Source organism: Bos indicus x Bos taurus, chromosome 2 (genome assembly GCF_003369695.1).
Source record: "Bos indicus x Bos taurus breed Angus x Brahman F1 hybrid chromosome 2, Bos_hybrid_MaternalHap_v2.0, whole genome shotgun sequence".
Taxonomy (NCBI): Eukaryota; Metazoa; Chordata; class Mammalia; order Artiodactyla; family Bovidae; genus Bos; species Bos indicus x Bos taurus.
This window is the reverse complement of record NC_040077.1, coordinates 6,199,448-6,487,805: the sequence shown is the minus strand read 5'-3', so window position 1 is coordinate 6,487,805 and position 288,358 is coordinate 6,199,448. Positions and strand designations below refer to the sequence as shown.

The following is a 288,358-nucleotide window of genomic DNA, read 5'->3' as shown; positions in this document are numbered from 1 at the left end:
GGAAGAGAAAAAAAGAGAGAGAAGAGAGGGATACAAGGATGGAAGAAGAAAGAATGAATGCATGAACTGAAGGGCAAATATTCCTTTGATGTGTTTAGAGGACAGTGCGAATGTGCAGGGAAATATTCTTAGCGAAATAGTGCAGAAAGTACACGTGTAACTAAAACAGCTCCACACGACACAGATTAATCCACTTATTTTGGACTGTGGCCAGTCCACACAACACTTTAGCGCCTATACTCACAAATAGTACATGACTGACAAGAGCTGTGCAACAGGAGCACAGCCAGGGCACCCCAGACCAGAGGGCCTGCGTGGCCCTCTCACTGGGGCAGGCCTGTGTTTCCAGTCTCTGATGTGGGTCCGGGAGGCAGCTCGTGGGAGAAAAGATGATGGGTCTTCGACTGAAGGCTCCACGTCACTAATCCCCTGGTCAACATACTCCAAGGAATTCTCAAAAACACCCAAAAGGGAAACGAGCTTCATTTGAGCAAGCAAATGGGAGTTCAAATAATTTTGATTTATATATTAAGAGGAAGGACAATCGCAGAAGGCTGGAAAATATAAGGCCCTCCAGCTACCCTTGGGGTAGAACAATCTTCAGTGTTCTAACTCAGTTTCCTTCTCAAGATTCCAGAGTTACATCATGACTAAGTGTAATTCTCTAAAAGCCTGACAAATGCTAAATTTGCTAAAACCAATCTACTTTCTTTACGTGAGGAAGAAAAGATAACTATTTGTAACTGGAGTCCTTACACGTTTAGTACTTCTTTGTAACCCCAGAGAATGAAGGAAAGGAGCTCAGAAAGAGAAGAGAGCTAACATTTAGTGAGCACCTGCTAAATTTCCTGGAGAAGCAAATGGCAGCCCACTCCAGTAGTCTCACCTAGAGAATTCCATGGACAGAGGAACCTGGCAAGCTACAGTCCATGGGCTTGCAAAGAGTTGGGCACGACTGAGCGACTAAGTTTCAAGTGCTTTCTAACCTTCGTCCTCATTTAATCCATAGCAATCTTCTGAAGGAGGCTTTATAAATCCTGTTTTGTAGGTCAAGAAATTAGGGCTCATGTTAACTCATCTGCCCAAGATTATAGTGTTTCTCATGCTTGAGTAAATAGCTGTTGTTATTGTTTAGTCGCCAAGTCGTGTCCGACTCTTTTGTGACTTCACAGACTGTAGCCTGCCAGGCTCCTCTGTCCATGGGATTCTCCAGGCAAGAGAGACCCTGGAGTGGGTTGCCATTTCCTACTCCAGGGGATCTTCCTGACCTAGGGATCAAACCTATGACTCCAGCGTTGCAGGCAGGTTCTTTACCACAGAGCCACCAGGGAAACTTTAGTAAAAAAATTTTATAAGAATCATCAAAAATATGCCAAGTCCCTCGTTTAAAACATATTGATCCAAGATATGTTTTTAAAGGACTTTTTGGTTGTACATTACAACTGTGAAAAAAATATTTTACTCATGTAAGGGTAAATAATAATTTTAAATATCACCGTGGAACTAAAAACACACACATACCACAAAATCGGAGAAGGCAATGGCACCTCACTCCAGTACTCTTGCCTGGAAAATCCCATGGACAGAAGAGCCTGGTAGGCTATAGTCCACCGGGTCGCTAAGTCAGACACGACTGAGCAACTTCCCTTTCACTTTTCACTTTCATGCTTTGGCGAAGGAAATGGCAACCCACTCCAGTGTTCTTGCCTGGAGAATCCCAGGGATGGTGGAGCCTGGTGGGCTGCTGTCTCTGAGGTCGCACAGAGTCGGACACGACTGAAACGACTTAGCAGCAGTAGCAGCAACCACAAAATACAAGGACCTGAAAATAATGTCTTTAGACCTCTAGGTGTCCACAGATTCTTGAGAAATATTATTCTCTCTTTTACTATATTCTCATCATTTCAGACATCCATGAAAGAACTGGATGGTGCTCTATACCATAATAAGTAGAATGTTCCATCATTAGAACTAATTTTTAAGCTTACAGTCTGCCACCTGACATAAAAATCCATGTTCTTGATTTCTAATTTGCAGACAAACTTGTACAGTATATATTTGCCATCTTTGCAAAGCTGTGTCGAAATGAGTCAGCCTCAGAAAACCAAAGTCATGACACCCTCATGCTGGGTAAGGCCGTTATTTTGGGGCCTGGTTCCCCCCAGGATGCAACCTGCTCCCACGAGCATGTTCAACTGGTCTGAACAGCCTGAGACTCTTGCTGCCAAGTTGATCTGGCCTTTCTGCCCCTCCTGTCACAAGTCTCCTAGCTCTGGGCTCAGTTTGAACAAACCAGTTATGACTGGCTCTCTATATCTCTTACTCCTGTAAAGCAATTCCATACATAAATTCCAGGGTTCAGTTCACATGTTGCAAACTTAAGCCTAAGAACAAATGGGTCCCTTCAAACAAGAATTTCCTTTACCCCAGAAACTGTGCCAACCACCACAACAAAGATGTGACTTGGCCATCTTCCAGGACTCCAAGATGATACTTTTCGGCACTGCTGGAGACAGACATCATAGCTACAAGCAAAAGATCTATGTGGATAGGTAGAAAACACATCGTGTGAAACAAGCCCCAGGTCAGTGCCTTCTTAGGAATTCAGACTTTATCGTCTTGAATTGCTCTTGTAGATATTCATTAACACCTTTTTTAAAAAATACCTGTGACACCTAGATGTTAAATCACATTAAAGAGAACACAAGTAGAATTATTTCTAACTGGGAATCTGGCCCCTTCTCCATTTGATATTTCATTTGCTCCCCTTTTATAGAACTAATTCAAGTGGATTGAAGAACCTGATCTAGTAGACATTTGAATTACAGAGAACCTAGGGGAACTAACTTAGAGAACTATTGATAACATTTTTAACATGCACCTATTGCCAGTTGGGGACTAATTAGGCTGGATGCGTTACCTACCTATCTCATTGAATCCTCATCAGTCATGTAGGGTAACTATTACTGCACAATCCTAAAATCTCCATTTCACCTAGACAACCAAATACTGCAGGGCAGGGGAGCTCTGGAATCTGTCTATGTGGCCTTAGGAGACACAATAGAGGGGAATTGATGGATTTGTCTTGAAGCTACATAGCAAGCACAGTTTTGTTTTTTATTTTTTAGCATTTTTATTGGAGTGCATAGTTGTTTTACAGTGTTGTGTTGGAGAAGGGAATGGCAACCCACTCCAGTGTTCTTGCCTGGAGAATCCCATGGACAGAGGAGCCTGGCAGGCTACAGTCCATGGGGTCACAAGAGTCGGACATGACTTAGTGACTAAACCACCACCCAGCGTCATGTTAGTTTCTGCTGTACAGAAAAGTAAATCAGCTCTATTTATATATTGATTGGATATTTAGTTGTAGCTGGGAGAGGAGGCTGAAAGTGGTGTGGAAGAACTCAGTGACCCCTTCCCCAGTCCTCCAGACTGACCTGTGAGTAGTACTGCTGCCTTGAAGACAGTGAGAACCAGCGTGCTGGGAGGACAGGTCCACCATGGATCTTAGGATACACATGCTAAAAACGCCAAAATACACATGCTGAAACTATAGCACACACATGCTAAAAACTGTAGGATACACATGCTAAAATACACATGCTTAAACTATAGGATAAACATTCTAAAAATGCATGTAATAACTTTTAAAATAAAAAAAAGGAAATAGGAGAAAGTCTAAATTGCATTTTTCCCAAAGGAAAGAGCTGGTCATGATACTGTAAAGACACGCGGTTTTCACAGCAGAATGGGAACTGTGGCTCATGTTCCCCAAGGGTATTTTTTCAGTTGCTTTCCCTGCATTACCGAACAACTTACTTTCTGACTTAGGAGATCTTTTCCATCTAAAATGTCAGGACATACCAATTCAAAACATGGTGTCAGCAGAAAATGAAGTCCAAACTATTTTTTTTTTCCCTCTCAGCATTAAGAGCTGAGCCAGCTGTTCTCATGTGCCCACTTTGGCAGGGAAACTGGACGCAAGTTTGTGGAATGAGAAGGATTGGTGTCAAGGTTCACATGGGCCTGCAGAGACCATGGTGTTTTCAAGTCGCATCGATTTCCACATGAATACTGGAAACCTCACTAAGTGATTAAAACTACAAAAGAGTTTGGATTATACATGATTCTTGGACCTCTGTCTAGGGAAAAAAATAAACATTAAATCAGTCCTGTACGACATTTCATCTCTTGTTTTAATCCTGGCAGAGCAATTTACAAAAAAATGCATAGCTAATAGGTTTCTTTCTTCCCCTCCCTCCTTCCCTTGTCTCTTCCGTCTTTTCTTCCTTTCTTTGAAACAGAGTCCCAAACCATAAATGTATTGTCCAATACCCACATACTGATTATTAAGTTAGTTAAGAAAGACGAAACCAACAAAAAGTTTTTTTCCCTAAATACTGAAGTCCAGCCAGTGTCTGAGTTGTTTTCGGTTCAGGGCGTGTTTGTTTCTGATCAGTGTGAGTCTGCAGTCTTTGGGACTGCAGTTGATATGTGGCACACGTCACTGGAGGTGTCAGATAGTGAGAGTCCCCAGCCTGTAGAAGGCTGAAGCATACAAGGCCGGATCTCCTCTCCGCTCTCTACCAGCCAGCTCCATTTCCTGCAATTCTTTTCTCCTGTGAGTCTTTGTTATTTTGCAATGTTGACCAAAAATGTCAAGATTGTTTGCTATCTCAAATCCCAAAATACCCATGACCTTAAATAGAGCATAATGATTTCTGAAAGGGAAATGGTAGCCTTGATGGCAAACTTTATATAGTCTTTTCCTCCCATGGAATCAGAGCTATCTTGAAAGAACAATTTAACAAAAATGTTATGTATTACTGGGGAGTCAGATAATTATAATTTGAATAAGACCCAGTTAAATCAACCAACTGAAAAATGTTAACTTCAAACTGCTAGGTTGGATTAGGAATAGATTTCTAACTTCCCCTCTCCTTTCCCCCAATAATAAAATATGAGGCAATTATGAGGCAATTATAAAATGAGAAACTTACAAATGTTTATCATCTCAAGCAAAATCTCAAGGATAGTTTAAACATTCACCAAAGGCAGGCAAATCTATAGCGAGAAAGATGATGCAGCTGCCCACTTAGAAATATTAATAAAACAAGGTATCAAACCAGGAGCTGGCCCTAGAAAAGATTTTGAAATGGGAGTACTTTTTTACGCTTGTCTCCCTGTGTTGCGGGGCTGTGCTCTCCACCCTCTTAATTGCAGCCCTTCCCCCTTGCCCAGCTGCTGGGTAGTTTGCACAGGTTCCTGCACACCGCTCAGCCCTCTCCAGAGCTACTCTCAAGTAGGGATCATGGAAGAAGATGTCAGTCAGTATTTCACCACTGGGACAGTTTGAGTAAAGTTGTTAATCTCATGAAGTGTGTTTTGAAGATAAGAAGAGCCTTATTCATGGAATAAAAGGCTTTTCTTTGTTAAAAGAGCTCTCAGCCTCGTTGTCCAGGTTTGGGATTGTGGCAGTGGCGCAGGTGGAGGATTCCCTATACTCCTCTTCAGAATGACTTCTGTTCTTAGGTAGATCCAGGCCCAGCGATGGCAATGAGTCTACATAAACATGTCTTAGACCATCTGCATTTGAGAGAACTGTGTGTGTTTATGACACTGGTACTTTGCAAGCTTCCATTTCCCTGGCAGTGTAAAAACATCTTTTACAAACTGCCTTTTCTTTAAAACAAGGGTAGTAAAGCTTTCACCAAAATGTTTTCATAGTCAGCAGCCTCCTAATAACCAGGAAGGCAAACAGAGAGGGTCTTGTTTCCCCATTTTACAGACTGAGAAATCAATATTCAAAGAAACTAAAGACCACGGTAAGGGTCAAAAGAATCTGAGGATTCTCAGAATTCTTTCCTTTGCAAGGGACCCTAAACATAAGACTCAGATTCCTGGATCCCACTTCTAAGAGGCCTGGAATAAGCCCGGGAACCCACATGGCTATAAAGATTTCCCCAGCGATTCTGGTGCTCAGACAGGTTAATTAAACAGGCAAAAATAAGCAGGTGGGGAAGCAGAGGAAAGATGACACAGCATGGGTCTTCTGCAGTCACCTCCTCAGTCAGCTCTGTGTTCAGTTGGATGGGTCTTTGACAGAGCAGACCTCAAAAGGGTAGAAGAGAGATAAAAAGAAAACAGAGAATGCAGATTCGGTGAGAGAGCAGAGAGCTGAAGAGTAATTCCTAATTTGTAGTGTACAGTCCTATATATACAAAACATTGATTCAGATTCTCCCAGCACACCAAAGGAAGGAGTCCAGAGTTGCTATGTTGATCCTTCACACAGTACTAGGGTAGAAAACCTGGGGAAACTCCTTCCAGAAACCCAGAGAGTCACCTTGGAGAACTGAAACCCCTTACCTTCAATCCACTGCAGAGCCACTCCACATTTGGAAAGCACAGAATGCTCTCCTTCATGCCAATGCTTTAGAAAACATATATCTTCAAGTCGTCTGTTGGATTGTGTTAGATTCGAAAAGTAAAAATCATCCTGAGAATAAAAGCCACTCAACAGCAGGAAGTCACCTGCACGGTGGTTTTTTTCAATCAGTTAACAGTGTTTTTGCCCCAAGGAGAAATCTGATGAAGAGCAAGGAACTGGGTGCCAGACTGCCCAAGTTCAAACCCCAGGCCCACGACTTAACAGTATGTAAGCTAGAGCCAGTTACTTTACCCCTCTGACCTTCAGTTTCTTAGGGCCACTGTGAGGATTAAATAGGTTATTCTTGAACAAAGACAAGCACTTAGTCAACGTTATTTATTAGGTCTTACAATTACTATGCTTAGTTTTAACAGGTAATAAGAAAATGATAGAATGTTGTTTCAATTTTAATGAGACATATAATCAGCAAATCTATCAGTTAGTGTTCTCCAGGTACAAACACTATAAATCTACCCTGGCTAACAAAAGAAAGTTTTTTGGGAACTTGGAACAAATTGTATAGCTCGCAGAATAGAAGGCAAGTTGAAGAACCAGGTCTGAGAAAGGAAAAGACCCAGGCACTTGTGGAAGTTTAGGTGCCAGGAACCAGCTGGCAGCCTCTTCAGGGCCCTGACCTTGGGATGAATGAGCCACAGTCATTATTTCAGATGGTGTGTTGCTTCTTTAAGAGTCAAGTTCCAGAGCATCTATTGGCCCAGTTGGGGTCATATGTCATTCCCTGCCTAGGAAACAATGAGACATTCTAAGTAAAACTCCCACTAAGACTCCAAGGGAAAGTAAGGAAAATCAGAGTACTGTTTACCAGATGGAGAGATGCAAAGAGGACTGGTGTCCATCATTTTACCATCTGGTTATATTCAAAATAGTCTTTTCTACAATGGTTAGTTGGAATATGCTTACACTTTGCTTCCCTGGTGGCTTAGATGGTAAAGAATCCGCCTGCCATGCAGGAGACCTGGGTTCGACTCCTGGGTTGGGAAGATCCCCTGGAGAAAGGAATGGCAATCCACTCCAGTATTCTTGCCTGGAGAATTCCATGGACAGAGGAGCCTGGCGGGCCCATGGGGTGGCAAAGAGTCAGACATGACTAAGCAATTAACACTTATTTTTCACTTTAGTTGGAATCTGCTAACATTTTGCAACAGATACCGAAATACGTGTGATAAAGTCCTCTGGCTAGCCCCAAAAGGAAGGCAGTTTAACTTACAAAGTTCCAGAAACATTAATAATATTCTTTACTCAAAGCTCCTCGAAGATTCTTAAGCTTGACCTCAAAATTTAAGCCCTTCCCTTTCAAATCTATGTAAGTATTGAAGAAAACAGGGTTAGGAGCACGTAGCCAGCCTAAAGGCCCTGGGCACTGGCCATATTAATTCCATATTGATGTAGCAAGGTAACAACATCACTCATTATCAGAGAAATGCAAATCAAAACCACAATGAGGTACCATTTCACACCAGTCAGAATGGCTGCGATCCAAAAGTCTACAAGCAAGAAATGCTGTAGAGGGTGTGGAGAAAAGGGAACACTCTTACACTGTTGGTGGGAATGCAAACTAGTACAGCCACTATGGAGAACAGTGTGGAGATTCCTTAAAAAACTGGAAATAGAACTGCCTTATGTCCCAGAAATCCCACTGCTGGGCATACACACTGAGGAAACCAGAATTAAAAGAGACACGTGCACCCCAATGTTCATCGCAGCACTGTTTATAATAGCCAGGACATGGAAGCAACCTAGATGTCCATCAGCAGATGAATGGATAAGGAACCTGTGGTACATATACACAATGGAGTATTACTCAGCCATTAAAAAGAATACATTTGAATCAGTTCTAATGAGGTGGATGAAACTGGAGCCTATTATATAGAGTGAAGTAGCCCAGAAAGAAAAACACCAATACAGTATACTAACGCATAAATTATGATGATAACAATAACCCTGTATACGAGACAGCAAAAGAGACACTGATGTATAGAATAGTCTTTTGGACTCTGTGGGAGAGGGAGAGGGTGGGATGATTTTGGAGAATGGCATTGAAACATGTATAATATCATATATGAAATGAGTCACCAGTCCAGGTTCGATGCATGATACTGCATGATGCTTGGGGCTGGTGCACTGGGATGACCCAGAGGGATGGTACGGGGAAGGAGGAGGGAGGAGGGTTCAGGATGGGGAACACGTGTATACCTGTGGTGGATTCATGTTGATATATGGCAAAACCAATACAATATTGTAAAGTTAAAAAAAAAAAACATTATACAACAAAAAAAAATAAATAAAATTTTTTAGGAAAAAAAAAAATAATACCCCCAAAAAAGGGTGGGCAGGGCCTGGATTCTGTGCCTCATTGGAAATAGCAATAGAAGCTTCCAAAGGGATATAAAGTTTTCAAAAAGTTAAAACTTGACTCAATTAATACATCTTAAAGATTTTGTTCAACTCCTTAATTAATGAGAGAACTAGGAAACTGGTAAAACTGGTGCACAGAGCATTTTGAGGAAGAATGTGAATATGATTTCTAGTTTAAATATTAAACTGGTGACTGTCTCACATAAAAATGATATCTTAATCCCCATAATCATAGGACTGCCCTTTATACTGGACAAAAATCATTTGCATTTTTACTGGAAACAAATTTATAATAAACATGTAGCTTCCCAAAGTCTGAGCCTTTAATCAATAGAAGAGTGAGCTTCAAATACAGGTGCATGCCTCAAAAGTAACTAGGGAATCCTTGATGTGAACTAGGGCTGGAGGAGGACACATGTTCACTCCCCTGCATATTTTTTTTTAAAACAAGGGGATGTCAGCAGAGAAAACAAGGGTTCAGTGGCAAGAAAAGTGCTCTGATTGCGAGGGTATCACAGGTAGAAAAGGTCTTTGCCCAGTGTCAGGGGACAAGAGGAGAGGCCTTTCATGCATTATACAAGGAGTCAAGAACACACGTCAGGTGTTCTTGAAGGAAAAACCGTAATGAACGGTGACAAGTCGTGGGTGGGTACTGTATAAATAAAGAAGACCACTGAAAGGCTTGTGTGGATTACACACTAGAATAATTGCATTACTAAAATGTTTTGGTTGATTAAATACCCTTGCTATGTGTCTGCTGCTACTCAAATTTTACTGTCTACTAATGAATTATTTAGGCTTCTCTTCCTTTCCGGATGTAGAAAGCATTTTTCTTTCTTAGCTCTTTTAGGTTTTTAAATTTCTAAAAATCAGTCTTTTGTCTTTTAAGTCCTATAATTGAAGGACAGAACAGCAGAATTACAATAATATCTGCTTTAAAACTACCATTGTAAGTTTATTATCCTAGAACAGAAATGTCTTAATATTTAGGAAGTCATATTTCTTGAGACATCAAAATGGAATGAATTTTTACTTTTTAGAATTGCTTTCTTCTGCTATTTGACACAAGGAATGGATTAGATGACCTATAGGATCCTTTACTTTATGGCAGTCCCAGGGTTCTATATCAACTAAATTTCCCAAATAGTCATATAACACATTTCAGGGTTAGATGGTTAAAACTGTACACTGTGGCAGATTCGAGTAGTTCATCTTTTAAATTTCCTGTTATCAACACATTTAAAATATAAAATATGTGTAAGAACATTTACCATACTTTGTCAGCTAGCTTATAGGTACCTCAAGAGCTGGAACCCTGTCATCTTGGGCAAATAAAGTGTAATATGATGCTTAGAATACTGTAGATGTTTAATAATTATTTTTAAGTGAATTAATTAATATTGTTAAATATCCAGAGATAGATATTTTCATTAGAAAAATTAGTAAAATTATTGTGTTGCTAACAAGTGCTCAGTCGTCCCTGACTCTACGACCCCATGGACCGTAGCCCAGCAGGATCCTCTGTCCATGGGCCTCTTCCAGGCAAGAATACTGTAGTGGGTTGCCATTTCCTTCTCAAAATTATTGTGTTAGTCTCCCCAAAATTGAAAAATCACTCTGAGAATATTGACAAAGTGCATGCTTAAAAATTTATCTTTTCCCATTTAAGACTAGTTTATATTTTAGAATATGTAAAAGAAAAGACAGAAAATAAAATCCTTTGCTATTAATCACTGCATGACAGGTAAAGCAATGACTCAAATATTATCTGTCTATATATATACATGTGGATTTCCCTATAGTCAGATGGTAAAGAATCTGCCTGCAACAAAGATCCAGGTTCAATCCCTGGGTCAGGAAGATCCCCTGGAGAAGGAAATGCAATCAACTTCAGTATTCTTGCCTGGAAAATCCCATGGACAGAGGGGCTTGATGGGCTACAGTCCATGGGGCCACAAAGAGTCAGACATGACTAAGTGACCAACACACACATATATGCACATAACTGAATCACTTGGCTGTATGCTTGAAACTAGCAGAACACTGTAAATTAACTATACTTCAATAAAAAATTTTTAAGGAAAAAAAAATGGATAAAGAGCAAGATCCTACTATATATTCAATATCTGTAATAACCTATAATGGAAAACAACATGAATATACAGTAGGATCTTGCTGTCTATTTTATTATTTTTTCTTAAAATAGTTTATGTTTTAGAATATGTAAAAGAAAACACAGAAAATAGAATTCTTTGCTACTAATTGCTATGTTATATGTAAAGCAATGACTAAAATATTATGTCTTATATATATTTGCTATACATCAGAAACTAACACAATATTGTAAAGTAACTATACTTCAATAAATAAATTAATTTAAAAATTAAAAAATTCAAAAATTTCAATAATAAAAATAAATTTAAAAATTACTAATAGAGTTAGACGTCTACACAGTAATCTTCTCCAAGATGTTTCTTCAGCATATTTCAGAGCATCTAAACTATCTTTTACTATGTTTATATCTCATTTATTCCCGGTCATTATCTGCAACTATCACAAAATTAAGAAGTTTTTTGTCTATTTTTTTCCTGGTTTTTTTTTTTTTTTTGTCTAAAAGTAGTAAAGAATTAATTTCCAACCTTTTGGGTCATAGTTCTGGGGGAAAACATTATGCTCCTCTTCTAAAGCTATTTAAGTTCTGCTTTAACACCCTTTCAATGTGTGTCTTCTGGAGAGCCATTTTAAAATGAAAAGCAGATGGTGAAAAAAATTCTTTGTCTGAGACTAAACTATAAAACTTCTGGAAGTCTAATTGCGGTTAGGTAAAACAATAAAATTTCATGTTAAAAGCTGGCTTCCAGGAAAATGATTTCATTTTGTTTGGAAAACGCTGTCAGAATTCATCCTGATGCGCTCAGGCAGTGTATTTATAAACTATCTATTTTCTTGCTTTTAAAGAGGGACATAGAGCATGAAATTGGGGGAGGGGTGGAGAATGCACTTTTGGGTCTACAGAAAAGTTCCTAATCCATTCATCCAATAAACACTATTTCCGTCTTCAAGACATTGTTTCGGGTGCTGGTGATAATTAGTGAACTAGATACACAAGTGCCCGGCCCTGAAGACTTTACAGTCTCATGGCTGAGACAGATAATAAACAAGTAAACCAACAAATCAAACAATTCAGTTTTGATTGTGGACAGTAACATGAAGGAAGTAAAAAGAGTTCTTGATAAGTAGTAATAGGGAAAGAGAATCACTTTATTTTTTTTCTTTTCTTTTCTTTTTTTAATTTAATTTTATTTAACTTTACAATATTGTATTGGTTTTGCCATATATCAAAATGAATCTGCCACAGGTATACATGTGTTCCCCATCCTGAACCCTTCCCCCTCCTCCCTCCCCATTCCATCCCTCTGGGTTGTCCCAGTGCACCGGCCCCAAGCATCCAGTATCCTGCATCAAACCTGGACTGGCAACTCATTTCATACATGATATTATACATATTTCAATGCCATTCTCCCAAATCAACACCAGTACAGTATATTAACACACATATATGGAATTTAGAAAGATGGTAACAATAACCCTGTATACGAGACAGCAAAAGAGATACTGATGTATAGATCAGTCTTTTGGACTCTGTGGGAGAGGGAGAGGGTGGGATGATTTGAGAATCACTTTAGATAGGTTCATCAGGAAAATCCTCCCTGCACAGCTATATTGATCAGAACTCTTTGCATTCTAAATAACAACTACAAAAAAAAAAAAAAACAGCAACAAAAAAAAACATGGCTTAAAAAGAATTTATTGCCTTGTCTGGGAATATGCCTCATTTCCTGCAGGGTTTGGTCTAGCAGCTCAAAGTCCTTCCAGAAGATTTTCAGCCCGCCTCCCATCTGTGCTTTCCTCACTGATGGAATCATCCAGAGGTCCTCCACAGTCACTGCTCTCCACTCCTTACCCCAACTCTCCCCTCCTACAGGAAGACACAGATATGCTTCCATTCCAGAGCGTAACTACTGTTCAAGAACCTAGAGGAAAAGGAAGTCTCTTTCAAACACTTTCAATGAATAGGAATTAAATTTTCTTTCTCAGAAACCCTAATAAACATCTTCTCACATCTTGGCTCTGCCTGGGTTACAAGCCCATCCCTAAAGCTGTCACGCTGGCCCAGGTAAAGGAATATGCTTATTGACTTACACCAGTTGGGACCACACCTAGAGCTGGCCATGGGCTCCATCCCACCTAAGCCTCAAGCTTAAAAGTGGGATCAGGGTGGAACTCCAGAGGAAAATTGGGTCACTCTTTTACCAAAAGAAGGATGGATGGATGCTGGCTGCAAAACAACCGATGCCTCTATAAGGAGGTCACCTTTAAACCGAAAGCTGAAGAAGCCAATCGTGTGCTAAGTCAATAAGGCAGGATTCCATGCACTGAAAATAATGAGTTGAAACATCCAATGCAGAAAAGAAAGAGGCATCTTCAAGGCACAGAAAAGTATGCTGCTGCTGCTAAGTCGCTTCAGTCGTGTCCGACTCTGTGACCCCAGAGACGGCAGCCCACCAGGCTCCACTGTCCCTGGGATTCTCCAGGCAAGAACACTGGAGTGGGTTGCCATTTCCTTCTCCAATGCATGAAAGTGAAAAGTGAAAGTGAAGTCGCTCAGTCGTGCCCGACTCTTAGCGACCCCATGGACTGCAGCCTACCAGGCTCCTCCATCCATGGGATTTTCCAGGCAAGAGTACTGGAGTGCCATTGCCTTCTCCGGCAGAAAAGTATAGGTATTTTATAAATACATAAGCTAAGATACTTTGATCAAGAACTCAACTAACTACAAAAGGTAACTGCTTTGAATTTGCTTTCCCGTAATCAGATATTGTCCCTTGTATAGTAAATAGTTGACATGAGCTACTTCAATAGTACAAGACCATAATATGTCACAGAGCCTATTTGCGGCAAGATTTTTTGGTCTTTTTACTATGATTATCAGGGCTTCCCTAGTGGCTCAGACGGTAAAGAATCTGCCTGCAATGCAGGACCCCTGGGTTTGATCCCTGGGTTGGGGAGATCCACTGGAGAAGTGATTGGCAACCCACTCCGGTATTCTTGCCCGGAGAGTTCTATGGACAGAGGAGCCTTGTGGGCTACAGTCAATAGGGTGACAAGGAGTCATACCCGACTGAGCACCTAACACTTTCACTTTCACTGTTATCATAAAAAGATAGATGGTAGGTAATAGAATACATATAAAATACGTAATTATAAGAAGATCAAACTGTCCTATGGCTTACATTTTTTCACTTGCTGCTGCTGCTGCTAAGTCGCTTCAGTCATGTCTGACTCTGTGCGACCCCAGAGATGACAGCCCACCAGGCTCCCCCGTCCCTGGGATTCTCCAGGCAAGAACACTGGAGTGGGTTGCCATTTCCTTCTCCAATGCATGAAAGTGAAAAGTGAAAGTGAAGTCACTCAGTTGTGTCCAACTCCTAGCGACCCCATGGACTGCAGCCCACCAGGCTCCTCTGTCCATGGGATTCACTTAGGAAAGAAATATATTCCTCTATATCAATATTCATTCATTTATTTAATTAACAAAAATTTAGTGAGCTCCTACTACGTACTACATGCTATTCTAGGCACTTGAGATAACATACATTTAGATGAGTAAATCTTCATGCCTAATAAAAGGAATTTTTCTAACTCAAACTGATGACTTAACTATGCCTTATGTAAACTTTGCTTTGTTGACTTTAGGAACCTGAACTTTCTCACTTGATACGGGCCAGTATAGTTAGAAAAGAAAGACTTCCTTGGAGGGACAAGTATCAGTAGGACTCTAACAGAACCACTGGCATTAGGTCCTCAGAAACAGTGCATTTTGTTGCATATTGCACTTCCAAGACCAAATTGATCCTGTTTTATTACCACTTTCCTCCAACTGGAGGGTCACGGGGTATACAGGAAGGATCCATTGTAGCACCCTCAGATCAAAGGTCATAGGATTTCCTGGTCCACCTCTGAATTCTAAACACAAATAGGAGAGGAAGTACAGTATAAATTAAAACACGTAACTTCAGAGTTAGAGGAGACATAAAAACTCAGTTAGTTCCTGTCTTTTATTTTCTATATAAGGAAACCCACAAATGTTGCAGAGGTCCTGATAATCTGTATTCAAGTAAGCACTTGGTTTATATTAAATTATTGAGTCATATTTCCTCACTAGCCTTTATGCTTAAGATTACAGAGCATGCAAATCGGGTGCTCTGTGACGACCTAAAGGGGTGAGATGGGGTGGGAGGTGGGAGGGAGGTTCAAGAGGGAAGGGACATAATGTGTACCTATGGTGATTCATATTGATGTATGGCAGAAACCAGCACAATATTGTAAAGCAATTATCCTCCAACTAAAAAAATAAATTTTAAAAATTTACAGAGCATGACAACTGAGACAGTATGAGAATTCCTAACCAGATCCCCCTCTTACACAAGCTATTTGATAGTGAGGTCAGGACCTCAACCCAGACAATCCAACTCCAGAGACAAAACTCTCAATTACCACCTTCTCTGCCACTTATAAATGGTGACCTTTGCAAACTTCACCTCCCTAAACCTGTTTCCACATCCCCAAAAGAATTCTTCCCTCACGGGGTTTTTGTAATTATTGATCAGACACATATAATATGTTATCTAGAACTTCAGATAATCTGAGATTTCACCCTCCTTTCAAGTTAACAAGTTAGTCGTGGAGGGTGGCAGAAGCCACGAGACTCCTGAGACAGAGCAATGAACAGTTTCTTGCTCCTAGGAATAGTAGTACCAGAATATGAGCATTTGCGAAAGTTCCCTCAGCTCTGATTCTGCAGAGAAGAAGGCCAGGTGCCACTTACGAATGCAATGGGTTATGTTACAGAAGAGGAACCTCAAATATAGTGAACTGAATTATTTTACAATGGGCAATAAACCTGATTTCCGCTCAGGTTTTTGTATGAATTCAAGTTCAGTTCGGTTGCTCAGTCGTGTCTGACTCTTTGGGACCCCACAGACTGCAACATGCCAGGCTTCCCTGTCCATCACCAACTCCTGGAGCCTACTCAAACTCATGTCCATTGAGTTGCTGATGCCATCCAACCACCTCATCCTCTGTCGTCCAATTCTCCTCCCACCTTCAATCTTTCCCAGCGTTAGGGTCTTTTCCAATGAGTCAGCTCTTCACATCAGGTGGCCAAAGTATTGGAGTTTCAGCTTCAGTCCTTCCAATGAATATTCAGGACTGATTTCCTTTAGGATGGACTGGTTGGATCTCCTTGCAGTCCAAGAAACTCCCAAGAGTCTTCTCCAACACCACAGCTCAAAAGCATCAATTCTTCGGTGCTCAGCTTTCTTTATAGTCCAACTCTCACATCCATACGTGACTACTCAGAAAACCACAGCTTTGACTAGACAGACCTTTGTTGGCAAAGTAATGTCTCTGCTTTTTAATATGCTGTCTAGGCTGGTCATAGCTTTCTTCCAAGGAGCAAGCATCTTTTAATTTCATGGCTGCAGTTACCATCTGCAGTGATTTTGGATTCCAAGAAAATAAAGTCTGTCACGGTTTCCATTGTTTCCCCATCTATTTGCCATGAAGTGATGGGGCTGGATGCCATGATCTTCACTTTCTGAATGTTGAGTTTTAAGCCAACTTTTTTACTCTCCTCTTTCACTTTCATTAAGAGGCTCTTTAGTTCTTCCTCGCTTTCTTCCATAAGGGTGTTTACTTGTTTCCATTTCTCTTAGGTTAAGACCTAGGGGTAGGATTGCTGGGTCCCATGGAAAGTCTATGTACAAATACCCTTGAAGATAGTCAGGAACAAAGGCAGGCAGTGCCTCTGCTTGCAAGACTTGCACAAATGTGAGAAACCAGTTAGACAGCATACAGTAAGTGTTCAATAAAAAGTATTTATTACTGTAAAAAACATTGTTGCCTAAGACTAGCACTGGACAAGCCATGAGGGCATCTACTCACTCCAGGGAAAGAATCAAGGCTCCTCGAGGGATGTTATTTCCTACCTACTTTCTTTCCTTTAAGTTGAAAGCATCATTCTAATGGGAGATATCCATTATGGGTAGAAAGGAAAATCTCCTAGGAGATCACAAATATAAATCAATAGATAATACCAGGTTGATGGTGGCTACTTTCCTGACATTTGATTTCTGTAATACTTCCCCACATAGAGCTGCTTAGTCAAGTGACAAAGTTGAGGATGCCTCTAATTACAAGTTATAAGCTTCAGCTCAACCCATACTCATAATCTTATGTTCCCAGCTGCCTGCAGACAGCAAGCTTCTGCTCATGCCCATGAAACTCCAGCCTGCTCATGACCTTCCATTTCTGCCCAACCGGTTTGGGGCATGCTTAGCCACATATATGCATTTTCATGTCCATACATAAACATATACCCTGCCAGTTATGCTTCTCTGGCCAAACCCTGAATGACGCAGAACTTAGTACCAGAAATGGTTCCAGGGGAACAGAATTTAAGGATGGGTTCTTTGAATCAGTCCTGGGTTTTCTGGAATTGGTTTGGAATGCTCTAATATAATTAGGCTAATGACCATGCTACCAGTGGTGAAATGGGCATGAGGAAAGACTAGTAAGGAGAAGGCAAGGTAATTGGGCTGTTCAGAGTATGAGTTGGAAATTGGACTTTCAACTTTACACACAGACTTTCAACCAGTCCCTCAGTACTGGATTCGTACCTACACTGCTCCTCCTCTGGTCCCGCAAATTCAAAGTCTCCGAAAGTTTGCAGAGTGAAGCCTTCCCGGCAGGAACCTGAGCTGGTGAGGGACTAGGAGACTTCTAGCAGATCAGCAAGGTGGGCCTGAGGGAGCTTAGCACTGCCTCCTAGAGATGGGGGACACGAAATTCAACTGGACTGTTTCTCCACGTGTTTAAGCTGGTACTGTCACAAATGGTAAAATGACAGTTTTAAGGTAGGAGGTGATTATATTTTTCCCCTGATGTGTACGTTTGAATATTTCATAAAGAAAATTAAATAACTTTAGTAATAATTGAAAGATGATGTATGCCTCTTGATGAGAGGGAGACAGAGCTAACTGGCCATTGTTTTAACTTGAGAAAATGATAAAACTGAAAGAAAAGTTGCATGAATATACATCCATGACCCCAATTTGCCCTCTTTTAATCATAAGATCCCCTTGCTCACTCATACTCTCTTTGTCTTTCTTTGTCTCGATTGGTGGATAGAGAAATAGATTTTTAGGGTAGGCTGCATACATTACAGCCTTTTTTTCTAGAAATCCTACAATTTCCATCTGGTTAAAAGAAAAAGATAGTCTCTTTTATACACACAGTTCACTTAAACTATAATAAATTGAACACTGCTACAGAATTTTATCTATTCTATCAAAATCTTGTCAGGGTACACACTAGTGCCCATGAAGGTACTTTCTTTGCCATCTACAACAAAACTGCCAGAATCATGGATCAACCACGGTGCCTAGGTCACCCCCATCCCCTGAACCCCTGTACCCGCAGTCAGGTCCTAAGGGCAAGTGAAGCAGGCTGGCTTCCTCCGGCTTTCCTCACCACCCCAGTCTCTGTCTTCAGGGATGCATTTTACTGAGTCATCAAGAAAGCTTTCCCTTCTTCTCTGAGCAGGAAACTTTCTCTCAAAGAAATATTTCAGTACACTTAGAGAAAATGAATTATTCCACAAGCTACCATGTGCCCTGAAGAGGATGGCCCCCAATCTCCGTTTCTCATAACCAAGGATATTTATTCTTTCTAAACTTACCTACTCTCCTAATACGCTCTCTTCTGTTGGTTGGGTTTTGTTTAGGGACTCTCCAAAGTTTGGGCTCTGAGGAAGGAGGGAGTCTGCTTCAGTCCCTACTGTCCTGCTCTGGCCTCTCAGAGGTGACCAGGGGCTGGAAAGGAGGTTGACCTTGGCTTAGCTCTCCCTGCCAATTGGGAGGTATGCAGACGGCAGGCAACAGGAAGGATACTGGGTCTTGTTCACCCCTCTGGAACGGAGGAAAAGAAACTAGTTCTCAGAGATCCTGTTCACAGGTGACAGACCTTCCCTTTCTCCCGCACTGCAGAGACGGTGAAAAGAGCTCAGGTGAGAGGTACAGGTGTGTGAGTAGGTGCCTGGTAACCTCGGCTACCTGACTGCAGGATTCTCTGTACTTGGGGGGGCGGGGATGAGCGTGGTAAAGCCATATCCACAGCTTCTTTCCTCTCTCTGTCAGGAGGAGGCCAAAGAGAGGGACCAACATTCTGGACAAGCAATCTGTATATAGTTTCATGTAGGACTCAGCTCACTTTCCACCACTGGAGTGTGGACTGGATTCCAGCCTTGATCCATAAAATTGACTCCTGTCCTGGGCCAGCTCTCCCCACCTCCTCTCCACTGCCTCACTCTACAACAAGACAGCCCAGCTCCGAAGTGTTTCAGGGACAGGATACTTTTTCCTGAAAACTGTGCCCTTTGCATTTTAGAGCAGGTCTCCAATATCGCTGATCCCAGAGCTGTGTACACACAGGGAAGGGGGTTACGTGGCAGGCAGTATTGCTATGCTGGATCCTAGGAGCACTCAGCCTAAGATTAAGGTAAATTCCCCTAAGATTCTGTCATGTCTGTAGTGTTCATCTGTCTGGGGAGCACGCATTAAACATGACAAATTGGTCTCCCTCTGAAATGTGCACCCCAGGGAAGGAAAAGCCCTCCCAGGAAAAGCCTTGAAGCTCTTCAAGATGCTTGATTTGATGACACATTGCAAGGGCTTCCCTTGGAGCTCACATGGTAAAGTATCTGCCTGCAATGTGGTAGACCCAGGTTTGATCCCTGGCTCGGGAATATCCCCTGGAGAAGAAAATGGTAACCCACTCCAGTATTCATGCCTGGAGAATTCCATGGACAGAGGAGCCTCGAGGGTTACAGTCTATGGGTCACAAAGAGTTGGACATGACTGAGCTGCTAACACTCACTCACTGTGAGGTGAAGGTGTTACTCTGTAGAAGTGTTCACATCTCTGCCTGGGGGAAAAGGAGGCAGAGAGTGAACAGATGGTTTGGAATTTAATAAGGAAGTAGAGAGAAGACCAGAAACAGGGATAATCCGAGGCTAACAGACACTGTGAGCACATTGATGTCCTCCTGGAGGAAATGTACATGGGTTTCATCTTTGAGGGCTTCCCTGGTGGCTCAGACAGTAAAGAATTTGCCTGCAATGCGGGGGACCTGGGTTTAGTCCCTGGGTTGGGAAGATACCCTGGAGAAGGGAATAGCTACCCACTCAAGTATTCTGGCCTGGAGAATTCCATGGACAGAAGAGCCTGGAAGGCTACAGTCCATGGGTTTGCAAAGAGTCAGATACAACCGAGCAGCTTACACTTTCACTTCATCTTTGAGCCCAAATGCATATACGAATATTGTCGTGCGTGGCATGGCCCTCTCTCCTCTCCAGAGAAGGTGACCTTGATGTGTTCCTTCCAGTTGCGCTTGATGACAATGTACAGGGTGTGCACACTGTTTGGTCATCAGGTTTCAGGCTCTGCCTTGTGATTTTCAAGCTCTTGGTGAATTGCTGGTAGGTCTCCAGAGACACCTACAGTTCACGCTGGACAGGTAAGCCCTATTCCTTGCTCCCTAGTTTCCGTGGCTGAAAGGTTGCATTGGGCCCCCATTCAATGCTGTGAAGCTGATGTAGTCAAAGGTACCAAGCAGGTCCTCATCTCCATGCATATCCATGTCATCTGATCAAAGCCACAGAATTCCAGAGACAGTGTCTGCAGTCAAAGAAGATATCAAAGGGATGGAACCACAAAGAAGGAAGCAAAGGTAGGGCCAGTGAAAGGTAAAGTGAAAGGGGCCTGTTAAGACACCCTCTATACCAACACCAAATGGAAGGCAAGGGGTGAGGAGGTGGGGCAAAGTCCATCATGCTGTCTCCATCCCATCTCACCACCCTGTCCAAGCTTCCACACCATGGGCCTAGAATAGCAACCTTTATTGTTTATAGAGAGAAACAGTCTCAGAGAGGAAGTAAAGCCTACAGAGTAGCATGATTAATTCCAAGTCTTCATAATATAGCAAATAATAGTGCACATCCCTCCTTTTGTTTGATGCTCATAACTTGAAGTTCAGAAAGGCTGAGTTACCCAATTAAGTGAAAAATGCAGTACTAGAGAAACTCAGACATGACTGACAATCTGGGAATCTTTGCCACAGATTCACAGACTAAAAACATCTAACCAAGAGCTGAGTGACTGGCCTGGGGACACATTCAAAGTCATCCTTGGACCCCAGATTTTTTCTTGTCTCTAGTTGATACACAGGAGATGAAGCAATCAGACAGGACTGAAAAACACAGGAAGCTAGTAAGGAAGGATCTCCTAATTCTCTCTCTGCTCCTAGCACTGCTTCTCCTTTCCAGGATTCCATCCCAGATGAGAAAGCAGGAAGGCAAAACTCATTAGCTGAATATTGGTGGGAGAGATGAGGAGTCATTTCTCTTTTGAAATAAAGTTTACAAATACTTCGTACTCACACCTAGGTCTCATAGTGTTGCTCGGTCCCAGGGGTCATAGGTCACTTTCTATAGAGATGTGCTCCAGATGATATTGACATAGAATACAATGGGAATGGGGCTCCCTGGAGTTCGGGATCCCAAACTCTATATCCCACACCTAACACAAGCCAGTCAAAATACATGAATGGGCTGGCAGCTTGGGATGAAGCTGCTCTGGTCTATACATATGGGGGGGAGGTGTTTTAATGTTATAATTTGCCATAAATTTAATGGGCAAAAAATAGTATGTTGGTGTTTTAATTTATAGTTCCCGTAAGTTTATTGGCCATTTATATTTTTTAATGAATTTCCTGTTCATTACCTTCAACTTATTTTTATATAGGATTTCTTTCTTTCTTTCCTTCTTGTTCTTTTTTCCTGTTGATAGGCAAAATGATTAGAATTTTAACCTTTGTCTCTTATATGTTCAAATATTTTCCCAGTGTTATTTGTAGTTTAACTTTGTTTCAGAGGTCTTTTACCATATAGAAATTTTACATTTTTATGTATCAAGTCTGCCAAACATTACCTTTTTTCCCCATTTATTTATTTTTTAAAACTTTTAGTTTTGTATTGGGGTATAACTGATCAAAATCCCATGGACAGAGGAGCCTGGAGGGCTATAGCCCATAGGTTCTCAAAGAGTCAGAGACAACTGAGTGACTGAGGAGGCCATATGCAGAGCCAATCAAACATTATCTTTTTGACATGGTTAAAATGTTAGAAGGTTTTAAATACCAGACAGATTAACACAAATAAGTGAAGTGGTCCGGGAGAGGACTGGGTGAACTAGAAAGCATTACTTCTTTCTAAAAAGGAGGACTCCTCTAGATTATGGATATGGCTGAGCTGATTTTCATGTGCTTCCAGAGCTCTGGCCAAGGTACCACAGGCCTTGATGGAAGGGTACATGCAGTCATGCTGGGCTTGAGCATCCCCACAGCTCCCACAGCAAAAGATGCACTTTCCATTTCATAGCATTTATCACTTCAGAAGACAAGTGTCTGCTTACCTGCCTGCCTCTCTACATCATCAAGACAGATGTCTTGTTCACTATTATGTTCGCAGCACCTAGCCAAGCACAAAGTAGAAGCTGACGTTTAATTGGGGCTTGAAGGAGTAATGTGTGGATGGCTCCATGGTAAGTACTGCATGTGGCTTGTATTTTCATTCTGCACAGGCATTTAGAAGGCATGCTGGATGAAAAGTGGTCTTCCACGCTGAGCCAAGAAATGCCTTCTGGTTTGGCAGTGACTCAGCCTATGTCTTTAACAGAAATCTGAGAACAAGGAAAACAAACATGTGGTCATTTCAGTCTATCTCCCTCTTAGCTGGGGCGGGCTCAGTTTTCATACCAGAGGATTTTACATGTTATTCCTATTGTTTATTTTGGGCTTTAAAAAAAAAAACAACTTGAAAAGGAATTGAATTGTTAATATGGAACACAAACTGCTGAAAAGCATCAAGGGGCGGGGGCAGGGAGGAAAAGATGGAAATAGAAAAAATACAGTGAAAATAAACTGAACAAAACCTTGTTTCAAAGCACATTCTTAATCTGGAACAACAGGGAGCTGTCTGATTCTGGTTCTCATGATGTAAAACACTTAACAAGTTTGTTGATCTTCAAGAGAGAGAGAAAAAAAGAAACAGCTTCTTGATTTGAATCTAGACTTTTTCTTAGCTATCAAGTGGAAAACAAATGTTATCTTTCCTTTTCCTCAGCAGGGGAAAGGAAAAGGAAGCCAAAAAGAAAAAGAAAAGAAAAAAATTCTGATAGTTTTCCTAATCCAAGGATTAGGTCTGCACTATATTAACTAAACTTTATGTTTAGTATTTATTACCAGGAAACAGCAAAAAGATCGGATGAACAGAACTTCAGCTTCAGAATAAAAAGTAAAATTTTACCTGTTAATCTTAATGATTTTTTTTAATGTTTTTAATGCTTTTAGGAAGGGAAAAACGCTCTTTCTTCTCTGTGCCCGCTGTGGAGTTACTACTAGGGACACTTCAGGGGTATCTGTGTGACTGCCTCCTCCCACTATCTCCCTGCCCAGCTCTCCCATGGGTATACCCCTGCTTCCTGCATTGCCCCACAGGAAAGATGAATCTCAGGAACATGTGATGCTCTCTCCCTGACCACAGTTGATTGAAACAGGACCAACATCTTCCCCCACTACACCAGTCAAATACATTCTCTCAATTTGAAACAACAGACAGATACTGACATAATTTGACTTTCATTCATCCCTCTTTACAGTTAGAATAAATCTCTACTGCTTGAATCACTAACTTAAATACAATTCTATTGTAATATAGCAAAGAAATAAAGAGGAGGAAAGAAAGAGAGGGAGGGAAAAGAAACATACTTAGGGGTTCCATGAGTTGAGATAAATGTCCATTAACCCTAGATAGGTTTTCAAATAAAGCAATTCAATACATTTTGACCTATTGAAAGTCAAATCTCATTATTAGGACTGAGTATGTATAGATTCTGAACATATGTATTGCAAAGCAATTTATTAGTCTTAAAGTTTCTAAAATGGTTTTAGAACTTCAATTTAAAAATTGTATCATTTCAGCCATTATAAAATTATTCACGAATTTTGAATTTAGATATGAAACCAGACAGAAAAAAATAATGATATGGCAGACGACTGAATTCTAGATGAGTCAACATAATTAATTATAAAAATTATACTCATTTATTCAAAATCATTTATTGAAATCTGATATATGCCAGGCTGTCTAGTAGGCAGTGGGGAACACATCAATGAACAAAATAGACATAAATCCTTGCCAAATGAAGCTTACATTCTAGAAGGGGAAGAAAATAAACAAAATTAATAAAATATACAGCACAGACTGTTACATGGTGGTAAAGGTAATATGGGGGAAATGAAATAAATAAACAGGTGATCAGGGAAATCCTCAATGAAAAACTTGCCTATGAGTAAAGATCTGAATGAGCCTTTAAGTTTATCTACATAGTCTAAGGACTTCTCTGGTGGCTCAGATGGTAAAGCGTCTGACTATTATGCGGGAGACCTGGGCTCAATCCCTGGGTTGGGAAGATCCCCTGGAGAAGGAAATGGCAACCCACTCCAGTACTCTGGCCTGGAAAATACCATGGATGGAGGAGCCTGGTAGCCTACAATCCATGGGGTCACAAAGAATCAGACACGACTGAGCAATTTCACTCATTCACTCACTCACTCGCATAGTCTAAGCTTAAATCCAAGTGATGAATTGAAGTGATACTTTTTCATGAAAACAAAAACATGAAGGGTAAGACTAAACATTCCATTTCTAACATGAGCACACCTTCAAGGTGCTGTCACCAAGCCTTTGTCCATCTAGTAAATGCCATCCAAGCCCTGACTACCAGACTCTCTCAGACAGAGTTAAGTATTCCTCCTTGTCTGAGAACTCTTCATTACGTACAGACTTGTATACTATACTAGGCTTTCTTCTCTAATAAATCATAGTCTCCTGGAGGTCTGTTTTGGTTCTGTTTCCCCAACATGTAGCACAAGGACTTATTCATTACAGCCACTCATTAATTTCTTTTTAATTGAACAGATCACATGCCCCAAAGTTGACAGTAAACACAATTATAAAACAATTATAAAATTTCAGTATTGGCTAGCTTATCACTGATTCAGAGAACAGGAAATTCTGGCCTATATCCTATTCTGGCCTATAAATTATTGGGCTTCTCATGGTCAACAGGAAAAATGGTCAGAGATCTTTACCAGGCATTCAAGACCTTCAGCAACTCGCCCTTGCCCACGTTCCTATCCTTCTGTCCCACCATTACCCCATACTCCCCCAACTCCAATTATGCAGACAGGCTTATTCTATCTCAAAAACCATGTCTCTAAGCTTCTGCTAAGGCTATTTCCTTGGCCTGAAGTTCTTGTTCTCCTCTTATGCCTGGTAAGTTCCTACTTATCTGAAAAATCCATCTGAAAGGAATTCCCTGGTGGTCCAGTGGTTAGGACTTGTTCACTGCAGGGGACATGGGTTCAATCCCTGGTCAGGGAGCTATGATTTTTGTTCCTCTGAAAAGTTTTTCCTGATTTTTTCAGATAGAACTAGGTACTCTTTCCTCTGAACCTCATTTTGTCTTTTTCATTCCTCAGCTACAATATTTATCACATCGTGGTATAAGTGTTTCCTTGTCTGGCTTCCCAACTTGACTGAGAAGTCTTTGAGGTTAGAGACAAGCTTATTCCTCTTTGTTCACTCAGTGGATAGCAACAATGTCAGGTACATAATAGTTACTTAATACAGTCTTGGTTGATTGAATGTTGAACAGATTTTAAATACTCGCTTAAGAACATTCAGCAAGATACTGACAGAAAGAAGATACGAAAATAAGTCCCCAGCGTACTTGTTCCTATATATATATGTATATATATATACACACCACCCTGCATGCAGAGTTGTGCCTCACATTTCAAAATCATACAATCTAAACCAGGCATATCACTCCCCTCAGAAGAAAGGATCTTTGAAATCATTGGTGTCAGAACATGTACAAAGCATAAGCTATTTCATATAGCATCAAGACTTAAATTGTATTCAAAATTAGCAACATAAACAACTAAATGGAAGAACTTAAGCAAGCGGTTTTGACTGGAGACATTTAGCAATGTCTGGAGTTATTGGGGGCGGGGGTGGTCACAATTTGGGGGTGGAGCTGCTTCTAGAACCTAGTGGGTGGAGGCCAGTGATGGGGTTAAACATCCTATAAAGTATAGGACAGCTCCTCATTACAAAGAATTATCCAACTCCAAAGATCAATAGTCAGAGGCTGAAAAACTCTGATCTAACCCTTCCACCTCAAGAAATTATAACTTTTTTCTGAGTCACTATAATGACATTAAAAGTTATGATGGGCTCTTATGTAGATATGACTTCTCTCCTAGTCAACTGCTAGGAATGTATAAGTTCTAAAAATAATTGTAAAACATAGTACTCTGAACTAAGAGAAACATTGATCTCAAGGAAGAAGGAAGGGCTGGTTTTTCATGTTCCACATTTGATCAGTAGCAATTTGAACTCTACTAAAACAATTAGACAATAATAATCACCCTACTCAATCTCATAAACATTTGGATGAATTATTAATAAACATTAATCAAAGTATTATTGCTGATAAAATGGATGATAACTTGGAAAGAACCGCTTGGCTACTTAGCGACAAGATTACCAACCTTTGTAACATTTTAGCAATGCACAGGAGACTGAAGTAGTTTAAAGATAAGGAAATACATCAAAGCAGAACAAGACAATCTGAAAGTACTCTAAATGATGGCACCTAAGGTTAACTGCAAGGAGATCCAACCAGTCCATTCTGAAGGAGATCAGCCCTGGGTGTTCTTTGGAAGGAATGATGCTAAAGCTGAAACTCCAGTACTTTGGCCACCTCATGCAAAGAGTTGACTCATCGGAAAAGACTGATGCTGGGAGGGATTGAGGGCAGGAGGAGAAAGGGATGACAGAAGATGAGATGGCTGGATGGCATCACCAACTCGATGGATGTAAGTTTGAGTGAACTCTGGGAGTTGGTGATGGACAGGGAGGCCTGGCATGCCGCGATTCATGGGGTCGCAAAGAGTCGGACACGACTGAGTGACTGAACTGAACTGAACTGAAGGTTAACTAGCCATCCAAACCCCAGAAATATGTCAAGAATCTGGTGAGGGTGGCAATACACCAACCCTCCCTGTTTTATTCCAGTGACACAACAGCAATGTGCTGCAAAAGAAAGTCTCTACTTCTGTCTCCAACTTCTTACTGACCATGTATTTGATTGTCTACAGGTGATCTTCACTTAGATTTCCCTTTGACAAACAAAACACATTTCAAAACCTGAACTTGTCATTGTTCGTAATAAAATGGAAACTTCATTATTTTCAACAGCATCACCCAACTTTTGACCACCTGGATTTAATCCTGTTATCTTACATTTCACTGTCTATACTTCAGCCTCATAATCCAACAACCCCCTGATTTGTATCACACATTGTCTTTTGAATTTGGTACTTTTCTCCACTTATTCCCTTTTTTAAAATCTATTTTTAAATCACTGCCTTAATGCAGGTCCGTATGTATTCCTAGATTTCTGTAGCAACCTTGGACGGTCTCTCATATTTATTGTCTCCTTGGCCCATTGCTTCACATGCTATTGTAATAACAACCACCACAGCAACACTGATGACAAGTCTAGGCTGCTATAGCTTATAGGTGTATAGCTCAAGTCTTGGAGTCAGCCTGCCAGGATTCAAGCACTTAAGGATACTGTGATTTAATTAATCCTTGTGACAGCTCAATGAAGCGGCTATGATTATCTTCACTTTACTAATGAGAAAACTGAAATGTAGAGAGTGGAAGCCACTTGCCAAGATCACACATGTGGTAGCACTGAGTCAGGATTTGGTCACAGTGCATGTGGCTCCATAGGCCTGGCCCTAACCACTGTGATACCCTGCCCATCCTCCAATTGTTACTACCCAGGACTTGTTGTGCCCTACACCCATATCATAAGGCCACTCTTCACATATCTGTATCCTATGAACCCAGCTCATTTTCTCTTTCTGTATCCCTTTTGCATGTAAGGGACTAGTTGCCTTTATTTTATTTTTTATACGGTAGTGAATTGTTTTGCAATTATCCTAATATCAGTCCATATGTTTATATTTTGTCTCCTCACCCGAGTTTAAGGTTTTTCAAGAACTTTGCTATTCTTCTACGTTCTTCCAAAGTACCTACTAGAACACCCATGAGTATGTTAAAACTAACAGCCATAGTACTCATGAGTACTAAGTATTTTAAGATTAATCCGTTAATTATTTACATGAAAACCTTTTACACATAAAAAAATAATGAATGGAGGTGAATAACTAATTCTAGGTATTATTATGAATATTAGAATCAAGTTGGAGATTTCCTAAAAGATAATGAAAACTTTGGAGGCCCTGAAGATAGTGACGTCTTCCAGCTTCATCTGTTAACGAGTGCCGAGTACAAGGGCTGAAAGACCAAAGGCTTTGCTTCCTCGTTTAGTAGAGCTGGCCTAGTCATTCCAGAATGCTCCCTAGCTTGGGGTGTAACAGCTCCCAGTACTCTAAACTCCACATGACACTGAAATTGCAAGCTAGATTAGCAGTCAGCAGTGGTGGCCAGTTCTTACTCTTATACAGCGACAGCACGTGATTGAGAGTCCTGGAGAGAACACAGGCTAATACGGTGTGTCCCCAAGCACCACCATCACCACTGTGGCCACCGCTTGGAAATCTTTCATTGGAATAACAGCTGCAACAAGTCATTATCACAGGCCTTTGATTTGGCTTGTCCATATTCAGAAAAGGGAAAGACAAGAGGCTTAACTCACCAATTAGTTTAAGCTCAGACTTGTTCGCTGCAGTTCATACTTGTCTGTCTTGTGTACCTAGAACAGACCTGACTCAGAGGTACTAGATTTGTTGAATTGATGGATGGGTTTAGAACTTCATGTTTTCTTTACATAACAGTGATGAAAACGATATCTATCATTATTGAACTGACAGCATGGTGGTTATACACCAGCTCCCTAGAGTCAGACGGCTTGAATCTGCACGTGTGCTGTCTGTCCTTGGCAGAGTTACTTAATTTCTCATACTCCCAGTTTCTTTACCTATAACATGGGCCTAATAAGAGTAACTACCTTCAGGACTTTTAAAAGGATTAAAGTAGAAAATAATGTTATATACTTAGTATACTGTAGTCTTACACATTTTAAGGACTTTAAAAATTGTAGCTATTTTTGAGAGCCTGCTCTGTGTCAGGCATTCCAGGAGGGTTTCTGAAATTTTGCATGATTGGCATTTTGAGACAGATAATTCTTTGCTGTGGGGGTTGTCCTGTGCCTTGCAGAACATTTAGCCCACACCTGCTCTCTACCCACCAGATGCCAGCAGCATCTCCCCGGTCAGGGCAAGCACAACTGGAGAGCAAAATCAGCCCTGGTTGAGAGCCACTGCACTAAACTGAGCTCTCTACAGATATTTTACTGATTTCTCAAAATACCCTGACAAGGCACTGTGCCAATGGAATCTTCTCTATTTTGTAGGTAAGAAAATGACATCTGTCACCAGCTTGCCTGGGTGGCCCAACCTGCCCAGGTTCAGCTGACTCCAGTCTTGACTGTGTGAACGTCTCCCACCTGTAGTGATATTTGTCTTCATGCCCTCCCTTGGCTTCCTCACCCACAAACGTACTTCCTGTAAGTAGAAGTCACAAAAGGACCCTCAGGGAGCCAAATCTCACCTTTACAGAGTTGTGAGATGATCTCAGGAATCCTCATCTCATGCCCATAACTCCTGAACCACAGTATTTCTACTCAGAGCTACAGAGTTTTGGTAAATCCCACGTGCAGTAGGTAAATAACCAAGAATGGCACTACTCAAGAATGTGAACTAGGACTTCCCTGGTGGTCCAATGGCTGGGACTCTGCCTTCCAATGCAGCAGATGCAGGTTTGATACCTGGAAGGGGAGTAAGATCTCACATGCCTCATGGCGAAAAAAACAAAGCATAAAACAGAAGCAATACTGTAACAAATTCAATAAAGACCTTTTAAAAACTGTGAATTACAACATTATAAGGCCTCCTTTTTAATTCCTCTCTCTCTCTGTTTCCCTGCCAAGTCCCTCTCCAAGTAATATGCATACTTTTCCACTCCTTTTTGTTTCTATGAACTCCATCCTATTCTTGGACCTCACTAAACACAACAGCCAAAATGCTTCAATGGCCCTCACTGTACCACTCCAGTTCATTTAGTATCCTGCTGCCTGATCAATCTTCTGCAGTAATTAACTCACCAAGTTACTGTTCTACTACATGCTGGCTTAGTTGCTCAGTCGTGTCCAACTCTTTGAGACCCCATGGACTGTAGCCTGCCAGGCTCCTCTCTCTGAGGGGATTCTCCAGACAAGAATACTGGAGTGAGTTGCCACGCCTTCCTCCAGGGGATCTGTCCACCCAGGGATCGAATCCAGGTCTCCGCATTGCAGGTGGATTCTTAACTGTCTGAGCTACCAGGGAAGCCCAAGAATACTGGAGTGGGTAGCTAGCCCTTCAGCAGTGGATCTTCCTGACCCCAGGAATTGAACCAGGATCTCCTGCACTGCAGGCAGATTATTAAAAGCACTGCTGCTGCTGCTAAGTCACTTTAGTCGTGTCCGACTCTGTGCGACCCCATAGATGGCAGCCCACCAGGCTCCCTGGTCCCTGGGATTCTCCAGGCAAGAACACTGGAGTAGGTTGCCATTTCCTTCTCCAATGCATGAAAGTGAAAAGTGAAAGTGAAGTCGCTCCGTCATGTCTGACTCCTAGTGACCTCATGGACTGCAGCCTACCAGGCTCCTCCGTCCATGGGATTTTCTCCAGGCAAGAGTACTGGAGTAGGGTGCCATTGCCTTCTCCACCTAAAAGCACTAATGAATCCTTATTTCCTAAAACATCAAGTTTAAATTTCACTAAGTGACATTCAAGTCCCTTGAAATACTCTCTCTCTCTCTCTGCTCCTTGTCATGCTGTCTCTCCTTCTCCTGCCAAAATCCTTGCTGTCCTACTAACTGGCTGAGGGGAACCCTGTTTCTCTGTTCCTGAAATACTGTGGTTTCCTTACTCTCCCTTCTCTGTGCCTCTCCATCAAAATTCTGACCACTCTTTTAGACCCCATTTAGGCTGAAGCCCCTTCGTGAAGTGTTCTCTGGCAACTGTAGCCTCATCAAGACCTTTCTATTTCAAGGTGTTCTCAGCCCCAGTAGTAGTCCATCCCATACCACCAAGCACCTTAATTTAACTCACTGATATCTGCTAAAGTCTCATGTTTGCCCAGATGGACTACAATTCTGTGGCATTCTGGTACCATATTTCACATTTACAGGCTGTTCTCAGAGAAGATCTTCAGTGAGTCCTTACAAGTTGACTTCTGTGGAAAGCCTTCTGCTGCTATAGAAATAGAGACAGTGCTTCACAGAAGTGTGTGCCCTAACCTTACCGTAACATCTGGGGCTCCACCCTATATGAGGTCACCTCTTATGGTTCCCAGCCACCTGGAGACACCATTGCCAGCATACCTGCTTTCTGCCAGCTCATCTCCAGCCTGAGCCCTCTGTTGGCTCTTTGCTTTCAATACTCTTGGGCTCCTGTTCCTATCACACACCTTGACTTACTTCTGCAGCATAGTCTTTGACATTGACTTTCTTCCTTGGGAGTAAAGCCCGATCACCATGCTGAAGTTAATCTTTATGGCCTCTTTTCTGGAGTCTTGGGAAATGGAAATTATGACATTATCTAGGCCAATGATTCCAAAACATAACAGAGAATAAGATCACTTGAGTGCTTTTTAATATTTTGACTCCTGGGCTCTGTTCCAGACCTACTACATCAGAATATCTGGGATATGGGCCTGGGAATCTGAATGCTTAAAAGCATCCCAGGTGATTCTCATGATCAGATGAATTGAGGAGACACTGATCTTAGGCTACTGGGTAGTATTTTACCAGCTTATCTGATGAGATACTCAGGCCTAGTTGACAATCAACAATTAGGCATCCTGGAGAAAGAAATTATTAATTTCAGGGGCTTAGCAGTATTCTTCCTTATAAGTTTCCATTTTTTCTGGCTATTAATATAAGGAGATATAGTCTACTAAATGGACCACTAATACAGAAACTAACAGTGTGACCCTGAAGAAGTCACTTAAGAACTCTGAGCTTTAATTTCTCATTTATAGAAAAAAGGAAAGTTAGGCCAGATAAGTAGTTCTCTTTCATGGATGAACATTAGAATCACTTTAAGAGTTTTTAGAATATACTATCCCCAGAGATTTTAATTTGATTGATCCAAGTGATTATGTGGTACAATTGAGATTAAAATAAAGTGAACTGGGTGATTTTTAAGACACTTTCCAACTCCAAAAATAACTTCATGATTTAATAGCCCTGCCATTTTCTAATTCTCATGTTGACCCTAGACATCATTTATTTCATGCCATATGAAAAAAAAAATACATACTGGTTTTTTTTATTCAATTTTTTTCAATAACATCTTTGTTAGGTATTGGATGTTCATGTATGAAAGAGACTGAATAATTTTAATATTCTTATGAGTTACTACCACGCAAAAATATTCAGGAGAATAATAAAGCCTTTAAAACTTGTCAGGCATAAAGAGCAAAAATCAGCTGCTAATTAAATCAAGATAAGTATATATGTCTCTGTTCCTTCAGTATTCAAAGTAATATTGATTGCGGAGTGGCTGCTCTCTGTCACCCCTGTGTTAGTTGCTGGGGATACAGCTATGTATGAGAAAGAGTCCAAGCCCACATGGAAAAATAAACATTGTGTAAATGTTACAAATGCGATTGGGATCACAGTGGAATACAGGGAGCTACAAGAATGCATAAAGAGGACTTAACCCACTCTGTGCAAAAAGGCTTACAGGAGGAAGTGTGAGTTACAGTGAAGCCTGATAAACGAATTGGAATTAAGAGTGCTTGCTGAGTGAATAGCAGGTTGGAAGAAACTGAGGGTAAAAACAGCTTCCATGTACTAGAAACAGAAGGAAGAGGCTTGAACCAGAATGTGAAGAAAATGTGGTACAAGTGGAAGACCCTATAAGAGAGTTTAGAATTTATCCTAAAGTATGCAAATAGTGGAGTTTAGAATTTATCCTAAATAGCATAGAATTTCAAATAAATTTTATTCTAAGATGCCCAATTATGAAAGCTTAGAATTTATTTATTCTAAGAGCACTGAATACTTTAACTAGGGAACTAAAGCGATCTGATGTACACATTTGAGAGTCCCCACAGTGCCTGGAGCACAGAGATGCCTGTGGGAATAGAGAAAACGGGCTACTGGAGTGTAAGATGGACTGCAGTGGTGAGAGCAGAGATGAAGGAGAGTAGATTTAAGACATCCATCTGAAGAGACTCAGAGAGGCCCAGTGACGGATGGGCTGTTGGGGACCTGATGAGTCAAGATTTCACTAAGAACTGGGTGGACGACCATACATTCCCTGAGTTAAGGGACCCTGGAGGAGGAGCAGGTTCAGTGGAAAACATGGGCTCAGCTCAGGACACACTGAGTGTGAAATACCTGTAGGCCAACCAAGTGGGGGTCTTTTTTTTTTTTTTTGGTTGCACCACTCAGCTTGCGGGATCTTAGTTGCCCAACAAGGGATTGAACCTGGGCCCCAGCAGTAAAAGCCCCAAGTCTTAGTCACTGGACAACCAGAGAATTCCCAACCAAGGAGGGGTCTTGATCAAAGTGGGTCTGAAACCAAAATAAAACGTGGACTAAAGTTACAACACAAAATTACAAAAGTTGTCAACACACAGAAGATACCTGAAGTCACTAGAAATGGTTGAAATCACCTGCTACACGCTGGGGACTACAGTAGGTGCTAGGGCAGTAGATTTTTGGTGCTTAAGTATTTCACAGTCCAACCAATAGAACCATGTATTAAGGATGAATTTTAGTTCAACTGCCATGAAAATTACCATGAACCACTACACTGAAAATCCCAATTATGGTCATAACAGGTATACCCCCTTCTCTCCTCTGCCCTCTGGAGAGCAGAGTTATCTCCCAAATCAATCCAAACTAGAAATTCATCTAAAAGTAGACTAGCCTATACTTTGTCCTAATAAAGTGGATTTCAACAGCTTAAACCATTAAAAGATATCATCTAAAACTTAAAAATGAAATGGACAAGTTGAAATATCTTTACAATAACATAACATGCTTTTAAATATCATTGAACATGAAAATCCAGGGAGCAAATTGCAGATTTTGAGGTTTTGGTCATTCTCATGGCAATGTCAACTCTACAGTTTACAGGGTTATGATCACAAAGCCCAAGGTCTGTTAAGCCTATGCCACATATAAACAAGTCCACAGTCTAAGGGGTTCATGGGACATGGAAAATGTACTTTGTAGCTTAAAAGAGCACTGCACACAACATCTAAGCCTTCCGTTTGAAAGTTCACTTGATACCAGAAATAATTACAATAAACCTAATGGAGTTGGAGAAGGTTCAATTACCCTTTCTCTTTCTTCCTCCATTTCTTCCCTCCCTCTCTTTTTTTTCCTTTAACCTCTTCCTCCCTTCTTTCCTTTTTCTTTCGGTTTTTTTTTTTTCATTTTCTGTCTTTCCGCAATAATTTTCTGCTTAAAAACTTTTATGGAATGAGACAAAGCATACATATATAATCTAAATGCCAGGTTCAGCTCACTTCAGTTGCCCAGTCATGTCTGACTCATTGCGACCCCATGAACTGCAGTACTCCAGGCCTCCCTGTCGATCACCAACTCCTGGAGTTCACCCAAACTCATGTCCATTGAGTCAGTGATGCCATCCAACCATCTCATCCTCTGTCGTCCCCTTCTCCTCCTGCCTTCAACTTTCCCAACATGAGGGTCTTTTCTAATGAGTCAGCTCTTCGCATCAGCTGGCCAAAATATTGGAGTTTCAGCTTCAACATCAGTCCTTCCAATGAACACCCAGGACTGATCTCCTTTAGGATGGACTGCTTGGATCTCCTTGCAGTTCAAAGGACTCTCAAGAGTATTCTCCAACACCACAGTTCAAATGCATCAATTTAGACGGCGCTCAGCTTTCAGTCCAACTCTCACATCCATACATCACCACTGGAAAAACCATAGCCTTGACTAGACGGACCTTTGTTGGCAAAGTAATGTCTCTGCTTTTCAATATGCTATCTAGGTTGGTCATAACTTTCCTTCCAAGGAGTAAGCGTCTTTTAATTTCATGGCTGCAATCACCATCTGCAGTGATTTTGGAGCCCAGAAAAATAAAGTCTGACACTGTTTCCACTGTTTCCCCATCTATTTGCCATGAAGTGGTGGGACCAGATGCCATGATCTTCGTTTTCTGAATGTTGAGCTTTAAGCCAACTTTTTCACTCTCCTCTTTCACTTTCATCAAGAGGCTTTTGAGTTCCTCTTCACTTTCTGCCATAAGGGTGGTGTCATCTGCATATCTGAGGTTATTGATATTTCTCCCAGCAATCTTGATTCCAGCTTGTGCTTCACCCAGCCCAGTGTTTTTCATGATGTACTCTGCATATAAGTTAGATAAGCAGGGTGACAATATACGGCTGTGATGTACTCCTTTTCCTATTTGGAACCAGTCTGTTGTTCCATGTCCAGTTCTTACCCCCCTACCCCAACTCTGGCCACTTTTACTCAGCACAGGAAGTGTCTTTTAACTTCATGGCTGCAATCACCATCCACAGTGATTTTGGAGCCCAGGAAAATAAAATCTGTCACTTTCCACTTTTTCCTTTTCTATTTGCCATGAAGTGGTGGGACTGGATGTCATTATCTTAGTTTTTTGAATGTTGATTTTTTGGTTTCTTTTTAAAATAACTTTATTTATTTTAATTGGAGGCTAATTGCTTTACAATATTGTATTGGTTTTGCCATACATTGACATGAACCTGCCATGGGTGTACATGTGTTCCCCATCCTGAACCCCCTCCCACCTCTCTCCCCATTCCATCCCTCTGGGTCATCCCAGTGCACCAGCCCTGAGCACCCTGTCTCATGCGTCAAACCTGGACTCGTGATTCATTTCACATATAATATACCTCTTTCAGTGCCATTCTCTCAAATCACCCCACCCTCGCCCTCTCCCACAGAGTCCAAAAGACTGTTCTATACATCTGTGTCTCTTGCTATCTTGCATACAGGGTTAAAGTTACCATCTTTCTAAATTCCATATATATGTGTTAGTATATTGTATTGGTGTTTTTCTTTCTGGCTTACATCACTCTGTATAATAGGCTCCAGTTTAATCCACCTCATTAGAACTGATTCAAATGTATTCTTTTTAATGGCTGAGTAATATTCCATTGTGTATATCTGCTGATGGACATCTAGGTTGTTTCCATGTCCTGGCTATTATAAACAGTGCTGCGATGAACATTGGGGTACAGGTGTATCATTCAGTTCTGGTTTCCTTGGTGTGTATGCCCAGCAGTGGGATTGCTGGGTCGTATGACAGTTCTATTTCCAGTTTTTTAAAGAATCTCCACACTGTTCTCCATAGTGGCTGTACTAGTTTTCATTCCCACCAACAGTGTAAGAGAGTTCCCTTTTCTCCACACCCTCTCCAGCATTTATTGCTTGTAGACTTTTGGATCACAGCCATTCTGAATGGTGTGAAATGGTACCTCATTGTGGTTTTGATTTGCATTTCTCTGATTATGAGTGATGTTGAGCATCTTTTCATGTGTTTTTTAGCCATCTGTATGTCTTCTTTGGAGAAATGTCTGTTTAGTTCTTTGACACATTTTTTGATTGGGTCGTTTATTTTTTAGGAATTGAGCTGCAGGAGTTGCTTGTATATTTTTGAGATTAATTCCTTGTCAGTTGCTTTGCTTTCTATTATTTTCTCCCATTCTGAAGGCTGTCTTTTCACCTTGCTTATAGTTTCCTTTGTTGTGCAGAAGCGTTTAATTTTAATTAGGTCCCATTTGTTTATTTTTGCTTTTATTTCCAATATTCTGAGAGGTGGGTCATAGAGGATCCTGCTGTGATTTATGTTGGAGTGTGTTTTGCCTATGTTTTCCTCTAGGAGTTTTATACTTTCTGGTCTTACGTTTAGATCTTTAATCCACTTTGAGTTTATTTTTGTGTATGGTGTTAGAAAGTATTCTAGTTTCATTCTTTTACAAGTGGTTGACCAGATTTCCCAGCACCACTTGTTAAGGAGATTGTCTTTAATCCATTGTATATTCTTGCCTCCTTTGTCAAAGATAAGGTGTCCACAGGTGCTTGGATTTATCTCTGGGCTTTCTATTTTGTTCCATTGATCTATATTTCTGTCTTTGTGCCAGTACCATACTGTCTTGATGACTGTGGCTTTGTAGTACCTGAAGTCAGGCAGGTAAATTCCTCCAGTTTCATTCTTCTTTCTTAACATTGCTTTGGCTACTCAAGGTTTTTTGTATTTCCATGCAAATTATGAAACTATTTGTTCTAGCTCTGTGAAAAATACCATTGGTAGCTTGACAGGGATTGCATTGAATCTATAGATTGCTTTTGGTAGTATACTCATTTTCACTATATTGATTCTTCCAATCCATGAACACGGTATATATCTCCATCTATTTGTGTCATCTTTGACTTCTTTCACCAGTGTTTTATAGTTTTCTATATATAGGTCTTTTGTTTATTTAGGTAGATATATTCCTAAGTATTTTATTCTTTTCATTACAGTGGTGAATGGAATTGTTTCCTTGATTTCTCTTTCTGTTTTCTCATTGTTAGTGTATAGGAATGCGAGGGATTTCTGTGTGTTGATTTTATATCCTGAAACTTTATTATATTCATTGATTAGCTCTAGTGATTTTCTGGTGGAGTCTTTAGGGTTCTCTAGGTAGAGGATCATGTCATCTGCAAACACTGAGAGTTTTACTTCTTCTTCTCCAATTTGAATTCCTTTTATATCTTCTTCTGCTCTGATTGCTGTGGCCAAAACTTCCAAAACTATGTTGTATAGTAGTAGTGAGAGTGGGCACCCTTGTCTTGTTCCTGACTTTAGGGGAAATGCTTTCAATTTTTCACCACTGAGGATAATGTTTGCTGTGGGTTTGTCATATATAGCTTTTATTACGTTGAGGTGTGTTCCTTCTATTCCTGCTTTCTGGAGGGTTTTATCATTAACCCCAAAAAGATGTCCTTTTCATTATATGGGACTGGAATGCAAAATAGGAAGTGAAGAAACACCTGGAGTAACAGGCAAATTTGGCCTTGGAGTATGGAATGAAGCAGGGCAAAGGCTAATAGAGATTTGTCAAGAGGATGCACTGGTCATAGCAAACACCTTCTTCCAACAACATAGGAGAAGACTCTACGCATGGACATCACCAGATGATCAATACTGAAAACAGACTGATTGTATTCTTTGCAGCCAAAGATGGAAAAGCTCTATACAGTCAGCAAAAACAAGACCGGGAGCTGACTGTGGCTCAGATCATGGATTCTTTATTGCCAAATTCAGACTTAAATTGAAGAAAGTGAGAAAAACCACTAAACCATTCAGGTATGACCTAAATCAAATCCCTTATGATTATATAGTGGAAGTGAGAAATAGATTTAAGGGACTAGATCTGATAGACAGATCGCCTGATGAACTATGGATGGAAGTTCCTGACATTGTATAGGAGACAGGGATCATGACCATCCCCAAGAAAAAGAAATGCAGAAAAGCAAAATGGCTGTCTGGGGAGGCCTTACAAATAGCTGTGAAAAGAAGAGAAGTGAAAAGCAAAAGAGAAAAGGAAAGATATACCCATTTGAATGCAGAGTTCCAAAGAATAGCAAGGAGAGATAAGAAAGCCTTCTTCAGTGATCAATGCAAAGAAATAAAGGAAAACAATAGAATAGGAAAAACTAGAGATCGCTTCAAGAAAATTAGAGATACGAAGGGAACATTTCATGCAAAGATGGGCTCGATAAAGGACAGAAATGGTATGGACCTAACAGAAGCAGAAGATATTAAGAAGAGGTGGCAAGAATACACAGAAGAACTGTACAAAAAAGATCTTCATGACCCAGATAATCATGATGGTGTAATCACTGACCTAGAGCCAGACATCCTGGAATGTGAAGGCAAGTGAGCCTTAGACAGCATCACTACAAACAAAGCTGGTGGAGATGATGGAATTCCAGTTGAGCTATTTCAAATCCTGAAAGATGATGCTGTGAAAGTGCTGCACTCAATATGCCAGCAAATTTGGAAAACTCAGCAGTGGCCACAGGACTGGAAAAGGTCAGTTTTCATTCCAATCCCAAAGAAAGGCAATGCTAAAGAATGCTTAAACTACCACACAATTGCACTCATCTCACATGCTAGTAAAGTAATGCTCAAAATTCTCCAAGCCAGGCTTCAGCAATACATGAACCGTGAACTTCCAGATGTTCAAGCTGGTTTTAGAAAAGGCAGAGGAACAAAGGATCAAATTGACAACATTCACTGGATCATCAAAAAAGCAAGAGAGTTCCAGAAAAACATCTATTTCTGCTTTACTGACTATGCCAAAGCCTTTGACTGTGTGGATCACAATAAACTGTGGAAAATTCTGAAAGAGATGGGAATACCAGACCACCTGACCTGCCTCTTAAGAAACCTACATGCAGGTCAGGAAGCAACATTTAGAACTGGACATGGAACAACAGACTGGTTCCAAATAGGAAAAGGAGTACGTCAAGGCTGTATATTGTCACCCTGCTTATCTAACTTCTATGCAGAGTACATCATGAGAAACGTGGGCTGGAAGAAGCACAAGCTGGAATCAAGATTGCCGGGAGAAATATCAATAACCTCAGATATGCAGATGACACCACCCTTATGGCAGAAAGTGAAGAGGAATTAAAAAGCCTCTTGATGAAAGTGAAAGTGGAGAGTGAAAAAGTTGGCTTAAAGCTCAACATTCAGAAAACGAAGATCATGGCATTCAGTCCCATCACTTGATGGGAAATAGATAAGGAAACAGTGGAAACAGTGTCAGACTTTATTTTGGGGGGCTCCAAAATCACTGCAGATGGTGATTGCAGCCATGAAATTAAAAGACGCTTACTCCTTGGAGGAAAGTTATGACCAACCTAGATAGTATATTGAAAAGCAGAGACATTACTTTGCCAACAAAGGTCCGTCTAGTCAAGGCTATGGTTTTTCCAGTGGTGATGTATGGATGTGAAAGTTGGACTATAAAGAGAGCTGAGTGCCAAAGAATTGATGCTTTTGAACTGTGGTGTTGGAGGAGACTCTTGAGAGTCCCTTGGACTGCAAGGAAATCCAAGCAGTCCATCCTAAAGGAGATCAGTCCTGGGTGTTCATTGGAAGGACTGATGTTGAAGTTGAAACTCCAATACTTTGGCCGCCTGATGCGAAGAGCTGACTCATTTGAAAAGCCCCTGATGCTGGAAAAGATTGAGGGCAGGAGGAGAAGGGGATGACAGAGGATGAGATGGTTGGATGGCATCACCGACTCGATGGACATGGGTTTGGGTGGACTCCGCAAGTTGGTGATGGACAGGGAGGCCTGGCGTGCTGCAGTTCATGGGATTGCAAAGAGTCGGACACGACTGAGCAACTGAACTGAACTGAACTACACTATTCCATGTGTCTAGATATTTTGTGTATATTATAATGACTGCTAGTGATTCACAGAAATAAAATCTTAAATCAACTAGTCCTGACCTACAATTTAAAGTATTTTCAGTTCAGTTCAGTTCAGTCACTCAGTCGTGTCCGACTCTTTGTGATCCCATGAATCGCAGCACGCCAGGCCTCCCTGTCCATCACCAACTCCCGGCGTTCACTGAGACTCACATCCATCGAGTCAGTGATGCCATCCAGCCATCTCATCCTCTGTTGTCCCCTTCTCCTCCTGCCCCCAATCCCTCCCAGCATCAGAATCTTTTCCAATGAGTCATATTTTTTTTGCAATTAAAATGATTCTGCTACACATAATCTCTCTACACATAGCTTATTACTTCATTTTAAAATTATATCTTAATCAGAACATTGGTGTGTCAATAATGTTTAACAGTTGCCCTCTGTGCAGATGGAAGAGGGAAGGAGGTGGAGTAGAGAAGCCTCCATTTGTCTTATTTGCCAATTTAAGTGGTGCACATATTCCAACTATGGCCAATTTCAAACTCCATTGGGCAAAAACTGAAACACATGTCAGAGCAAGAGCAATAATAAACACCAAGTAAAATTTAAGAGGTAACAATAACCTAATGAATTGAACATCAGCCAAAAAATCCCCATGCCTTTTTAATATTTTCTAATTCTGATATAGTTGATTTACAATATTATATAAGTTGCAGGTGTACAACATAGTGATTCACAAATTTTAAAGATTATACACCATTTATAGTTATTATAGAACATTAGCTATATTTCCTGTACTGTATAGTACATCTTTGTAGTGACCCTTTAATTTTTTAAATGAAAATTTATCTATAGGAAGAGTGGTGTTTGAAACCAGCTTAAACTGGCTGATGGGTAAATTTTTAGGACTTTTTTAAGCTGGTTATTAAACATGACCATTATTTTAAATTAATTTGCATAAATCTACAGTTAAATAAGGAGAAGGCAATAGTACCCCACTCCAGTACTCTTGCTTGGAAAATCCCATGGATGGAGGAGCCTGGTAGGCTACAGTCCATAGGGTCGCTAAGTCGGACATGACTGAGTGACTGCACTTTCACCTTTCGCTTTCATGCACTGGAGAAGGAAATGGCAACCCACTCCAGTGTTCTTGCCTGGAGGATCCCAGGGATGGGGGAGCCTGGTGGGCTGCCGTCTATGGGGTCACACAGAGTCGGACATGACTGAAGTGACTTAGCAACAGTTAAATAAGTTCTATTTTAAACAAAGGCAATAGATAGTGAAAGCTCATCGTATCCTAATTTTTTTTAACTCTATTTTACTATTATCTATACCCTTTAGCTTTTTACATCTACAGGGTACAACTGCATATTTCTTTCCAACTCTGCATTCATGCTGGTCATTAGGAACAAGGTATTAATAAGATTTTTTTAATTTAGTATTTTAAATATTGAATTTAAGAATTTAAAGAATTGTCAATAGAGATACAGATTTTATTATTTTCCAGTGGAATGAGAAAGTGATTATGTAGATAAGAAAGTAAGAAGATGGCAGGTGACTTTCTAGTCTAACAGGACAGACTCAGAGTTGGGTCTTTGAGGAATAACATATTAGAAGAATCTGGAGAAGGAAATGGCAATCCACTCCAGTACTATTGCCTGGAAAATCCCATGGACAAAGGAGCCTGGTAGGCTACAGTCCACGGGGTCGCAAAGAGTCGGACACGACTGAGCGACTTCACTTACTTACTTACTTACCTATATAGTAGAATAGTAATAAGAAATGAGAAATGAAGTATGACCGTATGATGTGTTCATAAAGTAGAATCTGGTTGTTAAACTGGAAGAAAGCTAACTTGGATGCAAAGGTGTTTATAGGTAACAGAGTTTTAAATCATCTATGGTGCCGACAGCAGCAAGATGGGAAGGCCTGTGATTCTCAGACTGTGCCCTGTGATGCCATGGGGTGTCTGTGAACCCAAAGGACACCATGGGATATTCTAAATTTTGAAGGAAACACAGTGATACTGACATCTGTTGGACATGGCTTGAACTGGTTGCTCAAGGTATTCTCAGTTTCAACATTAGATGGTACTACATTTATTTTGACAATGATGTCATATCTTTGCAAAGATAACTGGTGGTTTCTGAGATGAAAAAAAAAAAAAAAAACCTCATGAAAATCACTGAGGAACAGAAACGAGGGTGGTGATGTTCAATCTTATTCCAAGATTTGAGAAGTTATACAGTGCCCAGCAGTCATACACACCCTATTAATGACTGTGGTTACTTAAGAATAAAATGTAAATGTTATTTTCCATTTCAACTTTATGTGTACTATTTTTTCAAGTAGCTACTAAGTTGTTCAAATGCAAATATTTCTTAAGTTTTTGGACCTCATTACTTAGTAAAAAGAATTACTTGGAATTTTTTTTGCTCATTTGTTTTTTGGCTTGTTCTCAGCTTTGGGGATCAGAGAAGGAAATGGCAACCCACTCCAGTGTTCTTGCCTGGAGAATCCCAGGGACGGGGGAGCCTGGTGGGCTGCTGTCTCTGGGGTCGCACAGAGTTGGACACAACTGAAGCGACTTAGCAGCAGCTTTGGGGACCATGGAAAAGTTATGGGGACATTTAGAGTACTCTGAACTGAAAAAGTATGGGAATGTCTGGAGGGGGCCTCAAACTCATAAAGAAGGAATGAGTGGGATTCTGGGTGCAGAGCTCCTCAAAACATAGCCATAGTAAGTTCAGGAAGGAAATACTGTATTAAACATATAAAAAGGTATTAAAGGTCAGAAGTAAGGTGCAGAAATGAGAATAATAAGTGATAAGCTATGCAGTGCTACTTGTAAAAGCAAAGGAATGGAAATAACCACAGAGTCCTGAAATAGAAGGATGACTGAATCACCTAAGGGACAACACATGATGGGGTTCGTACTGGGCAGCCGTGGGCGGAAACAAGCATGCACTGCTTTACACTATTGTGAAATCATCTCCAGGATATAATGTTAGATAAGAACGTCAAAGTGCAGGAACGTATGTACAGTGTGCTACAGTTTATCTAGAAGAAGGGAAGAAAATATGAATATGTACATAAACATTTTGTTTATAAGTGAAATTTAAGTTCAATTAAAAAAAAAAAAACTCGTATTAGACTTCACGCTCCCTTTAGGTTATGGAAAGCCTGAAAGAAAATCACTCTTCCATTTGCAATAACAAAAAATGAATGATCTGCAAAATCACAGCTTTCCTTGAACACATTGGAGAACTAAGCTCACAGGGTAACAAACCAGGCTGAAGCAAAGGAAAGTCAGGAGCCCTCGGTGAGAGTCAGGACATAGGCACTTCTTCCTGGGTCAGACTCCCCCAGATGCCAGACAAGCCAAGAAGAAAAGCTCAGCTAATGTTTTCAATGAATTGCTGAAAAGTGTGAGGATACAATGTCTGGGTGGCCATAGATACGAGGGAAATTCACAACCGCTGGTGCTCACAAGTAAGATCTGAGCAACACTTCTTTAAGGCGCAGGCCTGAGGAAGGGACAAACTCTTTGCAAGGCACAGACAAAGCTCAAAAAGAAACCTATAACTTGTCTTATCTTTAATAAAGAAATCAAAATAATTGTTTTTAAAACACTGTCCAACAAAGAAAATTCCAGACACAGATTACTTTGCTGGGAAATTTTACGTAACATTAAGAGAAGAAATAATAATATTTATATAAACTATTCCAAAATGCAATTAGGAAGGAACACTTCCCAACTGATTTCTGAAGTCATCATTACCCTGATGCCAAAATCAAAAGGAAAAAAAAAATGCATTGCAACAAAATAAAGCTGCAGACCCACAGCTCTCATGAACCTAGATGTAAAACTCTTCAAGAAAATATTAGCAAATTGGATACAAAAAAATATTAAAACGTAATTCATCATAACCAACTGGAGTTTATCCCAGGAATAAGATTGGTTCAACATTTAGAAAGCAGTCAAGCTAATTCCTCATACCAACAGACTAGACAGTGTCAGGAAGCTTAGGCAGAATGAAATTCAGAAGAAAGATTATGTTTGTTGCCCCAAAGAGTCCAGCAATAAGCTCTGTAACCCAGAAATTCCTATAAATATTTCAGAGAAGGGACAACTTGTCATACTGGATAAGCTAAAGGTCTATATGATTGCTTCCTAGTTTAACTACAGTTGATTCTCCTCAAGAAAAATTAGGCTAGGGGATTATAATACTATTTCCACACCAAGTCACTCAGTTATGTCCAACTCTTTGCAACCCCATGGACTGTAGCCCACCAGGCTCCTCTGTCCATGGCATTTCCCAGGTAAGAATACTGGAGTGGGTTGCCATTTCCTCCTCTAGGGGATCTTCCCAACTTGGGGATCAAAGCCATGACTCCTGCACTGGCAGGCAGATTCTTTATCACTGAGCCATGTGAAAAGCCCCAAACATTTCCAAACGTCATCTCTAATCCTCAGGGTTGGAGGGGAACTTCAATAATTAGTTTTGGGGATAACCAAACAGCTATATGCAAAAGAATGAAACCGGATTACTTTCTCACACAACACACAACGACAAACTCAAAATGAATCAAAGACTTCAATGCAGGACATGAAACCTTAAAACTCTGAGAAGAACACATAGGCACTGTGTTCTTTGACATCAATCTTAGCAGTATTGTTTTTTTGGATCTGTCTCCTCAGGCAAGGGGAACAAAAGCATAAATAAGTAAGACTGCATCAGACTAAAGAGGTTTTGCACAGTGAAGAAAACTCAACAAAACAACGGCCTGCTTAATGAATGGGAAAAAATGCTTGCAAATGATATATACAATAAGGCATTATAGCCTATATATACATACATATAAACTCATACAACTACAAAAAAAAAAAAAAAAGTAGGCGGAGGACCTGAAAAAACATTTTTCAAAAAAAGAGAAATAGATGGCCAACTAACACATGGAAAGATGCTCAACAGCACTAATTACAGAAATCAAACTCTTGTCCCCTGCAGTGGAACGTTGAAGTCTTAACAACTGGGCCACTGGGAAGTCACAATTTCCAAGTTTCTGTTTTCTGTTTTTTTTAACAAATAGTCTCCCAAGAGTTCTAACTGCCCAACATCCCTCCTCCTCTCTCATTTCCTCCCTCTTCCCCTGCCCTATACGTATATTCTCTCTTCTACAAAAGCCATCCATGCCCCTTTTTTCAAGAAGCCTCAGTCACACAAACTTATATTGATAACATTAGACCAGCAGTAGGTCTGGTTTTAGTCATCCAGAATTTAATCTCAGCCTTCCTTGGACACTCAACATCCACCATAAAATCAAGAGGTACAGACACATACTCAAATCCTGTTTTGTTTTATCTCACTCAGTTCAGTTCAGTTCAGTCACTCAGTCATGTTCGACTCTTTGCGACACCATGAACCGCAGCACGCCAGGCCTCCCTGTCCATCACCAACTCCCGGAGTTCGCTCAGACTCATTTCCATTGAGTCAGTGATGCCATCCAGCCATCTCATCCTTTGTCGTCTACCGGGGTCCAGCCCTGGTTGGATCCAGGGATTCCCTCGGGAGGACGGCGTCGGCAAAAGAATAGATAAAGAGATAAGGAAAGAATTTTGCAGTTAAGAAAACAGAGGAGAGAAAAGAGGCTGATATTCTTTGGTTTACGCAGAAAGCCAATAAAGCCCCAGCACGGGACTTACTCTGCTCACGTAGGCCGCAGGCGCCCTCTCAAATCGCAGAAGGTGCCCCACCTTAGGCACCTTCTCGAGTGGGTCTTAGAAGCCCAGGCAGGAAAGTGAACGCAGAGAGCCCCTGCGGTCCATGGAATCAGCCTGAATAGGAAAAGGAAAGAGAAAGAACGACATGGGGAGACCAAGCTTCGGTGAGCAAGGCCCGCACTTCATTTTCCAAAGTAGTTTTTATACCTTAAGTTGTGCATAGAGGATAATGGAGGAAGGGGTAGAGTCATGCAAGGTCAGCAGTCCTTTATCCTTATCGAAGCCAGGCTTTCTTTCTGCAAACTTATCATATGCAAAAGTTTTAGGTGATTTACATCATCTTCTGGCCAGGAGGCCCGTTAACATTTTATGACCCTTTCTTCAGAAAACTTATTTTTCTCTAAAGGTGATTATTCTAAAGTCAGGTGCCACCCTCCGAAAGCATTAGATAAAATAGCATTCCTTTAGGGCAAAAGTGTGGTGGGCTATAACAAGAAAAGAATTAACTCAAGGGTCCAAGGTTACAAACATTAAAGCTACTACTTACATGTCTATACACCAACTATATTAATCAATACACTCCCAGGGACACAGTAGGTAAGGGATATGGAAACTTGGCAGCAAGCATTAGCTCAACAAGGAAATCCTCTACTAGTTATATTTTAACAATTTTAACTCCCTGAGAAGCTCTGCATTGTTAGAATATCTTAAGCTTTCCCTGCCTCTCGTGGTTGGGAGGCTGTGAATATGAACAAACCTGTCAGGCAAGCTAGAAAGTCATCAGAGGGGTTTGAATTGAAACACTCCTATTATGCCCAGAATACTTATTAACTGGAGTTTTAAGTTGATTTTCTTACAGAGAAAGTTGGTCGGGGATAGCCCCTCATTAATGTCAGAAGAGTTGGTGAAAGTCTTAAAATAGTAAAACAGATTCTGGTTTTGGGGTAGACACTCAGGCAGGCCCAGAGGGGCACCCCTCGAGTTCTGGCTCGCCTTGCCCACCAGAACTCTCCCACATGGCCTTGTCATGGGTGGGGACTCCTGTGCTGGCTCCCGGCAGTCGTCCCCTTCTCCTCCTGCCCCCAATCCCTCCCAGCACCAGGGTCTTTTCCAATGAGTCAGCTCTTCGCAACAGGTGGCCAAAGAATTGGAGTTTCAGCTTTAGCATCAGTCCTTCAAATGAACACCCAGGACTGATCTCCTTTAGGATGGACTGGTTGGATCTCCTTGCAGCCCAAGGGACTCTCAAGAGTCTTCTCCAACACCACAGTTCAAAAGCATCAGTTCTTCGGTGCTCAGCTTTCTTTATAGTCCAACTCTCACATCCATACATGACCACTGGAAAAACCATAGCCTTGAATAGATGGACCTTGGTTAGCAAAGTAATGTCTCTGCTTTTTAATATGCTGTCTAGGTTGGTCTCACTAGGGCAAGCCAATAACCACTGCACTGCAATACTTTTAACACCAGAACACCAGGCAAATACATGCAGGGAAACTGAACAAACTTGCTTGTTTACACTGTGATAGCACAAGTAGTATTTCCCTGGCTAGTGCTTCACAAAACATAGTAATAAGATACACAAAGTCACGCTGTTACCATAAACAGACTTTGGTTAACAGCTTTGTAAATCTGTATGAGTGCTAACGATCAGAACTGGAGTAAAAATACCCAGCTATGAAAAATCCTGCATTACAATGAGGGCATTTTACAAAGAAAAACATTATATAAATATATATATATATATTTATCACTGAGACATTTTAACTTTAGTTGTTTTTGTTGATTCACTCAGGCGGACTCGTTTCAACAAGTTGTAAAAGCATCAAAATGCAAATTTGGCAACAGTAAAGGCCTAATCACTATTTGCAGCTCTTTAAACATCAAACATTCATAACTATTTTATTTAACTGACTCAGGTCATTCACTGCAATCTAATGCACAGAGATGGCTATGCTTAATTTTGCCTCTTCAATTATGTAGACCAAAACTTTTTAAAAATGCCCTTTGTTGTTCAGTCGCTAAGTCGTGTCCAACTCTTTGCAACCCCCTGAACTGACCCTTGCCAGGCTTCCTTGTCTTTCACTATCTCCCTGAGTTTGCTCAAACCCATGTCCATTGAGTCCGTGATGCCATCCAACCACCTCATCCTCTGTCGCTCTCTTCTCCTCCTGCCCTCCATCTTTTCTGGCATCAGCATCTTTCCCAATGAGTCACAGTCTTTGGGAAAGTAGGTGGACTGCCGCACCTGTGTGCAGAAGCTCTGGAAGTAGCATTTTGATCAACCTTCGACACAGCTGTCAAGCATGTAAAGATACCCCAGGCATGGGCAGCATAGAAAGCATTTAGCACTGGTGCCATTCACAAGCCCCACTGAGCACTACTTTGTAAGGCAGACCCACCAACAATGAAGTCTTCAAATCCGGTTGGTTTAAGAGCAAGTTTGAGACTATGATGTGGTGTTTGAGGTACCTAGGGTGAAAAATTTAAAGAGACACTCACTTGCAGGGCCCTGAGAATGATGGCCTCTTTAAAGTCTACACCCAAGGTCCTCATTTACTTCATCCTAGTCTCTATCCTGCAGAAAAGCCCCAAAGTGATGTTGTCTGTAGGAGTCAGGAGCACCTGATCTCCACATTCCATGGCTGATGTGAAACTTCAGAACCAACCTTATGTCAGGTAGTAAAGTTTACTCATCCCCAGCCCAGTGCATGGAGGCTCAGCTATTTCCCTTGAGGGATCAACAGCAACCTGATACACTCACTTCTTTATTAGGACTAAGTCCCTGAGTCTTGTCAATGCCTGTGTTATAAAGGGCTAGTGGTGGTGGTGGTTATAGTTGCTAAAGCATGTCTGACTCCTATGATCCTGGGGCCTGTAGCCCACCAGGCTCCTCTGTCCATAGGATTTCCCAGGTGAGAATACTGGAGTGGATCACCATTTCCTTCTCCAGGGGATCTTCCCAACCCCAGGGATTGAACCTGCATCTGCTGCATTGGCAGTCAGATGCTTTACCACTGAGCCACCAGGGAAGCTCCCTTTCCTAGAGGCTGCCTACAAACACTAGTCCAGTATCTCAGGCCATCATCTTCTGACATGATTCCTGAGGCAAGTCACGAGCTCAGATTGCATCACTTCTACCTTGATTTCACCTCCATGTGATTTGTCTTAGAGTCCATCCGTATTCCCACCCTACTATATTGAGGTCCTTTAATGGACCGGAACCTGGTGGTCTGGAGTCAACCGATAAGAAAGTAAAGGAGAGAGAAAGAGGCTGATATTCCTTGGTTTACAAGAAAGCCAATAAAGCCCCTGCACAGGACTTGCTCTGTTCACAGAGGCCTCAGGCGCCCTCTCGATGGGGAGAAAGTGCCTTCTCGAGAGGGTCTTAGAAGCCCGGACTTGAAAGTGAACTCAGAGAGCCTCTGTGCTCCAAAGAAATAGCCTGAGAAAGAGAGAGTGAGAGAGAGAGAGAGAAAGCAAGACACGGGGACCAAAGCTCTGATGGAGCAAAAGTGTTTTAATCAACATGGTGTGGGCATATATACTGTAGTTATCCTCAGCAAAGATAAAGATTAAAATTCCAGACTTACAAAACATAGGCGATCTATATTAAAGAGAGAAAGAGTTGTAAATAATCACTTTTACCATATGGTTCATAAAAAGGAAGAGGGTACTTATAACCGTATAGAAAAACTAATGAAGGAAATGCCTGGATTCCTCAGCCCTGGAGAGGCTTGCCTCTCCACTTAATTCCTGAATATTCGGGAATTAATAAGGAACAGAGAATTCCTGACAGATCCAAAACAGCACACAGGAAGCCTCCTGTTGAATGCTTCCTGACACTACTGGATTCCAGGGCCCCTCATCTGCCCCCAGAGACTGCCCTTTGACCTGCTAGTCCAGGCTTCTTGGCATCTGTGGGTCAGTCTGTCTCCTTTCGACCAACTCCCAGTTATTTCTGCCCCCATCAGCATTAACAGAACCAATCAAAATATTGTGACAACCAAAAGTTCCTCCACATATTTTGTAAAGAAGTGGCTGGGGCAGTAGTAGCCCTGCTGAGAACCACTGGAAATAGATAAAAGAGTATATCTTCAATGAGAAACAGGTCAAGCATTTCAGAGCCTCATTCCATTCCATTGATTCATAAATTTGTTTGTGTTAAAATCATCAAGGGTAACTTCTGATTTATCTGTTTAACACATGCTTAGATACTGCTTAGTATATGCCTGAAACTGTTAAAAAAAAAAAAATACTCTACAACTATTAGCTCATTTAATCCCCACAACAGCCATCTGAGGTAGGCACCATTATTACTCCCATTTTACAGGTCAGGAAACTGGGACTTGAGAGTTTTAATGATGTACCCAAAGTTTCACATCTAATATATGTAGAGGCCAAAATTCAAACCCAGACATTCTGGTTATAGGATATATGGTAAGCACTTTGCTCTGCAAGAGACAATCATGTCCCATCCACAAAGAGTTGATTTAGTAAATCTGGGGAAAGGATTGAGAAATCTATATGTAACTGAACAAGACTTTCAGGTGGTTTTATACAGTAAGAAGGCCACCCATCTACTAACTGATATTTGGGAACTACAGCATTACTCCACACCTCATTTGAGAGAGACAGGACAACAAGAACTTGCATGGCTAGAAACAAATCTGTGTTAGATTAAACTGAGGAAAAACAGTGTTTGGGATATTATTTATTCAAAACCTTGAAAGCCAATCTAATAATACACATCACTTTTACAAAATGGTCAATATTGAACTGTGTTATTAAAGCAAATGAAATATATTAAGAATGTAGCATCAGAGGAAGAGTATGCTGCTGCTGCTGCTAAGTCACTTCTGCTGCTGCTGCTGCTGCTAAGTCGCTTCAGTTGTGTCCGACTCTGTGCGACCCCATAGACAGCAGCCCACCAGGCTCCCCCGTCCCTGGGATTCTCCAGGCAAGAACACTGGAGTGGCTTGCCATTTCCTTCTCCAATGCATGAAAGTGAAAAGTGAAAGTGAAGTTGCTCAGTCGTGTCCAACTCTTAGCAACCCCATGGACTGCAGCCCACCAGGCTCCTCCGTCCATGGGATTTTCCTGGCAAGAGTACTGGAGTGGGTTGCCATTGCCTTCTCCGAGGAAGAGTATAAATAGCATTAATAAATATGAATTATCCTATGAAGCAGGATATATAGCAGCAATGGACTTAAGTGAAAGACACATGAAAGAAGGAAGAACATTCTAGCTATTTGTATCCTAGGCTCCAGACAGACAGCCCTGAACCAGTCAGGCAAGACAAATGATACCAAGTAACCCTAAAATATTACTTCAAGCAACACAGGAGCTACAGCAACTGAGGGGAAAGATAATAGCAATTAAATAAACATGAAGAAAACAAGATAAAATGTGAAAGAACGTTGAAAATAGTGTGTCACCTTGCCAATATGATTACCACTGTACAATTTAGTATTACATTATCTTGGGGTGGCCTCAGAAAAAAAATAGAAACATCAGAACCAAAGCAGACCCATAAGCAACAACTCTCTCAACACCACCCCTCCCACAAAGAGGGATGAAAAACCATAGATCCATCAGCAGTGTTTCTGGCTACTCACTCCAGAAACAACTTGAAAAGTGTTAGTTGCTCAGTTGTGTCCCACTCTTTGCAACCCCATGGACTGTAGCCCGCCAGGCTTCTCTGTCCATGGGATTCTCCAGGCAAGAACACTGGAGTGGGTTGCCTTGCCCTTCTCCAGGGGATCTTCCCCACCCAGAGATGTAACCTGGATCTCCCGCATTGCAGGTGAATTCTTTACTGTCCGAGCCACAGGAAAGCCCCTAGAAACAACTGTAGGTCAGGGTCAGTTCAAATGTTAATCAGAGCTCCCACTCTGCCAGATTCTACCATAGGAGGTGAGTTACAGAGAAGACTAATACCCTGGGAAGTTCATTCTCTAAAACTTTACAGATAAGTGCTCCATCACCCCCAAATACTAATTAAGATGACATCGTTAGTATGTCAGGAGAAGCCCCAGATAAATTGTAGTGAACCCTATAGATTTGGGGAAATGGAGCCAGATGGTGGGTTAAGAGAATCAAATTTTAGTTTTTAATTAATATACAATTTGGCAGTAATGTTTAAAAAATTATTATAGGTGAATAAGACTTCAAAACTGAATGTACTTTGCCAAAATTTTAGCATATTTCAAAATTTGTTTTCAGAGCCTTGTATTGCAAACCAAAGCAAATAAGATCTACTTTCATCAAAACTTCGCCAACTTGCTATACTTCCTCAAGTTTTGTCTTTCACTGTGCTCTTTCATATTCTGAACAAGGTGACACTTTAGGACCCTCTTTCTCCGTGCAAAACAAGACTCATTGCATCACTTTGCATGCTGTCTTATTACCTCCCTTTACGTGTCTTAGTGAAGTTGTTCAGTCGTATCCAACTCTTTGCGACCCCATAGACTGTAGCCTACCAGGCTCCTCTGTCCATGGGATTTTCCAGTGCTGGAGTGGATTGCCATTTCCTTCTCCAGGGGATCTTCCCAACCCAGGGCTCGAATCTGAGTCTCCCACATTGTAGACAGACGCTTTACCATCTGAGCCACCAGGGAAGTCCTGACGTGGTCTTGCTGCTGCTGCTAAGTCGCTTAGCCCCATATTAATTATAACTTTCAACCAATTTAATAACTTCTGTTTCATAGGGGAAGCTGGAGGTAGATTATTGAGAACTGTTACATGCAAGCATTTCAGCAGATGAATAAAACTCATAAGTTCACATAACACAACTGCCTACAGCCACACACATTCCTTTCCCACCTTCTGAAAGTGGCAAAAATAAATACATACATTAACACGACTCAAAAGGATAGCCATTCTATCACATATAAAAGCAAAAGTATATGAACTTAAAATTATGCTTTTATTAATCAATGTTTTAGAATTTAATTTTTTAAAAATCTAGTTACCAAATGATTAATCAGGATTTTTAATTTAATATTATATCAGGGTTTTAAGGATTTTTGAATTATATTTAAACTTACATAGTACAAAACATAATTTCTGTGGATGTAAAAAGTTTGTCTTAATAACTTTAGTGAACATAAATTAACATTTTTCATAAACGTAAATATTTTCTAGCAATACTATTAGCTTATTTAATGAGTAAATCAATATAAGTAGTTTAAGAAGTTCAGACTAGCTGATCTCTTCCTGAGAAAACAAATCTAATGCCTTTTTAAACATGTTTGTATTTATTTTACTTAACATTGCTAAATCAGAGAAAAGATACAAATGCCATTTTATTCTTAAACCAAAATTATTAATCCAAGCTGATTTTTCAAAGACTCACCTTAATTATATACACTTGGATTCTTCAAATGTTTCTAAGCTAGTAATTTTTTTTAAGCTTAGCACACCGAAAGCTTTAGAAATTCTTATTCTTTTTAATTTGGGGGATTTGTGCAAGTGCATATGTTTGTCTATAGACCAATTAGATCAAAGTTCCTTTAATTTAAGAGGCTTTAGAATGGAATTTTTCAATACCCTACAGAATAGCAAAACATTCTACATTTACTCAGCAAAATATAAAGGCTGTTATAAATTATGGACACAGACATATAGAGAACTGACAGCTTCAGTTTTACAAACTGAACCCCAGGGTGAAACTAAACAGAGAAACACAAAAATTCACCAGTTTAGATATCAAAAAGCTGTTCGTCCGAGTTGGTGCACAAAATCCTTACTTAGTTTGAGCTCACAAGGACAAATGAAAAGACTAAAAACCTAGATTCTTTGTTTTCTCACTTCTAATAGAGACTAGATCTCCATCAACCAAAAATTATCACCAAATGTGCGTATGTGTGATCAGTCACTTGAGCCATGTCTGACTCTTTGCGACCCTATGAACTGTAGCCCATCAGACTCCTCTGTCCATGGGATTTTCCAGGCAAGAATACTGGAGTGGGTTGCCATGCCCTCCTCCAGGGGATCTTCCTGATCCAGGGATCAAACTCCAATCTCCTGCATTGCAGGCAGGTGCTTCACCGCTGAGCCACTGATGAAAGCCTGTCTTCAAATGGTTAGGCTATGAAACCAAATTCCCAATCATTGTTAGCAATATGGACTAACTTAGCTAAGCATAAATTAGAAACAAAACCAAAATTTTAAAAAATCAGTAAAAAGACAAAACAGACAGTAATCTTAATTCTATAAGCGCTTTGGATGTACTCTAAGAGCCAATAAAAGATATTCTTGGGTTTAAACAACTCATGAGGTACACTTCCTTAGCCATAAAGTTTGACTCCATCACACGGGTTCACTTGGGCATCTTCATGAAAACTTAAGATATCCTATGCTAAAGTATACTTTTCAAAAACAGAAAATCATTTTTCCTGTACAAATATAAAATGAACATTTGTCAAAGTTTTATTCAACTCATTAATTAATGAGAGAATAAATAAGATTCTAAAACCAGTTCAAAGAGTTTATGAGAAAGTAGACATATATTGATGCTTTTGAACTGTGGTGTTGGAGAAGACTCTTGAGAGTCCCTTGGACTGCAAGGAGATCCAACCAGTCAGTCCTAAAGGAAACCAGTCCTGAATATCCATTGGAAGGACTGATGCTGAGGCCAAAACTCCAACACTTTGGCCATCTAATGTGAAGAACTGACTCATTGGAAAAGACCCTGATGTTGGGGAAGATTGAAGGCAGGAGGAGAAGGGCACAACAGAGGATGAGATGGTTGGATGGCATCACTGACTAGATGGACATGAGTTTGAATAAGCTCTGGGAGTTGGTGATGGACAGGGAAGCGTGGTGTGCTGCAGTCCATGGTGTTGCAAAGAGTTGGACACGATTGAGTGACTGAACTGACTGAGACATATATTAATTTTAAAAATTAGGATAGGATTGCAGAGTTAGATGCAAAACTGATTAATATCTTGCAGAATACTAAATCACAGTTTGTGGGGTTATCTGGTCTAATAGGTAGAAATTATTTTCATATCTACCAAAAATCTACCAGTTACATCCCTCCACCCCTAACAGAATATAAATGAGCCCAGTAAATAAAAAAGTCAAACCTAGAAAAGCTACAAAAGTACACTTTGGTAATCTCTTGCCTATTTCCAGGTTTGGGATAATTTTTCTCATAGGAGTGAGATATTGCAAATATTGCATGGGACATATATAAAGTTTCATTCATTTATCTGAAATTCATATTTAACAGGGAATCCTGTATTTATCTTTTAACCCTAACAACTAACTAACATTAACTTTATAAAGTCTGTACAGGGTCATTACCAACAGTATATCTCTTAAATCTGTGTCTGGCTTCCATATTTTTGCCTGCTGCTGCTGCTGCTGCTAAGTCGCTTCAGTCGTGTCCGACTCTGTGCGACCCCATAGACAGCAGCCCACCAGGCTCCCCATCCCTGGGATTCTCCAGGCAAGAACACTGGAGTGGGTTGCCATTTCCTTCTCCAATGCATGAAAGTGAAAAGTGAAAGGGAAGTCGCTCAGTCGTGTCTGACTCTAAGCAACCCTATTGACTGTAGCCTACCAGACTCCTCCATCCATGGGATTTTCCAGGCAAGAGTACTGGAGTGGGGTGCCATTGCCTTCTCTGATATTTTTGCCTAGATAATGGATCATCGAAAAAGCGAGAGAGTTCCAGAAAAACATCTATTTCTGCTTTACTGACTATGCCAAAGCCTTTGACTGTATGGATCACAATAAACTGTGGAAAATTCTGAAAGAGATGGGAATACCAGACCACCTGACCTGCCTCTTGAGAAACCTATATGCACGTCAGGAAGCAACAGTTAGAACTGGATGTGGAACAACAGACTGGTTCCAAATAGGAAAAGAAGTGTGTCAGGGCTGTATATTGTCACCCTGCTTATTTAATTTCTATGCAGAATACATCATGAGAAACACTGGGCTGGAAGAAGCACAAGCTGGAATCAAGATTGCCAGGAGAAATATCAATAACCTCAGATATGCAGATGACACCACCCTTATGGCAGAAAGTGAAGAGGAACTCAAAAGCCTCTTGATGAAAGTGAAAGAGGAGAGTGAAAAAGTTGGCTTAAAGCTTAACATTCAGAAAACTAAGATCATGGCATCTGGTCCCATCACTTCATGGGAAATAGATGGGGAAACAGTGGAAACAGTGTCAGACTTTATTTTTGGGCCTCCAAAATCACTGCAGATGGTGACTGCAGCCATGAAATTAAAAGACGCTTACTCCTTGGAAGGAAAGTTATGACCAACCTAGATAGCATATTCAAAAGCCGAGACATTACTTTTCCAACAAAGGTCCGTCTAGTAAAGGCTATGGTTTTTCCAGTGGTCATGTATGGATCTGAGAGTTGGACTGTGAAGAAAGCTAAGCGCCGAAGAATTGATGCTTTTGAACTGCGGTGTTGGAGAAGACTCTTCAGAGTCCCTTGGACTGCAAGGAGATCCAACCAGTCCATTCTGAAGGAGATCAGCCCTGGGTGTTCTTTGGAAGGACTGGTGCTGAGGCTGAAACTCCAGTACTTTGGCTACATCATGCAAAGAGTTGACTCATTGGAAAGGACTCTGATGCTGGGAGGGATTGGGGGCAGGAGGAAGAGGGGACGACAGAGGATGAGATGGCTGGATGGCATCACCGACTCGATGGACGTGAGTCTGAGTGAACTCCGGGAGATGGTGATGGACAGGGAGGCCTGGCGTGCTGCGATTCAATGGGGTCGCAAAGAGTCGGACGCGACTGAGCGACTGAACTGAACTGAATAAATATTAAGTGGTGTTTCTACTGAGCGTCTATTCTTTATATTCACCACTAGGGGGCGCATATAACTTACAGTCTACTAGATGCCACAGGGTAAAGAGCGTTTCAACATCCCATACGCTAGGGTCGGTTCAGGACCCTAATCACTTGTGCGCACGCGCGCAAGTACTCCTAGCGCAGATCCGGCCTGCGCAGGCGTTCCAGTGAGCACGCATACGCCATTGATAGGACTCACCGGAAATTGAAAGAGAGGGGCTGGGGCCGCTGGGAGCGCAGAGCCGCTGTGGACGCGGAACTGCAAGAGTGCCGCCTGGCCTCGCTCCTTCCGTGTTTGCTTCTCTGCGGAGATGCCCAGCCGGGGTGAGCGACCCGAGGACGGCGCTGGGCCCGTCCCTGCTGAGAGCTCGACCCTGCACAAGGAAGAGCTCAGCAGCAAGGTGAGTACGGGAAGAGGTAACATGGCCCTCGGGCTGCTCACCACCGGAGACGAGTCTCAGTGGCCCCGTGGGCTAGTCTCCACTTTGCCCTGCTGCGACAGATACAGTTAAAGGGACACCTTGAAACTTGCCCCGAGATTAGACCCAGACGGTAGTAAGGCGGAAGTTTAGTTGGTTTTTTTTTTTTTTATCAATTTTTAACAAATTTTTAAAAGTATCCTACAGTAAAATTTGGCTCTTTTTCGTTTTCTCTATATTTAACACGTGTATAAATTTGTGTGACCACCACCACAATTGGAATATAGACAAGTTCCACGACCGTAAAAGACTCCCTTTATAGCCATGCTCTCCCCCGCCCAGAAGCTCTGGCCATCCCTGATCTGCTGTACATCAGGACAGTTTTATCCTTCCCAGCACATCATGTAGATGAAATCACAGCTTATGCCTCTCTCAGCTTAATGTCTTTGAGAATCATGTTTGGATTTTTTTCTATGTACACTTAGTTAAAACTTTTAGAAATTACCTCCCACCCTAGATCTGCTGCCAGTAGTCTCAGAAAATGTCACCACCATCCATGCAGTTGTCCATGCCAGTAACCTGGGAGCCCATCTTTGCATCCATCACGAAGTTCTATCAGTTTCACTTTTGAGGCCCCTTTGTAAGGTGTCCGTTTATCACTGTGTACACTTTTAACCATCTTAAACCCGCCTCTTGCATCTGCCATAGCTGCTGCTGCTAAGTTGCTTCAGTCGTGTCCAACCCTGTGCGACCCCATAGACGGCAGCCCACCAGGCTCCCCCGTCCCTGGGTCCAGGCAAGAACACTGGAGTGGATTGCCATTTCTTTCTCCAGTGCATAAAAGTGAAAAGTGAAAGTGAAGTCGCTCAGTCGTGTCCGACTCTTAGCAACACCATGGACTGCAGCCTACCAGGCTCCTCCGTCCATGGGAGTTTCCAGGCAAGAGTACTGGGGTGGGTTGCCATTGCCTTCCTGCAAAAGTTTCCTAACTGGTCTCTCCTTATCCATTGTTACCTTTTTCCCGTCTGTCCTTCATTTAGCTGGAGCTATGCTCCTAAAACAGAGAAGGCAATGGCACCCCACTCCAGTACTCTTGCCTGGAAAATCCCATGGACGGAGGAGCCTGGTAGGCTGCAGTCCATGGGGTCGCTAAGAGCTGGACAGGACTGAACAACTTCACTTTCACTTTTCACCTTCATGCGTTGGAGAAGGAAATGGCAACCCACTCCAGTGTTCTTGCCTGGAGAATCCCAGGAATGGGGAGCCTGGTGGGCTGCTGTCTATGGGGTCGCACAGAGTCGGACACAACTGAAGCGACTTAGCAGCAGTAGCAGCAGCATGCTCCTAAAAATGTTTATTTCATGGTTGCTTTTCTGCTCCTCCCCCCACAAAAGGAAGCCAATGTAACGCCATAAAAAGAAAAAAAAAATTTTTAGTATTTGAAATGAGGATGGCTATAATCTTTCAGGTAATAGATGTCTGTGATAATACTTTGGTTCTGTCCCAAACTGACACTGGCATCTTGGGCACATCTCTGATTCCTCTGTTACAGTTTCCTTGTCTGAAGTACTAAAGTATACCATTCCTAAAATGAATGGGAAAGTGCTATTCAAATATAAGCCTTAAAAGGAAGTTGTACAAATTCAGTCTTGGAATTCAACCCAATCTCTGTAATCAGTCACTACAGTGATTGGCAGCTGGAAAGCAGAAGGGTACACATCTGTGGGGAATGAAATTTCAAACTGCACACAGCCTGCTCTGATGACTACCTAGCATGCCACTTACACTGATGTAGGACAGAGCCCCCAGGCGTCAGAGGTTACACAGTAACGCTGTTCAGAGGCTCTAGTGACACTGTGTGATCAGTCATGTTTGCAGTATCACTATCATTACTGAAAAGAGTTTAAAAGAAATTTAGTTTCCATTTAGTTGAGCCCTCTTCTACTTAAAAAAGGTGAGACCTAGTTCAAGAGTGCCAGCCCTGTGCTAGCTTTTGAGATACAGAGAGGAATAAAGCAAAGATGGAACAGTGGTGAGTCATACTACCCCTGGTGGCTCAGACCATTAAAGAGTCTGTCCCTGGGTGGGGAAGATCCCCTGGAGAATGGAATGGCAACCCACTCCAGTAGTCTTGCTTGGAGAATCCCACTGACAGGCGATAGTCCATGCGGTCAAAAAGAGTCAGACAAGACTGAACGACTAATACTTACTTACCCTGCATGTAGGATACTTAACTACTACTTGCTTAGTCTGTCTCGCTATACCATTTAGTATGTAAATCATGAAAAGCATAGGCATTGGGCGAGGGAAAGGTCACCCACTCATTACATTTGTGTTTTTTTGTTTGTTTGTTTTAATTTAAGATACAATTTAAATCATTGAAAAATTGGTATTACTTTAAGGTCTTGGTGAATTTTTTTTTTTTTTTTGACATATTCTCTGTTTTAAATAAAAGATATAAACTTTATTTAGTAATGTAGTTCTTGCCTGAATGTGAGTGTTGGTTGCCAGCCCCCTGTCTGGGTATAAGGGGCTGTCTAATACTTTGTCTGTCTAATCACTGTCTTTTCCCCTCAGCTTCTTGCCACCTGCATGCCCACACAGACGGCTGTTATAAAAAGTCTGTATATTCCCAAATTGCCTATTTGGACAATCAATACTTAGAGCCCCTTATCCTCTCTTTCAAGGGCTCCTATTGAGCATACTTCGGTAATCTCTGATTTAATAACTTTTCTTTATTTCAATAGATTAAAGAACAAAAAGTTGTTGTGGATGAACTTTCTAACCTGAAGAAGAACAGGGTGAGTTATTAGCGTTACTCTAAGTACTATGTGGGAGGATTTGATATCAACTGTATAAATCTATGTATTAATCATAGTTGCTAGTAATCTTTCCCCAACATATGCAATTGACATTACCTGTGAATCAAATGATACTAATTGTACTGTTATCCTGGAGCTGTAGTCAATAATGGTATTTATTTTGTACTTGAATTTGGTGTATTCTCTTGACATAAGTAAACTTTGAATCTATTGAGAAGAGAAGAAGCTATACAGGTGAACGTGGATTTTTTTGTTTGCTTATTTTTTAAAAAAGATAAATGCTACCGCTTCCTCTCCCTACCTCCTCAGGTTTTTACTCCAAGCTTCCAAATGGAGTGGTTATTTAACTCCATTTTTATTAATGTATTCGTAGATAATCAAGCTTCTGCTTAGTGTGTCATTATACTGCCAAACATTGTATTTTAAAGTTAAGAAATGATTTGAGCCCTTTAAAGCTTGTAAAGATTACTGGATAACAGACAGGTTAGACAGTTCTCATATGTGGAGTAATAGCAGTTAAGGTACAGTTGATAACAAACTTTTTATCAGGCAAATTGGCAAAATTTATCAAAGTCTTAAAGCTGTGTAATATTTTGATCCAGCAAATCCAGTTTGATTTCTATTTATAGGAATTAATACATTAGGAAAATATCATGGAGTGCACAGAAATTTAGTTACAAAGACATTCATCACAAGTTTGATTATAGTGATAAGTTGGCAACAGCAACATCTAAATGACCAGATACTGAAGAAAAATGGTATTAAGTATATTCAGAAAAAAAAAGTTTTACCTCAGTGTTAATGGTAGCAGTTTCTAGATAGTTGGATAATGGGTGAGTTCTTTGTTTATCTTTATTCGCCAAGGTATTGTTCTGAACATGTTACTAAAGTTCAATAGTAAGCAGTAATAGGGTTCAGAGTTTTGACATCTACCTTTTAGATCAAATCATGATATTAGCCTAAATTATGTTTTGCAGAAAGTGTATAGGCAGCAACAGAACAGCAACATATTCTTTCTTGCAGACCGAACAGAAATGCTTTCTGAAAGCAAAAGTAAGTTTTTTCGGTACATTATACAGAAACAAAAAAATTCTTTTGTGGGCTTTCTGTGGAAATTCATGATGGTGCCTAAATTATACTGTCTACAGCTGAATGTATAAATATATATATCTAAAGATTGGATGGTGGTATACCAGTTAATAAAATTAGTGGAATGGTTTGGTTTTCTTCAAGTTAGCCTTCCAATGGTGAGTTAACAGTAACAATAAAATCAAATTTAAGAACTGTAAGAAGTGTTAGAAAGCCACAATAATTAATGTAAGTTTTGGAATTTTAGACAGATATAGGTATGAAATAATGTTTTACCAATTTCTGCCTTTTTTATTTTGAGTGAATCACTTTGAGCCTGCCAGGTCTTAGGGTATTTAAATAAAATGATATGAATATAAACTGTGCATAGCCCAATGCCTGGGTCAGAATAAGCATTTATCAACAGAAACTAGATCCCTAAATAATAAACATTCTTCATCAGAAGTCTGTTGTAAATTATTATTTAAACTAGCAAAGTACATATGTGGTTCAATCTTGGAAAAATAGCTTGTTTTGCCTTTTGAATTACTAGGTAAAGCTTCAAGAATTTTTATTCTTTAATGTGTCTTCTTCCGTCTCCCACAGATACATTGGATGAGCTGAGGAAAGAATATCAAGAATTAGAAAACTCAGAGAAGACCAAAATCAAGAAATAGCCAACTTGATTTTACATAGCAATGTGTGGCATTTGTTGTGCAGTAAGCTTTTCTGTTGAGCATTTTAGCAGAGATTTGAAAGAGGATTTACTGTGTAATCTTAAACGACGGGGGCCCGATAGTAGTAAACAGTTGTTAAGGTCTACTGTTAACTACCAGTGTTTATTCTCTGGCCATGTCCTTCACTTAAGAGGTCTGTTGACTGCCCAGCCTGTGGAAGATGAAAGAGGCAATGTATTCCTGTGGAATGGAGAAGTCTTTAGTGGGATCAAGGTTGAAGCCGAAGAGAATGATACTCAAATCATGTTTCATTATCTTTCCTCTTGTAAGAATGAATCTGATATTTTGTCGCTCTTCTCAAAAGTCCAAGGTCCTTGGTCTTTTATATATTATCAAGCATCTAGCCATTCTTTGTGGTTTGGTCGGGACTTTTTTGGTCGTCGTAGCTTGCTTTGGCATTTTAGTAACTTGGGCAAGAGTTTCTGCCTCTCTTCAGTTGGCACCCAAGCATCTGGAGTGGCTGATCAGTGGCAGGAAGTTCCAGCATCTGGAATTTTCAGAATTGATCTCAAGTCTGCTTCCATTTCCCAATCTGTCGTTTTAAAGTTGTATCCTTGGAAATACAGTTCGGGGGGGGATGATATCAGAGAATGTGTTCATAATAGCCTGACTGAGATTTCAGCAGACTTGCCAACATTTGTCTTGGTGGCAGCAAATGAAGCCAAACTGTATCTTAAAGACCCTGTTGTCCCTTTAAATATGGCGTTGCCACAAGCTGCATTTGAGACCCATTGCAGCAGCATTTCCAGGAGTCCACTCACAAGAGAGAGCCTTCGGGTCTTTCTTACAGATGGACACACGAAGGAAGTGGTTCAGCAGTTCATTGGTGTCCTGAGCACCGCAGTCAAGAGACGTGTCTTGTGTTTACCTAGGGATGAAAACCTGGCACCAAGCGAAGTTTTGAAAACTAGTAACGGGAAAGCAAATGTTGCAGTTCTGTTTTCTGGAGGGATTGATTCCATGGTCATCGCAGCCCTTGCTGACCATCATATTCCTTTAGATGAACCAATCGATCTTCTTAATGTGGCTTTCATGACTAAAGAAAAGACTATACCAGTTAATTTTAACAAAAAAGGGAGAAAACAGGAAAATCATTGTGAAATGCCCTCTGAAGAATTCTCCAAACGTGCTGCTGCTACTGCTGCTGCCAGCCCTGGTGAACAGTTGAGTGTGCCAGATCGAGTCACAGGAAGGGCGGGCCTGAAGGAACTGCAAGCTGCCAACCCTTCGCGGATTTGGAATTTTGTTGAAATTAATGTTTCTCTAGAAGAACTGCAAAGATTAAGAAGAACTCGAATATCGCACTTAATCCAGCCCTTGGATACAGTCCTGGATGATAGCATTGGCTGTGCAGTCTGGTTTGCTTCCCGAGGAGCTGGCTGGTTAGTGACCCAGGATGGAGCACAGCCGTATCAGAGCAGTGCAAAGGTATGACACGGCTGCTCAGGATTTCTGAGACCTAATTTTGACCCTTAAAGCTTTTAACCCAAGTTGCAAGAATATAGCATCTTTTAATTGCATTTGAACTACGACACAAAGTATGTGACTTTGTAAAAATTGGGCATATTTTACTATCTTATGACTTTGCCTTGTGGATTTTTTCTGAAAATGTTATCTTTGGGGTTATTATTTTTTTAAGCTTTTATTTTCCTTACTGCATGGTAGGTAATGTTCTTACATAGATTTCTTTCAACCTTTGTAGGTAGTTCTTACTGGAATTGGTGCAGATGAGCAGCTTGCAGGTTATTCTCGTCATCGGGTCCGCTTCCTGGCACATGGGCTGGAAGGACTGAATAAGGAAATTGAAATGGAACTGGGTCGAATTTCTTCTAGAAATCTCGGTCGTGATGATAGAGTTATCAGTGATCATGGAAAAGAAGCAAGGTAATTCTTGTTGTCTGTTGTAGGGTTGTTCGATAATTTTGTAAAAGCAGTAGACTGAACCTAAAAAGGAGACTTTTAGGTTCCTTTTTCTTTGGATACTTGTTCCAGTGAGTATCTTGGCTTTGTATTAGAGTTAGTCAGAAGCAGTGCTGGAGAGGAACCAGAGGAACAGTTTTTCCAGAACTCATTCTCCAAGAAATGGCTTTACAATAATTTTCAAAGGTGATAACAATGACCTGATTAAAGGCTACAGTGAAAGACTGTAAAACTTGAGGTAGTGAAATACTGAGGGGAGGTATTTCAAGGGCTCTGTTTTGTTTCAAATGTTTGCTTTCTTCCCAAGCTTCCTCCTCCAGTGTTACAGAGCCTGACTTTGTAGACATTCCTTGTATGTATAGGCATACTTGGAAATCCTGCATTCTCAGTTCCAGACCATTGCAACAGAGCGAGTCAAATGAATTTTTTGGTTTTCCAGTGCATACGGAAACTATCTTTATACTATGCTATAGTATATTGAGTATGCAGTAGCATACTTTATGTTTGCTGTATTTAGACATAAATATGCATTTATGTATCTAGTATTTAAAATATGTATGTATTTGGTATTTAAAATATGTATTTATGTATTTAGAATAAATAAACATGCATTTGTCTAAATTTTTATATGTATACCTTAATTCAAAAATACAAAACAAAAAGCAATCTCAGTGATAACATCAAAGATCATTTATGTTATCACATATCACCATAACAGATATAATTGTTCTTGTTTTTGTTGTTGTTTAGTCGCTAAGTCATGTCCAACTCTTTCTGCAACCCCACAGTCACTCGCCAGGCTCCTCTGTCAATGGGATTTCTCAGGCAACAATAATGGAGTGGGTTGCCACCATTTCTTCTCCAGGGATCTTCCCGACCCAGGGATTGAACCCAAGTCTCCTGTACTGGCAGGCAGATTCTTTACCACTGAGCTACAAGGGAAGCCCAACAGATATAGCAAGAAAAATTTAAAATCGGGAAGCATTTCCAAAAACGTCACACAGAAACACGAAGTGAGCGAATGCTGTTGGAAAAATGGCACCACTGATGGACTTGGCTCGTCACAGGGTTGCCACGAACTTTTAGTTTGTTAAGAAAAAAAAAAAGCAGTCTCAGTGAAGCACAATAAAACAAGATCCATACTGATTTAAACGGTGGTTCCAGTACTGGATCCCCTCTATCATAGGTGTTTTGAATACAATTTAGTCATAAACATTCCAAGTTCTCTTAATAGTTTCAGAGATCAAGGCACTTACATGTGTATATCCTTTTTTAATATTAGGGGTTTGTGTTTACCTACAACATATTTCTGATGATAGTAAACAAATGCTTGAATACAACTTTTTGAAGCATTAAGGAAAAAGATGTGTCGTTTAATTATAAAAAGCAGAAGTTTGTTCATTTATTAAGTGGTAGTTTTATTGCAGGGGTACAAGCATGCAAGGAGTCCAAATGAGCTTTGTGGGAGTTGGAACATCATAATATACCAGCTCTGAGATGTCATTGTTTCTTGTCTCTACTTTGTTATTCCTATGTTGCCAGTTCTGACATGTAAAATTAACATAATTTTCAAAATTTTATCATAAAGAAGTAACACCACAGTATAAAGTGTGTAAAATGTTTTCCTTTTGACGTGTATCTGTATATGAGAGATAAAAAAATTCAACCCATTTCAGCTAAGTTAGAGAAAAGGAAATTTATTTTATTCAGTAAAAGCAGTTAATTCTAAAGGGACCCCCCCTCCATATGATACCCATGGGTAAAAATGGATATGAAGAATGTTTAAAACAGCTAATGCAGAATTTGTAATTGAATGAATACCACTGTAGTGGCCAGATCTAAACCAGTTTATTATGGATTTTGGCAAGAGTATTAACCATACTCTATTATTAGTTTCTCATTTAAATTTGCTTTCACAATTCATTTTTATAAAATATTCTGTTTAAAGAATGCCTTTACCCTTTCCGATCTCTCTGCTTAAGCTAAAGTAAAATGTAAAACACTAGTGTAATTGTGGATGGGGGAGGGATTAGAGTATTTTAAACAAACCAAAAAAGAACAGACTTTGCTAGGAAATTAGGGGAGCCTAAAGAGCAGAGAGTTGTAAAAAGTTCAGTTTCTTTAGACATGTAAAGAGGAGACACAGGTTGAATCATTAACTCAAGACCATGCTTGTTTTCAAGGCATTCCTGAAGATACCTTATGAAACAATTTGAAATTATTTCTTGACATCATAGGTTTAATTTGTTTATTTATTGAGGGAAATTTTTTTTACATTTTAGGATGTGTATTAAAATTAAACAAGTGTTGTGAAATAATTTTTAATGTGATTAAATTTTAGCTGTAAAAATTTATAAGTAACTAGAATATTTTTAATTTAGAAAAATTGTGCCCTCAATAATTAAATTATACCTTAAATTTTAACATATTGAATAAAATACAAACACAGTAATCACAAGAGATAACTTTTTTTAATAGTGGTTATACTTTTTATTTTAGATTTCCTTTCCTGGATGAAAATGTTGTCTCCTTTCTAAATTCCCTACCAGTCTGGGAAAAGGCAAACTTGACTTTACCCCGTGGAATTGGTGAAAAACTGATTTTGCGTCTTGCAGCAGTGGAACTTGGTCTAACAGCCTCTGCTCTTCTGCCAAAGCGGGCCATGCAATTTGGATCCAGAATTGCAAAAATGGAAAAGAATAATGAAAAGGCGTCTGATAAATGTGGAAGGCTCCAAATCATCTCCTTAGAAAACCTTTCTGTTGAAAACTAGATGTTTCATAGTGTAACAACATTTACTGAATGGTGGTTTTTTAAAAAAATAAAATACTCTGCTGCTTTATTATTGTATAATGTGGTTTTAAAGTTCATTACATGTATTTTTATATAACTTTGTAGTGCAACCAATTTAATCAAATTGATACTCTAGAGAAAGAGATTACACTTGAAAGAACAACCTGGATATTTTAAACTGTGATATTAATATTGTTTTGAACTCTTAGATGGTTATGTCCCACCAGCAACACTGAAAAAAGGGCAGCTTTTATGGACTCTCTTCATGGTAGCTACATCCAGAAATACTAGTAACTCAATTTGTTATCATTATTATTTAACAGACGAGAGAACTAAGGTTTTGGGGGTTCACACTCCTGATTGATGTGTGGTACATCTCTTTGAAAAGACAGCTCACTGCCCTGCTCTGAGAACTTTTGAAGACTATTTTGAATATTCTCCTGTCCCACAAATCTCTAACGTCCCTCTATTTTCCCATTGTCAGCTCGTGACCTGATTTTCACAGAGAAATCAAAATCAAGCCAAGGACTACTTGGTTTTCCGACACCCAAAGTCCTAACTTACCTGTGTGTGCACCCATCCTTTCTCCCTTCTTGCTATTAGAAAGAGAAATGTATTTAAAATGTTCCAGTATATACCAATTTAAAGTGCATGTTCCTGGTCCCTCATCTTCTATCTCTTGCCTCCCATTCACCTTCCCCCTTTCAACCTTTTCACCTATTTACTGAAGTTCACTCCAATCAGACATCTACCCACAGTATTCATTCGTGACCATGATACCAAGGTCACATTTGGCATCCATCCCCGTTTAGGGCTGACACCCTTTCTAGGTCTGGACGTAACTGGTTCTCCTAAGTGTAGTGGGAAAGAAAGGATACTAGCAGGCGTGTATCAGGGCTTTCCAGCTGGCTCTAGTAAAGAACCTGCCTGCCAATGCAGGAGACGTAAGAGACGTGAGTTTGATCCCTATTGGGGAGATCCCCTGGAGGAAGGCATGGCAACCCACTCCAGTATTCTTGCCTGGAGAATCCCATGCACAGAGGAGCCTGGTGGGCTACAGTCCAGAGAGTCACACAGTTGGACACAACTGAAGCAACTTACCACAAGCATGTGTCCAGATTTTCACACGCCCTGAATTTATTTCCCGTCAAATGCAGTGTTCAAACCAGATTTAGGTATTACCTGAATAGCTTTCAACTGGATGACTTCGTGGTCCTGAGCATTAAATTGATGCTCCTAATGGGAGTAGATAAACTTGAGGTTTGCCCTGCACCCCAGAGTTGAATGTAATGATTTTTATAACAATATAGTTCAATACTAAAGACAAGCCAGGCACTAGTCTGAATTTTATGTGTATTAATTTAATCAACTGAATCTCTAAAGGGAATCTCTAGTTCACTTGTTCTGGCAGGATACTCTGTGTGCATGTTTTTTGTGGGGTTTTTTTGTGGTTTTTGTTCTGTCCCCAGAGGGCCTGATTTTTTACAACTTTTTTGATACTTAATCCCATAAACTGGAATGAAATTCTGTTAATCCTTCAAACAAAGCAAAAGACTTTTCCCAAGATCCCAAGTAAAACAAACCATCTGGGTACCTGAACAAAACCTTTTAGGTAGAGAAATTTACATTACTCATACTTCATAAGTGCAAACATGCAACTCCTAAAGAAGACAGTGATTTGACATCCCTTGCCCTGGGAAAGCAATAACAAATTTACTAATACTACCACCACAGCAGCTAAAATAATGACATGGTTGGACTAAGAGAAATTCTACCTTCAAACAGTTAACCAAAACCCTGCTGCTGCTGCTGCTGCTAAGTCACTTCAGTCGTGTCCGACTCTGTGCGACCCCATAGACGGCAGCCCACCAGGCTCCGCCATCCCTGGGATTCTCCAGGCAAGAACACTGGAGTGGATTGCCATTTCCTTCTCCAATGCACGCATGTGTGCTACATCGCTTCGTGTCCGACTCTGTGCAACCCCACAGACAGCAGCCCACCAGGCTCCTCCGTCCACGGGACCCCAGGCAAGAACACTGGACTGGGTTGCCATTTCCTTCTCCCACCAAAACCCCCTCTGTTGCTAAATTCAGTGAAAAGCTTGGGTTCTCATCTCCCTTGACCTAGAGCAGCATCCGGTGAAGTTGGCCAGTCTCTTCTCTTGGCTTGTATGACCAGACTTGGCTTTCTGCTCTCCTGGCTGCTCGCTGTTGGTATTCTTTCCTGCCTCCACCCTCTCCACGTGACCTTTAAATAATTAAATCCCTCAGGTCTCCATCCTGGGTTCTCAAGTCTCTATTCTCTTTCATGGCGATTCTAGCCATTTCCCTGGCTTCATTTACCCTAAGCCAGCCCAAGTGTATTCATCTAACCCAAGCTGCTGCTTTTAACTCAGATCTTTGAGCTTCCCCGGTGGCTCAGAAGTTAAAGTCTCTGCCCGCAAAGCGGGAGACCTGGCTTTAATCCCTGGGTCAGGAAGATCCTCTGGAGAAGGAAATGGCAACCCACTCCAGTATTCTTCCCTGGAGAATCCCATGGATAGAGGAGCCTGGTGGGCTGCAGTCCACGGGGTCGCAAAGAGTCGGACACAACTGAGCGACTCCAATTTTGCATCTAAGGCACATCTGACATCTCTGCTTGGTTCTCTCATGGGTAAAACTGAACTCTTAATCTTGCCCTGATCCTGCATGTCTGACAAACAGTTGTCGCTACACGACCACCTTCTTTTTAAACTCTCCCACTACTCGATCTGTTACCAATCGTCTCTCCTTACTTCTCAAACGCCCCTACTCAAGCCTGTACCTACCCTCTACTGCCACAAATCGAGCCCAGACTCTTGGGATAAAGTTCAAAATCTTTAAATAGCCTGTGTAGTCTAGCCCTCATCATATTTTTGTGTCCACATCTTTCATGTTGTCCATACAGAGTTTTGTTCCATTGCTCAAAAGTTCAACTTTTTTCTCAGCTCAGTTGCTCGTCACCTATTGTTTCCTATCCTCGGAAATCTACTTCTGAACTCTCTGCGTGTATAGATCTTTATCAGGCTCAGCTTAAAAGATCACTTCCTCCGGGCAGCCTTTCCCAGCCCTGGTCTTAGCATTCCTTCACGTGCTATTATTACACCATACACTTATGGCATTGTTTAAATACAGCTGTATGCTTACTGGAGGAACTAACCTTGGGGCTTTACATCTGCCTTTTCCAGGGTCTCCAGTGCCTAACTCATAACCAGCGTTCTATAAGTGTTCATTGAAGGAAAGAATGATGGTAGAGGAGGGATTCCATTTCAGGACTACCTCAGAGCCTGGCGCTTTGCCAACGCCACCTCTGCTTCTGTGCTTCCTCGGAGACAAATTGTCAAAGTAAGAAATGATAGAGATGGTGGCTCACCTGGTGAAGAATCCACCTACAATGCAGGAGACCCAGGTTAGATTCCTAGGTCGGGAAAATCCCCTGGAGAAGGAATAGGCTACCCACTCCAGTATTCTTGAGCTTCCCTGGTGGCTCAGATGGTAAAGGATCTACCTGCAATGAGGAAGACCTGGGTTCAATCCCTGGGTTGGGAATATCCCCTGGAGGAGAGCATGGCAACCCACTCCACTATTCTTGCCTAGAGAATTCCATGGACAGAGGAGCCTTACAGGCTACAGTCCATGGAGTCACAAAGAGTCAGAGATGACTCAGTAACTGAACTGAACTGGACTTGGGCTGAGTGTTGTGTGCTTAGCTGCTCAGTCGTGTCCGACTCTTTGCAACCCCATGGACTGCAGCATGCCAGGCTTCCCTGTCCATCACCAACTCCTGGAACTTGCTCAAACTCATGTCCAATCCAAATTGGTGATGCCATCCAACCATCTCATCCTCTGTCATCCCCTTCTCCTCCTCCCTTCAATCTTTCCCAGCATCAGGGTATTTTCAAATGAGTCAGCTCTTCGCATCAGGTGGCCAAATTATTGGAGATTCAGCTTCAGCATCAGTCCTCTCAATGAATATTCAGGACTGATTTCCTTTAGGATTGACTGGTTGGATCTCCTTGCAATCCAAGGGACTCTCCAACACCACAGTTAAAAAGCATCAATTCTTTGGTGCTCAGCTTTCTTTATGGTGCAACTCTCACATCCATACATGACTACTAGAAAAATCATAGCTTTGACTAGATGGATCTTTGTTGGCAAAGTAATGTCTCTGCTTTTTAATATGGTGTCTAGGTTTGTCATATTAAAAAGCAGAGACATTACTTTGCCAACAAATATCCATCTAGTCAAAGCTGTGATTTTTCTAATAGTCATGTATGGATGTGAGCAGCAGCAGCAGTAGGTTTGTCATAGCTTTATTCCAAGGAGCAAGCATCTTTTAATTTCATGGCTGTAGTCACCATCTGCAGTGATTTTGGAGCCCAAGAAAATAAAGTCTCTTACTGTTTCCCCATATATTTGCCATGAACTGATGGGACCAGATGCCATGATCTTCATTTTTTGAATGTTGAGTTTTAAGCCAACTTTCTCACTCTCCTCTTTCACTTTCATCAAGAGGTTCTCTAGTTCCTCTTTCTGCCATAAGGGTGGTGTCATCTGCATATCTGAGGTTATTGATATTTTTCCCAGCAATCTTGATTCCAGCTTGTGCTTCATCCAGCCCAGCATTTCACATGATGTACTCTGCATAGAAGTTAAATAAACAGGGTGAAAATATACAGCCTTGATGTACTCCTTTCCCGATTTGGAACCAGTCTGTTGTTCCATGTCTGGTTCTAACTATTGCTTCTTGACCTGCATACAGATTTCTCAGGAGGCAGGTAAGGTGGTCTGGTATTCCCAACTCTCTAAGAACTGTCCACAGTTTGTTGTGATCCACACAAAGTCTTTGGCATAGTCAATAAAGCAGATGTTTTTTTTCTGGAACTCTCTTGCTTTTTCTATGACCCTACGGATGTTGGCAATTTGATCTCTGGTTCCTCTGCCTTTTCTAAATCCAGCTTGAACATTTGGAAGCTCACAGTTCACATACTGGTGAAGCCTCACTTGGAGAATTTTGAGCATTACTTTGCTAGCGTGTGAGATGAGTGCAATTGTGCAGTAGTTTGAACAATCTTTGGCATTGCCTTTCTTTGGGATTATAATGAAAACTGATCTTTTCCAGGCCTGTGGCCGCTGCTGAGTTTTCCAAATTTGCTGGCATATTGAGTGCAGCACTTTCACAGCATCATCTTTCAGGATTTGAAATAGCTCAACTGGAATTCCATCATCTCCACTAGCTTTGTTCTTAGTGATGCTTCCTAAGGCCCACTTGACTTCCTAAGCCCAAGTCCACATTGAGTTGTAAAGGGGTGGTGCGAGGGGTGGTGGTGAGGGACGAATCTTAGCCGGGATGGGCGCCTGCGGCCTCTGGGCGAGGCCCCTCTCACGGGTGTATAGGAGCGCCCTCTCGCGGAGGCGCCGGGCCAGCGGCCCCAAGCCCGAGGACTAACGGCTGCTGCCCGCGCGGGTGGCAGGACCGCAGGCGAGGCCGAGGGCTCCCAGGACCCCGCGGGGGAAGCGGGCCTCCCAGGCCTCTGCTCAGGAGAGTCCCGCCCAGTCCTCCCCTCGCCCTCGGTCACTCGGGATTCCAGACGGTGAATTCGGGTCCAGGCTAGAGACCCTTGGAGAAGACTACCGTCCCTGACCCCGGGAGTACTCTGGGAGCCGGTGTGGATGACGTTTCCTTTTCCTAGATAAACTGTCATCTCAGAGCAGGTTTCTTCCTTTGCCCTGTCCTTTCCCTTTCCCGTGTCTGTGTGGGCACAGGGCTTGGACCTGACGATGGACTTGAGGAATCAGTTTGTTCTGATTCTGAAGGTGTGAAACCTCCGGCGCATCCTCTATTCTAGCCTCTATTCTGTGGAGTTGGGCTCCCAACGCCTGTCGCGGAACTGGGTTCACCAAGTATCCTGCCAGAACCAGCAGCATCTGACTTTTTCAGAAATGGAAATCCTCTGGCCCCACTCCTACCCCACTCAGAATCTCTAGAGTAGGATCCAGCAGTCTGCCGGAACAAGCCCCGGGTGATTTCAACACAGCCTAGATTTTGAGAATCGTTGTACAGAGGGGCCAGTTAAATGAAAAAAATTGTGTATAAAGAGCTGGGTAAATAGATGCTCAGTAAACAGTAGTTAGGTTATTATTCCAGAAATAGAGAGGCACTGCATAGAATCCCTGGAGAAGGCAACGGCACCCCACTCCAGTACTCTTACCTGGAAAATCCCATGGACGGAGGAGCCTGGTGGGCTGCAGTCCATGGGGTCGCTAAGAGTCGGACACGACTGAGCGACTTCACTTTGACTTTTCACTTTCATGCATTGGAGAAGGAAATGGCAAGCCACTCCAGTGTTCTTGCCTGGAGAATCCCAGGAACGGGGGAGCTTGGTGGGTTGCCGTCTCTGGGGTCGCAGAGTCGGACACGACTGAAGCGACTTAGCAGCAGCAGCAGCAGCATAGAATCCCATTTCTATTGAACAGAGATACAACGTTAAGGAAGTATTTCTTGCCTTCGCTTTTTTTTTTTTAAAGCAAGTGTTTGTTTTCTTGCTTTAAGAAAATAAAACAAAAACCCTGAAAAAATTGACCTTGTGAAAATGCCTCTACAACAACAACAAAAGAATAGGTATGCAGCAGTATCTTCTTATATATAAACGTGTTTCTTTTCGATATACTTCTTCGTATCTTGTTACCTCTTTTGAAAAGCATATTATGATTAATGTTAAAAGTTCTACAAGTTTAACTCAGATTTCAACTTTCTTATGCTGCAATTAGTTTAAGCCTGAAAAATATATTAGAACTACCATGAAAGTGTTAGTTGCTCAATCGTGTCTGACTCTGTGACCACATGGACTGTCTACCAGCAGGCTCCTCTGTCCATGAAACTCTCCAGACAAGAGTACTGGAGTGGGTTGCCATTCCCTTCTCCAGGGGATCTTCCTGACCCAGGGATCAAAGCCAGGTCTCCCACACTGCAGGCAAATTCTTTACTGTCTAAGCCACCAGGGAAGCCCATAGAACAACTATATCATCCAGTAATTCCACTTATGTGTATTTATTCAATGAAAATGAAAACACTAACTCCAAAAGATATATAGACCTCCATATTTATTACAGCATTATTTACAACAGCCAAGATATAAAAACAACCTATTGATAGATTAATGGATAAAGAAAGTAGAGCATTTATTTACACATACACAATGAAATATTGTTTAGCCATAAAAAAGAATGAAATCTTGCCATTTGTGGCAACACAGATGGCCCTTCAAGGCATTACCAAGTGAAATAAGTCTGACAGAGAAAGACAAATACTATATAATCTTGCTTAATGTGGAATCTCAAAACAAACAAAAAACAAACCATAGCATAGATACAGAGAACAGTTTGGTGGTTGCCAGAGGCAGAGGGTGAGGTGGGCAAAATGGGTGAAGGGAGTCAAAAGGTACAAACCTCAGTTATAAAATAAATAAGTCATGGGGAAGTAATGTATAGCGTGGCAACGATAGTTAATAACACCAAGACTTCCCTGGTGGCACAGTGGATAAGAATCCACCTGCCAATGTAGGAGACACAGGTTCAGTGCCTTGTCTGGGAAGATTCCACATGCAACTGAGTCCCTGTGCCACAAATGCTGAGCCCACACTCTAGGGCTGGTGATCTGCAACGTCTGAAGCCCGTGCACCTAGAGCCTGTGCTCTGCAACAAGAGAAGCCACCACAACTGAGAAGCCCGTATATTGCAACAAAGATTAGCCCCCACTTGTCACAACTAGAGGAAGCCCTTGCAGCAACAAAGACCCAAAGCAGCCAAAAATAAACAAATGTTTATAGTTAATAATAACATATTGCATATCTGAATATTGCTAAGAGTAAATCTTAAAAGTTCCCATAAGAAAAAAAATTCTGTAACTATGTATGGTAACAGATGTTAACTTGATTTTTTTGTGGTGATCATTTCCAAATATATACAAGTATTAAATTACTATGTTATACACCTGAAACTAACATAATGTATGTCAATTATGTAATGGTTGACCATGAAACAATTAACCATAAAGATGAAAGGCATAGATTTATTTCTTGAGAAATTCAGCTTCATTGCCATGATAAATTTTATTGCTTGTCTTTTCCTTTTCATTTCATTGCAGAAACTTCAAAAAGGACACACTAGAATTAATTAGAAATGTTAAGATTGCCCAAAAAAGGAGCACCTAGATTTGATCAAAATCAAGATGAAGAAACTTACCTGGAAAATTTAGCTGTCCAGAGAAATGCTTCTGCTTTTTTTGAAAAATATGATCGGAGTGAAGTACAAGAGTTGCTAACTACTGCACTAGTTAGCTGGTTGTCTGCCAAAGAAGATGTTCGCTCTCAACTAGACATGCCGTGTGGAATTATGAGTCAAATGAATAACGTAGGCTTCTCCACTGCAATCCTACTAACTCCTGTGGACCCTACTGCCCTCTTAGACTATAGAGAAGTCCATCAGATCATAAGAGAATTGGCTGTTGGAATTTATTGCTTAAATCAAATTCCTTCAATCAGTTTAGAAGCTAATTATGATCAGAGTTCTTCTTGTCAATTACCCCCAGCTTATTTTGATACCAGAATTGGGCAAATTCTGATCAATATTGACTACATGTTGAAAGCACTATGGCATGGAATATATATGCCCAAAGAAAAACGAGCTAGATTTTCTGAATTGTGGCGTACCATCATGGACATTAATCCAGATGGGAAGCCTCAAACAAACAGAGATATATTTGCAGAATTTAGTTCAGCAGGTAAGAGAATTTAACATGTTTTATTTTTATTAGAATCCTCTTTTAGAAATTAAAAGTAATTTATATGTGATTTGGTTTTATTTTAGCCATATTTCTTAAAAGATTTTTTTTTAATTCCAAAGAATCTATCTTTTCAATAATTAACCTTTTTTTTTTCAATGTCACCTTTTGAATCTTGGTTAGAACCCGAACCACAGAAGTGTTTGTTTGCTTTTTACTACATCTGTGGCTAGACTGCTGTGAAGTTCAAATGTATGTGAATAAGATTTACTTGATCACAACAAGGCAGCCTGACTCACCTGCTATGGGTTGGGTATCCAGGTGTTTTTGAGGTTCTGAAGCTTTTTGTGTGCCAGCAAGCAGTACCATCTCTTGGAGATGGTACCTCTATGTCCGGTAATAGAGTCATTTGTCTGGTAATCTGACTATGTCTGGTAATCTGACTCATTTCCATGCAAGGTCATCAACTTCTGTTCAGAGGAGAGTCCAAGAGTAGTGAGTTTATGCAGAAATTCTCCTCCTCTGGGGGAGAATTAGTCTGTGATGTTGCTGGAATCAGCACGAATGCCACTGGATAAGTGCTTATATCCTCTGCTCCTAGGACTGAAGGGTCACTGGCTACTAAAAAATCATAGCCATAACTGGAACCTAAAAATCTCTTCTTGTTGTTCAGATCTTGGGATGATTAGGGTGAAGTAATGCGAAAGACTGCCAGTAATAGCTAGTAAATTCCATTAATTTCTGCATTCCCTTGACTGGTCTGGTAGTTCTCTCTTAAAGGGTACTGATATTTTAACATCCTATAGATACATTGTTGATGAGAATATGGCATGGTCAAAATCTTAAAAACTTTTGTTAGCATTCACCCAGAAGTTCTATCATTTCTGGTAGTTTAGGACCTTCAAGGCTAGTTCAGGTCACATAAAATATAACTAAACTAGGATATAATTTTAGTAGTCAATGACTCTTCTATCCTGGAAATTGTCTAGTGATCTACTAACTAGTCACTGGAAGGCTATAAGGAGCATGGCACAAGTCAGATGATGTTTCTGCCTGCTTGCATTGACCAAGACATGTCTGGAAAACTAGGTTTCATGATTTGCTCTCCTTGATCGAGATGGTGACAGGAGCTCTGTGAAGATCTGAGCTCCATGGAGGGTATGAAGGATCAGCAGGAGTGGATGGCAGCTTTTGACAATGTTAGAGCTTTGACAATCCCGACAAAAATTGGGTTTTTGCCTTTTTTCTGTTTTCACAAAAATCATTTTGAGGCCCTCGTTGGAGAAGAGGTGGGACTAAAGAACCAGCATTGCAAGCTGGCATGTGTCAAGCAAAGCACAGGCCGGACATGACAGATTAACTGTTAAAGAAACAATGGCCCCTCTTTAGATTCTAGGTAGAAACTAGGTAGGTACCCAGGTGGAAACTTCCAGTACAGAAGTCAAATTCTGGAGCGTGATGAGAGTTAGAGGCGCACATGGAGGATTCAGCCATTCATATGTAAAAGTCCCAAGAGCCTCTGGGCCATCTCGTGAGAGCGTCAGTCGTAGGAAGAGACATCAGCAGGGCAGGAGGGAGCACATGCTATTGAATCCAGCTGTCGGTCACATCTGAGGCCACTCTCTATGAGGACTCCCTCACAGGGGTGCTCCTGGTTGAGGGGATCAGAGCCACATGGAAACATCCTAATCAAGTTGTGGGTGGAGCTGGGGAGCACCCAGAGACTGAAGTTGTCTGTCTTCCATTGTCTACATTTTCAGGGATGATATTCAGAATTAATCATAAGCACTGGCCAGCTAGAACGGGCATCAGTAATAATGCTGAAACAAGATCTTAGAGGCCTCCCGCTTGCCATATGTACCCTTTGCTGGATCATGAAGCTTTCTAGACTGTCCCCCGGGAGGGTGGCATTCAAAGAGCTCAGGGCTAGAGCAATTCAGTTTACCAAACAATATCAAAGGTTTCAGTATTTTAACAATGTAGCCATATTGGTATATAGCTAAATATCAGTCCTGGATATTTCTACTTAATTCTTCTTTCCTGGATGAGAATTCATGCCTTGACTATTATGATCCTCCCTTTAAACTATCTCAAAATCATCCACTTTGGTTCATCTCAGCTACAGCACCCTGATACAAAACATCCTTTTCTCTAGCCTGACATACTGCAACCGCCTTCTGACTGCTCTCTCTGCTTATGATCCCTTTTCACTGAAAATGAATGAGGCTAGAAATCGTGCAAATCCTGTCAGTCTACAACCATGTGCCTTGGGAGGAATACTGTGTTACACCAAAGCACTTTGTAATATTGGCTGCCGAGCAGTCAAAGAAGTGCCTCTTATGTGGATAGAGATTTTCTTCTCCCTCGCACTGTTCAGGAGTCTGCTGAAGACCTGGCAGCATCAGCATGCCCCAGGCACTGTAAGGACGGTATAGTGCAAACGATGGTAAAGGACGCAGACACCAGAGTGCTGGCGCAGTCTGCAGGGGGAAACCTCAGTGAGACAGCAGGGATTGGTACAGGTTCCCATCAGCCACCACAGCAGGAGCATCCCGTGAAATCCTGCAGGGCCAAGCATCAGATTTCGGGAAAGGCACCTGGACCCTTAGGAGAGGGAGCTTTTATGCTGCATGCTTAAGGATGTACAGGGTCAGGTACCAGCATACCAGTGCAAAGTGGACTAGCCTAGGTTGCCCCCCAAATTAGGGTCTGAAATGAGGACTTAAGTCAGGGCAGTTTATGGAAAATGACTCCAAGGGACAGGAAATGCATAGAAAAGGAGGAATCATCAACCCAAGGATACGCTGCTGAACTTTCACCACTTAGATAAGTAGTTACGGTTTGGCTGGGACCCTGTGGAGTCACACAGAATATACTTCAGGATTGTCAGCCTGAGGGATGGAGGAGGGGAACATGTATTCCCTGGCTCCTCTCCTGCATTGGTCAAAGATTACGTGGGAGTTAACTCTGTGTGCAGATTTGTTCATCCATCAGAGTGGCTGACTGGATTCCATCAGGAGTCCAACACAGCAGTGAAGAGAAACCCCAGGGCAAAAGTAAGGGCCAGATGGCGCATCTGAGGCAAGGTGTGGTCAGGTTATATCTGTGTGGAGCTGGTCCATGCAATAAGAGCCAGAGTGAAATATAGATTGCCAGGGAACGCAAGGTGTCTGATATACAGTGTGACTCATGGCAATTTGGCTTTAGCCCCATGCTCCCAGTTTAGTTCTGGTAGTTGCTGCTATATAGCGGCAAGAGGCTGGGAAGACTTGCTATTTCATCTTTCATGGTTGGAGAAAGAGCACCTCCTCTCTTGACTGTGAGTCTGGGTTCAAACCTTGCAACTGACCATGTGATTGTCTTAAAAACTGTGCTAAAACGGATTTCCAAGGAACTCTGCAGGAAGCCAACAATATTGGGGGGAAGGAAGACTTTTGTGAATCAGTGAGGACAAGACCAAGTTCAGCTCTCTAAGAGCTTTGCATAGCACAAAACCACCAGGAAACACCACCCTTAGGAAAACAGTAGCAACAGTACTGGAGAATGCAGCACACCAAAAATCTGGTCCTACTCTCCAGTTTGCTGAGAAAGATACTAATTAGGGCAGGTCCCTTGATCTGAGGACCTTATTTAATACCCAAAGCTGGTAGAGTGAAATGGTTATTTTTTTATTCCTTGATCTTTGTCTGGAATGCTCTATCCCTCACCCCACTCCCCACTCTTCTGCATTCCTTCTCAGGTTATTGCTACTCATTTTTGAGTGCTTGATTCAGACACCACCTCCTCTGTGCACATTGTACCACTTTTTATTGGAATTGTTGGCTTCATCTCTGTCTTCCTTAATAGATCTGTGCTTGAGAACTTGAGAGCACAGAAATGTGTCTTTTTTTGTCTTTAAATTCTCATTACACCTGCAGTGCTTTGTTGTTATTTAGTCACTAAGTTGTGTCCAACTCTTCAACCCCATGGACCCGCCAGGCTCCTCTGCCATGGAATTTTCCAAGATCTTCCTGACACAGGGATCGAGCCTGAGTCTCCTGCATTGGCAGGCGGATTCTTATCCACCAAGCCACTGAGCCACCAGGAAGCCCCCTACAGTGCTTCAGTTCAGCTCAGTTCAGTCGCTCAGTCGTGTCCGGCTCTTTGCGACCCCATGGACTATATAGTCCATGAAATTCTCTAGGCCAGAATACTGGAGTGGGTAGCCTTTCCCTTCTCCAGGGGATCTTCCCAACCCAGGGATCGAACTCAGGTCTCCTGCATTGCAGGTAGACTCTTTACCAGTTGAGCCACAAGGGAAGCCCTTTTAGTTTGAGGAACTCATGGATAAATAGTGCTTTTAACTATGATAAGGAATGAAAGAAAAGCAAATTTGGGGGAGAGGAAAAATGGATTTTGTTTGGGAGTGCCTCTAGGACATTCAAGTAAAGATATTTATTCATTTTAGTTCAGTCGCTCAGTCATGTCTGACTCTTTGAGACCCCATGGATTGCAGCACGCCAGGCCTCCCTGTCCGTCACCAACTCCCAGAGTCCACCCAAACCCATGTCTGTTGAGTTGGTGATGCCATCCAACCATCTCATCCTCTGTCATCCCCTTCTGCTCCTGCCTTCAATCTTTCCCAGCATCAGGGTCTTTTCCAACGAGTCAGCTCTTCACATCAGGTGGCCAAAGTATTGGAGTTTCAGCTTCAGCATCAGTCCTTCCGATGAATATTCAGGACTGATTTCCTTTAGTAAATCGCTGGGGGGCCTCTCCCCAGATGCCATTATCTTTCTGACTGGTCTGTTTCCTTCTGTCTCCTGCTTTGAGGGGGCAGTGAGTCTGGTGTCCAAGAAGTGGAAGGGGCTGTGGAGCTCTTCATTCCCTCTTCTTCCAATATCTCCACCTTTCTGCCTCTCTGGGGTGAGAACTGACTCGCTGCATTTTGACTCCCATCCACCCAAGCCACAAAGTTTTAGAGGAATCAGCAATGCTCTAGCTTGTATTTAGATCTATTTTAACTGTCAGAAACACTTCAGTTTCTTCTTCATCTCAATAATTTATCTTAGTCTTTTGCAAAAGGGATATGAATCATAGTGGTCATCTTAAAAATCCAAGCCTATTCTTGCTTTTTAAATATGTAGATTTGAGGAAGAAGAAAAGGAAAAAGAAAGTGGGGAGGCACACTGATGTATTATTTACATTGTAAGGCACGTATGTTACACACAAGCACCATATTTTCTACCAAGTGATATTTTATGATTCTAAGCCATTGTCTCAAGCCTATTTTAAAGTTGCTTTAAAAAAGACAACTTTAAGACAAATTGTCTTAAAAAAGACAATTTGACAACAAGAAAATGACAATTTCATTATAAATGGAAAGAAAATGTAATAAATTTGTCATTTATAGTATAGAATAAAACTAAGTTTTAATTCTTGTTTCATTATGATTAGTTAGTAGGAAAGTTATTTATTGTATATATTTAGCTTCTGTTATCAGCAAGGAGAAGAAATGTGTATTATAGGAACTGAATAAACAAATATACTTTATGCCCAAGTAAGAAGCGGAGTCTTTGCTTAAAGGAAGATCACATTTCTCTTTTGTTCTTCCATATTTTCTTTGATTAAACATGAGACATGTTATTATCTTTCCATGGTGTTGTATTATTCCTTCAAAGAGAATGAAAATCAATTCTTTTTAATTTCACCAGCTTCTCTCTTTCTTTACTCTGCTTAGTTATCATGTATCTGTCTGCTTTTCTTCTTTGACAGTTTCAGTGGTATTTCATTATTCCTTTGCTGTCATTTTGGTAGAATTTTGAGGTGAAACTGTATTCAATCTATTTATCCAGAAGCCAAGTATGAAAATTTCACAATCTTAAATTTTTCTTTTTTACTGTGAAGGTTTGATTGATATTACAAAGGATCCAGACTTTGATGGAATCTATAATGAAGACATGAATGAAGATCCAACATATAATCCCAATAGCCCTGAAGAAAAAGCTGTATTTATGAAATATGCAGAATATATCCTACTAAAGATGACATTCAGCACCACACAAGTTCAACAGTGTGAAAATGTTTTTATATTTGAAACAGCCTACTGGCTTACTAATGCTATAAAATGTAATCAGGATAATCTTGATATTTGTACCTACCAGAGATTACATCAAAGATTATATCTTCAAAAAAAGATTATTCAAAAACACTTGGAGAAGAAAAAAGAAATCAGGAAAGGGATAGGATACCTAAAATTAATATGTTTTCTGACTCCATTTCTACTGAGCTTAAAAAAGAAGATGAAAGTTCCATATTTAAGTGGTCTGCTTCAGCCTTTTTCAGGTAAGAATACTGCCCAAATTATATTTAAAATGTAGATATATATTGAATTTATGTTTAAACTCAATTCTGTTTATAGTATGTGGATCCAAGCATATAACCAAGCTATAGCATGTTAAAAATGAAAAACATGTTAAGGTTTGACAGAACACAACAAAATTCTGTAAAGCAATTACAAAAAAGCAATCTGCAATTCCTTCAGTTAAAATATAAATAAATACAAAACAAAATGTGATGTCTCCAAAATAATTAAAAATGCCTGGTGTATTCACATAGTACAAGGCAAGGTACATATCTTTATCAAGTACGAGGATGATTGAAAAACAAAATGATTTCTGAGATATGTTATGTCCGTGACAGTATGACGCTATATCATAGTTCATGCACAGGAGAAATTCAGTGCACTTCTGCTCAACATCCCTATTGTGTTTTTCAGGAAAATTAGAAATTGATCCAGATTAATATGGGGCAGTAAAAGATCATGAATGGTCTTACATTTCTGAAAAAAAAGATGAAAATATATTAAAAGCTTTAGTAATTGGTCCGATAACAAAAGAGTAGACGGAGCTGAAATAGGGTCATGTTTATACGGAATTTGACAGGAATACAGAGAAAACTCTTCCTCCCACCCAGATTAGCACACAAATTGCATGTTTTTGTTGGTGGTTAAACATATAGGCTTATTTATAGCAGGTTTTCTATTCAGATGGCAGATTTTCAGTAGAAATTTTGCAAATCATTTAATAAAATTTGTGTCATGAGAATTATGATAGTGAAGCTTGTAATCCATACCTGTAAACTATTTAAAAATGAACTCATGACAATCTTGTCCAGGGATGCGGGTGGGGGCAGTGTCTCGTGTATGGAACTAATGTGCTCTTAGAGGATGTTAGCTGTACCTGTAATGACTTACTACTTAAATTATTGGAAACAAATATGACTAAATGTTAATAATTAATTTCCATGTGGTGAGATTTGGGTGTTACATTTTTCTTTGTAATTTTCTGGACCTTTTGCATTCCTTATAATATATACCTTATATTGATGAAACTATATTCTGCTCACAAGTCAAAATACTGAATAAACTAATCCTTGCCAGGATTTTAGAAAATTATTTTTAAAAATAAATGTTATATGTGTAGCTTTCTAGAAAAATGAACTGATTATTTTTGTCATATGAGAGATACTCACATTTTCTTTATAATGTCTCTCTTCCTTAACTAGCTTGGGTAACTTTTGTTTATTTAACTAGAGAGTCTCCATGGCACAGAGTTTCAAATCTCTATTGATAATGGAGGTATAATATTAGTTGTGAGCTCACATATAGTAATTAATAAGTGAATTAATGTTTTGAGTATTCTTTTGAAATGTCTGTACAAGGAAACTATCAAAAATGCCCAAAACATATGATATAAATATATTTCAATATTTAAAATATACATTGAGCATATATTTTATAGACTACAATTGTGAAGATTTCCATTTCACATGGATTCTTTTCACTTTATGTAAAAATGATTTGAGACCTCCAAAATATGACTGCTTATATTCTATTGTTGAACTTTTAAACAAAATTTTGTTTTCATTTTTTTGAGATGACAAGGTCAAGACAGAGCGAGAATTGCCTCCATTTATTTATGGACGAGATTTTAAATGCCAAAATTTTCACTACAAAGAGGATCAGTATTTTCATATTCATGGAGGAATTGAATTTGACATCAGCACCCCTTCAATTGAGAATGCTTCGGAAGATTTTAAGGTTTACATTATTGTTGTTCCTGAAATTGTTCGTCATTTCACAACTCTTTCATCCTATTCTCCAACCAGAAGGAGTTTCTGTTGGTGCAGGCCCTAGGCGGCTCTCCAGATGACGACCTCCACAGCTCGCTAGTCTCTTCATACATTGCATAACATACACGAATTAAGTGCAGGTCTGTGTAAGGTCCTGTGTTAAATGTCAGAGGCACAACTATCATCCCTGCAGACTTTATAGGCCATATTTGCCCTGGAATAGTTAACCAAGTACAGAAGAAATCCCTGAACATTAACTATGTATTCTTCCATTTTTTTCTCAAGGATTAGCATTAAAATGGAGATCCTCCAGAGTTTGAGAACAATAGTTCTTCATCTGGAAAACACAATACATTTCAATTGTCTTTGCTTTTCTACCTTCTCCATATTATATTTCTTGTAAAAAAAAAATTTCCCTCTAATCCAAATTAGGGATTGTATACATTCAGTTATTATCAGGGTCTCTTGGGATATTTTATTAAAAACGTGTTCTTTACATGTATAAAATTTCATCTAAAATAAGTCTTACAATTGTTTATACTTGTTTTTTTAGTAACATAATTTATATTTTAGAATAACTTAGAAAAAATACGGGATTGTGCTGTTAATACATTTGCAGAAGACTCAGGATACAAAGAACATTACTCAATACCAGTCGTGAAATTTAATGGAAAAAGGTAAGGAACTTTTAGTAACTGCTCACAGTCTCACAACTTGTTGAAAGAAGAAAAGAGGAAACTGTCAAAATGAAAAGGCTAACTTCAAACTTCAGGATGGAGATCCCAGAACAATAACAGTCCCCGTGAATGACTGCTGCTGCTGCTGCTAAGTCACCCCAGTCATGTCCGACTCTGTGCGACCCCATAGACGGCAGCCCACCAGGCTCCCCCGTCCCTGGGATTCTCCAGGCAAGAACCCTGGAGTGGGTTGCCATTTCCTTCTCCAATGCATGAAAGTGAAAAGTGAAAGTAAAGACACTCAGTCGTGTCCGACTCTCAGCAACCCCATGGACTGCAGCCTGCCCGGCGCCTCCGTCCATGGGATTTTCCAGGCAAGAGTACTGGAGTGGGGTGCCATTGCCTTCTCCACCATGAATGACTGCAAACTCTCTTAAGTATTAAATACTAGATTTATGACTCCGTATACCTTGATACAGTTTCCCTGGTGGTTCAGTGGTAAAGAATCCACCTGCCAATGCAGGAAATTAGGGTTCACTCCATGGATGGAGAAGATCCCCTGGAGAAGGAAACAGCAACCTACCCCAGTATTCTTGCCTGGGAAATCCCATGGACAGAGGCACCTACAGTCCTCCGTAGCCTCATGGCTACAGTCCATGGGGTCACAAAAAGGTTGACATGACTTAGCGTCTAAATGACAATAACACCTTGATACATTCTGTGTAATAATCCTTAGACATGGTAATTCATTCTTATAATGAACACAATGGTTAAATGGGGATGGAGGTGTTTTTGTCACAGAAAATTGTAACTGTTATAAAAAAGTTTTGCCAGCATTCCCAGTCAGAAAAACTTAAAAAAAAATTTTTTTTAACAGCTACTATGTGATCAGTTTTGAACTTGAAATTTTCTATCAGCAACTGTATAAGACACAGTGGTGGGGAGCCATAAATGAAATAGTGAACAATTTGAGGCTAAAAAGACTTCCACTGACAGATGCTCAATTACATGAACAATTTAAGAAAAAATTTGGTTTCAAGAAAGCTATGAAATGCAAGGTATTTCAGTGATTACCACATAATTTAGTATAAGAAATTATAAATAAGTAGGTATCTCAAATTTTTATCATAGGGATAAATAATGGGTTAAATGAAGTCTTTAATATACAATTAAGATTCTACATTTTAGTAGCTGAAAATTCTGAGTTATACATTTCTGGCCAAGTTACAAAACAAATTGTTTATGAATGGAATTGTGATTAATCTTAATAACGGCTAGTATTTATGGAGTGCTTATTTTGTATGCTAGGCACTGCTACAAATTCTTTCAACAAACTCTTTCTAGACACTAGACTATTGTTATCAATCCTATTTTACAAATGAGAAATTTGACATGCAGTGAGTTGAGGGTCTTTCCCAAATCACACAGCTAGTAAATTACAGAATCAGGCTTCAGTTGTGGGGACCAAATCTAAGGAACAACCCTGGCATCCTAAATCACATCTCTGCTTCAATATGCCTTGGCTTACAACTTTTGAAACTGATAAATTAAGTGGTGAGCTCACCAATTTCAAAGGACACATTGGCATTTATTTGTTTTAGTGTCCATAAATGATAAGTATTGATAAACTTAGTTTAATTTTAAAATATTGAGTAGTCAGAACAGCTAAAAATGGGACATTTTCACCTCTCCACTTTGAGACATAAAGCAAAGAAGACTACTCTTGTAGCTATATATTTCAAGTCTCTGGACTTCTAAGTTAGACTGCTCTTAAGTTAGAGAAGGAATTTGATGTCCATTTGCTTTTTAAATATTTCAGAAGGGTATTTGTCTACCTTGCATGAATTGTCTCCTAAGAAAAAAGATCTACAACTTCTCCTTTAAAAAAAGGAAGGAAAAAAAATCCCCCCAAATATTTTTGAAGTTCTCAGAGTTTCTTTATAGCCCTAACAACTTCATTGCCCAGTGAGACACTTTACACATGGATCTTGTGAAAATTCTACTGTAATAAAACACCAATCATGTGATTACATAAATATAGTTCATTGTCCTTTTTGTCCTTTCACTAAATTTTAGGTGCATTTGGAAAACACTAATTCTGACCTTCCTCATAATTTTAGAGTATCCCATTTGGTATGAAGTCTGCTGTTGAAAGAGGATTATATGCTGTTTTCCATACATTCAGCCGTAAAACCTCAAGCTCGACGATCAATATTTCGGACGAGGCAGGTTACGCTGTTTTCCATCATGCTGCTCTACATAACAGAGTCCCGATCATATGTCAGCTGTGCAATGCCAACTTCAACGTCAATCAGAGACGCTTCATTATACTCAGCCAAGGTGCCATCACGTTTTTATCTCTTGAAATGTTTTTCTTTTACTTCAGCATTACAAATGCATGTTGATTTTAACACAAGGTTAAAATTTAGTATTGGAGACGAGAGCACAGTTGTTTCGGTTTTACTTATCTCAGAGGGGCTCCTTTTAGTTTTCTAAGTATCACCTGTTGCTCTCTTACATAGTATTATTCATCTGTTTACTGTGTTTCCTTCATTGAATAGAAGCTCCGTGAGGGCAAGGATTTGGCTTACTTTGTTTGCCATGGTGCCCTAGGGCCCAGAGGAAAACCTGGCATTGGTAGATGCTTGAGAAATACTTGTTGAATGAATGGCATGATGGTGAATTCAGGGTAGTATTTGATAATCACTGACATAATTAATATACACTGATGTTCCGTAGAAATTCTGAGAAAAGGGAGATAATTAGAGATCCCGACAGAACACCCTGTTCTTATCCCAGGTTCTTAACCAGGTAATAGTTTCTTCATACTACATAAACATATGTAATAACAAAACATTCCTCTGTAACCATAATTTTAGGATTAATGACCCCTTTAAGGCTAACCTGGTTTAAACTTTAAAAAGCAAAATTTCCTGATTATTAGAATTACATACATATTTATATGTTCATTGGAATAAATTTAACCAGTATAAAAATAATACAATTGAAAATGAAAGTAGAAGCCCTCCATAACTGAAGAGGGGAAATAAGGTCTGATGCAACAATATTGGCAGTAAGAAATGGTGATTTTATATTTTAATATGTTGTCTTAAGAAGCTGTGTTAAATTTTCACACCAAAACAAAATGTGCTGCTTTAATCCTATTGACTGTTGAACGATTTCGTACTCTGTCAGTATAATTGAAATGTTTTGGCACTAAAATGCTTCTATTACTTAATTAAAATATTCAGCAGACAATGAACTTAGTTAAAATAGAGCAAAATTCAGTCAAAATGTAGTAGATGGCCTGTTATTTGAAGATGTGTTTTAAGAGTTTTTGATGTTAAAAAAAAAAAAAAAAGCTTTCATAATTAAAGTTTCTGTGTCGTATTGTGACTACATAGACTTCCATTTGCTGAGAACTGAGTAGAGCTTGAGATATGGAAAATATCTAACTACCGGCAATGTCTGTGTATTATGACCTCACCAACACAGAGCTGTCCCCTGTGAATTTGGGCCAGCCCTGTGGGAGGCAGCACTCCTGGGTCTGTCTGATGGCATACCAGGCGCATACCCACGCCTAGGTGGCTCTGCCAGAAGTTACACTCAGTCCTGTTTGATGTAATCCTGTCACCTGCATCTCAACATAGTCATTTTGTTCACCTTCATATGAGTCAGTTTTGACTAATTTGGGAAACTGTTATGTATTAATAATCATACTTCTATATGTATTCCTTTTTAAAACAGAGTCATCAAAAGTAGACATGAAAAAAGAAAGAAATGGTAAGACTTAAGTAAAATATTTCACATTTTTAAAAGTTCACTGCATATATTAAAACTTATAGTATATAATCTTCAAATTCTGTCACATGAGGATAACACAAAATTATCTTTCTGTACAATTTGAAGTGTACACTTTTTCTACCTGTGATTATGTATTCATATTTTTTCAGTTTGGGCAGTAGATCCTTTTTTAACCACGGAATTTGCAAATTATCTCTACTTATTTTTATAAAATCAGGGCCTAAAATGGGTTTTATGCCCCCAAAATGAGCAGTTAATATTATTTAGATATGTGCCACCTAGTGACAGGCACATTCTGTGCAGTCTGAGAATGCATCGTTCTTGCTGAGGGGAGACTTTAACTCAAGTGTTGTATATGCAGAAATCAGAAAAAGTTTTACAGGATATACTATATATATATATATATAAGACTATACCTTCATACTCTATATAAGATAATTCAAAGAGGGTTTATTTTTAAAGAAATCATTTGCAAAGACCTGAATTTTGTAAGGGGAAGAGTGATGGTCATTCAGTTGTGTCTGACTCTTTGCAACCCTAAGGACTGTGGCTCACCAGGCTCCTCTGTCCATTGGCTTCTCCAGGCAAGAATACTTGAGTGGGTTGCCATTTCCTTCTCCGGGGGATCTTCCCAACCCAGGGATCATGCCTGGGTCTCCTGCATTGCAGGCAGATTTCTTCTCATCTGAGCCCCCAGGGAAGCCTGGTGGAAGGGCAATAGTTATGCAAACCAGCCTCTTGCCATTGATGGAAGAACAACTAACCAGAGGTGACCAGGGGGTTAGGTATCCTGACTTCACCTTTTCCTCCTCCAGTCTCCTGCCAGGGCTCCCACGGGAAGTTACAGACAAGAAGACACAGGGCAGGGGCTGCAAAATCTGCAGAGGCCTGCAGAGTCTGAAGAGAGCAAGAAGGGTGGTAGAGGGAGGTGAGTGGCCTCGGGGGACAAAGGAAGCTTATCTACTGGCCCATCTACACTGTAGGAATTTACAGCCCAGTAAGGCTTCCCTGGTGGCTCAGATGGTAAAGAATCTGCCTGCAATGCAGAAGACCTGGGTTTGATCCCTGGGTCAGATTTCCTGGAGAAGGCAATGGCTACTGACTCCAGTATTCTTGCTTGGAGAATCCCATGGGCAGAGGAGCCTGGTGGGTTACAGCCCATGGGGCCACAAAGAATAGGACACGGCTGAGCAATGGTATACTTCTTGCATTCATGCTCTATTTTTTTCTTTTTCTTTTCTAAATATTACTTATGGCTACCTTGTATAATATTTATTTGTTTACTCTGACTCCCTGAATTGAATATAAGGTCTATAAAGGGCAAGGATTTGGTTTACTTTGCATTGGTATCCTAGAAGAAAGCCCAGCATAGTAGGTGGGCAGGAATGGTTACTGAGTGAACACATGATGGATGAAGGCAGGGAAGTATTTCACAATCACTGACATTATTCGTATAGAGTAATGTACTGTAGACGTTCAGGAAAGAGAGGGAGAGAGAAAGGTCCCAAGAAAGCATCTGTTCTTTAGACCAGAGTTCTTTCTTTACCCGAGAATTTCTTCGGACTATATAAATCCCTCCAGAATGTCCCTGATTCGAGGAGACTAGGACAGTGTATCTCAGCCTCAGTACTCCTGACGTGATGGGCTTGCCAGTTCTGTGATGTGAGGGCTGCCTGCGCACTGTAAGATGTCTAGTAGCGTCCCTGGCCTCTACCCACTAAATGCCACTAGTGACCCGCACTCCAGACGTGACGACCAAAAACACCATCAGACATTGCTTATGTCAAGGGGGGGGCACTTTATCCCACTATTATGGGGTAAAACTTTCAAGTGTGTAGGAATCACATGTATCTTGTTAAATGAAGACTGATTCAGAGGGCCTGGGTGCGAGCCAAGATCCTAAATTCCTATTAAACATACTTTAAAAGGAGTAAGAGGGGGATGTAAGAATATTATTCCTGCCCCTAGGTTTTTTGGAAGAGGATAGAGAGGAGAAGGAGAAGACCCTGTGGAGGTTTCTGCTTTTGGGTTTCTGCTCCAGTAAGCTGTGGTTCTCTGTAATCTTCCTGTCTACCACTCTAGTTTTAGGAGCAGCATTTCTGCCCTGTGACCTCACTTCTCTAATGGATCTGAGAAGAGCTGTTCATTTTTCAGCTTGTTCAAGCTTTTCTTTGCTATTAGGATGGACTGGGGAATTTTAAGCTACATGCTAGACCAGAAACTAGAAGACTAAGCAATAATTTTAAATAATTAGATTTGGCTCAGATCTTATATATTATTAAAGGCTATGATACAGTCAGCAAAAACAAGACTGGAAGCTGACTGTGGCTCAGATCATGAACTCCTCATTGCCGAATTCAGACTCAAATTGAAGAAAGTAGGCAAAACCACTAGACCATTCAGGTATGACCTAATCAAATTCCTTATGATTATACAGTGGAAATGAGAAATAGATTTAAGGGACTAGATCTGATAGAGTGCCTGATGAACTATGGACAGAAGTTCGTGACATTGTACAGGAGATTGGGATCAAGACCATCCCCATGGAAAAGAAATGCAAAAAAGCCAAATGGCTGTCTGAGAAGGCCTTACAAATAGCTGTGAAAAGAAGAGAAGCGAAAAGCAAAAGAGAAAAGGAAAGATATAAGCATCTGAATGCTTATAAGCATTATAAGCAAAGAATAGCAAGGAAAGATAAGAAAGCCTTTCTCAGTGATCAATGCAAAGAAATAGAGGAAAACAACAGAATGGGAAAGACTAGAGATCTCTTCAAGAAAATTAGAGATACCAAGGGAACATTTCATGCAAAGATGGGCTCGATAAAGGACAGAAATGGTATGGACCTAACAGAAGCAGAAGACATTAAGAAGAGGTGGCAAGAATACACAGAAAAACTACAAAAAAGATCTTCATGACCCAGATAATCACGATGGTGTGATAACTCACCTAGAGCCAGACATCCTGGAAAGTGAAATCAAGTGGGCCTTAGAAAGCATCACTACGAATAAAGCTAGTGGAGGTGATGAAATTCCAGTTGAGCTATTTCAAATCCTGGAAGATGATGCTGTGAAAGGGCTGCACTCAATATGCCAGCAAATTTGGAAAACTCAGCAGTGGCTACAGGACTGAAAAAGGTCAGTTTTCATTCCAATCCCAAAGAAAGGCAATGCCAAAGAATGCTCAAACTACCACACAATTGCACTCATCTCACACGCTAGTAAAGTAATGCTCAAAATTCTCCAAGCCAGGCTTCAGCAATACATGAACCATGAACTTCCAGATGTTCAAGCTGGTTTTAGAAAAGGCAGAGGAACCAGAGATCAAATTGCCAACATCTGCTGGATCATCAAAAAAGCAAGAGAGTTCCAGAAAAACATCTATTTCTGCTTTATTGACTATGCCAAAGCCTTTGACTGTGTGGATCACAATAAACTGTGGAAAATTCTGAAAGAGATGGGAATACCAGACCACCTGACCTGCCTCTTGAGAAACCTATATGCATGTCAGGAAGCAACGGTTAGAACTGGACATGGAACAACAGACTGGTTCCAAATAGGAAAAGGAGTATGTCAGTCTGTATATTGTCACCCTGCTTGTTTAACTTCTATGCAGAGTACATCATGAGAAACACTGGGCTGGAAGAAGCACAAGCTGGAATCAAGATTGCTGGGAGAAATATCAATAACCTCAGATATGCAGATGACACCACCCTTATAGCATAAAGTGAAGAAGAACTAAAAAGTTTCTTGATGAAAGTGAAAGAGGAGGGTGAAAAAGTTGGCTTAAAGCTCAACATTCAGGAAACGAAGATCATGGCATCTGGCCCCATCACTTCATGGGAAATAGATGGGGAAACAGTGGAAACAGTGTCAGACTTTATTTTTGGCGGGGGAGTGTGGCGGGGGGGCTCCAGAATCACTGCAGATGGTGACTGCAGCCATGAAATTAAAAGACGCTTACTCCTTGAAGGAAAGTTATGACCAACCTAGGTAGCATATTCAAAAGCAGAGACATTACTTTGCCAACAAAGGTCCATCTAGTCAAGGCTATGGTTTTTCCAGTGGTCATGTATGGATGTGAGAGTTGGACTGTGAAGAAAGCTGAGTGCTGAAGAATTGATGCTTTTGAACTGTGGTGTTGGAGAAGACTCTTGAGAGTCCCTTGGACTGCAAGGAGATCCAACCAGTCCATTCTGAAGGAGATCAGCCCTGGGATTTCTTTGGAAGGAATGATGCTAAAGCTGAAACTCCAGTACTTTGGCTACGTCATGCAAAGAGTTGACTCATTGGAAAAGACTCTGATGCTGGGAGGGATTGAGGGCAGGAGGAAGAGGGGACAACAGAGGATGAGATGGCTGGATGGCATCACCAAATCGATGGACATGAGTTTGGGTGAGCTCCGGGAGTTGGTGATGGACAGGGAGTCCTGGCGTGCTGTGATTCATAGGGTCGCAAAGAGTCGGACACAACTGAGTGACTGAACTGAACTGAACTGAACTGATGATATAGAACTTAGACTGCTAAGACAGGCAGGAAGCCATTGAAATTTTCTGAGTTGGGAGAAAAACAGTGCTTCACTGAGGAAATACCATTTTGGCTGAGGAATAAATAAGATTTAGGTAGACCCCAATCATAGAGGTATTGTTTGGGAGAAGGAAGCTTTCAGACAGCAGAAATAGCCCAGAGTGATCAATAATTCATCATCCAAATCAAGGAGTTTGAAAATGAATGGGCACTATTAATTATTATGCTGGGCAACAGGCGTAGACCAGTACTTTCCTGGGAGCCTGGAATGTGTGGTCAGTCACTGTATGTTTGAGGAGCTACAAGAATGAAGAGAGCAAGGTGTGTGTGTTGCATTTCTTTCCATCTAACTTACCTCTCTCTCTTTCTTCCCTCTTTCTTCCTTTCTTTTTCTTCTTGGAGGGGAGATGGTTCAGGTTAAGTTGGAGCTAGTGCATCCCTTTTTTGTGAATCATTATCAAGTGGCCTCAGGAAGCCACTAAAGAGTTTTAAACAAGAGGTAAAAAAGATCAGATTTACATTTTGAAAAGTGAATTGGGAAGGGCAAGAGCAAAGTGGGGATATCAGTTGAGGTTCTAAAGATACTTAGACTTGGTGATGTGCATGTGTGCTCACTCACTCAGTCATGTCCAAGTCTTTACAACATCCTGGACTGTAGCCCACCAGGCTCCTCTGTCCATGAGATTATCCCAGCAAGAATACTGGAGTGGGTTGCCATTTCTTATTTTAGCAGATCTTCCCAACCCAGGGATTGAACCCGCATCTCCTGCATTGGCAGGCAGACGCTGAGCCTCTTGGGAATCCCCAGACTTAGTAATGAGAGCTGGTTATGAAGCTGAAATGAGAGGACTCTTCCAGGTTTCTGGTTTATAGAACTGGCTGGATGACAACATCCTGCATGAATTAGGGAGCAATGAAAGAGGATCAAGTTTGGAGGAAAAGATGGGAGGTCAGTTTTGAATATGATAAGTTTGAAGGGGGTGTAGAGATGCCTAGGGAGATAACGGATCTGGAACTTGGAGAATAAATCAGATCTATAGGCATAATCCTAGGAGTCATCAATTTATAGGTTGTAAATGAAGCCATTGAGGAGATAAAAGTCTTAAGGCTCATTTTGACATCAGGATAATGAAAAGGTCCCAAAAGAGACTGCACAATAAGTAGCCAGATAAATTGGAGAAAAATAAGAGGGTCTCATACCTCAAAAGCCAGGGGAAGAAACCATTTTAAAACTGAAGTGTTCAACTTACTGTTGAGAAGATAAGAATTGAAAAATACCCACCAGGATTTAGTGACATAGAGATCTTTTATGAGCATATATATATTTTTAATTTTAAAGAACTTTATCTTACTACAAAGCATTTGAATAAAATGGAAAATTATTTAAACAAGAAATAGTTTATAACACTGATAAGACTATTTTATATATTGACTTAAATTTTCAAATATTTAATATTTTGAGTGTTATATTTATTCTTCATAACTTATAAAGAAGTATTTATTTTTAATGGTCAGGTATCCCAAGTTAAAGAAATATAGAGTTGCCTAAATCCTTTTAGTGATCTTCTTAGAGCTTTTATATCACACAGAACTAAGCTCGGTGGTTGGGCATGATTAATAAAAAGGCACGTTTTTTAGGAATGTTAGATCTTTGAGCACTGAAGTAATTGTCTATCCATTCTAGGTCCAACACCTCTACATCTGGCAGCTCAGGCTTGCTCCTTAGAAACAACCATCTGTCTACTCTGTTTCAAAGCTGATTATACACTTTCTGAAAAAAGAGGCTGGATGCCAATTCACTTTGCTGCTTTCTATGACAATATCTGCATCATAATTGTTCTCTGCAGGAAGGATCCTAGTTTACTAGAAGCTGAGGCAACAGCTGAGTAAGTTACTAATCATTTGTAAAAATACAAATTTCTGCTTTCATGTCTTGCCCCAAGCACTGACCCTAAAAGGAACGGTTGTTATGACTGATTTCAAAGGCTATGTTGGGCTTACTCTGCTGCCTTTTCTGGTCACTCTCTTCTTCTGCCACTTATCTTTAGAATTTATAAAGATCGAACTTCTGTTAACCTATACAAGTTTTCTGGAAGAATAAGGAGTAAGTCCTAGGAACTTTTTCCTAACCTTTTCCCAAAGGGTGGTTCTACAGATTAGTTTATCAAGTTAACTACTTAGTGTCTTAGAAGAAACACGAAACAAGGGAAGGAGGAATTTGTTCTAAATTGAGCCTTATACAACCAGGAGGCCGCTCCAGGCCAAGGTGGACAGACCATGGACAAGAGGAGAAATATCTAGTGGTATCCAAGACAGGAAGACAATACAAAGAGGGAAAAACTTTGCAACAGGGCAACATCCCATGCAATGTTCTGTTTTACAACTTAGCTAGCTCGCGACCTTTAGGGTGAAGGCAAACTTCTCCTGAGGGTACTTTCTTGGCCAGTAATCTAGCTACCAGGCTATTGTTTTGATCTAGGCAGAGTTTCAGATATCTCTGAATCTTCAAACAACTTGTCCATTATTATTCATTGTAGAAACAAATCCTCCCTAGGTTGGGGCAGAGATGCGTGTGGAGAAAGCTTTCTGGAAACCAGGATCTCTGGCAAATAGACTCTGGAAAGAGCCAAGAGAAGTGGAGGTCTGAGTGCAGTTCTTAGTTCTGTCGTGCTTTGACAGTGTGTCTTTGAGCACAAGTGGGGTAAAAGACTGGAAGCACTAAAAACGTCAAACAGTTGAAAATGAGAAGTTGAAGTAAGAAGCTATCTGTGAACATAAGGAACAAGCCAAGGATTTATAGAGAGGACAGTTACCAAGGTTGAGATCTATGTGGAGCTCATGAGAAGTGTGACCATGTGTGATATGGAGACAGATCAGGAGGGTATGACGGGGACCTGCGCGATCAGGACACAGATGGTGGTTAGCATGGGTGTTGAAGTCACTGATAACAGAAAGGAGGCATGTTGGTGAGGCAGCCAATGCATGAGCTAGGATGGTGGAAGGGACCCACTGGCAGGAGGGCAGTGGCAGTGCGGACCTGGAAAGGGTAATATAATCTGATAACCTATTTTTCAAGCGAGGGAAATCAGAGCAATGGTGTTAGAAGTATTATAGAAGTAACCTTTATTCCTACCACTGAGTAGGAGAAAGAAAGGAACAGGAAGAAAACATTCTTGTTCAAATAGAAAAGGGAGAAAACGAAGAGATGTTTACTCATAAAGGACAAGTTTTCCCTGGGCCCAGGAAAAAGAGGATAGAGGAGAGGCCTGGGCCAGCTGGATATTAGTGAGTTTAAGGACAGGCAGCAAGAGAAAGGGGTTCAGAAGGCATGGTTGTAAGGACTAGAAAATTAATATTTGAGGCCATGTAATATGGTGAAAAAAGGAAAGGAGACTATGCATGAAGGCTGTGCTAATAAGCTGATTGTTGGTACTCTCATTCTTTTATGGACAATAAAGTAATCCAGTTTGCTTAAGGTCACATTGTTATTCAATAGATCTGTTAGTAAAGTTATAGTTGAGGTTGCCTTGACAAAGAGGGCCCCAAGTATCTGTATTTTAAATAAGGATAAATGTAGTTCTTTTTCGTGAAGTCTAGGCTGGCGGTCGAACGCTGGTGTAATGGGCTGGCAGTATGAGAAACCAGAGGTCCTGTTGTGGCGTCTTCGTGTGTGGTTCCCCTATTCTGGTACAGAATGACCACTTCTGCTTTCATTATTGTGCCTGCATTCTAGCCTTGAGAGAAAGAGAGAGGACAAGTAATGGCACACTCCATTTCTCTTTAAGAAATCTCCAGGTAACTTCTACTAACACCACACGGGCCAAACTCAGTCGTGTGGCCATACCTGTCCACATGGGAAGTGAGGAAACGTGGCACTGGGCTGGCCGGTCTTGTGCCCAGCCAAAAGACCTTCACTGTCTAAAAAGCAGATACTGAGCTTTTGACAAAAAGTATTGGTTTCCGCCACACTGAGGACGCTGGCATTTGAGAAGTGGACGTGAGTTCTAAAGAGACGGGTTGACACACTGTCTGAGCCTCAGTTTCATCATCTGTAAAATGGGCTGATCATACTTGCCTTGCTCCTTCACCTTCATTCATTGACTTGTTGTGACCAATCAGTGAGATGGCATATTCTAAGACCTCTGTACAGATTATGTCAACTTCTGAACAGATTACAAGGCATGATAACTAAGTTGGGAGGGAGGGTGGGGACAACTAAGGCCAGGGAGGCAAATGTATTTACCTGTGGTATCTACAGAAGAACACTGTGGAAGGAAGAGAAGGTGATGTAGCCACCAGAGTTCCTCCAACAGCGGTTTGGATAGCTTTCCAAAAAGGGATTTCGACACTATACGTGTGCTCAGTTGTTACCAGGTTTTCCTCTGTTTTTAGGAATCAGTGTACCCCACTGCTTCTTGCTGCCACATCGGGAGCCCTGGACTCTATTCAATACCTGCTTTCTCTTGGTGCTAACTGGAGAAAAACAGATATTAAAGGAAATAACATCATTCATTTATCAGTGCTAACCTTTCACACAGAGGTGCTCAAGCATATAATAGAGTTAAATATTCCTGAACTCCCAGTTTGGAAAACATTGGTTGGTGAGTATGGAACACATACTCTCTTTATAAATAAATGTTCTTATCATTATTCAATTTAATTATTGATATGCACTCTGAAATAGAACAAATAAAGCATGCATCATATTTTGAGTTAAAACCAAAAATACAAAAATACTGAACTGTTTTTGTATGTGAAAAATTAGTTTTATTTCTGAATTAAAATAAGATAACCCAGATGATAATTTATACAATTATATTTGTTTTTACTTTTTCAACTTTCTCCAAAAGCAACCATCCTCTGTTTCATCAAAAAAAAAAAAAGAAGAAGAAGAAGAAATAGGAAATTAAAGTTTGAGTGGAAAATACAAGATTTATTCCTCACCTCCTAATTTTAGAAACAGTTTCAGCAACATCTTTCCTCATATTTTGATAATGTTGTATGAAAAAATTCTATTTGCATTCCCCCCACTCAATTTTTATTTGATCTAGCCAGAAATATTATAAAGGTAAGAATTACTGGCCAACTGAATGTACACATCTAATTTTACTCCCTCCTAAGTCCCAACTAAAATTACATGGCAATTAAATAGCAGCAAGCAAGCACTGAAGAGAAAACCAGAAGAAGCAATAAAATGTTGAAAGCAGACAGGCAAATCCCAGGACTTAGCAGACCAGAGAAACCCATTCCAAGCCAACTGTGGGAAAGCTGAGAACATCTCAGATTTGGACTACAAATCCCCACTAGGCTGGCTGGAGAGCTTTCTGCAAAGGCTAACCTGGAAAGACCTACAGATCTAAAGAGGGAATTCTCTCCGACTAACTGGAAACTGGGAATCTGAACCAAGAGAAAAGCAAAGCAAATTTCAAAGATGATAGCAAAGGGAAGTCCCAGAATGGAAAGAGTGTACCCAGACCAGCAGGAAAATGTGGGAGGAATGACCAACAGGTACAGAGAAAACTAAGCAGATGAAATAAAATAAGGAAATTATCACCTCTAGGTGATACATAGATATATGTTTATATATATACTATCTATAGATATAGACAGAGAAATAAATGTAGATATATACTATATCAGCCCAAGAGATACTGGATAGGGTTTTCAATGTTTATTTGTGTGCATATATATCACTGTATATCTTTCCTTCTCTCATTGCTGAGGCTAAGACTTCTAAAACTATGTTGAATAGTAGTGGTGAGAGTGGGCACCCTTGTCTTATTTCTGACTTTAGAGGAAATGCTTTCAATTTTCCACCATTGAGGATACTGTTTGCTGTGACATTGTATATATGATGCATATCTATAGATAGATGTATATATCTATGCTGCTGCTGCTGCTAAGTCGCTTCAGTCGTGTCTGACTCTGTGCGACCCCATAGATGGCAGCCCACCAGGCTCCCCCATCCCTGGGATTCTCCAAGCAAGAACACTGGAGTGGGTTGCCATTTCCTTCTCCAATATATCTATAGATATGTATAGATATGTATATATAATATATATCTATCTAAATCTATATCTGGGCTTCCCTGGTGGCTCAGCTGGTAAAGAATCTGCCTGCAATGTGGGAGACCTGGGTTCAATCCCTGGGTTCAGAAGATCCCCTGGAGAAGGGAACGGCTACCCACTCCAGTATTCTGGCCTGGAGAATTCCATGGGCAGTAGAGTCCATGGGGTTGCAAAGAGTCGGACATGACTAAATGACTTTCACTTACCTTCAAATATATATCTGTATATCTATACCAGATATATAGATATGCATATATATACTATCCATAGATATGTATATAGATATTATGTATATTTATATATAAATAGTATAAATATACCCATATATATAGATAGTATGTGTATATATATATATATATATGGGAGAAACTAAGAAGAGTATCTTGTTACTTTTGATAAAGGCTAACACATTTGAAATACAGTGGTAAGTTGTATCATAGAAAAGCAAGAAAATTCCAGAAAAACATCTGCTTCTGCTTCATTGACTATGCTAAAGCCTTTGACTGTGTGGATCACAAAAAACTGTGGAAGATCCTTAAAGAGATGGGAATACCAGACCACCTTACCTGCCTCCTGAGAAATCTGTATGCAGGTCAAGAAGCAACAGTTAGAACCAGACAGGAAACAATGGACTGGTTCCAAATCGGCAAAGGAGTACATCAAGGCTGTATATTGTCACCTTGCTTATTTAACTTCTATGCAGAGTACATCATGCGAAATGCTGGGCTGGATGAGGCACAGGCTGGAATCAAGATTGCCAGGAGAAATATCAATAACCTCAGAAATGCAGATGACACCACCCTTATGGCAGAAAGTGAAGAGGAACTAGAGAACCTCTTGGTGAAAGTGAAAGAGGAGAGTGAAAAAGCTGGCTTAAAGCTCAACATTCAAAAAATGAAGATCATGGCATCTGGTTCCATCATGGCATATAGATGGAAACAATGGAAACAGTGACAGACTATTTTCTTGGGCTCCAAAATCACTGCAGATGGTGACTGCAGCCATGAAATGAAAAGACACTTGCTCCTTGGAAGAAGCTATGACAAATCTAGACAGTATATTAAAAAGCAGAGACATTACTTTGCCACCAAAGATCCGTCTAGTCAAAGCTATGTTTTTTTTAGTACTCATGTATGGGTGTGAGAGTTGGACCATAAAGAAAGCTGAGTGACGAAGAATTGATGCTTTTGAACTGGGATATTGGAGAAGACTCCCGAGAGTCCCTTGAACAGCAAGGAGATCAAACCAGTCGATCCTAAAGGAAATCAGTCCTGAATATTCATTGGAAGGACCGATGCTGAAGCTGAAGCTCCAGTACTTTGGCCACGTGATTTGAAGAACTGACTCACTGAAAAAAGACCCTGATGATGGGAAAGATTGAAGGCAGGAAGAGAAGGGGATGACAGAGGATGAGATGGTTGGATGGCATCACTGACTTGATGGACAGGAGTTAAAACTTTCCAGGATTAGCTCTTGGATTGGAACCTGAATTTTAAAAGAGAATACCATGGAGTCAGCTACCTAGGTAGAAGCTGGGACTAGATTTGTTATTATGGGGGCTGGGTAAAAAGAGATGAATGAAGATATTTCTATGAGGCTTTGTTTGCACCAGATAAATTGTTTAGAGTCCTGTATATTTGTATTATTTCCCATCTGGAGTATAAGTTCATTCAAGGTTTTTAAAAGTATCTTCTTCATACTCAGGCAATGTATAAAGCTTCATGTATGATTTAATGCTGGGAAAGACTGAAGGCAAATGGAGAAGGGGGTGGCAGAGGATGAGATGGTTAGATAGCTTCACTGATTCAATGGACATGAATTTGAGCAAACTCAGGGAGATTGTGGACAGAGGAGCCCGGCGTGGTACAGTCGCAAAGAGTAAGACACAACTTAGCAACTGAACAAAAGCAACGGATTTTTATTGACAGTAATGTAGTTTACTTTGCTATGCTTGAAAACCTATACTCAAATTTTATTCAAGTGATTTCAGGCATAAGAGCTATAGTATTTTCCAGATGATTTTTGAACCCTGTGACTGCCCAATCTAAGTCATTCAGGCCAAAGATAAAGAATTTTAGGATATTTTATGCTAATTCTATAGATTATAAACTTTGAAGATCATGGGTGTTCAGTCTGTCTAAGCACCTCACGTGCACAGAGGGAAATTTAAAGAATGCAGTTGATGGTGATGTTGGTGATCTCAACTCATGGCTTCAGTTGGCCTATACAGAAACAGAGTCAACCGTTCTCTTACCTCTTGTGAAATTACAACGTGTATTTTTCTGTTGAATACTTATCAGAAATGTTGCAGTGCGAAAGCTATAAGCGAAGGATGATGGCCGTCATGTCCTTAGAAGTTATCTGCTTAGCACATGATGAATACTGGAAATGTATTTTGGATGCAGGTGATGTAAAATCTATCAGCTATCTTTTACTCATGCTATTTTATGCAGAGATATGCCCACTAACTTTAAAACGTATTTTTAATTGTGAAGAAAACTTTTCAGTTGATCTTAAGTTTCTATTTTTCTTTTTTTCTAAGATAATTCCCTTTACCTGTAAACCTTGAATTTTATATTTCAAGTGAAAGTGGCACAGGACTAAAAACTATATAAAGCTCATTTCTCTAAAACTTTGCAAGCTTAAAAGTGATATTAAATTAATTTACCATACTACCCGTATGTTTACTTTCACTTAAAAATTATCCCTTTTCTCTATTTGTACACTTTATTTATAAAAATAGCAGTTACAGGATCAGGCCTGGGTCTGTAACTAGCTCTGAATTTAGAACTTAGACTGATTGCTTACTTTTCTGTATGCTTAATTTCCTCATTAGTAAAATAGTTGCTACCTCATAGGATTGTTTTGAGAACAGCACTACCAATTATAACTTTCTGAAATGATGGAAATATTCTATCTACACTATCCATTATGGTAGCCATTACTCTAATGTGAATATTGGGCCCAAATGAGATGCTTCAGAAATATTGATTGATTGAATAAATGAATGAATGAAAAGGTTATAGGCAGTCCCCTAACATGTTCCTAAAAACAAGTACAAAAAGTTTTTGAATAGTGTTTTTCCTTCACACTGAACCTAAGTAACAAGCATCCAACTGAAGCCATATTTTCTATGTTCACCGTGCCCACTGACTTCTATCTTTGAACCAAGTGTTTTCATTTTTCACGGCTACTTATATAAAATATGGGTAAAATATAATAAAGTACTCAAATAATTGCATATACCACTGCCACGCAAAGTTGATGCGATAACCAAAGTGAACTCTACCATATGGTAGTGAAAATAATTTATTTTTCAATTATCTTAAGCCAAAATTCAGTGTTTCAAAGGTGGCTTAGGTTGCCAATATGAAATGTATGATTGTGTGCTGTGTGAAAATCCAATGTGTAGACAATGAGAACTGCCCATACTATAGATAAGACAGAAACATGCATTGGTGTGGTTTCAAATGATAATTTTATAAATATTTCATCAAATTATTTGCTAATTGTTTATATGGCAATGCCCATAAATATTAAGTCTATCATGATAAATTGGCTACAAATAGTTACAAACCATGCTCTTTCTTGATCTTTTCATTGTAGGCACCATTCCTGCATTAATCAATCTATTAAAAGGCTCCAAAATAAAATTACAGTGCAAAACAGTTGGGTTATTGAGTAATATCTCAACCCACCCAAGTATAGTGCATGCTTTAGTAGAGGCGGGAGCCATTCCAGCTTTGATTAACCTACTGGTTTCTGAGGAACCTGAACTACACTCTCGCTGCGCTGTCATTCTATATGACATCGCTCAACTTGAAAACAAGGATGTTGTTGCCAAACACGTAAGCTCTTTTCATAGAACATCATTTTGACTGAGTGACTCTCTCATATGGAAGCTAGAAAGATGCCCTTTTCATTCTGCAGTGGCCCTCATAAACTCCCAGGGGAGAATTCCAATCTCAGTGAGGATGCAAAGAGCAAACCAGCCACAATACCATGAGTACCAAAGTGAACAAGAGCGAGAACAAGAGCTCTGTGCCCAGAACAGGCCCAGTGAGGGCTGTGTGTCAACCCTGTCCTGAAGTCCCGCTGTTTGATTTTATTTCATTTCCCCCCACCCAGTCCTACCCTCCTTGTCTCTTGCTATGTTTTTGGCCTTATTTATTTTTGTGTGGACTACTGTTTATCTTTTATATCTCTTCACATCTTTCCTGGGCTTTTCCAACTCATTTCACTGCCCCTTGTCTCAAAAAATCTTCCCTGAGCCCTGCTGTCTCTTCTGTGCACCCTTGTTTTATAAAGGTGATTGCCTAATATAATTTTTTCACTGATAGTATCAAAATCATTTTCAGTTAAAGTTTTTCGTATACTTTGTGATATATTTTTTCTGATGAGCATTCTTTATCTGTCATAAGTTCTTTCTATTTTTTCTTTTATAATATGTTTGAACAGATCCCGTTCTAGGTCCTTTTTGATCAGTACTCAGCTTGAATGCGGAGAAGGCAATGGCACCCCACTCCAGTACTCTTGCCTGGAAAATCCCATGGATGGAGGAACCTGGTAGGCTGCAGTCCATGGGGTCGCTAGGAGTTGGACACAACTGAGCGACTTCACTTTCACTTTTCACTTTCATGCATTGGAGAAGGAGGTGGAAACCCACTCCAGTGTTCTTGCCTGGAGAATCCCAGGGACAGGGGAGCCTGGTGGGCTGCCATCTATGGGGTCGCACGGAGTCGGTCGGACACGACTGAAGTGACTTAGCAGCAGCAGCAGCAGCAGCTTGAATGAGATACGTTCTTTCTAATCTAGCTATTTGCAGGAAATGCATGTGGGAAAGAGCTCAGGTCCATGTTCTAGGCTACAAGAATATGACATAGGCTGCAGGGTTGTATGCATGGGACCTTTCAGCTTTGCTTTCCCTTAGCTGACAGCGATACAGTACCCATCATGTCGTTTCTATTTCCTCCACAGTGTAAAAATCTGTCTCTTTCTTTTTATCTCACCAATAAGTCTACTTCTTCTAAATATCTTATCAGTATAATTCTTTATTCATCCTTGCCTTCCTTAACTCTCAACACTTTATGACTAACTGGTCCAGGGAAGATCCTGTTGCCATCCTCCACGCCCATTCCTATTGTTCCAGACAGGGAATTGTGTGTGTGTGCATTTTCCTTGTCCCTTAAAGTAGAGCCATTTACTTTAGAAAACTGTGTTCTGCCAGTATTTCCTGTAGCCAGTGGCCATGGGAAATCTCTCTCATCTCTGTTGGTTCAGTTCAGTTCAGTTCAGTTCAGTTGCTCAGTCATGTCCGACTCTTTGCGACCCCATGAATCGAAGCACGCCAGGTCTCCCTGTCCATCACCAACTCCCGGAGTTCACTCAGACTCATGTCCATCGAGTCAGTGATGCCATCCAGCCATCTCATCTTCTGTCGTTCCCTTCTCCTCCTGCCCCCAATCCCTCTCAGCATCAGAGTCTTTTCCGATGAGTCAACTCTTCACATGAGGTGGCCAAAGTACTGGAGTTTCAGCTTCAGCATCATTCCCTCCAAAGAAATCCCAGGGCTGATCTCCTTCAGAATGGACTGGTTGGATCTCCTTGCAGTCCAAGGGACTCTCAAGAGTCTTCTCCAACACCACAGTTCAAAAGCATCAATTCTTCGGCACTCTGTTGGTTACTCATAAACATTTATTATCATTTAGCATTACAGATGTCTCCTAGCTTTATTGAAGATAATGTTACACCTCTGTTTCTTGTCTTGTTTAATATTCTTTCATTATTACTGCTAGTAGGGAGAAGTGCCATCTTTACTCCACTTAAAATTAGTAAACTATATTTACATTTAAAAAGAATATTTTGTGTTATATAAATATAACTGCCAATTACCAGTGCAAGGTATACAATGACAGATATTTCCAAATGGGCATTGTATTCAATTGATATTACTCAGTTGTTTCACTTTTAGACACTTAAATGTTACAGTGAACTTGCAGCCTCAAATTATTTTGGTATAAAGGAAGCTATTTGAAAATATATTTATAGGAACTCCCCTGGCTGTCCAGTGGTTAGGACTCTGTACTTCCAATGCAGGTTTGACCCCTGGTTGGGGAACAAAGATCCTACATGCTGCATGGCACGGCCAAAAATGAGAGAAAATATATTTATAGAATACTCACCTTAAAATTAAAGCTCAAGACATGCTCAAAGTTGTGACAACTGTCACTTCATGTACCATAGCAGTACACACATTTGTTTATGGGCAATTGTTCTGTCCTAAATAAGCAGATATTTATATCAAGAAAGATTATAGACTTGTGTTTCTAAATAAAGATGGCAGACCTCCTAAATAAATTTGATTATAATTAAATACTATTTTATTTTTAGAATGGAATCCCAGCTCTGATAAATCTCTTAAACTTAGACATAGAAAGCGTGCTAGTAAATGTGATGAACTGTGTGCGGGTCTTATGTATGGGAAACAAAAATAACCAAAGAGCAGTGAGAGACCATAAAGGCATCCCATACCTTATTTCATTTCTGAGTTCTGACTCAGGTAAGTCTCTATTTCTATATATTTTAAAGTGACCAGAAATATTAAGTGAAGCAAATAAAGGTTTGAACTTGTCATTGATGAATAGATGTCCTGGATTTAACTTAGGATGGATCTAGACATGTGTAATATAACTTAACTTCTGAAACACTTAAATTTAAACCACTGGATTTATAAAAGGAATTGATTCTCAAAGCCATTAAGTATAAAAATGTTGAACTAGACATTTAAAAAAATGGAAACATTGGCACAAGTAATAAAAATAATGTAGTTAATATGCCCAGGGATGCCAGTAGACGTCTCCTTAGATGAATAAGACACATTTTGATCATTGGAAGCTATTTTTCAGGTTACATAAGGACTTTAGATTTGTTGTGAGATATTGGATATCAAAATCCAAGATAAGGAGGTAATTAGGCTAATTGTCAGACTCTGAAGTGCATATAAATACCAAGAACACCAGAAGCTATGAGGCAGTTTCTGCAGCTACTGCAAATGGTCTCTTAGACTCTGTCAGAATTTTCTCATCCCAATGAGCATACACGTAACAGTGTGAACTTCAAGTCTGTGGTTTTCCCCCACATATGGGGAAATAAAAATTGGGAGAAAGCAGGAGGAATAAAAAATTGGGGGAAAGCTTGTATGTTTTCCTTCCTGCTCAGTTTATCATCTTTTTTTCTATTCTAGCTCTCTAAGAATGAATACAGAATAACTATGTTGGCTATAATGTAAGACAAGGTTATGGATAAGGGGTTTGTTGCAGAAGGTTTTCTTTTACTTTAGTACTTCAGATTAAGCAATTATCATCTAAGAACTTCTTTCATGTAGTGAAATCATTTGAAAGTTCTTTTCCTTTGTTACAAATTCATAAAGTCATTTGGAATATATTCACCTGTCTCCCCATTCTGCCTAATTCTCTGAATCTATTTCTGTGTATTGGGTAGGTTGGAGAAGTGGCCTCATGTAGGAGATGTCCTATGGAGTCCAGCCTCAGGCTACCCTCTGGCCATCAGACCTAGATGCTCAATACAGCCCTTACGTGGGCTGTATGCCCCCTCCTGTTGTAGTGGGGCCAGCTACTGTAGGCACACTGGTAGGCATGGCTGGCCTCTGGTCTCCTTGGCTGAGAGGCCTTGCCTTGTGTAGTTGCTATGGGCAACTGGCGGGCAGGGCAGGTTCTGATGGGTAGCTAGTTGTGAGGCCTGTCATTAACTGGTACAGGCAAGCTGGTGGAAGGGGAGGGGCAGGCCCCTAGCACTGATAGGCTGCTGCTGCTGCTAAGTCACTTCAGTTGTGTCTGACTCTGTGCGACCCCATAGAGGGCAGCCCACCAGGCTCCCCCGTCCCTGGGATTCTCCAGGCAAGAACACTGGAGTGGGTTGCCATTTCCTTCTCCAATGCATGAAAGTGAAAAGTGAAAGGGAAGTCGCTCAGTCGTATCTGACTCTTAGCGACCCCATGGACTGCAGCCTACCAGGCTCCTCCATCCATGGGATTTTCCAGGCAAGAGTACTGGAGTGGGGTGCCATTGCCTTCTCCAACTGATAGGCTAGAAGGAGGATTCCAAAATGTGCCCGCCGGCATCAGCACAGTGGAGGGAGATCACAGAACTAGCTGTCTCTGTGTCTCATTCCCCTGTGGAGTGCCAGCTGCCTCCTGCTTCCCCTGGAGGCTCTCCAAGATGAGCAAGTAGGTCTGACCCAGGCACCTTTCACACTGCTGCCTCTCTGCACTGGGCCTCCGAGCATGTGAGATTTTGCATGCACCCTTTAAGACAGTTTCAGTTTCCTACAGACACATGAAAAGATGTTCAACATAACTAACCATCAGGGAAACGTGAATCAAAACCACAGTGAGGTGTCACTTCACATCTGTCCAAAGGGCTGTCATTGTAAAGACAGCAAATAACAAGCGTTGGCAAGGGTGTGGAGAAAAAAGAATTCTGGTGCACTGTTGGAGGGAATGTAAATTGGTACAGCCAACATGGAATAGAACTAACAAATGATCCAGCAAATCCACTTTTAGGTATTTGCACAAGGAAAACTTAAAGGCTAATTTATAGAGATCAAAGCACCCTTATGTTCCATGTGGCTCAGCTGGTAAAGAATCCGCCTGCAATGCGGGAGGCCTGGTTTTGATCCCTGGGTTGAGAAGATCCCCTGGAGAAGGGAAAGGCTACCCACTCCAGTATTCTGGCCTGGAGAATTCCATGGAGTGTAGAGTCCATGGGGTCATAAAGAGTCAAACAGGACTGAGCGGCTTTCACTTTCATGTTCCATGCAGCATTAGTTACAATAATGAAGATATTGAAGCAACCTAAGTGGCTATTGACAGGTGAATGAATAAAGAAGATGTAGTATATTTACACAGTGGAATAGTCACAGCCACAGAAAGAATGAAAGCTTGCCGTTGGCAACAATATGGATGGAACTAGAGGGTATTATGCTAAGTGACATAAGTCAGACAAAGAAATACTGTATTCAGTTATATGTGAAGTCTAAAACTGAAAACAAATGAACAAACAAAACAAAAAGTAGATACAGAGAAAAGAGTGTACTTTTTCTCTTGTAGATACAGAGAAAAAAACTGTGATTGCCACAGGCAAAGGGGTTTGGGAGTTGTGTAAAGTAAGTGAAAGGGATTAAGAGGTACAAATTTCCAGTTATAAAATAAGTCATGAGGCTGTAATATACAGCACAAGGAATGTGGTCAATAATATTGAAATTACTTTGTATGGGAATAGACAGTTACTTTTTGAGGTGGTAGTTTCCTGTACATCTGAAACGAACATAATATTGTATGTCAACTATACTTCAATTTAAAAAAGAGAAAAGGGGGAAAAATGAAAATGAATCTACCATGAATGTATTCAGTTATTCCAATAATTCCTAGGACTCTATGCTAAGGGGAAAAATATACAGACAGGAAGGAAATGTGCCAAGATTTTTCCTAAGCATTGTTTAAAACAGTGAAGAGTTAGAAACAACCCATTATTTTTAAACATGTAAATGTTTAAGGAAATGTGAGACATGCATTAATGGAATATTTAGGAGACACTGATGTTCATAAGGAATGGGAGAAATTTTTTTTTACTGGTAAATTAAAATGCAGGATACTGTGTTTATGTACAACTGTGTTAAGTACAACACTATCCAAAGTTATCTATGGCTTCCCTGGTGGCTAAGATGGTAAAGAATCCACCAGCAATGCAGGAGACATGGGTTCAATCCCTGGGTTGGGAAGATCCCCTGGAGGTGGGCATGGCAACCCACTCCAGTCTTCTTGCCAGGAGAATCTCCATGGACAGAGGAGCCTGGTGGGCTGCAGTCCATAAAGTCACAAAAGAGTCGGACACAACTGAGTGACTAAGCACAACATTATCTATATTTATATAATCTATATTATATATTTACAAAAATAGTGGATGATATGACATGGAATGTTTGTGCTTGGGTGGTAAAGTCTGAAGAGTTTTATTTCTTTTTTTCTTTATTTTCTAAATTTTCTAGACTCTATAAACTTGACTTTTAAATATGGAAAACTAGTGATATGCTGCATGCTTATATTCCTACTTTTTAAAAGATTTATTTAACTGGTTCTTGAATTCATTTGAAGATGTGTTGACAGCTGTATCTTCTGTTACAATTGCTGAGGTTGCTCGTGACAATAAAGAAGTTCAGGATGCTATGGCTCTGGAAGGAGCCATTCCTCCTCTGGTGGCTCTGTTTAAAGGAAAGCAGCTTAGTGTCCAAGTGAAGGGTGCAATGGCTGTGGAAGCACTGGCAAGTTATAACCCTGCTATCCAGAGAGCGTTTCTAGAAAAATCATTGAGTAAATATCTTTTAAAACTTCTCAAGGTAGGAATTTTATTACTTTTCATTTTTCTTAAAGTATCCAATATTGAATTTAAATTAAGTGAAAAGAAAACTAAAGCCAATTCTAGAATAAACGTTTTATTAAACGCACATTCCTGTGGTATTCAGTAAATCCTCATTGACTGAATGGAATATTTTTTTTATAGGCATTTCAAATAGATGTTAAGGAACAAGGAGCTGTAGCGCTTTGGGCCTTGGCAGGACAAACACTGAAACAACAAAAGTATATGGCAGAACAGATTGGATACAACTTTATCATAAATATGCTTTTGTCACCATCAGCTAAAATGCAGTATGTTGGTAAGTTATGTTCTGTGCATAAATCTACACAATACAGAACAGGACTTTGGAGGGTTAGACATGTTTCTTGCTTTTCTTTGTCAGGAGGTGAAGCCGTCATAGCTTTAAGTAAGGACAGCAAGATCCACCAGAATCAAATATGTGAAGGGAATGGGATCGCACCACTGGTCCGCTTACTAAGGATTAGTAAAATAGCCGATGGCACGCTGCTGAGCGTCATCAAAGCAGTGGGGTCCATCTGTATTGGTTTGTAAATTTATTCTCAGTTCTAAAAATATTAGTAAGGTACTACTCTTCCTCTCTATCCCTACTGTTGCAGCCCTTAACCATATCTAATCTGTTATAATATTTTTATTTCTCAAAGACCTTAATGAGTAGAGCTGATGTAATTAAGCATAGTGTATCAGTCTTGCTTTGAATTCTGGTTAGAATGAGAAATGAGGACCATGAGCCTTGGCTCTTTTGACTTAAAGCAATCTCTTATTTTTAAGTTTAAGAGAAAAATATTTCTTATTTTGAATCTTAGGAACTATATGTTTTCGAAGATATAGAAGTGTTTCTAATGCTGCGGCACATTTTTCTATTCCATTCTCTTTGCATAGTCATTCTTTGTTTATGTAGTGGCCACCAGGTCTTGCTGTTCCTTTCTTTGCAAAGGAATCAACCTTTCCATAAATACACATACTTCTTCATTAATTAGGCCTTTAATATATCCCAGCAATGTTTTATAGTTTCCAATGTACAATTCTTGCACAATATTTTGCCAATTTTATCTTAGGTATTTCATATAATATGCATGCAACACTCCCTACCTCAGTGCCTGGTGCACCCGGCACTCAATACTTGTCTGTTGAATGAAGAATATTCATGTAATTATTGCTTGTGTGCATCCCCTGGTGGCCAGTGGAAAAGGGGAGTAGGAAACAATGAAAGAAAAGTGTTCTCTGCTGCTCTTATTCCCTCAGTTCAGTTCAGTTCAGTTCAGTCGCGTCTGACTCTTCTCGACCCCTTGAATCGCAGCACGCCAGGCCTCCCTGTCCATCACCAACTCCCGGAGTTCACCCAGACTCACGTCCATCGAGTCAGTGATGTCATCCAGCCATCTCATCCTCTGTTGTCCCCTTCTCCTCCTGCCCTCAATCCCTCCCAGCATCAGAGTCTTTTCCAATGAGTCAACTCTTCGCATGAGGTGGCCAAAGTACTAGAGTTTCAGCTTCAGCATCATTCCCTCCAAAGAAATCCCAGGGCTGATCTCCTTCAGAATGGACTGGTTGGATCTCCTTGCAGTCCAAGGGACTCTCAAGAGTCTTCTCCAACACCACAGTTCAAAAGCATCAATTCTTCGGCGCTCAGCTTTCTTCACAGTCCAACTCTCACATCCATACATGACCACAGGAAAAACCATAGCCTTGACTAGATGGACCTTTGCTGGCAAAGTAATGTCTCTGCTTTTGAATATACTATCTAGGTTGGTCATCACTTTCCTTCCAAGGAGTAAGCAAACAAAAGTGTTCTCTGCTGTTCCTATTCCCTGCTCCTATTCCCTATTCCCTTAGTTGCTTCAAACTTCAAGCACCGGGTAATAGTAAGTAGGTGCCTTCTCTAAGGTTCCTAAAGGGGTCCGATCTTGTACTTATATTTAAGTATGTAAACCCACTGTATTTGTAGTGTGGCATTTATTGGTAAAAGAACAAATTTTAAATTGTTCGTTCATGTCCACTAGAAAGATGATTTGAGTCTCTTAATTGAGATTAGAGCTGCAAATTAAAGTAGTATGCTTAGAAGAAGTAAGATTATCTTTTTAGTATGAGTATTTAAGGAATCCAGAAATTTTAACCAGGTGATTACTCAAGTTATTTTTATAAAAACAAACTTTTAATGGAAAACAGTAGCAGCTATAAGCTGAAGTACCTTGCACGTAATTATTTTTTTAAATAAATGATAGCTATTACATTATTATTCCCTGATAGTCCAGCACTTCTAATTTCTTAGTTTTGTGACTATTAGAAAACTGTTCTAACAGTAAATTTTCCAGGATTATTCACTTTGCCTTTCAAAAAGTTAATTAAGGTAAAATAGTGTCAATAAAGCATTTCCTTTTGTAATTTACCAACCATATTATGCTAGGACACATTGAGAACCAAACAGATTGAGCTATGTTTGACTGTTAACATTTCCAAGATGGAAAAAACATTATCTCATTGAGATGTGGGTTCTTACAGGTGTCGCTCATACAAGCAATCCCATTAGTCAACAATTTGTTGTAGATGAAAATGCCTTTCCAGTACTTATTCAACTACTGAGAAGTCACCCTTCTCCTAATATTAAGGTATATACAAGACTTTTGTGTGATATGGTAAAAATTAACATAAATGACTTTTTAAAGAATAATTTTTATCTTTAGGCAAGCTAAGAAGTATAATAAAAATATCTAACCTTTTAAAGCAAAATCCTAATTCTTTTAAATTTATTTTTTCATTGAAGGATAATTGCTTTACAGAATTGTGTTTTTTCTGACAAACACAAAATCACAAAATCCCAGAAGTTTTAAAGAAAACCGTTGCCATAGGAAGAGGTTTTGTGGATTCTTTGATACTTCAAAAGAAAAAAAAAAAACAAACCTGAATTCTGGGGAATTGGGTTAATTTTCCTATCTAGATTTTAAGACTAGAATGCCAAAAACAAAAATATGAAGGAAATTAAAACCCCTTTTTAAAGTGAAAAAAATTGCTACAAAGATAGTAGCAAAGATATTACTAAATTTTATTAAAATGTGGTTTCTTCAGATTTAACAAGAGAGCCTTAGTCTTCTGTCCTTACTTATCAAAGAAGTTTTATTCCTCAGATATTTGATTATTCATGGAATTTCTTCCCTTCTTCCTCAGATACTGGTTGCTAAACCTGGGTGGGGATAAGGAGGATGTGTGATTTATGTAGTAAAATTTCTCAAATATAAATGAATCCTGTCCGTGTTTACACCATCAGAACAGCCCTACCTTCCACCAAGCAACCTGTGTTGGCTGGCAGCAATACTTTTCTCAAGGGTGGACACTGCTAGGAGTTACTACGAGTTGCTGCAGAGTCATTCATTCTTCTATTTACTTCTAGTTAAATGCCTTCAGTAAAATGACATTCACATGTATTAAAATCCTTTACCAAGGTTTTAGAAATTCAGGACATCTATACTTGGCCACACAAACTATAATGACAAAAATTTATTTTCTCTTTAAAATTTGGTAAGGGCTCTGCTGGAAATCAGAAAATTAATATAACATATGAAGAAAATATATAAGTAAATATAGCATGATTTCTTTTAAGGAAGGTGTTTGTTATTTTGCTATCAGAAAAGATGTTATACGTTATCTGGCTTTTCTTGCCATGAAAGAGATTATGTCATTACAGATGTTGATTAGGGAAACAAAGAGGCACATGCTAGCACTTTTTGGCTTGAATTATATATAAAAACTGCACTGAATTTCCGGAGAAGGCAATGGCAACCACTCCAGTACTCCTGCCTGGAAAATCCCATGGATGGAGGAGCCTGGAAGGCTGCAGTCCATGGGGTCGCAAAGAGTCGGGCACGACTGAGGGACTTCACTTTCACTTTTCACTTTCATGCATTGGAGAAGGAAGTGGCAACCCACTCCAGTGTTCTTGCCTGGAGAATCCCAGGGACGGGGGAGCCTGGTGGGCTGCGGTCTATGGGGTCGCACAGAGTCGGACACGACTGGAGCGACTTAGCAGCAGCAGCAGCAGCACTGACTTTCAAAGTACAAATACATTTCTCAAGACTAAGGAAAATGACATATAGAATACATTTTTTTATTTAAAAATGTACATTTTCATGGCAAAACAGTTTACTTCAGTTGTGTCTATATTTAAGCATATATTTTCAATGAGTTGTTAAACTTATTAAAACAGAACATAAATATTTAACATTTTAAAACTTTTCCTCAAGTAAGATTGTATAGTAAATATTTTGCAATAATAATCATGCTTTTCGAATTCACAATGCTTTGTATAGAAATCCATGGTGTAGTACTTAAAAATTTGTCTACTGAGCCCAGTAATACCAAGGTTCATTAACAGTCTCCTTAAAGGGCTTCAGAATGTGCCTTAAACAACTCCAGAACCAGAAGAAGAAAACTTCCTCTGGATTATTCCCCAATGCTTTGCTTCAGTTGAAAGCATTCCATTAGAGCATTATATCTCAATGGTCAGTAGCTAACAAGCACCATGCTAGGAAATTTAAAAAAAAAAAAAAGTTTTTTTTTTTTTTTTAATGTAGAAGGAATGCAGCTATGCACTTATGATAAATTTCTTCACACGCACTGCAAGCCCTGGTTACCTCCCCATGTGCCCTCACACGGACCTTTGTGGTTGCACAGTACACAGAAAGATTGTTTTCTCAGCTGTTAAAAATTATGAGGGGGATTTTTCCAGAAGTTGTAATTGCCACTCTCTAAATACTAGTCAGAGAAATGGAATTAATGGTATTCTATGGTATCTTTGAGTTGGTATATCCTATATAAATATCTGAATGATGAAATGTGTCATTTGATAAACCATGAGTGAAAAATATGTTTCTGAAAATTACATATGTAGGTTGAAGTGGCATTTTCCTTGGCATGCATTGTCCTAAGGAATGATCTCCTACAGAAGGAATTACAAGAAAATGAAGGATTTGATTATGCTGATGTCCTTTATCTTCTTCACTCAGAAGATAAGGTAGTAACTTTATGAAATGTTAGAGCTCATTTAGAAGAAAATGATTTTTAGACTACATCCTTAAAATTTCATTTTTTCATACAATATTCAAATGTATTATTTTAAAACTGTAAAATATCTTTGGTCGGTTGTTAGTTTGTAATGATGTAATAGTATTGTTCCATATTTTTCATAGTTGTCGTATTTCATCTTTGAAATGTAGCCGTTTTAATGCTTGGTGACAAGCCAAAAAACAAATCTCTTCTGTCCTGGATGCATCAGATTTCAACTTAATTTTATGACCTTTCAATCTTCAGTCATCTTCTTCTTACCCAGTATTCTAGAGTGGTGGTTCGCAAACTACTTGTGATAAAGGAATAGCTTTTTCCCCAGCAATCTGTTATGAGGAGATAATTTTAAAGCAACCAAGCTGTAAAATTTGAAATAATTTTAGACTTTCCATGAATCTGCAAAAATAGTACAGAGTGTTCTGAAAGTACACAGCTTTCTTGGCTGTCAATCAGGAAATTAACATTGACACAATACTACTAGCTAATCTGCAGGCTTCATTTAACTTTTGCCAGTTTCTCACCAATGTCCTTTTCCTATTCCAAAATCCAATGCAGGATCCCATATGGCATCTAGTTATCATGTCTCTTTAGTGTCCTTTAATCTGTAACACTCAAGTCCTTTGCCTTTCATGACTGATATTTTTGATGAGTCCAGGCCAGTTGTTTTCTAGAATGTCCCTCAATTTGAGTTATCTGCTGTTTCTCATGGTTAAACTGAGGTCATGCATTTTGGTCGAGAACACCATAGTCTTCACTCACTTTCCCAGTGCATCACTGCAGGGAGTACACGATGTCTTATAACTGGCCGCGTTAACTTTGGGTGCCTGGTTAAAGTGGTGTCTCCATATTTCTCCCTTTAGTTACTGTTCTTCCCTTTGTAATGAACAAGTATTTGGAGGTGAGTGTCTCTGAGACTATGCAAATACTGTGTTACGCATTGTACTTTTGCTCACTGGTTTCAGGATCCATTGATGCAATAATAATTAGTGTGATATGTCTAATGGTGATTTAAAATTTTTTCCCTTTATTATTAACTGGTATTTAACTGTAAGGAAGAGCTGTTTCTTTTAAGTATTCTCAGTTTGTATAATCCTTTTGTCAACTATTTTGTGAACTATCACTGGTCCATGGGCCACACTAACCCTAGAGAAATAGAGAAACTCCCAAACTATTGCTATTCTACAGTGCATTGGGCAGTAAGGAAAGAACATTGCCAATTATGTCTCAGCTCAGGGAGATGTTGAGGAAGAAAGGGGAGTGGTAAAGGGGAGAAATGAAGTCATTGCATTATTTTTTTTAAACAGAATTTTACTCTACTGTAGTACACAAAAAGATGAGCAGGGCTGCTGTAATATGGGCAATAATAGGGTAGGAATCATCTGACTTTCTAAACCACGTGTGCGCCCTCTACTCTGTTCCATCTGCGTGCTACTCTCATTAACGCGCTCCTCAGGGACACCAGGTTCTCCCTTTCCCTCTGCCCATTCTACTTTCCATCATTCTACAACCCCTCCCGGGCTGTCACCACTTGCGCCACTCTCTGGACCCTTCCCTTTCATACCTAATACCTTTCTTCTTGCCTGTGATCAGGGGACTCCTTTGTAAGTTGTTGTTCATTTGCTAAATCATGTTGGACTCTTTGCAACCCCACAAATTGCAGCACGCCAGGCTTCCCTGTCCTTCACTATCTCCATGAGTTTGCTCAAATTCATGTCCATTGAGTTGATGATGCCATCCAACCATCTCATCCTCTGTCGCACACTTCTCCTCCTGCCCTCAATCTTTCCCAGCATCAGGGTCTTTTCCAATGAGCTGGCTCTTCTTGTCAGGTGGCTAAAGTATTGGAGCTACTTTGTATCAGAGTACTTGGTGAGTACATACTTTTTATTATGGAAAAATTCAAACAAATAGAATGACAAAGTAGCATACTCACATATTCCCATGACCTGTCTTCAGCAGTTATTTCATTTATATATTCCCTCACTATCCATATATTACTTTTGAAGCAAATCTCAGGCATCATATACTTTTATCTGTGAATATTTCATAGGTACCTATAGCATTTTAATATGATTAACAGTGACAAGAAAACTCACTAAGATTAATGTTCTCTCACACTGAAAATAATGGTTTTCTCTCTATCACAGTGTTCAAATAAAATATTAAAAATAAGATTTAGTGATAAGATTCTATCTTTTGGGTCTTTCTAGAAGATCAACCATACTTGTAAATCTTTGGCAAATGGACTGCCAAAGGGAAAACTGACTTTTGCTCTGTGCCCAGTCCCAGAATGTTAAAATTCGACTTTTAAAAAGGAAATCATTTTTTATTCTCCCTTAGACTGCAGCAGAATTTTATAAGTAAATTTAAGAAATGAGCGGTATCATCTCAGAATGCATAAAATTCAATATATATCATGCTATACAAGAGAAATTTTAATTTTTTATCAATTGTATTTTGAAATGTTGAAATAAAAATATGATTTAAAAAGTTGAAGGTTAATACAATTATGGAGATTCTTATTACCATTTAGGTATTCATTTATATAATCAGTAATCTAACATTCCATTTAAAAATTAAAAATTTTTTTCTCTTCTCTTTTCCCTGATTACCACTACCTAATTCTCTGTTTTATCTGTTCAATAACACTCTGGGGCAACTCTACTACCTGTTTTCCCTAATAATGTCTTATTTTACTCCCAGAGATAAGAATGAAATGTATCCTAATATGCAAGAATTCAAAACCTATTGCCTTGAGTAACATGATAAATGAAGTAAACTAAAGATAATGCATCTCTCCTGTTTCCAGGATATTTGTTTACGAGCAGGCTATGCATTAACCCTTTTTGCCTTCAATAATCGCTTTCAACAATACTTAATATTGGAAAATGGAAAAATGAGCATATCAATTTTTGAACCTTTCCTTGAATCAACAATTGAAACTGAGAAGGCAATGGCAGCATTTCAGGTATAAATTTGAGGGTTAAAATTTCAAATCAATGTATCTTTCTAGTGAAAACTGAAAAGTTAGAAAAAACATTGGATCTGGAAAATATTAACTGATTTTGTAAAATTCACAGTATTTTTTACACCTCCCCCTTCCACCTCATAAGCATTCCATTATTTATGAGGAGTCCTTCATTTATGTAGAGTTTTACAAGGTTAGGTGCTGCCCTGGTGGCTCAGTGGTAAAGAATCCACCTGCTAATGCAGGAGATGCAAGTTTGATCCCTGGCTCAGGAAGATCCCCTTGAGGAGGAAAAGGCGACCCACTCCAGTGTTCTCGCCTGGAGAATCCCATGGACAGAGGAGCCTGGTGGGCTACAGTCCACGGGGTCACAAAAGAATTGGACATGACTTAGTGACTAAACAATATGATGTGGGTTTTATTGTTTGTTTTTTACAAATTAATAGGCGGTTTTGCCTCATCTGATGCTTAAAACAACCCCATCAGGTTGACAGGCAGGTAGTATTATTTTCATCACCCCTATTTTATCAGGCAGGAGGTAGAGAAACAAGTTTTCTAACTGCGGATCTCTAGCTGATCACCTGATTCTTCAACCACGTAGACAACCATATGTCTCTGGCTTCTTCTTGATCTTATTCTCTCCTCTTTGTCTATCTCATGACCTTTAGGAGAAGTGTTTTCTGTGAACCCATACTTTACAGATGCAAACGTTGCAAACATTGTGGAAAGAAGATGGAAGGATAATATGGCCTACGATGGTTACTCAGTAATCAGATAGGGAAACACACTCTGGGTCCTCGCCGCACAGCTTGCTTTTCTTCTACTGGATCATACCAAATTGACCCTCTTACTTTCCTGAGAAGCATCCCCTCAGAAATAAAAGGTTAACTACAGAAGCGGAGTACAAAATGTTCAATGAGTCTCTGCTTTTTTTATTTTTAGATTATTGTATTAGCTAAAGTCATTATAGATGTGGACCACATTACTTTGACTGCAAGAGGTGTTACTATTTTAGTTGACAGTCTATATTCAGCTGATTCCACTACTATTGTCTTGACAGGTAAGAAATAACTAGAAGTCAATCATATCCACATAAAACTATTTTCAAAAAAGGTGTTTTTTTTTTTTTTGGTAATCTGAGGAGTAATAAAATAAGCCTGATACTCTGTCAAATGGTTTTAAGAATGAATTCATGTAAGTCTACGTGGAACTCCAGAGTTAAGTCTACATGGAATGAAATGAAGTCTATTCTGCACCCCAATTAGAGCCTTTCTGATTTCCTAATTACTTTTTTAAACCTATAATTAATTTTTTCAGAATGTAAAATGAGAATTCAACTATGAACTACCAACCACAAAATTTATACACTAATTTGTAGTCATACTGGCAGACTTATGCTGATAACCTCTGTTTGTTTCCTTTTGACTAAATGTGCATATCTGGCCAATGTCTGAGTTCTCTATGTTGCTATGCGATGTAGCAGAGCAAAATGGTCTAGCAGCACTCTTGACACAGTTAGTGGTAATTGTTTGACTGTATCTATCCAGATCTAACTCTCCAGATGATAAATATCTTAGTTTGCTTGATCTATCACGCTCAATTCAACATAAAACAGTATCAAAATGACAGCCATATGGACAGACAGCTACCAAAAAATAAAGTATTTGTTTTTTAACTGAAAGGGATTATTGAACACACCAAAAAAAAAATTTCACTTGCTGCCACAAAGTTACATTTGTATGGTGTAAGGTAAATTCAAGCAAACAAAAATTAGCCAGAAAAAAATACATGTTTAATATAAGCTATTAAATATATTTTATCTAAATGACATTCATAGTCATAGTAATTCTATGACTCTGAAAAACAATTGTAGTGGGTTTAAATTTTACCTCATAAACTCCTTTGTGCAAGAAATGACGTATTATTTTAGCTTTCAAATATTAATTTTCCGAGGCTGGTAGATGTTGAATCTCAAAAATTATTTGGCTTTCTCTGCACTCCATCACTGGAGTCATATGCACCTCCAGAGTCATATGCATGTCTTGGATTTCTCAAGCAAAGCCAGGTATTTAGATTTCAGGGATAAAGTGAAATAAGTGATATGCTCAAGTCCAGGTTGGTATGGTTTCCAGAAGAGGCTCCAAAAGCACAGAAATTTTACATAAGCTGATATTTCTGTTGCCAGCAGTTCAGTTTTTCCTATGTGTACCATTTAGCCATTCTTCACAAAAAGTCCTGCTCTCTGTTTTAGTCTTAGATTTTCTGCCCTTACCCATTTCTTACTCCCTAAATTTAAAGACACTTTTTCCCTTCCTCCCCTTCTATAAACTCAGGCTTTAGAAAATATAAGCCTGAAAGTAAGGTTATCGTTAGATAATTTTTGGTTTAGACCATACCACCCAACTCATCCTGAGGCCATAAATACAGAAGTCTTTCTGGCTTTTTAATGGAGGCTGGAAAAAACAAAAGGAGAACAAAAACTCAGTGAATACCTCAATAAAGTATCCACCCACAAATGTAAAAATAGATTTATTGTGTTACACTTATTCCAACACAGCAACAATACTGTGAAAGAATATCACATGAAATCTCTAAAAATAAAACACAAATTGTAATGAAACAATTTTAAGTTGGTAGCTGCACCTTTATTTAATTACTGCTGCTGCTGCTGCTAAGTCACTTCAGTCGTGTCCAACTCTGTGCGACCCGATAGACGGCAGCCCACCAGGCTCCCCCGTCCCTGGGATTCTCCAGGCAAGAACCCTGGAGTGGGTTGCCATTTCCTTCTCCAATGCATGAAAGTGAAAAGTGAAAGTGAAGTCGCTCAGTCGTGCCCGACTCTTAGGGACCGCATGGACTGAAGCCTACCAGGCTCCTCCGTCCAAGGGATTTTCCAGCCAAGAGCACTGGAGTGGGGTGCCATTGCCTTCTCTGTGTTATTTAATTACTAGATCACTTTATTACTTCAATCTCAAAACACTGCTTTTATGGGAAGAACTTCAATGATCTTAAATGTCAATAAGCGATATATTGCTTGATTTTACAAATATAATTAAGCTCTTAACTCAAAACCATTTGAATTGCAAAAAGGACATTAAATTTTCTTACATAGTTCAAACATTATGTTCATAATCATTAAAAAACATAAAACCTCAAAATAAAATATATTCTGAAGCCAAGAGGAAGACAACCTCTGATTTTTCAAAATTCTTCACACTTAAATGAACCTATTTAACTTTTACTGTTAGTGACAGAAAACCAAACCATAATTTTGGGAAAAGTTTATATTTAACACACACATATTTTTCCTCAGCAGTTCTTCATTAATAGAGATGTGACTCAAAAGCTTTTTAATACTTTCATATATGCAAATGAACGAAGGCACAGTATACTGGTTTATATCAATTAAATGACACATGCATTTTTTCTTGTTTAATTTATAGGGAACTTAATAGCTACCTTGGCTCATTCTAGAGCTGGTATTCCAGAAGCATTTACCACATTAGGGACAATCCAACAGCTCTGCTATCATTTGTACTCAGGACAAGAAGAGGTATGAAAAAGCAATTCTAAAACAGAATATCCTAAAAATAATTTGCCTCTGTCTCACTTCTGTGGGCCAATTTCTCCACAGGTTGAGTGTTATGTAATATTAACAGTTCATATTACTAACTCAAAATTTTATGAGTTTTCTAGTCCTACCTTTGCCATTCACAATTCTGGTTCCCACAAAATATGCACATTGGTTTTAACTTCAGGCTTTAAGGTTCAGTCCACGAATAAGTACATGGATGATACAAAAATACTTATTTATAAAATGTTTTATAATTAAAGTCACTCAGTCATTTCTGTGATTATTTGTAATGATGAAAGTGGAATCCATTGGAACGTTTTCCTTACCTGCCCAACAGTTAAGAGTGAGGGTGTGTGAAGCCCAGTTGGCTATGATAGTGTTGCTTCTGTTTCTTTTGCTTTTCCTGGAAGGGCTAAGGCAGTATTCCTCCAACTTTAAGGCTGTATAACCTGGAGGACTCGTTACACCATAGACTGCTGGCCTCCGTTCCCAAAGTTTCTGATCTGGTGTAGAATTAGCATTATAATTTGCATTTCTAACGTGTTCCCAGAAGCTGAGGCTGCTGCTCCAGAAGCACTGTGCAAGCCATGGAAGATTTGGGGGCATAGACAGAAGTCGTATGTCAATGTAAAGACCAATATGTCAGCCTTCTGGTACCCTGCATGGGTTTGGTTTACGTTCATTTTTTCAACGTTTTTTATGCCACCACGAAGAGATTTTCCTAAGAACTTCCCAGGGGTGTACTTTATTATATGAACAACCTAATTACTTCAGAGTGAAATGCAGAGAGTATTTCCTTCAAAGGAAGGATTACTTTTCCTGGAGTCCCATGGCCTGGAACTTGTGCTTGTTTCTTTCAGTGGATAACTGAGTTGCTTCCTTCCTTGGGTGGCTTATTTTTAACTTACTCTTATGCTCTGGTTTCTTACCTAGTTTCCTATATTATAATCATCTGTGCAGTTTTGAAAAGTCCCAATATTCAGTTCCCTGCACTCCAAAATAATTAAATCAGTTTCTAGGGGGTGGAATACGGACAAGATTTTCATAGCTATCCAGGTGATTCCAATTCACAGTGAAAACTGAGACCTACTATCTTAGTTCAAACGCAAAGGTTCTTACTTACTTGCCCTAGAATCACCTGTGGCACTTAACACCAGATTCTACTGAGAGAGATTGTATTTAGTTGATGGGCTTTAAAAAAAACAAAAAAAAACTACCGGTGATTCCAAAATGCAGCCAGGACTGAGAACAACTACTCGAAATCAATGGCAACTCACAGCCCTCCCGAAAAATACGGCTATGCCTCTGTCTATAAATTGCCATCAGCTGACATACGTATTTGCTGTATGATATCTACAGAGATTTCCTATGAAATATTTAATGAGCACACTGGGTTAGATATTTTAAGAACAAAGCTCAATGTTTAAGGGGAAATTGTTTTTTCTTCGCTTAGGTTCGCATGGCTTGCTCCAGTGCTCTTGGTTACTTAACTTACAATGCAAATGCTTTCCGACTCTTATTAAAGGAATGCAGGAATAAGCCTAATCAGTTCCTTCGTATAACAAATAATATCAGCAGAGATGCAAGTATAAACCCAGCATTTTTAAAGGAATTTAAAATGCAACAAAAAGTGGGACTTCCTTCCCTAAGGTATTATTCCTATATTTGAAGTGGCACTAGTGAAATTACTGAGACGAATTTTTAAGGGAGTTTAAGAAAGATCAAAGGGAACTATCCTTGATATGAATCTATGTACTGTGTAACAAAAGAAAGACTTCATTCTAAATGTCCATTGCTAAAGCCTCTTTTTAATTCCAACTTAGCAACAGAATTTAGAGTGCAGACAAGAATACAACTGATCTTGGGGGTCCTGTCTGGTCAGGGTTATTCATCCCCCTTTTCAGAAGTTTTTGGAAGATTAGTTGCCTCCAAATTCAATTTGGGCTTCCCTGGTGGCTCAAAGGAGTAAAGAATCTGCCCGCAATGCAGGAGACAGGGGTTCAATCCCTGGGTCAAGGAGATCCCCTGGAGAAGGGGATAGCTACCAACTCAAGTATTCTTGCCTGGAGAATTCCATGGACAGAGGAGCCTGGTGGGGTGATTCAGGAAGTCATTCTTTGGTAGGTTTGGGGTATATCGGAGAGCTCTGAGGCAACCAGGAATGCCACTATGACCTTGGCATCAAATGGGGCTTTTACACATGATTCAAAGCTATGCCAAATTCACAGGATATAAACAGGGCTAAATCAGACCCAGTGGCTAAAGTTATGGCAAAGTTTGCCAGGCATTTATTCAGAGGATTTTGCTTCAGTGTTGCAGTTCTACCATGAACTTAAGTTTCTGTAAAAAGAGAAGAGAGGAGAATCTCCTTACAATGGGCATATTTTCTCTTCTTCTGTAATTACAGCTGAATTAAGTCTCTGCAAATAGTGCTATTTACACATAGGAAACAGAACTACTCAAGATATATTATTAACTCTATGATAATAGAAGACAATAGAATCTAGTAGTGTATCATGGTTCTATAAGTCAGTTTTAAGTACAGAGAAAAATGAGTATATCTTCAGTCACTTTAATTTGAATGAAAAACTGAATACCCAAAACTGATTATCTAATTTTATATAATCCAGGGAAAACTAAATTACAATTGCTTTAAATTTCTGGGTTTAAAATTTTTAATTTAAAAAATGTTTAAAATAATATTTATTTATTCAAAAAATTAATATACTTTAAATAATGGAAGTATTATTTTACGCAATCACTCTCACAGCTAGCCCATATGGCAACTTTTGGGGAATTAGAATAAGATACTCCTTCCTCGGTGCACTTTACTGCCATCTACAATTACTGTGAGGTTTTGTACGGCATCCCCTGGAGTTGTGAACTCTCAATTTTCAGGATTATAAACAATAACAAGTGATCAGCAAACTGATGGGAATGACTACCAAGTGAGGTAGAAGTGGTAAACAAATAACAATTACTCCCATAACTAATAATTCTATGCACTCTCCTTACAGTATTTATATAGATTGACTATTCCCTTTAATTTTCGTAACAATCCTGCAAAGGAATTTTATTTAAATGAAACTATGGGGAATGTGCTAAAAGATTATTAATTCCCACAAAATATTCCTTGATATCACTATTGGAAACATAAAGTAGATTGATTTTGGCTGGGGTCATGGCAGCATTGTTTTGGAGTATATACCACTTCTTTATTCCCACACCCTCATTCAGCCCCAAGAATGGCAGATTAGAAGTTTTTGGATGTGTAAATTCTGAAGTATGTAGACAAACAAAATCTTACTGTTAACTGACCCTATGTGAAAATAATCTGAGCCTAAAGTACCAGCCAGTTACATGTTACCCTATAGCCATGAAGTTGGCAGACTGGGGTCTGTCTAATATTATTAAAGTTATTAAAGTTGACAAAAGCAAATGTTCCTTCCTCATCAAATTAACCAGGAACACATCCGTTATAAGCAGTTTTAATATTTAATATTTAAAATTACATTTTATTACCAGGGAAATTTTGTAACACCATGTTTATGTTACACGTACAGGATGATTAAAATACTTCTATTAAAGCCACAGCATATCAACTTAGGTATAGCTTATTATTCTTTAGCTTGAAATACTTCATTAGTATCACATTACTTTGAAAATAAAGTTTAAATTTTCTCTTATTCATGGTACACAAAATGACTGATCTTTATTCTCCAATCTTACCTCCCATCATGTCTCCAGATAACTTTAATTCTGATCACACTAGACTAAGTACTTAGTGCCCTTTGAACGTGCCATGCTGTTTTATAGTATTGTCATTTTTCATATTCTGTTCCTCATATCTGGAATACCCTCCCCTAACTCATCTATTTAAAGACCTATTTTATTCAAAACCTAGCTGAAGTGTCTCTTCTTCCATGAAACTTTTCCTATTCACTTCAAGCATACTGAATCTTCCACATGTTTTGGGTGGTAAGTGAATAAATGACTGATGGACTATAAAATACTTACAGGTAACATGCATAGTAAGTACAGGTAACACGTATAAATTAGACCCCTAGGCACTGAATATGGTACCTGGGTATACTAAGTTTTTATATATTTCTAGTTTTTGTGATAAAAGTGTTTTCCTTTCAGTCTGGAGAAAAATGGAGGACCATCCGTAATTCCTGTCTTTAAGAAAGGTAATTGATTTTTTCTTTTATCTCTAAGATACTTTCAATTCAGACCTTTTATAATTGTTTTATTTCTAAGAATTCAAAATGCTGAGGCTACCAAAAAATGTTTCCCGGTAAACTTCTACTTTTCTAGTTTTACATACCTAAAATATCTTCCCATTTACAAGCCCGTGCTGTGTTAATCATTCCTTTTAAGGCTTCCCCACTTACGGCATTTGAAAGAAATCCCTTTCTTACTTGGCTTTTTCTCACAAGCCATGCATAGAAATGTCATTATTGAAAAACATATGACTTTAATTACGATCTTGCTATTACTCCGTTTCATGTACCACTTGCCTATAAGTTCTTACAGCAGAGATGACATTCCTTCCGTTGATATTATGTTGTTTTATAGACTTGATAGGTAAGTTTATAGAGTTGATGGCTGAGTGGCTGAGGCCTGTGAGATCAGAATCCAGATCTTATCATGTTAGTGTCCAATTCCTACTAGACAAGTAATAGGGAAAATAAATTACGTACTGACTTGATGTACATGCTTCGTGCCTGATCATGTGTGCTTAGTGTAGGACCCAAAATCAGTCCACTTGGTATATTACCTCACTATAAAAGCAAAGACAGAACTTTCTGAAATCAAGATCACTTTGTTGGAGTCACAAATGGAAAGACAGAGAATAGGAAAAGAAAAGGACAGGGAAGAACTTCATTTATCAGGGAGTATCTGAGGGAAGGTAGGTATGTGTGGGAAGCTATATTTTTGAATATCATTGGTAGTAGAATGGTTTCTGTATGGTCTGGTTTTTGGATAGCTTCTTTAGTGTAAGAGTAATTTACCTAGAAGGATAAAGCTGGTTCGATTATTCCTTCATTTTAAAATTGGCTTCTGAATAATATGTATACCAGTAATGGTCTGCAAAGTCCAGACCAGGTTTGTGATAACATAAGACAAAAAGGAAAAAGGACAACTAGGTGTCTAATAAAGTTAATTTCATTCAAGTAAAGACCTCCATTTTAAGATAATGGCTTTTACACCTTCTTTTGACATGAAAATATCCCTTCTTTTCCAAAATGATGTTTAAAGTAGCTGGCATTTGTTCTTTCATTAGTGCCAACTTGGCATGATAAAAAGTTTGCAACATATATTGATCTCCACAGATGTTTGCATTCCAGCATCTTAAGTCTGGAAGCTACTGATCCGTTCTCTTAGTATGTTTCAGCGATGTGAAGAATTAGAAATATATAGAATTAAAAGCAATGAGACTATTCCTAGGGCTCTTAGGCTTAAGAGACACTTAATTATGGCTCTTTCCTTTTTAGGGAAAGAGCACCGAAGAAAATTAAAACCCAAAATTCAACCAAGAGATTCTTTGACTTTTATACCTCCTGTAACTAACTTCATGGGACTCTTCAAAACAACAAAAAAGACTACTGTTTCTCATAATATTTTTTCCTTTTCATCTGCAATTTCATCAGATATCATAACGGTATCAAGACCAAGAATAGTGCTTTTGAACCAACTTGGGAAACATGTACAGAAAGCTAATCCAGAGCCTGGAGAAGGCTAATAAAAGCATTTTAGTGTGAAAGGATTCCCGAGCAATCTTGTAAAATTTTTCATTTTCAATTATGCTAAAATATACATAACTGAATCATCTTTTTGAATGCAAATTCTTGATACTGATGTTTAACAAAATTTCCTTAGCATGTCTACTGGAATTTAACATCAGGTCTGATATATGGCTTCAAAAATTAAGTAGCATTTTCTAAAATAGAATGCCTGCACCTAAAACCATTAAGCAGCTGACACAAGTGACACAATTAGTGTATATAGAAAGATTTTTTTAATTGGTATGCTGGGCTAAAAAGGTCTGATTCAGAGTAGCCTACATGTTAACACTCATTGTGCTACCATAAGATATTTAATGATAGATACCACAGATGCATGAGCCTTCTAAAAATCTGAAATGTATACATTTAAAAATACTTTATTGAAAAAAATCTGAAATCACTTCCTATCAAGCATAAAAGTATGGCTAAAAATTGTGGCCACCACTTTTGACCAGACTCCACACCTACAGAGTATCCTTGGTTTGCAGCTGGAACAGATGATATTCTCTGTGGCTCAGAATCACAGGATGTCTTTGCCCAAAGACTACTGTTTCCAGTGGGTGCAAGCTTTGATGTATGTCCGCTTCTCATATTTTACAGCAGCAAACAGATTTGACATAAAAGCTAACTGGGTTTCAGTGAGTCCTTTAAAGAGTACTCCTTTTTCTTCGTCCACTTTGCTCAGTTGTCTCTCTGGTCTATCTGGTCTGCACTAGAACATATATGTTAATCAGCAGTTATTTTCTCCAACATGCCTTCACGTAACGATGGTGATGGTGATTGTGACAGCGGCTACGGGTACTTAGGGCTTTCTATGCGTCACAGTCCAAAGCCGGTGCTTTTAACCACTGTACAGTAAGAGACTTCCTTAATCTCCAATTCAATTCTAAATTATCTTAACAGTCCAGAGTCACAACTTCCTGGTGGAGAGACTAAAATACAGGAATTCCAGGGAAAAATCTGGGGAGAATTTTATACTAGAAAGGGATAAATAATTCAAATGATAAAAACCAGTATCATTTATTCAGCATTGTTAAGAATTCACATCAACGAAACATTAAGCCTCTGTAGACTTTTAAAAGAAAAAAGCCTTTAGAAGCAAATTTTGAACTTTGTTGCTAGATTCAGGTGGGTTCAAAGTTGAGGATCATTATTGCATTCAATAACATAGGCATTTTCTGAGTATCTTGGCCTAGACAGACCATCCTAAGTTAAGCTAAGCTAAGTCGCTTCAGTCGTGTCTGACTCTGTGCAACCCCATAGACTGCAGCCCACCAGGCTCTGCTGTCCCTGGGATTCTCCAGGCAAGAATACTGGAGTGGGTTGCCATTTCCTTCTCCAATGAATAAAAGAGAAAAGTGAAAGTGAAGTCGCTCGGTCATGTCCGACTCTTAGCTACCCCATGGACTGCAGCCTACCAGGCTCCTCCATTCATGGATTTTCTAGGCAAGAGTACTGGAGTGGGGTGCCATTGCCTTCTCTCAGACAGACCATCCTACCATGCTTAAAACTTTACAGTATTTCTCTTTAAGTACAGGGCAAAAATAAAGATTATTTTTATTACCTTGCATTTTCTTTTTATTTTTAAAAATTATATGTAAAATGAGAAAGGCCTCAATTCATCAAATCACCTGCCTCTTAACCTGTGCATGCACACTAAGTCGCTTCAGTTGTGTCTGACTCTTTGTGACCCTATGGACTTTTAACAACTTGATCTAGTTATGGATGGTGTAACATAAATCTCTACTAGCAAAACCTCTCAAAGGACATTGAACAGTTGGAGGCATCATCCTTAAATTCAAAGGACAGTACATTCAGTTCCTTTAATCTGGGCAGAAAAGTCATGAACTGTTATGATATCTGCAGTAAAAGTTCAGATTCAAAGGACATTATCAAAAAACCAAAAAAACAAACCTTTTTCATCTCATGTATTTTCACTGATTAAATATACTTTCTAAAATAATGAATGTCAATATATGTGGCCAACTAAAAAGTACAATACACCCTTGAGGTATTACTTGCATGTCATATTTTTTAAAATCTCAGATGGATCTTAAGAAATGTATAGAAATCCCATTTGCTCCAGAGAAGATACCTAATAATATATATTTTTTATAATTATTAACTTACATTTTATTAGAGAAAGTCTCCTTTTGTTTTGTCCTAGAATTCTGAGTTGACATGACTTTGACCTGGCTACCATTCAAAAATTGCTGTCTCACTAGAAAAGTCAGGGTAATGTTTCCATAGGAACTTATATTATTCTGATATGAGAGAGGTGGGAAAAGATCTATGCCTGTGTTAACATGGGGCCATGATTTAGCAGAATTGCTACATTTTTTCCAAGATTTTTCTTTTCACCTGCCAATATCAGTATATTATTTTCCTCACAAGGTGTTTTATTTTGGTTTTTGATAATTAAATAGAAAAACCCTTATACTCTCTTGTAAGACTATTATTGTCTCTCAGAAGAGCAGGTTAAACATCAAACATAAGAAAAGTAATAACAAAGAAAGTCTTGATGAACAGTTAATATTATATATTTTATATACAAAAAAATAAAAACCTTTAGGGACTTTTTTTTTTAAGCAAAAATCAAATCTTCATTTTTAATCTTGGCACTTTTATAGCAGCTTCTCCAACTTCTTTTGATATATCTACTCCAAGAGGACATCTGCATCAAAACCAGACAAATCACATTATTTCAAATATTTGCTTACTGATCTGTCACTAGTTCTGCAAACTATTTGTTTAGAATTCTGACAAAAAATATATGTATCTAGTGTATAACTATCATATGTGATGGTGGTTCTTGAATACATATAGAGTAGGACCTCAAACTAGCAAAACAGGTAAAGAAAGACTAGAAATCTAAATTTGGCAATTTTTTAAAACCTCTTTCATTATTCTAAAAGAAAAAAAAAGTGAACAAACAAAAGAAATCTCTTTGAGGTATAACTGACATGTTAAAAACTATGCATATTTAATGTACACAATTTAGTGAGTTTGGGGTTGAGATGTTTTTGAAAGAGTTCTATTGCTCTCAAATACTGTAAATAAGTTAAAGTTGAAACAAAAAAATTACAAAAAATGCTTTATGCTCTACAAAGCTAAAAGGCTAAAAAGTTTACCATACAGCTAAACTATCCATTCCTACTTGAGAAATTCACTAGGTTTCCACCAGCTCTTCTCTGAGGTTTCAAAAGCAGGCTCGCTCCTTTCTACATTCCTTTGTCACTGGTGACAGGAGAGGCCTTAGATCCTACCCTTGGCCTCTGTTCTTCCTCAGTAAATAACTCTGGCCTCAGATTTCTGCTTTTTTATGTGTTTAGCATGTTGCCCTATGCTAGGCTTCAGCTGGAGCCCAATCTAAAAGCCATCATCTCCAGCCTCAACACTGCCATGAGAAGGCTGTGCTGGGTCAGATGGTGGATTCCACCTGAGGCCAGGCTGGCAACAACTAAAGGGGTTCTTTTTGTCACTACTAACTAAAATTTGTCCACTGATGATCAGCTTTAATAGTCTATGGTTCACGTGGCTGATAGTTATGTACTAAAATGCTGAAAAGTTTTAAAACAGCAGATGAAACAATACTGAAAATAGAATTATGTTAGATTATGAAATATAATCATGCTTTACTATTTTTACTATTCCAGAATTAACTTAGACCAGAATTTGATAACAAATTGAAAAACTGTGCTACTCCTAGGAACTTCAATTTGGGAGGGGAAATCCAAGGACTGCAGAAAATAAACTATCTTTTGGCACTTTCTCAGCATCCTGTGGAGCTGTATACTCACAACCCCATCTCACACTTGAATCCTTTTTGCACATTTCTGTTATTTTCAGCATGGCAATTGGTGCTGAGATGGTTCTGATGCTGCAGAAGTCCAGGTCACGGACATGGTTTCCGTTCTGGTCCCAAACGAGAGAATTCATCATCCTTACCTATTCCGTGTTTCTAATCTATAATTGGCCAACATTTGTATAATTTATTGCTATAACAAAAATATTTCCTGTAAGTTATCTACCAACTAGGTTAGAAGAAAAAAAATTAACGTGATCTTTCTTCAAGTACCACCAGTATGTCAATGAAAACCTTAACTGTAAAAGCAAAATCCAGGCTTTGACTTTTACGGTACAGCCTGCAGAGAGATTATGAATGGTACCACGTACTTTGGTTCGTAGCGGATGCCTTCTGTGTTGTGTAAAATGCCCAAGCCAGCACGTAGTCTTTCAACACCATTCCTAAATAAGAACCATTAAAAATAAAATAACTAGCTGAAGATGTAAAGGAAGAAACTTTAGCAGGATGAAATAGCAAGTAATATCTGCATAATTCTGAGTGAGCCACAAACGCGCTGCGGCTTACCATGCAATCATAACGCCGTTGTCAGTGCAGAGTCTGGGGGGCGGGCACAGCAAAGTGCACTGTGTTGCATTGGTCACAATTTCCAGGGCTTTTCGGATATATAAGTTACTTGCGACGCCTCCAGATACAACCTGAAAAAGTTCAGAAGACCAAAGAGAACAAATAGCACATATGAATATGAGGTAAGCTGTGAGGTAAACCTGGGGAAAATACCAGGATTATACAATAAGACCATATCACATTTTGGTAGGTGGGTAAATGATTAAGTAGTATATCTATATAATAAACATTTGGGAAAGAAAAAAAAACAACTTCAATATTACCATATGATCACTATCATTTTTGTACATTTTATTCTAACCCTTTCCTCACAGTACAATCATTATACAGTATTTTAGACCCTGTAGTTTTTGCTTATAAGCATTTTTTAAATTTTAAATTTTACTACATAATTCTTAAACTATTACCTTTATATTCCATTTTGTGAACCTACTGTTTAAATATTTTCCCACTTTACAATTTTCAAAAGGATGAAGTTTAAGATACAGTTACACAGGAAATTTATCAAGCCTTTTAAGTACATTTAAAGGGATTTCATCAAAGGAACATACATTTGAAGGAAACAGTCCATTTTTCTAGACAGTGATAGCAGTTACACTGCATTTTGTTTCATACTGTAAACCCTCTTTTAAATTCAGTAAGATGCAGCCTTGAACATTTTTGCCACACAGGCTGTACAGATGTCCTATAAAAGTGCCACACCTGTACAAGAAATGGCTGTTAGTTTTCATTCTACATAATCTCTTACTGTCAGGGGCAACTTATGGCATAAAGATCTTTTCATCCTACACTTGTGGTCAATTAAGCTCTGGAAAGCAAAGGAACGTACTGTAAAGGATTACTGCTATTCTATGACAAGACTCACCAGTACTGCGTTACTCTGACGTAAGAAGCCTCTCTGCTTGCAGAACAGAAGAGCACGATGTGTTCTTTTTGCAATGTGGCAGGCCACGGTGTGCTGCACCGCAGCAGCAATGTCTGCAGCTGAAGACAGGACCTGCCCCTGCTCGATACCTGCAGGAATGAGCGCGTATTTTCAGGTACCATCCAGTGTTACTTATCTGTCCAACTTTACTAATTACAAATATACCTTCCTCTTTTTCCTTTTGCATTATCATCTTATCAATAACGTGTTGAAGTCCAGAAAAAGAAAAATCACAATTTTTAGCACGTTGCATGGGAGGCTGGAAATCAAAATGCAATCTATTTCCCTGTTTGGCCAAATGTTCTATAGCCTTCCCGCCACTCATGGTGGAGCACTCTGGATGTTTTATTAAGGAAAGTCTTCTTGCTACCTACCAAAAACAAAATAAAAAATTTTGTAACATCATGAAACTGTACACTTTGAAACCAAGATACAAAGGAAATGATTTTTACCCTGGATGAGTAAGACATGCTATACTTCTACAACTAAGGACTATACCTGGTGGTCAGTCAAGACAGACATCTTGCTCCTTCTGACAAGTGCTCAATAGTGGCCAATCACTGCCTTCCTATCTACTTTTGCTCTTTTATTGGGGATGGAAAATAGGTTTGAAAATGACAATGACTGCTCAATTATAAACTTCAGAATAAGAACCTGCCCTATTTCTTTTGAATTTCAGCTTGATATAAGCGGGTTTTTTACATAAGGAAGTCATTTTTAGAATGCTAAAACAAAGGAAAATAAATCTGCTCGTCAGTGGTATCAGCAATGATAACATTTAATAATGAAACATTGTGCATCTCTAATGTCCTTATGTCATTTTATATATCCTCTTGTTCAGTTTTAAAAGGTACATTACACTTCACAAAGCACTTTCTTTCACATGTTATTTGACTAAAAACATAAATGTAATACATGCAAACTATTAGAACCTTTATATACTGATGTAAACCTCATATCATCTTATTCAGAGTGGGTAAGAAGGAATCTTTCATAAAATTATGCACTACTTACTTTTTGTTTTGCTCACATAATATTTTCAGTTTAATATGATATTATCCAGAAATATTTAGATGAATAGTGAAATTACTATTTAGCTGAAACAGACACCTAACAAAAAAGAATGGAGATATTAATTCTTAAATAATTACCTTGTCAAGCATGTCACCTGGTGCTATGTCCAAAGACTTCCCAAGAAGAAGAAAATCTGAAACTCCTCTAACTAATGCCAAAAGACAATGACCTCCAGAAATCAAAAGAACTAAAAACGGAAATTCTACCTTATTTGTTAACCTAATAGTGAGTGCATGAGCCTCCATGTGATGAATGGGAATGAAGGGCTTTTTAAACTGGTCTACCAGTTGTAAGCTAAACGATAAACCTACGCCCAAGCTTAAAGCAAGTCCTGGCTTTATGGTGGTTGCAACTGCTGAGAGTTCACTTGGAGAGACTTCACTGGCAGAGAGAGCTTCTTGTACTATGCGTTGAATATTTTCTCTATGAAGCTGTTGAGCTACTGGAGGAATAATCCCACCTGTTCTGAAAGACATAAAAAAAAAAAACCCAACTTTTGTAAGTTTAAGATTGTAAAAATAGAGGAAGAAAAAGTATGTATTATGGCTGAAGGCATGTTTTCAAATTCTCATTATATAACTAAAAACATCAGTAAGTCAAGTATTTTCTAATTATGTGTGCCTTATAATATGTAGTACATTATAAGAACTCAACATGCAATGATTAAGGATGTAATTTACTGTTGCTGACTTTGCAAAATTGTATACAACTCCCACACATTTATTTCTTGATAAAAGAAATCACCAAAATAATTCTGAGAAGCATTCTAAGGAAGATGTCTTGAATAAGGAAAGGACAGGATAAAATTGGGTTTTAGGAAAGGAAATCAGGATTTTGGGGAAAGGAATCAATATGCAGGCAGGGAGATTTTTAAAGAGGTTATTGCAAAAGTATTTGTGTAAGGTTATTACATCTTAAACTGAGTGATCATGAGAATGGAAAGGGACCAAGAACCAAAAACTGTAATAATTTTAACTGGATATCAGGGGAAGGGGGAACCAAGCCATCAAAGATAAATCCTGAGCTGGAATGACTGGGAGAAAAGAAATCCTAACAGAAACACGAAGACAGTTTTGTGATGAAGACGAGTTTATTTTTAAACACACTGCACTTCAGGTCATGGTAGGACAGTAGACAGCTTGCAATCCTGAAATAAATTCTGGGATCCAATCTTAATCCAAGAATCCAATTTTGATTTTTGGTCCATGTAGGACAAGCAGAGGAAGATCACTCCAAATGTCAAGAGTAAAGAATTAGAAGGCAAAGGTTGTTAGCAAAACAACGGCCAGCATGTGACTGATCAGAGGGCAGAGCAAAAATGTAGAGGGTCTGCAAGATATACCTCTACTCTCAAAAAAGAAATTCAAATATTTGACGATTTGATGTTGTAAGATCTGCAGGTTCTATACAAATGGCATTCAATTATTTAATAGTTAAAATATGTATGTGTCAGTCAATGAGAGCGCTATTTAAGAGGAATTACCTTATTTCAACACATTCATATTGTAATACAATTTTCCTTAATTCTCTAAAGCTACTTTTTCTTCTATATTCCTCAATTCTGTTAATGGCATCAATAACCTCCAAACTGCTTAGGTTTCAAGGCTCATCTTTTATCTCCTTCCTTTCCCTCACTTTCCACATTTAATTAATTTAATAAGTATTGATGAGGTCAGGCTGTTTGATTGTCACCAGCAATTTCAAAAAGCTCTCATTAAGTCACTCTGTTCAAAGCCTTCTAACTATACTTCTCCAGATACTTTCTCTGATCCTTGGAGTTGTACTATACTGTGTTGCCAGAAAAAAAGCAGTGATGACTGAATTTGGGAGACTTTAAATCCAAATCCTCTCCCTTCTATGTATTTCTTCCTTCCCCCACTTGTCTACACTTCCCTTCTTTCTGTGCCTCTTCTTTGTATTCTAAGGATTATGCTAAGCATCAGAGATGAAAGAGATGAAAAACACAATGGCTTTATTCTCAAACAATTAACAATGATTGCTACAAGTCAATTAATAATCAAATAATTTTTAGACAGTATGGAAATGGATGATTAAGGAACAAAGCTCCTAAAGATGCATGGAAACCATTTAGCCTCAAGGCTGGAGTCAGGAGTTCAGACAAGAGACAGTAAGGGTTTTGAATTAAGTCAGAGAAAAGGGAGAGGAAAGTTTCCATATTTGGAAGGTAGATTTACCATGACCGATGACTGATTTGGGTACAGAGTGGTGAGGGAGAAGTCAAGACTGTCCTCCAGGTCTCTGGCTTGGAAGAAAGGAACTCCTCTCCTGAGCAGACCTATATTACTTCACTTTACATGCTGTTTTACAACAACCTGTTTGCCTCTTTGTCTTCTTCACTAATATATAACAGAAAGAGTAGTATTGTTACCAGTAATAGATGGGGTTTTTGCAGCCCTTCCTATTTGACAAGAACTACATCATATACTTTAAAAGAATTCACATTTAATCTTCACAACAATATTATGAGCTAGGAGCCATTATTATCCCCATTTCACAGATAGGGATACTGAGTCACATAAAATGGTGCAAGGTCTCCAAGCTAGTCAGTGGCTGAATCAGAATCTAAACCCTTTTATATGGTAAGTTGCTCAGAGGAAAAAAATCATATATTTGTACCCACAGTGCCTCAGAGGCTACCTTGCAATTATAGGTGTTCAATACATGCTGAGATGAGCTGGTATCCAACAGCTTGTATAGTATTCTCACGTGACTTTCACCCTAGCTAAACTGAAAGGTTTATTTTTGTCCAGCACTTTCTCACCTCTTTCCTTTGCCAATGACACTATCTCAGTCTACAAGTCTTTCATCTCCATTCATTAAAGGCCTATCTGTCTCTCAAGGCCGCTGACCCATGCAACATGTCAAGTGTTGTGCCGGCCACTAGGTACAGTGTAGTGATTAATACAGACACAGCCTCCATCACCTTGGAGCTTAGAGTCTATTTGGAGGAAACACTAAATAAGTAAACATAAAAATTATGAAAAGAACTACTAAGAAAATAAGCAGGATATGATGATATAGAATAAACTGGGTGGGAGTACCTAATTCAGATAAAGTGGTCAGGGTAGGCTTTTCTGTGCAGTTAACATTCCTTTGTTCAGATAACCCCAAAATAGTAAAAGGATTGTGAAACTGAGGTATGGTAATAAGTTATTGTCTGTACTACTTCTGTGATACTTACTTTATGCTGCCTTGCACTCCTAACTTTCCTTGTAGGTCTATATATCATGTCTCAAAGAGTAGGTTAAGCTTCTTGGAGGTAAGGACTTGCTAGTATGTCACTGCGCCTTATTAAGGCCCACTGCAGCCCCTTTGATGTAATATGTAACCATTAGAGGCCTACTCTGCCTCTTCAAGTATACTATTTCTAATTATAATATTCTGTTGTTATAAGTATCATGCAACCCACAATTCCATAAGGCAGGTATTATCTTTCCTATTTTATGGATGTGAAAACAGAATCAGAAGCAACCTAGATGTCCATAGACTGATGAAGGGATAAAGAAGTTGTGGTATACACACACACACACACACGCACACATGCACACACACATACATATGCAATGGAATATTACTCAGTCATAAAAAGGAATGAATCTGAGTCAGTTCTAGTCTAAAGCCTGTAAAACAGTCAGAAAGAGAAAAACAAATATTTATATAAACACATATATACAGAACCTAGAAAAATGGTACTGATGAACCTATTCACAGGGCAGGAATAGAGACACAGGCATAGAGAATAGACTTGTGAACACAGCAGGGGAAGGAGAGAGTGAGACAAATTGAGAGAATAACACTGAAACATACACATTACCATGTGTAAAACAGATAGCTAGGAAGAAGCTGCTGTATATAACACATGGAGCTCAACCTGCTGCTCTGTGACAACCTAAAGGGATGGGATAGGGGCAGGGGTGGGAGGGAGGTTCAAGGGAGAGGGGACATATGTATACTCATGGTTGATTCTATATGTATACTCATGGTTGATTCGTGGTGTTGTATAGCAGAAAAGAACACAACATTGTAAAGCAATTATCCTCCAATTAAAAATAAATTAAAAAAAAAAAAAACAGATTCAGAGAGGATAAGGAACTTCCCAAAGTCAGAGCCAATACTGACTGCTACTTCATGATTCAAATACTAGTTTATGGTCTCAAAACGCCAGCCTTTTTCACTACTCAGACATTGGAAATCAATGGCTTGAAGGTGTAGTTGTACTGCACAGTATTTTAATATGTTGGAGTTACCTACTAATTTTTAAAATTTGGGAGATATTACCATAACATTCCGGATTTCCATTCTCTTGAAAATTCTTATGATCAAATAATATAAGGCCTACATTCCTGTATGGCAACAATTGGCTGGAGTGGAGCAGTGACCTCCTATAGTTATTTTCTACATTATTCCCAGCCCACTTATTTATGCAATCTGCCTGGTGGCCCTCTGGAAATAGCTGAGGTTATAAACCTGGCACCATTCTATGTTTTAATACAATGGTATATTATTAAGTATCGACATGACGTATATATATATATTTATATTTATATTTGTAATAGGATTTTCTTTTTCAGTGATTAACACAGGCTGTAGGTCAGGTCATACTTTCCTAGGACTTCAGTGGAGACCACGAAACATACAGCTGGACAAAAGGAAATGGCATTGCTGAAGGGAATTCATGGCTAAACACCAAAGTTTGTCTGTTTTTGGCAACAGGATTAGCTAAGGTCGGGAAGTTACTGTGGAGGTCCTTAAAAGCCAGGTTGAAAGGTGTAAGGTTTTATACATCAGTTATTAAGACTTGCACAAAAGAAGAAATTAGATTCTAAAATTTGCCTTTTATATGTAATACATTAAGATTTTATTTCATTTTATTTTTCAAAAAAAGTGGAAACTACCAAGATAATGCCTACTCACTTTAAATGAACTTCAGTTTGGGAATGTATTGCTTCTCCCAAAACATTTCCAGCTTCATCCACTACAGCAGCTGCTGTATCATCACAACTGGTTTCAATTCCCAATACTAGTTTATGAAGGAATAGTTTTCCAGGATGAAAATGAAAACTTCCTAAAAATGCATAAATTTTCCTTCTTGATGGTTTAAAAAAGACTCCTGCTGTCTTATTCAATATTAGCATATTTACTGTATGGGTAATTCCTAGAACAGAAAGAAACAAACTATTATTTGGAACTGACATTTGCCACTAGCCCATTCAGTAAAGCAAAATTCCTGAAAACTTGGTTTATTTTTCAATATATAGTTTTATAAAAATTTAGGAAAGTTTTGTTAAAAGTTAGCACAATATTTTAAAGTTATTTAAAATAATTATGAATTAAAGTAATGCTCTTTTAAGGGGAACATTAGATAGACATAAAATTATATATAAAATTTCTGTATTACTAATACTTGTATGTTCTTAGCAAACGATTATTCTTTATAAAAGAGCTAATATTACAGTACAGTAGTTACATAGTCCCTTGAAAAGTGCTATTTATTTTTTTATAGCCAAAATTAAGACAAGTTGTTGTTTTAAAAAGTCAACACAATAAAGGCAAAGCAAAACTAATGAAAACTAATGCATTCCATTTCCCGGAAACATCTTTCAAAAGAAAAATTTAATCATGTGGTTGAAAACCAAGAGTTCGCATTAAATACACAGTAAGATTCAGGCGTGTAAGTTTACACACAGGCGTTCTCATAAAGCTCATCTTAAAAGAACACATCAGCTAAAACGACCATAACCTAATACCTATTTTATCTATTAATTACAATTTTTCTAATTAAATCTCCACTTTTGCCACAGGTTTATCCTACTGGTGTGTATGCTCAGTTGTCTCTTTGCGACCCTATGGGCTGTAGCCTTCCAGGCTCCTCTCTGTCCATGGGATTTTTCAGATAAGAATACTGGAGTGGGTTGCCATTTCCCCCTCCAGGGGATCTTTCCCACCCAGGGATGCTTTATTACTGAGCCACCAATAGAGATCTCCCCAAATCCTCTTGTCTCCAATAACAGCTGTCCATCATTAAAGCACTTTGTTTTTTTCACACTGCCAAGTATCTAATCTCATGTCGCCCAAATCACCTTGTTCTAGAACCTTCTAGAAATTTAGTAGATTCTTTCTCTATCACACTAGTGGACAGAATGCGGCGGTGGGGGCGGGGGGGGAGCGGGAAGAGCGAATATTGGAAGTTTATTGTTCCACAGGGGCAGAGGGGCGTCCAGGGATTGGAGATGAGCGACGTAATCACAGAGGACAGCTGCAGAGGATGCAGTCCCAACAGACGCGCCATGAAAAATTAGATTTATAGTCACTAAATCCAGCCAAGGAAGCTTGTGCGAAGCCCTTCTCGTTGGAGCCAAGCCGGATCCCAAGTGAACCTGGTCTGTCTTGGGACTTGGCCAGCGCTGGTCTCTGCTCTAAGGCGGCGAGGGATTCTAACTGGAACCGCTATTCTAGCCGCGCGAAAGCAACAGAGAGAAGAGGGCTGAGCTATCTCACCCACCTTACTCGTCAACGTTAGTAGCTAGTACTCATCTCCTTTCCGTGCAAAGCCGATTGAATGCCCTTTCCCAGGCGCAGGAAAGCCTGAACTTGCCACCCCGGAAGTGATGTCATCAACATGGGGCCAGCGTCCCGTCGCCAGGATCAGCAGCTGTTTCCCCGAGGGCGTCACTCAGAATAAATACAATCGCAAAGGCTGTCTTTTCCCTAGATGCTCTGCGTGCGCTCAAGCAATTCTCCCAGACCTGTAGGTGTAGTCTGCAAGGTCACACGGCTACTGACTGATACAGCGGAGACAGATTCGACTACGAGAGCACAGATTCGACTACGTAGCATTTAGTTCCGAACACTACGTACGCTACAGTAAAAGAAAAAAAAAATTTTTGCCTTAGGCTGGAATTTGGACGCCACTGTGAGAAAAGTATGGTCTTTGCTTACTCTGGAGGCAGTCTTCACCATAGTATGTACTCCTATTCTTTAACCTCCTTCAGTCTTTTTTTGTTTTTATTCGTAAGTGAACTTATTACCATTTGAATAGCTTTGTCCGAATCTATTCTTTCTTCTTCCCCGCAAGGCGTTAAGATCTTACCGCAAGGTCTTTATAAATTCAAGGCTGGACAAGGCCGGCTCATGTTTATGCCTTTCTTGGTGTGAAGGTCTTGGTATGAGGTAGGGAAAGTCACAGCTATGGTCTAGTGGCAGATATGTAATTCATAATCACCAGGTATGAAATTTATGATTATCAGCACTACTAAGAATTTTTAAGGTAGAACTTAATGTTTATAAAAAATTTCATTTATGTATGAAATAATGCACATAATTAACAATAAAGTGGAGTTTACTGTGCGCTAGGCACTGTTGCAGATTCAATCTTCGTAACAACCCCATGAGGTAGTTACTGCCCTCATTTTACATATGAGACAACTGGACAACAGAGTTTGGGTGATTTGCAGGTTACACAGCTAGTAAATGCAGAACTAGGATTAGAAGTCAGGCCAGCTGCCCTGGAGCCTGTTCTCTTAACTGATAGAATATTAAATAGCTCATATTTTCCCTAAGATGTGTTGTTGACCCAAAAAGAGGAAAAAAGAAAAATTAAGACCTAAAGGTTAAGAATAATTAGTCATCCTGATTGCATATGATAGGCCAGGAATTACTTTCTCTTATACACTGGGATCTATTCTGAACATAAAGTCGTTCACATCTGGTATTTTCTTGCAGCTTGAATTACATTATCCCAATGCTCTCCTGTGTTGTCAGAATTATCCCTGCTGTGTTTGGTTGTATCAATAGATACCTTATTTGGGCACTCCTTATCTGGGTACCCTTGGCTGCTGTCGAGTCTGAATGCTGCATTAGGTGAAAGAGCAGAACTTAAGGATGTTAGGAAGGAATTTGGGACTTCCCTGGTGGCTCAGTGGCTCTTCATCTCAATGCAAGAGATGCAGGTTCAATCCCTGGGTTGGGAAGATACCCTGGAGAAGGAAATGGCTATCCACTCCAGTATTGTCTGGAAAACCCCATGGAGAGAGGAGCCTGGTAGGTCGCAGAGTTGGACATGACTTAGAGACTGAACAACAGAAACGATATGGGTAGTGGAAAGAATGGCACTTACACCAGTCCTAGATATTTGGCAAGGGAAGGTATAATTCTTCCACATTCTTTATTATACTGGAGAAGTTATTGGGGGAAAGATGTATGCTCTCTGGGGCTTGTCTGGGCTTTTATGCAGATCACATCATATGGTTTGAATGCCACTCTCATGGGCATTCTCAAGAAAACATGGCCTAACCACTGTAACTGCAACATGAATTGAGAGTTTGGAATTATAAGTATGTTCACATTCTCTGCTATTGCTTAGCTTTCCACTTGTAAACTTTAGAGGAAAACTTTATATAGAAGAATCTTTATCCTAATTATGTCATAACTAAATTGGATTTTCACATATCACATCTTTATTGGATTCTTTCCTTTTTCTAGGCAGTTTACTAGTTGTTAGGGATAAAAGATAAAATATCCATTTTCTATTTTCAAGGAATGGAGTCTAATAATGTGTGCATGCTCAGTTGTGTCCGTCTCTGAGACCCATGGACTGTAGCCTGCAAGGCCTCCTCTGTCCATGGAATTTTCCAGGTGAGAATACTGGAGTGGGTTGCCATTTCGTACTCTAGCACATCTTCCAACCCAGGGATTGAACTGGCATCTCCTGCATTGGCAGGTAGATTCTTTACCACTGAGCTACCAGGGAAGCCCCATGAGTCTGATAATAGGCAATTACAATTCAGCATTATGGAAAATGTGCATTAAGAGAGGAGTCACTTGGGGAAGGGGACAGCTTGCCACAGATTTATCCACAGTTTAGCAGGACCATAGTGTGCTTACTGGGTTTCAACATCTGATTTTCTTTTAGGATTGAAATCAGTTTATCAGGTCTAGAAGTGATTGGACTCTGGAGTGCTGAGTCACAATTTGCTAATAAACTGCTATGTAAAAACCATAGTACTAATGTATTAAGAGAAATGATGAAGGGTCTAGGATAGTTGAGCCTGCTGATCCTCACCTTTTCTGTGTTGATCAAATTACAATGAAAGCCAGATCCAAATTATAACCAGATTGTTTGGCATAATGGAATGGAAGCAATAGAAATGAGTTTGGTGCTTTTAATGGCTAATATTTCAGGCTTGATGCACCCCTTTCCACTTGAGTCACAGAGCTCTCTTGTTTTTCATAGGTTGAATTGTGCTAAAAAAAAAAAAGTCATTTGCCTTTCTCTTAAGTTTCTTTGCTAACAAATATCTTTTTTGATGTGGAACATTCTTTCATCACAGCTTTCCTGGTGGCTCAGACAGGAGACGTAAGAGACACAGGTTCCATCTCTGGGTTCAGAAGATTCCCTGGAGAAGGGCATGGCTACCCACTCCAGTATTCTTGCCTGGAGAAACCCATGGACTGAGGAGCCTGGCAGGCTGTAGGAGGTCTGTAGCAAAGAGTCAGACACAATTGAGCAACTAACACTTGACTTTACATTCTTTAATTAATGGTAATACCATTCATCAGGCAGGTCTCATCTTTGGAACATGTTTTATTTCATTTGCTGAACCATGATGCTTGTATCACAAATTTACTGTTTTTTAAAAAAATCATGTTAAATGTTAGGAAAATCACCATTTTAACCATTTTTAGGCGTACAGTTCAGTGGCATTAAATACATTCACATCGTTGTGCAACCATCGCTACCATCCATCTCCAAAATTCATCTTCCCCAGCTGAAACTATCCATTTAACACTTAATTCCTCATTTCCTTTTCTTCCCATCCCCTGGCGACCACCATTCTGTCTGTCTTTATGACTTTGACCACTCTAGGTACCTCATACTCTAGGTGACACAGTACTTGTCCTTCTGTAACTGGCTTATTTTACTTAGCATTAATGTCGTTTCATCCAGTGTTGTAGCATATGTGAGAATTTCCTTTTAAAGCTCAATAATATTCCATTGTGTATATAAACCGTTTTGTTGACACATTCATCTGTCAATGGACAGACACTTTAGCTACTTACACCTTGTGACTTGTGAATAGTGCTCCTATAAACATGAGTTGTACAACTATCTTTTCACATCTCTGCTTTCACTTCTTTGGAGTATATACCCCAAAGTGGAATTGCTGGATCATATGGTAATTGTTTAACTTTTTGAGAAACTAACATACTCAGATGATCTTATTTTTCAAGTGTGTGGAGTCTGTTTTTGGTAGTAGATGGAGAGGGTGAATCTCTTTGTTGCTCCCCTAAACTCCCTGGGACCATTAAGTGCCATGATAGAAGCACGAGTTTGGTAACTCCAAGGAGGGACACATTTCAAAGCAGGATCACTGTATCAGGTTTTCATGTAGTAGCTGGTATACTGGTATTTTCCTGGGCAATAGCCAATGAATCATCTGGCTCTTCTGTTCTTTTAGAAAACTATAAAATGAATAAAATGATGCATGCTTATCTTCTTTATAATATGGTCAAAGTAACACATATTTTCCAAAATCTGTAACTTTTTAAAAAAGTGTCAAAAAGTCTGTAACTACCTGATGTGAAATACCAACTCACTGGAAAAGACCACGATGCTGGCAAAGATTGAGGGTAAGAGAAGGGAGTGGCAGAGGATGAGATGGTTGGATGTCATCACCAACTCAGTGGACATGAGTGTGAGCAAACTCTGCAGATAGTGAAGGACAGGGAAGCCTGGAGTGCTGCAGTTCATGCGGTCACAGAGTTGGACAAGACTAAGTGACTGAACAACATAATTGGAAATCCAGAAAATTTATATATTGTAAAACTCCTTTCATATTGTAAAGAGTTTATTCTAAGCATTAATGATGTTCTTTCAATTCTTGAATTTGAGAATTATTTTTATTCATGTAATTATGCAGTTAAAGGTCACAGTAACAAAACTAGCTTATGTGCTAATTTGAGATTACATAGATCTTTAGAGCTACAGGTTGAGTCACTTTCATAAGCATTAGTTGTTTTATTAAAGGCTTGAATGAGTCAAAAAATAGAATAATTATACTATTCTGAACATAAAATACAAATATATTATTAGCTATTTTAAATTATGAAATATTTTAATTATGAAAGTGTCAAAAATAATATAATCAACTTCTGTGAACCAAACACCCAATTTAAGAGCTAAAGTGTCACCCTTCAGTTAAGCTGTGTACTGTATACCCCAATATTCAGTATTCTAAGTTTGATGTTTATAATTCTTATGTATTCATTCACTTGTAGCTAAACAAAAACTTTAAAAAAGTATTTATTTTTGGCTGTGCTGGTCTCCGTTGCTGCACGGGCTTTTCCTAGTTGTGGTGCACAGACTTCTCATGATGGCTTTTCTTGTTGTGGAGCAAGTTTAGTTGCTCGGTCGCATGTAGGATCTTACCAGATCAAGGATCGAACCTGTGTCTTCTGCATTGGCAGGTGGATTCTTTACCAACGAGTCACCAGGGAAGCCCTAAACAAAAACTTTTAAACTCCCCATAACAAACTATCTGCTGAATCATTTTTAACTGGAACTATAATTATGGAGTAAAATAAAAATCTGAGACATCTCACTACTTTTTGACATCAAGCAAAATGAAGGTGTTTATCCTTGCTATGCTCTTACCTACTTCTCGGCCCAGTGCTATTCAAAAATTACTTTTTTTTTTTTTAACCTAGACCTATCTTCCCAGTACTGAACTTGTTTACACTTCCAACATCAATATGTAATATCCATGTAACTGTTTTGGGAATTACACTTTTCTGTCCTGTTAGAAAGAATATTAAACTGCATTGGTCTATACTGGGTTCCTGCATTTGTCTTTTGCATGAGGATATTTTGGAGTCATATTTACTAGTGATATATATTAATAAAGGGCTTCCCTGGTGGTTCAGTGGTAAAGACCTGCCTGCCAATGCAGGAGACACAGGTTTGATCCCTGGGTCAGGAAGATTCCCTGGAGGAGGAAAGGGCAACCCACTCCAGTATTCTTGCTTGGGAAATTCCATGGACAGAGGAGCCTGTCAGGCTATAGTCCACGGGGCTGCAAAGAGTAGGACATGACTGAGCGTGCGCACGCACACACACAGATTAATACAGGAGACATGAAAAATACATTGCATGAGAAGATTCAACATCAGCTAGACAAGATGAATCAACAGGTTAAAATCCAATAACATGGGGATCTACAGGAATATAGATAAATCCATTAAGTAAGTACATGAAGGGAAAACCATCACTGAACAGCACTGCATGTTGGGACTGGAGATTTTAGTGACCATAAAGTGAATCAGTGATATGTGGCTCTCAAAACAGCTAAAATAATATGCTTCATTAAAAATAAAAAGTATCCAAAAAAAAAAATAAATAAAAAGTATCCAGAGCAAGGGAAGTGGTACTGTTGGAGTGACATCATATCTGTAGTTACCTTAGTGCGATATATAATAAACTGCAACTTAGAGCAGAATTATCAGGACAGTGGGAGAAATTTGAAACCGTATCATAATGGACAATGGTGAGAGCTCTGGTAGTATTTATTCAGTGCTGTTGATAACAGTTTAAAAGTTAAATAGCTGAAAAGTTATGTAGAATAAGCATTAAATTTTGGCTAAAACAGGTTATAAATTCCATTACAAAAATGCAGCCTTGTATTTTTGTAAGTCCTCCTTTATTAGTGCTAACACAGGACTGAACAGAGGCGTGGTGGGGTTCAATTACATAGCCTCTAAGGTCTTTTCCAACTCTTGGCATCATATAGTTTTATAAGGCTAATTCATACAGATATTAGTTAAGGAGACAGCTATGCCCCTCAAGATCTTTCTAGTTTAACAGACTATAGTGACATAAACCTAACAAATACCATTCTATGCTTAAAAACAAAAATGAAAAATGGGGCAAGTGAAAAGAATACAGGGGTTAACTTTGGACGTTCCAGTGGGAACTCCCATTGGTCAAAGCTGGAGGACAACTTGAGCAACAAATTAATAGTGTTATAATGGATTATAAACAAAGAATAAAACATCCATGAGCTCATAATATAAATGACTGAATAAATGGGAGAGAAGGGAAAAATCTTCCTTACAAAAGAATTCCAGTAAATACATGTAGAAGGAATGAGGGAAATAAAACACCACCATTGGAACTCCAAAGTAATAACTGATGCAGTAAAGAGTCACCAATGCATGCTAAAATTAGTAGCATTTCTGAACTCAGACCTATTTAGAAATTGGTATTATGTGTCCTGACTTGAAATTAGGAGCAATTATAGCATAGCAATTGATTTTACTCCAAATAATAGTCATTATAGATTTTGTTTAAAAAAGTTTTATCTTACACTAAACTGTACAAATTTGTGAAATTAGGAAGTTTTCTTATTTACCATTCAACCACTCACCTAGGTGTTAAGGCTAAAAAACTATGAGTTATTTTAGTTCCCTTCCCCCTACTTACTTTCACTGTATGAGTGTTTTGTGGATTTGTACTTGCAAAGTATATCCCGTATTTTACCACTTCTCACCACTGCATCAGCTAATTCCCTAGTCTAAGCTACCTCTTGCCTGTAGTAGCTTCTCAACTGTTCTTCCTGCTTCCCATTCCCTTATAGTTTATTTCCAATATTAGCCAGTGAGCTTCGCAGACGCACAAGCAAACCACCACAAAAACCCCAGATCCCTTTACTCTCCTGTGCAAAACGCTCTCATGGCTTTGTCAGGCTTAGAATAAAATTTGCTCTTTACCTTGGTCGACCCCTACCTACTTCTCTGAACTCATCTGCTACCATTCTTATCCTTGTTGCTTATTACTCCTTTCCAGGCACAGTGACTGTCCTTCAAACATACCACCTCCTTCCTGCCCCAGAGCCTTAGTACCTGCCATCACCAGTACTGGAAAGCCTCTTTCCCCAGATCTTTGTATTGCTTGCTCCTTTACATCAGGAAAGTCTCTGTCTAAGTATCACATTAGTTAGGATCTTTATGGAAGACTTTTCTGAGGCAGGCTCCCCTGCCTTTTACTGGTTTATTCCTCCCCGCCCCCCCGCCCCATGACATTTATCACTATGTAAAATAATACGTATTTGTTTACTCATCTGTTCTCCAACTTGAATGTAAGCACATAGGGGAAAGGACCTGGTTTGTCTTGCTACAAACTGTACCCACAATACCTAAAATAGTTCCTACAATGGAGTGGGCCTTCAAATATCTATTGAATAAATATCTTTTAACACACTGAAGGGCTAAAGTAGAGGAAAGAGCAGAAGGCCTGTATTAGAGGCAGAATTCTGTCTCTGAAGTCTGTGGAAAAAAATTTTAAGCCTTTTGAGATAAACTTTAAAATGAAGAAAAATGAAAGAATACTTTTTAGCTGCCTTAATTTTACAAGGGCTTCCCTGGTGGCTCAGATGGTAAAGAATCTGCCTGCAATGTGGGATACCCAGGTTCAATCCCTGGATTGGGAACATTCCCTGGAGAAGGGAATGGCTACCCACTCCAGTATTCTTGCCTGGAGAATCCCATGGACAGAGGAACCTGATGGGCTATAGTCCATGGGGTCGCAAAAAGTCAGAGACCACTGAACCACTAACACTTTGACTTTTGCAAATTCAGTTGCTTAAAACAAAAAATTTAAGCATAACTTAATGACTGAATTTAGAAAGCTTTTGCAATAACCTTACACCAAAGAAAAATTTTATTTAAGTATAGATTACTGGTTATTTAAAAATACAAACATACAAAGGCATTATCATACAACTGATTTCTAAACTCAATACTTTTAAAATACAAAACAATGATCATTACCCTAAGAGTCAGTTTGAAACAAACTGACTTTTGAGTTGGTTTTATAATTCTTTTTACTCACTCTTGCTTACAAACGTTACTAGGTTTTTCGGTTTCATTCCATATCAGAACTTTTTTCTGACATGTTTACTTCTCAAAGTAGTATATAGTTATTTCTTGGAATTAATGTTAGCAACTATAGAAAGCTTCTCTATGTGACAAAAATTCAATATGGTTGCTGCTTTGGAAATTTGAGTTATCTACACTAAGACTCACATATTGAAAGGTAAAATACGAATGGGTAAATGATGGGGGTTGAGAGCAGAAGGACTAAGAAAAGATGATGTTATCTTTTACTGCAGACCTGCTAAAAGAAGACTCCGTTATTTACTTTGATACTATTACTAGAGAAGCAGTTTCTGCCAGGTCACAGGTGGGCTAGGTAGTTGTCCATTTTAATTTTCTTTACTAAAGAATGGCAGACGGCAACAATTAAATTGCTCCACCAAATAAGCAGAGACTTTAAGTTACCATATACTTTAATTATGAAAAATAAATTATTTTCTTAATTGGTTTAGTAGCCTTGTATATGGAAAGGCAGCAAAACCCACTCTATTCCAAAATTAGAAGGCCAGCTCAGAGGCTGCTTCTAAGATGCCTGACTATCTTCTATCATCAATCAGTCATGAAAGTGGACTTTCATGAACTCAGTAATAAATGTAAAAATAAACTCATTTATCAAACAATGTGGAGCCTGCAAAACCAAAAAAGTTCATAAGGTAGGAATTGGTTTGTATAAAACAAATATATATATCCTCTTATATAACACAAGAGGAATATGTATGGTAATAAAAACGATTTATAATAAACTTGTAAAGAAATGATTCTGGTTTACATGTAAGTCGGCTTAAACTGACTATGACTGAATGATTGAAAATTTTCTTCTCCCAACATAATGCCCATTCATTATAAGCTAAGCCAGACTTAGTTTCTTATAAATCTCTACTTCTTGGATTTATCTACTACACCCTTACTTTACAGACATTTAACTTATAAGCTGGGCCTGCCCAGCCTGCCCATAAAGCCTCTCTTCAGAAAGATACCAGATGCATTAAACAGAGACATCTTCCTATAAGAATCTGCATTTCAAAACAGCCTATGAAGAACTAGCAACTGGCCTTCCAATGTAGCTACCTCTCATTTCACATTATGCAGTTTACTAACCACTCCTTCCTTACAGAAAACTCAGGAGCTGTAAAACTTCCTGTTCCATTTCAAAACATTTCAATACTTATTAATTCCAAAGATCCGAACACCATGTAGCTGTGGCATTTTGGGAATTAGCACACTCAGGAGAGAAGCTGTGTTTAGGATGAAGTGAGTTGTATCATACTTCGTATAGAAACTTGCCAGAAAATATCTGTAGAAACAAAAGTAAGAATATATATATATAAAATATCTAAAAGTGAAATTGCTTAGAAATCTTTAAATATTTAAAGGTGGGAAAAAGGCCACTGAAACATAAATACCTAAAAGCAGAACCATTTTTTTTGAGCACTAGAACAAGAGCAAACATTTTAGTTTGGGGGCCTAAATTAACTTTAATTGAGACTGAAACATTGGTTGAATAGAGGCATATATGCACATTTTGCATTTTTGCAATTGTGTAAAATGTATTTAATGGAAGACAGTTACTACTTAGCATCCTTTAAAGCAGAATGCTTTCAAACTAGGGTTCGTATGCTTCTTGAAACTTTAGGTATAGTTTTGTATTAATGTGTATATATCTAAAGAGAAGATCCAGATTCAGAGCATCCATCATATTCTCAAATGGTTTATTGTGACCCACCAAAAGGTTAAAAGCCACTGCTGTAAAGTTGTGAAAAACAGGGTGTTAGTGCATTAGTACAATTTGTAATAGCATCTGCGGAAGCAAACAAATACTTGATTGCCCTTTTGATGTTCTTTTTTCCATACTGTAGTTGAACAGGGATATAACCAGTATAATTGGCAACTTGAAAGATATTACTGTAAGATTCCAGCTGTTTTTCTATAATTGAACATCTGAGTGTATATATTCAGGATATCCAATATCTGAGAATTTGTTTTAAGAAGCCTAAGCCACCTTTAAGACTATAAATCATCAATTCAGAATGCCCAAGTTTGACCCAAGGGTACATCAGGATGAAGACACATCAAGAAGCCACCAAAAGAGTATCCTAATATAAAGAGGATGTAAAGACTGTAAACAATAAAGCATTGTACTGTACTTGATACAGAAGGCTAACTAGTTATACTCAAGATTTTTAACTATACAGAAGCTAGGCACACATAAGCCCCACATTATTCAATGGTCAGCCGTATTATAATGCAATCTTCAACATGTTATAGATGAGGATACTGAGACTTTCAAGAATATGGCTGAAAGTCAGATAGCTAGAGGGTAGTAGAGCTAAAATACAAATTTAGGGCTCTCTGAATAGCCATTATTCTTGTTATTGCATTGGACTTCCCTGATGGCTCAGACGGTAAAGCATCTGCCTATTGTGCGAGAGAACCCGCTTCAATCCCTGGGTTGGGAAGATCTCCTGGAGAAGGAAATGGCAACCCACTCCAGCACTCTTGCCTGGAGAATCCCATGGACGGAGGAGCCTGGTAGGCTACAGTCCATGGGGTCACAAAGAGTCAGAAACGACTGAGCAACTTCACTGTCACTTTGTTAGATCATACATATTTTTCTTTTGATATTATGTCAGGCTAAAATAATTAAAAACTTAAAAAATTTCCTCTTATGTGGAACGAAATCTACATAAGGAAAAAGAAATCTACCACTTTATGATTACTTCATTCTCTTCATTTGAAAATGCCTTCCCTATCTTAAACATCAATGTAACACCTAACCTACCTTAAGTTCCATTTTAAGGGATTCTAATGCCTCGACTCAATAGACATGAGTTTGAGTAAACTCCAGGAGATGGTGAGGGAGAAGCCTGATGTGCTGCGGTCATGGGGTTGTGAAGTGCTGGACGCAATTTGGCAACTGACCAACAACAACGCCTCTAAGAAGTCTTTCCAGTTACTGCAGACCACACTGATTCTATAATGGATATATAATTATATATATTCTTTGTGACTGGGTGAGTGATTGGGATATATGTTAAATATCCATTGTATGAAAGCATCTGAGTGTAGAATTCAAAGCACTCTATGCACTTATAAATTCTTTGCAGAAATAAAATAATAGAGAAATAATATAAAGTGGCATAAATTAAGGGATGTATAACTACTACTGCTGCTGCTAAGTCACTTCAGTTGTGTCCGACTCTGTGCGACCCAATGGACGGCAGCCCACCAGGCTCCCCTGTCCCTGGGATTCTCCAGGCAAGAACACTGGAGTGGGTTGCCATTTCCTTCTCCAATGCATGAAAGTGAAAAGTGAAAGTGAAGTCGCTAAGTCGTGTCTGACTCTTTGCGACCCCATGGATTGCAGCCTATCAGGCTCCTCTGTCCGTGGGATTTTCCAGGCAAGAGTACTGCAGCAGGGTGCCACTGCCTTCTCTGATAACTACTACTACTACAGAAGTTCAAAGCAGAGCATTTCACTGAAGGTTGGTTGCTAAGGAAAAGACTTCACTGAGATGGTCACTATTTAAATCTTGAAAGAAAAACAAGACAGATAAATTAAGAAAGGAGAAAGCATTTCAGGTGGAAAAAATGACTTGAACTAAGGCATAGAAATAGGATTATACATAACATATTTAAGAAACACTGCTTAGAAGAGTGTGGCTAGTGGGAGTTGGGTTAAGGTAAAATATTCACATAAAGGAAAAATAAAGTAGGAACCATTTTGTGGAGGATCCTGAATATCAGATATTAGGAGGAAATCAGATACCAGATATAAGGTTAGATGCTTTACAGATAGATCTTATCTCATTCATTTTTTATATCATCAGATTTGAGTTAGGTACCATTGGCTAGAATTTTATTTATGAACCAACCAAGCAGGCTGAGTGACAGCTACATGATTCAACCCAGGTCTGTCCCATAATGAAAGCCTAACTTGTTTTCTCTAAACCATACTGTCTCTCCCAGGGAGTTGGAGCATTCAAATGCAGCAGGTAGTCAGTGAAATTCATCTGAAATCATCTAAATCTTTGTTCAGGGAGATTGATTTGATAGTGGACAACAGAACAAGATTATGTGTTTAGTTTTCTTGCAAGCAGCTTAAGAAAGTGAACTAGAATATATCTGACTTGTACATTCTAGACTGTCTTGGCATACTGAGGAACATGTAATGTTGTCTCCATATGTTTGACTGAAGTGAAAACTGGTTTTAACTGTTAAATTTTGCCTGTATTTTATATTCTCTATGAAGTAACAATTTATAAACAAAACAATCTGTTTCTACTTCAAATTTAATCTAATAAAAGAATGGCTTCATCTCATCAAGACCTCCTCACACCTAAAATTTCCACCACTTACAGAATTATTGGAGAAATTGTGAAAAACTTCCGTGAAGATGTAAACTGTACTCCATAGTCCAGTTGTTCCCAATGAGTTAGGAGCCTTGCTTTACCCTGGTCAGGAGTTTCAAAAGGTGTTCCTTTTACTGCATGCAAAAATACATACATCCCCTGAAAAACAAGCAAGGGGGTATATAGTTAATATCAAATACAAAATGAGTATTTGTCATTAAGCATTAAGATAGTTCCAGACTGTGTCAGACTGCATGATAAACTTAATAGCTCATGTTTTAAGATTTCATATTATTGTGAAAGATTGTGGCCAGTTTCTTCATAGTAAAACTAAACTTCTGTGGGCTTATATGGAAATATTATTTGGTGAAAACCACTATAAAGTCCACCAAAAATAACCTGTTTTCATCTCTTATTAAACTGAAAATAAATGAAAAGTACCATTAGGGTAGCTTTGCATCATTACATTTAGATTTTCTAATACATTTCCTATTAGGAAATAGGATTACCTTATCTCCAGTGTGTAAGAAAGTTTAGAGTGTTATATTAGTAAGTCTGATGATATTTATGTAATGATAAAAACATATAAATTGGCAAATATTATAATCTGTATAGGGGAAAATTGTTTGAAAATATTTAACATTAGTCTTTGTCTCAATAGTTCTTTGTCAAGATGTCTGAATAAAGATGGTTTGATGTACTAGGTATAATGTTTAACACAATCTGCTTTTAAAATCACCACTGTAAGTCAATAGTGTGTTTTTAGAAGGTAGTTTTTAAAAATAAAAGTAAAAAAAATTACTAAGAGCCATTCTGGCCAGTGATACGTTTAAGTATCTAATTTTGTGGTTAATTAGGAAAAAAAACAATGTATGCTAGATTTGGTTTCTTGGAGATAACCACTTAGATTTATAGGTAACAGGATTACCATCTAAGGCACTGTAAACAGAATAAAGCATATATATTATTGTGGAACAGTTTTACCCAATGAAGTTTTACCCCATGATGTGATATTTTTTTTTAACTTCAACTTTTAATAAATATATGGAAAAAATAGAAAACTTAGTGATTTGAAATTTTACATTATAGCTTAAGACAGCCCTTCTTTAAAGCTTAGTCTACCTACTTCCTAGTTATTCCATTAGGCAGTTTAAAAGTTGTTTACCTGCAATAACACATAAGCAACAGAAGCATGGATTCATGTTCAACTGGATGTAAATCTACAAATGTTTAATAAGTGGCTAAGCAGAATACATCATGAGAAACGCTGAGCTGGAAGAAACACGAGCTGGAATCAAGATTGCCGGGAGAAATATCAATAACCTTAGATATGCAGATGACACCACCCTTATGGCAGAAAGTGAAGAGGAACTAAAAACCCTCTTGATGAAAGTGAAAGTAGAGAGTGAAAAAGTTGGCTTAAAGCTCAACATTCAGAAAATGAAGATCATGGCATCTGGTCCCATCATGGGAAATAGATGGGGAAACAATGGAAACAGTGTCAGACTTTATTTTTGGGGGGTCTAAAATCACTGCAGATGGTGATTGCAGCCATTAAAAGACACTTACTCCTTGGAAGGAAAGTTATGACCAACCTAGATAGCATATTAAAAAGCAGAGACATTACTTTGCCAACAAAGGTCCGTCTAGTCAAGGCTATGGTTTTTCCAGTAGTCATGTATGGATTTGAGAGTTGGACTGTGAAGAAAGCTGAGCACTGAAGAATTGATGCTTTTGAACTGTGGTGTTAGAGAAGACTCTTGAGAGTCCCTTGGACTTCAAGGAGATCCAACCAGTCCATTCTAAAGGAGATCAGTCCTGGGTGTTCTTTGGAAGGAATGATGCTAAAGCTGAAACTGTAGCACTTTGGCCACCTCATGCGAAGAGTTGACTCACTGGAAAAGACTCTGATGCTGGGAGGGATTGGGGGCAGGAGGACAGGAGGAAAAGGGGACGACAGAGGATGAGATGGCTGGATGGCTCACTGACTCGATGGATGTGAGTTTGAGTGAACTCCGGGAGTTGGTGATGGACAGGGAGGGCTGATGTGCTGCAATTCATGGGGTCGCAAAGAGTTGGACGCAACTGAGCAACTGAACTGAATATGTACAGAACACAGGACCTGTATACATATATGAAACTTGAACAAAACATGTGCAACCCCTTGAGAAAGTTCAATCTTCTGAGATATAAGGAAAAGATATGCATAAACAACTACAATGTAGGACAGAAATTTCTGTCAAAGGCATAATGAAATACAGGAAATGCAAAGCAAAAGCCTTGATGGTACCTTGTCAACTACCTTATTCTTGAAGGTTCAGCTCAATGATAATTCCTTAGTGAAGCGCTTCACATTAGCATTAATTAACCTCTTCCCTATGTGCATATATGGAATTTTATTGAAAATAGTTAAAAAAAGAAAAGAAAAGTTTTATTATAGCACAATACATTGTATTGAAGTTATTTATATAATGTTTGTTTTCCCATTAGCCTGAATACCCCAGGAACAGGGACTCATACAAAGCAACTATTAGATACTAAGCCAAGATGACATTAAACCAAGGAATGTTTATTCTGTAAGCACAAGGAAATCACTTTCACATTGGTTTTAAAAGAGTATAAAACGGAAATTCTGTGCTTTCAAATTCTCAGGGGAATGTGACCCCCAAAAGTTAAAAATCTCTGCTTTAGACCATATATGTATTAGACGTTATTGAAGAGAAAAAATAATTCTATCATTATGTCCTTCAAACCACATGCACTCACCAGGGTCTAGAAGATAATTCAAAGCTTATTTTATGTATTCTTTTTAATGAAAAAAATCGTATCTAACCATTTATCTTTTACTCCATTATTTTTATTAAGTTTTTCTATAAAATTTTAGTGATGATTTATGCCCACATTAAAAGAATTAGGGAAATAAGTATGTAGCTCATGATTAGCCCTTAACAAATATTTACTGACTCAAAGTGAAGAGTTTTCTTTCATTTTAAAAGCCAGGGTAAGAACTTTGTGAAGTATTAAAACTTGTAAGACTGAACTGTAGCTCTGAGTAAAACAACTGCTGTAGGTTTCTAGTATATAGTTTATAAAGACAGAGGCCATGTTTTTTCTAACCATGGATAACAATTAGGTCTACTTTTCCATATTAAAAAGCGTGCAGTACATATTTCACACTTTTAATTGGTTTAATGTAGGTTAACATCAAAAGAAATTTACATTTGGCATCATGTAATTGCTACATTTATGGCTGGTTAGTCAGGTTTTTAGTATAGAGGACTAAGAAGTTGGAAGTTTACTTCCCTACATGTTCTCAATTACTCGTCCTTTGTCCATGGCCATATACTGTGTCTCAGTCTCAGTCAACTAACTTGAAAACATGAAGTGGGCAGATGACTTCTAAAGTTCATTTAATGCATGTGCCACTGGAGAAGGGAAAATTATGTGAGAACATACATAATTTATTCAGCAACATTTAAATAGGTCTTTAGAGATATAAAAGTTAAAAAATAGAAAAGAGATAAATTGCTAATTATAAAAGTATGATAAACACATGACAAAAGAATGCAGCATGGGAATTTTGTAGCTTCCTAGAAAGGGTGATACTTGAGAAGTTTCCCTGGACAAGCAGGAATCACCCAGGCAGAGCAGGAAGGAGAGAGGGGTATTAAAATAGTGGAAGAAGAGCCTAAGTCAAAGCAGAAAGGTGAGAGATGATTTTCATTATTGTGAGACCATAGTTGTGTTTGGAGATGTGTTAATATTGGGTCTCTTTCTTGCCTCTGTACTATTTTCAACTAGTTTTGTATGTCACACAAAGAACTTGGCATTTTACTATGAATGCAATAGAATCATTGAAAGACTTAAGAGTGTGTTTTGAACAAACATGAATTTTAAAAATATCACTCTGCCAAACTTGAATGAAGGAAAGTAGAGTAGAGGAGCATCAAGGAGACCAAGTAGGAGTAATCTACTTGAGCGTAAAAAAGGGCATGAATTACAGCAGTGTCAGTAAGGATCAAGCTGAAGACAGTAAACCAGGACACGGCTTTGACTAAATGGCTGTGGAATATAAAGAAAAAAGTTACCCTAAGACTAGTGTGACCATATGTACTAGTTTGCATGGGTAGTCCTGATTTATACTTATTCTCTTAAGGTTGTTATTACTAGAGCTCTCTTTTACCCTCAAAACAGTCTTGGTTTGGATGATATATTATATTTATTAATCACTTTACCTTGACATTCAGCTATGTGGCTTGGCTTGCTGTGGAGATAGTGGTGCCTTTAGATTAGGAACAAAGTCCAGGAACAGATTGTGGTGGGTGGCAAGGAATATATCAGGAGTGAGTGTAATTTATACTTGTTTGGTTTTAAGGTGCAAGGTGATCTGGCAGTATTAACATGGTCATCATCATTTAACAGGTAGAAACTGAAAATACAGATAGATGAAGTAACCTAGGTAGAATACATATCATAAGAAGGGATAAAGAAGAAAACCTTGGTAATAGCAATACTTGAGAGCAAAAGAGAAGACTGTAAGAGGAAGTAGTAAAGGAAAGATCCAAAATATATCCAGGAAAAAGCAGTCCCAAGGAAGCCAAAGGAAAAGGGATATGATTAGCATCAAATATTTCAGAGATCACTATTTAAAAATAGAGTTAAACATTCCTTTCAAAGTCTATCATATAAAATAAACTAATTGGACATTCATTTATTTCTACATCATCATCTTTGTCCTTCTCCAGTCAACTTCAAGGCTTCCCAGGTGGGTCAGTGGTAAAGAATCCACCTGCCAATGCAGGAGATGCAGGTTCCATCCCTGGATCAGGAAGATCCCCTTGAGGAGGAAATGGCAACCCACTCCAGTGTTCTTGCCTGGAAAATCCCATGGACAGAGGAGCCTGGTAGGCTACAGACCACCAAGTCACAAGAACTGGACATGAATGAGCACGCACAGCCAATTTCATATACTTTCCAGAAGACTTAAAATAAATCATATTAATTTTTTAAAAATCTATTTATCCTACACTTTTCTGTTTTAATGTTCTAAGTTTCTCATTTTGGATATATCTTTAAACAAATACAGAGTTAATCTGGATTCAATTAAAAGTCTCAAATAACTAGAATTCTCCCCTTTCATTCTACATTAATAGTTTGTTAAAGACAAAAAAAGTCACCCTCAGGTTTTTTGTTTATTTAAATAGGCAATTTCCAGAGTATTTGGTCTAACCTCTGGTACTTTGTAGAGCTATCACATAATAACAAAAGAGCAATAGTTAACAGAAGAAGGTAAGGCATCATAAGTTTTTGAATCATTTAAGACAGATTAAACTCAAAATTTCTACACTGAAACAGAAAAGTATATTTATACAATTTAGAAAGACTTAACCAGGATTTAAGCCAAAGATGTTCATTAGATTCTAGTTAACCAAAAAACATAATTACTTCTGATGCATTCTGGTTAATCAATATATTATAGTAGTCTGAGTTAAAGCATCTTGTAATTTTTGCTAAAATTACTTTTTTCAGATTCTATAAAACCAACAGGAAGAAAAAAAAAGGTCTTACTTATAAAAAGGGTCCAATGTTTAAATATAAAGTGATAGAAAAATATAATCTTATTCGAGATAAGAATTCTTCAAAACTGTCAGAGATACAAAAAAATCACTGAACTATACACTTTAACTGGGTGAATTTTATATAACTCAAATTGTTTAAAAACTAAGTCATGTGTTTTTCTTTTTATATAAAACTTTAAGCTTCTTTCTTAAAAAGTTGTTTAAATACACCATCTTAACCATTTTTAAGTGTACAGTTCTAGGGTATTAAGTACATTCACAATGTTATGCAACCATTACAATCATCCATCTCCAGAACTTTTCATCTTACAAAACATTACCCATTGAACAGTAACTCCCCATTTTTTCCTCGCCCAGTCTCTGAAAAATCATTAAACCTTAAGGTTTTAAGTGTTTAGCATAAGGTGAAATTCTTACCAGATTATGTATAACATTTGTTAAGGTCCAAGCAACAGGAACACTGAAGAAGGGAATACTGAGTAAAACAATGTGAAGCAAGCCAACTCCCAATGCATATGTCAGCCACATACCACGGCTGTTCATTACACGGGTATTTGGATTCACCTCGCTGTGGGCAACGCCAACATTCATGTTTGCGCTGTAGAAAAGCAATGAAATGAATCAACACTGATGTAACTGGAAACCCAAATATTCCTAATTCTGACATGACAAAGTAAGTGTGCTACTGGGATTACTGCCCCCCCCCCCCCCCACCTCCGCCGCCTCATCGCTCTGAAATCGAACAGACCCTCCAATATATGCTACTTCCATATGCCCAGGAGGTCAATAGTTCTTCTTCACATCCGACTCTAAGGTAAGACAGACAAGACTTATTTTTATGCTTCTTGTTGAAAATAAACAGTTAAAATTCCTTTCCTAAAGCTTGTCTTCAAGCATGTTGGTTTTACTAAATGAAACAATGGGCAGGAAAACTCAAAGAGAAAACCTACATTTTCTTATATAATGAGAGCAAAGTGAAAACTCAGGAAGTAAGTTTACCAACAGAATAAACTAATATACAAAAAAACAAAGTTAACCTAAACCAGTCTGTTCTGAGTAGCCAGACTCTTACACCTAACAATGTATCCATAGAGTGGTCAGAGTTCAAATCACTCCTTCAGGAACACCGAAAATGAGAGGAACATAAAGAGGTGGAAAATTTACATGGTCAAAGGATAAGGTTTCTTTCTCAATCTTGTGATACAATTAAGGTTAAAACAAGGAGTCTTTCTTCTGCACATTGTAATTCTAGTCACCGTCCCTAAAATACTGTTTTTTTCTCTTTCCTTCCTCCCTCTCCCCTTTTTTTCTGAGATTGGGGGGGGGGGGGGGGCGGGCGTGCTACAGTGTATTGGGAACAGCTGAATTAAAAATACACAAACCCTTTCCATTACAGAGTTAGCACTGAGAGAGGAATTTCTCCTAACTCCATCCAACAAGTATTTCCAGAGTACAATGGCCCTCTCCCTCTAAAAATCTATAGGCTTACGGTGATGAAAGTTACACTAAAATCAAGTCAGTCTCAAAATTAAACGTGTAAATGTCTTCCAGTCTAAATATCCACCGTACATAATATATAATTTTTATACGCCATAAATTGTACTTAGAACGTGCCACCACACAGGGTGCTTTTCCCACTTTCGACAGATATTTTTTAATGCTCGAAAGACCTTAAAAATCTACATCTGAGGCGGAAGGCAAAGACTGATCCTACCGCAGGACGGAAAACCTTTCCAGGGAGTCTGCCGCGCCACTTAAGGACTGGCAAACAATGACTTCACAGAGCAAAGAACCCTCTCGGCGCTGCCCTCGCGGATGCAGGGAACCCAGCGACCACCCGCTACACAGCCAAGGGCAGGCAGCCTTCCCCAGCGGCCGGAGCTCCCGGGTAGTGGAAGCTCAGCAAAAGCCGCTGTGCTATCGACAAACCGCCCCGACTCCCGACTCTTTCTTCTCGGAGCTGCACATCCCGTCAGGGCCGGGACGCGACGACGAGGATTTGGGGAGCAAGTCGTGGGGGCCACTTGGCCCGCATCGCCAGACAGGGCGCCACGGATGAAGCCAAACTCCACCTTTCCCCTCAAGCCGAGGGCCTGCTGGCAGCTCCCCACGGCACAGGCAGCATCACAGCCCCTGCGGCCGTTTGTGGCCACTCACCCGCCGCCCCACTCCCGGCGGCCGGACAGAAGCAGTACCAGTGCCGCGGAGGCGAAGGCGGCGTGTCCTCAGGCCGGAGGCAAGTGGTCAGCCTCAGTGCCGCGCAGCGCGGCGCGGCTGGCGGAAGCGTTCCTTGCGGAAAGCGCTGCCCGCGGATTGGCTGAGAGCGGCGCCAATCCCACGTTCGCCGGACTGGGCGGGACTGAGGGCGGTGCGCTCCGTGTCTGCCCCGCCCCGCGCGCGCGGTGGGTGAGTCGGGACTCAGCGAGGCCGGGCCTGGGCTCCCGTCCGAACGCTGGCCGGTCCGCTAGTGGATTGTAATTGCCCACTTCGCGCGAGCAAGCAGGTAGTGTCGTGTGGCCAACGGGCATTCATTGTTACATTGTCGTAGGCTCGAGAGCGTCCTCCTTTGACCTCGTCCTGGTCTGGCGCGAGTACAGGGGGCCGGCAGGGGCGCCCCTCCCCCTCTCCACGCGCGGAGCGGGAAGCGGGCGCAGCGGCGCTAGCGGGCGCGCACACGCGGGTAGCGGCCTCCCACCAGCTGCGGGCCTCCTTGGTGTCTGAGCTTTCTTGACTAAACGGTGTCTCAGCCCACTCCTCAGATCCTTTTGAGTGCAGGTCTTAAAGTTTGCCAGGCAGAATTTTACCTCCGGACAGCCATAATTCAGCCTGGCTTTGAGTGTGAGGGTAGGTATCATAATATTGTATGTAGTAGCATCATGCAAGTGGGGCAAGCAAACTTTAAGGTTGACTATGATTTTTACTTATGTCATTCTGGATCTCTCTACACGCAGAAGACGGGTACTTGTTTGCTGAGGAAATAATGGGTTCCAAGAGTTTATTTATTTTGCCGCTCCCCGTGGGTTGCAGGGAGGCTTGTGGAGACCTTGGTTCCCAACGAGGGATTGAACCCGGGCCTTGGTAGCGAAGTGAAATCCTAACCACTGGACCGCCTGGTGGTCTCTGATCTTATTCAAGATAAGAGAGGAAAAAAATCAGATTATTTGTAGTTATCTTTGAAGTTGAATTTTATTACTTTGGCAATACACAGAGTTTATTTGTAATGCTGAAATAACTTTAAGTGGGCATTTCAAAATTGGTGTAAGAGAAGGTGGACTATATATATGCGTGGTTGCTCAGTTGTCAAGTCATGTCCAACCTTCTGTGACCCCGTGGACTGTAACCTGCCAGGCTCCTCTGTCCGTGGCGTTTTCCAGGCAATACTGGAGTGGGTTGCCATTTCATTTTCCAGAGCATCTTCCCTAGCCAGGAATTGAACCCTCATCTCCTGTGTCTCTTGCTTTGGCCTGCAGATTCTTTACCACTGAGCTATGTGGGAAACCCTATATACATATGGGTTTATTATATGTATGTATAATAGCATTTCTATTGGCCCTATGAAACCAGTTGTTTTTTTCCTTTTAATTATTTCATTTATTCTCCCTAAAGTTTATCTATGACTTCTCTGATCTTTGCTTCTTTTTTAGATACATTGTTATGCTTAATTGATTTTCCTGATTATCAGCCCTCTTTTGGGAATGCTTGATTTACCCCTCAGCAAATATGGAAGACTGATTTCTGGCATTCTTAGACAATCTGTGCTGTGATTCGTAAGCCTGATATCCCTTTTCAAAAGATTCCGATTGGTACACATCGGTGCTTGTTCCAAAAGTTATGTTGCTGCTGCTAAGTCACTTCAGTCGTGTCCGACTCTGCGTGACCCCATAGACGGCAGCCCACCAGGCTCCCCCCTCCCTGGGATTCTCCAGGCAAGAACACTGGAATGGGTTGCCATTTCCTTCTCCAATGCATGAAAGTGAAAAGAGAAAGTGAAGTCGCTCAGTCATGTCCGACTCTTAGCGACCCCATGGACTGCAGCCTACCAGGCTCCTCCATCCGTGGGATTTTCCAGGCAAGAGTACTGGAGTGGAGTGCCATTGCCTGGGATATAAAATTAATATACAATCTCTGTTCTCAAAGAGCTTTCAGTCGGGAAGGGACAGAAATAGAATACTTAGAATAATCTGTGATGAGTTTGGGGTTAGAAATAAGGGAAAAGTGCTCTCGGAGTACAGAGGAAGGAGGGTATAATTTGTTGGGGCAAGGATTGGAGCTGATAAGAAAGGCTTCCTGGAGGAGGTTGTACTTGAACTAAATCTAGAAGTATAGTTAGAAGTCATTAGTAGAGAAAGGGAACCTTATGTTCTGAGGAAGGAATCAGGGCTGCTACATTAAGAGAGACGAATGGTATATAGTGTGACTGGTCTAGTGTGTTATTTGGAGAAGAGTAGGTTGAGATTAGAGAGATAGAGGTCCAATTGTTAAGGAGTTTGGATTTAACCTAATAGTTGAAAATCTTTATAAAATTTTAAGTAGGATAGCAACATGATTAAATTATATAAAGAACAGTGTAGGTGGTTGAGATCCCAGGAAAATCTCAATTACCTGGTTATGGCAGTAGTTCAGGGGAAAATTGTTAAGAGGCTGAACAGAGGTAGTACCATAGCTTTAGACAGGAAAGAACTGGTTTGAGAGAGATTTAAACAGTAGGATAGATAGGACTGGGTGGCAGGATGTAGAGGGTGAGGAGAACTTCAGGGATGACTCAAGGTTTCTAATTTTGCTTTGTGAGAATGGATGAACATAGCCTTTGGAGTCAAGCATGCCAAGATATGCAGGTGTGCCTCTGTCACTTAATAGCTGTGTGATCTTGGAACAAGTTATCAAGCTCTTAAATCTTGTTTGTGATAGAGGAATGACAGTATACATAAACTTGTGAGGATTAATTTTGTATGTATTAATATATAAAGTAGCTTATGTAAGCTTTTTTTTTATTATCAAATAAATTCAAGAAGAAGGTTAGAGAAAGATCTGAGATCCCCTTGGGTCATGTTAAGTTTAGGGTGCCTCCCTGTCATCTAAATGATGATATTTAGAAAGTAGTTGGAAATAAGGCCCTGGATTCTAGAAAAAAAGCCTGGTTAGGAGGTACAAGTGGTGTGTAGGGGATAATATGGAGGCCAATTAGAATACATAAAGGAAGGGAGGTCACTCTTCCTAATGTTTACCTTTGCAAGAGGTAAGTGCTGATAAAATTATTTTTTGTGTCCCGCTTTATTAATTTGTGAAGTACTCTGATTACTCTTTTGTTGCATCCGGAAATAATAATTCCCTGCATTCAGACATTGTTCAGATAAAGACACAGGTGTGTTAAGTGAGCCAAGTTCTTTCAGAATGTAGGGTGAGCAAAGGGTCATTCGTGGCTCAGTGATCATAAAGGACCAGGTTATAAATGATACTGAAATTGGGTCTAGAATGGTAGATAGTTTTGCATTAGGAGACTGTGAAGGTGCAAATAGGGTGGTTGCTGGCAAACCAAGATTGACATTTTTGACTGCTGTCAGTAAGAACAATGTGCTAATAAGATACATAACAAAGTTAAGTGGGAGATGTGAAGGGGGAATAAGAAGAGAAGTTCTCTTTTATAAATACCTATTTTGAGGTATCAGTGATGCTGATTGTAAGAAGTGCTTGTCTTGAGAGAGATCACTGTTGGGATGTAGATTTAGATGTGATTCTATACCTGAAGCTTTGGGTTTTAAGGTAGATAAGAAGAGTGTGGAGGGATTATGGAATGCCCATTTTCTGGGAGGAGAGTGAGGAAAATATGAAGAGATTCAAGAGGTATAGGTAGATGATATAATTCTTGAGAATTAAACAGTATCATCGATGTCACATGCTTCAGGGATGTCAAGGAACATGAGTTCTGAGAAAGGGGTTTGATGACGTAAGAGCTCATTGGTGAGCTTGAGAACAGAATCCTATCAGTGGTTGTATACCCTGTTTTGCAAGGTTTTAGAAGTGAGTCTGTGATAGAGAATTGGTGACAGTGAATATAGGTTACTTATTTAAGTTTGGCTTCATAAAGAAAGAAGATAATCATAGAGGTAATAGGGTTGAGGGAAGAATTTTTGGTTTGTTTTTGCTTTCAAGGCCAGAATGACTAGAGGTGTGGTGGGACTGAAGAAACTAGGTGAAATTGTTAGCTTAGAAGAAAGAGACATTAGTCTGAGACTGAGGGAAGAAGAGTGTGTAAACATTTTAAAAAACCAAAGAACACTGTGGTGAGAAGGTAAAGTGTGTGAAAATAGAGATCATGCTGTGGTCTGCCTTGATCTCAGTAGGTAGAAGAGGAGGAAGGTTGGGGTGAATTTAGGGATTGGGGAGCAGGAAATAGATTTTGAAAGAGAAGTTAGAATTAGATGAAGATGATGAGATGAATAAAAAGATTCTGCAGAAAGGGAAGGTTGAGGTGAGGCTAAGTTAATACCCCAAAAGTGTTTTTCTTACATCCTTGAGACTTTCAAACTGAGGAAGCAGACTTCTTAAACCCAAGCCTCATCTGATTTCAAGCTGTGGATTAGCTCCTGTTGGGGTAGTTAGAGGTCTGCTGCGTGTGTTTAGGTAGGGGTGGGGGTGGGATTCATTTATTAGTTTGGAGGAATTCAATTTAGTCCAAAGATCCTGGGATCTTTTAGCATGTATATGCCAAGCACTATAATAAGTTGTATGAAAGTGAAAGTCGCACAGTCGTGTCCTACTTTTGCGATTCCATGGACTGTAGCCTGCCAACACTTAGGTCCATGGAATTCTTCAGGCAACAGTACTGGAATGGGTTGCCATTTCCTTCTCTAGGGGATCTTCCTGACCCAAGGATCAAACCGGGGTCTCCTGCATTGCAGGCAGATTTTTTACCAAGTGAGCCACTAGGGAAGCCCAATGAGTTATATACCTTATTTTTTTTTACTTCGCAGGAGGAGAAGGGGACGACAGGGTTGGATGGCATCACCAACTCAATGGATATGAGTTTGAGTAAACTCTGGGAGTTGGTGATGGACAGGGAGGCCTGGCGTGCTGCAGACCATGGGGTCGCAAAGAGTCGGACATGACTGAGCAACTGAACTGAACTGACTTCTCACCACAGCCATATGATACCATTATTATCTCTAGTTTGTAGATTAGATGATTAAATTTTAGAGTTTAATTTTCTCAACATTTATATAATTATTAGTGTAAAGGCTAAGCTAGAACCAAAGCAGTGTGATTTCAGAACTTGATCTTGTAATCACTACTCTCACCAGGACTGTGCAATAGAACACTAATACAAGCCATATATGGGCTTCCTGGTAGCTCAACTGGTAGAGTTGACCTGCAATGCAGGAGACCCCGGTTCGATTCCTGTGTCAGGAAGATCCCCTGGAGAAGGGATAGGCCACCCATTCCAGTATTCATGGGCTTCTCTGGTGTGGCTCAGATGGTAAGGAATCCACCTGCAGTGTGGGAGACCTGGGTTCAATCCCTGGGTTGGAAAGATCACCTGGAGGGGAGGACATGGCAACCCACTCCAGTATTCTTGCCTGGAGAATCACCATGGTCAGAGGAGCCTGGGGGGCTACAGTCCATGGGATTGCGTATATGTATGCACACGCACTTTTAAATTTTATGGTAAATCACATTAAAAGGGGAAAAAATTAAGGGAAATTAATTTTAAAAAATATTATATATAATCCAGTATATTCAGAATATCATTTAATTTTAATCAATGTAAAAAATTAAATTTATTTACGTATTTTATACCAAGTTTGACATCCAGAGTGCATTAGCACATCGCAATTGGAGTAGCCCTGTTTCATGTGTGAGCCGTCACAGTGGCTGGTGATGACCGTGTGTGTGCTAGTTGCTAATAGTACCATGTAGTTCTGTACCTTTAGACCTGAGGCCAGTCTGAAGCATTAATTTGTGTGACTGTTATGGCAATGGAGCAGCTGACCGTGTGCTGTTTTCCTGACTGACTGGGAAGGCCTCCCGCCCAGTGAGAGCCACAAAGAAACACTGAAAGGTGGTTGTTGACAGCTACTCTCCTAAGACTGGGCTACCCCCAAATTACATACATAGTGTAATTAGAAGTTAATTGTTAGAAAAAGATTTTCAGTGTTTCTGTATATAATGATCATGGTAATGAGAATACTGTATATTTTATATGGCTTTATCATTTACATAACATTTTGTGTGTATTTTCTTATATGATTCTCACAACAGACTAGTGAGGGATTATCCTCATTTATACAAGTAATAAGTTGATTTTGCAGAGGGATTTAAGTAATGGCACTCCAGGGACAGAAAATGAAGAGGAACTAAAAAGCCTCTTGATGAGGGTGAAATAGAGGAATGAAAAAGCTGACTTAAAACTCAACATTCAAAAAACTAAGACCATGGCTTCTGGTCCCATCACTTCATGGCAAATAGAAGTGGAAAATGTGGAAGCAGTGACAGATTTTCTTTTCTTGGGCTCCAAAATCACTGCAGATGGTGACTGCAGCCATGAAATTAAAAGATGCTTGCTTCTTGGAAGGAAAACAATGACAAACCTAGACAGCATATTAAAAATCAGATACATCACAGGTCCATATAGTCAAAGCTGTGGTTTTTCCAGAAGTCACATACAGATGTGAGATTTGGACCATAAAGAAAGCTGAATGCTGAAGAATTGATGCTTTTGAGCTGTGGTGTTGGAGAAGACTCTTGAGAGTCCCTTGGACTGCAAGGAGATCAAACCAGTCAATCCTAAAGGAAATCCACCCTTTAGAATATTCATTGGAAGGGCTGATGCTGAAGCTCCAGTACTTTGGGCACCTGATGCGGAGAGCCTACTCATTGAAAAGACGCTGATGCTGGTAAAGATTGAGGGCAGGAGACAAAGAGGGTGGCAGAAAATGAGGTGGTTGGGTGGCATCACTGACTCAATGGATATGAGTTCCAGCAAGCTCTGGGAGGTATGAAGGACGGGGAAGCCTGGGGCACTGCAGTCCATGAAGTCACAAAGAGTTGGATACATCTTAGCGACTGAACAACAGCATACAAGTGATAAGTTGATTTTACAGAGGGATTTAAGTAAACTTCAGTTTATGTGACTAAAGATGAACACCCAAACCTGTTTTTTTAGACTCTGGTCTGGCGTATTTCTCCATCGTGCTAATCAGCTTTGCCTTGTGCAAAGCAAAATGTAGTTATGAATTGTGAACAGTTAACACCATTCAGAAGTCAGTATATTGACTGCTTCCCAGAAATGCATCTCTCAAAATTCTGTGTAATCTTAGTGGCTATATTCCATTTCTTGCTCAATTACTTATTCTTAAACTTTATGTCACTCTGCTTGTTTACATCTAAGTTGCCTGAGAAAGAATCCTAAACAGAAACCTTTTAATTTTGTTTGTCTTTGGTATCGTTGTTTTGTTTGGACCTAGATTCCATAGGATCCATACCATCATGTGTGCATGTAACAAGTCGTGGTAAATTAAGGGTGTACTTTGGGTTCTCCCCTCCCCCGTTTTATTGTCAGATAAAATCATAACTCTACAGGAACTTGTATGTTGTCAAGCTAGTATTTTTTAATTTATTGAAATGTTTTCTGAAGTTAGGCATTAAAGTAGATGCAAACCCCTCTCCCTGCAGATTTTGTATATATGACTTCCATAGGAGGTTTTTTGTTTCTTTGCAAAAGTTTCATGACAAAGAGTTTCATGGCTTAAACAATTACTGGTAGAGAGATTCGGATGTACAAGTTGGATCGGCAGGTAAAGGACCTTGAATGCCAGCACATGGATTTGAGCTTTATCTTATTTTGGCTTTGGGGAGCCACACGATTAGAAAGATGTTGTAGGCTGAGTAGTGTACAGGATGGTAATCTGATGTGATATGTCGGAGATGTGACTAGTTTAGATTAAGGGTAATTCTATAGTCTAAATTTCCTAACCCTAAAAGAGCTCAGTAATTAAAAGAGATAATTGTAATTCATTGAAATGTATCAATGACTAATGATGTTCAAGAGCCGCTGCCATTAAGGCACATGACTGACATTATCTGCTTATCAGTTGACAGCACCATCTGGTCATTCCTAGCCAGGCAGGTCATATATTACACTTATTGCACAATTGTTCTTACCATTCTTCAATTAGTAACTAGTGTGACTTACCAAATAATATATCTGTGCCTTAGACTTAACAATATGCAGATGATAATGGCATTGATTTTAAAGGATATTCATAAGAAATAAGCAATTTAATACTGTACGTGCTTAACAGTAGAGCCGGACATACAATGAGACTCGTAACCAAACTGCTATCAGTTCTGTTAGGAATGTTTAACAATTTTTATTTTTACATCTCATGGTTTATTTTCTAGCTACTGTGCTGAAAGCTAGAATGAAACAGTTGTCTGCAGCAACAGTTCGCCTGCTTTCAAGCTCTCAAGTAATCACTTCCGTGGTCAGTGTTGTAAAAGAGCTCATTGAAAACTCCTTGGATGCCCGTGCCACAAGCATAGATGTTAAACTGGTGAGTGTTCTTGAGATGCTGCCAACTACCTTTAAAACAAAAAGGAGTTGGACAGATGTTTTCTCCTTACAACTATTACCTTTTTTTCCTTTATATACCAGTAAATTATTTTTAGAACATTAAATCTTTTGTCTTATTTAAGAGTAAATCCTTAAAAATGCATTTTAGTTTAAATCAATATACAGTAACACTAAAGGAAGTCATAAAGGAAAACTTACTCTTGAGGACTCTTTCACATAAATGAACTTAATTTGTCCATATTTTCTGCTATTACTTACCCTTGGTTATATGTGCTTATTTGCTTTATATATTCTCATTTGTATTTTGTTTTTTCTACTTAATTCTCTTTCAGAACTTTGTTGTTTCATAGTTTTCACATTTTTAAATTTAAGTGCTACATATTAAATCATTTGAGTTAATATGACTTATGACACTTACTATGATTTATTGCAATGAGTCTGAACCTCTACCACCTCTATTATAAATTACTAGCTCATGGAGGTAAGGTCTATATTTTTTTGTGTTGTCTATACCTGTTCAGTATCTGGTACATAAATGGTAAATAAATTTGTTTGAGTGAATGTAAGAATGCATTTTTTTTGTAATCTCCTGATCATCAGATATTTATATTATTTCTGGTATTATGGCATTAGCAAGAATACTGATATGAATATCTTTGTAGGAAAAAGACCTTCCCTTTTCATATACATGTACATATATTATATATATGTTATCCCTTTTTATCCTTATAAAAACTATAAATTAGCTACCACTACCCATTTTACAAATAACTAAGGTTCTAAGAACTTTCCCAAAGTCATGTAAGTATGGTAGTAAGTAGTAGAGCTGAGATTATATTCCAGATCTTTATGACTCTAAAACCTTTCAAGATTTTTCGTCAATGCTAGTGGTTCTCACAACACTTGGGTGCATCAGTAATTTTAGTGAGTTTGTTAAAACAGCTATTGGGCCCTAGAATTTCATATTCTAGGTAGGGCCCCAAATTTGTGTTTCTAAAAAGTTTCTGGTTGATAATGAGAAGCATTGTTCTATCCTATGTCAAACTTGTACTTTGATTTTAAATGATACAGTAAAAGCTTTATAAATATGAAAAAATTAAAATGAAAGACAATTCCTTTTTCTTAAACATTTTATACAGTTCAGTCTGATTAGAATACAGTTGATAATACTTAAATAGGATTAGATAATTATAACTGACAAATTTAACATAAGAATCTTAAGCAGGCAAACATAAATCTTATTCTGAAAGGTCTTGGAAGAAAAATATAGTTTTAAACAATAATTTTACAGAGCCAACAGAAGTCCTCTTTAAAAAGGAAATTAGAGTACACATTTTTACATGGTTATATATTTAAGTCTCTTGACATTTATCAGTTTCTGGTTTGTAGAATTTTAAAACAGCTCTTTTGCTCTATATAATAAGATCTGTTTTATTATAGTTTCATATAGTAATAATTGTCCTGAGTATGAATATTTTCATAATTAGTAAATTAAATGTGTTGACATTATTTCAGACATTTAAACAGATGTTTGTATTATTTTACTCAGGTCCCTTGAGTTTTTACTTGTATTTAAAGACTGGCATTTCTATAGTTAATTATTTTTCTATAAAACAAAGTAGACAAGCTATCTCCAGAATCATAATGTTAGATTAAGGGAGAGATAAGAAACTAAATCTTAGGTGACTCTCCCCAGCACCTTGTATTTCTAATTTATCTAAAAAAGAATGATAGAGTATCATATAATTTTAGGTTATTAAAAAGGTACTGTAGTATTTTTAAATAACAGTCATTATAATTGTAGGAAGATTTTTTTTTCCCTATATAACTTGCATTTATGGCCATACACATAAAACTCTGTGAAGTAAAGCTTATGATAGAAGTTTGCTACCAAATTTAAAATGGGTACTCATAGAAAGTGTGATGACCATAGGAATTTATGCTTTGTATTTGCAATATATGCATATTTTTAGTATTAAATTACCCATATTAAGCTATGGTTTGTTTTTCCTCCTCCATTTTCAAATTAAAAACTCACTGAAATTGCTAATTAGGTGTATTTTCTGAGCGGTCTGTTAGGTGACTATTTGCAGAAAGAAATTCAGAAAGTCATAATTAACAGATTTTTATTTATTTATGACTACAATAAGTAGTTCAAGAGAGAAAGTAGTAAAAATCAGATTGAATGTTGATAATTGCTGGGCTCTTGGTGGGTAGAACTGGGTGTTGTTTTGATGGTGATGGTGTTCTGTTTTATTTGGGAGATTATATATACACGAAGCACCCTTCGGCCTTGTCATGGTGAAGGGACTTGGGTAACTCAGTGAAGCTATGAGCCATGCCATGCAGGACCACCCCGGACAGATGGATGATAGGCAGAGTACTTCATGCAAAATGCTGAGCTGGATGACTCACAAGCGGGAATCAAGATTGCTGGGAGAAATACCAGCAACCTCAGATATGTAGATGATACCACTCTAATGCAGAAAGTGAAGAGAAACAGAAGGACCTCTTGATGGGGGTGAAAGAGGAAAATGAAAAAGCTGGCTTGAAACTCAGCATTCAGAAAACTAAGATCTTGGCATCCGGTCCCATCACTTCATGGCAAATAGAAGGGGGAAAAAGTAGAAGCAGTGACAGATTTTCTTTGCTTGGGCTCCAAAATCACTGCAGATGGTGACTGCAGCCATGAAATTAAAAGACACTTGCTCTTTGGAAGAAATGTTGTGACACACCTAGACAGTATATTAAAAAACGGAGACATCACTTTGCCAACAAATGTCCATATAGTCAAGGCTTTGGTTTTTCCAGTGGTCATTTGTGGATGTGAGTTGGACCATAAAGAAGACTGAGTGCTGAATCATTGATGATTTTGAAGTGTGGTGTTGGAGAAGACTCTTCAGAGTCCCTGGGACTGCAAGGAAATCAAACCAGTCAATCCTGAAGGAAATCATCCCTGAGTATTCATCGGAAGGACTGATGCTGAAGCTCTAGTTCTTTGATTACCTGATGGGAAGAACCATGTCATTGGAAAAGGTCCTGATGCTGGGAAAGATTGAGGGCAGGAGGAGAAGGGAGCAGCAGAGGATGAGATGGTTAGATAGCATCACCAATTCAGTAGATGTGAATTTGAGCAAACTCCAGGAGATAGAGGACAACAGAGAGCCTGGTAGCTGCAGTCCGTGAGGTTGCAAAGAGTTGGATACGACTTAGTGACTGAACAACTGCAACAATATATTAAAAGTTCTATATAACTTTGGAGAATATTTCTGGGGAAGTTTAAACATAAATTTAAATGTAAATACCTATTATATGGAAACAATTCAAGGGAACCATGAAGATCATACTGGTATTATTTTACACTGAATCTGAGTCCAAGGAAAACAAGGAACTTGCCCATTGTACCATAAGTAGGAATTGGTAGAGTTAAGAATTTAAACTCTTTAACTTCCTTAATGTTAAGTTTACATGCTCTGCTGTGCTGTGCTTAGTTGCTCAGTCATGTCCAACTCTTTGCAACCCCATGGGCTGTAGCCCGCCAGGCTCCATGACCATGGTAATTCTCCAGGCAAGAATACTGGAGTGGGTTGCCATGCCCTCCTCCAGGGGATCATCCCAACCCAGGGATTGACCCCCGGTCTCCCGCATTGCAGCTGGATTCTTTATCATCTGAGCCACTAGGAAAGCACAAGAATAATGGAGCGAGTAGCCTATCCTTTCTCTGGGGTTTCTTACTGACTCAGGAATCGAACCACAGTCTCCTGCATTGCAGGCAGATTCTTTACCAACTGAGCTACCAGGGAAGTCCTAAGTTTCCATAAGAGACAGATAAATAACAAAACTGTTTCATTTGTGTTACCTTCTGTCTAAATGTGATAATAGTTTATTGTCTTTATATACTAAAAGTATTGTTGAACTTTTCATAGGAAAACTATGGATTTGATAAAATTGAGGTGCGAGACAATGGTGAAGGTATCAAGGCTATTGATGCACCTGTAATGGCAGTAAAGTACTACACCTCCAAAATAAGTAGTCACGAAGACCTTGAAAATTTGACAACGTATGGTTTTCGTGGAGAAGCCTTGGGGTCAATTTGTTGTATAGCCGAGGTAAGGTAATTTGTATTGATCATTTTAGCAGTTTCATAATAACATGGTATTAGAATTAAGAGAAAACTCACCCAGAATTTGGCAGTTTTTTTTTTAACTGTGTAAAATACATGTAACATTTACCATCTTATTGTGTAAAATAGACATCAAATCTACCAGTTTAGTCATTTTTAAGTTTACAGTTCTGTGACGTTAAATGCATTGGCTCTGTTGTGTAGGCATCACCACTGTCCATCTCTGGGACTTTTTCATCATCCCAAACTGAAGCTGTACCCATTAAACAATAAACCCCTATTCTCCTTTCCTCTGTCCACTGGTCACCAATATTCTACTTTCTGTCTCTATGAGTTTGACTGTTTAGGTGTGTCTTATACTTGGAATCATACAATATTTATCTTTTGTGTCTGGTTTATTTCACTTAGCATAATGTCTTTAAGGTTCATACATGTTATAATGTGTATTAGAATTTCATTCTCGTTAAGGGTGAATGATACTCCATTGTATGTATAAACCATATTTTATTTATTCATTCATCTATCAAGAGACATTTGGGTTGTTTCCAGTGTTTGACTCTTGTGAAGATTGGTGTACAAATGTCTGAGCCCTTGCTTTCACTTTTTGGGTATATACCCTGAAGTGGAATCGCTGGGTCAAATGGTTCAGTAATCCCCCCTTATCCCTGGTTTTGCTTTCTGTGGTTTCAGTTACCGCAGTCAACCACTGTCAGAAAATATTAAGTGGAAAAATTCCAGGAATAATTCATAAGTTGTGTGCCATTCTGAGTAGCATGATGAAATATGGTATGGTTCTGCTCTGTCCTGCCTAGGATGTGAATTGTCTGTCTTACGTATCCACACTGCACACAGTACAGCCTTTTAGTCGCTTTCTAGCTGGGTGAGTTATCAGGTCTGTCAAGGTATCATGGTGCTTGTTTTCAAAGGAGCCCTTATTTTACTTAATAATGGCCCCAAAGTACAAGAGTAGTGATGCCAGCAATTAAGATATTCTCTTACTGTGCCTGATTTATTAATTGAACTTTATCTTAGATATGTGTATTTAGAAAAAAACATAGTGTATGTAAGGTTTGATACTATCTGCAGTTTCAGGCCTCCACTGGGGATTTAGCAACATGTCTCCTGTGGGTAAGGGGGACTACTGTAATTAATTTTTTGAGGAATGGCAAAGAGTGTTTTTCAGTGGTAATATATATATATATGAGAGGGAAAAAATGGTTTGATCATCTAATGGCTTGGAAAAGTATTAAAGTTATACAGGTAACTATAAGCATTTCTCAGAGCCTTTACTGTACTAAAGTGCATCGTGAATCTCTGAGGTTGGTGGTTTACAATAGGGACATTTCCTGCACACTTCGCTATGAAGCCCATTTATTGAGATAGCTATCACTGTTAATTCTGTTCTGCTGTGGAACACACTCTGGAAATACTACGCTGGTCAACACAGATAATTGGACTGTGCTCTAGTGATATGTAGAGAAGCAAATGGCAACTCACTCCAGTATTCTTGCCTGGAGAGTCCCATGGACAGAGGAGCCTGGTGGGCTACAGTCCATGGGGGTCACAAGGAGTCAGACACAACTGAGCAAACACTCAGTCACTCACTAGAGATGTGCAATGGCTTGGGCTAAACCCTAGTTAGAATTTTCCTTTCCTGACTGCTGGATGTTTTCAGTGTATATAAACCCTTCATTCAGTTGATGTCTGACCCACCGCGTTGCATAGTATCAATTCTGTGTCACTGCCTCTTCCCTAGATCTCACAACTGGTTTTTGGCAAAGCCCATCTGGAACCTTATCTTGAGAGAGTCAGTTCCTAGGCAGGTTGATAAGGAGTCTAGGGGTTCCCAAGGAGAGAGGGATCTGGAATTCTCAAGGAGGAAGAAAGGACAAACTTTTTTTCTTTCTCCATATTCCTTAGGATTATATAACAATAATGTATCTTGCCTAAGGATAGTCTCTGGATTAAACCTTCTGTTATCTTAAAATGTAAATTATGGGAGTAGGTCTGATGAGGTCTTTACAACCTCCAGACATTCTTTGGATGCATTGGAAAGTATATAACTTCATTGTTAACACTAGCAAGCGGGTACTCTTTCTGCCGCCTTCTGATGTCTATGTCAGAAGCTTTCTCTATCTCCTTTATACTTTAATAAAACTTTATTACACAAAAGCTCTGAGCGATCAAGCCTCGTCTCTGGCCCCGGATTGAATTCTTCTCCTCTGGGGGCCAAGAATCCCGGAATCTTCGTGTGATTCAATAGCAACCTTTCAATCTCTCCATCTCCATGTATATCAGTTGTGTTTGATCACTAGTTGCTTTGTGCTGTACTGCTCTCTTCTGTGTTCGGGTCTGTTTTACAGTGTGATTGTGTGCCAAGGTGACTGTTTTACATGGTAATTGTGAGGGTCTCCTTAGCTACCTGCTTTTGCCTGGTGGCCATGTATCCTTTCATTTGTGCTGACTGCTGTTTGGGTGAGCATGCTCAGGTGCAGTGAAATGATGGGACTTGTCTCAGAAAAGTGGCAAAGATATGAGATATTGCTGCTTTCATTGTCTATTTAGTGATCTAGTCTCCCCAACAGTGACCCCTTCTCCAGGCTTCTCCGTCTTCCCTCAGCCCTTCCCTTAGAGTGTTTGCATAAAGTAGGTTTTCTCCACTTTTGGTGGAAAGGTCCCATCTAGGTATTCACTCTTTAACTTCAGGGCTCTGTAAGCTGATGCCTAAGAAAGAAAAAAAAATTGTGGGTTGTGGAGGACAGGAGTTTAAAGGGTGAAGTTATGCTGTTCTAGCTCAGAGGACCTTGCTTATTAGAATCCAGATGTTCAGACATCACTAAAGGAGAAAAGACCTTGTCATTCCTTAAGTGTATACTGTGTAAAAATCTTTATCCAAAATCTTGCACACCCTGTGCTTTCTCTATCTTTCTCAGCACTTGTTTTATTTAGAGTTTGCTGAGTCTCCACAATTTACTGGCCATTGCCCAATTTTATCACCGTAGACTGTACGTTGGAATCTATAGTCCTGAAATCTTGTAGAAAGAGTCTTTTTTTTTTTTTTTAATTGGGGTGTGATTTGTACCAGAGAGGCTTTGAAGCTCCCAGTACTAAATACTGCTGTTTGAGTTCTCAGGGCTGTTTTAAAAATTGTATTATTTACTTGAGAGTAAAGTATTTGATTTTCTAACTGTGTTGTCCAAATTTGGCAAATAGTTGTTAAGCTTTATTTTGACAGGTATTGTTAAATAATATATTGTTCAGCCTTTTTGTATTTTCTATAAGATGTGTATATTGGCCTTTCAGAACTGAAGTTGGTCATTATCAACTTTGTCTGCTAGGTGGCAGTACTATACTTAGTCTTTTAAAATACACTGTACATAAGTCATAATTTATCCAAATCTTCACTGTAGTTACAATTTTTGATGGCAGTTTGGCAAGTCTTTATCCAGTGGTACTCAGCATTGTTTTTTCATTTGATTACTTAAGCCCACTTAGTATCCAAATTTATCGTTTGATCTCTTGATTCATTTTTGAAGTATTTGAATGTCTTGAGTATAAATACTTAAAATAATTTTGTTCATCAAAATTACAAAAGGAGTAGAAGAATTGTCAAATTATCACAGTGATAGAAAACTATAAGCTTTAAAACATTATGTTCAATTTACATATTTTAGAGTCCAAAGTTTATCTTAGAAAATATTCCAGTATTTTATAGAATATTGTTAAGTCTTATAAGTCTTTGGGAAAATTACACATAGATGTGTGTGCGTGTGTGTGTCAATTTTTATGTATGTATACTTCAGATCAAGATTTAGACCATTATCAGCACCCCTGAAGGCCTCTCTCATTCCTGCTTCCAGCTAGTATGCCTCAAAAGGTAGTGGCTCTTCTGATCTGTATCACAGAGATTAGTCATACCTGTACTTGAACTTGATCTAAATGGACTCTTACAGTATATACTCTTTGGTCACAAATGTTTTGATGATTTAGATTCTTTCTGATACAGAGGTTTCCGGTATTAGTAGTGGACCCTTACCCACCGTATACAGGGCAACCTTGTAAAGGCCCTGTTCTGATTCAGAAACAACTCTGCCATGCTGTTTCTGCTCCAGAGTGCCCCCTGGGGCCTGCCAAGGCCTGCTGTGACTGTGGCACAGCCCCACTTCTCTTTCTGTCTTGCCCCCACAAATGATCGTCTCTGGAGCACTCCCCAGTGCTAGTCTCCATCTTAGTCTTTTATGGTTTAGTCTCCCTATATTTTTGATAAGAAAATGAGGTTTTCTGAAGCCAAATGCCAGGTTTTCTTTTCTTTTTTAAAAATTTATTTATTTTAATTGGAAGCTAATTACTTCACAATATTGTAGTGGTTTTTGCCATACCTTGACATGAATCAGCCATGGGTGTACATGTGTTCCCCATCCTGAACCCCCCTCCCACCTCCCTCCCCATCCCATCCCTCAGGGTTATCCCAGTGCACCAGCCCTGAGCACCCTGTCTCATGCATCGAACCTGGACTGGCGATCTATTTCACATATGATAATATACATGTTTCAGCGCTACCTTCTCAAATCATCCCACCCTCACCTTCTCCCACAGAGTCCAAAAGTCTGTTCTTTACATCTGTGTCTCTTCTGCTGTCTCACATATAGGGTCATCGTTACCATCTTTCTAAATTCCACATGTATGTGTTAGTATACTGTAATGGTGTTTTTCTTTCTGACTTACCTAACTCTGTATAATAGGCTCCAGTTTCATTCACTTCACTAGAACTGATTCAAATGCATTCTTTTTAATAATGCCAGGTTTTCTTAACCCAACTTCAAAACAGTCTAATAATAATTCAGTTAAAGTTTATTTATCTACTGTATGTGAGTGGTTTAGTTCAGAGGAACTGTGCACAGTGAAGTAAATGGAATATGAAAATTGTGATCTCTTTAGAGACACATAATGTATCCATGGCAAAGCCAAAAATTCATTTATAATTTCACACCTCTCAGTACTGGGTTTTCCACAGTACCTCATGCTGCTTTCTTACTAGCATGATTAAAAAGGTATTAGTAAGTTTAAAAATGCCTCATATTAAAATAATGAATATACTCAGGTCCATAGTGCTCAATAGAGATTTTATCAAGGAGTAGTCAAGTTGAAATGTATATCGGAGGCTTCTGAATACTATTTCAGAAACATAGTAATATATAGTTCTTAAAGTCAATTATATTTTAAAATTAAAACATTATTTAGGAAGACAAATTAATGAGTGCTTTTCTGGGGAAGAATACTACGTTTTAAACAATACACTTCACCATTCAGAAAGAATTGAAATTGCAAGTATAGAAGTTACATATTTATTTTAAAGGCTCCAGTTTATTTTGAAAATTTTTAGATAGAGATTGCGATTACATAATAAAAATTAGTGATTTGGTTATTCTATTGGCCAAACTGATGTAGATAGATTTAAAGTCATACAGATGTAAATCATCTCTGACTAGGTAAATTGATAATAGATAATTGGGATATAGTTTTGTCACACAGCCATCACTCAAAACTCCAACTGTTTAAATTATCTTGTGTTAGATTATTTTAAAGTTAATCATAATTTTAGTTATAAAAAGAAACATAGACTTTCAGCAAAATTGGCTGTCGAAATTTAAAATATATCTAAGTCTGTTTTTTTAATTTATGCATTTTAAAAGAATAAGCAGTTTTCCTAATTTTTCAGTTATAAAATGACTTCCAATCAGTCCAAAACAGTAAAAAATAAATTTTTATAACAGAGTGGTATTTAAAACTGGAATTACCTGTTTCCATAATCTGATGAATGTATCAGTGACTGAAACAAAGTGATTCATGTTTTTTTTTTTTTAATTATATCATTAAGCATAACATCTCTGAAATTTATTATTGTTGTGAAACAATAATTTTGGAATATTCATCAGTCTTCAGTGTTACATTCCTGGTACGTATTACTAAACATACTAACTAAAATGAGCTGCTGCTACTGCTGCTAAGTCGCTTCAGTCGTGTCCGACTCTTAGCGACCCCATGGACTGCAGCCCACCAGGCTCCTCCATCCATGGGATTTTCCAGGCAAGAGTACTGGAGTGGGGTGCCATTGCCTTCTCCGAGATGGAAGTTGGGATGCCCTTATTTGTGGTCCCACAGAGCTGTGGAAGAAGAGAGGGAAGCCTCTAGCTTCGTTCTGATGTTTCCTGCTCCCTGTGACACAGTGCAGGATGCCTCCTGTGTCCCTGAGAGCCATTGTGGTAAGCCTTTAATTAGAATAGGCACAGAATTTTTTAAGCAGTTGGTATATCATGTTTCGTAAATGCAACTTTCTCACTGATAATAAAACTGTGGAAAGGGGAAAAGCCAAGGCCAGGATCTCCCTGTTGCTAGTGTCCCACAGTGGAGTATTTGGGGGAAGTCATAACGTACAGCTGTAGGCAGACAGGCAGGCATACTCACACTGAGGAAGAAAAGACAGGTCAGTGATCCATGTGCGGTTCACATTTCAGCTGAATCATGAGGACCAATTACCTTACTTTTCAGATTTTGTTTTTGTGCCAAAGTAAAGTATTTGTCCAAAAGTCAGCAGAAGCAGAACAAAACCAAAAAACCTCCACAAAACTTTAATTATCTTAAATGAAATTTTGTCAGGAGAGGATTTTTTTTTCTCATGAATTTAAAGATATATACTAAGCTTTTAATTTACTTACTTTCTGAAACATTGAGAAAAATAGTACTTATCTAAAGCTTAAATGCTTTTATGCAATTTTAACTTTGTAATAGTATTATAATTTATTGAAATTCATTAACTAGATCAGAGAGTCAGTTTTTAACAATTGATAATTAATATAACCTCTAAGGACTTCTAAAACTTCTTTTAAAGTAAACTCATTTTAAAATTCTTTAAAATAAATTTATTTTTTCTCTTGAGAACACCACTGGAGTCATTCACTGCCACAATTCCTCAATGACTCTAGTCAGAAGCACCAGTAATAATTTGTAATAATAAAGATGCTTCTGATGGTGGAGTTATTACCAATTCAAATGTACTAGCTGCTGCACAGCTAACAGCAGCTAACACATTCTGAACCTGTGCCTGGTCCAAAAAAAGGTTTCCTGTCCAGGACACAGGATCATATGATGAAATGAACTCTTGAAATACAATTCCTTCTTCTGAGGAACACACTGTGTTTTATGAATTTGTGAAACTGTGTGTGTGTGTTATCCTTCACTGTCTTTTGCAGGGAATTACAAAGGATTTCCTATCTAAATAAATTTCCATAGTACCATAAACAATTCAGTTTTTAAAATTTTAACACTGGAAGACGACATTATGTTCTTTTTTTTTTTTTCTTTTTTTAAACTTCTTTAACATAAATGTTGCATTATGACCACTAAGGTTCTATTTTGCTTTTTAGCACTTCTGTTTATTCATCTAGGCTGGAGTTTGTTTACTATTCCCTAATGGTTTAAGGCTAAATCTGTAAAATGCTTTGAAGTAGTTAAAGCAAAAACCCGTGTAACCTTATAAAGTATTAGCATCATCTTCATCTTATCATCACCCTTCTCCTAAGATGATAGTGTAATCATTTATTCAGGACCATCTAGCAAGCCACTGGCAGAGTTAGCACTAGAACTCAGAGTTCCAGGGCTGCCTTTACTCAGTGACACCAGCTTACGTCAAGTGGCTAGCTCTTTGGAGAATAGAAATAGAATTCAGTTGACCTTGGCATTTTGGAGCAGTGTTTGGTTAAATGTAGAATTATTTTTAGAGGGACAATCATAAAGTGATTAAATTAGAAATAGGAAAGAAAATCTCTAGGAATTTCTGTACTCTTTGTTTTTAACAAACTTTACTAGAGGGAATCTGGAGAAGGCAATGGCACCCCACTCTTGCCTGGAAAATCCCATGGACGGAGGGCCTTGCGGGCTGTAGTCCATGGGGTCGCTAAGAGTTGGACACGACTGAGGGACTTCACTTCACTAGAGGGAATCACAATTAGACACTATAGAGTTGGGATGCAGCTGGGAAGATTGAGATTGGTTATCAGGAAAACTTTTTTAAAATACAACTTTTGAACCATGAAGTGTATTATTGGAAATAGAAGAATCACTGGAGAGTATACAGAGGCTCACAACTTTGTTTCAGGCACAACTTTTTTTTGGTAGCAAGATTGTTGTTGTTTATTTTATTTATCTGTTTTTAATTTTTGACTGCACTGGGTCTTCCTGGCTGTGAACAGGCTTTCTCTAGTCGTGACGAGTGGGTGCTCCTCTCTTTTGCAGTGCTCAGTTTTCTCATCGTGGTGGCTTCCGTTGTCGCAGAGCACCAGCTCTGGGGTGCATGGGCTTCAGTAGCTGCAGCTCACGGGCTTGAGAGCTCAGGCTCATAGTTGTGCTTCACGGTCTTAGTTGCCCCACAGCATGTGGAATCTTCCTGGACCAGGGATCAAACCCTGTATCCCCTGCATTGGCAGGTGAATTCCTAACCACTTGACCCCCAGGGAAGTCCTCGGGTACAACTTTTGCGGGGGTGGGGGAACATTTATGACAGAAATAGCAGCCTGCAGCAATGAGCCTCTAATAATGATTTTATGGACATCACCCTTGGAGAAAATCTAACAGACTCTGCTAGTATGCTAGTACTGTGAGCTAGAGAAGCCATATATTTATATGCCATATAAATATATATTGATATTGAATATATATAAAAATATATTTATATGCTATGTGTGTATGTATATATATATACATACACACATATATATTTGTGGTGACTGGTGTTGCCTTCGTGGTACCCACATGTTCCACAGAGCCATCTGGCCTACCATAAATCAGGGCATGGTTAGGACTTGGTGACAGAATCATCACATGTAGACCCAACTGGACCTAGATGAATTCCAGTAGTGGTGCTGAATCTTTGTGGCTTCTTTCTAAATTATATAGATGTATTTTAAGATAGTCAGCTCTGCTTAGTCCAAGGATGACTGAGAAAGATTGCTCCCAATTTTGGGTGGTCATTGCTCACTCAAAATGTGAGAAGGCTTTTTTGAAACCACCCTGCTTTTTTGCCAGCATTCCCACTCACCAACTATGGTGTTTTCTCATAATGGAATGTTTTACCATTGTTATAGCATGTGTTCTTCTAGTAATCTCACAAAAGTTGGTAAGTAGAAAGCTGAGGGTGAGGATGGCTCAGAAGAGTTCAGACATTCTTAAATTTATATTTCTATGACTGTAATATCTTAGGAAATATTTTCATGCTGAATGGAATCCTTTTTTATATGTTTTAATTCTAGTTTTTTAAATAATAAAATGTTTCCATTTAAACAGTGAGTTTAAAGTTTGGGTTTAAGAAATATTGCTGATAAATCAACATATATGTTTGATTAATTGATTTTTATTCTTTTGAACCATTAACTTGAAATACAGAAGTGCAATTTTATACTCAACATAAAGGAAGGAGTGAATGGTCACTTTACAAAAGAATTTTTCACTTTGCCAGCAACTTTGTGGGAATTGTCCGTTGAAAAGCAAGCTTCCCTAATGCAATTGAAGTATTTGATTTTACAGATGTTAAGTCATTTAATACATACAGTACAAATAGCCATTCAAGTTTATTGATGTGTGTGTATGTTTTAAGGTAATATATTTGGAATAAAAATCAGTAATTTGCAACATGAAAAATGTAAGCTAGCCTATTGTTTATTAGTGTATCACTATGGAATATTTCAAAGAGAAGTGGTTGTAAGAACTTACTAAGTCAAACTTTTTTCAGTTGAGAGAATATACATTTATTATTTTAAACCTCATTTTATAATGAGCCCACTGCAGTATATAAAATCATAATTTTATTTGAGTTTTTCTTATTCTAGGTTTCAATTACAACAAAGACAGCTGCTGATAACTTTAGTACCCAGTATGTTTTAGATGGTGGTGGTCACATAATTTCTCAAAAACCTTCACATCTTGGTCAAGGTAAGACAGAAGCTTTGTAGCATTCTTTGCTTTTCTTTCTTATTTTTTTAAAAAAATTGTTTTCTCTTTAAATTCAAAGGTATTGCTTTGTGTTTGATTCTCATAAAGTCTGGTTAACTTCTAATTGAACATTTAGCCTTATTCTAGCTGCTGACTTTTTTAAATACATAGAGTTCTCAAGAGGAACTGTGTGAAAGACTTTGAGCAACAACATGAATTGGTTATTCTATGAAAATTGTCAGAGCAGTTGTTTTACTTGGTCATTAGTGTCTTCTTTATATGAAGGATAATATATTTTTTGAAATGACTAAAATATTATTGATTTAGTAATCCATGGCAGTAAACATTATTGATTTAGTAATGTATGGCAGTTAACCATACTAAGCAAGATATTATTAAATAAATAATTAAAAAATTTTTTTTTTATGGAAAACTTCAAATGTATGTACAAAAGGAATAAGTACCCATCTCTCGGTTTCAGTAATTATCAACTTATTGCTAATGTTTCACATATTATTTGAAGCAAATAAATACATTATACTTGCTATTTGTAGTTTAGTTCTTTAGTATTTTATACATTTACACAATGTTAGTACATTTTAATTGACATCTTTTTAAGTCCCTCCCCTAAAGAATCCACCTGCCAGTGGAGAAAACATGATTCAATCCCTGGTTCGAAAAGTTCCCCTGGAGGAGGAAATGGCAGCCCACTCCACTATTCTTGCCTGGAAATCCCATGGACAGAGGAGCCTGGCGGGCTACAGGCCATGGGTTTGCAAAAGAGTAAGACATGACTTAGGGACTGAACAGCTACCTATTTACATCTAGAGAAAAATATCTCTTCAGGTGTGAGTTTCACATATCTACTTTAATCTTTTGCTATTAAATTCTGGTAATGGGATGTATAAAGTTGAGAGAATATTAAAGATACAGCCTGTTTAGAGTCATTCCCAAAAGAATTATGAGATCTGAAAAAGGACTTGCGTTGTTGAGTATTTTGTTAGTTGTCCTTCTGATTTGTGTTGTAAATTCATTTTTAAGTTTTTGGTCCCTCATTGTAATTTATCAAAGCACGGTATTTTTTTCTGTGGTTTCTTCCCTCCAATTTTAATGTTAAATTATTGGATGTATTTTTTCAAATGATTTCTTTCTTCATTGAAATTTATTTTCTTGTATCATAATACTGATACCAAATTTTCTCATTCTTTCTCTTATTTTATAAATCTTTATTTATACTTTTGATCATTAAAAATTAATATTTTTTCATCTACATAAAGGAAAGAGTTAATATGAACCCTTAAGAAAACACACTTTTCCCCCTCATTTATTTGGTAAATAAAAATGAGCTCAAGTCTAATAGCAGTTTAATTTGATGTATTATATTGTGCATGCTTTAATTAAAAGTAATAGATTGTGATTCTTTTCTTTTTTATGTGCTGAAAATAAAGACAAAGACAAGGCATTTTTTAATACGGTCCCTATCCAGAAATGCTCTTACCCCAGTTCTTAGGAGTTCAAGTTAAACCACTAGGAGATATTTGAGTGGCTATCCTGTGGAGGACTTTGAAGTAATCTAGTCACCTTATAAAACTTAAATGTATTTATTTTTATCTTAGTAGTAGCCAGTCTAATCTGGATGGCCAGTGCCTCTGCATCACTCATACTTCTCATGCTTTTCTATATTCATTTCCATGGGAACTATGAAATAACAGTCCTTAAATATGGAATCCTTCTGATCTTTGCCCATTTGCTGATTCATTTTTTTTCTTGGTGACCTAAGCCTTCTGTACTTCTAGTGAGACCATGTAGGCATATTAAGAAATTTCTCCAGTCAGTAAGTGAACCTTATTTTCTTAGCATATTCCTTTTATCTTAAGAAACTACTTACTTAGAAGGTCAGTGGTTGTGTCAGTAGTTAGTGTCTTTCATAACTCACTTCCCCCCACCAATTGCCTAGATAAACAACACAAAATCAAACCCCTAGTTTGTTGTTGCTCCAGGTAAGCGTATTATAGAAACCCACAAGCACTTTCGAAAGCCCTTCACACTTATATTGCCTTAGTGCTGATAGTTTCTGAGTGATTAAATCACAGACTCACATTTCACCACCAGCTGTCATTCAGCTTCCATTTAAATATTTTCTGTGTAAGATAAAACTACAGTACAACCATCCTAATTAATACCTGTGCATTTAGGGTTCTTGCAGATTAATTTCTTCTGTGGTGTGAATGTCCTTGCTTAGCAGTTACTCCTCATATCATCTGATAGAATGGTGATACCTGTAGATAACCTAACTGTAGATGGAGGGACAGCTCATAGCAACATCTTTCTTAGGCATTTTAAAATTCATTACCCCTTTAAAACATATTTTTAAATGTTTCAGAATTGTTTACTAGAGGTCCCAGTTCTGATTTTTCCAGATATAGGTATTTATTTTATGGATTAATTTAATCATTTAAAATAATTTGTGTGTTTAATGGAATATCATTTTAAATTGCCCTTACCTTCTGTTCACTTCTGTTTTAAGACATTTAAAAAATTAACAAGAAATGTAAAAATAAGTTTCTAGCTTTTAAATTATTTTACCAAGAACTCTGACTAAATGACTTGTTTTGATATCTTTTTTCTGTCATCAATTCTATTTCCTTTACCCTAGATAATCAGCATTAAGCTTTCTAAATTGATTTACCATCCTAGACAAATTGTTTTAACACCTCTTAGTAATTCTGCCTTAGGAATTTCTCAGATATCAAAATTAGTATATTTAAAGTACTCTGATCAGGGTATATCTTTTCCCTACCCCTTTTTTAGAGTAGAGCATCATGTTCTTTGTAAATGCTTGGTATGTGTGATTGTGTATGTATTGAAAAAATTATTTTTTCTTCTTGAGAATAGAACTTTATTCATTGAATAAGAAAGCATTGATATATTCAAGCAACCATACCTCTTTACATTAGGAATATAAATAGCTGCCTTATGGCATAACATAGGGTCATGTAAAAATATAACAGGGAGCATATTACAGGACTGCAGTTTAATTCTGGTGTTTATAGAATGTGCTAAAGTTAGAGAGCTGAGCAGTTCTCTTGTAAAATATGATAGTATACTAGGGCCTCCTCCCTATTGGCCAATATTGCTTGGTATTTTTTTAAGGATATACATTTCATTTGGAATCAGCAAAGTTTTCCATCATTAAGTTTTGTTCAAATATATGTGTATAATTCTTGGCTTATTGGTAATTCTCAATTTGTTGAGAGAAAATGTTTTTAGCTGGTGAAGCAATAAACCATCAGTTAATGTACGGATTAGGTACAGTGTGGTCTTCAATGCATAACATATATTTAAAAGCCAACATACATCTTTTTCATTTCATAAACATATATTTGCTCTGATTTCTGCCTACCTTCCTTACCACTGTCTGTCCACAGCTACGGTATACGTCATTATATTTGTACAGGCTAATGGAGACCACAGGTGAGTGAACAGAATTCACAGACTAGTGGAGAATACAGATGAGTAAAGAGGTAATGACAGCTATCTAGAGGACGGAAAGCAAATTTTTCAGAAAACATAATATTTCAGTTTGAGGATGGTAAGAAAAGGAGGGAATATAACTTTTCAATAAGAGAAGAATGGATGTGGAAATTGTCAGGAGACGACTGCTCTCTGTGTAATGACAGGGGGAAGCACATGATTTAAAAAGTTGTATTTTTTAAAATTCACTGGAAAGCTGTGTCACAAAGAAGTTAAATGAACCAAGTTCAAGATGCACCTTTGTGCCTTCCTAGACACACTTAGGCACAAAGAGACTGGTGGCTGCTTGTGTCCCTGAGAGCATTAACTGAGCCTGGAGGTGTAGGCAGGCAATGGAGCAAGCCTGCTATATGGGATTGTTCATGGCCCTAAGAGAAACCAGCTGAACTTTATTAGTTGCATACGAGCTGACATGACAGATTGGAGGATAGGATTGATCCTCAAATACTGGTTCACCTGAGAAGCCAAATCTTATCAGGACTCTTGCTGAGTAAGCAGTGATGAAGAAAGTTAGGACTGAGCTAGAGAGAGGAGAAGGCAATGGCACCCCACTCCAGTACTCTTGCCTGGAAAATCCCATGGATGGAGGAGCCTGGTAGGCTGCAGTCCATGGGGTCGCTAAGAGTCAGACATGTCTGATCGACTTCACTTTCACTTTTCACTTTTCATGCATTGGAGAAGGAAATGGCAACCCACTCCAGTGTTCTTGCCTGGAGAATCCCAGGGACCGGGGAGCCTGGTGGGCTGCCGTCTGTGGGGTCACACAGAGTCGGACACGACTGAAGTGACTTAGCAGCAAAGAGAGAAGTATCTTAAAGTCTTACAGTGTTTAAATCCCAAAGCCTTGCCATAGGAAGACACCTGATTCCATCTTCAAGACATTTGAAACCAGAAGTGAACTGGAACTAAAGGGCTACTCAGCTCCAACCCAAATGAACTCCTTTTGTATTAAAGAGAGCTACTCTTCACTCTAGCTGTTTGACAGAGAAAATGAATTTACCTTCACTGGGGAAAATATCTATTTCAGTATCTATTGTTCCTTTATGCATCATGTCTCGTAAAAATAAAAATATTGAGAGACTTGAAAAAAGGAAAATGGATTCATAGTCAAGAGAAAAAGTAGTTGATATAAACAAACTTGCATATGTTTGAATTAGGAAACAAGAACTTTCATGTTAAAGGATTTAGAGAAAAAGATAGTCAAAATTGATAAGACGGTGGAAAATTTGAGCAGAGAAATAGAATTCTAAGGAAGAACCTAATGAAAATTCTAGAACTTAAAAAGACATTTCTCCAGAGAAGACATACAGATGGCTAACAAACACATGAAAAGATGCTCAACATCACTCATTATCAGAGAAATGCAAATCAAAACCACTATGAGGTACCATTTCACGCCAGTCAGAATGGCTGCGATCCAAAAGTCTACAAGCAATAAATGCTGGAGAGGACGTGGAGAAAAGGGAACCCTCTTACACTGTTGGTGGGAATGCAAACTAGTACAGCCACTGTGGAGAACAGTGTGGAGATTCCTTAAAAAACTGGAAAGAGAACTGCCTTATGATCCAGCAATCCCACTGCTGGGCATACACACTGGGGAAACCAGAATTGAAAGAGACACATGTACCCCAATGTTCATTGCAGCACTGTTTATAATAGCCAGGACATGGAAGCAACCTAGATGTCCATCAGCAGATGAATGGATAAGAAAGCTGTGGTACATATACACAATGGAGTATTACTCAGCCATTAAAAAGAATACATTTGAATCAGTTCTAATGAGGTGGATGAAACTGGAGCCTATTATACAGAGTGAAGTAAGCCAGAAAGAAAAACACCAATACAGTATACTAACGCATATATATGGAATTTAGAAAGATGGTAACAATAACCCTGTATACGAGACAGCAAAAGAGACACTGATGTATAGAACAGTCTTTTGGACTCTGTGGGAGAGGGTGGGATGATTTGGGAGAATGGCATTGAAATACATATAATATCATATATGGAACGAGACGCCAGTCCAGGTTCGGTGCACGATACTGGATGCTTGGGGCTAGTGCACTGGGACGACCCAGAGGGATGGTATGGGGAGGGAGGAGGGAGGAGGGTTCAGGATGGGAAACACATGTATACCTGTGGCGGATTCATTTCGATATTTGGCAAAACCAATACAATATTGTAAAGTTTAAAAATAAAATAAAATTAAAAAAATAAAAATAATACAATAAGTAAAGCTGAAAAACCAATAAGGTAGATTAAACTGGTGTACTAAGAATGACATAGCAGAGTTCTGTGAGAATGTTTGGAGACAGTGGATGCAGGAGATGAAGTTAGAAAATGGTAGCTTGGATATTAGGTTATGTTATGTTACGGTGAGGAGTTTTTACCCCTTCTTGTAACCAGTGTTGGGCCACTGAAACTTTTTAGGTAGAGGATGGATATCATGCCATTTACAAAATAAACCAGCAGGACATTATAACTCCTACCATAATTTATGTCTTACTGTAAGAGATGTTATCTTGAACTAAGGTTTGAGGAGAAGGAAAGGACATGACATAAATTTGAGAGATCTTTTGGGCATAGAATGGCTAGGCCTAGGTGACTTAGGCAATATTGGTAGTAAGAGATGGGGGAAAGACTCAGTTCAATATAGAGTACCTGTTTTTGGAAACTGTTTGATGTCAATGTTATATGAGAACGGGAGGATAAATGTAGTATCAGACTCCAGGAGAAAGATCTAGGCATGGTGATTTGAAGTATCTTTGTAGTAATTTTGTATCCAGGTAATAATTTTGAATAAGTACCTATATATAAGTTGAGTATTGTAGGTCTCAGACATGTATATCTTATTTATAAGATACACATTTTGACATCTCAGAAAACAGGTTGTGGCTTATAATTAATGGCCTCCCTAATTACTTTGTCAACAAAGGTCCTTCTAGTCAAGGCTATGGTTTTTCCAGTAGTCATATATGGATGTGACAGTTGGACTATAAAGAAAGCTGAGCACCAAAGAATTGATGTTTTTGACCTGTGGTGTTGGAGAAGACTCTTGAGAGTCCCTTGGACTGCGAGGAGATCCAACCAGTCCATCCTAAAGGAGATCAGTCCTGAGTGTTCATTGGAAGGACTGATGCTGAAGCTGAAACTCCAGTACTTTGGCTACCTGATGAGAAGAGCTGACTCATTTGAAAAGACCCTGATGCTGGGGAAGATTGACGGCAGGAGAAGGGGACGACAGAGGATGAGATGGTTGGATGGCATCACCAACTTGATGGAAATGAGTCTGGGTGAACTCCGGGAGTTGGTAACGGACAGGGAGCCCTGGCATGCTGTGGTTCATGGGGTCGCAAAGAGTTGGACACGACTGAGCAACTGAACTGAACTGAACTGAATCCCTTTTGGATAAGCAGTTGTGTGTATTGTTTGTAATTTGTGTATTGATAGCAGGGATAAACAACAATTTTACATTTTCCTCCAAAGCAAGTGTTTTATGAGACCTAAAAAGGGAAAATAGCCACAAGTGAAAAAGCTGTGTTAGATAGAAAGGGATTGCCATCACAGGCCCAGCATTGAAATTCAATACACCCGAGGAAATTGCCTTATCTGTCAGGCTCTTTAAAAGAAATTTCAGAGCAATGAAAGGCTGGTGTGACTAGTTCTGTTGCCTGGGATGGTTATTTGGGCATCGTAGCATAGTTTAATTGGCATATTGTTTTTTTATTTTTTAGAGGGTCATAAAAGTGTATTTCTTACAGCTTTGCTGAAAGGAATTATTGGCATATGAGTGGCATTTAAAGCTGTGGGAGTGGAGGAAGTATCTAGGGAGAACGCAGAGTGAGATGAGGAGGCATAAGAGGTCTCAGAATATGGTGTGAGGCGAATTTTGGTGTGAGTGTGTGACCTCTCTTTAGCAATGGAGACAGAGTACCTACCTTTTCTGATTGCTGGGTGCGTGCACGCCTTATTCTCCGTCAGCTTTACCTAGGAATTTAGCAGTGGTATTTTTACTTCCCTAAGGCAGGGAATAGCAGCACCACAGTGTTACTAGTGAGGAGTGCTGTGGTGTTTCAAGGACTTCTGTTCTGTGTGTGAAAGTGACTTGGATTTAGGCCAAGAAAATACCCTGGAGGGAGGCCAAAAAAGAAAACCCCACTTTAAAGTGTTTGTACAGTCATCCCTCAGTATTCACAGAGGATTGGTTACAGGGCACCTTACAGATACCAAAATTGTCAGATGCTCAAGTCTCTTATGTAAAATGGTGTAGTCGTTGGCATATAACCTACACGCATCCTCCCATACATTTTAAATCATCTCTAAATTATTTATAATACCTAATACAGTGTAAAAGCTATGTAAATAGTTGCCATTGGTTGCAGCAAATTCAAGTTTCGCTTTTTGGAACTTTATGAAATTTTTTTCCCAACTATTTCGGCTCAGTAGTTGGTTGAATCTACAGATGTGGAACCCACTGATAAGGGAGACTGACTGTGATATGCTAATGATGCACCTGATCAAGAGAAAAGCAGAAGAACATCAAGTGTGAGCCAAGTAGAAATACGGATTTTCTTTGGTCCTATTCCATAAAGATCTTTTTCTCTTAACCTTGTTTTTTTATTATTATTTTTTCTTTTAGTAAATTCCCTTTCAAAAACTATAAAAATACCATGTGTAATTCTTTAACTGCAGAAACAATTTAAACAAATACAAAGTTTATTCTTACTACCTTGTTTATTTTCTTTCTTCAGTGCATTCATTCATTCATGCATTCTTTTGTTGTTCATTCAAAATTTTTAAATAAATTTTGTTTATTTATTTAGCAATTCAGTGTTTGACTTGCTAGAGAAATAATGACAAGCGTGGCAGACCCTAACCCTAACTTGTTCTCATGCTACGTGTATTCTAAAAGAAGAGGCAGACACATGTTTTTTCAAATATTGATAATCTCTAGGAAGAGAGAAAACATGATTGAACTTCGGGAGCAGCAACCTTTGATAGGGCATTTAGGAGTGGATTCTCTAAGGGGTGTTACTTAGATTGAGATCTGAAGCTTGATAGAGGAGTTAGCAATGCAAAGGGTAGGGGAAAGAACACATGTCCACAAGCCTTGAGGTGGAAAGAAGTCTGATGTGCTGAAGTAATGGAAGGAAGGACATTTGGAGGAAAGGAGATAGCCATGCTGCTAAGTTGTTTCAGTCGAGTCCGACTCCGTGCGACCCCATAGACGGCAGTCCACCAGGCCGCCCTGTCCCTGGGATTCTCCAGGCAAGAACACTGGAGTGGGTTGCCATTTCCTTCTCCAATGCATGAAAGTGAAAAGTGAAAGTGAAGTCACTCAGTTGCGACCCCATGGACTGCAGCCCACCAGGCTCCTCCATCCATGGGATTCTCCAGGCAAGAGCACTGGAGTGGGGTGCCATTGCCTTCCATAGTGAAAGTTAAATAAGATCATGTAAGCTTTTATCTTTTTTATTCCTAACCCTTTTCTCCAGTTTTTACCCAGTATCATTAAGAGTTTTTTCTTTTAAAACATTGAGTTCCAAGCTATAGTTCGGATTTCCCCTATGTTGTATCACTTACATTTTAAGAATGTTTATTAGTGTTTATTTAACAGTTATATTTCAAATGCCAACCACATTGCCATCTTCTGTCTGATGATTTTTTGCTCATAAAGTTTTTTTCTTCTCTTATCATGTAATTCTTTGGTTTTTATGTAATTGCCATTTGGTTAGTGTTTATCCTCCACTGTTTTCAGCAAATATACTTGGGTAATATACTTTCAGATCTCTGCAGGTACAGAACAGTCTATGTTTTGCCCATTATGCATATCATATTTATCTTGAGTGGGTATACATTTCTTATTTACCCCTCAGTAGTTTGAGATTGTCTGTCTTCTAGTATTATAGATAGCAAACTTAATGTTATTCTTTCCTAATAAAGAACTTGTTCTTTCTGAAGTTTTTGTAAAGTTTTTCATTCTCCTTAAAATTTAGGACCTCCAGTGGAATGTGGTGTCTTTTAGATTTTTTAAATTCCTATTTGTAATGGTTTTAAGCTCTTGAAATCTGCACTCAAACCTTTAACTCAGGAAAAATTTCTTCTATTATTTATTTAAATACATCTGCATTTGTTTCTTTTCCTTTTCCTGGAATTCCTGATTTTAAGCTAGGCTTTCTAAGTCTTATATTTCCTTCATGATTGCCATTTGTGTTTTTGCCATTTGTTATGAGAAGTAGGTCGGAGAAGGCAATGGCACCCCACTGCAGTACTCTTGGCTGGAAAATCCATGGACGGAGGAGCCTGTTAGGCTGCAATCCATGGGGTCGCTAAGAGTCGGACACGACTGATCGACTTCACTTTCACTTTTCACTTTCTTGCATTGGAGAAGGAAATGGCAACCCACTCCAGTGTTCTTGCCTGGAGAATCCCAGGGACGGGGCGGCCTGGTGGGCTGCCGTCTATGGGGTCGCACAGAGTCGGACACGACTGAAGTGACTTAGCATTGCATAGCATGAGAAGTAGGTCACATTAGGTCAGTTGCTGCACCTTTGCAGCAACTTTCAGGTGTTTTGATTCTGATTCACAGTAAGAAGTACATTTTACATAGCAGCCTAGTTTATACAAATCCAATCAAAACAAAAAATATACTTATTATGGGTGATGTACTTTGTTATCATTTAGTCTATTTGTATTTTAGTATTTTTTATTTTTAATGCTAGTTGCTGTATACTGAATCACTGATTCTCAGCCAATGATGGTCCCCCCCTCACCCCCCCAGGAACATATGACAGTGTCTGGAGGCATTTTTGATAGTCACACTGGGTTGGCTGCTGGCTGCATCTAGTAGGTAGAGGCCGGGGATCCCGGTACACGTCTTGAAATGCACTGGACAGCCCCCACAATAAACGTCAGCAGTGCTAAGTTTGAGAAACCGTCTACTACATTGACTCTTTGGCTTTTCAGTGCTCTGTATCTCAGCCCTACTGTACATTCATTAGAATGACAGAAGGAGATTGACTCATTAAATCTGGATTAGCTGGTGACTGGTCGTTGAAGTTGCCTAGTATTTGAAAAAATAGTAACTTAAGGTATATGGCCCTGAAAAAGCATCTAGTACTAATTTCATGGGTTTTTTTCCAACAAAAGCTAATTGTTAACTTGATGTTTAACTGGTATGATTTTTATACCTTTATTCGAGTTTTTCCTTTTTTTATTGAAATATTGTTGATTTATAATAGTTTCAGATGTACAGTGTAGTGATTAAATGATTTTATAGATTATACTTCATTTAAAGTTATTATAAAAAATACTGATTACATTCCCAGTGCTGTACAATATATTCTTGTAGTTTATTTCTTTTATACAAAGCAGCTTGTAACTCTTATTCCTCTACTCCTATCTTGCCCCTCACCCAGTTAGTAACCGATGTTTTGTTCTACATCTGTGAATCTTTCTTTATTGTATTCATTCGTTGTGTTTTAGATTCAACATATAAGTGAAATCATACAATATTTGTCTTTCTCTGCTTTATTTCACTAAACCTAGTACCCTCTAGGTCCATACATGTTGTTGCAAATGGCAGAATTTCATTCTTTTTTGTGGCTGAGTAGTAGTCTGTTATATATATACACTACATATTTTTTATGGGCTTCCCTTGTGGCTCAGCTTGTAAAGAATCTGCCTGCAATGTGGGAGACCTGGGTTCAATCCCTGGGTTGGGGAGATCCCCTGCAGAAGGGAATGGCTACCCACTCCAGTATTCTGGCATAGAGAATTCCATGGACTGTATAGTCTATGGGGTCCCAAAGAGTCAGACACAGTTAAGCGACTTTCACTTCACATCTTTTTTATACATACATCTGTGGTTGGATGCTTAGGTTGCTTCCATATTTTGGCAATTGTAAATAACGCTGCTGTGATTATTGGGGGGGTGCATATATCTTTTAGACTTAGTGTTATCTTTTTCTTTCAGATATATACTCAGGAGTGAAATTGCAGGATCATAATGCAGTTCTAGTTTTAGCTGATGAATTTCTATACTGTTTTCCATAGTGTATTGTCATAGTGTATTTCCATAGTCAGTTGGCGGCACCAGTTGACATTTCTGCCAACAGTGTGTTAGATTTCACATCTCTTCACATCCTTGCCAGTTTGTTGTTTGCAGTCATATGATAGCCATTCTTAAGTTGATAACTCGTGTTTTCATTTGCGTTTCTCTAATGATTAAGAACAGTTGAGCATCTTTTCACGTGCCTCATAGCCATCTGTATATTTTCTTTGAGAAAATGTCTATTTGGGTCTCTGGCTCACTTTTTAACCAGGTGAGTTGTTTTTGATATTCAGTTGTGTGAGCTGTTCCTGTATTTTTGATATTAATCCCTTATTATTGTTATTATTTTAGATATTTTCTCCTATTTTTCTCCCATTTTGTTCTATTAATGATTTCCTTTGCCTTGCAAAATATTTTAAGTCTCATTTGTTTATTTTTGCTTTTATTTCCTTTGCCTTAGATACTCTAAAAAAAAATATTGCTATGATTTATCTTAGAGTGTTAGGCCCATAATTTCTAGATGTTTTGCGGTTTCCAGTCTTATATTTAGATCTTTAATCCATTCGAGGTTATTTTTGTAAATGGTATGAGAAAATGCTCTAATTTCATTCTTTTACATGTAGCTGTTCAGCTTTCTCAGTACCACTTACTGAAGAGACTGTCCTTTCCCCATTGCATATTCTTGCCTTCTTTGTCATTAATTGGCCATAACTATCTGAATTTATTTCTGGGTTCTATTCTGTTTAACTGATCTATGCGCCTGTTTTTTTGTGCCAGTACTGTACATACATGTGCTTCCCTGACGTCTCAGTGGTAAAGAATCTGCCTGCCAATGCAGGAGACGTGGTTTCAGTCCCTGGGTTGGGAAGATCCCCTAGAGAAGGAAATGGCAACCCGGAGTGTTATTGCCTGGGATATCCCATGGACTGAGGAGCCTGGTGGGCTACAGCCTTATGGGGTTGTAAAAGACATGTCTCAGTGACTAGACAACAGTTATACATACTGTTTCGTGTCAGTACCATACATACTATTACTGAAGATTTGTAGTACAGTCTGAAGTCAGAGAGTTTGATACCTCCAGCTTTGTTCTTTTTTCTCAAGATTGCTTTGATCCTTTAGGAGCTTTCATGGTTTCATATCAATTCTAGGATTAGTTGTAGTAGTTCTGTGAAAAACGTCATGGGCTATTTTGACAGAAATGGCATTAAAGTGTGTAGATTGCTTTGGGTAGGATGTACATTTTAACAATACTATTTTTTCAAGCCGTGGATACAATATATCTTTCCATTTCTTTGTACCTTTAACTTCCTTCACTGTTTTGTATTAATAGTTTTAGAATATAGATCTTTCACCTCATTGGTTAAGTTTATTCCTAGGCATTTTTAAAATTTTATTTACTTTTTATTGGAGGATAGTTGCTTTACAGTGTGATGTTGGTTTCTGTCATGCACCAACATGAATCAGCCATAGGCATACATATGTCCCTTCCTTCTTGAACTTCCCTCCTACCTGCTACCCTATCTTATCTGTCTAGGTTGTCACAGAGCACCAGGTTGAGCTCCCTGTGTTATATAGCAACTTCCCATTAGCTATCTGTTTTACGTATGGTAATGTATATATTTCAAGGCTACTCTCTCAATTTATCCAACATTTTCTTTCCTCCGTTGTGTCCAGAAGTCTGTTTCTATGTCTGAGTCTCTATTCCTGCCCTGCAAATAGGTTCATTACTACCATTTTTATAGGTTTCATATATATGTGTTAATATACAGTATTTGTTTTTCTCTTTCTGACTTACTTCACTCTGTATAACCTGCTGTAGGTTCATCTGCCTTACTAGAACTGACTCAGATTCATTCCTTTTTATGTCTGAAAATAATATTCCATTGTATATATGCACCACAGCTTATTTATTGCTTCCATGTCCTGGCTGTTGTAAATAGTGCTGCAGTGTACGTTGGGGTACATGTATCTTTTTCAATTATGGTTTTCTAAGGATATACGTGTTCAAGCTGGTTTTAGAAAAGGCAGAGGAACCACAGATCAAATTGCCAACATCCGCTGGATCATTGAAAAAGCAACAGAGTACCAGAAAAACATCTATTTCTGCTTTATTGACTATGCCAAAGCCTTTGACTGTGTGGATCACAATAAACTGTTGAAAATTCTGAAAGAGATGGGAATACCAGACCACCTGACCTGCCTCTTGAGAAACCTATATGCAGGTCAGGAAGCAACAGTTAGAACTGGACATGGAACAACAGACTGGTTCCAAATAGGAAAGGGAGTACATCAAGGCTGTATATTGTCATCCTGCTTATTTAATTTATATGCAGAGTACATCATGAGAAATGCTGGGCCGGAGGCAGCACAAGCTGGAATCAAGATTGCCAGGAGAAATATCAATAACCTCAGATATGCAGATGACACCACCCTTATGGCAGAAAGTGAAGAGGAACTCAAAAGCCTCTTGATGAAAGTGAAAGAGGAGAGTGAAAAAGTTGGCTTAAAGCTCAACATTCAGAAAACAAAGATGGAATCCGGTCCCATCACTTCATGGGAAATAGATGGGGAAACAGTGGAAACAGTGTCAGACTTTATTTTTTTGGTGCTCCAAAATCACTGCAGATGGTGAGTGCAGCCATGAAATTAAAAGACGCTTACTCCTTGGAAGAAAAGTTACGACCAACCTAGATAGCATATTGAAAAGCAGAGACATTACATTGCCAACAAAGGTTCGTCTAGTCAAGGCTATGGTTTTTCCAGTGGTCATGTATGGATGTGAGAGTTGGACTGTGAAGACAGCTGAGTGCCGAAGAATTGATGCTTTTGAACTGTGGTGTTGGAGAAGACTCTTGAGAGTCCCTTGGACTGCCAGGAGATCCAACCAGTCCATTCTGAAGAAGATCAGCCCTGGGATTTCTTTGGAAGGAATGATGCTAAAGCTGAAACTCCAGTACTTTGGCCACCTCATGCAAAGAGTTGACTCATTGGAAAAGACTCTGATGCTGGGAGGGATTGGGGACAGGAGGAGAAGGGGACGACAGAGGATCAGATGGTTGGATGGCATCACCGACTCAGTGGATGTGAGTTTGAGTGAACTCCAGGAGTTGGTGATGGACAGGGAGGCCTGGTGTGCTGCGATTCATGGGGTCACAAAGAGTCGGACACGACTGAGCAACTGAACTGAACTGAACTGAAGGATATATGCCCAATAGTGGAATTCCTGGGTCATACTGTAGTTCTATTCCTTATTTCTAGTAATTTTTTTAACGTTTAAATATATATGTTTTATTGAAGTAGAGTTAACTTACAATGTTTCAGGTGCCCAGCAAGGTGATTTGATTATAAATAAAAGCAACATTATTTTTGAAATTATTTCCTATCATAGGTTATTATAAGATATTGACTATAGTTCCTATGGTATACACTAAACCTTTGTTACTTGTTGCATATCTACTTATTAATTAGAAATCTAGCATTCTATTCATACTAAGTCAAACCAGTGGATTCAAAATGTCATTTTTTTTAAGTAAGCCAAAAATTTTAAGTTTTCTAAAATACATATTATGCATATTTGTATTTATACAAAAGTTTTTCTACTATACTTGATAAATGCTTGAGAAAGAATATTAAAAAAAGAGAGAAATTGGAGAAATTTTTCCAATTGGAAAAACTGGAGAACATAAACTAAATGAAATGGGAGCACTGAATATGAAATAGAAAAAGTGAAAAAAACTAGTAAAAGTAAAAGACAAGCATAGAATCCAGTTGTTTTTAAACATGACTGCTCATTAGAAACGTATCTGGAACTCTGGAGAAAATAGCAATACCTGAGCATTTGTATTTTTCAAAAACTTTCAAGATACTTCGGATGTGCATCTCGATTTTAAAAAGCAATTGCAGGTTTTTCTATTAGATTCTAGTTTTGGTGATATAGAGTTCTATTACTTTTCTGTTGACCAGTCATGATATAATGGTATTAAGTGAATAACAGTTACATAATCACAGTAGTAAAAGATGTTTATCAGCTTTCACAATCAATATCCAGAGAAAAAATAAAAGGTAATTACAATTGCATGCCATAATGGGAACATGATAAACTTAACAATATAAATTAATTAGATAGAATTTGGAGGGGTTAAGCAGAGTGATGTGGTGAGTAGAAATCCATACATACACATGTTTTCATCTACCCAGCCAGTCTGTGTCTTTTGGTTGGTGTGTTTAGTCTATTTACATTTAAGGTAATGATTGATATGTATGGTCCTGTTACCATTTTCTTAATTGTTTTAGGTTTATTTTCTGTAGGGTCTTTCCTTCTCTTGTGTTTCCTGCCTAGAGAAGTTCCTTTAGCATTTGTTGTAAAGCTGGTTTGGTGGTGCTAAATTCTCTTAACTTTTGCTTGTCTGGAAAGCTTTTGATTTTTCCATCAAATCTGAAGGAGAGTCTTGCTGGGTAGAGTATTGTTTGTTGTAGCTTCTTCCCTTTCATCACTTTAAATATATCATGCCATTCCCTTCTGGCTTGTAGAGTTTCTGTTGAGAAATCAACTGATAGCCTGATGGGAGTTGCCTTGTATGTTATTTGTCATTTTTCCCTTGTCACTTTTAATGTTTTATCTCTGTCTTTAATTTATGTCAGTTTGATTACTATGTTCCTCCTTGGGTTTATCCTTCCTGGGACTCTCTGTGTTTCCTGGACTTGGTTGACTAAGTTTTCAGCTATCATCTCTTCAAATGTTTTCTCGGGTCCTTTTTCTCTCTTCTCCTTCTGGGACCCATAGAATGTGAATGTTGGTGCATTTTATGTTGTCCCAGAAATCTCTTAGGCTGTCTTCATTTCTTTTCATTCTTTTTTCTATATTCTGTTCTGTGGCAGTGATTTCCACCATTCTGTCCCCCAGGTCTTTTATGCATTCTTCTGCCTCCATTATTCTGCTATTGATTCCTTTTAGTGTATTATTCATCTCTGTTCTTTAGTTCTTCTAGGTGTTTGGTAACACTTATTGCAACTTCCACCTCATGCGAAGAGTTGACTCATTGGAAAAGACTCTGATGCTGGGAGGGATTGGGGACAGGAGGAGAAGGGGACAACAGAGGATGAGATGGCTGGATGGCATCACCACCTTGATGGATGTGAGTCTGAGTGAACTCCGGGAGTTGGTGATGGACAGGGAGGCCTCGCGTGATGCGATTCATGGGGTCACAAAGAGTCGGACATGACTGAGCGACTGAACTGAACTGATTGCAACTTCTCAGTCTTTGCCTCCATTCTTTTCCTGAGATCTTGGATCATCTTCACTGTGGTTATTCTGAATTCTTTTTCTGGAAGGTTGCCTATCTCCACTTCATCTAGTTGTTTCCATGGGGTTTTATTGTGTCCCTTATCTGGGGCATAACTTCCTGCTTTTTCATGGTGATTAACTTTCTGTGATAATGGTTTTTGTGTTAGCCTCTGTGACACTGCTGCTTGCTGCTTCTGTCTGCCCTCTGATGGCTAAGGCTAAGGGGCTTGTGTAAGCTTCTTGATGGGAGGAACTGGTGATGGGAAGAATTGGGTCTTGCTCTGGTGGGCAGGGCCTTGCTCAGTAGAGCTTTAATGCAGTTAACCTGCAGATGGGCGGAATTTCGCTCCCTCCCTGGTACTTGTTTGCCCTAGTCAACCTAGCCCTGGGGTCTGCCGGCTCTGTGGTAGGGTTAATGGCAAACTCCAAAAGGTTCTTACAAGGGGGCCTTTCCAGTGCCCCGTCCCTGTGGTGAGCCCCTGCCGACCCGTGCCTCCATAGGAGGCCTCCAGTGCCATCAGGTTGTCTTGGTTCAGTTTCCTGTGGGGTCAGTGCCCCTGTCCTCTGGGTATTTATTGGTGCATGCAAAATTTTGTTTGTGCCCCCCCAAGACAGGAGTCTCTGTTTTCTCCAGTCCTCTGGAAGTCCTATCATCAAATCCCCTGACTCTCAAGGTCAGATTCCCTGGGAATTCCCAGTCCCTTTGTCAGATCCCCGGGCTGGGAAATCTGACGTGGGGTCCAGAACGTTCACAACAGTGTGAGAACTTCTTCACTATTAATGTTTTCCAGTCTGTGGGTCACCCACCTGGCCGGTATGGGATTTGATGTTATTGTGATTGCACTCTTCCTACTATCTTGCTGCCGCTTCTTCTTTGTCTTTGGACTTAGGCTGTCTTTTTTTGGTGGGTTCCAGTATCCTCCTGTTGATAATTGTTCAATAGCTAGTTGCAATTTTGGTGCTCTCACAGGAGGAGATGAGCTCATGTTCTTCTACTCCGCCATCTTGAACCAGAAACCACTCCTCGGTATTTTTGATGCAATTTTAAATAGGATTGTTTTCTTATTTTCTTTTTCTGATAGTTAATTATTAGTTATTAGTTGTTTCATTATTATCAACACATTTCTGTATATTAATCTTGTATCCTTCAAGTTTAATGTATTCATCTATTAGTCCTGGTAGTTTTTTAGTGGAGACGTTAGGGTTTTCTATGTATAATATCAGGTCATCTTATTGTTGTTTGATTGCTGTGGTTAGCACTTCCAATACTATGTTAAATAGAAATGGCAAGATTTGGAATCTTTGTGTTATTCTTTTGAGCATGGTATTAGCTGTGGATTTCTCATCAGTGGTCTTTATTATTTTAATATAACTTCCCTCTATACCAGCTTTGGAGAGTTTTTATCATGAATGGTTGTTCAGTTTTGTCCAAATGCTTTTTCTGTGTCTGTTGTCATGTGATTTTTATCCTTTTGTTAATGTGGTATATATCACATAGATTGATTTACAGGTGTCAAACCATCCTTACATCCCTGGAATAAATCCCACTTCATCATGGTGTATTATCCTTTTTCATATACTGTTGAATTTGGTTTGCTAATGTTTTTTTGAGGACTTTTATATCTATATTCATCAGAGATATTAGCTTATAATTTTATTTTTATAGTATCTGGTTAACAGAGGCCTTATAAAATGAATTTGGGAGTGTTCCCTCCTCTTCAGTTTTTTGGAATAGTTTGAGAGGATAGGTATTATTTCTTCTTTATATGTTTGGTAGAATTCGCCTGTGAGGTTCTTTGGTCCTGGAAATTTTTGCTTGGAAGTTTTTTTTATTGTAAATTCAGTTTCATTACTAGTGATCAGTCTGTTTAGATTGTCTGTTTTTTCCTGGTTCAGTTTTGGAAGATTATATGTTTCTAGAAATTTATCCTTGTAGGATGTCTGATTTGTTGATATATAACTGTTTACAATATTTTCTTATTGTGTGGCTTTTTTTTTTTTGGTATCTCTATTGTCTTGTGTGTGTGTGTGTTTTATCTCTGTTTCTCTTCTTTCATTTTCTAAGTTTATTTATTTAAAATCTCTTTTTATTGATGAACCTGGCTGAAGACTTATCAATTTTGTCTGTGTTTTTAAGAAAACAATTTTCTGTTTCATTGATCTTTTTATTGTTTTCTTGGATTCTTTATTTCCTCTCTGAGTGTTATTATTGCATTCCTTCTGCTGATTTGGGTTTTGATTGTTCTTCTTTTTTCTAATTCGTTAGATGGTCGTTTGGATTGTTTATTTGAGATTTTTTAATTTCTTGAGATAGTCCTGTATCTGTGTAAACTTCTGTTTTTAAACTGCTTTTGAAAAAAAAAAAATAAACTGCTTTTGCTGTATTGGGTAGATTTTGGAGAATTTTTTTTTTTTTTTTTCATTTGTCTCAAGGTATTTTCTGATTGCCTTTTTAGTTTCTTCATTGATCTGTTGGTTTTTTCGTAACATGTGGTTTAGTCTTCATGTGGTTTGCGTTTTTCCCATTTTCTTTCTATAATGGATTTCTAGTTTCATATTGTTGTTGTCAGGAAAAATGTTTGATATAATTTCTGTTCTCTTAAATTTTTTTCTTATTTCTTTCTCTTAAATCTTTGAGTTATTTCAGCATACAGTTTTTAAGAAGCTTATCAATATTGGTGAATTTTTGTATAGCCATTTTAATATTCAAGATGGGAGAAGAAAAGCAACATTTTCAGCATATTATGCTGTATTGTTTCACAAAAGATAAAACATAGCTGAAATGCAAAAAAAGATTTGTGCAGCGTATGGAAAGGTGTTGTGACTGATTAAACATGTCAAAAGTGGTTTGTAAAGTTTTGTGCTGGAGATTTCTCACTGAACAATGTTCCACAGTTGGCTAGGCCAGTTGAAGTTGGCAGCAATCAAATTGAGACATTAACTGAGAACAGTCAATGTTATTCAATGCAGGAGATAGCCATCATACAAAGAATATCCAAATCAACATTGAATATCATTTGTACCAGCTTGTCATATTGATGTTTGCATTCCAAAGCAAAAAAAAATCTTCTTGACCGTATTTCTACATGTGAAAATGTTCCGTTTTTAAAACGATTTATGACAGATGATGAAAAGTGGATTATGGTACAGTAATGTGGAACAGAAGAGAACATGGGGCAAGTGAAATGAACCACCACCAACCACACCAAAGGCCAGTCTTCAGCCAAAGAATATGTTGTGTATAAAGTGACCACAATCAGTCAACAAGGAATGCATAGTCTTCCATCAGAATAACACAGATCAGATCAGATCAGTTGCTCATTCGTGTCTGACTCTTTGCGACCCCATGAATCACAGCACGCCAGGCCTCCCTGTCCATCACCAACTCCCAGAGTTCACTGAGACTCACGTCCATCGAGTCAGTGATGCCATCCAGCCATCTCATCCTCCTTCGTCCCCTTCTCCTCCTGCCCCCAATCCCTCCCAGCATCAGAGTCTTTTCCAATGAATCAACTCTTCGCATGAGGTGGCCCAAATATTGGAGTTTCAGCTTTAGCATCATTCCTTCCAAAGGAATCCCAGGGCTGATCTCCTTCAGAATGGACTGGTTGGATCTCCTTGCAGTCCAAGGGACTCTCAAGAGTCTTCTCCAACACCACAGTTCAAAAGCATCAATTCTTTGGCGCTCAGCCTTCTTCACTGTCCAGCTCTCACATCCATACATGACCACAGGAAAAATCATAGCCTTGACTAGACGAACCTTTGTTGGCAAAGTAACGTCTCTGCTTTTGAATATGCTATCTAGGTTGGTCATAACTTTCCTTCCAAGGAGTAAGCGTCTTTTAATTTCATGGCTGCAGTCACCATCTGCAGTGATTTTGGAGCCCAGAAAAATAAAGTCTGACACTGTTTCGACTGTTTCCCCATCTATTTCCCATGAAGTGGTGGGACCAGATGCCATAATCTTCGTTTTCTGAATGTTGAGCTTTAAGCCAACTTTTTCACTCTCCTCTTTCACTTTCATCAAGAGGCTTTTGAGTTCCTCTTCACTTTCTGCCATAAGGGTGGTGTCATCTGCATATCTGAGGTTATTGATATTTCTCCCAGCAGTCTTGATTCCAGCTTGTGTTTCTTCCAGTCCAGCGTTTTTCATGATGTACTCTGCATATAAGTTAAATAAACAGGGTGACAGTATACAGCTTTGACGAACTCCTTTTCCTATTTGGAACCAGTCTGTTGTTCCATGTCTAGTTCTAACTGTTGCTTCCTGACCTGCATACAGATTTCTCAAGAGACAGATCAGGTGTTCTGGTATTCCCATCTCTTTCAGAATTTTCGACAGTTTATTGTGATCCACACAGTCAAAGGCTTTGGCATAGTCAATAAAGCAGAAATAGATGTTTTTCTGGAACTCTCTTGCTTTTTCCATGATCCAGCGGATGTTGGCTATTTGATCTCTGGTTCCTCTGCCTTTTCTAAAACCAGCTTGAGCATCAGGAAGTTCACGGTTCACATATTGCTGAAGCCTGGCTTGGAGAATTTTGAGCACAAGACCATGTTTATTTGATCACCAGGCAAAACTGTTACAGCTTGGCTGAGGAGTTCTGATTCATCTCCCACATTTAGCAGACGTTGCAGCTTCAGGTTTCCATTTGTTTTGGCCTTACAAATTCTCTTAATGGAAAAAATTTCAGTTCACTGGAAGACTGTAAAAGGCACTTGAAACAGTTCTTTGTTCAAAAGATAAGTTTAGGGAAGATGAAATTATGAAGTTGCCTGAAAAATGGCAGAAGGTAGGAGAAGGCAATGGCACCCCACTCTAGTACTCTTGCCTGGAAAATCCTATGGACGGAGGAGCCTGGTAGGCTGCAGTCCATGGAGTCATGAAGAGTCAGACATGACTGAGCGACTTCACTTTCAGTTTTCACTTTCATGCCTTGGAGAAGGACATGGCAACCCACTCCAGTGTTCTTGCCTGGAGAATCCCAGGGACGGGGCAGCCTGGTGGGCTGCCGTCTATGGGGTCGCACAGAGTCAGACATGACTGAAGCGACTTAGCAGCAGCAGCAGCAGCAGCAGTGGAACAAAACAGTGAATACATTGTTCACTTCTTGGTGAAAATGAAAAATGTGTCTTTTTTTTTAACTTAAGGAAGAAGAAGAAGGAACTTTTTGGCCAACCCATTACTGTTTCCTTATTGATTTATTTTCTAGATGATTGGTGTAAGTGGGTTTTTAAAGTGCCCTACTATTATTGTATCGTTGTCTGTCTCTCCATTTATATATGTTGTGTTTGTGCTTAGTTGGTCAGTCGTGTTTGACTCCTTGTAACCACATGCACTGTAGCCTGCCAGGCTCTTCTGTTCATGGGATGTTTACGCAGGAATATTGGAGTGGGTTGCCACTTCCCCCTCCAGTTATATATGTTAGTATTTACTTTATGTATTTAGGTGTTCCTATATTAGGGGCATATATGTTAATGCGCGTTAAGCCCTGTTTTTACACTGATTCCTTTATTATTTGTCTTTTGTTACAGATTTTGTGTTAAAATGTTTTTTGACATGAGGATTATTTCCCCAGCTTTCTTGTCATTATTTGCTTGAAATATCTTTCTCCATATTCTCACTTACAGCTTATGTGGGTCTCTAGCTCTGAAGTGAGTCTCTTTTAAGCAGCATGTTGTTAGATCCTGTTTTTTAATTCAGTCAGCCACCCTATATATTTTTTCTTTCTTTTCGCTGCACCTAGTAACTTGTGGGATCTGTTGCCCAGCCAGGAACTGAACCTGGGCTGTGGCAGTTAAAGACTGGAATCCTAACAGTTAGGCCACCAGGAAACTCCTATTGCAGTTTTCAATTTGGTAACCACCATGGGGTGTATATGTACTTCCCTGGTGGCTCAGATGGTAAAGCATCTGCCTGCAATGCGGGAGACCTGGGTTCGATCCCTGGGTTGGGAAGATCTCCTGGAAAAGGAAATGGCAACCCACTCCAGTATTCTTGCCTGGAGAATCCCATGGACAGAGGAGCCTGGTAGGCTACAGTCCATGGGGTCACAAAGAGTCAGACACGACTGAGCGACTTCACTATGGGGTTTAAACATGTTGACCTGTAGCTATATCTACTAGTTTTAAACTGGTAATCATTTAAGTTCAAACACATTATAAACAATCTACATATTTTTACTCCTTTTTCCCACATTTTCTGTTTTTTATGTCATATTTTACATCTTCATTTTTATTCCGTATCCTGTATATAGTTATAGTTGATTTAAAAATTTTTTGTCCTTCTCAGCCAATGAGTTGGCTCTTTGCATCAGTAGGCTGAAGTATTGGAGCCTGAGTTTCAGGATCACTCCCTTCTAATGAATATTCAGGATTGCCTTCCTTTCAGTTCATTTCAGTTCAGTAGCTCAGTCATGTCCGACCCTTTGCAACCCCATGAATGGCAGCACGCCAGGCCTCTCTGTCCATCACCAACTCCCGGAGTTCACTCAGATTCATGTCCATCAAGTCGGTGATGCCATCCACCCATCGCATCCTCTGTCGTCCCCTTCTCCTCCTGCCCTCAATCCCTCCTAGCATCAGAGTCTTTTCCAGTGAGTCAACTCTTCACATGAGGTGGCCCATGTATTGGAGTTTCAGCCTCAGCACCAGTCCTTCCAATGAACACCCAGGACTGGTCTCCTTTAGGATGGACTGGTTGGATCTCCTTGCAGTCCAAGGGACTCTCAAGAGTTTTCTTCAACACCACAGTTCAAAAGCATCAATTCTTCGGCGCTCAGCTGTCTTCACAGTCCAGCTCTCACATCCATACATGACTACTGGAAAAACCATAGCCTTGACTAGATGGGCCTTTGTTGGCAAAGTAATGTCTCTTTTTGAATATGCTATCTAGGTTGGTCATAACTTTCCTTCCAAGGAGTAAGCGCCTTTTAATTTCATGGCTGCAGTCACCATCTGCAGTGATTTTGGAGCCCCCAAAAATAAAGTCTGACACTGTTTTCACTGTTTCCCATGAAGTGATGGGAACAGATGCCATGATTTCCGTTTTCTGAATGTTGAGCTCTAAGCCAACTTTTTCACTCTTCTCTTTCACTTTCATCAAGAGGGTTTTTAATTCCTCTTCACTTTGTGCTATAAGGGTGGTATCATCTGCATATCTGAGGTTATTGATATTTCTCCCGGCAATCTTGATTCCAGCTTGTGCTTCATCCGGCCCAGTGTTTCTCATGATGTACTCTGCATAGAAGTTAAATAAGCAGGGTGACAATATACAACCTTAACATACTCCTTTTCCTATTTGGAACCAGTCTGTTGTTCCATGTCCAGTTCTAACTTGCTTCCTGACCTGCATCCAGATTTCTCAAGAGGCAGGTCAGGTGGTCTGGTATTCCCATCTCTTTCAGAATTTTCCACAGTTTGTTGTGATCCACACAGTCAAAGGCTTTGGCATAGTCAATAAAGCAGAAATAGATGTTTTTCTGGAACTCTCTTGCTTTTTCGATGATCCAGCAAATGTTGGCTATTTGCTCTCTGGTTCATTTTGATCTCTGGTTAGAAATTGCCTTTTCTAAAACCAACTTGAATATCTGGAAGTTCATGGTTCACGTATTGCTGAAGCCTGGCTTGGAGAATTTTGAGCATTACTTTACTAGCGTGTGAGATGAGTGCAATTGTGTGGTAGTTTGAGCATTCTTTGGCATTGCCTTTCTTTGGGTTGGAATGAAAACTGACCTTTTCCAGTCCTGTGGCCACTGCTGAGTTTTCCAAATTTGCTGGCATATTGAGTGCAGCCCTTTAACAGCATCATCTTTCAGGATTTGAAATAGCTCAACTGGAATTGCATCACCTCCACTAGCTTTGTTTATAATGATGCTTTCTAAGGGCCACCTGACTTCCCATTCCAGGATGTCTGTCTCTAGGTGAGTGATCTCACCATCATGATTATCTTGGTCGTGAAGGTCTTTTTTGTACAGTTCTTCTGTGCCTTCCTTTAGGAATGACTAATTTGTTCTCCTTGCTGTCCAAGGGACTCTCAGGAGTCTTCCCCAGCACCACAGTTTGAAAGCGTCACTTCTTCAGATCTCAGTGTTCTTTTGGTCCAGCCTCACATCTGTACATGACTACTGGGAAACCAGAGCTTTGACTGTATGGCCCTTTGTCAGCAAAGTGATATCTTTGCTTTATAATATGCTGCCTAGGTTTGTCATGGCTTTTCTTCCAAGGAGCAAGCATCTTTTAATTTCATGGCTGCCGTCAGCTGTCACAGTGATTTAGAAGCCCAGGAAAATAAAAGGCCGTCACTCTATTTTTTCCCCGTTTGTTTGCCATGAGGTGATAGGACCGGATGTCATAATTTTTGCTTTTTGAATGTTGAGTCTTAAGCCAGCTTTTTCACTCTCCTTTTTCACCATCATCAGGAGGTTCTTTAGTTCCTCTTTGCTATGTGCCATTAGGGTGGTATCATCTGCATCCAGGGGATCTTCCCAACCCAGGGATTGAACCCAGGTCTCCCGCATTGCAGGTGGATTCTTTATGAGCTGAGCCACAAGGGAAGGATCATCTGCATATCTGAGTTTATTGATATTTCTCCCAGCAATGTTGATTCCAGCTTGTGATTCTTCCAGCCTGGCATTTCACATGATGTATTCTGCATATAAGTTAAATAAACAGGTTGACGGTATACAGTTTTGACGTTGTCCTTTCTCAATTTTGAATCAGTTCGTTTTCACATGTTTGGTTCTAACTCTTGCTTCTTGACTTACATACATATTTCTCAGGAGGCAGGTAAGGTGATCTGGTATTCCCATCTCTTGAAGAATTTTCTACAGTTTGTTCCACACAGTCAAAGGGTTTAGCATAGTCAATGAAGCAGAAGTAGATGTTTTTCTGGGATTGCTTTGCTTTCTCTGTGATCCAAGGGATGTTGGCAGTTTGATCTCTAGTACCTCTGCCCTTCCTAAATCCATCTTGAACATCTGGAAGTTCTCGGTTCACGTACTGTTGAAGCCTAGTTTGGAGAATTTTGAGCGTTACCTTGCTAGCATGTGAAATGAGTGCAGTTGTGTTGCTGAGCTTTCCAAATTTGCTGGCATATTGAGTGTAGCACTTTCGCAGCATCATCTTTTAGGATTTGAAATAGCTCAGCTGTAATTCCATCACCTCCACTAGCTTTGTTCCTAGTGATGCTTCCTAAGGCCCTCTTGAGTTTGCACTCCAGGATGTCTGACTCTACCTGAGTAATCACACCATCATGCTTATCTGGGTCTTTAAGAGCTTTTTTTGTACAGTGCTTCTGTGTATCCTTGCCATCTCTTCTTAATATCTTCTGCTTCTGTTAGCTCCGTACTGTTTCTGTCCTTTTTTGTGCCCACTTTGCATGCAGTGTTTCCTTGGTATCCCTAATTTTCTTGAAGAGATCTCTTCCCATTCTGTTCTTTTCCTCTATTTCTTTGCATTGTTCACTTAAAGCTTTTTCTATCTCTCATTTTGGAACTCTGCATTCAGATAGGTATATCTTTCCTTTTCTCTCTTCCCTTTTGCTACTCTTCTTTTCTCGGCTGTTTGTAAGACCTCCTAGGAGTATGGTTTTGCCCTTTTGCATCTCTCTTTCTTTGGTAGGGTTTTGATAACTGCCTCCTGTACAATATTACAAACCTCTTTCTATAGCTCTTCAGGGACTCCGTCTATCAGTTCTAATCCCTTGAGTCTATTTGTCAATTCTACTGTATCATCATAAGGGATTTAATTTAAGTCATACCTGAATGGCCTAGTGTTTTTGCCTACTTTCTTCAATTTAAGTCTGAATTTTGCAATAAGGAGTTCTTGATCTGAGCCACAGTCAGCTCCTCGTCTTGTTTTTGCTGACTGTATAGAGCTTCTTCTTTGGCTGCAAAGAATATAATCAACCCAGTTTTGATATTGACCATCTTGTGGTTTTCCATGTGTAGAGTCATCTCTTATGTTGTTGGAAGAGGCTGTTTGCTGGAACCAGTGCATCCTTTTGTCAAAACTCTTGTTAACCTTTGCCCTGCTTCATTTTGTACTTCAAGGCCAAACTTGCCTCTTACTACAGGTTTCTCTTCAATTCCTCCTTTTGCATTCCAGTCCCTTAATATGAAAAGGGAATCTTTTTTTGTGACATCTTTGTTTGGTGTTAGTTATAGAAGGTCTTGTAGGTCTTCACAGAATCATTCAACTTCAGATTCTTCAGCACTAGTGTTTAGGGCATAGACTTGGATGACTGTGATATTGAATGGTTTGCCTTGGAAATGAACAGAGCTCATTCTGTTAATTTTGAGATTGCATCCAAGTATTGCATTTCGATTCTTTTGTTGACTGTGAGGGCTACTCCCATTTCTTCTAAAAGATTTTGCCCATAGTAGTAGATATAATAATGGTCCTCTGAATTAAATTCCCCCATTCTGGTCTATTTTAGTTCACTGATGCCTAAAGTGTCAATGTTCAGTCTTGCCATCTCCTGTTTGACCACTTCCAATTTGCCTTGATTCATGGACCAGCTTCCTATGCAATATTGTTCTTTACAGCATCAGACTTTGCTTCCATCACCAGTCACATCCACAACTGGGTCTTATTTTTACTTTGGGTCAGTCTCTTCATTCTTTCTCTAGTTATTTCTCCATTCTTCTCCAATAACATATTGGGCACCTGCTGACCTGGGGAGTTATCTTTCAGTGTCCTATCTTTTTGCCTTTTCATATTGTTTATTGGGTTCTCAAGGCAAGAACTTTGAGGCAGTTTGCCATTGCCTTCTCCAGTGGAGCATGTTTTGTGGGACTGCTCCAGCATAATTTGTCCGTCTTGTGTGCCCTATACAGCATGGCTCATAGTTTCTTTAGGCTACACAAAGTTGTGATCCATGTGATCAGTTTGGTTAGTTTTCTGTGATTGTGGTTTTCATTCTGTCTGTCCTCTGATGGATGAGGATAAGAGTCTTGTGTAAGCTTCCTGATGGGAGGAACTGGCCATGGGGAAAACTGGGTCTTGCTCTGGTGGGTAGGACTGTGTTCAGTAAATCTTAAATCTGACTTTCTGCTGATGGGTGGGGTTGTGTTCCATTCCTGTAGTTTGGGCTGAGGCCAAACTATGATAGGGGCAATGGTGACCTTCTCCAAAAGGACTTTCGCCAGCACACTGTGCCTCCCATGACTGCTGCTGTCAGTGTCCCTGACCCTGCAGCAGGCCACTGTTGACCTGTGCCTCCACCAGAGATAATTGTTGTCCAGTTTGTGGATCGGGCTTCCTTGTGGCTCCGATGGTAGTGTCTGTCTACAATGCCGGACATCCGAGTTCAATCCCTGGGTAGGGAAGAGCCCCTGGAGAAGGAAATGTCAATCCACTCCAGTATTCTTGCCTGGAAAATCCCATGGATGGAGGAGCCTGGCGGGCTACCGTCCACAGGATTGCAAAGAGTCGGACATGACTGAGCGACTTCACTTTCACTTATGTGATTGTCCACCTGGCGGTTCTGCAGTGGGGCTGATGGCGACCTCCTCCAGAAGGACTTACCGCACACGTGTTACCTCCCAGGACTGCTGCTGCCAGAGCCCCTGTCCCTGCGGCACACCACTGTTGACTCACACCTGTGCAGGAGACCCTCACACTCACAAGTAGGTCTGTCTCAGTCTCGTGGGGGTCGCTGCTCCTTTCCCTGGGTCCTGGTGCACACAAGGTTTTGTTCATGCCCTCCAGGAGTCTCTGGCAGCTATGAGGTTTGATTTTGAATGCAGTTGCATCCCTCTTACTGTCTTGTTGCTTCTCCTTTGCCCTTGGATGTGGGGTATCTTTTTTTGGTGAGTTCCAACATTATCCTGTTGATGATTGTTCAGCAGGTAATTGCAGTTTTGGTGTTCTTGCAGGAGAACATGAGTGCATATCATGTAAGTGGTTGATCTGTAGCCTTTACTATGTATTTGCTTTTGTGAATTTTTTTGTTTTGGTTTTGGGGTTTCCTTCCTTTTTTTCTTTTTTTGACTGCACCATATAGCTTGTCGGATCTTAGTTCCCCAGCCAGGGATTGAATCCGGGCCCTCAGTGGTAAAAGTGCCAAGTCCTAACCACTAGACTGCCAGGGAATCCCCTATATTTGTATAGTAGGATTTTATCTTTCCTATAGATTTTTATTTTTCTTGTTGTAACCTTTCCTTTTCCTTAGAAACTATCTTTTAACATATCTTTTAGGGTTGTTTTTAAGAGTTTATGATGAACTCTCTTAGCTTTTGCTTGTCTGAGAAGTTCTTTATCTTGCCTTCAATTTTAAATGATAATCTTGCTGAGTAATATATCTAGGTTGTAGGTTTTTTCTTTTCAGCACTTTACTATATCATTGCCAGTCCCTGATTGCTTGCAAAGTTTCTACAGAATAATCCAGTGAGCCTTATGAGGGTTCACTTGCCGCCTTTAGAATTCTCCCTTTATCTTTGCTACTGCTAAGTCACTTCAGTCATGTCCGACTCTCTGCGACCCCATAAACAGCAGCCCACCAGGCTCCCCCATCCCTGTGATTCTCCAGGCAAGAACACTGGAGTGGGTCCCTTTATCTTTAACCTTTCCCATTTTAATTATGATATGTCTTGATGTACCTCTGTTTGGGTTCATTTTGTTTGGAACCGTCTATGCTTCCTGTCCTTGGATATCTCTTTTTCAGGTTTGGGAAAATTTCAGCCATAACTTCTTCAAATATATTTTCAACCCTTTTCTCTCTCCTCCTTCTTGGACCCTATAAGCAAATGTTAATGTGTTTGTTGTTGTCCTAGAGGTCTCTTAAAAACTCTTCCCATTTTTTAAAATTTGTTTTTCTTTTTGTTGTTCTAATGGGGTGATTTCTATTATTTTGTCTTCCATACCACTTAAAAAGTGTTCTTCTGTATCACCAAGTCTACTGTTATTTCTTTCTGCTGTATTTTTCATTTCAGTTATTGTATTCAGTTCTGACTTTTTTCTTTTTTTAGTTCCTTGTTAAAGTTCTCACTGTGTTCATCTGTTCTTTTCCCAAGTCCAATTACCATTCTGATTAGTAATGCTTTGAATTCTTTATTTAGTAAATTATTTACCAGTGTCATTAGTAGTTTTTTGTTTTTTGTTTTTCATGGGTTTTGTCTTGTTCTTTCATCTGAAGCAAATTCTTCTGTCTTGTTATTTTGCTTACTTTTCTGTGTCTCTATGAAACTTGGTGAAACAGTTACCTATTGCAGTCTTGTAGGGGTGTCTGTTGGGTCATCCCTAGTTAGTACCAGGTGCCTTTGGTAGGAGAGCTGGGTTTTATATGAACACGATTACATCTTCCTCCACGGAGTGCTGGCAGCTTTCAGCTTATTTGGGTCTAGGAATACAGACAGATGGGCTGGAACAGAGTCAAGTGTGAGCTGGGGCTTCTCTGCCCAGTGACCAATACCACCCGATTGTGGATGAGATCAGGTTCCGTGTTGCCGGAATACAAGGCCTGAGGATCAGGTCTGAGCTGGCTCTGTTTTCTCTAAGTATGTGTGCTCCCCCTCCCAGCATTGGCACACTTGCCCTCGAGGGGGGCTGAAGCAAGAGGGGCACGTGTGGGCACTTGTCATGGATTGGGGTCCATGCCCTGTGGTTCTGGCACCATTTTAGAGTACCAGACTGCTGTTGATCCACTGTCTCCAGGAGTGCCCACAGTGGTTGCCTTTCCCTGTTCAGATGCTGCTTCGGGCCTGAGCCAGCTCCACCCTCTACAACTACATTCTCCACAGCCAGGGCAGCCCTTGCCCTAATGTGGAGCTCTTTTGTGGAGCAGGAAGGGCCAAGGCAGATGCCCTGTGTGGACTGGGCATGCACCGTGGATGCGCTATTACCAGTCAGAGTTCCAGACTGTTCCCAGTCCACCTCCTTTGCAAGCACCAGCAACGATTGCCCCTGACCTGTTTGGATGCTGCCCCAGATTCAAGCCACGCCGGTCCCCTGCAACTGTGTACTTCCGTTGGCTAAGGCAGCCCTTGTTATAGTGTGGAGCTGTGCCAGAGTGGCTGCTCAACTCGTCCAAGGTGTGTGCTGAGGTGGTAGTGGGAAACAGGCCAGAGACCTGCTCCCTCTGTCCTATTTCAGGAGTAAGCAAGCATCTGCTCACTCTTCATGAGTGGAGTCTAGGTTTCTTAGAGCCTGTCAGTCCCACTGGTTTTGAAACCACCTGAAGGGACTCACCTTCCTGGTGTTGGACCCCAGGGATAGGGAGCCCAGTAACTGGTTCCAGCTGATCGTTCCCTGGGAAGGGCCTCTGGGCCCGTGTGCGCTTTCCTCTTCTGCACCCTCTCTCGGAAGGGGCGGGCAATTGCACGGACTTGCATCCCTTCCCCTGCATTCAGTGTCACGTGCGTCTTTCTTACACCTTTGGTTATGGAAGAGTCTGAATGCCAGTCTCCATTTTGTTTTCGGTGATAACTGCTCCACACATAGATGTATTTTTGATGTGTTAGTAGGGGGAAGTGAGCTCTGTATCCTACTCTGCCATCTTGACCCCACCCACCCCTCAAGTTTTTGGTTAAATAAGTTCACAATTTAAAAAAAAAAGCTTTTGTTTCATTATCCTAGTTTTGCATATTTCAGAAGATGAGATAAATTAAACCAGGCAATTAGATATTATTTCAGATAAGAATTTTTTTACTTGAAGTATAGTTGATTTATATTGTATTAGTTTCTGGTGTGATTCAGTTATACACATATATATTCTTTTTCATATCTTTTCCATTATAGGTTATTATAAATAAGATACTGAATATATAGTTCCTTGTGTTGTACAGTCGGACCTTGTTGTTTACCTGTATTATATATAGTAGTTTGTATCTGCTCACCCCAAATTCCTGATTTTCTCTCCGTCTTGCTATTTTCCTTTTGATTTGTTTTCTGTGTTCATGAGTCTATTTCTGTTTTGTTAATAAATTCATTTGTGTCATATTTTAAATTCTGCATATGAGTAATATCATACATTGTCTTTCTCTGATTTATTTCACTTAGTATGATAATCTCTAAGTCTATTCATGTTGTTGCAAGTGGCATTATTTTTTCTGGCTCAGTCCATTGTGTGTGTGTGTGTACTACGTCTTCTTTTTTATTTTTTTTTAATTGTGCTGGTGTATAATTGCTTTACAATGTTTTGTTAATTTCTGCTGTATGACAAAGTGAGTCAGCTATATGTATACATATCCCCTCCATCTCGGACTTCCCTTATCACCCCACTTTCTATCTGTTCATGTGTCAGTGGACATTTAGGTAGCTTCCATGTCTTGACTTTTGTAAATAGTGCTGCTTTGAACATTGGGGTACATGTATCTTTTTGAAATAGAGTTTTCTCTGGATATATGCCCAGAAGCAGAGTAGCTAGGTCATACGGTAGCTTTTGTTAAGAAACCCCCATACTGTTTTCCATAGTGGCTGTACCAATTCACATTCCCACCAACAGTGTAAGAGGATTCTCTTTTCTGTACACCCTCTCCAGAATTTATTATTTGTAGACTTTTTAATGATGACCATTCTAACCAGTGAGAGGTGATACCTCATTGTAATTACGATATACATTTCTCTGGTAATTAATGGTGTTGCACATCAGATAAGAATTTTTAATTGAATAATTAAGGTTATACATATGCTGTGTAGCCTTATATCATCTGTATGTTTTAAAGTGCAGAATAAGCATCATTCCCAGGTAGTTAGAATATCAGCAGATTTCTTAAGATACTACATTCTATCAGCAGTAAGCCCATGTTTTTCAGTAGTGGTAGAAATAAAGATTATTCCTATTTAGATCACACATGTTAAGTTGCTTCAGTCATATCTGACTCTTTGAAACCCTGTGGATTGTAGCCCGTCAGGCTTCTCTGTCCATGGAATTCTCCAGGCAAGAATTTTGGAGTGGGTAAGGCATGCCCTCCTCCCAGGGATCTTCCCAACCTAGGGATCAAACCCACAGCTTTTAAGTCTGCTGCATTGTCAGGCAGGTTCTTATCACTAGCGCCACGTGAGAAGCCCACATAAAAGAGATCATACTTAATGGGTCAGACCTGTTAGAAAGAGGAGAGCCTAGCAAGAGATCAGAATAGCTCGCACAGTTGAGCCTTCTTTGGGTTCCCACAGTTTGAAGAGAAATGGCCTTCAGTAATAAAAGGAGTTAATTACTGATTGTATGTGGATTTGAAGATCTGTGAGGTTCCTTTTACATCTAAATATGCTTTATTCTTATCTGCCAACAGGTACAACTGTAACTGCTTTACGATTATTTAAGAATCTACCTGTAAGAAAGCAATTTTACTCAACTGCTAAAAAATGTAAAGATGAAATTAAAAAGATTCAAGATCTCCTTATAAGCTATGGTATACTTAAACCTGATGTAAGGATTGTTTTTATACATAACAAGGTAAGCATTATTGTACTTTCTACAGAATTTTTTGATATGTGACGTAGTAACGGGACAGTGCATTTTGTCTAAATCAGATGTGTAAGAGTCTTTCAAAATTTGTCCACATTTGTTTAGTTTTTTTCTTTATTGTATAAAGAGCATCTTTGTTACCTCACATCTATATGAAATCTGATTGAACCTTTTATTTCTTAATTTCTAAGATAAGTTATTCTACCAAGAGACTTTTTCATCCAAGGAATGTTTGAGTGCTTCCTAAATATGAAGATGACTGAGACTTGTTATTTTCCTTTAAGAAGTTCACTGTTTAAAAACAAACAAATGAAAAAAAAAAGTTCACTATTTAGTGATATTTTCTTCCTTTTATTTTAAATGGTTTCTTCTCTGGAAGAGTTTTGTGTTTGCTTTTTAAAGGAAACTCTACTCATTTCTTTCCATTTTTCAAAGCAGGGCTGATGAGGAATTCCTCTTGTTGCTTGATAAATCTTGGGGGAAAGGAAGGTTTACATATCTTCTGAATGTTCTGTTTCATAAAATTCTACATGTGCACCTCAAAATATTTACTGTAAGGAGAGTAGAAGTTTGTAAACCTGGTGGGGAGTAGAGAGGTAACATTTATTGAGGGTGTGCACAGGGCCAGTGCCTGTGCTCGTTTCATGAAACTCCTGTACTCCACAGCAGCAGCCGAGTGAGGAGACATTGTATCAACTTGCAGTGGTCCTCTACACTGGACTTAGAGAGGTTTGCTCAGTATTGCACAGCTGGTAAATGCTGAGATTGGTTTTGAAACTTTACATGCCTACTGAGTATAGATTCTTCACACTCTACTGTTTTGTCTTCGTATTTTAATACTATATTACATTGTGTAGTTCTTTTCTAGGTTTCAGAGCACTTAGAATAACCTTGTAGGGTAGACAGCCTTACCTCTATTTGTATAGGGAAGCTCAGAATGATCTAAGGAATTGTTCTTGTTAATGAATTTCCTTCTTAAACATCAACTAGCAGTTTTCCTGATTTTATCTCTATTCGTGGCTGTGGTGGGTCTTTGTTGTTGCATGGGCTTTTCTGCAGTGACAGCGAGCAAGGGCTGCTCGCCAGTTACGGTGCACGGGCTTCTCGTTTCAGTGGCTTATTTTGTGGCAGAGCATGGGCTCTGGGGCATGTGGGCTTCCGTAGTTGTGGCATGTGAGCTCAGTAGTGTTGGCTCCCGAGCTCTAGAGTGCAGGCTCAATGGTTTTGGCACATGGGCTCAGTTGATCTGTGGCATGTGGAATCTTCCTGGATCAGGTATCGAACCTGTGTCTGCTGCATTGGCAGGCAGATGAGGGAAGCCCCGTTTTCTATTTTACGGTAAGTAATTCTACTGAGATCCAAGCACTTTTTCATCCAGTTTTCTTTCTACTCCATGTCTTTATGCTTGTTATTAAGAAGATTCCATATGTTTTTTTTTTTTATCTCCATTTTTCTTTTCTTTTTTTAAAATTTTATTATTATTTTACTTTACAATATTGTATTGGTTTTGCCGTACATCAACATGCATCTGCCATGGGTGTACACGTATTCCCCATCCTGAACCCCCCTCCCAGCTCCCTCCCCATACCATCCCTGTGGGTCATCCCAGTGCACCAGCCCCAAGCTTCCTGTATCCATATGTTTTTTAATTTAATTATTTTTGGCTGCTCCAGGTCTTCATTGCTGTGAGCAGACTTTCTCTAGTTGCAGTCCCTGGGCTTCTCGTTGCAGTGACTTCTCCTGTTGCGGCATGTGGGGTCTAGAGTGCATAAGCTTAGTGGTCATGGCGTGTGGGCTCAGTAGTTGTGCTGGGTGTGCCTAGTTGCCCCGCAGTATGTGGAGTCTTTCCAGACCAGGGAGCAAACCCACGTCCCCTGCCTTGGCAGGCAGCTTCTTAACCGCTGGACCACCAGGGAAGTCCAAGAAGATTCTCATATTAAACCAAATTACAGTGGAATATTTATGATCAGAATTTTTAGTCATCTTAAAAAAATAAAAAAGAAAGAAAAACATTAAGAATAGTCAGCCACCTGTTACTGCTGGCATAGAGCTCAACCAAATGATACCTTGAAATCTCTTCCAGCTCGATCATGCTAGAATTCCTCAGGATGTTGATGGATGGAGGCTCATCCTGCTAATATAAATAACCCTATGACCTCTTGATCCAAAGAACATTTCGTTATTAAAAGTTGAATGTACCCAAGTTAAGAAAATATCAAAGGCAAAAGAAAGAATGATCAGTAGAGGAAAACAGATGGCGAAAGGTAAAACATGAAGACAGGAGCTACGTTTTTATAGCAGAATAGTGACTACAACCAAAGAGAAAAGTTTTGAGGAAGAGAAAACAGAAGAATAAAATAAGATTATTGTCTAATGTAATGGAGATGAGTATTTGAAGTCAAATATATATCTTCTAAACTTAGGATAAGTTTATTATTTTCCCAACCTGTGTAAGATCATCAGTGTAGGTATTTTCTTTTGAAAATGGAAAGTAGTATTTTTCAATACAATGTATTTTATAACTTTTCAAGTACACCATATCTGAGCTTATATTGAGCAAACACAGGTCTCTCAGTGGCCTTCAATAATTTCAGATGCAGTGCAAATCTTGGAGAGTATTGCACTATTAAAGTAATGTAATACTATCAAAAGTCTTACAATAAAATTATAAATCAGTTTGTGGACAGGAAGAGCCACATGAAAAGCTTAAAGGAAGGTAAAAACCTTCAAGTGGAAAATAGCACATGAAATAGTTGTATAATCATTGTGGACACAGTATGTTTAGTCTTTGTTTAATCAAAAGTTTCATCAGGCATCTTTTTTTTAATGCACATGCTGAGGTAACTGGCTCTGCCTTCCTCTTGGGGAATTTGACATTTCTGAAGGTGCAAGTACTGTAAGTAAAATGTCACTGTCTTGGCATCAGTTTTTAGCGTTGAGTATTTAAATAGAGCTAGATTATGGGATCTGAAGATAGTGCTGTATTTAAAAGTTTCTTATGACTTTAAAGTAAATTGTGCCTACTAATATAGCCCAAATAAAGTCTTGTAGTAAAATTAAGTATTACCTACACAAGTAAATCATGGACTCAGTTATATTTCTAAGCTTTTTTAAGTATAAATTATTATTTCACTCTTTTATTTCTTAGTATGCTGTTGTACCTCAAATGTTAAATATATTGTTTAAGTTCCAAAAATAGCATCAACACATTATCATAAATCTCTCTGAACATTGAGTTCTGCTCTACTCTTACAAATAATGCTTATGTTTATCATACTTTATGTGCTTTTCTGAGAAATTTTTTTTTGCCTTAGCTTAAAATTTAAACATGGCAATATTGGTTTCTCTTCATTTGAAAAATTTTTTTCTGCATTACAAACAAACAATCATATTGCACATACTATGAGAAGTACTATTGCTATTTTGACATCTTGGATTAGTGTTCCTTCTTTTTATGAAGGTTTATAACCTGCCAAGACATTCTTTGAATACTGATAATGTTAATGTTCTTGCCAGTATGGTTATGTTAGAAAGAGGTATTTTTCTTCTTTCATCACCATGTTCCTTGAAAGCATATTGAATAATGAGACAGCCAAAGGGAAATAATTTACAAGTGGATTCAGTGACTTTATTTAAAGTAGATTTTATTTGGAGAAATGCTAGAGCCATTCCTTAGATAAGCACTACAGTCTTCAGCCTTAGTTTTGTAACTGAATCCCTGTGAGGTCCTGTTATATGTTTTTTTTTTTCATTTATAAAATAGTTATTTCACAGAATTAGGAGTTTTTCTCAATTTGGTAAGATCTGAAACCCACTTAATATTAGCTGTTTCATATGTTCATGAGTAATTTTACAGAGCACTAGTTCAAACATAATGATAAATATGTGATTTCAAATAATGGATACTTTAATACTTCATACTTGTTGATTTTGGGGAATATTTTCCTTTGCCTAAAGTATCATTTGTGTTTTTAAAAATTATTTTGAATTTAATTCTATCTTGATAATTAGAGGCCCACTGGTATTACAAAAGCTGAATTGGATATTATGGATATAAGGTCTTTCTGTTACAAGAGGGAAGTTAATTAATGACTTTTTATCTATCTCTCCTTTATATGACATGACTGTTAAGGCTTATTGAGATTAGTTTATTTATTTTTGAAGTCTGGAAGAATGATGACTAAGAATGAGAAAGAAGGGACACATTTATTGGGTAATAAACTGAAGATAAATAAATGGTAGTTTACAATCTGTATCCTGTACATTTGTGGTATTCCCTTTGTTCATTTTATTCTACTTTGCATCTTTTAGCCTTTTACTCATATTTTGTGAATGTCCCAGTTTTGTTTCACCTGTGCTGTGCGGAATCAAGGAAAAGTCTTTTGCCCGTAACTGGACCAGTGTTAAAGGCCACCTCCCTCTCCCATCCCCTCCAGTGTTGCGGAGGCAGTGTAATCAAAGAGAAATTTCAGTTCAGGATTATGGTTTGAATGCTCCTTTCTTCTGAAGAATATATCCCTCCAGTTCCAACCTTGAAAGTTTGGGTGGAATTGTTTTTATTTCTTTTTTCATTAGTGAAAGTGAATGTGCCTTCAGATATGTTTTAAGGTTAACTTGGGGCTAATTATCAATTATGATTGGTTGTTTGTCTTTTGGTTTGTTTTTACTTGCAAATTAAGGATAAAATTTTTAATGGTTCTCATGTTTTCTTCTTTGTTATATTAAATTCTTTTACTTTTCACCTGACTTCTGAGAAATACTATATAGAAAAGATAAGAGACATATATAAGTCAAATTTTAGTTTAGTTGATTTCTAATTTTGATGTTTGCTGACACTATTTTTAAGAAATCTTTAAAGCCTTCTGCTGTCTCTCAGCAAGACTTATTCTGTAACTTTTTCCATAGCATTTTCTCTATCCCTATTATATGATTTTTGCTTTATTGGAAATGATTTGCGTTCTCTCTCCCTGTCCCAACAGCCTTTTGTGGAAGGGAGGGCTGCATTTTACTTATATCTGTTTTCCTTTTAATTCTCACTTAGTATTACAATATACTGAGTATGGATCATAAAAAAGAATGAAATGATGCCATAAAGGTTATCATACTAAGTGAAGTAAGCCAGAAAAAGACAAATACCATATGATGCAGCTTATATGTGGCATATAGAATATGACATAGATGAAGTTCTCTGTGAAACAGAAACAGACCCACAGATAGAGAAAACAAATTTGTGGTTGCCAAGTGGGAGTGGGGTGTGGGGGAGGGACAGATTGGCAGTTTGGTAATCATGTTTGTTTTCTATTTTCTGTGGGATCTATTTCTGTTTTGTATATAAGTTCATTTTTTTTTTTTTTTTAGATTTCACATATAAGCAATTTCACATAATATTTGTCTTTCTCTGACTCACTTAACTTCACTTAGTATGATAATCTCTAAGTCCATCCATGTTTCTGCAAATGCCTTATTTCATTCCTTTACATGGCTGAGTAATATTCCAACTTTATGTCTTAGTGTGTATATATATACACACACACACAAATGGGACCTAACAAAGCTTTTGCACCACAAGGGAAACCATAAACAAAACAAAAAGACAACCTACAAATTGGGAGAAAATATTTACAAATGATGTGACTAATAAGGCATTAATCTCCAAAATGTACAGAGAACTCATACACTCATTATCAAACAAAAAAGACAAACTACCCAATCAAAAAATGGGCAAAAGATCTAAGACATTTCTCCAAAGAAGACATACAGAGATGACCAAAAGGCACATGAGAAAATGCTTAACGTTGCCAATTATTAGAGAAATGCAAATCAAAATGACTAGTACCGCTTTAAATTCATGATCACTAATCTTAGTACTGCCTGGTAGTCATACTGTTTCTGTGGTCTGTTTTCTCTCCTGGTCTCCTATATCCACAGTGCTTTAAGCCAATTTTACTGTATAAGCAAATCACCTGGGCATCTTGTTAACAGGTTCTGATTTAGTAGCTCAGCGAGGACTTGAGATTCTACATTTCCAACCAGTCCCCAGGTGGTACAGTTGCTGCTGGTCCATAATCCATATGTTGAGTTGCAAAATCCCAAAAAGCTATTTCATCTCTCTTCTCAGACAATCAAGTCTTTCTTCCCTGTCTTCACTCTTACTTGATCTTACATCCTATTTTACTGAGAAAATTGAGAGAACTTTTATAAACTATCCACCTGTCTGCAATTGTGCCCATAACATTCAGCCTTCTCTTCTATTATTATAGATGCATGCCTCATGTTTTTAGGCAAGGCCAATTGCTTCACTTGGGCAAAGTTTCTTAAAATAAGTGTCTGTATTCACTGTCTCCAATTAGCTTTCTTCCCATTCTCTCGAACCCACTCTTGTCAGACTTTCTCTTTCTACCACTCCACCAAAACTACTTTTACCAAGGTCACCATTGACTTTCAGATTTCTGAATCCAGTGGTCATTTCTCAGATTTTATCTTACTTAACGTTTACCACAGTTGATCTCATCCTTGAAACACTTTTCCACTTGGCTTCTAGGTCAACACACATCCTTGGTTTTTTCCCTCATCTTTCTACCATTTGTTATCAGTCTTCTAGTTCCCCTTCATATCCTGACTTGTAAACATTTAGTGTCCTGTGGCTCAATTGTGGAGTTTATGTATATAATTCATTCTCACATATATATATATATAGTTACTCACACACATGTATGTGTTCATTTTCTTGATGAGTGCATCTCATGTTTCTGGGTGTCATTTATACAGTGATGACTCCTCAGTTTTTATCTCCATTCTGTAACTTTCCTGAACTCCAAACTCATAGATCTAACTACCTCCCCAAATTTCTCTTTGTTTAGTAATAAGCTCCTCACATTTAACATGACAAACAGTAAAGCTCCCTCCCTTGTCTCTCAGAATTGCTCTTTACATATCCTTCCCCATCAGTATATGAGAACTCTGTTTTTTCTCTTGGCAAACCAAAACGCTTAGGGTTATCCTTAACTACTGATTCTCCCACACTTTAATCTGATAAAAGAGTGAATTCTGTTGGTCTGCATTCAAAATATATCTAAAATCTAACACTTTTCACCATGTGTGTGATCCAAGCCACCATGATTGCCCACCTGGATTTTTGTAGTAATTTTCTAATTCTCCCCACTTCCTACCTTGCTGTCTTTATTCTGAGCCTAACAGCTAAAGTGATTCTGTAAAAGAAACCCTGTGGACTGTAGCATGCCAGATTCCTCTTTCCATAGGGTTTCCCAGGTAATCATACTGGAATAGGTTGCCATTTCCTTCTTCAGGGGTTTTCCTGATCCAGGGATCGAACCTGTGTGTCGTGCATCGTGGGCAGATTCTTTACTACTGAGGCATCTGGAAGATTAGTAAACCTTTTTTGTAAAGAACCGCAGTATAAATATTTGGGGTTTTCTAACTCATACAGTTTGCCTCACAACTGTTCAGCTCTGCTGTTGTAGCGTGAAAGTAGAGGTATTAAAACTTTACTTTAAAAAGCAGGTGGTAGGTTGGATTCAGTCCATAGGCTATAGTTTGCTGATCCAATATAGGTAATCTGACCCACTACTATGTCTGATCTCATTCATTTATTTTCTTGGCTCCAGCTAACTGGCCTCCTTGTTTTTTCCTCGAACCTGCCAGTCATACTTCCAACTCAGGACCTTTTTATTTGTCGTTCGTTTGCCTCAGACATTCTTCTGTATGTCTGGCTCAATCCTTATCTCTCAGTTCTTTACTTAAAACTTCCTCAGTGACGTTTTCTTTAGTCACCCTAAAACTATAACTGTTTCCCCACACACACACACGTTTTCCTGCTTTATTTTTCTTACTAAAACTTCTAACTAACATGCTGTATATTGTACCTACCTTAATTTATTGTCTTTCTTTCCTCCTCTAGATACAACTTCCATGAGGGGAGAGACTTCTGACTCTTTTCACTGATGTGTCCCTAGTGCTGACAGTAGTACTTCATGTAGGTACTCAAAAAATATATGTTAAATTAATGAGTGTGATCACGGGTTGAGAGCACGCAGGACAGAATTCCATCCCATTGGTGGCACCAGCCCATACTGGATTGTTATCATAGATATTAAAGCACCAAAGATACAGGGGTAGATAGTATCAATAGAATTAAAAATAACAACTGGAACAGAGAAGTGCAAAATATCAAGCATCAACTTTTATACTCAGACCTTTCCCTTTCTTTCTGGAGGCCTGCTTGAAAGTCACAGAAGAGGGAGGGCTGACTTAAGCCACTTGGCAGGTGGGTGTTAATTGATTCAGTGGAGTAGGAACAACCTATCAAAGTGGTCTCACCTAGGATTCCACAAATGGGTGGGTCATGGGCTGATTTTACTACAGTATACTTTGCTAATAGGGATAAATGGATCAAAATCATTCTAGGTATAGGAATAGAATGAATATAAAAGATGGAGGTAGGAAAGTATTTAGAGGCAGTGAATAAGTCAAGTTATGTGAGTAGGTAGTTATATAAAGGAATACAGGAAGATAAATCCTGAAAGACCGTTGGAGTCTAGATTATAAAGGGTCTTTAATGCTAGGCTGTTTTTTTGTTTTGTTTTTAGTAGAAAATTGGGAGTAGGGAAGTGACTTGATCAAGGTGTTAACCTGTGGCGGTTAGTTTGGTAGTAACGTGCTGGGAGGAATTATAGGAAGCTATAAGCAGAGACCTTAGTTAGGAAACTATAACAAAAATCCAGACACTACGTGGCTGAATTAGGATAAACAGATTGGGCATGGAAAACAAAGAGGGTGATCACTATTGTAAGGAAAAATCCATGAGACTGCACGTAGATAATGAAGATACAAGGATGAGGATACCTGATTTATTTAACTTTATATGCTTAGGAAAATGGTAATATTACATCCCTGTTTTATTCCTGAATGGGTGCGTCTGTCTTTCTTTTCCAATATGTAGCACCTTCATGAATTCCCTGGTGGCTCAGAAGGTTAAAAAAAAAAAAAAAATCTGCCTGCAATGCGAGAGACCTGGATGTGATCCCTGGGTTAGGAAGATACCCTAGAGAAGGGAATAGCTACCCACTCCAGTATTCTTAGCTGGAGAATTCCATAGACAGAGGAGCCTGGTGGGCTGCAGTTCATGTGGTTGCAAAGAGTTGGACATGACTGAGTGACAATGCACTCATGAATTACTCTGGCATAATTTTGATTTCTCTCCAGAAAGAACCTAATAGAATCAAGCAAAACTTTGGAAGTGAAGTTATTTGTTACCTCATCAACAAAGTTTTTGTTGACTAGTCTGTTAAGAAAGAAAAGCTGATCAACTCCATACTGGATATTATTTGTTAGCTTTAAAACTTGTTGCTTGTTTTTTAAATAAGAGGACAGAATTAGAAAAATAAAGAACCATAAGGTAATTGTTGGGATATTTGCCTGAACAGGATGTATGGGAAAAGAAATACCATCAACTAAGCATCAGGGAACCAGCTGATTATAGGAGTGTTGGCAGCTCAGAATCTGTGGATTTGGTCTTCTTTTTTCTTTTTTTCAGTATTATTGTATTAAGAACTCTTAACATAAGATCTACACACTTAATAAATTTTTAAGTGTACAATATAGTATTGTTGAGTAGAGGTATGATGTACAGCAGGTCTCTGGAACTTACGAACCCTAACTGAAAGTTTATGCCTATTTGTTAGTAATTTCCAATTTTTTCCTACCCCTAGTCCTTGTTAATCACCATTCGACTCTTTGATGCTATGAATTTGTCCATTTTAGATGCCTAATATATATGGAATCATGCAGTATTTGTCTTTGTGTGACTAGTTTATTTCACTTGGCATAATGTTCCTCATGATTCATCCGTGTTGTCACATGTTGTAGAATTTCCTTCTTTTTTGAGGCCTAATAATATTTCATTGTATGTATATAATACATTTTCTTTATCCATTCATCCATCAGTGAACACTTAGGGTGTTTCCACATCTTGGTCATTGTAAATAGTGCTGTAATGAACATGGGAATGCTAATATCTCTTTGAAATTTGCCTTTTGGAAAATACCCAGATATTGGATATCTAGGTCATATGATATTTCTATTTTTAATATTTGAAAGTATCTCCATTCTGTTTTCTGTATCAGCTGCACCATTTTGCATCTCCACAAACTATAAAGAGTTCTAGTTTCTCCACCAATATTCTTACCAATACTTGTTGTCTTTTCCTTTTTTTTTTTTTTTTTTTTTTTGGTAATAGCTATCCTGACAGGTGTGAGGTGATACCTCTTTGTGCTTTTGATTTGCATTTCACTCATGGTCAGTGATATTGAGCATTTTTCATATACCTGTTGACCACTTGTATTTCTTCTTTGGAGAAATGTCTGTTTAAATCCTTAGCCTGTTTTTTTTGTTGGTTTATTAGATTCTTTTGCTTTTGCGTTGTAGGAGTACCTTGTATATTTTGGATGTCAATCATCAGGTGTATAGTTTGTAAATGTTTTCTCCCATTTCATGGCTTGCCTATTCACTTTGTTGATTGCTTCCTCTGTTGTGCAGGAGCGTCTTTATTTTATATAGTCCCACTTGACTATTTTTGCTTTTGTTGCTTGTACTTTTGGTGTAATATCCAGGAAATAATTGTCAGGACCAGTGTCATAAAGCATTTCTTGTGTGTTCTTTTCTAGTTTTACAGTTTCAGGTGTTTAGTTATGTCTTTAATCTGTTTTAAGTTGATTTTTATGTGTGGAGTGATATAAGGGTCCAGCTTTTGCATGAGGATATCCAGTTTTCTCAACACTGTTTATTGAAGAAGCTATCCTTTCCTCACTGTATTTTTGCCCCTTATCAGACATCAGTTGACCTTATATGCATGGATGTTTTACTGGGCTCTCTATTTTTTCTGTTGGTATTTATGTCTGTCTGTATGCTGCCATACTGTTTTGATTATTATAGCTTTTTAATCTATTTCAGCCTCAGGACCTGTGATGCCTCTTAGCTTTGTTCTTGTTTCTCAGGAATCATTTGACTATTCATGCTCTTTTATAGTTCCATATGAGTTTTAGAATTGTATTTTTCTACTTCTGTAAAAAAATACCACTGGGTTTAAAAAAAAAAGAGAGAGATTGCATTAAATCTGTAGATCACTTTGAGTAGTATAGAAATTTTAACAATGTTAAGTCTTCAAATACATGAGCACAGAATGCCTTTCCATTTGCATCATCTTTAGTTTCTTTCATTTGGTAGTTTTTATCATCATACAGGTCTTTCCCCTCATTAAATTTATTTCTAAGTATTTTTTTCTTCCTGTGCTATTGTTAAAAAGATTGTTTTTCTAATTTCCTTTTCAGATAATTCATTGTTAGTGAATAGAAACACAACCAATTTTTGTGTTCATTTTGTATCCTGTAATTTTATTGAATTTATTAGTTCTAACAGGGTTTTTATGGAGTCTTTAGGGTTTTCTAGAAATAGGACCTTGTCATCAGGAAACAGGGACGATTTCACTTATTCTTTTCTTGTTTGGATCCCTTTTATTGATTTATCTTTTTCTTGCCTAATTGCTTTGGCTAGGCCTTTTAGAACTCTGATGAATGGAAATAGCAATATGGGTATCCTTGCCCTTGTTACTGTGCTCAAAGGTAAAGCTTTCAGTTTTTCACTGCCGAGTACTGTGGGCTTTACCTAGACAGCTTTTATTATTTTGAATTTCTTTCCTTCCGTGGGCTTCCCTGGTGGATCAGCAGGTAAAACGTCTGCTTGCAGTGCAGGAGACCTGGATTCGAGCCTTGGGTCAGGAAGATCCCCTGGAGAAGGAAATGGCAACCCACTCCAGTACTCTTACCTGGAAAATGCCATGGATGGAGGAGCCTGGTAGGCTACAGTCAGTGGGATCACAGAGAGTTGTACACAACTGAGCAACATCACTTCCTTCTATTCCTAGTTTGTTGAATGTTTTTAATTGTGAAGGTTCTTTCAGTTTTGTCTAAGGTTTTTTTCTGCATCTGTTGAGATGATCATGTGATTTTTATCCTTTATTTTGTTAATATGGTGTATTACATTAATTGAAATGGATATGTTGAACCATCCTTGCATCCTAGAGATAAATCTTGTTTGACTGTGGTGTATGATCTTTTTAATATGCTGTTGGTTTGATTTCTAGTATTCTGTTGAGAACATTTGCATCTGTATTTATCAGGGATGTTGATCAATTGTTTTCTGATAATATTCTTGTCTGGCTTTGATATCAAGATAATGCTGCCTTCATAAAATGAATTTGGAAGTTTTCTTCCTTCCTTCCTCTTCCTTCCTATTCAGTTTTTAGGAAGAGTTTGAGAAGAATTTATTTTACTTTAAATGTTCGGTAGAATTCACCAGTGATGCCATCTGATCCTAGAATTTTCTTTCTTGGAAGGTATTTGATTACTAATTCAAGCTTCATACTAGTTATAAGTTTCTTCAGGCTTTTTCTTCTTTCATAACTTAATCTTGATATGTTGAATGTTTCTAGGAATCGAGCCTTTCTTGTAGATTATCTAGTTTGTTGTCATATAATTGTTAATATTGTCTCATGATTATTTTTATTTCTGTGATATTGGTTGTAATATCTCTTCACTTTCAATATTCTTTATTTGAATGTATTTTTCTTAGACTAGCTAATAAGGGTCTATTAATTGTGTCTCTTTTAAAAAAACCGACTCTTGGTTTTGTTGATTCTTTTTATGTTGTTTTTTTCTATTTTATATCTTGTTTATTTTCCACACTAATGTTTATTTTTTTCTTCTCCTGTCTTTAGGCTTAGTTTGTTTTTGTCTTTCTAGTTCTTGGAGATATATAGCTAGGGTGTTTATATGACATCTTTCTTTTTTAAAGTAAGTGTTTTTCTACAAACTTACCTCTTAGTACTGCTTTTGCTGCCCCCTTAACTTTTGGTATGTTGTATTATCATTTTCCCTTGTCTCAAGGTATTTTATAACTTTCTTTTTTATTTTTTCTTTGACCCAGTGGTTGTTCAAGAGTATGTTGTTTAATTTCCACATATTGTGAATGTGTTCCTTTTTCTATTGATTTTTAGTTTCATTGCATTGTGATCAGAAAACGTACTTGGTATGTTTCAGCTTTAAAAATTTTTTAAGACTTGTTTTGTGACCTAACATATGATCTATGCTGAGAAAAATCCTCTTGAGCTTGGGAAGAATGTGTATTCTGTTGCTGTTGGGTTGAATGTTCTCCATATATCTGTTAGGTCCATTTGATCTGTATTGTTGTTCAAATCCTTTGTTTCCTTACTGACTTTCTGTCTAAATTTTCTGTCTGTTATTGGTCTTGATCTGAAAAAAGAAAAACTAGAGAAGCCTGTAAAGGATGGAGTTGCATTGCAGAAGAGATGGTTTGGGTGGCTTCCTTTAGAACACATTAGGGAGAAGAAAGAGTCGGTTTGGAGAGAAAAAGTCTCTTGAAAAACAAAATGTAATAGGAAGGTGTTCTATTCAGTGCAAATAAAGAGGAAAAGCTGAAATCAAATATCATATAAAGCAGTACCAGCTTGACTTGCAAATAACCTTTTCTGTTTGGTTAAATATGGGAGGATGTAATGATTGCCTCAGAGATCCAAGATTAAGGAGCTGACGAGATGAGACTTAACATGGTGGTCCAGTGGCTAGGACTCTGTGCTCCCAATGCAGGGGGCCTGGGTTTTATCCCTGGTTGGGGAACTGGATCTCACATGCATAACTAAGACCCAACAGCCAAATAAATAAATATATATTAAAAAGAGCTGCGGAGAAGGCAATGGCACCCCACTCCAGTACTCTTGCCTGGAAAATCCCATGGACGGAGGAGTCTGGTAGGCTGCAGTCCATGGGGTCACGAAGAGTCGGACACGACTGAGCGACTTCACTTTCACTTTTCACTTTCATGCATTGGAGAAGGAAATGGCAACCCACTCCGGTGTTCTTGCCTGGAGAATCCCAGGGACGGGTGAGCCTGATGGGCTGCCGTCTATGGGGTAGTACAGAGTCAGACGCGACTGAAGCAACTTAACAACAACAACAACAATAAAAAGAGCTGATCAGAAAGACCGATCTGAAAGATCTTTGCAAACAGGATTAAGAATACAAGTAATCTGAAAGCAGTTATTAAACTCTGGTTGGATTCAAAAAGGATTTTCAGAATAGGTGGTTTTAGAACTGGTTCTTGAGAAAGACCTCAGTGGGCAAAAGCATTCAGAGCATATGCAAGGTTAAGGAGTCATGAGAGATCAGAGAAAGCTTCTATAGGAAAGTAAGAGATGAGGCTGGAAAGGTTGAGTCTGAATTCTAAAGAATCTTGTGCACTTTACTTTAGAATATGAACTTCTTGCCAGGTGGTGAATGGAAACAAAATAAGGACATGTAGGGACTTCCCTGGAGGTCCGGTGGTTACTGCTTTGCCTTCCAGTGCAGGGGGTGTGGATTCAGTCCCTGGTCAGGGAGCTGGGATCCCACATGCCTCATGGTTGAGAAACCGAAACATAAATACAAACAATATTGTAATAAATTCAACAAAGACTTTATTTATTTTTTTAATTTTATTTTATTTAACTTTACAATATTGTATTGGTTTTGCCATATATCAAAATGAATCTGCCACAGGTATACATGTGTTCCCCATCCTGAACCCTCCTCCCTTCTCCCTCCCCATTCCATCCCTCTGGGTCATCCCAGTGCACCAGCCCCAAGCATCCAGTATCGTGCATCAAACCTGGACTGGCGATTCGTTTCATATATGATATTATACATATTTCAATGCCATTCTCCCAAATCATCCCACCCTCTCCCTCTCCCACAGAGTCCAAAAGACTGTTCTTTGCTGTCTCGTATACAGGGTTATTGTTACCATCTTTCTAAATTCCATATATATGCGTTAGTATACTGTATTGGTGTTTTTCTTTCTGGCTTACTTCACTCTGTATAATAGGCTCCAGTTTCATCCACCTCATTAGAACTGATTCAAATGTATTCTTTTTAATGGCTGAGTAATACTCCATTGTGTATATGTACCACAGCTTTCTTATCCATTCATCTGCTGATGGACATCTAGGTTGGTAAATAGACATTTCTCCAAAGAAGACATACAGATGGCTAACAAACACATGAAAAGATGCTCAACACCACTCATTATCAGAGAAATGCAAATCAAAACCACTATGAGGTACCATTTCACGTCAGTCAGAATGGCTGCGATCCAAAAGTCTACAAGCAATAAATGCTGGAGAGGATGTGGAGAAAAGGGAACCCTCTTACACTGTTGGTGGGAATGCAAACTAGTACAGCCACTATGGAGAACAGTGTGGAGATTCCTTAAAAAACTGGAAATAGAACTGCCTTATGATCCAGCAGTCCCACTGCTGGGCATACTCACTGAGGAAACCAGAATTGAAAGAGACACGTGTACCCCAATGTTCATCGCAGCACTGTTTATAATAGCCAGGACATGGAAGCAACAAAGACTTTAAAAATGGTCCATGTAAAAAATTATTGTAAAAACTTTAAGGACATTTAGAAGGAGACTTAACAGAAAATGATAATTCTTATGGCATTTGGAGAATGGACCCAATTATGTTTTGTAGTTGTGTAACAGAACAAACTGGTTCAGTAGTCCAGGCAATTGCACAGAGTATGTGTAAGAGGTTATGGGCAAGAAAAACATTTCTGATGTAGATAAGATTTGATTAGCAATTGGAAATAATATTTCTTGCTTTAAAGACCATAAAGAGTATCTGCAATCTCCCTTTGAAAGTTATGCAAAATGTAACTTATGTTTTCAAGTTTTTGCTTAAATTTTTGACTTTTTTTTTTACATGAAGTATGAAATAGGTAGAATGAAAAAATACTATGCATACTGTATTCCAAAACATGAATATAAAATAAACAATAAGCAGAGTAAAGTAGGCACTAGAGATTTTATTTCTTTTTCTTAAAGGGGGAGGGAGTGGTCTTTATCTTTTTTTCTTTTTGGTTGTACCATGGGTTTGTGGGATCTTAGTTCCCCGACCAGGGTTGAACTTGGGCCCCTTCATTGAAAGCACCAAGTCCTAACCTCTGGACCGTCAGGGAATTCCTGCATAAGAGGCTTTAAATTTTGAATGTTCTAAATAAATTTTACCAGTTTTGAACTCTGGGCTACTTGCTGCTGCTACTGCTAAATCGCTTCAGTCGTGTCCGACTCTGTGCGACCCCAGAGATGGCAACCCACCTGGCTCCCCCGTCCCTGGGATTCTCCAGGCAAGAACACTGGACTGGGCTACTTAGTAAGAATCAAATTATATTAATGCTTATTATGTTAATAGAATGTGATATTCTTTTAACAATAGTATTTGTATAATGATGGAATAATATTAATTTTACACCGAACTCAAAACATTCAACAATAAAGTTTCTATAAGCTTCAGTAGTTAATGTTGTTATATTGCCAGTATAAAAAGAATCTTTTCTTACATTGTATTTTTGCTCCTGTTCTTTTTTGAACCATTCAGTGCAAATATATGTCCAAGAGTAGGTAGCAATATATGCAGATCCAATTACATTAACTAGTAAGACTTTGGAAGTAGTTAATACTTCTGACTTTTAAGAGATTGAAACATGAACTTCTTAGTACATCTCTCCAGATAATTTGCATGAAAAGTTTGGTTGCACAGTTCACCAATATATATATGATTTCATATTCTAGGATTCACCTTTGCTCAGGCAGTCTTATTAGCATTACAGTTTTTGGTTAATTGTGCATTATCTTTGCGTAACCTGCTTTTTCTCATTATCACAAATTGCTTTCACAGTTGAGCTTTACTAATTAAATACTGAATATTCTCATCTAGCTTCAGATAGTGTATGTCAATGAAGTAGAAACAGTGGTAAGATATATTTGGGTAACTTCAATCAATTACATGGTATGCATGTAATAATATATTTTTTATTGAGATGTTTTTGCTCTGTCATCATACTGACTAGAGTCAGATTCTTACTTGGCACATCCAGATGCTCCAGCTTTGTGTGACCTAGATAGAAAACATATGGGGGTATGTGTGTGTATTTTTAGAACATGTTAAGCTATCAGCCTAATGGCAGAATATATGAAAAACTTCAGGAAATGAACAGATCTGTATTTTAGAAAATAATACAGGATTCATGAAATGGTGGGGAAAGCAAACTAAAAACTTTGCTGTAAAAAATGTAGCATTTAAAAATTCTGTTATTTTCTATATCCTTAGCTTTTAATTACTACCTTTTATTGTTTAGTTCTTTAATAATAAGTCCCATTTTTAAAATGAATCTTAATTGCCTAAGTAATAGTGAAAGTTTAATTTATTGGCAGACTTCTTTATCGTTAGCCTAACTATAAATACTTAGAAAATGCTTCTTAATCAGCTCGCTTGATCTGATGCAATAATTACCCAGTGTGAAATAATGCTCTGGAACTACTAGCAGTATGTACTTAAATTCTTTTTTTCACATTCAGTGGTTCTCATGTTTCATAGCTTGTTTAGAACCCATTTCCTCAAGTGATCATTTTACAATTCTGTATACTAACTTCTTAGTAGGTCAGGCAGTGCATTAGCATATTTGCATTAATCAGCAGTTAAGATTTATATCTGAGACATCACTAATACAAACTAAAATACATAATATGTTTCCATTAGAAATATCACAGGTTTTATAGCTGTATTAAGTGCAGGAAATTGAAAACATTAGTTTTCTTGAAATATTTTCATAGCTACTCATTTTAAATACATTCTGTACATATGTATGACTCACAGAGCTAGCATAGCTTTAAAGAGAGAAATTTTCTGTGAATAAGTTTTTATTGCTCAGCTACTCTTTGTTAAAAATAACTTGTGACATAGAAGGTGTGAAGAAGATGACATTTAATTTCTATGCAGTTGCAGATTATTCAGAATCTGAACCTACTTTCTCTTGTTTTAAGCACTGTTCCTTAAATCAGCAGCTCCTGGCTGGCTTAAAATAATAGCCATAATAGCAAAAGCCAGCACCTCTGTGTTTTTTTACACTGACACACACATAAACACAAACACAAAGATGTGTGGAGCAAATGAAAAGATTACAGTCTGGCAGTTTCTCAAAAAATAAACAGAGTTGCCACTTTACCTAGCTATTTCACTCCTAGGTATATACACAAGAAAAATGTATGTCACACAAAAACATGTACATGAATGTTTATAGCAGCATCTTTCATAATAGTCAAAAAGTGGGAGTAACCCACATGTCCATAAGAAGAGGCAATAATATTTCAAATGTATGTCCATATAGGGGAATATCATTTAGCCATTAAAAAGGCATGAAATCCTGACAAATGTCCAGGACCAGCCAGCTTCACAGGTGAATTTTAACAAACATTTAAAAGAGAATTAACACTTATCCTTCTCAGACTGTCTGCAATAATGGAAGAAGGAATGCTTGCACACTCATTCTACAAGACCAGCCTCACCCTGATACCAAAACCAGACAAAAGCACTAGAAAAAGAAGAAAATTACAGGTCAGTATCAGTGATGAACATAGATGCAAAAATATTCAATGAAATATTAGCAAGCCAAATTTAGCAATATGTTAAATGGATCATACACCATGATCACATGTAATTTATCTCAGAAGTGCAAGAATGATTCAGTATCCATGCTTCGATCAGTGTGATATACCACGTTAACAAATTGAAGGATAAAATTATATGATCATCTCAACAGGTGCAAAAAAAGCTATTCACAAAATTCAACATTCAAGTATGATTAAAAAAAAAAAAAAAAAAACCTCTCAACAAAGTAGATACAGAGAGAATGTACCTCACTTTGATAAAGGCCATACAAAACAATCTCACAGCTAGTATCATACTCAAAGGTGAAAATCTGACAGATTTTCCTCTGAGATCAGGAACAGGACAAGATTGCCCACTCTCACCACTTTTATTCAACATAGGATTGGAAGTCTTAGCCATGGTATTAGATAAGAAAAAGAATCCATATTGGAAAGAAGTAAAACTTTAATTCTTTGTGTATGATATGATACTATATATAAAAAATCCTAAAGATGCCCCCAGAAAACTACTAAAACTAATAAATAAATTCAATGAAATTGTAGGTTGCAAAATTCACTTTCATAAACCTGTTGCATATCTATACATTCACAGTAAAGTATCAGAAAGGGAAATTAAGAAAACTACCCCATTTACAATTGCATCAAAAAAATAAAATGCCCAGAAATAAATTTAACCAAGGAGGTAATAAAAACCTGGACTCTGAAAACTATAAGATACTGATGAAAGAAATTGAAGACTACACAAACAAATGGAAAGATAAAACATGCCCATTCATCGGAAGAATCAATATTTTTAAATGACCACACTTCCCAAAGCAGTTTATGAATCAGTGCAATCCCTATCAAAGTACCAGTGGCATTTTTCACAGAACTAGAAGAAATAATTCTAAATTCTATATGGAAACACAGAAGACAAAATAACCAAAACAGTCTTAAGAAGAACAAAACGAGTTATCATGCTCCTTGATTTTACCCTATACTACAATGCTACAGTAATCAAAACAATATGATGCTGGCATGAAACCAGACACAAAGATCAATGGAAGAGAATAGAGTCCAGAAATGAACCCACAAGTATATGGCCAGGAGAAGGCAATGGCACCCCATTCCAGTACTTTTGCCTAGAAAATCCCATGGACAGAGGAGCCTGGTGGGCTGCAGTCCATGGGGTCGCTAGAGTCGGACACGACTGAGCGACTTCACTTTCACTTTTCACTTTCATGCATTGTAGAAGGAAATGGCAACCCACTCCAGTGTTCTTGCCTGGAGAATCCCAGGGATGGGGAGGCCTGGTGGGCTGCCGTCTATGGGGTCACAGAGTCGGACACGACTGAAGTGACTTAGCAGTAGCAGCAGCAGTATATGGCCATTTGATCTACAGCAAAGGAGATAATATACAGGGAAAAGATAGTCTCTTTAATATATGGTGTTGGGAAAACTGGACAGCTACTTGCAAAAGAAACAACTGGACTACTTTTTCACACAGTTTACAAAAATAAACTCAAAATGAATAAGACTTACATGTAAGATATGAAACCATAAAACTCCTAGAAGAAAACATAAGCAGCACATTCATTGGTCTGAGCAATATTTTTTTGGATCTCTCTCCTCAGGCAAGAAAACAGAAGCAAAAGTAAAATAATGGGACTACACTAAAAAGCTTTGCACACCAAGGGAAACTATCAACTAAATGAAAAGGCTTCCTATCAAATGGAAAAAGATATTTGTCAACAGTATATCTGATAAGGTATTTAATATCCAAAATATACAAAGAACTCAACATCAGAAACAAATAACCTGATTTAAAAATGGCAGAGGGCCTGAGTAGATGTTTTTCCAGAGAAGTCATATAGATGACCAACAGACACCTGAAAAGACACTGAAAACCACCATTCATCAGGGAAGTGCAAACCAAAACCACAATGAGATATCACCTCACATCCGTCAGAAAGACTATTATCAAAAAGCAACAAATAGCAAGTGCTGGTGAGGTTGTGGAGAAAAGGGAAACTTCATGCACTGCCATTGGGAATGTAAATTGGTACAGCCACTAAGGAACACAGCATGGAACTTTCTCAAAAAATTAAAAATAATAACTATCACATCACCTATTCCACTTCTGAGTATTTTTCCAAAGAAAATAAAAACATTAACTTGACAAAATATATGCACCCCTTTGTCGTTGCAGCACTAGTTACAATAGTCAGTATATGGAAGGGTCCTAAATGCCCACGGACAGATAAGTGGATGAAGAAGATGGAGTATGTATACACGTTGGAATACTACTCAGCCATGAGAAAAGAATGAAATCTTACCATTTGCAACTATGTAGATGGATATAGAGGGTTTTATGCTAAGAGAAATAAAACTGTGAAAGAGAAACTATGATTTCACTTAAATGCAGAGCCTAGAAAACAAAAGACCACACATAACCAAGCCAAAAGATTCATGGAGAACCAATAGGTGATTACCAGAGGGGAGGTGTTGGTGGCATGAAAATAAAAGGAGACAAAACCAAAAATAGTGACTGTATAAACTAAATAATGCTAATTAACTTGACTGATTCACACTGAGTTATAGAATTTGTTAGCTTTATTATTTCTTTAGATCATATAATATTAATTATGCTAGCTTCTTCCCTGACTATAAACTCAAAATTAAATTCGTATATTTTATATTTTACCCTTTTGTGCAAATTAAATTGTATCACTACTACAAGACACTCCTGAGACAATCTATAAGGTCTTCAGCATTATGTAGCTAAATAAAACTGGATTTTAAAAAAAGAATGAATTGCTAATACAAAGATAAAACTTGAAAAAGTTATGCTAAGTGAAGAAACTTAGTATTTCTAAATTTCTAAGCAACTCAGAAAAATTGTATGATTCCATTTACGTTAAATACCCAAAATAGGCAATTTATAAAGACAGATTAGTGATGGTCTCAGGCGAAGTGCAGAGACATGCGGAATGACTGCTAATGGGTACAGGGTTTCCTTTTGCAGTGGTAAAATTGTTCTGAAAAATTAGATTGTGGTGATTTAGTTGCACAACTCTGTAAATATACTAAAAACCATTGAATTGTTTACTTAAATTGAATCGTGTGCCAATTCTATTGTAATGAAACTGTTATTTTAAAGAAAAGAAAGAAAAGCAAAGGCTGCTTTGGCTTTCCTAAAATAATAGAGATCCATGTAGTGTTATGACGACCAGCAGTCTTAATATTTAAGCACAAAGAGCTAGTTTTCAACGCCATTAGGATTACTTTAGAAAAATGTATTCATTTGCTCACTCCTTCAGCAAATTGTTTACTGGACCCTTCTAAGTACTTGACACTGTTTCAGGTACTACGGATTCAGTCACATTCCCGATTCTCCTTCCTCGTCATGTGTAGTGAGTCGCCAAGTCACATCAAGTCTATTTCATGCCCTTCAGTCTATCTCTGTTGTCTTGTACTCTTAGCATTGTGGCTTAGTTCTGTTACCTGGTCCAGTATTTCTTAGCCATGGTGTTAATGTTAGTAGAATACTAAAGTTTGCACATGTTTTATCTTTTAAAAAATTAGAGAAGTAATCTTATAAATACCACTTTTACTGACTTGCATTCCATTGTGTTTTTGTGAGTGGAAGAGAAAGCAGCACTGTTGCATCTAGTGTGCCAGAAATAACACACCATCTTCAGTGCCTATGAGAATATTTTGTGACTCTGAACCTCATCCATTTTGTATGTGCTCAGTAACATTTGAGATTCTCTGAGTTGAAATATTACAGTCACGTTTTTTAATCCATATTGCTTTAGTTTAAGATCTCACTAAATCACTCTTGCCAGAGATCTTTTTCCTAATTGAGATACATTTGACACAAAACTGTGTAATTTAAGGTGTATAACATGTTGACTTGATACATTTATATTATAATATGATTGCCATTGTAGCAGTAATTGCATGTGTATCACATTAATTTGTCTTTTTAGTGGTTGGAGTAATTAGGTTTATTAGTCTCTCAGCAAGTTTGAGGGTTATAATACAAAATTGTTGTCTGTATTCACTGTACTGTGAATCACTAGGACTTATTACTTATTAGATCACTAGGACTTATTTACTACTCATTGCAAGTCTGTACTCTTAAATAATATCTGTCCTATTCCCCTAACCCTTCTGCCCTGTAAACTACCAATTTTACTTTGTTTCTATGAGTTTGTTATTAGATTGTACATAGGAGTGATCAGTTCAGTTCAGTCGCTCAGTCGTGTCTGACTCTTTGTGATCCCATGGACTGCACCACGCCAGGCTCCCCTGTCCATCACCAACTCCAAGAGATTGCTCAAACTTATGTCCATGGAGTTGATGATGCCATCCAACCATCTCATCCTCTGTTGTCCCCTTCTCCTCCCGCCTTCAATCTTTCCCAGCATCAGGGTCTTTTTCAGTGAGTCAGTTCTTTACATCAGGTGGCCAAAGTGTTGAAGTTTCAGCTTCAGCATCAGTCCTTCCAATGAATATTCAGGACTGATTTCCTTTAGGATTGATTAGTTGGATCTCCTTGTAGTCCAAGGGACTCTCAAGAGTCTTCTCCAACACCACAGTTCAAAAGCAACAATTCTTTGGCATTCAGCTTTCTTTATAGTCCAGCTCTCACATCAATACATGACTACTAGAAAAACCATAGCTTTGACTAGACAGATCTTTGTTGGCAAAGTAATGTCTCTGCTTTTTAATATGGTATCATCTAGGTTGGTCATAGCTTTTCTTCCAAGGAGCAGGCATCTTTTAATTTCATGGCTTCAGTTACCATCTGCAGTGATTCTGGAGCCTAAGAAAATAAAGTCTCTCGCTGTTTTCCATTGTTTCCCATCTATTTGCCATGAAGTGTTGGGACTGGATGCTATGATCTTAGTTTTTTGAATGTTGAGTTTTAAGCCAACTTTTTCACTCTCCTCTTTCACTTTCATCAAGAGGCTCTTTAGTTCTCTTCTTCACTTTCTTCCGTAAGGGGGGTGTCATCTGCATATCTGAGGTTATTAATATTTCTCCTGCAGTCTTGATTCCAGCTTGTGCTTCATTCAGTCTGGCATTTTGCATGATGTATTCTGTATGTAAGTTAAATAAACAGGGTGGCAAGAGACAGCCTTGACATATTCCTTTCCCAGTTTGCAACTAGTCTGTTGTTCCATGTCTGTTTCTTACTGCTGCATATGAGTAATATCACACAATATTTGTTTTTGTCTCACTTATCTCACTTAGCAGAAAGTCCTCAAGGTCCAAAGATCTCTTTCTAACATCCATATCTGATCATGGTATTTTTCCCAATTAGGTTTGTCCATTGATTCTGCACTGTGGATAAAAGAAACTGTAAACTTCTTTCTTTGCCTGATGTACTAGGTCATTGATGATCTTGTTCTTGTCTATCTGGTATCTGTCCAGCTTCATCTCCAGCAAGGCATATCTCTATGCTTTCACGCCTTTGCCTGTGCTCTTCTACCGATCACAAATGCCCTTCCTATAACTTGTGGGTGTCAAACTCCTTTCAGGTCTCACCACACACACAACTGCTCTGTGAAGTAGACTTAGGTTTCATCTACAATGTTCCCACTATATTTTATATTTGCAGTTTTCACAATGCATTATAATTATTTTAATACCTCATTCTCCTTTTGTATTTTTAGCTCCTTGAAAGCTGGGACTTTGTCCTCCTATCTTTGTATTCCCAGCTTTTAGGATTCCCAGGAATCTAGTACAAAGTAGCGGAGAAGGCAATGGCACCCCACTCCAGTACTCTTGCCTGGAAAATCCCATGGATGGAGGAGCCTGGGAGGCTGCAGTCCATGGGGTCGCGAAGAGTCGAACACGACTGAGCGACTTCCCTTTCACTTTTCACTTTCATGCACTGGAGAAGGAAATGGCAACCCACTCCAGTGTTCTTGCCTGGAGAATCCCAGGGACGGGGGAGCCTGGGAGGCTGCCGTCTATGGGGTCGCACAGAGTCGGACACGACTGGAGTGACTTAGCATCAGCAGCAGTACAAAGTAGATGTTTAATAAATATTTGCTGAATAAATTTAGAAGTTTCTCCAAAAATTTTAATTTAACCAGAGCATTTATATATTACATGATGAAATTGAAGATTAAAAATACTTATATGACAGCCTGTGTTTCCTGGAGCAGTTCCAATTTTAAAGAGTCTAGATTCTTGAAGTGTTAATGTAGTTACCAAGACATAATTTTTTGTTGAAAAATATACACATTGAAGCTATATGTTAATTTTTTAATTTTTTACAACTTATTTTTCCATTTGATTTCATGTACTTTTTAAAAATTTTCTAATTAAAGTCTTTTTTTCTAGTTCAGATCACTTTCAAAACAATAGATAATGAAAAATTGGCATGTACAACAGAAAAAACCTAAATTTTAGTTCTATCCTTTTAATGTGCACTTTGGGACAAATAACTGCCTATCTGTATTTGTATGAATATTAATAAATAAAAATTATTGGAAATTTAGAAATCCTTAGGTATAAGGATTAACTACTGACCAACAAAGGCATTTGCCATCTGCCTCTACTGAGATTCCTGGTGGACTTCCCTGGTGGCTCAGATGGTAAAGCGTTTGCCTACAATGCAGGAGACCCGGGTTCAGTCCCTGGGTCGGAAAGATCCCCTGGAGAAGGAAATGGCAACCCACTCCAGTATTCTTGCCTAGAAATCCCATGGATGGAAGAGCCTGGTAGGCTACAGTCCATGGGGTCGCAAAGAGTCGGACACGACTGAGTGACTTTCTTTCTTTCTTTAGGTATAAGGATTACCAATAATCTTATCAATAATAAGGTCTAGGATGCTGTGAGAGTAGCTCCCAATCTTTTTGGACTTCTGTTATTCTGGTGTGATTTCTTTAATATGGAGACCCTGCTTTTACTCCTTGTCCTTCTTCTAACAGTAGATTATTTATTTAACTTTAAATGAATTTTTAAAATAATTTTGAGAATGTATTAGTACTCTCAAGAAACTGGGTATTTCATAACATATCACATATTCATACATGAAAATGCATTTGTCAAAGACACTATTTGAGAATCCCCAATTAGGATCTGGAGTTGGCTGTAACTTATTACTATCTTTGACTAGTGAGGAAAGAGATATTGGCAAAGTAAAAGTTTGGAGCCAGAAAGGTTAGGTGTAAATCATGATTCTTTGAGTGAATAAATCTCTTTGAGCCTGTTTCCTCATCTGCAAGATGAAATACTAATACCTGCCTGAAATGGTTGTGAAAATTAACGGTTTCTATGATGGTAGTTAGTGCCTACTAAGTAAATTTTTCATAAATTGTAACTCCTACTTGCTTAGTATTAATAAAACCCTGAGAATAGATAAAAGGGTTTCCTGTTACACTAATTATTGGGTAATTTGTCTTCTTGAGCCGTTGTTACACTGTTTTCCCAAGGAGATTGGTCTTTGAGATTCTAAAAACAAAAGTGGCTTACAGATATACAGATCAAGAAGCAGAGTCGGGGACTGTTGTCTTCTTGTCCTTCACTACTATCCCCTGACATGCCAGTTAACAACATAAATTCATTTGCTTCCCCTTTCATTTTATTATGTATAATAATGTTAGTATTTTTTCCTGCCTACATAGGTTCCTGGTTATGTTAAGGAATTCATTTGGCTAGGATCCTTTGATCTAGCCAGTCAGAGTGTCTCTCTTTTAAACTTTCTCCACAATCAGATATTTAAATCAGTGTCGTTTTGCAAATAACCTTTTGTGACAAGTAACAAATAACCTTTCTACATTACAAGAAAAGAAAAAAGAGGGAGAGAGAAAGAACAAAGGAGAACGTTTTCAATTCCCTCTGTTTGATTCTACAAGCCTGCTTGTGTAAACCCATTTCCCTCACTGCTTTTTATTCGAGTGTCATCAAGAGCTTTCCTTGATCCACCTGCCTCCAGTTATTACTGTCCACTTTACAGCCAAACTTCCTAAAAGAGCTGTCCCTTTCATATGTTTTCCGTAGAGTCACTATCCAGTAACTAAAATTTGGCTTCATTTACCCCAGAACTGCTTTCACTGCTGATTGCTAAATCCTGTGGCCATGTCTCTCTCCTCGCAGTGAGCAGTGGCTGCTTTCTCGTTCTGGCGCATGGGTTCTCATTGTGGTGGCTTCTCCTGTTGCGGAGCACGGGCTCTAGGGCACCAGGCTTCATTCATTGTGGCACGTGGGCTCGTTAGTCACAGTACATGGCTTGTTGCTCTGCGGCATGTGGGATCTTCGTGAAGCAGGGATCAACCTGCATTTCCTGCATTGACAGGCAGTTTCTTTATCACTGAGCTACCAGGGAAGCCCTACTTCTTCCTAAAAAGCCTCTTTGGTCAGTGTACCATACTGTCCTGTGGCTCTTCTTGCCTCTGTGTCAGTGCTTTTCAGTCTCTTCCTCTTCCTCTGCCTGACTCTTGAATGTTGATGTTTTCTCCTAAGCCCTTGACACATTTTCTGTAGGATTTAACACTTCTAAGTGAATATTTGTTGAATGAATGTGTCTATATATTGATAGTTTCTCAAGAGATTTGACTATAACTGAACCTCATTAACTGAAAAAATGTCAGTATGTTACAACATGCACTTCACAGCCACACTTTAGTGCTGTCTGTCTGAGCCATGATTCTCTTAAGCTACTACATGCTTATAGTGAAAAAAATACAAGTCCATTATTCAGCCTTTCTGTCCGTCAAGTTTAGTTAGCTTTTTTAAAGTTCTCTGTATATAAATGGTAATTTTAAAAAGCATGCGTTACCCTAAATTTTTATACCAGGTTAACTGTTTACAGAAATTTTATAGCATTGATGTCCATCCTCAATAAAACAGTAATGTTTACTTGAAGTAGCAATTTAATTTAAATGCACTCTGCAATATATATTCTGAAGTTTAGGATTAGAAGGGGGGAGAAAATTAATATTTAATGAAATTTTTTCATGCCAGGCTCTGGCCTGTGTGTTTATCTACATTGTATATTTTCATTTTCTAACACTCTGGGAGATAAGTATTTTTAGTCATCTCATAGAGAAAACAAAATTAAGGTTAAGGTAAGTTAAAATAGACTCTACACTACAGGATATACAGCTACTGAAACTCAGAACCAGGCTTCTCTCAAACTTTATAGCCTATAGCTACCTTATAAATGATGCAGAAAATATAAACTAGGGATGAATGCTAAATACAGAAATATATTTTGTAAGTACTTGAGTTAACTAAATCCAAGTTGTGCTAAAAGTTGTCTGTGTCATTTTGTCCCTAGGCAATTATTTGGCAGAAAACTAGAGTATCAGATCATAAAATGGCTCTCATGTCTGTTCTGGGGACTGCTGTTATGGGCAATATGGAATCCTTTCAGTACCACTGTGAAGAATCTCAGGTATACAACAAAGATGTTCTTTAATAATTCTAATTTACCACTGAAGCTGTTTAATTATGTCCTTTTTGTCGGGTTGAGGTAACAAGAAGTGTCTCTTTAAAAATTTTAATGACAAAGGATGTATAAGCTCATATTAAATCTCTTTTCCCTGCCCTACTTCCTGTTTTTATCTCTTCTGTTTATTGTTTTTAATTTTAAGTATCATGGTTACATTAGTTGTTTAAGTGATTTTCAGTTTAGAATCTTCATCTCTTTGCTTTCCTCAATGAAAGAAACGGAGTTGAGCCCTCTTACCTTTGTTTCCCTTTCCCATCTTGAGTATGTCTTCCAGCTTTATTTTCCCACCTGTCGGCTCTAGAGAGTCTCTTGAGTCCCTGTAGCGCTGGATGAGGCCACTAACACTCCCAGTCTTGCTTGCTCTCTCTCTGTCGTGCCCGCTCCACTCTCAGGTCATCTAGCTTCAGAACCTGTGTCTTATGTAACCATCTTTCATTTGAAGATTCATGTTAAAAGTTGAAAAACTTGTATGGACTATACATTATTATGACTTCTTTTCTTTTCTATAATTTGTTGCAGTCTCTTGGCTACTAGTTCCCCTCCTATTCTCTTGTATAATATTGAGTTCTTAATAATTATCATTTTATTAGTGTCTTGGATGGAGCTTGTGCTCAATTAATGTATTAAGAATTCTCTCTACCTTAGAAGGTAGCCATGATCTGACTTGGGTTCTGTTTTTCAGAGCACCCTTAATAGTTGTTTAATAGTTTAGACACTAGTGCCGTTTTGGACTGGTCCTCTTGGCTGACTTGGGATAGGAAGGGTACTGTCTAAATTTTGCTGGGTTCTTGTGGTTTCCTAGAACTTGTTGCCCATGCTGGTAACCCAGGAAGCTTATGACAGGAGATTCAGACGTGCTACCTATGTTCTGCTTTAGAGAGTCTACCTGTCATAGTTTCGTCTGAAGACCAGCAGCATTAGCATTGCTTGGAAACTTGTTAGTTTGACAGACTGAGTAGGGGACAGACGTCTTTACTTTGGTAAAGGAGTACAAGAGGAGCTATTAGACAGCAGCATGGAAGTTAGCTGAAATATTTTATCAAGTTTTGAATGTGGTAAGATTAAAAAATTTGAGCATTTAGAGATGAAAGAAATAAAGGCTGTACACCTATATCTTAGCATCACTGGTGTGTGTTGTATAGATGGGAATGAAATTAATGAGATGGGATAGAGAGCAAGAAAAAGGGGTCTGATGAGGAGACTGAGGGAGACTATCTCCCTTATAGGCTGTAAGCAAAGGGAGAGAAAATCTCCCTAAAGAGGAAGTTTCAGAGAGGAAGTAGAAAATCCAAAAGAGAAGGCTGAAACAGTGTCATGCTTCCCAAAGGAGAGAATTCCATTGGTGTCAGGGTCTGCAGAGAGTCAGGTAGACACAGTAGAGCTAAGTGTCTATTGGAGTTGGTCATTGAGGTAGAAGCTAGATGATAGAAGGCTGGAAGTGAAGGGAGGGAGAGAAGGGTTCATAGTTGAAGAGCAATCAGGGGAGTATTCTTTGTTTATATATTGCCTTTGATTTTCGTTTTGCTTTTTACTTGAGTGATACTTGGGTATAGAGTCTTATAAGGCCTATCTTATTTTTTATTTTGTTGCACTGATTTAGTCTCTTACAGAGATTTTTTTTCCCCACAAACTAGCCTGATTTTCACTTTTTGTAACATTTTATAAGACTTTGCCATTTGATTTTAGTTTTCCATATAACTTACCATGTGTTCATTCTTAAGGTTATCTATCTTAAACCATTTTTAAAGCTCAGTATTTGGAAGTAATACTATTTATTCAGTGGCCAACCAAGATGGTGTGGAAGAAAAACACTAGCAATATTACTGATGTTTTCTTCATTTTAATCTTTATTCTTACCTATTCTGTTTTTTTTTTTTTCCCCCATCAACAAGCCTAGTAAGTCTTTCAGAGGGTGAACAGCTCTCCCTGATGCTCAGCAGGTGCTTTAAGAAGGCTCTCATATTACTTGGTAAATTATGCAACCATTTATAAGGGTTGTGAAGTTTTATAGTTAATTAAGTAGTTTCATTTTATAATGGATTATCTTGCTATATGTATTAACTTTTTTTAATTGGCGCAGTTTGGCTCTGTGACAGTAACGCACTTAGTGTTCTAAAGTTGGTAATGCATCCATCTCCTTAAACACTTATTTCCAAGGGTAGGGATAGCCACAGACATAGGTGGCAGCCTACAGCCTGTGTTGGTAGGGAGCCTCATGGTTTCTACTTAACTAAAAATAGCAAACCCCCTGACACTCTTGCTTTTTCAAACCTAGGCAGAAAATTTCTCACTATTACTGTTTCTTAACAGGTTAATAAAACATCTGATTCCAGTTGTTTCAGATAAGAAATTTTATAGGCCTGTATTTTGAATAATTTGATCAAGATCATATTAGTAGTGTAGCTGGAGTTTAAACCATTTCAGTCTGGCTCTTTGCTGTATTCATAACAGTTCTTTGTATTATCTCTAAAAGTAGGAGCATTTTCCTTGCTTTCTGTTCACTAAATCTCTCTTCCTTTTCATACATTTGTGAAATAGTTTTCTAAACAAAAATGAAGATAAAGTACATTGCAATGTGTCAAAGAGTAAGAGATCTTTTTCTCCTTCAGTAATGAAAAACTAGTCAGATTGACTTCATGGCATACTCAAAATAAAGATAGAAACAGCTACTTCTTTACAGAAAATGGTGGCTGAAAAGAAAAGGATGAACAGCCAGAGGAAAGTTACATTATAAGGGAAGAAATTTTTTTGAAAATAGTAGGAAATAGGGTTGAGCAGAGAGCAGCAGTATTTATACTGTATGTCCTATGACAATAAGATATGTATTCATGAAACTTTAATGAATGCCAGTTTTCCCTTAAAATTGCAAGAAGGGAGAGTTAGCTGAGAACACCAATTTAACATGCTTCAGTAATTTAAGTTTAATGCTCATGACATGGTTATCAAGAAGTTTATGGCTGTTTAGACCTTAAAATGAAAATCCATTTGTTAATTTTGATTATACCTTTAAATGTATATAACCAGATCCATGGACTCATGTTTACTGTTGACATTGCATATCAATACTATAATTATTTATTACAATTGTAGATTTTTCTAAGTGGATTTCTTCCAAAGCATGATGCAGACCACTCTTGCACAAGTCTTTCAACCCCAGAAAGGAGTTTCATCTTTATAAACAGTCGACCAGTACACCAAAAAGATATATTGAAGGTAATCTTTTTAAGAAAAAAGTAATTTGTCAGCTTCTTATAAGGACTATTTGTAATAATTTGTTCTAAAATAAGGAAAAGGAAAAATTATAGTATGGCGCTTCCCTAGTGGCTCAGATGATTAAGAATCTGCCTGCAATGTAGGAGACCTGGGTTCAATCCCTGGATTAGGAAGATCCCCTGTAGTAGGGAATGGTTACCCACTCCAGTATTATTGCCTGGAGAATTCCATGGACAGAGGAGCCTGGCAGGCTACAAAGAGTCAGAAACAACTGAACAACTAACACTTCACTTTCACTTTTCACCTTACATATGACTCTTCACAACAATTCCGTGGTGAATTATTATCCTTATTTATAGTGAAGAAGGTCTTCTCTTGTGGCTCAGCTGGTAAAGAATCCACCTGCTATGCGGGAAACCTGGGTTCGATCCCTGGGTTGGGAAGATCCCCTGGAGAAGGGAAAGGCCACCCACTCCAGTATTCTGGCCTAGAGAATTCCATGGACTGTATAGTCCTAGGGTTTGCAAAGAGTCAGACATGACTGAGTGACTTTCACTTTTACTTTCATAGTGAAGAAACTGAATGTTAGTGACTACCTTAGACCACATAGCCGGGAAGTAACAGAATTTGAATTTGAACTCAGGACTTTGAAAACACCCATGACACTGTGATCTTTTCCATGAAGTCAGTTGCACTGGATGCATGCTTGCACTTCGTGTTACGTAAATTCAAAGCTTCTAAATGAGCTTTAGTATTTAGATACTACTTTTCCTAATAAGCAGTTACATCCACTCAGTTTCTCAGTTGAATGTGCTTCTTCTGGTGGTATTTTAAGGATAATATTACTTAAATAATGCTATCTTTATAAATACTTTAAAGAATAATAATACTTTAGTATATTTCTGTCATTTTTTGTCTTCATTACATGTATTTCTAGCTAATCCGACATTATTACAATCTGAAATGTCTAAAGGAATCTACTCGTTTGTATCCCATTTTCTTTCTGAAAATTGACGTTCCAACAGCTGATGTAGATGTGAATTTAACACCTGATAAAAGTCAAGTATTGTTACAGAATAAGGTAACCTTTTTCAGATAATTTTTTGTATTATTTATAAACTTATGCAATCCTAGCTATTTTCATATGAAAAAGATTTACTTTTCTGTATAGATGTTTTTAATGTTAGTCTCATAATTTCCCCTAATACTTGTTAATTTGTATTTTTAGGAATCTGTTTTAATCGCTCTTGAAAATCTGATGACGACTCGTTACGGATCACTACCTAGTACAAATTCTTACGAAAGTAATAAAACAGATGTTTCCTCAGCTGACATGGTTGTTAGTAAAACAACAGAAACAGATGTGCTTCTTACTAAGATGGAAACATCTGGAAATAATTATCCAAATGTTGATACTTCAGCCATTCCTTTCCAAAATGATGTGCGTAATGATACATCTGGGGAAAACACTAATTATTGTTTAAATCATCAGGTACATATTGGTGACCATTATGATGATTATTTTAATAGTGAAAATTCTAGCATTGATAAGAATGATGGAAATGCATTTAAAGAAATCCCAGAGAATAAGTCATCGTGTGAGGACACCCAAGAGAAGAATAGTGAAACTTGGTCTGTGGATTCTGTTGGGCAAGCCCAATCAGAAAATGGCAATAAAGGCCACAGAGATGAGAGTGGAGAAAATGAAGAAGCAGCAGTTCCTGAGAAGTCTGCGGAAATTTGTGTAGATGACTGGAGCAAAGGAAATATACTTAACTCGAGAGGAGAAAACATTGAACCTGTGAAAATTTTAGTGCCTCAAAAAAGTTTAGTGAGTAATGTAAATAGTAATAATAATAATACAAGTCCTGAACAAAAGAATCTCTGTGAAAGTTCCTGTGACAAAAATTCAAATGTGGTAGATAACAAATCTGGACAGCTTACAGCTTATGATTTAATTAGCAATCGAGTAATCAAGAAACCCATGTCAGCAAGCGCCCTTTTTGTTCAAGATCATCGTGCTCAGTTTCTCACAGAAAATTCCAAGACCAGTTTGGAAGATGCAACAGTACAAATTGAAGAACTGTGGAAGACATTGAGTGAAGAGGAAAAACTGAAGTAAGTTTCCAGAGCTTTCATGTGACCTGAATGCTCAGATATTTCCATTCTATATGACTCACTGGGTTGAAAAAGCTTCTTTTTCTTCTTATTTATGGAAAAGCAGAATGGAAAATACCTTGTGGCTTGTCCTAGAGTACTTTTTTGACATCACTTTTTTGGGGGTTAATTTAGAGATTTTTACTTTCTTTTTTTTTCTTTTTGCTTGTTTTTTATTTTGGTATAAAACTACTTTCTGGTTTAAGTTTGTAATTAAAAGTTTTACATTCTTAAGACTACCATTTTCTTCTATTTCTTTTTTATACTAATCTTCCTATTATAGGACTTTTTTAAACTTTTCTATTAGAACCGGGTTTCTTTTTTAAGATCTTGAATATTCCCTTTTTAAATTGTTCTTTAAAACATGTAACAATACAAAAAGTATAACGTTGCAGATTTAATTCAGTGATTTTAATACTCTTCCTTATACTCTTCAGTATAACTCAAAAGACTTTCTTCTAAAATCTTTTATTTATTGGCAACTTATAAACTATGGTGGGTTTGGAGGAGTAGGTAAAATAGATGGTTTGATCTCTTCTTTAAAAACTACATATTATTTGCTATTTTTAGATGTTCAGCTTTAAAGATACCAAAAATCCAAATAGATCCTACTGTATCTTTAAAAGTTAATCTAAAAAGGTACAGCCTTTTAGAAACGAATACAACCTTAACTAGAGAGTAAGATCCAACAACACCATAGTAGGCCTAAAAACAGCCACCAATTAAGAAAGCGTTAAAGCTCAACAATAAAAATGACACCAATCCCAGTAATAAACAACTAACTCCTAGCCCTAATACTGGACTAATCTATTAGAAAATAGAAGTAATGTTAAGAAACACTTTCTCCCTGCATAAGTTTAAGTCAGTATCTGATAATACCCTATTAACAGTAAATAAAAATAACCCAATAATAAATTCAAATTACCTGAATAAATCCAAAAAAATATGATGGTTGTTTCCAGTTGACTGAAGGCACTTGGTATAATCACAGGATATTATGTTTTGAGTGATTTAGCTCACCAGAAAATGAAAGAGTGCAATTATAGTTCCAATCATATATTATTACCTGAGGCATCTCAATACTATGTCAGACATCTGGAAAAACTTTTAAGTTTAACTGGTCATCTGCATTTTATATTTGGTGATAAACTACATGGGTACTTGATGAATTGTTTTTCTTTTTTTATTAGCTTATTCAGTCTTGTAAAAACACTATCAATATTAAAGTAATAAAGATCACTTAACACCAATTGGCAAAACCTTTATAAGTTAACTTCTACATTTTTCTTTTTGTTTAGTGGGGATGATGGTTGTGTTTTTTTCTTTCAACATATTTATGTATGATATATATATATTAATGTGTATCTATAAAAGATAAACATATTCTTTTAATTAATTTATTTAAGCTTTTATTCTGTATGAAGATATAGCCAGTTAGTGAACAATGATAGTTTCAGGTGAACAGCAAAGCAATTCAGCCATATATACACATGTATCCCTTCTCTCCCAGACTCCCCTCCCATCCAGGCTGCCACATAACATTGAGTAGAGTTTCATGTGCTATACAGTAGGTCCTTGCTGCTTAAGATACTCTTATTTTAAGTAGAGGCATAATACAATTGTCATCACTTTCTAAAACATGAATTTCTTAATCTTCAGTGTTCAAATTTCTAATTATTTCATAAGTGTCAAATTTTAAAAGTTAAGTCAAGATGCAAATGAAGGTCATACACTATGATGATGATGATGATAATGATTTTTAGTTTTACCTAAATGACACATTCAGTTTAAAGATGAGAGCATTTAAGTTTTAATTCAGCAAGCCCATAAAAATTAAATGACATTGTTCAGGAAGTGATGAATTGAGAGTTGTCTAAGAATAGGGGAAAAAAAGCATAGATGTTCCCAGTTCTCATGGAAGTAGGTGCAGTGCAGCAGCTCAAGGTAGCTATTCCCTTTCAACCTCAAAACAGCAGTTATTACCCCAGTCTCAGCGTTGTTTCTCCTTGCGGGCCCAAGGTTTTAAGATACAAGGGTTATCGTTAATAGACCTCATCTAAAAATGATCAGGCAGTATTCTGGAATTCAAAGTTTTCTCTTTCTTATTGCCATAAGGTAAACAGAAGAGCATTGTTGAAGACCTCTGAAGCTACACCTGGGTTCAAACCTCAGTTCCTCTCTTTTCTAGCATTATGTAAAAATGTGTGCACAGTATCTTTTGGGTTGTTGTGAGGATTAAATAAGATATATTATGTGTTTGTTATAAGATAAATGACTGGCACATAGTAAATAATGTTCATGATATTAATCAGAGTTTTTAATCTGTGAAAAGAAGATTTCTCTCTTGTGATTGACATTATTTTTCATTTGCTTATTCAAGATTAAATTTAATTTGGAGGTCAGAAATAGAAACCTGTGGAGAAAATTTAGGTTTCTTGGGATCAGAGAGCTTACTACATGTCTAAGCTCTATTAGAATCTTCCAGAGCCAGAATCTGATGATCATGGCAGACCAGGTTGAAAATCATGATTAGTGAAAAGGTAGAGCAAAAATGTTTAACATTCAAGAATTGCATTAACTACCATTTCTCTTCTAATCTTTATCTTAGAATTCTTTTCCATGGTCTTAAGTTCTACAAGGAGTGCTAAGGAATATGAGAGCAGTCTCCTACAGATAATCAGTCCTTCCATCTATTCTTCCTTTTCTTTTCTTGTTTCTCTTGTTTCCAGTTTTTTTCCCCATCCTCCTTCCTCCCTTTTTTCTTTCTTCCTTTCCTTTCCTTTCCTCTCCTGTCTTTTCTTTCCTTATTTCTTTCAATTAGGAAATACTTACGTGTCCCTGGTGGCTCAGATGGTACAGCGTCTGTCTACAATGCAGGAGACCCTGGTTCAGTCCCTGGATTGGGAATATCCCCTGGAGAAGGAAATGGCAGCCCACGCCAGGTCTCTAGCCTGGAAAATCCCATGGATGGAGGAGCGTGGTAGGCTACAGTCCATGGGTCGCAGAGTCAGACACAACTGAGCAACTTCACTTTCAGGAAATACTGAGAATATTCTGTGTACAAGGCCAGTGTACTCTAGCTAATCATTTCAGATACAGTGATAAATGACAAATAAAACAATACTTTCACTAATAAAAGTACAATCTTAAAGAAACGAGTTATGAAAACACTTAGCAGTTAGGCTTAATCATATCTATAGGACAGGAGATACTTCCTGAATAGAAATTGATCAGGATGGTGTAGAGAATTTTCTGTTTAGTAGGAACAGCACATAAGAACGCCCAGAAGCTAGAAGGAAGACAGTGTTACTGAGGAATGGAAAGATGCCCTTTATGACAGGAGTGTATTATGGGGGAGTGTAGTAAAGATGGGCTTCCCTGGTGGCTCAGCCAGTTTTTTACTGCATCTGCAGTGCAGGAGACTTGGGTTCAATCCCTGGGTTGGGAAGATCCCCTGGAGAAGGGAACAGTTACCAAAAACAGATCATGGGATCCAGTCAGATCATCGAAGGTTCGAAGAGTTTTAAATAAGACCTAGGATCAGGGTTTTCTACCAACAGCTTAGGATACAGTAGAAGGTTCCTACATTTAAAATTTACAGTAGAAGGTTCCTACAATTTTTTCCCTTCTGGATTCCTCTCCCCCACCCCACCCCACCTTGCTTTCATCTCTTTTCCTCTTGTGGATTAGAAAACACTTTGTCCTCCTACTAGTATCTCAGTCAGTTGACTTGAACTTTTGTTTGTAGTAGCCATGAATATATTTCTACTTAGAATAACTAAGAATAATACTGTAATTGGGATAATACTGAAAATGGTAAATAAACTTTGTATTACATGTAATCTTGAGATAGAGTCACTTGAGTTGGTTAGTGATAAATCAGAATTAGTATTTTTCATTTAAGTTACTAAATCCCTTAATGACATAAAGTCAAAGATAACATCTTTTTTTACTTAATATTTACTTAATATTCCTTTGGACATAACTTTTATATTTCCCAAGGAACTAATTAAATTGACTTCTTGAATAAATCAAAAGATTAGTATCATGTGTGAAAAGTTGCACATTATAGTTATTTACAAATGGTAACCTTCATCTTGAACTCACTCCATTGTGGGAGAAAATTTTGAATTTGTCCCAAAGCTAAAAATACTTATTTATAGTACTAATTGAAGGCAAACTGTATTGAAAACTTTATGCATTATAACTTAGACTTTGAGATTCTAAGTGGAGATGGAAGAAAATAACGTTAATTATGAGCATGGCCTGCCTAGGCAGCAACTACAAGAAGCATTTTTCCTTTACCTAGTTTACAGTGAAATAGAGTCTTTTTTTTACATTCTTATTCAGCTAGTATTTATTTATTCAACAAATACGTACTGAGTACAAGCTACACAATGTGCATGTCTCTTGTGTTTTAGTCTCACTTTCTACATTTAATACCATTCTCCCAATAGTAGTATTTTTATTTTCTAATACATACCTATTCAAATTTCTCCTTTAAAATGTATGTATATTACCTATAATATAACTCAACCAGTTTTTTAAGAGTTTATAAAGCTCAGAATTACATTCTCTAGTCTGCATTTAAAAATTCATTTTAAAATCTTTTTAGCAAGGTTGGTTAAATAATTACCAATCTTTAATCAACTATGTGCCCCATTCATTATAAGATAGGTGTTTCTTGATAGAAAATAATGATACCATATATTTACTATCATCTACTAGGTTCCAGTAAATGATAGGCTTCCCTGGTGGTTCAGACGAAAAAGCCTCTGCCTGCAATGCGGGAGACCTGGGTTCTGTCCCTGGGTTGGGAAGATCCCCTGGAGAAGGAAATGGCACCCCACTCCACTACTCCTGCCTGGAAAATCCCATGGATGGAGGAGCCTGTAGGCTACAGTCCATGGGGTCGCAGAGAGTCAGACATGAATGAGTGAATTCACTTCACTTCATTTCACTAGGTTCCAGGAACTATTCTAATTACCTAAAACATTTTAACTCATTTTATTCCTCACATCAAAGTTATAAAGTATTTAAGATGTATATTATCTAGATATTACAGATGAGCCTACTGAAATACAGGAAAGTTAATTCATTGTGTAGAGCTGCTAAATGCAAAGACAGGCCAGGCAGTCTGTCTCTAAGGTCTCTGCTCTTAGCCAGTACAATTTGCTGAATACAGATAGTAGTTTTTAGTTCTAGATTTGTATTAGAATCACCCGTGGAGCTCTCTAAAAACACTATTGCCCAAACTCAGCCTAAGTATGGAGAATTGTAAGCTCTTGAGAGTGAGACCAGTAGAAAAGGGATGATATAACCGGAGAAGACAATGGCAGCCCACTCCAGTGTTGTTGCCTGGAGAATCCCAGGGACGCGGAGCCTGGTGGGCTGCCGTCTATGGGGTCGCACAGAGTCGGACACGACTGAAGCAACTTAGCAGCAGCAGCAGCATAACCACTATACAAGACTGTTTTTGGCGCTAGAAGTTAATTTTATCCCTGTTATTATTAATCAAAATACAAAAGACCTTTTAACTTTTTCATTTCAGTCAGTTCAGTTCAGTCGCTAAGTCGTGTCTGACTTTTTGCCACCCCATGAATTGCAGCATGCCAGGCCTCCCTGTCCATCACCAACTCCCGGAGCTCACTCAGACTCACATCCATCAAGTCAGTCATGCCATCCAGCCATCTCATCCTCTGTGATCCCCTTCTCCTCCTGCCCCAATCCCTCCCAGCGTCAGAGTCTTTTCCAGTGAGTCAACTCTTCGCGTGAGGTGGCCAAAGTACTGGAGTTTCAGCTTTAGCATCATTCCTTCCAAAGAAGTCCCAGGGCTGATCTCCTTCAGAATGGACTGGTTGGATCTCCTTGCAGTCCAAGGGACTCTCAAGAGTTCTCCAACACCACAGTTCAAAAGCATCAATTCTTCGGCACTCAGCTTTCTTCACAGTCCAACTCTCACATCCATACATGACCACTGGAGAAACCATAGCCTTGACTAGGCGGACCTTTGTTGGCAAAGTAATGTCTCTGCTTTTCAATATGCTATCTAGGTTGGTCATAACTTTTCTTCCAAGGAGTAAGCGTCTTTTAACTTCATGGCTGCAGTCACCATCTGCCATGATTTTGGAGCCCAAAAAAATAAAGTCTGACACTGTTTCCCCATCTATTTGCCATAAAGCGATGGGACCAGATGCCATGATCTTTGTTTTCTGAATGTTGAGTTTTAAGCCAACTTTTTCACTCTCCTCTTTCACCTTCATCAAGAGGCTTTTTAGTTTTTAACAGTATAATTTTAAAAGGTCCAAATTGACCTTTGTGTTCAGTTTATTTGAACTTATTTTTTTATTGCTAATTCTAAAATGAGAAATAGTAACTGAAGAAATTAACATTTAGCTATAAAACTAAATTATAAATTTATAAATTTAATCATAGAATGTTTATTTTGAGCGTTACTATTAGACTGACCCTGATCTTATTAGTATATAATTACTAGGGCTTCCATAGTGGCTCATTGGTAAAGAACCGTCCTGCACAATGCTGGAGAAGTGGCTTTGATTCCTGGGCCGGGAAGAGCCCCAGGAGAAGGAAATGGCAACCCACTCCACTGTTGCCTGAGAAATCCTGTGTTCAGAGGAGCCTGGCGGGCTAGTCCGTGGGGTTGCAAGAGTAGGACATGACTTAGTGACTAAACAACAATATAATTACTAAATGTATGTAAGTTTTGTTGTCCTCAGAGCATCATTTCTTCTATGTTGATGTTACACCACATATTTAAGGAATTCTTCAGATCTGAAATTGACTCCTTACTGTTCTATTTAATTCTTTCTTTTTTTTTTTCCTTTTTAGTTTCCTGTACCTTAAATGGTTTTTAAAACTGGGTAAAATTTAGCTGCTGTGAAGTGCATAGATCTGAACTGTATGTAGATAGTTCATTGTGTTTTCACGTGTGCACACTGCTGAAACCACCACCACAAACAAAATACAGAACATCTCCTTCAGCCCAGAAGGTTCTTTAATGTCACCTACAAGCCAGTCACCACTTGGAGCCACTCTTTTTATTTCCGTCACATTAGTTTGGTTTTGCCAGTACTTGAACTTCTTATATATAAAATCATAATGATACGTACTCCTTTGTGTCCAGCTTCCCCCAAGAAAATGTTTTTGAGGTTTTCATTCAGGTTTGTTGAATGTATCCATATACTTTATTCTTTTTAATCCATAAATAGTACTTAGTTGTGTAAGTGTACCACAATTTGTTTTCTCAGTCTCCACTGATGAAAATTGTTTTCTTTCCAGATTCTGGATATTATGAATTAAGTTGTGTTGTTTAGTTTCCAAATACTTCGAGTTTTTCTAAATATCGTATTGCTGTGCTGCGTGTGCTGAGTGCTTAGTCATGTCTTACTCTCTGTGACCTCTTGGACGGTAGCCTGTCAGGCTCGTCCATCTGTGGGATTTTCCAGGCAAGAGTACTGGAGTGAGTTGCCATTTCCTACCTAAGGGGATCTTCCCACCCAGGAGTTGAACCCGCGTCTTTTTTGTCTCCTACATTGGCAGGCAGATTTGTTACCACTGTGCCACCTGGGAAGCCCACTAATTTCTAATTAATTTTACCATGGACAGGTAAAATGCTGTTAGATTTAAGTCTTCTGAAATTTATTGAGAATCAAGCCCAGCAGCATATCTTGAAGAATGGACATCTAAAATGAATCTGAATTCTATAGTTAGATGTAGTGTGCTAAAGTGACAATTAAGTCAAGATAGTTGGTTCAGTTCAGTTCATTTCAGTTGCTCAGTCATGTCCGACGCTTTGCGACCCCATGAATCACAGGACACCAGGCCTCCCTGTCCATCACCAACTCCCGGAGTTCAGCCAAACTCATGAGCATCGAGTCAGTGATGCCATCCAGCCATCTCATCCTCTGTCGTCCCCTTCTCCTGCCCCCAATCCCTCCCAGCATCAGGGTCTTTTCCAATGTCAACTCTTTGCATGAGGTGGCCAAAGTATTGGAGTTTCAGCTTCAGCATCAGTCCTTCTGTCCTTCCAGTGAACACCCAGGACTGGTCTCCTTTAGGATGGACTGGTTGGATCTCCTTGCAGTCCAAGGGACTCTCAAGAGTCTTCTCTAGCACCGCAGTTCAAAAGCATCAACTCTTCGGTGCTCAGCTTTCTTCACAGTCCAACTCTCACATCCATACATGACCACTGGAAAAACCATAGCCTTGACTAGATGGACCTTTGTTGGCAAAGTAATATCTCTGCTTTTTAATATGCTACCTAGGTTGGTCATAACTTTCCTTCCAAGGTGTAAGCGCCTTTTAATTTCATGACTGCAGTCACCATCTGCAGTGATTTTGGAGCCCCAAAAAATAAGTCTGACACTGTTTCCACTGTTTCCCCATCTATTTCCCATGAAGTGATGGGACCAGATGCCATGATCTTCGTTTTCTGAATGTGGAGCTTTAAGCCAACTTTTTCACTCTCCACTTTAACTTTCATCAAGAGGCTTTTTAGTTCCTCTTCACTTTCTACCATAAAGGTGGGTCATCTGCATATATGAGGTTATTGAGATTTCTCCCGGCAGTCTTGATTCCAGCTTGTGCTTCTTCCAGCCCAGCGTTTCTCATGATATACTCTGCATAGAAGTTAAATAAGCAGGGTGACAATATATAGCCTTGACGTACTCCTTTTCCCATTTGGAACCAGTCTGTTGTTCCATGTCCAGTTCTAACTGTTGCTTCCTGACCTGCATACAGGTTTCTGTCTTTAGTTGTAGAAAATCTCTGGTGGTCTTTAGTTCATTCTAATTGATAATTACTGTGTGTTTCTGTGTGTGTGTGTGTGTGTGTGTATTTGTCACTCAGTTGTGTCTGACTCTTTGCAACCCCATGGACTATACTTGTAATTTTGTTGTGCCTATGGCAGGTGATCTTCTGGAGGAGGGCATGGCAACCCACTCCAGTATATCTTGCCTGGAGAATCCCATGGACAGAGGAGCCTGGTGGGCTACAGTCCATAGGGTGACAAACAATCAGACGTGACTAAAGTGACTTAGCACCCATGTATGGGAGGAGATAAGCTCAGGATCTTCCTACTCTACTTTGTTGGCCACACCTTTGCATCTCTGAATTTTGCTTTTCAAATTCTGTCTGATGGTCTATGACATTCAAATACAATAGTCTGTGTAATGTAGTAATTGATACAGTTTTGTTTTGGTCTACCAGTTTTCCTGTTCCTTCTCAGTTTTGTTTCTCTGTTCCTCCTTGTTTTGGGAGAGACACAGACTCTTTAGGGTTACATGAATATAATTTCATATTTAATTTTAAATTTCTTTATTGGCTTTGCCAGATTTTTTGCTTTGGGGAGTATATTATACATCCTTAATTTATCATAATCTACCTGAGTCTAGCCATGGCTTTGACTATGTAGACCTTTGTCAGCAATGTGATGTCACTTCTTTTTAATACACTGAGTAGGTTTGTCATAGCTTTTCTTCCAAGGGACATGTGTCTTTGGATTTCATAGCTGCAGTCACTGTCTGCAGTGATTTTGGAGCCCAAGAGAATAAAATCGGCCACTGTTTCCACTTTTTTGCCATACGTTTGCCATGAAGTGATGGGACAGGATGCCATGATCTTCGTTTTTTTTGAACATTGACTTTTTAAGCTTTTTCACTCTCCTCTGTCATCCTCATCAAGAGGCTTGATAGTTCCTCTTCACATTTTGCCGTATGAGTGGTGTCATCTGCATATCTGAGGTTGTTGATATTTCTTCTGGCAGTCTTGATTCCTAAAATGTCGATGTTTACTCTTGCTATCTCCTGCTTGTGAAAGTCTCTCAGTAATGTGTGACTCTTTATGATCCCGTGGACTATATGGTCAGTGAAATTCTCCAGGCCAGAATACTGGAGTGGCTAGCCTTTCCCTTAATGCAGGGGATCTTCCCAACCAGGGATCGAACCCAGGTCTCCCACATTGCAGGCAGATTCTTTACCAGCTGAGCTACCAGGGAAGCCCTAGTTGACCACGTGCAATTTACCCTGATTCATTGACCTAACATTCCAAATACCTATTCAACCTTTACAGCATCAGAGTTTACTTTCACCAACAGACAAATCTACAGTGGAGCATCGTTTCTGCTTTGGTCCAGCCTCTTTATTCTTTCTGGAACTATTTCTTCCCTCTTCTGAAGTAGCATATTAGACACCTACCAACCTGGAGGGCTCATCATCCGGTGTTACATCTTTTTGCATTTTCATACTGTTCGTGGGGTTCTCGAGGCAAGAATACTGAAGTGGTTTGCCATTCTCTTCTCCAGTGAGCCATGTTTTGTCATAACTCTACCGTGACTCGTCTGTCAAAAACCTATTAAAAATTTGTTTGAAATTCAAACATCTATGTCATCTTGAAAATGGTTTCTACTGGTCATTTTTTCTCTTTCCCATAACTCACATTGTCCTGTTTTATTGCTTGAGTGTTATCTTTTGCTTGTGTAATGGACATTTTTGATGCTATGTTGCAGAAACCCTGGGTTCTATTATCTTCTGAAAAGTATTGGGTTTTGTTCTACCACACAGTTAAGTTACTGACAGGTCCCCTGGAGCTTGCGGAGGCTTTGTTTTATACTTCCTTTAGGCAAAGACTTTAAATTTTGCTATTAGTCTTAGGGCAACTTCCTGAGTTCTATAATATAGTTGTGTGTTTTTTCCCTAAGAAGTAGCCCTTCTCCAATTTTAATTGAAAGCACAAACTGTTCTCCGAGTCATCTAATTATGTGAAACTTAAGCTCCAAACTCTTCTTTCTTTTGCAGCAGGCAGCTATTGAAATCTCTGTTTAGTTCATTTAGAGTCTAGTGTTTACTTTCCTCTAGATTCTCACACGTAGGATTTTCTGAGATTTTCTTCCTCAATTTCCAGTTGTTTTCGAAGCAGGGGGTTCTATGCTCTGATGACTCAGTCTATTGTGAGTTCAGCTTTCTGACTGAGGTCTTGCTATTCTCCCATAATGCTGGGGACTGCATCTGGTTAAAAGTGGTATAAATGTGGATCTCTTCAAGGGTTGAATCCATTCCAAATCCTCTTGCTTTTCAGTACTCTTCAGTGCCTGTATTAGTCGATTTCGTTATTTTGTTCTCAGCTTATCATGGTTATATATGGGTGGGTTAGTGCAATATGAGCCCCTTTGCATTACTGTGCCTGGAATGCCACCTCTTTATTTTTTATAACATTTACTTAAGATGGTTAATATATTTCTCATGACTTTATTAGATCATCTTTATATTTATTCATAGATATGAAGAGAAAGCTGCTAAAGACTTGGAAAGATACAATAAGCAAATAAAGAGAGCCATCGAACAGGAGTCACAAGTATCATTAAAAGATGGAAAAAAAAGGATGAAACCCACCAGTGTGTGGAATTTGGCACAGAAGCACAAGTTGAAAACCTCACCATCTAATCAGCCAAAACTTGATGAGCTCTTTCAGGCCCAAATCGAAAAAAAAAAGAACCAAAACATTAAAATAGTTCAGATCCCCTTCTCTATGGAAAACTTAAAAAAGAATTTTGATACACAGAAGAAATTTGACTTAGAAGAAAAGGACGAATTTTGCTTGATCCACAATCTCAAGTTTCCTGACGCATGGCTGATTACATCCAAAACAGAAATAATGTTGTTAAATTCATATAGAGTGGAAGAAGCTCTGCTATTTAAAAGACTTCTTGAGAATCACAAACTTCCTGCAGAGCCACTGGAAAAACCAATTATATTAACAGAGAGGTATGGTGAAGTAATATTTTTTTTTTACCCTTAACAACATTTACTAATTGAAATTGAAGGTGAAAAGTTGAATTTCCTAGTATGGAAAAGTGGTATTTATTTAAAGAAATTGTATAATTTGATTTCTAATATTTAGTAGAATTAATTGCTTTTAAATAATTTTAGAATATTCTAGATAGTTTACTTCTGCACTTAATAAATAGTAAGCTCAGTCCCCCACCACCTGTACATTAGTAACTTCCCCAGGGTAATTCTGACATTGGATTGCCATGGCGCTTCTTGTGTAGTCTTTGTTTTAACATTTCAAACATATACCAACATAGAATTATACAATGCTTGCCTTTATCAGTAGTTATCAAGGTTTTCCCACATTTCCTCTCTCTGTCCTTGATATTTATATATGCACGTGTATGTTTTTCCTTTTGGTAAAGGATTTAGAATGATTCCCACCTAAAAGAGTTTTCAGTGTATCACTAAAGTGGCCATTTTCTTACGTAGCTACAATGCCTTTTTTCATACCCTGCTGCTGCTGCTCCTGCTAAGTCGCTTCAGTCGTGTCCGACTCTGTGCGACCCCGTAGAGGGCAGCCCACCAGGCTCCCCCATCCCTGGGATTCTCCAGGCAAGAATTGTGTTCTCTCTACACAATACTAATTCATTGGGATTGTCTCTCATTGTGTCAGAATGTATTTTTGTATATTTTGGATTATCAAGTTTAATTTACATCTAACCCAGGTCCAGCCACTACATTTTGTTATGTATTTTAAATGTTTTCTAATATCATACCATTAACTTATTGTGGATACTTAGTCACTTATTTGTTAGAATATCCCATTGTCTCTATTTGTCTGTCTTGTTTCCTTGTGGTGATGTTTAACTTGTTTTTCCCTCTCCCATTTTTAAATGGATATTAGTTCAGGAGGATTGAATAGATTTAGATTATACTTTCTGGTAAGACTGCTTAATAGGTGATACTGTGTGCTTCATATTTCATCACATCAAAAGGCACTCATCACTAGGTTCAGGGAAGCCTGGTGTGCTGCAGTCCGTGGGGTTGCAGAGTCAGAAACGACTGAGCGACTGAACTGAAATGAGCTACTGACAAACTGACATTCCACCTTAAAGTTCCCGGTTAACTTTTCCATAATGGTTTTATCCACAGATGATTATTGCCTGCACTAATATAGATTATAAAATGGAGTATTTGCTGTTCATATCCTACATGAGCAAATTGTTTTCTCTTAAATATCTATTAACTAAAATACTAACATTTCACATTTTTATACTTAATATTTATTTTTTTAGCCTTGCATAGGTAGAAGTTATGATAAAGGAGGTAACCTAAAATTTAAAAGATGTGAGTTTGTTTTGTAGGACAAAAATCTGTATCAGAACATACAGAAATAAATCAAAACTCATTTTAAAAATGTATTCAAACCCTTGTGTTACAGACACTTCCTCCAGAAAGAAAAACAGGGCTAGAAACAGAAAAACATCTGATAAAGCTGTCTTTGAGTATAAAATTTCAAATACACTCCAGCAGTTTTTAACAGGAGAGAAAAGTACTGTCAAATTTTTTAACTTTTAATTAAACCTAAGGGTGTATTAATTTTTTAAAATTCTTCCTTTGACAATTTCCTGAGCCAGTTTAAAGAGAATACTGCAGTAGTAATAACAGTAACTAAAATCCAATTACCTTCACAGTATTCTCTTTAAACTGGCTTAGGAAATTGTGAAAGGAAGAATTTAAAAGAATTAATACACCCTTAGGTTTAAACAGTTACAAAATTTGACAGTACTTTTCTCTCTCTTCCCTTTAAAAGAGCTAGAGTGTATTTCAAATTTTATACTCGATTGTTATTCTAAATGATGTTTGTAAATTTTCATTTATATCAAAAATCTTTTTGTGCTTGTATGAATTACAGGTTTTTAAAAATATTTTTCTTTATGATACTCTATTATAATACATTAAAATTATTAAAATATATGACATAGATTAAAAATTACATTAAAATTATTATTTGGGTCCATACAGCCTGAGAATAATCTTTCATATTTGTTTTTTTATTTTTTTTTATTTTTAAACTTTACATAATTGTATTAGTTTTGTCAAATATCAAAATGAATCCGCCACAGGTATACATGATATTTGAATAGCAGCAAAGCTTCATTCAAAATTCTTTTCCCCTTTCTTCTGAAATGTGCCATCCCCATCATAAGTTTTTAAAAACTGAGTCATAAATAGGATAATTAAGTGTTGGTAAGTGTTGGACTGCTTTTGCATCAGATTTCTAATGCAGGTTGTATAGTTTATCTCTCAACAGAATAGAGATCTATAAAATACAAAGTAAGAGCTCAATAATAATAACAAAAGTGGCTAATATTTATTGCACTCTTACTGTATGATAGGAACTTCACTAAGGTTTTTGCTTTCATGATCCTCCCTTCACAACAACCTAATGAGAGGTATCCACATTTTAATAAGGAAACAAGTACAGAAACATCAAGTAACTTACCAAGGTTCATACAGTCAGTATGTAAGTGGTGTATGTACGATTCCAATCTTGACAGTAACTCTGGATCCTGCACCACTGCTTTCTACACTGTATCATCATCACCACCACTGCCACCACTGCTGGCTCTCAGATTGATCTTCTGAATATTGGGTTGCACCAGACAGAGCACCTCTGCTATATAACCAAAGTTCTCCTCTCTGTGGTATCCGCTCTCCTCAACCTTTCAGAGATGATAAGCAAAGACATTATCCATTTACTTTCTCGAGGAGTTCAGGATTTTAATGAACAAGAGGCAGCTTATCATCCTGCGCCGGATAGACTGTAGAATAGTGCCTTACACACCTACCATATGGTGGGTGTCAAGAGACACATTACTGTGAATAACATGTTATGAAGCACCCTGAGCAGGCCTAAAACCAACATGAAAGGTTAATTTCTGCCCTAGATAATCTTTCACCACCTCAAAATTTTGTTTAATGCTTTTACCACTCGGAACCATGTCATAGGCCACCTTTGGCAAACATATCATGCCTATAGTATACAGAAGAAATCTCTCCGGAGTCCTGAATTATTAAATTTTTACGTTCCTGGGAGAAAAGGTTACATGCTTATCTTCTTATTGAAGAAGCCTTGACTAATGACAGAATATTACGCAAGGTGGACTGCATCAATAACTTGACAGTGTATTGTGTCATGGCATTATTTATAAATAAAGTTTTCATTTGTAGTATATCGAAAGCACTTTTTAAATTTCACATTTAGTTTGTAAAGTTGTAGAAGATAGAAACTGGCTTTTGTCTATTCCTTTCTGTACACTGTATGTGGTAGGTCTATGAAGTATTAAGCAAATGTAAAAGCAGTAGAGTTTCTCACAGGGCTCCTTACACCGTTGTATTTTGGTTACTGATAATAACATTTTTAAAGGGCCTTCAGATTAACTTTTTTCCATAAATTCTCTTATTTTACTTTAAATATTTAAGAAGTTAAAGGGCCATAATTTCTTTTTCAGTCTTTTTAATGGATCCCATTATTTAGAGATTTTACATAAAATGACAGCAGATGACCAAAGGTACAGCGGATCAATTTACCTGTCCGATCCTCGTCTTACAGCAAATGGTTTCAAGATAAAATTGATACCAGGTATGATACTATGGTTTAATATTTCCCGAGTCAGAAAAATAAATCTTGTTCCAAAAGTTACTTTTGGGTTTCATAATTTATAGATAGGATGGTATGTTTTTGTCTCACCACAAGTATGATGTCAGCTGTATAAAAACACTGTATTTCCAAAAGGTCACTTCTGCCTGAAACAAGCAAGTTTGGCATCTCTTGCAGTCCATTGCTTTGTGTTTAGCATTTCCATAACTAACAACTAGAATTTTTGCCATCCTTTGTAACAACATGCATACTGCCTGCTGCATCTAACTAAATTATTAAATACTCCTTAGCTGATGAAGCACAAATAAACATGTAGAATATTGGAATCAGCTAACAAAATTGGACGTCTCTTTTTCTTTTCTAAAATGATTTACTTGTTTTCCCAAGGAGGTGTCTAACATCAACAGTCTTACTGTTTGGAGAGTGAATGATTTGCTTCCATGGCTTTGCTATCAGTTCAGTTGCCGAGTTGTCTCTGACTCTTTGCAACCCCATGGACTGCAGCACGCCAGGCTTCCCTGTCCATCAGCAACTCCCGGAGTTCACTCAACCTGTTGTCCATCGAGTCGGTGATGCCATCCAACCATCTCATCCTCTGTCGTCCCCTTCTCCTCCTGCCTTCAATCTTTCCCAGAATCAGGGTCTTTTTCAATGAGTCAGTTCTTCACATCAGGTGGCCGAAGTACTGGAGCTTCAGCTTCAGCATCAGTCCTTCCAGTGAATATTCAGGACTGATTTCCTTTAGAATTGACTGGTTTGATCTCCTTGCAGCCCAAGAGACTCTCAAGAGTCTTCTCCAACACCACATTTCAAAAGCATCAGTTCTTTGGCGCTCAGCTTTCTTTATGGTCCAGGCTTTGCTATAAAGCCTGTTATAATACTGTTTGTTTACTATGGAGATTCACCAGGTGAGGAGAAAAAGGAAAATTCATCTGGCTAGGAGACTTCAGTTTTCCTGGCTGGCCCCTTCTCTGTTCTTTCATAGTTTCCATACTTAACTGCCTCTGCCCTGTCTACCCCTGCTTCCCAGGCGGCGCTAGTGGTAAGGAAAGAAAGTGAAGTGAAAGTGAAGTCGCTCAGTCGTGTTCACTCTTTGCGACCCTATGGACTGTAGCCTATCAGGCTCCTCCGTCCATGGGATTTTTCAGGCAAGAGTGCTGGAGTGGATTGCCATTTCCTTCTCCAGGGGATCTTCCCGACCCAGGAACCCATCTGCAAATGCAGGCCAGTCTTGTCCTGTTACTTTGCCTTCTGTCTGGTATCAAGAGGCACAAAGGTTCCAGGATGAGTGATTCCACTGTCCCCTGGCCCACTCGCCCCTAAACTTGCCACGGGCAAAGTGTAGAAAAATAAAACAATGTAGAAAAATTTTAAAGGAATGATTTACTGAGACATGAAGAGAAAATAAGTAAAAATGATATACAAAACCATGAAATAGGATATATACAGAAAATGCTTTGGTGTTCCATACTTTAATTTTATTGACTAGCAGTTTTAAGAAAACCTACTCAGAACTTACTACCCCCTACCTCAATCCTGGATATTTAGATTTGGAGTAAAGAGTTAGTTCAAGTCCCAAATCTGCCATTTAAATACATGTTGCAGGGGAAGTCAGTTGGCCTCAATGTTTCTGCATCAATAGCAGCTAATAATAATTATAGGCATGACAGTACATGTATTAATTAATTTGATCTTTCTAAAGGCCTATGGTTCAGTTACTATGCACATTTTTTACAGTTAGAAAAATCAAGGCAGGAGAAATTTAGTTTGCTTAAGTATAGAGAGTTAATGATACAACCAGGATATGAACCCAAGCAATCTGCCTTTAAAACCTAGCTCTTATGTTTAGTTCCTATTAAAATTGATATATTTACTTCATGAAGGTCAGTTAGCATAGTACGTGCCAATGGTATGTGTTTAAATTTTCTCTTCCCATTCTCCAGCACCTCCTCCCTTGTACCTCAGTCGGTAAAGAATCTGTCTGCAGTGCAGGAGACCGGGGTTCAATCCCTGGGTTGGGAAGATCCCCTAAAGAAGGAAATGGCAACCCACTCCAGTATCCTTGCCTGGAAAATCTCATGGACAGATGGAGCCTGGTGGGCTGCAGTCCATGGGGTCACAAAGAGTCGGGCACGACTGAGCAACTAACACTTACACTCATTTTTTAGGTCCTCTTAGAAATCTTTTTTCCTCAGGGCTTCTGGCATTTAAAAATTTATTTGAAGATTTCTTTGGAAGGAATGATGCTGAAGTGGAAACTCCAGTACTTTGGCCACCTCATGCGAAGAGTTGACTCATTGGAAAGGACTCTGATGCTGAGAGGCATTGGGGGCAGGAGGAGAAGGGGACGACAGAGGATGAGATGGCTGGATGGCATCACTGACTCGATGGACATGAGTCTCAGTGAACTCCGGGAGTTGGTGATGGACAGGGAGGCCTGGCGTACTGCGATTCATGGGGTTGCAAAGAGTCGGACACGACTGAGCGACTCATCTGATCTGATCTGATCTGATGAATCAAGGAGTTCATGTATGTGTGTAGCAGATATTTTTTTCTTAGTCTATTTTCCTAAATAACTTTGTGGTATTGGTGGCAAGTACTTTTTTTTTTTTTCATGAAAGATGTTATCACAACAATTTTTGTTTAAGTTAGGATAATTAGCCTGTCTGTTTCAGGAGCATGTTTGTTTTTGAGTTACCCAATAAGTTTCTGTTTCATGGACGCATTTAACTTGTAGATAGTGTTTTTAAAAGTCCTATAAATGCAGGGTACTTTGCATGGCACCAAGATATAAAAATGAATAAGCTAGTCATCTGCAAGCTGACTTGTTTTGAGTGGAATTTACTCAGATTATCATCAGCATGTTTCTCTTCTCTGTAACAGATCAAGGTAAAAATATTCATGTTTCCTTTCTTCATTTTTTTTAGCTGTTTTTTCCTTCATTATTCTTTGTCATTTTTTAAAAAAGACTATTTCTTGTCTTTTAGTGAGTTTTACTGTATTGGACTAACTTTTGATCAGCAGTTCGCCAGTTGCCAGAAAACATCTTTGGATAATAGTACTTGAAAGAGAGGAATAATACATTTGGCTTTAAGGAAAAGGATTCTTAATGTGACCTTAAAGAAATATGATTGTTAATGAGAATAGCTTTTGTTCTGTATCAGTAAGAATTACCCATTTGGGGAACTGCAAGCTTGTCAGATCACTTATTAAAGTATTTTCAGAAGATGGGGAAGCATTTCACAGAATTTATGAAAACTTCTTGAACATTATTTTAAATGTCTCTTAAGTTTTCCTTATCTATATTCTGCAAACAGAGATTAACATATTGTTCAATTTCCTCATTTGTTCCCATATACTTTTTACCCAGGCTTCTCTGGTGACTCAAGATGGTAAAGAATCCATGGGCAATGCAGGAGACCTGGGTTCAGTCCTGAGGTTGGGAAGATCCCCTGGAGGAGGGCATGGCAACCCACTCCAGTATTCTTGCCTGGAGAATCCCCATGGACAGAAGAGCCTGGTGTGCTACAGTCCATGGGGTTGCAAAAAGTCAGACACAACTGAGCGGCTAAGCACACACAGCGATTTTTACCCATATCCACAAAATGTTCCTGCATTCATGTAGTCAGTATTAAATGTTTCAGTCTATTCATACTGCAAATAATATAGAACTAGCAATAATGAAAAGTCTCTTGACTGATAAATTTTACTATCTGTATATATATATGTATAAAAAGATGTTTACTGGAATATTCTGCTACTTCCTCTTTGCCTATCTAATCCCTGTTTCAAGTCCCATTTAAGTTCGGTTGGTTGCTCAGACTCTCATTTTGTCTCCCTTTACTGAACTCTATTTTTATCCCTGAACACTTGATTATGTATCTTCTTATATTGTTCTCCAGTTATTTCCTGGGAGGAACATTAGGATGCCTGCTCTGTTTATTATACCACCAGTGTATCTGCCATTCAGGTCAAGGAACTAGTCTGTAAATGGCAGGTTAGGAATGGGTTCATCTCAGGACCTGAAACTCTTCAAGCTACATCACTCCTCTTTTAAAATTTTCCCTTTGATGGCTTATCCAACATTGGACTATCTCTTTTTCTTTACTTATAGGTAACATTTTGTGGTCTGCAATATTAAGAATACTGTTGCACAGATAGAGCCAAAAAACCCAAATCTTTGCTATTTTCTAAAAAATCATAAAATGTGTTCTAAAGCTAAATTTGATGCTTGGGAAGTTCAAATAATATGTCGGATTTAAACATTATTCTAAAAACTAAACATTAGTATTTCATTTCCTCAAACTGCTAATATATTAATGTTACTATAGTGGTAATCATTTTATAGCTTATCTGTATATTTACCAACACTTTGTGCACCTTAAATTTACACAGTGTTATATGTCAAACATATCTAAATAAAGCTGGCAAAAAATAACTTACTATATTTTTATAATAACTTGTAAGAACTAATCTTCAGAATAATTCAGGCTTTTAGATATTAAACCAGTAGGATAGAATCTGAATAGCAACAGTTGTTAAAACATTTAAACCAGTTTTATTTTAATAAATATCATGGGACTCCATTTTCTCTCCAGAGTAAGAAATGTTCTAAACAAATGTAGGGAACAGAACAATAATATCTGAGATTAAATGATATAAAGTACATATGGTTTCTTTGAGCACTTATGACTTAATGTGAATGTGCAATCCTGTGGGAAGTTATTATTTGTTCTTCAACTAGGGAACAAAACTTTTTCCGACAATATTAGATTCTAATGAATGTTCACCAAATATTTTAACAGTGATTTTGTTTTTCTTAGATATTTTCTGGAATACCGTTAAAACAAAATTTAACTATATGTGTGTTTTTTTTTTTTTTTTTTTCTTTTAGGAGTTTCCATTTCTGAAAACTCCTTGGAAATAGAAGGAATGGCCAATTGCCTTCCATTCTACGGAGTAATGGATTTAAAAGAAATCCTTAATGCTATATTAAACAAAAATGCAAAGGAAGTTTACGAATGTAGACCTCGCAAAGTGATAAGTTATTTAGAGGTATGTATTATTAGCTAATGTAGATTGGCTAGATTTTAAGGTACTTAACTCTTAATAAAATAGTAAGTGATTTTGAAATTCTAGATTTGTTATCTGTTCACAAGAGGAAAAGCTGCTTCAGTGTCACCTGGAGGAAACTTTCCCTAACCATACTCTCTTTATCACAGTACTCAGTTTAATTTTGTACAGTTACTTGCTGAAATTTTGTCTTTTAAAGAATTTATTTATTTTTAATTGGAGAATAATTGCTTTACAATGTTGTATTGGTTTCTGCCATACATCAACATGAATGAGTCATAGGTATACATATACTCCCTCCCTCATGAGCCTCCCTCCCATTTCCCACCCCATTCCACCCCTCTAGGTTGTCTAGGTTATCTTTTTATCTTTCTGCTTCTCTGCACTAGAATGTCAGTTTCAGAAGAGCAAGGATGTTGCTTTTCTTATTCCCTGCTGTATTTGTAGAACCTACAACAGTGACTAGCACATAATTGTTGTTTAGTAAATATTTGTTGAGTGAGTGAATAATTAAAGAATATAATCAATTTTCTGTCTTCCTATTTGCCAGTAAAAACCTGTTTTCTGCTTCAGGTATATCACAGTAAAATGTATGGCTTTCTCTCCACAGGGAGAAGCAGTACGTCTGTCTAGACAATTACCCATGTACTTATCAAAAGAGGACATGCAAGATATTATCTACAGAATGAAGCACCAGTTTAGAAATGAAATTACACGGTGTGTTCATGGTCGCCCATTTTTTCATCATTTAACCCATCTTCCAGAAGCTACATAATTATGTTTCAGAAAATTTGTTACTGTTGAAGTCAATATGGTCATAAAATAATGAATCAGGTTTAAACTATCTGTGTACTATCATGAGTTAAATGGTTGTTTTGTAAATAAGGAATCACTGGCCTGTTTGTATATTGAAAATTTTTTCAAAATTATAAAAAATTAATAAACTAATATAGACTATTAATTCATTTTATTCTCAAGAACCAACCTTCATAATAACTGCTAAGTTGCTGCTAAGTCACTTCAGTCGTGTCTGACTCTGTGCAACCCCATAGACGGCAGCCCACCAGGCTCCCCCGTCCCTGGGATTCTCCAGGCAAGAACACTGGAGTGGGTTGCCATTTCCTTCTCCAATGCATGAAAGTGAAGTCGCTCAGTCGTATCTGACTCTTAGCGACCCCATGGACTGCAGCCTACCAGGCTCCTACATCCATGGGATTTTCCAGGTAAGAGTACTGCTATTAATAATAATAGCACAATTACTATTGGTTATAAACTCTAAATTGAAAAATACTTAACTGTTCTTGGGTGGTTAATTTACTCAGTCCAATGAGTCAACTGTTCTCATCAGATGATTACTTTGGTCATCTGATTCAAAGGGCTGACTCATTGGAAAAATCCCTGATGCTGGGAAGGATTGAGGGCAGAAGGAGAAGAGCGCATCAGAGGATGAGATGCCTGGATGCTGTCACCGATGCAGTGGACATGGACTTGGGCAAACTTCGGGAGATGGTGAGGGACAGGGAGGCCTGGTGTGCTGCCGTCCAAAGAGTCGTGACGGGATGACTGAACATCAACAACATGGACTAAATTGTATCCTCCAAATTTTCCAGTTGAAGCCCTGACCCCCAGTGAGATGGCATTTGCAGATGAACCTTTTAAAGAGGCAGTTAGGTTTAGTGAGAGTGGGGCTGGGGCACTCCTGGTGGGATTAGTGCCCTTTTAAGAAGAGATACCACAGAGTTTGCTTATTCTCTGTTACCCTTTCACCAACATCTCAATTCCTATTCCAGCTGCTGGACAGAGAGGAAAAGTGGCCCTTTCTAATCCAGGAGTAGAGTTCTTACCAGAAACCAGTCATGTCAGTACCTTGACCTTAGACTTCTAGCCTCTAGAACTATGAGAAAATGCCTGTGTGCTTTTTAAGCCCAGTCTATAGTACTTTGCTATGGCAGCCTGAACTATTACACTGGGTTCCATGCTATTCAGGGAAAAATAAAACATTCACCTGGCATATCTGACAGAAGTTATCCATCCTGTGTAAAGGAAAAGAGGCAAAGTAACAGGGTGGGGAAAAACTAAGGAAATACAATTTAGAGAAAAGAAGATAAAACATAACTTCCAAAATCCTGTTATTTGCCTCTATTTGGGGGTAACAGACGGGATTTTCCAGTTAAGAGTAAGATGAGAAGTTGCTGTTTCTTATATGGAAATTGTTGGGCTGTGGGATCAAAATTTGTCAGAACATGGTAAGAAACAGATTTTTAACAAAATTTAGATTTGAGTTTTTATAACGCATGTGTTCTTTGAAAACCAGATCCCACAGTTCAGTTCAGTCCCTCAGTCAGGTCCAACTCTTTGTACACCATGGACTGCAGCACGCCAGGCCTCCCTGTCCATCACCAGCTCCCAGAGTTTAATCAAACTCCTGTCCATTGAGTCGGTGATGCCATCCAACCATCTCATCCTTTGTCGTCCCCTTCTTTTCGTGCCTTTAATTTTTCCCAGCATCAGGGTCTTTTCAGGAGAGTCAGCTCTTCACATCAGGTGGCCAAAGTATTGGAGTTTCAGCTTCAACATCAGTCCTTCAAATGAATATTCAGGACTGATTTCCTTTAGGATAGACTGGTTGGATCTCCTTGCAGTTCAAGGGACTCTCAAGAGTCTTTTCCAGCACCTCAGTTCAAAAGCATCAATTCTTTGGCACTCAGCTTTCTTTACAGTCCAACTCTCACATCCATACGTGACTACTGGAAGAAACATAGCCTTGACTAGATGGACCTTTGTTGACAAAGTAATGTCTCTGCTTTTTAATACGCTGTCTAGGTTGGTCATAACTTTCCTTTCAAGGAGTAAGCGTCTTTTAATTTCATTTCTGCAATCACCATCTGCACTGATTTTGGAGCCCAGAAAAATAAAGTCAGCCACTGTTTCCACTGTTTCCCCATCTATTTCCCATGAAATGATGGGACCAGATGCCATGATCTTAGTTTTCTGAATGTTGAGCTTTAAGCCAACTTTCTCACTCTCACTTTCATCAAGAGGCTTTTTAGTTCTTTACTTTCTGCCCTAAGGCTGGTGTCATCTGCATCTCTGAGGTTATTGATATTTCTCACTGCAGTCTTGATTCCAGCTTGTGCTTCCTCCAGCCCAGAGTTTCTCATGATGTACTCTGCATATGAATTAAATAAGCAGGGTGACAATATACAGCCTTGATGTACTCCTTTTCCTATTTGGAACCAGTCTGTTGTTCCATGTCCAGTTCTAACTTGCTTCCTGACCTGCATCCACATTTCTCAAGAGGCAGGTCAGGTGATCTGGTATTCCCATCTCTTTCAGAATTTTCCACAGTTTGTTGTGATCCACACAGTCAAAGGCTTTGGCATAGTCAATAAAGCAGAAATAGATGTTTTTCTGGAGCTCTCTTGCTTTTTTGATCCAGTGGACGTTGGCAATTTGATCTCTGGTTCCTCTGCCTTTTCTAAATCCAGCTTGAACATCTGGAAGTTCACGGTTCACGTACTGTTGAAGCCTGGCTTAGAGAATTTTGAGCATTACTAGTGTGTGAGATGAGTGCAATTGTGTGGTAGTTTGAGCATTCTTTGGCATTGCCTTTCTTTGGGATTGGAATGAAAACTGACCCTTTCCAGTCCTGGGGCCACTGCTGAGTTTTCCAGGTTTGCTGGCATATTGAGTGCAGCACTTCCACAGCATCATCTTTCAGGATTTGAAACAGCTCAACTGGAATTCCATCACCTCCACTAGCTTTGTTTGTAGTGATGCTTCCTAAGGCCCACTTGACTTTGCATTCCAGGATGTCTGGCTCTAGGTGAGTGATCACACCATCGTGATTATCTGGGTCGTGAACATCTTTTTGTACAGTTCTTCAGTATTCTTGCCACCTCTTGTTAATATCTTCTGCTTCTGTTAGGTCCATACCATTTCTGCTCTTTATTGAGCCCATCTTTGCATGAGATGTTCCCTTGATATCTCTGATTTTCTTGAAGAGATCTCTAGTCTTTCGCATTCTCTTGTTTTCCTCTATTTCTTTGCATTGATCACTGAGGAAGGCTTTCATATCTTCCTGCTATTCTTTGGAACTCTGCATTCAAATGGGTATATCTTTCCTTTTTGCTTCTCTTCACAGCTATTTGTAAGGCCTCCTCAGACAGCCATTTTGCTTTTTTGCATTTCTTTTTCTTGGGGATGGTCTTTATCCTTGTCTCCTGTACAATGTCACAAACCTTCGTCCATAGTTAATCAGGCAGTCTATCAGATCTAATCCCTTGAATTTATTTCTGACTTCCACTGTATAATCGTAAGGGATTTGATTTAGGTCACACCTGAATGGTCTAGTGGTTTTGCCTACTTTCTTCAATTTAAGTCTGAATTTGGCAATAAGCACTTCATGATCTGAGCCACAGTCAGCTCCCACTCTTGTTTTTGCAGACTGTATAGAGCTTCTCCATCTTTGGCTGCAAAGAATATAATCAATCTGATTTCGGTGTTGACCATCTGGTGGTGTCCATGTATAGAGCCTTCTCTTGTGTTGTTGGAAGAGGGTGTTTGCTATCACCAGTGTGTTCTCTTCGCAAAACTCTGTTAGCCTTTGCCCTGCTTCATTCTGTATTCCAAGGACAAATTTGCCTGTTATACCCAGTGTTTCTGACTTCCTACTTTTGCATTCCAGTCCCCTATAATGAAAAGGACATCTTTTTTGGGTGTTAGTTCTAGTAGGTCTTGTAGGTTTTCATAGAACCATTCAACTTCAGCTTCTTCAGCATTACTGATCGGGACACAGACTTGGATTACCGTGATACTGAATGGTTTGCCTTGGAAATGAACGGAGATCACTTTGAATTAGGGATACAGAAATATTAGCTGTAATCATACTGCTTGTGTAGACAAGAAAGATAAATGACTCTCCATTCTTCCAGTAATCTGTTATCACCACAAACTAGCCAAATATGAGACCTCTCTCTAATTCTATTATGGTCTCATCCCAGAGAATCTAAACCAAAGATCCTCACAAGGCAATGAAGGCCTCAATAACTGTCAAGTGAACTTGGTCTCTATTTGTTACTGCAGAGCCTATATCTCATTTGTCTGGATCAAATGCACTGTCTGAATTCTCAAGCAGCCAGCTTTTAACTTGGCTAAAGTATTCTCTGAATCTTAATGTGTGCCTCCCTGCTTAAAACCTTTATTAGCTTACCACATCCTTGGGATAAAATCTACCAAATCCTTAGAAGCCTGCTGCTGCTAGGTTGCGTCAGTTGTGTCCAACTCTTATCGACCCCATAGACGGCAGCCCACCAGGCTTCCCTGTCCCTGGGATTCTCCAGGCAAGAACACTCGAGTGGGTTGCCATTTCCTTCTCCAATTCATGAGAGTGAAAAGTGAAAGTGAAGTAGCTCAGTAGTGTCCGACTCTTAGCGACCCCATGGACTGTAGCCCACCAGGCTCCTCCATCCATGGGATTTTCCAGGCAAGAGTACTGGAATAGGGTGCCATTGCCTTCTCCGTCTTAGAGGCCTAGGAGATCCTTTAGGATGAAGGTATGGCCTATCATTCTTATCCAATCTCCATTTCTCAAGAACCAGCAATGTAGGATTTCTTGCACTAAGCAATACATTGGCACATACTATTCCTCCTGCTTGAAATACATTTATTTTTCTCCTCCTGGATAATTCCTTAACTGCTTGCTAGTTTCTTCCACAGGTTTCTCCAAGGGAGTAGGTGCCCCTCTACACTTCCATAGTATATGCTGTGTGTGTTCTCAGTCATGTCTGACTCCTTGGGAGCCCATGGACTGTAGCCCACCAGGCTTCTCTGTCCATGAGATTCTCCAGGCAAGAATATTGGAGTGGGATGCCATTTCCTACTCCAGAGAATCTTCCTGACCCAGGAATCGAACACCCATCTCTTAAGTCTCCTGCACTGGCAGGTGGATTCTTTACTACTGCACCACCTGGGTAGTACATGCTACATAACCCCGTAACAATGATACTACACTGCAATAATATTTCTCATCTGGAAGGCAAGGAGTGTCTTTTGTCTGTAATGTGTTCAGCACTGACTGTGACAGTAATGTCACTGAATAAACATAGAGACAAATATATAACAAAAGGAGAAATGGGAGAGTTAAAGTGATTCTGAGTCCAATTTCAGTAGGGTGGAAGAAATCTACTCCCCACTCCTCCACTGATTAGTTTAAAAGATTTTACGGAAAAAATGGACCTCTTCAGAAGCAGTTAAATATGGTCAATTGTAATACTGGCCATATTAACTGAAAACTAACTGAAATCCCTTGTCCTGCTAATGAATATTCATGATAAATAAGGGGGAAAATTAGTGTGTTAGAAATAACTGTGTACTTCAGAGTCAAGTTCAGCATCTTCATTGCAGAGATGAAAAAGTATGGGCTAAAAGAAATGGACGTGAGATTGTTAGAACTTTGATATAGGATATGGCTGTGGCTCTCGTAATGTGGCTCAAAGTTGATAACCACTGAAACAGAACTTTTAAAACTAGTAAAAGGAATTTTACATTAATTTACAGTGGCTTAAGGGTAAAAAGTGTGATTAAAAATATAAGCAAGCAGAGAAAACAATTTTAAGGCAGAAGTGGAGAGAGCTCAGTACTGTGTTGTTAGTATTACAAGAAACAATGAAGATTTTGATGATTAAAAATGTTAAAGGTGATATCACCCAAAAAATGGAGAATAAATTAACAGGTCACTCTTAATTATTCATGTCCATGAAGAGAAGTAATTGATATCTTGAGTCACCTTTTATTCGGTTTTGCAGTAAAATATGTGATTTTTTCCTCTCAGTATTTAAACTCTTCTTTTTTTGTTTATGGTAATATCAACATTTGAAGTAAAACTAGTAAAGTACTAGAAAAGTTGTGGCCACTCAGGCAACTCAGAGTTAATTATTCTGGGTTCTATTTTCTCACCTGTAAAATTGGTCGGATTATCACCATTTCAAAGATTCTTTTTAGCAACTATGAATCCATAAACACTGGTTTGCCAAAATTAATCTAGAATTAATTTCAAGAATATGTCTAGTTCATCTAAATACCTTAATATCATTACTGGTATTTTTTAATCTCAGCAACTTTGGTTTTTATACTAGTGAGTCAAACTCCATCTCCAACTTCAATAAATAGATCATATTTACATTCTTAGTTAAGAAATATAGGCTGCAGTGGAATAGATGGCAATTCCTGCAACCTGAAGCCATTAAATCTGGCTAAGATCACTGAATTCAGGTCTAACATTTTCTAGTAGGTTTACAATTTGAGACCTTATAGACATTAATGGATCACACATGGCTACCCACAAGGAGAAAGATCTATCCAAAGCGGCCTTCAGGCTTCATCTCTGCGTGACTTCCACGTCACCCTAGTGCTAAAGCCCAGACTGGGATTCCAAGCAAAACCCTTGGGCCTTAGGAGCCTCTTGGGAGACTTACACCTTAGGAGTACTCCCTCTTCCTTGCCAAGCTGTAACCTACTGATAAAAACGGGCAGTTGGGGGTGAGGCTTTCCTTTCCTTCCTGATCTCCTCGCCTCTCCCTTAATCTCCAGCTTCTCAAACTGCAGCGGCCGTCACCTCCATTCTGGGAGCAGGGCTTCGCGGTGGCCACCGCCCGCTGCAGCCATTCTGTCCCGAGGTTGGCAGCTGCGCGGGGTGCAGCTTCCTGTGGGGATGGGGGGGCCGCGCGTGGGGGCGGGGCTTCCACGCCCTCCCCATGAGCTGGGAGGCGGGGCCTCAACAGAACACCCCTCCCACAGCTATCCTGCCCGCTGGATTTCACAAACCGCCTCTCAGTTAATCTAGCACTCCTTAGAGAGGCGACAAAGGCTGTTTTGTAATTACTTCTTTCCCCAAATACTTTGTTGTTTAGTCACTGTGTTGTGTCCATCTCTTTGCGACCCCATGGACTGTAGCTCACCAGGCTCTTCTGACCATGAACTCCAGGCAAGAATAATGGAGTAGGTAGCCGTTCCTTTCTCCAGGGGATCTTCCCAACCCAGGGATTGAACCCAGGTGCCCTGCATTCTAGGTGGATTGTATGCCATCTGAGCCACCAGGGGAGCCCCTCTCAAATACTTACCTTGACCTTAATGAGTAGGACCTGTTTCTCACGTCAAAACAGTATGAAAATGGTAAAGAACATGAGCTCTGGGATTGGAGTCTCAATTGATAGGAGTCTACAATCCTAAATATGAAGAGAAGATTAATGAGATCATATAAAGTAAGTACATAATGTATATAGCAAATTGGTGGTAAGCACTTGTCCTAACTACTAACTTAATCCAATATAAAGTACTGGAAGGAAAATGCAAAATGAATTTATTCTTTTAAGAAGCCGTTGCAGGACCTCTTTGGCTTTCCAAGTGCCCCAGTGGTGAAGATTCCCGCTGCCGATGCAGGAAGCGCAAGAGATGCAAATTCAATCCTTATGTAGGGAAGATGCCTTGGAGAAGGAAATGGCAACCCACTCCAGAATTCGTGCCTGAAAAATTCCATGGACAGAGGAGCCTAGTGGGCTACAGTCTGTGGGGTCACAAAGAGTCAGACACAACAGCAATTGAGCATGTAGGGCCTTTTACAATATACTGTAAGCTGGAAAATGATCCCAAAATTTAGCTTAGGTCTGGTACAAATGTATGATGCAAATTTTGTCATTATATATATCTCTATGAACTTCTCTTTCCTCAATTATCCATAAATTAAAAAGAATTACTCCCAGAAATGTGTCCCAGAGAGGGCCCCCAAATTTTTAAAGGGAATAATGGGAAAGACTCCAGTATTTGAGTTATTGGAAACAAGACAGTGCTAGGAAAAAAGTCCCAGGTACAGGTAGAATTTCAGGTATCACAATCTGTACCTCCCAACACAAACATCTTAATTTTAAAATTAATGAAATTTGAAAATTTCTGTAATTTTCTTTGAAAATTACAGGTGGTATATATGGAGACACTGTATACAGTATAACATTTTACATAACAAATACAATTACTGAAAATCATAAATATAACCCCATGAACAGTATGAAAAGGCAAAAAGATAGAACACTGAAAGATAAACTCCCCAGGTTGGTAGGTGGCCAATATGCTACTGAAGATCAGTTGAGAAATAACTCCAGAAAGAATGAAGATATGGAGCCAAAGCAAAAACAACACCCAGTTGTGGATGTGACTGGTGATGGAAGCAAGGTCTGATGCTGTAAAGAGCAATATTGCAGAGGAACCTGAATGTTAGGTCCTATTGCAGAGGAACCTGAATGTTAGGTCCATAAATCAAGGCAAATTGGAAGTGATCAAACAGGAGATGGAAAGACTGAACCTTGACATCTTTAGGAATCAGCAAACTAAAATGGACTGAATGGGTTAATTTAACTAGATGACCATTTTATCTACCATTGTGGGCAAGAATCCCTTAGAAGAAATGGAGTAGCCATCATAGTCAACAAGAGAGTCTGAAATGCAGTACTTGGGTGCAATCTCAAAAACGACAGAATGATCTCTGTTCATTTACAGGGCAAACCATTCAGTATCACGGTAATCCAAGTCTATGCCTCGACCAGTAATGCTGAAAAAGCTGAAGCTGAATGGTTCTTTGAAGACCTACAAGACCTTCTAGAATGAACACCCAAAAAAGATATCCTTTTCATTATAGGGGTCTGGAATGCAAAAGTAGGAAGTCAAGAAACACTGGGACTAACAGGTAAATTTGGCCTTGGAGTACAGAATGAAGCAGGGCAAAGGCTAATAGCGTTTTGCCAAGAGAACACACTGGTGATAGCAAACACCCTCTTCCAACAACACAAGAGAAGACTCTATACATGAACATCCCCATATGGTCAATACCAAAATCAGATTGGTTATATTCTTTGCAGCCGAAGATGGAGAAGCTCTATACAGTCAGCAAAAACAAGAGCGGAAGCTGACTATGGCTCAGATCATGAAGTGCTTATTGCCAAATTCAGACTTAAATTGAAGAAAGTAGGCAAAACCACTAGACCATTCAGGTGTGACCTAAATCAAATCCATTACGATTATACAGAAGTCAGAAATAGATTCAAAGGATTAGATCTGATAGACAGAGTGCTTGATGAACTATGGATGGAGGTCGTGACGTTGTACAGGAGACAGGGACAAATACCATCCCCAAGAAAAAGAAATGCAAAAAAGCAAAATGGCTGTCTGAGGAGGCCTTACAAATAGCTGTGAAAAAAAGAGAAGTGAAAAGCAAAGGAGAAAAGGAAAGATATACCCATTTGAATGCAGAGCTCCAAAGAATAGAACGGAGAGAAAAGAAAGCCTTCCTCAGTGATCAATACAAAGAAATAGAGGAAAACAAGAGAATGGGAAAGACTAGAGATCTCTTCAAGAAAATTAGAGGTATCAAGGGAACATTTCATGCAAAGATGGGCTCAATAAAGGGCAGAAATGGTATGGACCTAACAGAAGCAGAAGATATTAAGAAAAGATGGCAAGAATACACAGAAGAACTATACAAAAAGATCTTCAAGACCCAGATAATCACGATGGTATGATCATTCACCTAGAGCCTGACATCCTGGAATGCGAAGTCAAGTGGGCCTTAGAAAGCATCACTATGAACAAAGCTAGTGAGGGTGACAGAATTTCAGCTGAGCTGTTTCAAATCCTAAAAGATGATGCTGTGAAAGTGTTGCACTCAATATGCCAGCAAATTTGGAAAACTCAGCAGTGGCCACAGGACTGGAAAGGGTCAGTTTTCATTCCAATCCCAAAGAAAGGCAATGCCAAAGAATGTTCAAACTACCATAAAATTGCACTCATCTCACACACTAGTAAAGTAATGCTCAAAATTCTCCAAGCCAGGCTTCAACAGTATGTGAACCATGAACTTGCAGATGTTCAAGCTGGATTTAGAAAAGGCAGAGGAACAAGAGATCAAATTGCCAACATCGACTGGATCATCAAAAAAAGCAAGAGAGTTCCAGAAAAACATCTATTTCTGCTTTATTGAGTATGCCAAAGCCTTTGACTGTGTGGATCACAACAAACTGTGGAAAATTCTGAAAGAGATGGGAATACCAGACCACCTGACCTGCCTCTTGAGAAACCTGTATGCAGTTCAGGAAGCAAGTTAGAATTGGACATGGAACAATAGACTTGTTCCAAATAGGAGAAGAAGTATGTCAAGGCTGTATATTGTCACCCTGCTTATTTAATTCATATGCAGAGTACCTCATGAGTAACACTGGGCTGGAGGAAGCACAAGCTGGAATCAAGATTGCTGGGATAAATATCAATAACCTCAGATATGCAGATGCCACCACCCTTATGCCAGAAAGTGAAGAACTAAAGAGCCTCTTGATGAAAGTGAAAGAGGAGAGTGAGTGAGAAAGTTGGCTTAAAGCTCACCATTCAGAAAACGAAGATCATGGCATCCAGTCCCATCACTTTATGGGAAATAGATGGAGAAATAGTGGAAACAGTGTCAGACTTTATTTTTCTGGGCTCCAAAATCAGTGCAGATGGTGATTGCAGCCATGAAATTAAAAGACGCTTACTCCTTGGAAGGAAAGTTATGACCAACCTAGACAGTGTATTAAAAAGCAGAGACATTACTTTGCCAACAAAGGTCCATCTAGTAAAGGCTATGGTTCTTCCAGTAGTCACATATGGATGTGAGAGTTGGACTATAAAGAAAGCTGAGTGCCAGAGAATTGATGCGTTTGAACTGTGGTGTTGGAGAAGAGTCTTGAGAGTCCCTTGAACTGCAAGGAGATCCAACCAGTCCATCCTGATGGAGATCGGTCTTGGGTGTTCATTGGAAGGACTGATGTTGTAGCTGAAACATCAATACTTTGGCCACCTGGTGGGAAGAGCTGACTCATTGGAAAAGATCCTCATTCTGGAAAAGATTGAAGGCAGGAGGAAAAAGGGGATGACAGAGGATGAGATGGTTGGATGGCATCACCAACTCAATGGACATGGGTTTGAATAAACTCTGGGAGTCGGTGATGGACAGGGAGCCCTGGTGTGCTGTGGTCCCTCAGGTGGCAAAGAGTCGGATACGACTGAGCAACTGAACTGAACTATTCAAAGTGTTGAGTATCTTTTTTAAAAATTGGTATATCTGGTGCTTAAATTTTAATCTAGACTTGTATATGATGCCATTTGGAAAAAAACTAAAGTGTTCACTATTCCTAAAATAGTTTTATCTATAAAGGACTTAAATATAATTTTCTAGATAACATCTGCATCCAGATACTTAACAGATAAAGACTGGCAAATTTCAAATTACCTTGAACTTATTTGAATGTTGAACTTACTGGATTTTTATGAAGTTTCTCATAGGCATTTTAATTATTTTGCAATTTAGATCATAGAAATGAATGATGAATTAAGAAGAAACTGGCAAGAAATGGACTTGAATGGACGTAACATATTTTGGGAAGGAAATGGTATGTTTTCAAAGTTAATTTTATTTATTTTAAAAGGACAGTTTTTTCCTAAATGTGCTTTCATTTTATCTATGACAAGACAATGATGTTAACCTGCCTAAAAACATATTTTAAATATTTTGCTAATAATAATAGTGAAATTTTTTCCATCTTAATAACTAAATGTATATAACATATTTACTACCTGTTTCCAAGTTTTTTGCACTCTTTTTTGTCTTTTGTTCTTAGCTTCCCTAGTCATATAAAAAAACTCCTAAATCAAACTTTTCCCTCCATACATAGTGATGATCCTTGATGTCCCAGATAAAAACAAGATTAAAGCACAAACCTCCACACATGAGGTTTCCAACTTTTCAAAGGTTCTATAGGAGAAATCAAGTTTTAACTACTTTTCCCATTTAAGACTCAAATAAAATATACCATCCTTCTCTGCCCCCAGAGTTGAAGACGAATACTTCATTTTTTCTAGGTTTCTTCAATTGACAAGTTTGAGGATACTCTGTGTATTCTAGTAGGTCAGTTGTCGGTATCTGTGGGTTGTACATCTCCACATTCAACTGACCATGCATCAAAAATATTCAGGAGCAAAACTTGAATTTACCATATACCAACAATTTACCATACACCAGCTCCCCTGGTGGTTCAGATGGTAAAAAATTCTGCCTGCAATACAGGAGATGTAGGGGACATGTGTTCAGTTTCTGGGTTAGGAAGATCCCCTGGAGAAGGGAATGGCTACCCACTCCATATTCTTGTCTGGGGAATTCCATGGACAGATGAACCTGGTGGGCTTCAGTCTGTGGGGTCGCAAAGAGTTGGACATTACTGAGCAACTATTTACATAGTATTTACATTATATTTACAACTATGTGCAAAGTATTTGCATGGTAGTATATTTTGTAAGTAATCTAGAGATGAGTTAAAATATACAGAAAAGTCTGTTTAGGTTATATGCAAATACCATGCCATTTTATGTGAAAGACTTGAGCATCTTCTTAGATTTTGGGATCTGTGTGGAATTCTGGAGCCAATCTTTCATGGATACCAAGTGATAGCTATATATCAGTATAGCTTAAGTCAGCACTTCTCAAATTTTAATGTGCATATGAATCTCCTAGGCATCTTGTTAAAATACATGTCTGATTTAGTAGATCTGGAATAGGGTCTAATATTCTGCATTTCTGACAGGTGCTGCTGGTTCAGGAACTATATTTGAGTTAACAAGAGTGCACATAATTTTTGGCCAAATGATAGATTCTTGAAATAGACTGCACATAAATTGTTAATCTGAATATGCTGAAAGTCAGTCAGAATTATGAATGTGTTTATGGCTCTCCACTTTTGTTAGGAAGTCAAATTTAGGTTTTCTTTTGTGACATCACTCTTTATAAAGAAGTAGGATATATATACAAGTTGACCTTTGGTATCCGTGCAGGTTGGGGTCTGAGGGGAATATCAGAATCCATGAATGCTCAGGTCCATAGTGGGCCCTCTGTTTCCTCAGACGTGGAACCTGCTAATACTAACATCTGGCTGTATGCTTATTGAAGAAAAGTCATAAATAAGTGTATCTGCATAATTCAAACTTGTGTTGTTCAAGGGTCAACTGTATTCTCAAAATATTACTGAGGTGGGTGGGTGTGTGTTAGTCACTCAGTCGTGTCCAGTTCTTTGTGAACCCATGGACTGTAACCAGGCTTCTCTGTCCGTGGAATTTTCTAGGGAAGAATACTGGAGTGGGTTGCCATTCCCTTCTCTAGGGGATCTTCCTGACCCAGGGATTGACCCTGGGTCTCTTGCATTACAGGTAGATTCTTTACTGTCTGAGCCACCAAGGAAGCACTACTGAGGTAGCTGACTCCAAAATAACTACCATCAGCTTTCCCTTCTTATACACACAAGCCATCTCCCCGTTAAGAGGTGGAATCTACTCCTCCATTCCCTTGATTCTGCGCTAGTTTTTGATTCCCTTTACCATTAGTTAGATTATAACAGCAGTGAGGCTATATGCCTCCCAAAGCGAGGTCAGATGCCTTGCCGCTTTCCTTGCGGCTCTCTTGAAACTTCTGGGGAAGTCAGTCACCTCCTAAGAAGTCAGCCTACCTTGAGTCTGCCAAAAAGTACAAGCCTGCCAGGTGAAGAGGCCATGTTGAAAACGAGATGCTTGACTAATTGATTCCCAATTGTTCAGTCATCCTAGCTCAGGTGCTGGATGTTGAGTGGAGACTCCTTTCATTGATTATGATCTCAGCTTCCATCTGATTATTTGAGGTGCCCAAGGGAGGACTGCCCAGCTGAGCTCATCAGCTGCCCAAACCTTGAAAGATAAACTGTTAAACCACTAAGTTTTGAGGCGCTGCAAGTGGTAAAGAAACCACCTGCCAATGCAGGAGATGAGACACAAAAGACGCGGGTTTGATCCCAGTGTTGGGAAGATCCCCTGGAGGAGGAAATGGCAACCTACTCCACTATTCTTACCTGGAGAATTCCATGGACAGACAAGCCTGGTAGGCTACAGTCCATGGGGTTGCAAAAGAATTGGACACAACTAAACATGCACACATAATGCATGCAGAAATAGATAAACAGAATGTTTACCTTATGCCAGCTTGACGAGTTTTATAACTGAGATGTCATGTTGATCTTACAGAAAATGAGAGGTTGCAAATGCATATGAAATGTTCATGTAAATAATACTGTAGGCTAGGGTTTTTTTTAATTATAAACTTACTCATGTAATATCTAAGTCTTATTTTCATTAAAATGTTCTAGTATTAAATAACATATTTGAGTCATATTTTATGATTATGCCTTCGAGATTGGGGATACTATTAATTTGGAAATCTGATTTTCAGCTCTTCCACATAATCACTAGAATTTTCCATTCTTGCCAGTAAATGCTGTCACCTATCCATGGGATCAAACTGAGTGAGAAATAGATTAATATTCTTTATTAAATGTTAACTTTTGTTTTTGATTCATGCCATGATTTGTCTAGATATTGCTCTTTACATTAGTTTCTTAAGGGGGCTTTATTGTTTCATAAAGAATGATTTTACAGATATTTAAAAACAGGAGGAGAAGGGGATTACAGAGGATGAGGTGGTTGGATGGAATCACCAACTCAATGGACATGAGTTTAAGTAAGCTCCGGGAGTTGGTGATGGACAGGGAAGCCTGGCGTCCTGCAGTCCGTGGGGTCAAAAAGAGTTGGACATAACTGAGAAACTGAACTGAACTGAACTGAAAGATTAATAGACATATGTGAAAGAGATTTATATATATTCAGGAATAGCCAGTAAAGAACTATAGGAAAAGCAGTTGAATATATCAAAAACTCATCAAGAAAAAAGAAAAAAAATCTTAAAATTAATTTTTTTCTTTTTCTTTCTTTCTTTTTTTTTTGACAAGAAACACAAAGAAGAAAACTCCACAGCACCTCAAAAGACTAATGTGGAGGTAGAAATATGTAGAGAGAATAAACCGTGTGATTTATAAGAAAAAAAGAAAAAAGATTTAAGTGAATTTTTTTTAACAAGGAAAACGAAGACCAAAACTCCACAGCACTGCAAAAGGCTAATGTGAAGGTGGAAATATGTTGGGGAATAAACAGTGTGATTTATAAAAAGAAAGAATTTTAAAAATGAACTTTTTTATTTTTATAACAAGAAAAACAAAGAGGAAAACTCCACAGCACTGCTAAAGTCTAATGTGAAGGTGGAGACATGTTGCGGGAATCAACAGTGTGATTTATAAGAGACAAAAAAATTAAAAAGAAAAAAATTTTTTAAGACTCTCAAGGTCGTAGTTCTTGGTTGTGGAGTCTACTCCTGTGAAGGGGGTTGCGTTAGTGTCCTATGATGTTTTCCTGGTTGGGGGAGCGCGTGCCTGTGTTGTGGTTGATGGAGCTGGTTCTCCTCTCTCTGAAGGGCAGGGTAGTGTCCAGTAGTAGGTTTTGGAGTGTCTTTAGGTTCGGTATGCCTTTGGGCAGTGTTCTGGCTTTGGCAGTGTTTGGCGCGTCTATTTCCGCAGCCCCTTCAAAGTGACCCTCTCAGCATATCTGCAGTGCTGCCAGCCCCCTACTTGTCCCTGGGATCATTGACGGTGCTTCTGCTCTCCTGTCCTGCCCTGCGGTTCTGGCGGAAGCTTGCTAGGTAGGGGCTTGTGTGGATCTTTTCTTGTACCTTCTGCGTCACCGAGACTTGTGCGGGCTTCCCTTAGCCCCCTGAGCTCACCCTCTGAGTCGCCCGGCTTGTGATCACTTGTCTCAGTTCCTGAGGCCCGCCCTCTGTGTCACAGGGCTTGTGTGCACTTGTTTTGACTCTCTGGGGGCTTGTGTGCACTTGTATCAGCTTCCTGGGTGCGGCACTCTGCATCGCGGGACTTGTGTGGACTTGTTTCGGCTCCCCGTGCCTCCCTTTGCATGGTCGCCAGGTTTATATGCACTTGTTTTGTCTTACCACCTGCCCTCTGGGGGTTATGTGTTCTCTGGGCTGTGCCAGGAGGTTTGTGTACGCTGCCCAAGTTTGTGTGCCTCCCCTCTATCAACAGCCCAGCCCTGCCCTTTGAACCGTGGGGGTTTTGTGCACCAGCTGTGTTTGTATGCCACGCCACAGTCGGCTCGATGTCACATCTTATGTTCAAATGTTTAATCCATTTCAAGTTAATTTTTGTGTATGGTTTAAGTTAGTGATCCACTATCATTCTTTTACATGGGACTGCCCAATTTTTCCAATACCATTTATTCAACAGATTGTTCTTTCCTCATTGTATATTTTTGGCTTCTTCATCATGAATTAATAGGTTATATATATATATATATATAAACTATATATATATAGCTTTATTTCCAGGACTATTCTGTTTCATTAATCTATGTATCTGTTTCCACACCTGCACCATAAATTTTAATTACTAGTCTTTGTAATATAGTTTGAAACAGGTAACATGATGCCTTCACCTGTTTGTTTGTTTGTTTTTTTCTTTCTGAAGGTTGCTTTGTTTATTCAGGGTCTTCTGCAGTGCCATAAAAAGTTTAGAATTCTTTGTTCTATTTTTGTGAAAACTAAATATGAATTTTGATAGGGATTGCATTGAATTTTTTATATTGCTCTGTGTAGTATGGACAGTTTAGCAGTTAATTCTTCCAACGCTTGAGCATGGAATATCTTTCTATTTATTTATATTGTCTTCAATTTCTTTCATTAATGTCCTGTAGTTTTTTTATATCAGGTCTTTTACAAATCCACAGCAAACATTATCCTCAATGTTGAAAAATTGAAAGCATTTCTGCTAAAGTTAGGAACAAGACAAGCGTGCCCACTCTCACCACTACTATTCAACATAATTTTGGAAGTTTTGGCCACAGCAATCAGAGCAGAAAAATAAATAAAAGGAATCCAGATTGGAAAAGAAGAAGTAAAACTCTCACTGTTTGCAGATGACATGATCCTCTAACATAGAAAACCCTAAAGAGTCTACCAGAAAATTACTAGAGCTAATCAATGAATATAGTAAAATTGCAGAATATAAAATTAACACACAGAAATCCCTTGCATTTCCATACAGCAACAATGAGAAAACAGAAAGAGAAATTAAGGAAACAATTCCATTCACCATTGCAACGAAAAGAATAAAATACTTAGGAATATCTCTACCTAAAGAAACAAAAGACCTATATATAGAAAACTATAAAACACTGATGTAAGAAATCAAAGAGGATAACATCTGTGGAAGAAACAGGAGTCAGGAGGAAAACTTAAGAAAGGCTTACAAATATGGCAATATTAGTAAGAGTTCAAAATAATAAATGGCAAATTGAAATCAGTAGGAAATTGTCCAGGTTCGATCCCTGGGTTGGGAAGATCCCCTGGAAAAGGAGATGGCAACCCACTACAGTATTCTTGTCTGGAGAATCCCATGGACAGAGGAGCCTGGCAGGCTACAGTCTATGGATTAGCAAGGAACGGA

At 38.8% G+C, this 288,358-nt stretch overlaps 6 protein-coding genes across 11 annotated transcripts; 4 read left to right on the top strand and 2 right to left on the bottom strand.

The window, feature by feature from the left end:
- Positions 1-57,338: 57,338 nt before the first annotated feature.
- ASDURF (ASNSD1 upstream reading frame) lies at positions 57,339-63,150 on the top strand. Of its 2 annotated transcripts, none has more exons than XM_027555604.1 (4): positions 57,339-57,544; positions 60,310-60,363; positions 61,362-61,437; positions 62,059-62,678. In XM_027555604.1, exons 1-4 carry the CDS (start codon positions 57,455-57,457, stop codon positions 62,127-62,129), a joined length of 291 nt encoding a protein of 96 aa, XP_027411405.1. In that variant the 5' UTR covers positions 57,339-57,454; the 3' UTR covers positions 62,130-62,678. The 2 variants fall into 2 exon arrangements, with proteins under 2 accessions (XP_027411405.1, XP_027411415.1); XM_027555614.1 differs by lacking the exon at positions 62,059-62,678 and adding an exon at positions 63,062-63,150 and having other exon boundaries at positions 57,436-57,544.
- On the top strand, positions 61,358-66,959 carry ASNSD1 (asparagine synthetase domain containing 1). The gene is made up of 4 exons (XM_027555591.1): positions 61,358-61,437; positions 62,059-63,617; positions 63,892-64,073; positions 66,609-66,959. Exons 2-4 carry the CDS (start codon positions 62,151-62,153, stop codon positions 66,880-66,882), a joined length of 1,923 nt encoding a protein of 640 aa, XP_027411392.1. The 5' UTR covers positions 61,358-61,437; positions 62,059-62,150; the 3' UTR covers positions 66,883-66,959.
- Positions 66,960-74,353: 7,394 nt separating this feature from the next.
- Positions 74,354-126,682, top strand: ANKAR (ankyrin and armadillo repeat containing). Its single transcript, XM_027555582.1, has 21 exons — positions 74,354-75,701; positions 81,588-82,025; positions 83,618-83,781; positions 84,387-84,490; positions 85,368-85,548; positions 86,611-86,830; positions 94,502-94,703; positions 97,210-97,418; positions 101,186-101,290; positions 102,492-102,733; positions 105,276-105,444; positions 109,057-109,298; positions 109,463-109,862; positions 111,839-111,945; positions 114,222-114,344; positions 117,204-117,362; positions 118,305-118,422; positions 120,806-120,915; positions 122,390-122,586; positions 125,080-125,126; positions 126,435-126,682. The coding sequence occupies exons 1-21, from the start codon at positions 75,101-75,103 to the stop codon at positions 126,680-126,682; spliced, it is 4,386 nt and encodes a 1,461-aa protein (XP_027411383.1). The 5' UTR covers positions 74,354-75,100.
- Positions 126,683-126,935: 253 nt separating this feature from the next.
- OSGEPL1 (O-sialoglycoprotein endopeptidase like 1) lies at positions 126,936-139,863 on the bottom strand. Of its 2 annotated transcripts, XM_027555544.1 has the most exons (8): positions 139,680-139,863; positions 138,092-138,332; positions 133,234-133,621; positions 132,248-132,452; positions 132,023-132,171; positions 131,098-131,228; positions 130,902-130,973; positions 129,250-129,399 (listed from the first exon to the last, which is right to left on the bottom strand). In XM_027555544.1, the coding sequence occupies exons 2-8, from the start codon at positions 138,310-138,312 to the stop codon at positions 129,321-129,323; spliced, it is 1,245 nt and encodes a 414-aa protein (XP_027411345.1). In that variant the 5' UTR covers positions 138,313-138,332; positions 139,680-139,863; the 3' UTR covers positions 129,250-129,320. The 2 variants fall into 2 exon arrangements, with proteins under 2 accessions (XP_027411352.1, XP_027411345.1); XM_027555551.1 differs by lacking the exon at positions 139,680-139,863 and having other exon boundaries at positions 126,936-129,399; positions 138,092-138,331.
- Positions 139,855-270,883, top strand: PMS1 (PMS1 homolog 1, mismatch repair system component). Of its 3 annotated transcripts, none has more exons than XM_027555512.1 (13): positions 139,855-140,138; positions 168,432-168,583; positions 172,530-172,712; positions 182,608-182,710; positions 215,814-215,977; positions 243,849-243,965; positions 247,113-247,235; positions 248,173-248,316; positions 248,464-249,353; positions 260,687-261,172; positions 264,697-264,827; positions 269,740-269,900; positions 270,529-270,866. In XM_027555512.1, the coding sequence occupies exons 1-13, from the start codon at positions 140,102-140,104 to the stop codon at positions 270,691-270,693; spliced, it is 2,856 nt and encodes a 951-aa protein (XP_027411313.1). In that variant the 5' UTR covers positions 139,855-140,101; the 3' UTR covers positions 270,694-270,866. The 3 variants fall into 3 exon arrangements, with proteins under 3 accessions (XP_027411313.1, XP_027411323.1, XP_027411331.1); XM_027555522.1 differs by lacking the exon at positions 139,855-140,138 and adding an exon at positions 160,402-160,536 and having other exon boundaries at positions 270,529-270,883; XM_027555530.1 differs by lacking the exon at positions 139,855-140,138 and adding an exon at positions 160,750-160,877.
- Positions 147,868-160,332, bottom strand: ORMDL1 (ORMDL sphingolipid biosynthesis regulator 1). 2 transcript variants are annotated; one of them, XM_027555572.1, is made up of 4 exons: positions 160,229-160,332; positions 158,451-158,631; positions 152,462-152,613; positions 147,868-149,399 (listed from the first exon to the last, which is right to left on the bottom strand). In XM_027555572.1, the coding sequence occupies exons 2-4, from the start codon at positions 158,622-158,624 to the stop codon at positions 149,264-149,266; spliced, it is 462 nt and encodes a 153-aa protein (XP_027411373.1). In that variant the 5' UTR covers positions 158,625-158,631; positions 160,229-160,332; the 3' UTR covers positions 147,868-149,263. The 2 variants fall into 2 exon arrangements, with proteins under 2 accessions (XP_027411373.1, XP_027411364.1); XM_027555563.1 differs by having other exon boundaries at positions 160,191-160,317.
- Positions 270,884-288,358: the final 17,475 nt, after the last annotated feature.

Bases quoted from the DNA above. Each gene is read 5' to 3' on its own strand.
- ORMDL1 (XM_027555572.1), bottom strand. From the start codon at position 158,624: ATGAATGTTGGCGTTGCCCACAGCGAGGTGAATCCAAATACCCGTGTA. The intron at 152,614-158,450 runs GTAAGAATTTCA...CTTGTTTTTCAG, and splicing joins CAAATGTTATACATAATCTG to GGGATGTATGTATTTTTGCA. The intron at 149,400-152,461 runs GTAAGTGGTGGA...TTGTTTCTACAG, and splicing joins ACAATTTCTCCAATAATTCT to ATATTTTCTGGCAAGTTTCT.
- OSGEPL1 (XM_027555544.1), bottom strand. From the start codon at position 138,312: ATGCTAATATTGAATAAGACAGCAGGAGTCTTTTTTAAACCATCAAGA. The intron at 132,172-132,247 runs GTATATTTGTAA...TCATTCCTGCAG, and splicing joins GCAAAAGGAAAAAGAGGAAG to GTATCGAGCAGGGGCAGGTC. The intron at 130,974-131,097 runs GTAAGCCGCAGC...GTTCTTATTTAG, and splicing joins AACGGCGTTATGATTGCATG to GAATGGTGTTGAAAGACTAC.
- ANKAR (XM_027555582.1), top strand. From the start codon at position 75,101: ATGTTAAGATTGCCCAAAAAAGGAGCACCTAGATTTGATCAAAATCAA. The intron at 84,491-85,367 runs GTAAGGAACTTT...TTTTTTTAACAG, and splicing joins GTGAAATTTAATGGAAAAAG to CTACTATGTGATCAGTTTTG. The intron at 101,291-102,491 runs GTGATGTAAAAT...TTTTCATTGTAG, and splicing joins GAAATGTATTTTGGATGCAG to GCACCATTCCTGCATTAATC.
- ASDURF (XM_027555604.1), top strand. From the start codon at position 57,455: ATGCCCAGCCGGGGTGAGCGACCCGAGGACGGCGCTGGGCCCGTCCCT. The intron at 57,545-60,309 runs GTGAGTACGGGA...TTATTTCAATAG, and splicing joins AGGAAGAGCTCAGCAGCAAG to ATTAAAGAACAAAAAGTTGT. The intron at 61,438-62,058 runs GTAAGTTTTTTC...CGTCTCCCACAG, and splicing joins AATGCTTTCTGAAAGCAAAA to ATACATTGGATGAGCTGAGG.
- ASNSD1 (XM_027555591.1), top strand. From the start codon at position 62,151: ATGTGTGGCATTTGTTGTGCAGTAAGCTTTTCTGTTGAGCATTTTAGC. The intron at 63,618-63,891 runs GTATGACACGGC...CAACCTTTGTAG, and splicing joins CGTATCAGAGCAGTGCAAAG to GTAGTTCTTACTGGAATTGG. The intron at 64,074-66,608 runs GTAATTCTTGTT...TTTTTATTTTAG, and splicing joins GATCATGGAAAAGAAGCAAG to ATTTCCTTTCCTGGATGAAA.
- PMS1 (XM_027555512.1), top strand. From the start codon at position 140,102: ATGGTCTTTGCTTACTCTGGAGGCAGTCTTCACCATA. The intron at 248,317-248,463 runs GTAACCTTTTTC...TTGTATTTTTAG, and splicing joins AAGTATTGTTACAGAATAAG to GAATCTGTTTTAATCGCTCT. The intron at 264,828-269,739 runs GTATGATACTAT...TTTTTCTTTTAG, and splicing joins CAAGATAAAATTGATACCAG to GAGTTTCCATTTCTGAAAAC.